Source organism: Serinus canaria, chromosome 2 (genome assembly GCF_022539315.1).
Source record: "Serinus canaria isolate serCan28SL12 chromosome 2, serCan2020, whole genome shotgun sequence".
In the NCBI taxonomy this organism is placed as follows: domain Eukaryota; kingdom Metazoa; phylum Chordata; class Aves; order Passeriformes; family Fringillidae; genus Serinus; species Serinus canaria.
Genome location: NC_066315.1, coordinates 82612619 through 82856411, shown reverse-complemented (window position 1 = coordinate 82856411; position 243793 = coordinate 82612619). Strand labels below are relative to the sequence as shown.

The window sequence follows — 243793 nt, the reverse complement described above, 5'->3', positions numbered from 1 at the left end:
GCAGCAGCAGTCTGTAGGAGTGCTAGTGGCAGCCTGAGGATGCCGGGAGGGCAGGGCGCTTTGCAGCACGGAGGAGCCCTGAAGAGCCCACCGTACTGCTGGCACACGCCGGGAGCCTGCTCCGTGCTGTCTGGAGCGCAGGAAGGGGAGCTGGGGCACTTGCCCGGAGCAGTTTTGCGGGGAAAAATGTGAGTACAGGACAGGACCGACGAGGTTAAAGAAAAAGTCCAACCACAAATACCTAGCGTGTGCAGATGCTCTGTTGGTTTTATTTTAAAGACAAAACAGCCCTTCCCAAGAAAAGCACGCGCCGGTGCTACCTGCGGGTGAGCTTTTGTTAGAGGGCAGGAGACCCGCCACAGCCCCACGATGTGCCGCCCCCAGCGCCGCTCGCCCCGGGACGGGGGAGGGCGGGCAGGGGCGCCGCCGCCACACCGCCCGCGACCGCGGGGGCTCCCGGTCGCCCCCTGCCCTCGGCGGGGCGCGGGCCGGGGCTGCGGCTGCGTGCGGCGGGGGCGGGAGCGGGGCGGGAGCGGGGCGGGGCCCGCCGGGAGTCAGCTGGGCGCGAGGGGAGAACGCGGCGGCGGCGGGCGCCGTTAGCACCGGAGCCGGCGGCGGCAGCAGCGCGGACAGGCAGGCAGAAGTTTTCTCCGCAGATCCCTCCCGCAGCCCGGGGACGCCTTGCGGAGGCGCGAACGTCCCTGTTTGCGTTGGGTGTGTTTTGCTCCTTTTTTTTTTTTCCTTTTTTTTTTTTTTTGACTTTATTACCTTTTTTTAAAAAACTGTATGTTTTTTAATTTTTTTTTCAGTTTTAATTTTTTCTTTTGTTATTGTTGGTTTTGAGGCGCGTGGTTCGGAGAGCTCGCTCTCCCCCGCCCGCGCCTCACTCCACCGCGCCGCCCGGAGGATCCCCCTCCCCGCCCGCGCTCCTGTCCCCGCCACCGCCGCGCACGACCCTTCCCCCGACCCCCTGCGCCCGCCCCGAACTTGGCGGGTGTGCGGCGCCCGGCGGGGACGGTGCGGCCGCCTGCCCGCCCAGCAGGTAAGGGGCCGGGGGGCGGCGCGGGGCGCGCAGGGGGGCGGTGGCTGCCGCCCCTGGGGAGCCGCAGCGGGGTGAGGCCGGGCCGGGGTGGGTGAGGGCTCGCCGGCTTCTCTGTAGCGGAGGCCGGTGGGAGGAGGAGGAGGAAAGCAAACTTCCTTTTCCTGGGGCCGCCGGCGAGCCCCCCCTCCCTCCCTCCCCACAGTGCCCGCGGGGAGCGCCCCTCGCCGGCGCGGAGCCCCCGGGGTCGGACGGGGTTCGGCCGGCGGCCGCGGGGCTCGGGAGATCGGCCCTTTTTCCCGTCTCGGGGCTTCCTTGCCGCGTTTTGTTTGCTCGCCTGCTGCGCGCCTCGCCCCGGCGGTGCCGGGAGCCGGGCTTTCCCGTCGCCCCGCGCTGGAGGAGAGCGAAGACCTGCCCCGCCAACTGCTGGTGGTGCTGCTGCCGCCGAAACTCCCCGGTATTCCCCCCGCTCCGTTTAGGGTTTGCGGGAGGGCTGGCGGATGGGCAGTTCGCAGAAATGCCACCCCGGGGTGATGCCACCTTCCTGCTCGTCCACGGCGGGGATGTGCGGCGGCAGCCGGGCGATGTGTGCCCGCCGGAGAGCGGCCCTGCCGAGCCCCCGGCCGTGCCCACAGCCCCTCGCTAGCCCGGGAGACCCTCCCCGGGGGCGGTGCGGAGCTTCTCCTGCCCCAGCTCCCCGCCGGGGAGAGGCGGGCACGCATGGCTCTCATTGTATAACCCTGGTACTGCAAGCCGGGGCTGAAACTGTGGCATCTTTATAAGAACAGTTTGCTGTTAATTGGTTTGGCAGATGAACTCCTGCACAATCCTCTTGCCCGCTTCTGTTGCTCGAGTGCCAGCGCCCCCTCCCACCCCTTTCCCCCTTTTCCCCGCTTTTCTTTGAAGCGTCGCATAACTCTGTATTGCCAGCAGGATGGAAAGTGCTGATTCAGCAGCCAGGAGCCCCACTCCATCTGAAGTGGTGGTCTGCCTGAAATGCTCCCATTTGTTGAAATGAGAACATGTGTTGCTGGTATGTCAAAGCAGCATTGATCAGGTTTTCTAAAACAGACCCAAAGAATGTGCTTTGCTTTTCTCTTCACCAAGGCAGAATGAATTTGGCGTTCGGGCAAAGGAGGAGGGGGCAGGATACAAGGGATGTGGGCATCTGCCCCCTTCAGTTAATGCTTCGAAGGGGCAGCTGAAATTGTTTTGCCTCTTAAAGGTTCTTATGTGTTTTAGCGGAGATGTTGTGGGATGTGTAGCAAGGATGCATTAACACTCTAGCTCCATCTATTCCTGAGTTCTGAGGCTAGTAGTTGTACTTACAGCTCTCGAAAGGGTACAGAGAAGGGCAACAAGGCTAATCCTAGGATTAAAAGGAGTGAGTTCTGAGGACAGGTTAAAAAAAATCACCACAAACATGGAGATTAGAAAACGTGCTTGGAAAAGGGGTAATATGCTTGAAACTTTAGATGTGAGCTCTGGCTGTGCTTCATGATGCTTTTGGGGCTGAAGCAGGGTGCAGGAGCAGGATGCTCTTCCCATGCTGTTAGTCTTCCTCCAGGCTTGACCTCTCGGAGCAGCGTAAGAAGGAGAGCTGTTCCAGAGCTGTATTCCTCTGGCTACCTTTGTACAGGTATATGTTAATATCAGAGCTGCTTGGGTTTTCTTTCTCTAACACCGCACTCTTTTTTAAGATTCAGTGCAGCGTAGGGTAAACAGCAGAGCCTGAAGAGTACTCTTTGGTAGCCTTCCTGCAAGCAGTAATCCAGCAGAGCAGCAGACCCTGACACTTGCCTCTGGTGCTCATTATACCATGTTCTGGTCTGATTTATTTTCTTCACTTGGACGTTATTTGTTCTTAAGTAGGTCTTGTTTGCCCTGGCTACATATTAAAGATCTTGTGGTACTTCCATGGTTTTCCTTGGTTTTGTTAATCAAACTATCCCTTCTCTTAGCGCTGTGTGAGTTGGCTTTTATCCTCACATACAGCCACACCTGGGTTTCAGAAGTGTGTTCCTGTGTTTTTTAATGCATAGTCCAAAAGCTCTGCCTAAATGCAAAATGGATTTCTGCATTTCAGTTCTGCTGGAGTGTGTAGTGTGCGCTCTGTGAATAAAACAAGTGTTTGCAGCCCTCTATCTTGCAAGTGCTTAAATGACTCTACAAGAATCGTTAGGAAGGTTTTTTAGAAATCTTTGGTCATGTTCTCATCTGTGCTTGGGATGTAAATGGGCAAAAAGTATCTGGACCTTTCTGGCAAAGGTATCCTTCCAAGGCAGGGAGTTCCCAGCTGGCAGAGGAGAGGCATAGCTGGGTCATGCACTGCTTCTGCCAGCAGCTCCAGAGTGTTGCGCTGGGAATTTGTTTTCTGACAGCCCCAAAAGAGCAGATGTCCCTCTAGACTATGAGCCACCATCAGCTTCCTGTGGTGCAGGTAGCAGTGGCAGCAGCCAAACTGAGGGTCTCCTGGGTGGTGTCACTCTGGGTGGGACCCTACTGTTTCTCCCTTTTGCTGTGCCTCTCTGCATGCGGTTGTGGAGGTGATGGTGCTAAATGAGGTCAAATTTCTAGGTATAACTTCTGCCTAGACCAGCTCAGTTCTGTCTTAAGAAGTGTGTGTATACATTTGTGTGTGAAATGCATTCAGGTGCTTCTTCAGACCACTGAAATGTGGGGTGGAGAAATAGGTGGAGGGGTGCCTTTTGATGTCCAGTGCATTTGTATGCATTTTTAGGATGCATTTAAGTATTGGCTCAATTAAAATTTTCACTGGTTGCAGAAAACACTGTGGTGAACCCCCTTACTATTTTCTGCTGGCCTTTTTATTCCAAATCTCTGAGTGGTCTTTATTATTGTGGTCAGGAGAAAAGCTTCTCTTCACTTTGTGCTAACATTTCTGTCCAAACTAAGACTAAGGAAGCCTGCTTTTCTTTGGATTTATCTCAGCTAGGAGAGTGTTGGTGCCAGTTCACAGTGCAGTGTTTCTTAAGTGTGCCCACCTGGCCCAGTGTTTTCATAAACAAGGAAGATAACTCTTGAGACCTCTGCCTCTGTCAGGCTTGCATGCAGCTTGCCAACTGGCTTGGCTACAGTGTGATTGCATAAGCCTCCTTCTGTAGGAAAGCAGGCTAAGAAGTTAGGATTGTTTTTCTTGGAAACTGGACCTGCTCCTGGCTATGTCCAAAATACACCAGTTGCAACTCTTTACCCAGGGAAATCTAGGAATGGAGATCCTTTACCAAAAAGTTGAAACCCCACAGTCATTTTTAGGAAAATTAAAAAGGATGAGGTTGCCAAGGAATCCCTTTATTAGCATTGAGCTTTATTTACAGGTTTGCTATCTTTACATTGCCTGCTGGTCAGGAGAGCATGTTGCAATCTAAACTTGGATGTGACAAAATAGTCTTGATTCCCATTGCTTTTTCTCCCAAACCAGCGGTTGTTTTGAAACATATTATTATGAAGTAAACAGATGCCACTTCACTGACTTCTCTTTCTTTATACATGTTGAACTGTGCACTTCTGAACTAGTCCCGTGCCAGGTCTTTGCTATTCTCATGCCATCTGTTGAATTGGATAGCAGTTCTCCCTTTTGCTCAATATGGCTCCTCTGTCGCATCGGGAATGTGGAGAGCACTATCCCAGAGAGCCAGATTCCACTATGAGAGCATCATTAAAGAAAACTGTTCATCAGTGCAAGGCATCCTGTCTACAGACAGTCTCTTAACATTTTCAGTGATGAAACAACTAGAATAGCCTGGCTTTATAAGATTTGGTTGGATATATTTGACATTCCCTTTACTTATATGCTTTATTCCCCTGGATACCATCTTTTCAGAAGGTTTGTGTGTAAAGAGACAGACATACTCTGTTTTTTGTACATTCATCTGAAAATGGTGGTTATGGTTTCCAGCAGCTTTTGGACTTCAAATGTCCATACGAGCACTGAATATCAGTGCCAGGGTATCCTGAAACTTTGTAATAAAGAGATGTTCATATTCACACTAATGTGCAACCACTGACTGAAAACTTCCCTCCCTCTTTGCCTTCCTAGGATCTTCCATAAGTCATAGATAGATCAGTTCATACAGAGGGCATGACTCTCAGGACTGAAGGCATTGCAAGTTCATCCTCTGCTTTAGAGTAGTGCCCTTGTGAACAGTTCCATCTTTCCTGGTCTCTGTAACAGAAAAGACCAGGGACTTGTGTTTAATGGTGAGGAGTCACTCACAAAAATATGAGATTATGAGCACTGGGTGAGTCACTTTCCCTTAGAAGGTGGCAGCAGCTTTATGGCTGCTGCTTGGGTTTTTACAGGCAAGCAACCTGTAGTGGTACTGACCAGAGACTCAGGTGTGGATTGAACAAAATATAGTCAGGATGAAGAACGATGGTTTCTTCAAAGCCCAGCACTAATGCTCATTTACAAGTCAAGAGAGCTTTTAATGAATCCTGCTAATTGCATCCTAATTAGTTAACCCATAGGGAATGCAGATTGCCACTCCTGAATGGTTGCAGTAAAAGCCGTCTCGAAGATCAGTTGTTTTAAAGTGGATGGTCTTTTTAGCAGAGTAGGACACCTTCTTCCATATCATGGATAATACAACATAAAACTACTGTAAATTAGTGGGAGGGACCTTCTTCCTGAATCCTTTCAGAAACAGTTGGTAAGTCATTATATCCGTGGGTATCAAATGATAACTTTGGAGTGAGTAAAATGGTAGAGGAAAATGTGTAGTTCTCTGACATATGAAGTAAAATTACAGCTTATATCAAGCTTGTAGATTGCCAGACTAGATTTGGAATAATCTAGGCACATGGCATGAAAGTCTACCTCATTAATACTGAGAGAGGTGAAATGTGTCTCTTCTGGAATTCTGCAGCTTTCAAGACTACTGTCTTTGGGATTATGCTGTTTCAGGTACGATGGGATAAAGGCATATTTGCTAGAATGGTTTGACCTCTTCTTGGAGAAAGGATCAGCAGTGAGAAATTCCCCCTTTACTGCATGATGATGGAAAAGACTCTGTTTATTCTTTCCTAAAGTGAGAACTGGGGAGAGGATGAGGGGGGTTGAAAGTCTTGATTATATTATGCTGTGTATTTCTGAAAAGAGCTTTGGGACAATGGTTGATAGTCACGGTCCTTTGCAGAGGTGATGAGTGCCCTGGGAGCACCACAGCCATCTCTGCATTCTCTTCTTGTGGGCAGATGCTGTAGAATATCTGAGAAAGAAAGAAACAGTGCCCTGTTTCTGTTGTATTCTTTTGTTGGACTCCAGGGGAAGACTACAAGAGCTTTTCCCATTATCTTACCCTCCTGCTGTTGAGCTGTCATCCTTAGGCCAACAGCAACAAGTTAGGCAGCTATGTTGATCTTAATGCCCAACAATTGTGTTAATGGTTGCAATATTAACCATTGGACAGTTTTGTTGCTCTAGCTGTAATATTCAATTTATTTCTTAGCAAGTCTGTTTCAGCATTTTGGAGGCCAAATCCAAGGACCATGGGGACGTTCCAAAAAAGACTGTTTTGCACAGACAGGGATGAATGGGGTAATTGTAAACACATGTTTGGTTAAACCACTGGCAAACCAACCTCTCATTCTTCCCAGCCTCCATCAATGCCAGCTTCTACTAGCTCATAACAGGACAAAAATAGGAAATGACTTTCCTGGCAGACAAGCCATAGAGGAAATACCATACCATCCTGTTGGAATAAACCTATAGCCCAGTGGGAAGGAGCTCTCCTGCTGAGCAGCAGTGGGGACTTCTGCATTTGTTCACACAGTAAACATTAGAGCGTGGTCCTTCCACTCCCTTCCCGCTCTTGCTGCAAAATTTGTGTCAGCAGAGAAATCTGAGAAACTGAGTGCATCCAAGCTGAGCCTGTGGTTGCTGAAGGCAGCTAAGTAAGGGTGGATAATACTCCACGAGACCAGTATCATTCTTCCATTATGCATCCCTGGTGAGAAAATCAATAAGCAGGGAGAATCTGTAAGTCTCTGGAGTCTTTTCATGGTGGAGATTAGCACTTGATGAACACTTAGAGATTTCTTTCAGTGCCCAGCATCTAAATTCTCCCTTTTGATGACTTGATCCAGTGGCTGAAGCTCTGTCCAAACTCATGTTGTTGGTTTGAAACATAGACTAAGTTTTCAGAAGTTACTTTTATACTTTACTTAACTTTATTTCCAGCTCATTTTCAGGTATTAATTTAAATTTTGAAACTGGGAGGAAATGTCATCCAGATCTCTCTCACTGCTGATGTTGCCGTTAGTGAACTCTCTGTGGTTCTGTGATTCTGATTTGACACTTAAAGATATTTTTGGTGAGGGAGTTGCAACTGAGCTTTGTGTCTGTTCATGGTTCATATATTTGTAGATGTCAAAACTAACTGGCAACAAGGATGTGAGTCCTTTACTAGAGAAAAAACTGCTAGAAAAAATTTCCCAGATACTGACTTTATTGGAGCATGGTAGGACTAGAAAGTTGTATATTAGAAAGGATTGGAGCAGAAGTTTTCAAGGCTGAAATAAAAATGGGGTGGTGATTTTTTTTTTTTCCCCTCCCTGCTTTCTTCTTTCCTTCTTTTCCGTCATGTTCATGTCTGCCAAACTACTAGGTACGGATTCACATAGGAGAACGTTCTCTCTCCTTAAATGGGAATTGAGAGAGGGGGTGAGAAGGACTGGGGGAAGGTAAAATCTGTAGGTTGGTCTTGCTTAGTGTACTGTTAAAGCTCTGAGCATCCTTGGAAAGGAATGAGGAGCTTTTATTATATCAAAGCACAAGTGTGGAATTAAACTTCAAGGAGTTGGAAAAGCTAAAAATTCAGAAGGCTTTGGCACAAGACAAAAATATCACAAGCTTTCTTAAAAGGCCTGCTTTCCCTTCTGGCTCAAATGTATTAAAGTCCATTTAGGAGAATGTTAAGGGAGAAATATGTATTGCAAGACCATCGATTATTTTTGAATTAATGTCTTGTGGGGGATCATTCTTCATTCTAATAGCTGCTCGTGCTGACATCACCCGAGATGTCAGGGGATTATGTCAGAATTCAGGCCTTGATATTGTGCAGAACAATGGCTCAAGTGCTGGCAGATGCTTCCTTGGTGGGTCAGGTTGCTTTTGTTTATCCTGTCCATCTCTGACTGTGATGTTCCAGTTGCTGTACATGGTCACAGCAAGAGATGTAGTAAACAATTTCCAAGAGAGGCTTATCTGTGCAGTATGATTGTGAGGACAAAGTACTTCTTGCCTCTGCATCTTATGCTAGAGGCAGATTTGCCATCATCTAGATGCACAATGCATGCATTTTTAACGCTTTATGAAAAAGCTCACCAATTGTAACATTGTTTTCTTTTGCTTTGTTCTGTTGTTTGTTGTATTGTGTTTGTTATTCCAGGAATTCTGAACTGAAGTCAAAAAGTTGAGTCCAAAAGAGGGTGGGTTTGGTGGTAGAGGTTTTTTTCCCCTCCCTGTTCTTTCAGCTGGTTTGTTGCTTTTTGTTTTGCCTTTTTCCCCTCCCTGGGTGTTGGGCACCTAGCTTTAGGTTTTAAATTATTATAATGAAGGCCCTTGTGGTTTAACCTGTCATGCAGCTAAACACCATCCAGTTGTTCACTCACTTTACCCCCACATCAGTGGGATGGGGAGGAGAACTGGAAAGAAGGCAAAACTCCTGGGTTGAGATAAAGACAGTGTATGGGACCTGAAAAGGAAGGTAAAATAGTAACGACCGAAGAAGGGTATACAAACAAGTGATGATTATTGTAATTGCTTACCACCTGCTGGTTGATGCCCACCCAGTCTCCAAGCAGTAGGCCACTGCCTCTCCCCAGTTTTTTTTTCAGCATGATGCCATGAAGTATGGGAATATTCCTTTGGCCAGTTGGTCAGCTGTCCTGGCTGTATCCCTTCCCATATTGTTCACCCCAAGCCTCCTCACTGGTGGGGTGAGAAAATGAAGAGCTCTTGACTTGGTGTGAACACTACTCAACAATGACTACAACATCAGTGTGTTATCCGTATTATTCTCATCCTAAATCTGAAACACAGCTCTGTACCAGCTTCTAGAAAGAAAATAATCCTACCCCAGCTGAAACCAGGACAGCCCTGTGAGGGGAAAGAAATTGAAATAGCCCTTTATGATGCTCTAGAAATGAGTAGACTGGAATGTCACAGTCCATGTGCGATTTTCGTGAACTGATTATTTTGATATACTTTACTGGTAGGCTATTATAACATTGCATGTAGTCATCGCATTTAGCAGTTGAAAAGTTTTTGAAGAGGCATTGTGATTATTTTCCAAAAGGCTTCAAGAGAATTGAGCAGCAAGACTATGAGATGAGCTGTAGGAGTGGAGAGCAAATGCTGTTCGAGTTGCTGACATCTCTAATGTGTACTCAGACTCATTTCACATTCGGCTTGCATTTTTTTGTTCTAGACATGATGCTAATAAAAGTCAGGAAAAATCTCTGTGGAGTTCCTTGCTAGCAAAGGTGGATTACACTCTTAACACATGGAAAGTCAGAGGAGCAAAGGCTGTTGCAGCTGATGCAGTTTAGGTGTGTGGTAACACTTGTAATGCCCGGTTGAGTTGTTGTATAATTTTCTTCCCCATTGTGCTTTGAAAAGCAGTTTTGATACAGCCTTCTGTAGGAGAATGGCATTGCAAGCTGTCTTGCTAGTCTAAACCTTAGGTAATTTTGGTAAATGTGTAATTGATCTTCATTTACTTGGAAATGATTCCACTTCTCTTCCCAGGAGCAGGAGAAGTTCTCAATGGTGTTTGGAAAATGGATGATTTGAAAAATTCAGTGAAAGAGTCCTGTGCTGTAACAGCCTGACTTTGTTTTGCTTGTATTCGTCTCTGAGAACTTCTTGGGTCCTTCATGTCCAACAGTCCAGCTCTTCCTTAGCAAGATTTATTCCCCAGGGGGTCTCATTTAAAATTCACATGAGCTAAGGTGACATATCTGTGGATGACGTGAAGTTGCCTTTCAGGTCAATTTGACAGTGCTTGGAAGAGTTTCAGGACGACAGCACATGTGCAGCTGTCAGAGAGGCAGGTCAGTTTTATCTCTTTTAGTATTTAAATAATAATTTTTTTTGTGTGTGTGAAAGCTCTACAATTTGAAGAGGTGAAAAAAACCTTTTGCTGGGAAGAGAGGCACATTTTCATTTCTCAGAGGACGTGGGCTATGCTAAGAGCTGACTGCTACCAAAAGCTGACAATGTTTTGTTGGAGTGTTTGGGTGTCTTCCCGTGGGCCAGCTTGGTGGTTCACTATGTATGTGCATGGCTGACTGTCTGACTGGATAGGAATGCTATCCTGTGTACTTGTTTTTTCTGGGATTGACTTTCTTCTGGGTTAAAGGATGGGATCAGTTCTTGAAAGCATGTGATGGGGCAGCCGAGGTGAGGTGATCTTCCAGGGAAAGGAAGAGAAATGAGAAAGAGGAGAGTAGATCCTGTCTCTTTTCAGTGGCAGTAAACTGCTGGGCCAGCTTGGCAACCCATCAACTTTTTTGGTTTTTTTTTTCTTTGTGAATTTCCATAAATCTTATGGAACTACACAAGCAAACAAGCTAAAGACTAAACCTGGCTTTGTAGAGGGTCTCCAGAGCCTGCCAGTATTTGCAAGGTTTACCTGTTGAAGGGAGTTTTCTACAATATGTGGGGTTAACCTTGTGTTTGATCTCTTTGCTGCCCTGGAATGTGGATCAAATAGATGTTGTGTTTATTCATGTCTTTTTAATTTTACTTCTTTTTCTAATCAAATGGACCTGTGGTGCTGGGTTGTTTTCTTAAACTGAATATGAAATGTGTCAGTGCTAGGTGGGGTTTTTATTGGGCAACTCAGCCGTAACAAAAATGTTACTCTTGCTCTTGTACATTTAAAGAAGATAAAAATAGCACCTTCACAGTTTCAGGAGATTATGTAAGGTATGTGTAGCTGTATCTTATAATATGATCGTCATGAAACACAGCAACTGAGGAAGTAACTGGTAATAAATCCATCATTATTCATATTATGAAAAATAGTAAGCATGCAAGCTGTTCAAACACCAGAGATTTGGTTGACTTGCTCTGAAATGTAGTGGTAAAACATATTTGTTTCAGACCAGTTACCAGCTGAAATGTTTTTTTTTTTTTTTTTCCCCTGGAATGTCTCATCTGTTCCCAGTCTTAGAATCCCAGAACTGCCTGTGAGCTGGTTCTGCTCTGATCAGGAAGGGTTTCTGTAGCCAAAGTCAAATGAAGGCATTTGAGGTGACTGCTCTGGTATCTGCTGGGAAATGGCCTTGATGGCTGTGGGGCAGATGTTGCCCTTGAACACCTGGGACTCTTGAGGGGCTGCCTTGGAGCTGCAGTTTCTCAGCCATGCTAAAGCTTGTCTGCTTTAGCCTGAAAAAATCCCAACCAAACAACAACTCCGCAGACGGAAAACTGAGTTCTTCTGTAATTTCAGTTATTATTCTTGTCTGTGGTATATTTGGAATGATTGTCGGGGCAAGGTGACGTGTCATGGATTTTCTTCATTTTACCTAACAGACTTTGGGAAGACTTGGAGTTCAGGTTCTTGGGTTCAGGATTGCACAGCAGTGACCAGGATTTCTCTTCATAAGCATTTTTGGATAATTTTTCCCATACCTTTGGCACAGAAATGATTGAGTTTTGACTAGCTCAGTCCTTCTGGCTGGATACCACTTCCATTGTGTGTGGACTTTTGGATGGATGGAAGAAGAGATCTTTTCTCAGCTTTTGTTGCAGGGACTTGCCTCCATCTAGAAACAGTTTCTGTCTTTTGCAAGGTCATTTGGAGAGTGACAAAATGTGTATTAAATGTTCTCCCCATACCCTGTGTTTTACTTTGAGCACTCTTCAGCTGTTGACTGAAGTTCAGGTTTTATAGCAGATACTACTTATGATGCTTCAGTTGCTTGGCATAGCTGTGTCAGGTTTTGGGGCTCTTGAGGTGAAGGAAGTAATGAATGAGCAGTAATTTCATGGGCACACTAATGTGGTTGTGTACAAATAGCAAGTTTCTTCCTCTTTTTGGGATAGCTGGCCAACTTGTATGCTTGCTTTCAGCCATGTCATATCTGTACTGACTTTGGCAGTGGTTCAGAGAAGGTTCATCCAGCCAGAGAAACATTCATGGGACAAGTACTTTTAAAAATTAATTGTTTTATTTATTTTTCTAAAGTGTGTGGGGACTGAAGCTTTCTTCCTGTGTGCAACTGTGGCTTGTCTAAAGTCAATGTTTGACTACAGACCAAGTGGTGTGGTCAGAGTGAATTTTTTGCCTAAACCTATGTTAGAACCATAAATTGTTGCATTGTGTGGATAATGATGCTTTCATCCAGTACTTGGTCTTATTTACCTCTTCTTGCCAGTATCCTCTAATTCTGCAGTTGTGACTGTGAAGCCAAGCGAGGAAGTGTGTGCTTTTTGTGAGGAGCTCGAGAACTCTTTAAATCCTGACTTAGTGTCTTGAAAACCTGGAGGTTTCCAAAGTGGAATGGATATGTACACTGGATATATTACTATATTATAGAGCCCTTTTATGGTGTCTGAGGGAGGTATATCAGCTCTGCAGTTCGATGCATGCTGATTCCAACACTTCTTTGGAATCCCTGGGACCTTAGGATGAAGTCTTTCAGCTATGTGGTGTATGCAGGGCTGGTTTGTGTTGCAGTTCTGGATGGGGCTGGGGGGCTGCTGGGCTTAGTGGTAGTGTGGGAGCTTTGTAGGGGTGGGGCTGAGAGGCTTGGGGGAGGGACCTTCAGGTTAAGTCTTCCTAGAGTCCTCTGGGATCCTTTTAAATGCAGCGCTGTAATGGGGTGACACAGGATGCCTGACACCTTAGCCATGTCAAGTGAGGTCTGGAGAAAATCAAGGGACTGAAAGGCTTTACTAAAAGTGATTTTCACCTGAGATGTGCTGTCTCTGAAATCCATTAGCAGTTTAAAATTAACCAAATATTCTAGGTAGCTTAAGTGAATTTTAATGAATTTCTGCCACTTTTATAAGAAGACTCTATTTACAAACTTTGTTGGTTTAAGTACAGCCTGGATTACAAGTGTTTTGTTTTGTCAATGGAGATGATTTCGTAGCATGGCAGTAATCTTCCTAAAGGTTTGCCTGGTCAGTGAAGAACTAATGGGATTTGTATAAAGCAAAGCAGAGCAATCTGAAGTAGCTGTATCCTAAAACTGACCTGACCTATAAAGCTTTGAATTTTCGTATCCTCTGCCACTGGGAAACACCACCAAGTCTGTTCTTTTGCATCATGTAAGAATTGAGCCATCCCATTATTAGGGAGGAAAAAATGAATACAGGCAAAAGATCTAAAATTTATCTAAGAGTATAAATGAAGGCCAACTAAAAATGGTTGGATTTTTATTTTTTACTGTGATACATACTGAAAAAGAAATATCAGAAGCTATATCAGTCTGTTTTTGGTCATTAGATTAGCAGTTTCTAAGTGACCTCTCTGCTCATATGTGTGTTTTGTAACATTGGGAGGGGAGAGAGGAAGCTGCTTTAAAGGGGCCATGCTGAGAAACTAGAAGAGAAGGCGATATTGATACAGCTCAACTTTTTCATCCCCTTGATCTTTTGGAGGTTTTTTTCCCTTCTCATAGTGCACCCATTTCTCAGCAGTGTAGGACGAGAAGGAATTAAATTGACTTCCATCATCATGTGTGGCTTTCTAGTGTGATGTAGAGAAAAGGCAAAGTAGGCTGTGCCCCCACCCTTCTCTGGTGAAGATGCTGTGATGGGTGGGGGAATGTCTTAACTCACAGCATGGCTAAATCATGGCTCTGAAAATCATTACTGATATGATAATCCCTTTGGAGTAATGCTAACACTTTCTTGGAGCTGCTGTGAGGCATCTGTATGAGAAAAGCCTGCAGTTTTTGGTGGATGTTTTGCCTGTGTGATGGTTTTATTACTCTGTGTCAGCTCCCACGTCCCAGCTCATGGAAGTTAAATTTTCTCAGAGATGATGGCTTCTCCAAAGGAGGAAGTGTTATGAAAAAAATGGGGAGAGAAGGAGTATTTATACCACAGTGCATAGTAAACATCCCACTTGTGATACAGGTAGCTAAGTTGTGTCTAAAGCTTCACCTGGGTTTGGTCCTGGTCTAAACCTCAAGTGTTACTTTGGAGTGAATGTTTATGTGCCGTGTCCTGTGGCCTGGTGGCCATTTGGACGGTCAGGGATTCCAGAGATAACCACCTGAGCAAAATGCTTCTGCTGAGTGCAAACAATGGCACAGTTGAACTCCATGAAATGGCAATGTGTGCTTACCTTTCTTGACTTCAAGTGTCTACACCTATGGGTTTTATATTTTAAAACCATTCTATTTTTCCTTCTTCTATTTTCCAGCCCTGTTACTATTTAGGAGTGACTAGTGCTTTGCCTTTGGGGACTGTAAGCCTCATGGTCCAAGATCCCAGTATCTGCTGTTGTAGATCTGCAAAGTGGAGAGCAGAGGGTCATTCCTGATAGAGAGGGATGGGCACTGCCACTAATCCTGTAAATCCACTGTGGGTCCCTCCCATGCACAGAAACCTGATCTTAACTCCTGCATCTTAACATCTACATCTCCTTCCTTTGCTGTGATATTTACATATAATTCCTACTTCTTTAAACAAGAGGGAGTTGGCTCTAGTCAGATTTGAGGAAAGCTGCATGAGCTAGCCTTATGAATATTTATCTTTGCATCAGCATCTTACTCAGGGATACTCGAGAAAAGATGACAAATGACTGTCTTTTTGACATACACAATATAAAGCAAATGCAATTTCAAAGCCTCCCTTAAGCTTCTGTGGCATGCTTAAATATCTTGCAGTCGCACAGTTAAAGGCAGAAATAATTCTTGTACCCTGGATTTGTGAGATTTGTGAAATGCGTATCTCCAGCTACTTCCATTGATGAATGTGGTGGTGGTCAAACTGGTGTGTGGGGAGGGGGGGGCTGAAGAGAGAAACTTGTCTGAATAAGATGATAGTGATTGCAGCTATGTCTAATCAGAGTTCATTTCCTGTAGATATTCCCAGAGGTTTTGCATAGTGAGAACAAATGCAAATGCAGTTTGGAATACACTGGTGCTCACAGTCCATGAGCTAAAAAAAATTGAAGAGATTGAGGTTTTGTTGCTTACCCCTGCCCCCACCCACCCCTGCCCAGCTTCCAGAGATGCTTGCTACTGAGTAAGTGTAGTGCCAAGCTTCAGAATGATAGGATTGCACCTTGCAGTACCTTCAGAATGATAGGATTGCACCAGTTAGTTGTGCTGGTTATCTTCCACCCTCTTCTGCAAGAAGAAATTTCTCTATTCCTTGTATCCTTCAAACACCTGACAGGCAGCGGAACCATGAGATTTTGATCTACAGCTTGTAGACTGAGGCTAAGCATTAAAAAATACACATGACACTGTAGTCAAAGTGATGTTTCTGCTATTTGTTCTCCAGAATGAGACTGAAGAACAAAATTCATAGGGCTGAGGGGATGGCCCATGTGTCTGTCTGTTGTCAGGTTCTGGTTTGTTTGTGGGGTTAGGATATAGCCAGATCCGTGTATCAACAGAGGGGCAAGTGTCGGTGTTACGCTTCTTGGAAAGGTATTTTGACACCTAAAGTTTTTAGTTGGTTGGGGGTTTTCTAGTTTTTTTTAGGACCAAGTCCTTTCAGCCCTGAAGAGTAGAGTAGATATGCAGCATGTTGGTATTCTTATTTGGGTACTGTGCTTTGAGAAAAGAGAGGAGACAATGCATCTGAGACAATGCTCATTTTTCTTGTAGCACAGTGCTAGATCTGGAGAGGAGACTTGATGCAGGTAAACTAGTCAATGAAAAGCTGGAGTGTAGCTGTGTTTCTGATGGCAGCTTGGTGGCAGTGGTTGGGGAAAACTGCTTATTGTTCAGTCTTGGGTATTGACTCACTGTTTTTTTTCCCCCTTGAGCAATTTTAACTTGGTGCTTCTCTTTTATCTTTTCCCTATGCCCTCACTCCACCCAGTACAGTAATGTTTTCCTAAATCTTTGCTTTTTAAACGTGTTTCTTCTGAAATTTGTGGGCATGGAGAAGATACTATTCCCTCTTTCTTTGCAGCAGGCTTTCATAGATTTGAAAGATTTCATCATGACCCTTACTTTTGCTTCTTTTGGCTGAGCTCCAGTTAATTTTGTTTTTTCTTTTTTCCTCCCAGATGTCATGTTTTTCTAATTCTGTGATGTTCCTATTGCTTTTGCTTGGATTCTTTCCAGTTGATCTTTTCTGAAATTTAGTGAAGATTGGGTACAGCTTCATGCTGGAAGCTTTATCAGCCACAAGTAGAGCAGAACTGGTGCTTCATGATTCTCACATATGTTCCTCTGTACGTTCCTCTATGGCATTTGCCTCTTTCTCAACAAAGAATTTTCCAGTTTCTAAAACTTGCTTTGAATTAAGTCTTCCAGCAAGCTGAAAACTTTAAGTTAGCAGCTTCCCCAAGTTTAATAAGTATCATTTTTTCTTTCATTATCTAGATCATTAGTGTTAGAATAGTGTGGGACCAGGGCAGATCTCTGCAGAGGTTATTCAGAATGTCAGGCTATTATGTGAGTGTTTCAATTTTTTCTGACGTTCCAAGCAAATCTAAGTCAGTGCAGTTGCTCAGTCACTTTCAAATCTGCCATAAGATGACTGTTTGCATTGATAACAGTAAGACAAAGCTTTCTTATCTTTTTGTGAGAATGCAATTTGAATCTTTTGATGTGGTTTTGCTAATGTCAGGATTCACATTCAGTGTCTATTGCTTCTGTGTTCCTAAAATACATTATTCTGACATAGTAGCATGTTGAGTTGGTTTCACTTAGCTTATACATGAACAACCAGTTTTTGTTGAGTTCAATCTTTTATTTTCTTCTTGGTGCTAGCAGATGGCTTTAATGGCAAATGTGTGAATTAAGCAACAAGTATCATTCCTAATGTTTTTCTTTCCACTCTTTTCCCCTCTCACTTCTGTAGGAAATTGCTGTTTGCCATTCTCCAGCCTCTGCTACCTTGTCAATCCACTATGGAGTTTCAAGAATAACTGCTTGTGATTTGAAGCTTTAAAAAAAAAAAAAAAGACAAGTTGATCCTTTTCTTTTAAATCTCCTTTCTCCGATCATCACTAGCAGTAGTTTGGGTTTATTTGTTTGGGTTTTTTTTTGTTTTGTTTTGGGTTTTTTTGTTGTTGTTGTTGTTTGTGGTTTTGAGGGTTTTTTGATTGTTTCGTTTTGTTACCTTGTAGCTTTTTTGAGAAAGTGATGAGTTGACAGACCTTTCCCTTAATCATTATTTTATTGCTGTGGAATTACAGAATCAGTTTTTGATGTGTCTTGTTTCACTTTCACTTACTTTGCTATTGCAATAATTGTCTGCAGGCTGTTGCTCTTTTAGAGGCGTGCAGCCTTTGCTTGACCTCTTTACCTAGCAAGACAGACAGACAAACTATTGCTTGCTTTTTGTCATGTGTGGGCAGCAGCAAAGCTTAAATATCTTGGGTCTGAGGATTAACTAAAAACTGAAGATGAGAGAGAACGAACAGTCAGTGGCAGAAGCCTCTCTTCAAACACAGAGCAAGTTCTTTCATCCAGAATCAATATACTGAAATGGTTAAAGGGCAAATGCTAAAAGGCATTCAGCTAAAAGGCTGAATTTTTTGCCTCAGCTCTTTTGTCAGACTTGAGATTGAGAGCAACATCTAGTTGGTGCCCCTGATCAGCTCAGCCATAATTCAGAAGCCAGGAAAGGTTTTCCATGTATTGCTTCTGCTACTGTCTGAGGTTAGAATAATTGAAAATAGAAAGTACTGAAATATACTGATGAACCCAAAATGCCTAGATAATGATAGGATAAACTAAAGGCTTAGTCTTGTGTCGCCACCAGATCTAGAATGTGTTGGATAAGGGGATGTTGACAGAGTGGAGAGAGTGAACAATGCTGATGCTGTTCACAAAATAAAACCCTTCTGAAAAGGAACGTACAGTTTCAAGAACAGATGGTCTAGTGGTAATAGAGACTAACAAATTTTTGTTGGCTGGCAGCCGTCTTTCAGGTTAGAATTTTGTCTTTAAAGCTCTTTCATAGAGTTGACTTCCTTGCTGCAAAGTACTTGGTGAAAGGACAGAGTAAATTCCTCCTGGGACCTTGTTCTTCCTGATTTAACAAAAACGAGATTACAGTGGAAGCACAAGGTGAGGGACAGTCACGGTGACAGGTAAGGCTTTGTTGGAGCAGCCTATGGATATTTTGGATTTTATTCTGCTCCCTGCACTCCAGAATTAGCATGCTGCAGGACGGTTGTCACCCCTGTGATGGAAGGTGGGAAGACTGACTTGGAAATATGCACAAGTCTTGCTTTGATCATCTCATTTCTTCTGCAGAAGAAGCATATTGTTTGTGAGACAGAGCTTACATAATCCTCCTTCTGTGGTGTGTGTAAACATATTTAACACAGGCCTTTTGTTTCTTGACTAGTTTAAATTTAATCCATAGTGTGTGTGCAGTGTGGAAGGGGACAGAGCAAGGGTGAGTTAGAGTGCATTTTAGATTTATCCTCTCCTTCAGTGTCCCAGAACTTGTGTGGATGCAAACCAAGCAAAATGGAGATAAAACAATCCCGTTCTTATCTTCTATCTGTGCCCTAAAGACAAAGTGACTGTCTCTAACTAATCAGTGGTATTGCAGCCCTCAGTCTTTCCTTGTCGGGTTGCTTCTCTTGTTGCACAGTAGCTGGGAGAGAGGCTGTAAATGCAGAATTAGCATATAAGCCTGTGCCATTTTTGGCTGGCTGTTAATGTTTAAAGTCTTTAAAGTCGCCCACCAAAGACAAGGCAGAAGAACAAACGTTGGCCTGGGTATGTGGCATGTGTGTTCTTGTTTAACATCGGAATTTCTGGTATGGCCAGGGATGCATGCCAGCTTTGGCAGTACAGGGCACAGTTCAGATACTTAAGTACTGTACTAAAAATAACAGGACTATTTTAGACTGGGACCCAATTAGGGAGAGAATGACTTGTTGCTCTGCAATAAGTAATCTGAAGTAGCAGGCAGGCTGCAATGAGCATGTAAACTCGGCTGTTTTGCTTGTGGAGCTGCCAGTTTTGACACTGCTTCCTCACTGGTTTTGTTAGATGCTTTTCCAGAGGTTAAATTAAAAAAAAAAAACAAAAAAAAAAAACCGAGAAAAACCCACCCCAAAATGCTCCACTTCTAAAGGCAGGCTTTATGTGCTTTAGTTCACATTTTGATATTGCAGTGTTTAATAGCATTACAGCTCCTAATCCTCCAGTGCTGGCTTGGGAAATTCCTAGAAGGCAGGGAGCAGGAGGTGAGGAGCAATGCTCTCTCTCCCTGACACACTGATTGAGCTTCACTCTGCCACACAGAAGGGGCAGCAAGGGTGAATTTGGGCAGTCAAGGAGCAGAGGGGCTGTTTGAAAACAATTGTTTTTTCCTTGGTTTGCCTCCTGGGCATGGAGGAGAAGGGGAGTATGGTTCCTGAAATTTGTTGCTGCTGCTGTTGTTGCTTTTCTGTGTCAAGAAGTACAGTGAAAATAACTTGCACATTTAACCTCCTGAAACAAAGCATTAGTTTACACTTCACTGGTTTCTCTCTGATGGTTTTATTTTTGGTGATGCTGCTGGCTGCCACCTTCTATTAGATCGCTTGGATTTCAGTGAAACAAATCAGAGGAATCTGCATTTCTCAGTGCACAGTGTGTGTGGTGTGATGGGGAAGGGACAAGCATGCTCCAGCATCCGAATCCTCTGGTCCTGGAGTGCTTTCAAGTGATTGGCTGCATCTGATCACAATTTTCTGCCACTGATCAGAGTGGGGTTGTGTATGAGGGAATGCTTTATGGAGCCTAATGCAAATGCTGTGTCGGATAGACTTGAGCTGATGCTTGAGATGAAAGCAAAATGCACCTAAAATTTCTATTTTTGTAGACATCTTTCTAGCATACTATTTTGAGAACATGAAAAAGCCAGAATCTTTCTGGTGTTATGACTCTCATGCTGTTTTGAAAGTAGCTCTACTTTTTTTTTTCAAAACAAAAAGCTGATGAGAGGTGTTCAAGGCTTTGTTCAGCTATGGTCTCTTAGCAGCTTTCAGTATGGTGTTAGCCTTAAGTTGTGATTTTTGGGAGGACTTAATCATGTTTCCTTAATTATGCAGGAATCGTGTTCTTTAAAACCTTAGATTTCAATTTGCTCTTGTCTGACCTGAAATGCAAAGGAGGTGTCCTCCTAGAAGCCAGTTATGTATTCATTGCTAAAATGTATTGCATCATGGATGTTGTAAACTTCCGGGGAAACAATGGGACGGGCGCTTTGGCCGAGTGGATCATGTTGTGTGCTGTGGAGAGCCAGCATTTTGGTGTGTGCTTGTCAGCTTGTGGGCTACTTGTGTTCTTCCTTCTGCATGCTGCAGCAGCCTGCAGGACTTGCTGGTAAAAGTAAATGTTACGTGGAGGATGCCTAGCAACTGTAGTTTTTAGGTCTGTGCCTAATTGTTAAAGGTGCAGATCTGTTAGATGGGTGCAGTGTTTTCTGGAGGATGCAGTGTGGCAGTGCTGAGGTGGTGCTTTGGCACCACAGGGATGTGGCTGTGCCTCCAGCTCTTCTTCACCACCGTCCCCATTAGGTTAATGTCTAGCACCCACAATTCTCAGCCAGGAATATTAATTTAAAAAAGAAAAATGTTAATTTGAATTGCAGTTGCTTAGGTAGAAAGCCTGCTGGGAGTTTTTCTCTGCTTCTAGATCCTTCTGCTTCCTGGTGAGCTGTGCAGTTATCTGGAGTGTGCACATCTATTACTATCATTGCCATTCCTTATGAGCTTTCCCCAGCGCTTGCCTAAACTATTATTATTATTTTAACACATTCCTACATCCAGTCACCCTATGGGAAAGATTTTCAGGTTTCCTATCGATTTCAGATAATCTGAATTTTCCTTTTGAGAGGGAGTGCTTATTCTCTGTGCACTTTTTCCATGTTCTCTATAACTGACTTGATGTCTGCCTTCTTTTCCTTCAGCTGTCTCTTTTTTGTGCCAAATGATCCAGGACTGTTCGTTTCTGCTTTAGGAATTCCTCTTCTCTGTACTCTTTCTAATTCTGTTTTACCCTTTCAATGTCATAACAGCCCACAGTTTTCAAGGAGTGGGTGTGCCCTGGGTTTAATGACTTGTCATGATTCTGCTTTGCTTGTGGCAGTTCGTTGATTCTTAATACTGCATTTCCTTGTGAGATATTTTCTGCTTTTTTTTCCCCTTCCCTCCCTCTTTCCTCTAAGATGATACTTCAAGCAAGACTTCAGACTCCTGACACTTAATTCAGTGGTACACGCAGGCAGGGTTATTCTTCTAGCACATTGGCTTGAGTTTGTGGAAATTAAATCAGAGTTGCCCTTTTGGCTACCCATTTGCCTGTGATCATGAGATCCTTCTGCTGTGCTTTGCATGAAGCTCCAGGTCTGACTGAACACATTATACTGCTGACAAACTTTGTGTCACCTCCCTGGTTGTAACATTTCAGAGTCCTGAAGGATATGTTGAAAAGAATGGCTGCTATGGTAATTCTGAAGACTCCTTGTATGGAAGAAAGTCTCTGTGTTTTCCTACCTTTAGCTGTTATCCTTAGGCTGGGTGCTAAGGGGGGAAGCACTCCTGCAAGCTACAGCAGCTCAGGTCCTTTTGAGAGTCCCTAGGGATAATGCCCACTTTTGTCTCATTCATGCAGTGTCATAAACTTTGGGTGGATTTGAGTCATAACTTCTGCAAAAGCTGTAGTGACATTTGCCCATGCCATCTTATTGATTATTCGTGTCTGTGTTATCCAGTTTTAGTAGGTCTTTCAGAAAAGAAGTTTCTTCCCGATTTTCAAGTTCCCTGAATTTACCTTGAACTCATTTCTAAAAGCATGTAGTTTAGCATCTTTTGTGCTATGTCCAGATCCCTTTAGGTGTGACAGGGTATATGCAGCAATTAACAGCTTGGTAGTTTGATGTTTTCCTTTTAGACACCTTGGCTGAATTATTTCCATTGTGCAGTTCAAAACAATCTTTTAATACTGCTCTTAAGATGTAATGTGTGAGCAGTTATTTAGTATACACTTTGCCTGGTTGGCTTATCTATTTTGACTTGTTTTAATGAACAAACGTAACATCTCTTAAGGAACTAAAACCAAACCAGTCCTTACTTTTTCTTTCTGTCAAGAATCCTTGGAGACGTTTGCGGTTGAGTTTTGATATGAAAGGTGGGGGAAAGACTTGATTTCCTGTATTTAGCAGCAGAGCTGGTAGCTGATGCCATTCTAGTCTGGTCTTTGAGTTAAGTCTTGTGCCCCAAGTTCACTCTGGGCATTTGCTTGAAGGCACCATAAACATGAAATTGATCTTCACTATCTTGACTTCTGGGGCTCCTGCCTTAGATTATAGGGCATGCCTGCATCAGTACATCCTGGGTTTAATTTCTGAATTTGGGTCCCTCCTCTGCACTGCCTGGTCTCAGATTACTGGGACAGCAAGTTAACATCTTTGAGTACGCTTGGCAGGACAAAGTCAGAGGAATGTACGTCTTGGTTAGAAAACGTAAATCATCAAGTTTTGCAGCAAAAAGATGGATAGAAAATTTCCGTACCTGAGTTAGAAGTCAGGCAGGCTTCCCACCAGCAAAAGAAAAGACTTGGGAAGCTCTCATGTATATTTTGCAATGTTTCTAGCACATTATTAAATGATGCTTTCTTGTCCAGTCTGAGAACTTGTTTATGAAACCTAATATGGCCCTGTGAAACTCAACACTTTGCTTCTTAATACTACAGCTTTAGTGATACTGGATGAGGTGGACAGGGTGCTTTGTGTATTGGCTGTTGCAGGCGTCGTGGAGGCTGAATACAGCACTTCCTTCGCTGGCACTTGGAGGCTTCACCCATTCCTGGGGAGGGGCAAGAAATGTCCCATCTCAAGGGTCAACCCTGTAGCAGATGCATCCTTAAAAAAATAAATAAAACAGCTGAGTCACTTGTTCATTCTTTTGCTTCCATGCTGCTGGCCAGTCCCAATACCCTTGTATTTCACGCAGGAGGGAGAAGGCAGACAATACTGTCTTTTATTATTCATACCCTGCAGCTCACTATCTCTTTCACAAAATACGGATGGCGTCTGTCTGTCTTCACTTCATGGGAAAGATTAACAACAATTAAGGTCAGCAATTAAGGTTGTGAAAACCTTTGAATAACTGCAACATCTGTTCTTATACTAGAATAAATAAAATAAAGCTGAAGCTCTAATTGCCAACAGAGTACTTGCTCGTATCTGTTTTGTAATTGTGGGCTTGTGAAATTTGTATTGTTAACTGGTCCCTTGCTGGCCACCATCACTGGTCAGCAGTCAGTGCAAGCTTCCACGCTTTTCCCCAGAGCTGCATGCTGAAAGTGAGGGTGTTGGATGAGAAGTGGGAACTGTGTGTAAAGTGAGGGAGTGTTGCAGTGGGAGTCATGTGGTTCCTGAGTTGGGTGTGGGATGTTGTCAGCCCCTTACCTTGGACATAGCAGTTCATCCTCTGAACTTCCCAGTCCATTTCAATGTCAAATAAAATCGTTTTTCCTAAACTGCTCTTGACTCTGACTGACTGTTTTTACTCTTACTTTGAGATAGAACAGGGTTGTTGATGGGAAAATTACTTTTTCTCAATTGACTGTCTTTTTTTCATAAGCTCAAATTTGATGGCAAGAGGGCGCCTGAGTGGTCTGAGATGGACATTTTTAGAAATAGTTATTTCCAGTGCTGCCTCAATGCCTGACTTGCATCAGAAAAAAAAAAAATACAAGTTAAAGAGAATGTCCTTAACTTCAGTTAAGACCATTCACTCAGGTAAGGCAATTTTGGTATAAAAGAATGTTCCTTGAATGGAACATTGACTGTCTGATGAATGAAGTAGAACATTCAATTTAGAAGGTACCTATAGTGATCATTCAGTCCAACTGTCTGACCACTTCAGGACTGACCAAAGGTCAAAGCATGTTGTTAAGGGCATTGTCCAAGTTCCTCTTAAATACTCTCAGGCTTGGGACATTGACCATTCCTCTAGGAAGCCAGTTCCAGTGTTTGGAAAAGGACAAACATTTCCTTCTTGGTAAAGGAAATGTTTGTGTGTATCTAGTCTGACTCTCCCCTGACTCAGCTGTGGACCATTCCCACACATCCTGTTGCTGGATATCAGGGAGATGGTTTCTGGTAATGAATGACACATTTGCTTCATTTTGTCTGACTATATGGGGTGATTTCTTAACTTGTCTGCAGTGCAAATGGTCAGCAGTGTTGTACTTTCCATCCAGAGAATGAAAACTTCAGTGCTGCTCGAGTGCCAGGAGCTGGAGCCTAGTCCTTCTTGGCACATGTGGCCTCCACAGAAGGAGTTGTTTGTATTCCGACTTGGCTCAAAAGCAGAGTCATTCTGCGCTTTCCAGTTGTCTTTTTTGGTGTTTTTTAAAGTGGATTTTATTAGGCATTTAAACTTTAAAAGGTTTAACCTGCCTAAGACGGATCTGTGTTAAGACATAGGGATCTATTATCAAAGTCTGGTAGGAAATCAGCCATGTCTTTCTATCCCTTAGGCCCTGGGGGCGACTCAGATGCTTGTTTCGTGGTGTGCTCAATATTTCTTCTCCCTCCCCATGCATTGGTAGTGATTTTCTATAATCCTGCATTTCTTAACTTGAGCTGCAAAGTCTTTTCCGACCAAGTGCTGCTACTTGCTGTCATGGGAAGAATTATATCTGTGTCATTCCTGCTGCTTGCTTGTCCCACTGAGACTGACTGGAGTGCTGGGTTAGGCAATGTGTTGTTGCATTTCTGCAGGAGCAAAGTATGAGGGTATGCCTGCAGCTCTGGCAAGACAGGGAATTCTGCAGCTGGAAACTTCTCTGGGAACAGTGGCTATCATCACCTGCCACAGAAAGGAGAGCACTTCTTGATGGAGCAGCCTTCTCAAATCTGACTCCTGAGAGGCATCCACCTTCAATAAACTTCTTCTTCTGTCTTGTGTTTTGGAGAGAAACATTTTGGGTCTGTATAATGAGGAGGTTGTCATTTAGTTAAATGGGATCGTCCTCATGAAAATTGTGCTGCTCATTTTAGGCTGGTGACTTATATAAGTTCCTGGACTAGAAAAGATGCATAGGCAAAGATGTTGGAGGAAAAAAATGTGATAGTTTCCAAGGCATAGTACAATTTATCTAAGACCAGTTATGCAATAAAGAGGAGAGAATATTGGGCATTGGGAGCAAATTCTGTGGTACTGCTGTCAATTTGAAGGAGATGGGGACTATTACAAGCTAGTGATTGCTGAGATCTGTAAGCATCAGAGCATTAGGTAAAGGGAATATTCTCCCTCTTCCAGTGACAGAAAGTAGCATGAAAGCCTGTGGGAGGTATTTGTGTAAAACAGGCAGTTGTGTGAAGCCATCTCTTCATGCAGAGCTGGTTTTTAATAAAATAGAACCGCTAATTAGCGAGGCTGAAATGAAAATTGAGACTTTTCTGATGAATCTGTCAAATTGATTGTATTAAGGATGCGTGAATGCTTTTATAGATCAAAATACAAAGTAGCAAAAAAAACTTGGAATTGTTATTTTATCAATTAACAGTGGCAATTAGAAATTCAAATTTGTGATATTCACAGAGGCTTTTGCAAGAGAGCTTATCTGCTCCTTTGATAAACATTTTGTTTTATTATACTGCAGTGTATTTTGGGAGAGGGGGAACTTTTTGGAAGAGCGAAGTGTGAACAAAATCTCTGCATCAAACAGTGAAAGAAACTCAGGGAAGGGAACTGAGATGTTTTTATTTTTCATGAGGTCGACTGAGTTCTGCCATGCCATCTTGCATTCTGTGCTGCTGTTAAAGGATCTCTTCACCTAGAGTTCATAGAGTTTACAGGCACATGTAAGTGCATGTGTGTAATGTGTGTATAAAATATGTATTATACATATAGACACACTGAGTGAAATTAGACCCTAAACAATGATGGGAGAAACTGAAGCTTTGTCAGGATTTACTTCTGCAGTACAGAGACCAAAAGTCTGGAGATAGTGCATGACTGGCCTTGTCCAGTGGTGCTGAGAATTTGAAGTTTCAGGGCTGTACACTGGGGAGGGATTCCTTTGGCTGTTTTTTGTCTCCAGATCATGGATGGCTACATCTGGACCAGTTTTTTTAATTCATGTTGTTGTCAATGGGAAGAACCAGGTGCTCCAGTGGTGTGCTTCATTGAATTGTGTGAGTTGTAAGTGGCTTCTTGAGCTCATCTCATGCAACCCCAGCTTTCTGTGACGTCCAGATAGCTGCTGTGACATGAGATGGACTGTACATAAGGAGAGCCAGTTTCTCCTCCCTGACTGATGTGGCAGTGCAGGCGTGTACCTTTCTCCTGTACGCATACCACCACCACCACCTAGGGTATGTGACTGCCTTCATATCCTGTAATAGGGTTGTGGTCAGCTCCATGTGCAGCCTGGATGTTGATTTGCTTCTGTGGGCAGTGTACTACAGGCCTTTGAAATGATGTTGTGTGTGGGGGATACTTACTCGCCGTCTTCTCCCTCCTTTCCACTGCTGCCGGTACCAGTTGGACAGCCTTGGAGGTGGGCGAACGCAGTTGGGACCTACGTGTGGGTGCCAGGCTTGGAGTACAGGTGTTTTGTGGGTTGAAGTACGTTGGTATACAGGGAAGGCACTTGGGCTGCATCTGGAGCCTACACCCTTGGAGAAAAAATGTTCCTCTCCGGCAGCTCTGGAGTCTGAAGGTTAACTAGGGATGTTCCTTGTTTAATGCATATCTGGTAAAACTTCAGTGTTGGGGATATTCAACATTTCATACCTCTGTTAAACAGCCTCATAAGGCCTGAAACAAGGCCTGATTTCCTTTATGCCACCCTTAAAGTACAGTAGGAAAGAAGCTGTTAATGTAGGTGGCTTGGCAAAATATTCTAGTCAAGTTATTTGGCCTGCTACTCAGCCTTCGATATGTAATCTTTCGGTACTGCCAAAATACCATTCTAATTAAGCTGACATAGTCTATGAAGCCTGGGTGGCATTACTTTAGTTTTCTTCCCTCTGCTTTCCAACGCTGCATTTTGAAAGGGTTGGTGGAAGCTGTGACACTTGCAACCTCACCACAGTCTTCATTAAGCTGGGATTTTGGTCACCTTATGACCTTCAGAATCAAAGGAAGAATATCTTCTTTCTTCCTCTCTGCAGGTACAAGTTAATAGCAGTAAATAAGTCTCACTAATGCACATGAAACATGTGATCAGCTGGCCAGATTTCAGCTTTTTGTTGAACATTAGCTCTTGTACAAAATATTAACCTATTCTGTAAGTTTATTTTCTGTTTTGTTTACACTTACTTGAAAAAGCTATGCCCTGTTTGTCCCAGGGTGGTATTATAATTGCAAGTAGGTCAGCATACTTGCTTTTGAGATGTCAGCTTGAAATTGTTTTTCAAGGGCTAAAAAACGTAAGAGGGTAAGAAAGACTTTTGCATTGCTGATATCCTTTATTTATTTATTTATTTATTTATAGAAATTCTTAGCCTGTATTCAAGAATAGAGCACCAGGAACATTTTAGATGTGTTCTGAAAGTCGTCACTGATTGCCTTGCTGCTAACCATAAGCTACCCGTGGATTTGAAGCTTGTGTGTTGCATAACACCAGCAAATGCATTTGAGATTACAAAATGGTCTCTTTGCTCTAAGAAGAGATTGCTGTGATTTGTTAGTGAGGCAGTGTTAAAGTACACATGGGGTATCTGTGACATCAGTATCTTAAAACTACAAGCAGTTTTTTTGCAGTTGAGCGATCTCTGGCACTGCTGGTGCTTCATTGCAAAGGAGTGAATGGGTGCAGTCTCCAAATTGGGTAGTTTTTTTTTATGTTCCAGTCAATCAAGGGTGTACATATTACTTTAATTTCTGTGTGTGGTCCCTTGCACTTCTTGCACTTCTTTATTATAGCCCTCTTGAACGGACAGGATTTTCTGTTCATCTCAAGAGCAGCACAGTATTTGTTGGAGTTGCTTGCACACTTTACAACTAGAAGCAGAGTTGGTTGTTGCTTGGGGGTTGATGCAGTCCAGAGCTCTCCTGGCTCTGTTGCATTATCACTTAGAAGCCCTTCTGTGGTAACTCTTACCCTCCTGTACGTGAGAGGTAAAAGGGTTTGCTTGTTTATTTTTGCTACTTGCTGCTGTTACTTGCTATGGTGTCCTCATCAGAATTGTTTCAAGAGCTGAATTCTTTGGAATAAGTAATGTTTGGGAGTAGTTGCCATAAAACTGCTTGGAGGTACAATTGATGCTGGGGAATGCATCTCTGCTCACAGAATGTGATTTTTTTTTTTTTTTTCAGAGGGTAAGCAGAAAGTCTTTTGAGCGCTCTAACCATATAAATGAGGTATACTGAGAGTAACCTTCTCACTTAAGTGTACCTTTTATGGTATCTCAAAGAGATACCATCTTAGTGAGTAGCTTTCAGTTTGAATTGAAATGTCTAAACTTGCCTTCTAGCCTCAACCATTTGTATGGCATGGGACTATGTAAATAAACCAGTGCTTGTTCATGAGCATAAATCACAGATAACTGTAAAAGCCTCTTCAATTGATTTTCTTCAAAAACACAAAGCTTGATGTCTATATAAGAGCTTCTGATAATCCTAGTTAATAACTCTTCCCAGAAAAACTTGTACCAAGAGAACAGCGAGTGATACACGTACAATTACTGTGTTAACTATCAGCATTAAAACCTATACATTGTCAAAGTAAAACCCCTAATGTCTGATGTCATTGGTCCACAATAATGAAGCTTTAAATCCAGGAAAAGTATTTTAACCCACATGACAACGCTGGGGAGCAGGAGAGACCCTAAGGAGGGATGTGAATGGTATTGATAGGTACCTGCCTGTCGCTTTCTGTGCGCAAGCGTGAGTGTTGGTTTTGAAGTCAGCCTATTGTCAGCCCTCAGCTAGCACGGTGTAACAAAAACCTGGCAAGTTCTTTGGGAAGCTTTGGTGCCCCCTGCATAAAGATCCAAGGAAAGAAAAATAGGCTGTGAATAATTATGGTGATTGATGAATGCATCATTTGGATGAAACAGGCTTAAAATGCTTGGAAAACTGATCAGTATGTCATGTGACAGGAGATTGCCTTTTGTTGTTTCTCTTTTTGTTTTTTTTTAATCTTTGTCTTTGGCATCAGCCAGGAGGGGAAAAAAGATTTCTGCATGCTTTGGAAGATTCTCCTCCAAAATGAAGGAGTGTTGTAGAGAAATATGAGAGGAGAAGTTGGGAGCAGGGCATCCTTGCTGTAGATTGCTACTCTAGGAGTTGAAAAGTCTCTCTATCAAACATTTGTATATATATTTCAACTATTATTATGCACTCCTCAGCTGTTACTTTTACAGCCTGCTAACTTCTGTCTGGAGGCTGTAAAAGTAACAGCTGAGGAGTGCATGCTACCATCTTGTCACCTTAGTAAAGGCAAGTTGAGTCTGGTCAGACTGTCCAATGGATGTTTATGGATAGGCATGTAGATTAAGATATGGTTTCAAACAGAATCTGTAATGATCTGACTTTCTTAAAAGAAAAAAAACAAACAGAAAGCAGCAGTGTGCAGAGGCTCATGAACTTAATTTGTTTATAAAAATGTCTTGTGTGTAGTTTAGTCTCTGGGCTGGGGGGGGTCTAGAGCCCTTGGCTTTCGAATCCTGCTGCAGAGCAGAAGGAAGGACCATTCACACCAGTTGCCTGTTGGAAGCATCAAGGCTCAGTAGTGTGTGAAATGCAAAAAGCAATGTTTTGGTGAGTATGCAACAAAAGCAGACTTTAGTTGAGTGGGTACCAGAAGGTGAAAGTTGAGTGCCTTTGAGAAAAACTTCGTATTTTATTCGGAGATCTGTCCGAATGTTTGACTTCTGTGAGTTGCCTGGAAAGCATTAATTCTCACGGATGTGCAGTAGGAAAGGGTTGCCAGCTCCTAATAGCAGTAAACAAAGAAAATGAAAGTTCACAGGTTGCCTCGGCCAATGTAATAGTTAGCTGCCACTGGAGAGGGGGTGATGCTGTTCCCTTCCCCTCTTGCTCATGGTCTCCTGCCGTTGACATTGTGCCAGCTGAACTGCCTGTCAGATCTAAGTTTATTGCGTTTGCTTCCTTAGCAGAACACTAACCCAGCAAAACAAATGCGTTAATTAACACAAGCTGAACTCATTAAGGACCATACATGACACAAAAGAGAGAGAAGGAGGGAGTGCTGTGAAGCTGCTGGGAGGAAGTGGAGGAAGAAAGCAGAGCAAGGGCTGATGAAGAGAGTGGGATGTCTGTCCTGTTTTTGGCAGTAACAAGCTATTAAATCATGTTGACTGTTGTATAACTTCACTCTAAGTCTTCAGGTTGGATAATAGAAGCTTAAAATAACACAAGGAAATAATTATTTAGACTGCTTCCCAAAATTATAAAATTTTGGATTCTGTTTTACGAGAATTGTGACTAGATTGGGGTGGGCAAGGAAGGCAAGACAATGACAACACAGAGAGAATGGAGACAGCATTTTTTTGGTTCTCTGGAGGCAGAGGACATTGTGAGAAACCCTATATGCAAAATTGGAGACTGCTAGTCATGGCATTGTCAGATGAAGTTCACCTTGGGCTGCCTCACTTGTGTACCTCTCATGTCCCAGTCATGCATACTTGCACCTTCACTACCTCTGCATATGGCTTGCTGGTGGGGTTGTCTGCTGAATACTGCATGGGTTTTTATTTCAGTTTCTGTCTAATTAACATTTCATTTAGACTTTGGGACAAGTCTCTGTTTAGTTGCCAAAGTTCCTGCTTCAAAGCTATGGATTTGAAGCTATTAGGAGACAGAAGAGGATTTTCAGTGATCAAGGAAAACAGTGAAACTGCAGAGTTTTGTCAATATTTCCGAAGTTCATTATAGGTTTGGGATTTGTTTTGTTTTTTGGTTTTGTTTGTTCTGTTGTTTTTTTTTATTTTTTTGTTATTTTTCATGATTTTTTTTTCCCTTGGTTGGTTTTTTTGGTGGTATTGTCCAATGTTGTTGGGTTAAATACTGTTTTTTTCCTCAGGACCTTATCTTTGCTGTTAGTGAAGATGTTCTATCCAGGAGGTGAACATGAATTCATGGGCTATGAGTCTTGAGCCCTTTCAAAATTTTAGGCAGATTCAGAAAACCAAAAAATGCTGAACTGCATGTATGTTACTTAATTTTATTTGGCAAGGCTCAAAGTGGGATGGCATCAGCTCTTCTGTGCTTCTTCTGAAGTATGTATCTGTTTTGGCTTTCAAAAGCCTGAATTGCCGTTGCCAAGATTCTTCACTTTCTGGCAAAAGTACAATGGCAAATGGCTTCCTTTACAAGGTGTAATATTTAGACTAACAGCTTTGCAATTAAGAATGGCAAAAGAGAATTATATTCCCTTTTTTTATAAGACCAGATTTTTTAGTATGGTTTCGTGGGAGTGTTTGGACGTAACTGAAGTGCTTTTGATTGATGATTTATATTTTGAACAGTGCTTTTCATTTTAGTGCGCAACACTCGCCTGAAATTTTAGCTAGAACAATGCTTTGTTTTTAAAGATGTTCAAAGTATTCCTCTAGTTAGGCAGTTGCTCCATATCATAGACTTTCAAATGCCTTTTGGGTACATATATGTAACAAAATGGGTGTGAAGATACCAGTTCCTGCAAGGAAAATGGGGAGAAACTGGGAAATCTGCAGGTGTTCTTAAATATTACCTGCTGCTAATCTCAGTAGGCCATCAGGGTGTTGACGATCATGTCATTATGTCTTTTTCGGCTGGAGAGTGATTCCATTCTGGAGTGTTTGGGGATGTGTTTTGGAGGAAAAAAAAAAACTTTTTTGAAGGGAAACTAGCCAGGTATTATTTTTCAGCATGGGCAGACTGGAGACTTTGGGTGTGAGGAGGAACATTCAGAGCTGGGGAGGGAAGGAAGTGTGTGTTTGAACTGAGTGAGTGAGAAACTTGACCACTTGAGAAAGTGGTCAGTAAAATGTTTGAGGGGATGAATTCAGTCCTGGTGACCAAGTGATCCCTTAGGGAGAGTGAGGAATATTCTCAGTGATGTAAACTGACACAGTCTCCACCTGAAGCTATCACTAAAAGAGGGGAAGATGCTTTAGAAATCATTATGTGTACTGATTGCTTGAAGCTGTGATGAAATCTGGTGGCAAACTTGTGTGCTGCCCAGGGTGTTTTAGTCTCCTTGGTCCAGCCAGCTCAGGAATCTGATGGCACTTTCTTTTCAGCCCACATAGTTATTCAGGCTTCATTTTTGTGAGAAATTGTCTGGATCTTGCATGCAAAAGCACATCTGGGTCTTGGAGTATCAGTGCAGCTGGGGACATTGCTAGCTGTCAGGTCTTTCCACAAGGGAAAATTCACTGGCATGCCTCATGCTGCTTGTATCCAACTTTATTTCCATTGTAACTATGGCAATAGGAGTAGACTGGTAAGAAAGTGTCAGAGTCTGGGTACTCATGCCTGTGTTGCAGAGTGTTGCTTGGTGTTTCTATAGAACTGCCTCACTTCATCTTGTAAACCTGTTTAGGTGATGCAGATAAACACCTGTGCATGTGAGGGTATGCGTATGTGTGTATATATATATATATATATATATTTATAGTTATATTTATATGTACACACATGTCTGCAATAAAAACCAGAAGACTTTCCTAGATGGTATGAAGTAGTGGAGAGCCTACAGCCAGGAGAACAGCCAGATGAAGTCTTGGAGATTGCTCCCTGTGTAGACTGAGAAGAGAGGATCTTTTTCTCCCTGGGTCTTCAAGATATTAAATCTAGTCCAGTAGACTCAACTCAGACAGTTCTGAAGGTAAGTTAGGGAGAATATTTCTAAGACCTTGTTCTAGTTTCTTAGGAAAATCCTGGTCTTCAAAACTTAATTCGGTATTGTGGGGAGAAATGAATAGTGATACTTAGTGTCTGAGAGAATAAAAGATACACATTAAACAGAGGGAAAGGTTTTAAACTTGTATGTAAAACCTGAGATCTTAGATAAAGGACTTCAAGTCAAAATTAAGGCTGTGCTGAAGTTTTTCCCCTTCCCTCTTTCACGACAGTTCAGCTACAGAAAGCAGAACATTATAGAAGAAAAATGATGAAATACCTAAAAGGGTATAACATTCAACAAATTTGTTAAGTTACCTTTTATAAAAGAGCATAAATCCAGTTTTCAATAGCTCTGGAGCTTGTCTTGCAACTCTGCCAGGTTAAAATCCTTTTCTTTTTTTTCCCTCCTCCTCCTGTTCCGAACTAATCTGCAAGCAATTGCATTTTAAAAATTATTTTTCTCTTGATTTTAAAGACTTTGACAGATGGCACATGTAGAACCTGGAAAACTTCCTGAATTGGCAGAGTGACCATACCCCTGCCATTTTCCTACCACAGTATCCGTAGGTGCGTAGGCTGTGTCTGCTTCCAGAGTGCTGGGCGAGATACCGTTTCCTCTGCTGGGAATGTGCAGATAACAAGTGATAAATCAGAAAAACATACCTGGTGATGGGCTTAATTTGCAGTTAATAGACAACTTAATCTGCTGGGTAGCTGAGTAATTTGATTGTGACTTAAACAACCCATTTAGAGCAGTGACAATCTCCAGGGTGCATACCTGCAGTGTTTTCCATGCAGGATTAATATCAATCTTTTAGATCGTGTGAGTTTGTTTAACACTTTTGGGAGGCTGAGACATCAAAGCTGTGCCTCACAACGGTCTGTTCTTTATTCTGGAAAATGTGATACCAAAAATTAGTCTCATGACCTTTTAAACGTGGTTTGTCATGACTGTCCTCCTTTCAGGTCCTCTGTCCAAGGCAGAGCTCTGAAGCCAATAAAAGTGCATGAAATCTCCTGGTTCTGAGTGTGCACAGGCTGTCTCGCTCAATCCTGCATGGCAGTTGTTCTCACCACTGAATGTCCTGAGTTTTGTAACAGTGATTGACTACATTTCTTGTTTCCTATTTAGAATCCTTTGAAATTTCCCTTCTTCATCTAAGGCATTTTAGGAAAAGGGCAGTAACTTGGCACTTGAATACCTCTTTGTGATTTGTGCTGTGTAAATTGTGTGGAAAGAACACGTATGTCTGTGTGCAGCTACAGTCTCTGATGAGAACTGACATGCTAAATACCATATTTAAAGACAACAGCATAGGAAAAATTGATCTGTTTCTCTTTTTACGGTCATGAACAGATGAATTGGTGCAGAGTTCTGTCCCTATGAAATTTATTACTTGTTGATGTGGTATAAAGGACCTTAAAGGTGAGCAAAGGCTTTTTATATTCCTGGGATAGGACTAGGTTGATAAACTGTTTCTAGACAGAGATCTCATCTCTTTTTAGATCAAAAGAGATGAGATCTTAAATCAGTGTTAATGTGTGACTGACCAGGAATGATACCATCTAGAGATTATTGCTTTCCTCTCTTTCTGCCTGTTAACAAATGAATACTCAAGAATGTATCAGCGAAGCAAATGGTTCTTGATAAATTATGCGGTCTTGACTCCAGCTATTGTTTGAGGTAATTTATGATCTTCCACTGGTGTAATGGAGCTGTGGCATAAACTGCAGCACACCCTGGAGTAGACAAATTGGTCTGGTATTGTTTCGGAACATATTTAATCTATCTTGCTGTAAGTGAATTGGAGCCTTTTGCTGAAATGTCAAAGGACCAGTATTTTGATATTTAGTCCCTAATAACCTACCATTAAATTTGCAGAAGTTGTGCCTTTTCCTGATGTCTAAATACTGAAGTGATAATAAACATAGAACTGTTGCTGTGTAGAGAGCTCAATTATTTTCCCTTGCCCCTTTATGTTACCTTTTTTTTTAGTCTTGGTGGGTTTAGAGGCTAATAATACAGATCTCTTTATTGATGCATTTTACCAACTTCGTAACAGCTATTTCAGTGGCTTGTTTAATTTCTCTGTAGATGTACTTATGAGAAAGAAAAAAAAAAAAATGGTACTCCCCTAAGTGAAAAGACTTTTAAGAGCTTTTGTTAAATCCGTGCATAATTCTCCCTGAACAGACTGGGTGATTAAAGTGAAATCTTCAGATCAATCTGTAAAACTGACTGCAAACTTCTAGGTGTGGAGAAGTAGTTAGAAGGCTATAGACCACTCTTTATATGTTTAAAGACTAGCAGTGTATTTACAGAGTTAGATGCTTGATGTGACCTCCCCCCCCCCCCCACCCCCCACTTTGAATCCTGTAAGATTTTGGGTTAAATTTTTTTTTTCCATAGTATTTGCTTACCTAGAATAAATAACTGGATTTGTGCATATTTGGTTAAATGGGTTTTCAGACTTGCTATTGCCAAAACCAGTTTCCTCCCGGGGTACTTGGCTGTATGAATTGATCACTGCAGAAACCCAGTAACTACTTCCTGGAAGGAAGTTCCCAGGAATTTGCCTGCCTTACTGATAGAGGAGAAGGCTACCATACCTCAGCCAAACTCATCCTGGACCTAGGCAAAATAAAGCTTCCTTGATGAGTGAATGGTTGGTGGACCATAGGCAGGAAGTCATCCAGGAACAGTTTGTCCAAGATGTTTTTTTACCCTTGTCCCTCACTTAACTGTCCCATAAATTTTGCAGCTTTGGTTTGGTGACAGGTCATGCTTTCCAGAGAGCAGTGGGTAGCCTGTTTAAAACTTGGGCTTTTGTTTTGAACGCATAATTGATAATTAACAGCGAACCAGACAGGAGCTTGCTTGTGGTAGAAGTGAAAGTTCTGACTGTGCTTTTCAGCCTGCTTTCCCTTCCCCAGTCATACCTTTTTCATCTGCTTGGAGGTGGCATCACTTGTCTTACACTGCAGGGGTGTGTCCACCCCTGCAGGTAGAAAGAAATGCTGGAGCAGCAAATAATGCTCTATTTATTTACTTACTTATTTAGATTTATTTTTGCGTCCTTTTTATGAGGCAGTTATAATAACTTTCTTTACATTGTCTCACCTTCTTATTTTAGTTCTTTAGCCATATGTACCTCTAAATGTTTGCAGATTTCTTTTCAAGCTCTATTTGATCACAAAGTGGTGCTTTAAAGGCTACACGACTCACCTTGCAAAGTTGCTGCTAATAATCACCCAGAAGAACAAGTGCAAGACCTGAATGAATTTGTATGTGACAGTCTGTTTGATATATTGTGTGAGAATAAAACCACGGGGGGGAAAAAAGCAGGCAGGAACGGGTAAAGGTTAGAAGCTGTGTAGCCAGGCTTTGAAGGCTGATGCTGCATAATGATGTAGGTGATCTTCTGGGTTTTTTTCAACTTAAATGATTCTGTGATAAGTGACTGTCATCTTAATTAACTCAGAGATTTCAGTTTTCTTTCCACAATTGAAAACATAGCCTCAGGTGGTGAGAGCCAGTTTTCAAATGGCGTTTTAAAGGGTTTTGCTGTGAAGGGAGGCCTTCATTTTTGTCTAAACAGTGGAAATAAAGCAGGAGCCACACAGCCTGAGAAGTTATGTTGTGTTTTTAAATGAAATATCAAATTGAATGTGTTTGCTAGGCTACAGGCAGCAAATGTGCACGTTTTCTTCTTCAAGTTGATGCAAATCCTCATCACCTCATCTTGATCTTCTCGGTCTCTCTCCTCCAACTGTTTTCAATAATAAGTTGATGAAATGTCTTCAGTATGGTTTCTGACAGTTTGTTTGTACTCTGCAGGTCCTGGGAAGCAGTAGATGTAATTTGAAGAAAATTTGAAGGAACAAATGGCTTTAGCTGGCTGCCCAGACTCCTTTTTACATCTTCCTTATCGGATAGTAAGTTGTGAAATTGCATGTTCGTGTCAGCTTGTAGCATCATATTGCTGTGTGCCGGTGACTGATTGTGCATTCAAACTTTTCATCAAACTGCTAATAGCTGTCTGGCAATTCTCTGGGTTTTGCTAACATTTTGGAAACAGAGCCTCTCTTAACCATCCTGTATTCAAGTTCTGCTGCTGAAAAGACTGGATCGTTAATATATAAGGATTTGATATTTGTCTTTAAAATAGCCATTTCCTAATTGGGAGAAGGCACTTGTTTCCAAAGAAAAGGTGGCAAGCTACAATCCCAGTGAAATGCCTTGCATCAAAGTGTATCAGTTTGCAGAATGCTATATTTGTAGGAACAAAGGCAGAGATTTTTACACTTGGTTAGATCCTATGTTTTTGAGTCATTGTGCTGTATCTAAGCAGCCAATATGGCATATTACAAAGAGTATATTTAAAAAACCCTCAGCTAAATTGAAAGGTACTTGACAAAATGCATGTAAAAGTTCTGTTTTTTCCCCTGGGCAGTTTTAGTTGGCATAATGCTTGCTTTGTGTTTTTTATGAAACTGTAAATTGCTAGTTTGGATGTGATCTTTTCTTTGCACTTTTTATCTTCTGTTTTCATAATATGATTACCGCCCTGAGGATTCAGTTATGATTTTGGACCCTGCAGATACACAAATAATTAAACAGTGTCATGTGACATTAAAACCTTTTCCTTTTGTCCCAAGAGAAACATTGCTAGTAGTGATTACTACAGTCATGCTACTCATTTGGAAGAAAAGCAAAAAATGAGATAAAAACAACAACATTTCCAAAAAATCTCTTTAAGATTAGGATTCATACATGTTGTGTAATATGTCAACTTAGAATTTTTTTCCCCAACAGGAAACCTCTAATTAGTTAAAAGTCTAATCTTAGTATATGCTGAGTTGTCAGCTGAATGTACCTGAATGCTTTTCCCAAGAGCAGGAAAAACATAACAGTTCTTTTATAGCTTCTTTTGCAGCTATAAAAATAGACTGGACTTTGAGAAATTGGATGTCCTGAAAATCTGTTACTCTACTTGGAGTTTAAAAGAATATGTGAATAGATGTGCCTGGACTTCATAATTTTGATGCACTGTGAAATTATGCTTCCAATTCATTTAAAGCATCATCTGAGTCATGATGTGAAGCTGAGGGAAAGGAGAGCTATGTAAGAGAAACTTGACATTCTAGGCAGTCATTTTTGAGCTGCAAATTCTTTAACTGAGTGTCAATCTCTCCTGTGAAAACAGTGTCTTTAGTGGCTCATAGGAAGTAAAAATGTGAATTTTTGTTTGTGCTCCCCTTTCTCTGACAAGCCCTGTAGATAATCTGCTTTAGTCTGGGTCAGTCAGCAGACTGAAAGTGTCAGAGCAAGGTGGGGTGACTTAAGATAGTGGGAAAGTGACTCAGTTATTTTTGGTCAAAGCTTACTGTGCATTAACTACCTTAAGTGCTCATAAACAGTTGGAAGACTAGCTCTGGAAGCCCATTCACAACTACTGTGCCTTCTGTCAGAACTGAAGTTTGCATTAAAAAAAATCCTGAACATCTGTTTTTCCACCCCTACTAAATCTGACTTAGGAGCTTTCATCAACTTGTCTTTCAAATTTGGCTGCAGTGAAAGCATTTTGTTGGTAAAGGGCTGAAAGAAGGTTAAATTAAATATGCTCTAGATTAGAGTGTAAAGAAGTGTTCTATTTTTTCAGCACATTTTCCAACTTAATATGAATGAGAAGCTATGAAGGACAGCTCCATAGATCCCGAGGTTGGGACCTTAATGCTGTAAATTCAGTATTAGAATTAATTGACACATTGGAGGTTGGGATTATATTTAAGGCAAGAAAAATGAGAACCTGGGTAAGTGAGTATGCCCTAGAGAATATCCTTTAGATTGTCTTGCTGCCAATCCTCCTTTTCTTATTTTTTAAAATATTTTTAGAGAGGTGGGCAAAGTATAGATCTCTGACTTTCTTACTGCGCTCTTTCTTTGCAAGGTTTGCTGGTTTCAGAACCTTTCAGGTCTTGTTTAAGAGCTTTTCTTTCTTCTTTTTCTTTTGACTTTCTCAGGAGTTAGCACATAAACCAGTCACACTGAGTCCATTCTCCTAGAATCAATCTCTAGCTCTGTGAAAAAAAAAAAAAAATCAATACTATCTTTCAGTGGCTTTCATGAGTCCTTTCCAAATTCTTGAACTCTTCAATAAAAATCCAGCAGTGAGAATTGGCAGTATTTGTCTTCTGTTCCTGGAAATTCAGAACATAGTCCCAGAATTTCTCAGAAAAAATGGGATGATTTACTGTGTTTCCGTTCTTTTGCAATCTGTAGTCACAACAGTATTTATGTGCAGTGACTTGAACTCTTGGGGAATATTTAGTTCTTTAACCCTTTGCTTTAATTGTACAAGTCTCAGTGACATAAATAACAAAAAAACCTAGGTTTTTTGTCAGTTTATGAAGATAAAATTTTGGGCATAAGGAATGTTCTGTTCGTCTTCCACCTTCTGCCTTCTGTTTGTTTCTCATGACCAAGGTGCAGGTATGACTTCAGTAATAATTAACATAGTTTGGCTTTACTGAGCTGAATTCTTATTTGAGGAAGAACTTGTAACTTGGTATGAAATGGACTACAAGCACTTGGTCACAAAATAGGGAGAAAATGGAAATTGCTTTCTCTTATGTCTACAGAGCTGTGGATTTTAGGATTGCTAATAATCCTCTTGATCAGATAAGAGTGCGAAATAGTGCACATCATACTTGAAAAGCTTTGTGCACTTCAAGAGTAGGAATTAAATACATAAGAGAATTAATCAGAGGCTAGCTACTGTAATGAAAGCCTCTTTAAGTGATGTCAGATTTGTGGATGGAGAGGTGATTTGCTGCCAATACTAGAACTACACTAGCCACATTGCTCTGCCTTTGTCTGGAGGAGCAGTTAGGCAGAGGTTCTCCATGTTTTAGTATGGCAGCTTTGATCCTTGTTTTCAATAAAACTATACAGTAAGTTAGAAGACACCTTTGGAGGTCATCTGATCAAAGTCCATGGCATATTGTTTTCCTGGAGTGCTTCATCTTAGAGAGTGTGGTTTTTTGGGAAACTTACTTTTTTTATTTTCAGGGGTGGCTTGCTTAGATTGGGCAGTTAGAGAAGAGAGGGTTTCTCTTTCAGTGAAAGGAGAGGAAGAAAATCTTTTTGATTTGAATAAATATCTAATTTAATTAGAGAATTACCTTGATGGATGCAATAATCCTCATCCTTGTGACATCCAGGTGCCTTCTAAATGACTCAATCATCTCTGCCACTTTGGTATTGAACAGTCTGTTATTTGGTGTTAGTACAGATATACATGCTGCAGTCCATGTTTGTGTGCATAAAATGTCTTTTATTGTAAAAAAAAAAACGTGCATGAAAAACATTTGTTTGCAGATTTTGTCTCCAAGTGGGCTTGGAGAGGGCTGCTGAAACCTATGTTTTAGTTTGCATTGTCTGCCTGACACTGTTTGAATATCTTCATTAGCTTGGCTGTTGACAATTGTTGATCGATTCTTTGGAGATGTCGCTTGCCAGTTGTTTTAAGAAAGGCACCAGGCCAAATGGTTCTGATCATTCCTTTCCTCAGCTGGGCAGGGGGAAGAAAACATAATAAAAGGTTTATGGGATGAGGTAAAGGCAGGGAGAAATTACTCACTGGGTACCATCACAGGCAAAATAGACTCGACTGGGGGAAATTAGTTTAATTTATTACCAATCAAATCAGAGTAATGAGAAATAAATTTTAAAAACACATTCCCCCCATCCTGTCCTTCTTCCCAGATTCTGCTTCACTCCCAATTTTCTCTCTCTTCTCCCCTCCAGTGATGCAGCAGGATGGGAAATGGAGTTTGCAGTCCTTTCATTACACGTTGTTTCTGACAATCCTTCCTTCTCAGAGGGAGGACTATTCACACTCTTCCCTTGCTCCAGTATGGGGCCCTTCCCAGGGAGACAGATCTCCATGAACTTCTCCAGTGTGGGTCCTTTCCACATAACCATAAGTCCCTTCCATGGGGTGCAATCCTTCTGGAGCAGGCTGCTGTGCCTTGGGGGGTCACAGGGCATAACCTGCTCTGGTGTGAGCTCTTCTCTCCATGGGTGCACAGGTCTTGCCAGCAGCCTGCTCCAGCATAGGCTTCCCACAGTGTCACAGCCTCAGTTGTGCATCTACATGCTCCAGCACAGAGCCCTGGATGAGCTGTGGGTGGATCTCTGGCCCCCTGTGGGACTCTGGGCTGCAGGGACACAGCTGCTTCACCATGGTCTGCACCATGGGCTGCAGGGAAATCTCAGCTCCAGTTCCTGGAGCACCTCCTCCCTCTCCTTCTTCACTGACCCGGCTTTCTGCCGGGCTGTTTCTCTCACATATTCTCACTCCTCTCTTTATCTGCAATTTGTTGTGGTTTAGGAATGGTACTCTTTGATTTAGCTTCCCCAGTGAGGCTCTCCAAATCACACTGTTCCTGGGTCATCTCCCTACTCTTACCCCTGGGGGTGGCCAGAGAGGAGAACTGGAGGCACAAAAGGCAAAGAGAACAGGTTAAGATGAGAGCAGTTTACTGGGAACAGCCTTGAGATAAGAAAAGGAACAGTAACAGCAACAGGGTAACAGTAACAGCAAACACTATTGACAACAAAAGTGTTTATTAGAGAATAAATTTCACATGCAGGATGCTCAGGGAACCTGACCAGTGCCAGGCTTGCTCATCAGGAAGGAACCCCTTCTCAGAATCCCCCTTTTCTGACCCTGGACAATGAGGTGAGGTGGTATAGAATGTCCTACCAATGCCAGAATGTCCTAGCAATGCCAGCTCCCAGCTACTGCAAACATTAACCCTGTCTTGGTCAGAACCAGGACACAATTAAGCAGATGTTTTATTTTCTTTTCTTCACAGAAGCCAACCTGGTCCCTCCCCCCACAACCAAAGGCTTCTCTTGCAAAGCCAATATATGATTTTCAAGATTCAAAACAAATGGTGGCTTAATTGACTCTTATTAGGCTTAAATGTACAAGGATTCTGCTTGCATAAAATTAATCCTGGAGTTTGGTTTTTTCACCCTAAGAGGACAATATGGAAGGACCAGAGTGCACAAGCAGGCTTTCAAAGTCCTTGGGCATAGCTGAGGGAAAAAACACCAGATGCATTATTACATTGCATCATTCCTCTACATATTGCATAAAGAAAAGCTGAAATGTTGCTACTGCCAATGCAGAAAGTCATCAGATTTGTGAAATATGGTGTCAGTCAACAGATCTTTTATTGACGATACTCTTGTTTTAACAGTTTACATGGATGTGGTGTAGAGGGTTGACGGACTGGAGCAGACAAAGTACAAAGCAGCGCGAACATTAGTGAATGTTTTTACAAGACATGTTGCCTCCAATATGAAGTTATGAAATCTGTCTCCCTGAGTGCAGACTGCAAATGTTTTTTCCAGATAGAGTTGATTCTGCTTGTTAGTTTTCATTGAAGACCAACTGAAGCTAGATTTCTAGCCTTTATTTTTCTTGGAAACAAATCTGTTTAAAAATTGTCCCAAAACCAGTTGTTTTCATTAACATTGAAATAGAAGTGTGGCGCTTACCACGCTTCACTTAAAGAGGAGTGGAAGTGTACTTGCCATCATTATGGTGTATCATCAGAATGAAACAAAATAACATCAAAGAAATGTGTATCTTGCACTAAACTTATATGCAATTGATTACGGTTTCCCTTCTGACGAGAAATAGTAATCTTTTTTTTTTTGGTTTATGATGTACCAGTTTACCTTTCTACATTTCCAGTCACTAGTATGTACCTTACTGTTTGCACTGCTGCTTTTGTATTCTAATTTACAGAATGGCAAAACATGAAGTCTTTTTTTGAAGGTGAATGCAAGCAAGAAATTTCAAGTGGCTCGGTCCACATTTTTCCAATTATATGAATTTTTTCAACCCATCGAGAAAAAAGGCTCAAAACAGTCTAGTGGTCAATCATACCATTTGCTACTTGCATTACTACTACCATTGGGCAGGAAACAACATAGATGTTGCAAATCAAGTGAGGAAATGAAGTAAAGAAGTTTAATTTTGCATCTTCCTATTAATGATTTCATGCTTAAACACTAGACTGACCCTGTCATTAAATGCAAGCAGTCTCTTGATTTAGCTCTGGTTTTCATTCATGTTTAAGCCTAGGATTTTCTACTTTTATACTTGAAAGAAAGTTGAGGGGGGATCTTAGGAATGGATACAAATACCTGAAATGTTGTAAAGAGAATGGAGCCAGGCTTCTTTCCCTGGTGACCAGAGCCAGTGGGCATGATCTGAAACACAGGAGGCTCCCCCTCGATATTGGGCAATGCTCTTTCACTGTGAGAGTGACTGAGCACTGGCAGGGGTGGTGGAATCTCTATCCTTGGAGATCATCCAAAGCCACCCAAACATGATCTCAGGCAACTGGCTGTAGGTGGCCCTGCCTGAGCAGGGGATTGGACCAGGTGACACCCAGAGGTCTCTTCCAACCCCAGTCATTCAGTGATAGCGTGAAAATCAAAAGCATTGGTTTCTCATTAGGTTCTGACTTCTATGCAACTTTCAAGAGGATACTTCAAGACTGAAAACATACCCACATTGATAAGAACAGGCTATTTTCTGCTGTTCTCTCACAAAACTTGATGAGAACATTCTGAAGCAATGGTAACAATCAGTTTAGTAGACTACAGCACCAAACAAAATCCTGCATATTTTTTCATGCATTGGGTCTTTTCCAAATAAGTAAATATTTAACACGCTGTTTACTGACTGGTTATTTTGGAGAAGTACCAGTATGAGTTTTTTCATGTGAATAACAGCTCTAATTTAACAGAAGAGACTTGAGGTACCAGTCCTAAGACAGCTTCACTCTTGAAATGCCTGCATAAATATAAAAAGATAGAAACATGAAATACAAAGGAATGGAAACATTTTTTTTAAAAAAAACTGCATTGGTAATAGCCAACTGGAATTACATTAAGTGATATTTTGGGGGGGATGTGCTTTTAATGAACCTTCCTCATACAGATGTTCTATGTTCTAAATATGAGTAAACAGTAACCAGTGGAGAAGATTATTTTGTTTTTTAAGTGGAAGATAATATTGCTGTGTACTTGGAGCTGTCACTTTTCTAGAAAGCACTGTGGCTCAGAGAGTTCTTAGTGTTGTTGTCCATGCCAGTTGGCTCAGATCTTTTCTATCCTTGGAAAAGACCAGTGATATAATGTTGCCTTATATTTAAGTATTTCCAAGAAATATATCTAGATACAGACCTTGCATAAAGTTATGCCCAGTACATTTTCTTGTCTTACATAGTCTGAAGAGAATCTGTTTGATCAAAGGAAGGACAATATTTCATAAGCACTTATTTATATATATTTTTTAATGTTAAAAAAGAAGGGAGGAAAAAACTCCTCCAAACTACCACCCCAAATCCTGTGGTATTGAATGAAGCTGTTTGTGTGATCAAATCTGAGAAGAGAATTTTCCTGTTTCTAGAAAGAAACTGTAGGTGCAGTTTCCAGACTTTATTGTTCATGTGATGCCTCATGGCAGAAACCTCCTTGTTTCTACACTTGCAGACTTTCTACTCCAAAATGAAGCTGCTAATTCAAAGAATGGAGAGCCTGAACTCACTGTGGCCTTGGTGTGGTGCAGGTGCCATTTACTCTGTAAAGCTAGGGATAAATATATCAGGTCAACCTAGTACTAGCTATGACTGCTCTTTTTGCATCCACTAAGAACTTTATGTTCCTTTCCTAATATAATGTAATCTGAAGTGGTCTTTTTAAAAAGTTATTTGTAGGTTCCCACAAAACCCTGCCACTTTTTGAGGTGTATCTTTCATTTCTAGTGTTGTAGGTATGTTCCCTTTGTGGAGAGGTGGGATGGAAAGTGCTGCACAGAGCAAGGACTTGTATGACTGCCTTTGCTTTTTCAGGATGGAATTTGACCAAATTGATCAGCTTTCAGGAATCCTTCATGAACAAGGGGCCAGATTATTGGTATTAATGGCCTTTTATTCTAGATAGTATTGATATTTTAATCCAAGGCATTAAGATACAGTGTTTTTATTTCTGGTTTTGAAAGAACAGTGAGCACTCAAAGGTAGAACACAAATGCCCAGCAAAGCTCTCAGGCTTTACTGCTATTTTAAGATAGCTTTGGCCTGCGTGCTGGTACAACCAGTGTGCATATTTGAAATTCTGGCCTCTACAATGAAAAGACAAGCCCTCGGAAACAGCCAGTGGTTTTGGAGCATGCTGGTCCTTTGCAAGCTGAATGTTATACAATGACCTAAGACTCTACTACACGCTGGCTGTAGCTCTTGATGTCTTACACATTGGCTCCATTTTTTGACATAATTTTGGCAAGTGGAGGAGCCTGGCAATCCTTCGTGCTAGAGGCCCTAGCTCTAATAAGGCGCTTTAGTTATTAGCACAAGTAAATAGTTGTCCATTTGTGCTTCATTAATGCATATTAGTCATACAGTAAATACTGTCATGCTGGCAAATTCCCCAGAATAGTGAATACTTCTGTACAGTTCAGGAGGGGGTTTCTGACAAAGTGATGTTGGCACCTTTCTTGAAGAAGTTCTTGAAGCTAGTCGTGTAGGAGAGTGGCAGGCCATTTTTTCAGCTCACATGAGATTTGTAGGATTGATACTTCAGTGGAGGCAAAGAGGTATTTTTGATGAATTTTATGCTGTTGCAGTAGGTTCCTCTGAAGTATTCAGGTGACTTTTCTACAGCCTTCAGCTATGTTGAGGTAGGATGCTTTGGGCTGTGGGGAGTACAAATGAAGTGCTTCCTCTTCTAATGAAAATAGATGTTCCAGAAATCCCATATGATTGTCCAGTATTGTAAAATTTTAACTATGTATTTGAAGAAACCTAGTATGTGCAGCTAGATGAAATCAGAAGACAGCACAATGACCCATGATCTGCGTGAGTGTTCTGGTTTCTTGAGAGAGAAGACCTTTAGTACAAATGGTGTAAAATTGCAAGTGAATATGACTTGTTCTTTGGAACAGACAGTGTAGATTTACGAGTTGTTTCTTTTTTTATCCTTTGAGTTCCTGGCAGTGACTTCCAGAAGGACTTGCTCCATACTCTTGCCAACTTGTCAAGGCTGACCAGCTTCTGGTTCTTCATATTGTCATCCTCACCTGTTTTGAAGAGGAATGTGCCTCTGCACTCACCAGGATCATCCTCAGATTAGTTAGTTACTCTTTTGAAGATAGCAGAGAGTAGTCTTGCTAGCGTAGTGTTGATTAGCGTCCTTAGCATCTCCTAATGCGTCCTATCTGCTCCTGGTTAGCTTGTCTGATCCTTAACTTTCCTTTGCTGTCAGTAATGGTTCAATCCTCCAGATGCTGGCACTGCGCTCAAAGAACTGTGAGACATGATGAGGAACTAGGAAAAACTGAGGCAAAAAAATCACTGGTCTTTTATGTCCCTGGCTGCTGGATCCTATGTAAAACTGAGAACTAACTAAACTAATAGCAGCCATCCTTTTGTTGTTACTTGCCTATATAACAATTCCTTGTTTTTCTTGGCATCCTTTGCTTGCTCCAGCTTTTCTGCATGTGCACAGTCTCCATGTTCTTTCTGTGTAACCTCTTCCTGCTTTAACGCTCTTTGCGTTTCAGCATTTTAGCTGGGGCTGGAGATGCCTGTCCATTCAGCTGGCTTTCTGCCATTCCCCTGTGACTTTCTGCGTGCCACAATGGAGGTTTCTGCATGCCACCTTTCTTGAGGTTTGAGTAGGCTGTCCTGCAAGATCAGATTGTTGCCCTGGGTACCTTGGTTCTTCAGAGAAGTGTGCCATGGGAACCTTGCACGCAGATCCTTGAACAGGCCAAAAATCTATTTTCCCACAGTCCAAGACTGTAAATCTGCTGGTAGTCTTGCTCTCTTTGCTTACTCATTACTGTCATCTCTGCATCATCTCCACTGCCATCAACCTCTTCCTCCCCAAATGTCTCTTCTTTGTCTAACAGTTGGCTTTGCCAGCTTGTTGGTCAAGCAGGAAAATGCTTCCCCAGTTGGCTCACTGATGACTTGTGAAGTTATCTTCAACCCACTCCATAAATCTTTGTTGAGTCCTGTGCTGGCTGCAGCTGGAGTGGCACTGTTTGCTCGTGAGCGGGTCAGAAATGTGATTTAGCCAATTTGTGTCAAGTTTCTCCCCATCCCATGCACCTGGCTGCAAAAATGGACTCATTTGGTTTGAGCAAGACAGGTATTCTGAACATTAATCTTCTTAAAGATGGTGAGTGCTTCTTTTGGGAAGAAGTATTGAAGTGGAAAATGAGGGACTTAGCAGTGTGACAGAACCAAAGGAGAACCTAGAGGTGCTAGCCAATTGTGCAGGTGTTTCCTGTCCCAGCACTGTCCTTGTGGCTTCCCAGCCAGGCTATTGGTACTGAGTCTCCTGTTGTGGTGCTCTCCTGGCTTCCCTGATGTTTACCCTCTCTCACAAGGCTTACATCCAAGTGGACTGTCTGCCATGCTGCTGTCTCCAAGGACCTAGTGGCAGCTGTAACTCCCCAGGACTGTCCTTGGTGTGGTGTAGGGAAGCTCCCCCTTGCTGAGTGTCTGCCCTCAGATCTGACTGATGCTGCTGTCCTTTGGTCATGACTGCCTCTGGCTCTGAGTTACTTGGTGGGAGGCACTGGGGGAGTCCTGGCCAGATGTTCCCCTTTCCTCTCCCCTGTGGGGCCATTGCAGAAGAGATGCCATCTGCACGCCTGGAGGGCACGGAGGCAGTGCAGGTCAGTGAGAAAGGGCTGACAAAAGCCTTCCAGTGCATGAACTGTTTTATTGATTGTAAAGGGTTTGTGCATATCCTGGCAAGGCTGACATCTCCCTTTCCTGCCTCTGGGTTTTCCACCTCTTCTATCTCTGGCAGAGACCTGACCTCCCAGGTTTTCCTTGAGTGGTTATAGTCAGGCTGATGGAGAGTAGTGGGTGGGGGGGCTTGGGAAAAGATGTTCTAGCTCTCCTGGAAGGAGATCATGGGCTCTTTCAGGGAGACGTCTTGGCACTGATGCTGTCAGGAGACAGTTACCTGTATTTGTGGGTAGTCCACTTCCATGGGCCATCTTTCCTCATCACTCTCTGTGGGTCTCTGGGTCTCCTGCCACCAGGTTGGGTGAAGCCCTTTTATTCTGCACAGTCTTTCTGTTTGTTTATACTCGGTTCCCCCTCTGCATATCCTGCTTCTTCCAGAGCCCTTTCTTGGGCTCATTTGTGGCCACACCACCATGATCTCCTGTCACCATGATCTCTTGGAAAGATTTCTGCAGAAGGTAACTCCAGGATCGTATGTAACATACATGTTACATACATCCATAAGTAATCCATTTATAAAAGCAACTTTACTCACCCACACATGCCCTTTCAAGTTAAATATTTTTTTCCTTTTCGAATTCAGGACAGACCTAAGGAGTTTTTCAACCCGAATATAAATGCCAATATTTAAGGTAGTCACCTTAAGTGTTTTGTAGCTGGAAGCATTTGTAGAACCTATCTCCTAAGGTAAAAATGCTTCAGAGGGCCTGTTTCTGTACTTTAGACCATATAGAAGTATATAAGCCAGTGGGTTGCAAATTTGATGGAAAAAATTCCTTCCTGTGTATTTGCTGGTGAGATTTCTGCATGACATACATTATTTTTTGCCGTGATGTGAGCAGAAGGGTTAACTGAAGTGTGCTAAAGATATTCTGAAAAAGGCATCTCTTGCAATCTTGTTTTTTCTGGAGTCCTTTATGTCCTTGGAATTATGACAAGCTGCTGGCTGTTGAACATGAACTGTCTGTATGGTTAAGTCACAAACCATAACTGCTATGCTGGATGAGAGCAAGTTGGAAAAATAGTTTTTTGACAGCGTATCTTTTGAGTATGACTTGCCCTGAAGATTAAAATAAACCCAAACCCACAAGATCAGAAACTTCTCATCCGTAGCATCTTCTGAAACAGGGATATTGACACAATAACATCTATTATGATGTAAGATTACATGTATGCTGTCAGTATTGTGGTGTGATAATGAGCTTCTAGGTAACCTGTCACAGTTAATTTTCCTGGTTTAGCTAAATAAGTAGTCTTCTGTTTATCTGTATGCACAAGATGGCCCATTCTTCTCACCCACAGCTTGATTCTGAAGCCTAGTTCAAAGTTTTTCCTCTTCTCCTCCTTATCCTGATTTCTTTCTTTTTTTCCTTTTTTTTTTTTTTTTTTTTAAATCTCTGATTTGACTATAATCTCAACAGGAATGTTTTCCACCATGTTTTATTTCATTGACCTACATTTTTGGGTTAGGAAGAATAGCTCAAAACTAGAGGAAGCAGTACAATAAATACTGGTTGTACTGTAAAAGGTACCACCCTGAATCACCATTCAGCTGAAGTGTGGTAGCTGCTCATGTGCAAGCTGCCAGCCCCTTGAACTGCAAGGTAAACAAGTTACTTCCCCTCCCTCGTCTTCAGCAGTGGTTTCACAGAAGAGAAAGAAAAGCCACTTCAATACCAGTTGAACAGCAGCTCACCTGATTGCATCTCATCTTTTCTTGGAGTGAACAGTAGAAATCCGTTTGCAGAGATGTTCTTGCGATTGATAGCAGTAGTGTTTCAGTGTTGCTGAATCCAGCATGATCAAACATTGCATATGTGGATTTATTACAACTGTGGGATTTCTTGAACTTTTCTTCTGGCTGACCAGGTTTGCAATCTCTGTTCAAATCTCCTTGTCTGGAGACCCTTTACCTGGGCAGGTCTTGTTTTGAGGTGGTTTGCTTGTTTTGTTTCATGTGCTGCCTTTGGCACAGCAGACCTTCCTCCAGTAGCATACTGGTAGTTATGAAACCCTTTTGATCTGTTGAGGCTTTAATGTAGCCTCAGAGACTTTGTGTAGAATTAAAGCAGCTGCTGCTAACCATGTAGGAGTGCCTCAGTGTATGTTCTGATGTACTGTGGATAACTTCCTTGGATGTGTCCAGTAGGTGTTAAAAGAAGTGGTGAGGAGCTGTATAAAAATAAGTGGTCACTTGACACACTTACACTGTGAACAACTTTAAAACAGAACAAAACAAAAAGAAAACCTTCTAAGTATGAAGAGATGATTGACGTGCTTGCTTTTAGTGTGCCAGCTTCTGCAAAAACTGAAGATTTATACTTTGTATTGTGTTTTCTGGGAGAGCGTGCAATTTTACATATAATTTGTTACTATTTAAATGCAAATTGCTGATCTTTTGTAAATTTCTTCCTTCAGAGAATGTTAAGTCAATAAAGATTTTCTGATAAAGCCATCTTCTTAATGCATGATAACTGGTAGAGCTACTTGCAATTAACTCCCTTTCCTCAAGGAAAAGAAAACATGGCAGCCATTACCTTGAGATGGATAGAAACAAGTATATATATTTTTATTGATACTGGAACAAGTGCAACAGTGATGCACATTTCATATGGTACCTAGATTTTTGAATGTTAGACAGATACAGGTAAACTAGGCAGAGCATTGAGAAAAGTTCTCAGGCTAAAAAGTACCTTTGAGGTGCTTGGATTTTACTATAGTCAAACCTAGATACTTGTTTTCCTAATGACAATGAAGGTGAGGAAAATCAGAATAATTTAGGTTGGAAAAGACCTTTAAGATCGAGTCCAACCTTTGACAGATAACCGTCCTGTAAACTAGACTGGTATTAAGCTCCATGTCCAGTCATGAACACCTCCAGGGATGGTGACTCCATCACCTTCTTGGGCAGTTTGTCCCACTGTTTAACAGCCCTTTTCATGAAGAAATTCCTCTCCATGTCCACCCTCAACCTTCTCTGGTGCAGCTTGAGACTGTGTCCTCCCATCCCGTCGCTGGTTGCGAGAAGATGCTGACCCCCACCTGGCTACAGCCTCCTTTCAGGCAGTTGTAGAGAGCAAAAAGGTCTCCCCAAACCTCCTTTTCTGCAGGCTAAGCAATCTCAGCCCCCTCAGCCACTTGTTGTAGGAGTCATTCTCTAGACCCTTCACCAGTGCTGTTGCCTTTCTCTGGGCTTGCTCCAGCATCTGAAGGTCTTTCTTGTAGTAAGGAGCCCAGAAGGGGACACAGAGACTCAAAGTGTGGCCGAGTACAGGGTGATGATCACTGCCCTGGCACTGCTGGCTTGTTTTTGATACAAGCCATGATGTCATCAGCCTTGGCCACCTGGGCACGTGCTGGCTCCTGCTCAGCTGCTGTTGACCAGCGCCCCCAGGTTCTTTTTCGCTGGGCAGCTTTCCAGCCACTGTTCCCCAGCCTGGAGTGTTGAATGGGGTTATTGTGACCCAAGACCAGGAGCTGGCACTTCAACTTGTTGAACCTCATATAATTGTCCCTTTGATCCAGATCCCTCTGCAGAGCCTTCCTGCCCAGCAGCAGATCAGCTCTCCCACCCAGCTTAGTGTTGCCCATGAACTTACTGAGGGTACACTTGATACCCTCATCCAGATCATCAGTAAAGATACTGAAGAGGACTGGGCCCTATATTGAGCCCTGTAAGTTTCTTTCATTTTGAGAAATTGGAGTAAGACAGTAATGCACCGGAGTAGTCAGGATGGCTCATGTTGTTAGTCTTATCTTAATTTTTGTTTTCTTTCCAGCTGTTATGAATTGACAATTTCTATGTTGGTATTTCTGTAATGCAGGCTGCAGCATCATTTGTGTCAGAAATTTTGTCCAACCATTGTGTGCTAACACTTGGAGGTGGCAACTTAACGAAGTCTGATAGAGTATCACTGTGAGGATTTTTTTTTTTCAGGAAAACTGTGATGTTTTGAACATCACAATGAAAGGTGTAGTTATATATGTGGCTTTCTTAGAGGTGCACAGGTTAAATGAGATTCATACATGATTAAGGAAAGAAATGCAGACATTCATGCAGGTTGTTCTGTTAGTAATGATGCGGGTTTTTGGTTTTTTTTTTCCTATTCTGAAGGCTTGCAGCATAACCCATTACTGCTAAATATGCAGTGCAAAACCACTATTTTAAGTACTCATATATTGCAGACTGTTTCTTAGACTCCAACATTTTTTTGCATAAACTACATTACTGATTTACTCAGACTGTAACCCTGATATTTGGTTAGGGGAGAACACAGCAGTCTGTTCCAATACAAGATTCATTAATCATGAATAATTACTGTGCCTTAGACTGGTAGACTGTGATTTCTGGGGGGGTTTAAGTAGGGTATAGAGCAGTCAACCAAAGTGTCTAAACATTTGCCCCATATCTGAAATTCTGAAATGTCTTTTTTGTTTGTTGTTTTTGCCTTGCTGTTTTAGAGGTGTGTAAAGAGTTAATTCTGTATTGAATTGAGAGCAAGTCACCGGAACTACAAATGCCCTTGTCTGAAGTGAGCAGTGAGTTCTGGGGCAGTTGGCAGCATGTAACAGGAAAATGGATCTTTATCTGAGCAGAAAGGCATGTGGTCCAGGTAATTTAGGATCATAGGTTTGATCAGATGGGACAGACACTTGTAAACCTGGTTAATTATGTATCTAGTGCCAAGGATCACTGTTGTGAAGGAGGGGAGGGGTACCAAGCACACCCTAAATTTCAGCAATTGAACAAATTGCCTAGAAAGTAGGGTGATGAAGTCCATGTTGCTAATAGTTGAAGCAAGGAAAGATAGCAAAAGTAGTCTTGTATGAATTTGTTCAACATCACACTTGAAATTGGTCAGATTATCAGTTTGAAGACCTGAAGAGCAATTACATTAGCAGGTGAGAGTTTGCTCACTGACATCCAGTAAATTTTAATGGTCTGTGTGGGCACAGTGGCTCCTTCCCCACAGTAGGTTTATAATTTTATCACTTCTGTCGAGGGCTGTGAAGAACCATGTTTACTTGTTGGCCCATTCAGATTCTCAGTTTGAACCTGAACCATGACAAAGACAGAAGAGGGGATAGCACTATTGCTAGGTAAGAGAGCAGACCCACATTCAGATTTTATAAATGCCTTTGTGTTTCATGCTACTTGCATTCCTTTGTTAAGTTTCATCTGTCTTGATGTCTAGGCTTCCTAGCTATAAGCTTGCATACTCTTAAATGTAATTTAGGTTGTCTTGCTGTGGTTGCCACTTCCCAAAGCATAGAGATTTGAATATAAATTCCTGAAGAGAATGCACTTCTATGGAAACAGTGGTTCCTTCAACACACATGGCATCTTCCCTCCTCTGCTCCCTCCCCTGGTTGAGACATGGGTTGCTGCAGTGCCAGATCCAGAGTCCACCAGCTCATCCTTTCGAGCACTGAGCCTTCCAAGGTTAATTCAGGGCATCATTAGCCTGTGCTAGGACAGACTGTCCAAGGCATTTTGCCGAACGTCTCCTGTCCACGTGGTAGAAGGAAGCTGTCAAAACCTGAGTCCCAAAGCCAGTGTTCTTGGAAGCAGCTGGCCAGCAGTGCTGCTATAAGCAAAGCAGTAGTAGATTTGATGCCAAGTAGAACAGATGAGCTACCTTGTGTTTCACAGGTCTGAGCATGGGGAGGCCAGTGTGTTGGAAAGGATCAAATATCCTGTACTTACTTTCTGTGTTACGGCTTCCCCCAAAATAATAGATGAGATTTTTTTTTTAAGGTTTTTTTTTAATACACACTTAAAGGAAATAATTTTGAAGATGTTTTCTCAGATTGGACAGGTGCATTAGCAAGTGTGTGATGCTGAAATTTTCCATTGCACCAGAGTACAAATATTCATTCCCATTATGGGGTTTTTTTGTCCTTCTGATGAAGAAGGAATATAGTCTGACAGTGCACTTTAGAAACTTGGACAAAATATGCAAAGTGACCCTGGTAAGGATTCTTGAATAGGCTCAAGGTTTTATGAGCAACAACACATTGTTGTGAGTTGCATTATTCCCTTAGATTGTGTGAGCACCATCCAGTATAGCAGTTAACACGTATGAACTGGTGCTTTTGGCTCAATTTAAGTACTGTAGTCTGTTACATGTCAGTTCTTTGATACAAGATCTAACTGAAAAGCCTCTAAAAAAAAAGAGGAATATGACATACTGCTTTAAGTTATACTTTCTCATGGTAAGAAAACTCATTTTTTAAATTTAATTCCTATTGATAAGTACAGTTCACTCGCACAAATACCAGATTTTTCAGGAACTTCAGTTTTTGAGTCAGTATTGACCAAAACCAAAGAGCTTTGAACATGCAGCAAAGGATGTAGCTTTGAACATGTGTCTTTGTCAGTGGCAGTCCCTTGCCAGTGAGAGTGATTTGCTTTGGAAATAAGGCTAATTTACAATTAAGTACAAGCTAGAGATACATTATCAGGTTCTGTGAGTGCCAGCAGAAGAAACAAAATTTCCTTGTAAGCATGCGACTTTCCTACTGTGAAGAATTTCCTAATATAAACTTCATTTATTCAGTGGTGTTTTGTTAGAAATGAAAAGAAGCCTAGTTTGTTAAAAAAAAAAAAAAAGTTAAAGGATACTTTATCAGTAAATTAATACTTCATTTTTCTAAGTACTTTATAGGTCAAGACACCTTTAAAGGAATGATTGCCTTCACTGAGAATTTTGTGCAATTGTTTCTTTTCTGTATTTCAAGACTTTATTTTAGCTGTAAACTATGTAAACTGTCTCTAACAGCCACAGTGGTTTTAGTCTCATTAAAAATAGAACAAAGCTTTTAGCATTTCTAAGCCTGTCAGTTGGATTCCCTCATTGCTAGCTGATTAAAAGACAGCAACTATGATGCATTGAATTTTCTTCTACCATAATAAATATCATTCTGGTCCAAGAAGTGCACACTGTGGAGTGTACTATCCATTTTCTCTGTGCAGAGTATGGGAAGACAGCTCAATTTTTGCAGAAGTGGTTGGTTCCTACTAAAAGAAGACTGCATCTAGTGAGAGAGTTCTTGCCAAATGTTGGGTTCAGGAGTGTTGAAAGCCCTGTTATTGCCAGTTTTGCAAAGAACAGCCTAGAGAAGCTGAATCTCTAGTGTTAGCCTGTATGCGTGCTGTAAAAGTGCAATGCTGGAGTTGTCAGCTAACACTCCTCCTCCTGCTCACTCCTGCCTTACTAGAGAAAAGTCTTTTAGGAGTAAACAGCTGCTACCAGATACTGTTGGGGGTTGCTAGACTACATAAATTAATGTCCAGTTCTTGCTAGACTACATTAATTAATTAATGAATTAGGTAATTTTCTGGATGCCAAAGAGACACTGGGTGTTTGGGCAGGGGGTGACAGAAAGAAGCTGGGTTGGTGTTGCTTTTTGGTTTGCCCTGATAGCAATTGCAGTGCAGGTAGTGATAAGTCACATGACTAGACTCCTAAAAATAAATCTGAAGCACCTTCAGAAAAATAAGTTTCTGGCTCAGCTATAGCAGTGGTTTCTATAACTGTGTTGGGCTGTAGCTTTTAGGAAGAAACACTTCAGTGGCTCAGGGCATGCACACTATGGGGTTTCAGTTTTGACAACAGGGTCCAAACCCCCAGGTTTTTTTAGACTTGAAAGTTTTCTGATCAGTCAGTTGCTAAAGCCCAGGGGGGGTCAGGAGATAAGTTCCTCCAAGGTCAGACTGACAAGCCTTTCTGCCTTCCCCTGTATCATGGGATGTAATATAATTCCTGTGATTCATTTAACAAATTCTCTGCCACTGCAGAGACATGGACCACGGACGCAGGTCTGTCTTTTCCTTTTTCAGGAAAATCAGCCTGATTTTCCTTCTCCCTTCGCTAATTCCTGCTCTGTTGTATATGTTATGTGGTGGGCTGGTAATTCTGCTGAGGGTTGTAGGAATGTGTGGATCACAACAGGTCTGTGTGCCCTGCCAGGTTATCGTGCGTTTTCAGTGATTTGTGGCACAGAGGATTGGAGGTGCTCTGGTGTGTCAGGAGGAATGTGCTGCTGCCTTTGCTGCTCCTTTAATCCCAAACTGCCTTGTTTGTTCTTGGTCTCCAGGGTTATTGCTCCCAGTCTTGACAGCCAGTACTGTAAAATCAGAAGTATTCCTGCAGTTAGTGGCTTTGCTACTTCAGGAGAGAAAGCCCAACTTTTGACAAAGCTAAGTGGCTTTATTTTAAGCCCTTGTTTGTACAAGCTCTCTTAGCAATGGGAATGCTAAAATTCTAGGTTCACAGTTACTCTGTTGACTTACTGAGCCTTTCACTTGGCTCTTACCTAGTCAAATGACTATAGTTAAGAGGCAGGAAACCAGGTTACAGGTCTTTAATTATGTAATATGTGGGTTGTCTGAGAATGCGCTTTAAAGTTTTTTGCCTACTGTGCAAAGCCTGTGTTTTCTTTATTTGTATGACATGTTAAACACTCTGGCAAAAAACAGTAAAACATACACACGCTGTTTGAGTAAACTTGAAATTGTTTGCAAAGCAGTGACTTTGGACAAACCCAAGAAACTTGCACTTCCCTCAGGATTCTGAATCAGAGCACATTTCCTCAATCTCTTGGGTGTCAGCTTGCTGAAAATATATTGTACCAAACAGCTGTCTGGTAGGGGACTGTGCTACTGTGTTTTTAAGAGAGGAACTTCACATGAATTACTAATCAACTTTTGGAGTTTGGATTAGAATTTGAACATTGGTCTGGATATGTCAGTTGGATTTATTCTTGTAATAGCCAGTGTGTTTTCCTTCACAGGGCTAAGAATAAAATTCAGTGTGCAGAAACTCTGGATGGCTGTGGATACCAGTAAGCTATGGAAAGTTTACTGAGATGAATAGCTGGCTACTCAGCACTTAGCATAATTGAGTCTATTATCCTCTTTGTACATTTGATGCTTGAAGTAAACCAAAGCTCCGAATTCATGGTATAAAGAATCAGCATAGCTTAAAAAGCGGTGCAGGAAGTTACTTTACATAAATGCAAACAGTCTTTTGTTTGGAAAGCAAGAATCTTATGAAGCATCCTCAGAAGAAATGCTGTCTAATCTGTTCATTGCCTAAGGAAACTCCGGGGACATGTTGGGAATGACAGTACTGAGTCAGATAAAGAAATGTTTGTCTGTGTCCTTCTTATAAGAGCAACAAGTTGTAGATACAAAGAGAGAGTGTAATTTCTCAAAGTATCCGCTTTCTGCGCCTGAAGCCTGGAGCTGTGTCCACTTTTTCACAGCCCTTGGTGTTCACTGCTTCACTGAATTTTTGTAGTTACTTTTTTGTCTGGGAACCACTTACACTTGAGCACTCTGCAATAGCTTCCTCAGTCCGTGCTAACATAAGGTACTTAATTTTGCTTTACTCAAGTTGCCTGAACGGAGTAAAGCTGTGGTGGTTCAAATAATGACTTTGCTAATTTTCTTTTTACGCTCAGCTAGTTTTAAGACCTGTACCTTGGTGTGACGAAGGAGCACCGCCAGGTTGGCAGGGAGCTCCTGTTTGGCAGGAGTGCCCTTTCTGCAAACTGAAGTATATCTGCCTTGATAGTCTCCCAAGTTGCAGTGAGACCCGTCAGCACGTCTGACTTTACTTTCTGTTGTGCTGGACGGTGTACAAACATCAGAAGTATGTCATGATCTTGATCTGTTGCTGTGGGACTGCTGGCATGAGTACGCGTGACTCTTGCTCAATTGAACCTTTTGTTCAGGGGCATGGCAGTGTGGGTTTGCAGGCAGCTACAATAAATCCAAACCCAGGGACTGTCGTCTTGGTGGTCTGGACATCCTCAGTCTGGCCATGCTCCCAGGAGCTTCCGAGAAGCTGTGCTGCCACTTGTAGCCTTTCTTCATCGTGTAAACTTGCAGAGACTACTGAAATTAGAAGAAGCTGAACCCTTCAGGGGATTTCCAGACTTCTCCAGAAAGTTGCTCTGTCTCCTCTTATTCTAGACCCCTTTTCTTCACAAGGAACAAGGGAGAAGGGAAGTATAAATGATACTTCATGATTTGTACATTCAAATCTGCCTTCTCCCTTCTCTAATCACTATTTACCTGTAAGATTACCGAGAATGACTGACTAGATAACCTTTGCTGAAAAAAACTAGAGAAGCAGCAGTAGAGTGGTAGCAGCACAGTGGTCTGTCTAATAATGCTGTCTCATACTGATAAATACTCTCCTGAGCTACACTGCAGGTGGGAACAGTGGCACTCAGAGCCAAAGAGGTGATTAAAGAGCACGTGTGCAGACAGCAGAGCTGCTGTAGTATATGTCTGGCTGATTCTCTGATTAAAAGATGAGATTTAATGTTTTCTTAGATAACTGAAATGCTTATCGTGCTAGCACAAACAGCAGCAAACATTGTATGTCATAGTTAAGGAGTGCAACTTGAAAGGTCTTGGTTATAGATTGAAAAATAAATCTAGATTGTCCTGGTTACTGATATGTAGAGATAACACTGTCTATGAGTGGACTTTGGCTCTTAAGGTGATGCAAGCACGTCACATTTTGTGTCATGCAACATAGGTTTGCAAAAGGACACTGTAATCTGACCTGTAATGATGGTGTGTTTGGCTTTATGAAACGCTAATGCTTTAAAGGACCCTGCTTCAGGTCCTTCTAGCACTCTTGCTAGTGACTTGATTAAATCATCATCCTTGGTTGCAGAGGCCGACTGACAGAGAAAACAGCACATGCAAAAAGTCAGCGAGGGCTAATGCTCAGCTAGCTTCTAAAAATACTACAATAGCTGGATGGTACAGTAAGTTAAGTAACATGCTTTAATTTCATATTGAGAGCATTTATTGGAAGAGCAGGGAGAGCTGGGGATTAAACCATGAAGCAAACAAATGACTTGCTTGGAGGCCGCTTTCAGCTGCAGCGGGGGCATGGTGACAGACCAAAGCAGGTGCCCACCTTGCTGGGGGCCACGGCCTCAGCTCTGAGCTGGGGCCCGACAGCAAGGCTGCTGGCACAGAGTAATTGTATAACTTTATTTCCTGCCCCCCTCCCCTTTCTTCTTTTACCCTTGTTCCAGCATGTGATCTCCAGTGCAGCTGGCCGGGTGCCAGTGTTTGTCTGTGCACAACGGACACAAACAGATTCTGGAGGGTCATGTGAAACTACCCCTGGCTCTTTAAACCTCACCGCCCTTACCTTTTCCCCTCCACTGCCCGCATTGCTCTAACAGGTGTGGCTTTGTTTATGCACGGCCTGTCGCTTTGCTTTAGCACCTGGGTTTTGCTGGCCCGCAGTGTCCGGAGGAAACCTTTGCCTCCCTGTTTTGCTCAAGCTGCCAGAGAAGTCTCTGGATCTTGCGGGCAGGCATTTGCACTGGGCGAAACAGGCAGGGGCATCATCTTTCTAAGGGCAGCACCAGCAGTCATTAGTCACTGTAACCTCTGCTTCTGAAAACTTTGATCTACCTTTCCATGGCTTTGGCTTAACTTTGTGAGTAAGGTCTGTGGTTCTCAGCATCTTCTGGTACAAGATGTAAGGTGATTCCAGAGAGGGCGTATCCTATTCCTGTAAATTTTTAGCAATTGCTAGTTTAAAAAAAAAAGAAAAGTATGGTTTAATTATAGAGTTACGGCCCTGGAGCCAGGTGAAACCTTGAAATAAGGTCTCTCTGTTAAGTGTTTGTGTGTTACTGCTGTGGGAAATCCAAATGTAAAATCTTGCATCTTGGCCCCATTTCACCTTTGTTACTACCTAGTATTTCGTGAATCTTGCCTTCCAGAAAGGACTTTGATATACTGGGGCAACTGAAAGCACATTTAGTTGTGTGTCAAATAGCTTATAGCTGGTTTTCTTGTTCCAACTTTTATTTCTTTTCGGATGCCCTGTTGCTCTTCCGAGCCAAGAGGCAATCTGTCACTGCATCCCTGCGTTAGACATTGTGATTTCTTCCTGGGAAGTGGAACTAATGCTGCCAAACTGCATCTTTGAGGTTTTAGCTACCCTGTAAAAATTGGTCATGTTGAATTTCATGGAGGGAAATGCACAGAGTAAAGATCTGGGCTGGGAAGGGATGTTCTCCTGAGTTATGCATGCCTGTGATGCTTACCTCTTGGTACTGAGAGCAGTCAGCTTCAGCTTTAAGTTTTGACTGAAACTTTCCTAGATAAGCATCTCCTCCCCACTGTTGTCCTTGGCACCTTGGAAAAATTACAACTGAACTTTCTGGGGAACAGATTCATAATTTTGTGTGTTGTTCCTGCAGTTGCCTTCTTATGCTGCAAGTCCCAAATTTCCTGCCTCAAATTTAAAATGGAGATGATGTGGGTCAGGTCAGTGATGGCTGTGTGGTGTCCCAAAGAAAATTAAATAAATCCAGTGAAAATGACTAGTGCTCCAGAAGTACTATTAATGTTACAGTGTGATACCCTGTGGTTGCAAGGGATTTGATGAAAACAGGAGCTTGTGAGTTGCTTGTTCCTACTAAGTGTTCAGTTAGCACCAGTGAAAGAGCTAACAAATACTGCTGTGTTTCAAGAAAGTAAGAACAAAGACAGTTGTGTTGACAGACGGTCTGATGTGGTTTGAGCTTTTTTTTTGATTCCTGAGAAGCAATAACAAAAACTCATGAAGTAAGAAAGATGTGGCGCATGAAACAACAGCTAGTATTGTGAAAATCAGGGTGAAGGATGTAAAGAGCTTAAAGGGGAGATAGTCAGTATGGAGGCAGACGTTTGAGTGGTCCCAGTTGTATCTGGCATCGATAGATGGACACCATTTGTATCTTATCATCCAGTGTTTACTCATAAAAACCTTCCTTGTCAGTTTCTGTCTTATAAATGCCTGTGGGCTTCTGAACAGATCCCTGATGGTGATGACACTTGAGAGTGCTTGAGTACTTGAATCAAAGTTCAAGCATTTGCTGAGACAGTCCCTCTGATGAAGAGATAATTTATTGCATATATTGTATAACTCTATACAGTTCTAGTCCCCAAACACTATGTCCATTATGATTTTGAGCATTAGCTTATACTTTGTCAGTGCTGGACTGAGAGCTCATGGTTGTGCGTGGTTGAATTGCCACTCACTGTGTGCTTGTTTCTGCTCTGCCTTAATTACAATGCCATTTGCCAGGAAGGTGGTTCCTGTGTTTTGACATAAAAGCAGGTCATGCCATTGTGTATTTAGCCCACACTTGGGGCGCAGTGGGATCATGTGTATAGTCATGTATATCAGAATGGCAGCTTATGCTTGGTGATATATCAATGCAGACAACTTTGCTCACTTTTCCATACCCACCCTTAACTGGTGTATACAAAGGTATGCCAGTTTTGTAAAACCATGCACCTGCTCTAAATCCCCTTCTCGTTCTTCTAAAATGTGACTTACCTTGCTTTTCCTATTTTCTTTTTTATATTTAAATTTTCCTACTTTCTCCTAGTTGTCTTCTTTGGCAATATCTGTGAGAAACTGTGGTGTTTTAGACTTAGCCAAATTCAGTTTGCGTTAAAACTCATGAAACTTGATCTTGTGAGAATTCCAGTATGAAAAAACAACAGGTTGGCATCCAGAGCCATGGATGTTTATCTAAACTGAACTTCTGATTTCTCTTGAGGCTTAGTAGTTCACTACTGAATCTGTTTCAGTCCAGTTAATTAGTTACAAAGCCCTAAGCCACAGACTTGGAATTAAAGAAAACAAAGCCCCAAGCCTCTGCATAATTTGATGCAAGAAGAAACTTTTGTTATACTAGGGAGTGCATTTACATCACTGTTTCTCTGTTTGAAACGCAGACTGGTGTACAGATGAGCCAACAGCACAGTCATTGATTCTGGATCCATGCCACACGTAGTATTAATGTGACAGCCTAGTGTCCCCCTGTGATCTGTTCCCCCACCTTCTCTGACATTGGTTTCTCCTTTCAGAGGCATGGCAGCGTTTTTTGTTTTGTATTGGTGGTTTGACTCCATGTAATGTAGCTTGCAGGGAGTACAGAATGCCTGGTTTTGATAAGATATTGTGCTCTTCTGTTTTTAGGACAATGTAGATCAGACTTCAGCTCATGGTCGGCGGGATCTGGTGGAGCCGGGTTTCCAAGAACCGTCTAACCGCATCTCCCTGAACCACCAAGGTAAGGAATAGTGCGTGGAAATCCAGGCTTCTTAGGCGAGTGCAGGCATGGTTTTGCCTCCATGGCTGTTTCTTCTCACTGGGTGAAAACGAAAATGTTCTGGATGGTTGGAGAAGGAAAGCTGAAGAAATCAGTGCTTGTCACAACTGTCCTTAGAGCTGAGTGAAGGTGACGAGGGACTTTGTATGCATCTCAAACCTTGTAGCCCAAGATAGGATTACTGTCCTGGGGGGTAGGGAAATCCTCCATTCTCACATTTTTTATGAGTGGAGAGGAGGAAAGTACTGACATTAAATTCAACATTTGTAATGTTAAGGTTGCATTAAAAAAAAATAAAAATTGACTGCCATAAGACAGGTTCTCACTCAATGTCTGCAGTAGGAGAAGAAAAAATAACCAACATGTTTACTTGCTTTCCAGGACAGAAATCAGCTACTTTGTGAAAAGATAGCCCTGAATGAGATGTTGGGATGTATGTGTAATAGTTTAGCTTCTGTAATTCAACAGGACCATTCATAAAAAGCTAAAACAAATCTTAAAACTATCTTTACTGATTTCTGTCTGTTCAGAGACCTAAAAGACAACAGTTTCTATTATTACAGAGACTGTTCAGCTCAACTTTATTGTTTTAGGTTTGAAATAATTGATAATAGTGTTCTTTTAAGCAGTGAACCTTCTTGCCCTCAGGCTTCCTGATGGTTTAATTTGAAACCAAGTCCTTGAAAGTCATCTTCAAATGTTGTTTCTTCAGTGCAACAACTAATAGTAATGCAGACAGAACAAGACTACTGAAACAAAAAAGATTACAAGCATATTACTTAAAATATTTGCCAAACATGACATGCTTAACTTTTCCATTAAAAATTCAGCTTTTTTTTTTATTTGTCAAGGGCAGCAAGACTCAAATTTCATGACTTGTAGATTATCAAGACAATTAAAGTTGCACAAACAAGTCCCAGAGTGTAATGAGGATTGTATTTTAACTTACTCCCCTTTGCATGCTCCAGGTATTCTGGTGTTTTCTAATGCTTTGTTTTCAATTGAAGATAGAAGGCAACAGGTTGCAATGTAACCCAGTCTAAAACTTACAGTAGTAGAGGCAGTGTGTAGTGGCATGTTTGCTTGCACAGAACACATTTTAGAAGTTCAATTTTTCATGAGTTTTAGAATTAAAAATGTTTATTATATTATTTTCACCTATGTCAAGATATCCAAGCTGTGGAACAGATCTATACATGTGACTTCTGAAGCTATTTGTAAATATCCGCCTTTAATCAAGGAGTTTTGGAGGGTGGTGGGGATCACATCCTGTGTGGTCCGGGTTCATGGGTTACAATGCATGTGTCTGCTGCTTTTGAAGTCTGAACATTTATAGAAGAAATAGGTAATGCTCTGTTTGGATGGCAGAACGCCAGCTTTGCAGCCTGACATTTTCCCACTTCCTTTTCAGATCCTTCTTTTCCTCTATCAATATTGTACTGCAAAAGGATTCATAGTGTCGCCTGACATGTGGCTCTTTCTCAGCCACTTTGAGACAAATGTTCAAATTAATTTAGGAAACAGCTGTCTTTAAAAAAAATGGTTTGCATATGGGGTACTGGCAGTTCAATGCCTGTTGGTCAAGCAAGACCCATTGATTGTTTTTCCCCAGTACTTTTTGAAGTAAAGATTGCTTATGTATCCACAATTTGTTTGGGAATTTTCCTTCTGTATCAGCTGACTGACAGCAATCAAATCCACTGTTTCTAATATCTTTCTACTTTTGTTGCTTCAGTAAGTACATAGTACAGTATCAATCTTGATGCTGTTATGTCAGTGGTCTGGATTAAGAACTGAAACCTAAATGCTCAACGGTGGCCTTTAATGCTGAGCTGGGCTGTAGGAGTTCTGCCTTTTTGCCATGTTGGAGGGAAGCAAGGTCCCTGCTGCTTTGGTACCCTCTGGGAAATGGAAGTGGCTCTAAATGTGATGTTACATCACGTCTTGAGTGTTTGCTCTGCCCAAGTAGGAGCATCTACGCTCTTTTCATAGCATATGAAATAAATATTCTTGTCCAAGAACTTGAATGTACAAGGATTTTTAGAGCTGGCATATATTCTAGAATTCCAGATTAATGAATAGAAAAATACAACATGAAGAGCTTCAGCCCAGGGAGTTGTGACATAGTCTGAACTAGCTCCCAATACAGTCATATTAATCACATAGTAAATAGGAAGATTAGATTTTTACGTTCTGTGGCTACTATTTGCTTTGGTTTTTGTTATTCTTATACTAAACTTTGTTATCCATTACATTCTCTTAAAGCCTGGCTGGCACTGACACTGGTTTAAAGCTTAAAAGAGTAAACCTGTATCCAGAAGCAACTTGCAGAACCACTGCAAATTAATGTTTGGTGGTATGCCTTGATTATGTTGATGATAAAGATATTTGGAACAGACTATGGCAATTTTTTGCTTCCAGTTATAGGCAACATTACTTTCTGACTTAACCACTGCCTATTAGGAGATCTAAAGCTTTCTGTGATTGGCATGAGCAGAAATTGGGAAGGGATTAGAGTTGGCTAAAATAATTCCTGTTTAGGTGTTCTCTGCCTTTTTCTCTTTAGTGTATTGTGCGTTAAACACTGCAGCTGAACTTTGAGCAGCCGTAGTAGTTACATTATTTTATTTGTGCACTTGCAATTCACACTTGACCACATTGCTCAGTGAGCACAGCAGATTTGCCAGTTTCTGTTGAACATTAACTTGTGGTCCTTTGCTTTTCACTGGAAGAGCTTTCGGTACAAGCACCTGCAGTTCTGAACCAAGACTGCTTTCCACAGCCTATAAAAATGGTGATTAGCTTCTTCCCAGGCATCTGAATCCCTTTAACACAAACTGGAAAAAGAGCATTCAAGTGGAGACTGAGATAGCCCTGCCAACTGTCCCCAGTGAATAAGCCCTTTCTTGTGAAGGGTATTTCAAGTACGTGTTTCCTGCTGAATCACTGTTTTTACACAAGCAGATGCTTTATAACTCTTCAGCTTCTTCTTTCAAAAGAATGTCTTGTAAAGCTTGGGGAGCAGAAGATAGTTCTGTAAAGTGAGGAGCCTTTAGAGTAGGAAGGCTTCATGTGAAACTAATGTGCAGAGGGAATAGTATTTTTTCCTAGAAATAGTTAATAACTGCTTTTGTGTAGGCATGCTAATAAACTTGCTTACTTTAACAAATAAGTATTTTATATCTAAGCCATTATTTAGTCTATCACTTTTCAATGATTCTGCAAATTGGGCAAGTTTTGTTAAGGTACTAAATGCAAAGAGTGTGAGCTATGTCTTTCCTATATTCCCCACAGGATACTTCATAAATCAAATGTAATAGAAAAGAACAATCTGTCTTGCTGAGCCATACTAGTATCTACTAATGTAAAGGAACAGATATGCTTCATAAACCTATTAAAAGTTAGAGAAAGATAAAACCAGCCAGCCAGGATTTGGCATTTAATAACCAGCAAGTCTAAGTATTTCTGGAACAGTCCTTCCAGAAGCTGTAGTAAAGGCCTCTAGGCTTGAAGAAGGAAAATGTGTCTAAACTATGTGGCTTTTTTGAAGAGAAAAAGGTAGGAGGTGAAGATACAAGCAAAACAATTATTTTCCATCTTCAAAAACAGCAAGAGGAAGTGAGAGCATGCTTAGGAGGCAATTGTCAGGTATTGTTATTTTCAAAACTTTTTCCTTCTCACTTTGCAAAAGATTCAGCAGTCACAAATGTTTAAAATTTTGCCATGACAAGTTTTCTGCCGTGTGTAGCCTACAATACTTGTACTCTGTGCAGTAGTGAGAGGCAGAGCTGGAGACCCACAGTAGTGGTTTTACTTCCAGTCCTTCCATTCACTCAGGGATGCCATTTAGAGGCCTTCCATAGAGGTGATAGGCTCCCGCATTTGTTCTCCTTTGTCCCTTCCTGAAGGGTGCTTCTGGTTCTCCTCTCTCCCTCAAGTACCCTGGCAGTACAGTCTCTGTTCCCCTTGGCTGCTCTGTGCTGCTGCTGTGTGATGACACCAAATTTAACCCTGAATGTGTCTCAGTAGCAAGACAAAGCTATTGTGTAGATTTCCCTGTGCTACTGTGGAAGAGCTTTGCTATATGAATTGTGATGGCAAAATGCACAATCTACAGAAAACTCTAAGCCCAACAGAATTTGTTGACTCTTGGACTTCAGGGGTTTTAACCTGCCCGCCATGCCACTGCTGTTTCTCTTCTTCCTCCATACTTCTGGTGTTTTCTTTGTTGATGCATATTTTGGAGCTCATTTTTTCCATTTGTTTTTCTAGCAGGCAGCAAATACTGCCAACTTAAGTCCCAGATGTGAAGCTTATGGGCAATGCTTTTTATTGGTACTTGACATGTACTTTTTGAGATTGCATAGCCACTTCCTATTCAGAATTTTAAAGCCAGGCATAAATAAGGTACATTCTGTCACCTTGCCTTTTAGTAGAATATTAGACTTGCAGTGCTGACACTTTCTGTGTGTATGTACTCATGGGATGATTGTCAGTTTCTGTACAAATGTGTTTTGCCATGGGTCTGTGATGAAAGATTGATCTTCCTTTTATTAGTGTATTCACACAAAGTCTTTCTTTCCCAAGGTGCTCTCAGCTATTGCTGGACTTGATGCTTTTTCTTGCTGCAGTTTGCAGACAGAGCTGAGCTGAACCTCATGATACCTCTGGCTACACAGCCAGGTGGCTCCAGCAGCAGAAGGGAAATGGTGATAAGGTTGTTTTAGCCAACAGCTGTCCTTTCTCAAAAGCCCTTGGTCTTTCTTGGTTGGTGATGGTAGGAAGTCTTGCTGGTAGTGAGACAATGAATATGCTTTAGTTGTGGATTGGCTGGGCACTAGATTTCCTGCCTGTATGTACAGACCATTTGGCTCCCAGTGAAACCGGAGGGATCCAGGGCATCTGCCAAAACTTGCATCATACTACAGTCGACTCTTGAGGTGGATGCTGTCCTGTACCTTCCTGGCTAGTCATTACTATATTAATTTTTAGAGAGACAGTAAATGTCACCATGGTGGAAACTTCCCTTCAAGCACACTGGAACAGTCCTGTGTCCAAAAACTATAAGGCTGCGTAAATACAGGCAGACCTTTGAATGAGCAGGGGTGTCGGTGAAGTATTACAATGCCTAAGAATTAGCCCAGAGAAATAATAATGTGTAGCACTCTTTTTCTCCACCACTGTTGTTATTACTTGCTTTTAATATATTTTCTTCTGTATTTGCCTCAGGATAGACATGGGAGGTTGAGGCGATGTTGTTATTCATTCTGTAGCTAAGGAGGAGTGTGTTTAGTAACAGTCGGTGCTGCTTCTGAAATGCTTCAGTTGTGGGATCTGACTGGGATGAGTTGGTTATCTGGTGTGTCAGAACTAGCCCAAGTTTTTTGCAGAATCCAGCTGGTACTGAATTGAAAGTGTAGAATGAAAAACAAACATTGTTTGTATTTCGGAGACAATACTGCCAGACATTCATGAATTCTTGTGCTTTGTATAAATGTTGTTGTCATTGTCCAGCCTTAGAAAAAAACCACCATTAGTGCCAAAATGATTTACACTGACTAATCTTACTCGGAGAGCGGAGGCTCTGCTTCCTGCCTAGCTCATTACAGTACCTTTGTCTTCTTTTGGAGAATGCCTCCATTTATATTTGGTGATGAATCTTGTTAGCACGGCTACTAGGAGGGCACCCATAATAGCTGTGTAGAAGTTTAACTTCCCTCATTAGATTAGTTTCCAAACCCTTGGGCTGACAGAACTCTGAAAAAAAAAATATGAAAAGAGAAGACAGTAGATTGGTGTTTAGTACAGATTGTTTCAGAGATCTGCAGCGAGCTGCAGGAGACACATGAACTGATCGAGTTTAGCTGCAAGACTGTACATAATGTAATGAAGATAGAGTGAAAAGAGTGAAATGAAAAGAAACAGACCAAAAGATATTTAAACTGTAGCATATTCAAAGAAAATTAATTGTAGGCAACTGATGGATTTTGCTTCATTTTTATTGTATTTTTTTGTTTTATTTTTTGTGTAATAACTTTTTAGTATCAGCTCGCAAATAATCCCTTTTGGACATATTTAAAATTAATTGTGTTCCTCTAAAGCCACATTAGATGAATAAAAAGAATATTGTAATATCTCATAGTTGACAAGCAAGGTATTTTCAGCCTGTTTACAATCTCAGGATTCAGTGTGTCAATCTGTTGAATTTCTCTGGCAAGACAGGATTCAGTGAATTCAATGCAGGGAAGGAGCCCACTGTCTTGTTTGTATAGGGTGTGCCTTGGGGCCTTTGTTCGTTGGATGTTTACAAGGTGAGATGTAGAAAAACTTTAGACTTTTAAGTAAGCCTAAACCAAGAAGTACTACAATATTAAAAATTATTTAAGCATTTTTAATTATTTTTTTTCTGTAGCCTATGGAAGAATGGTAAAGTTATTACCAGGTTTGCAACGACCTTCTTGCTATGATGGAGGAAGATGGTTGTTGGGGCAGAGTGTTGCATTGGAAGAGCAAGTGGAGCTGGACTGGGAAAGTGGGTTCCTTGCTCAAGATAGACCATGGGATGCACCATACTCAGCCTTCAGGGACTTGAAGCTGTGTGGATGTATGACATCTGAAATAGTAGTTTGGGATTTTTTTTTTTTATACTGCAGATAGGTGTTCCTCCAGCTTCTCTTTCAAGATTTGTATCTGTTGTTACCATGGCACAGAAGGGTGTAAATTCGAATAGTGTTAATTCAGGGTAATTAGAGGCTCCTCTCTTGTTATTGCTAAATTTTTGTCTAAGGCTTTGGGAGGAGAAGGTGTAAATTGGGCATCTGAGTGGTGAGCTTCTCTTGCTTCTTTACAGATTTGTCTCAGAAAGAGGGCATTTACTTCCCTCACCCCTTGTGTTACCTCCTTGAAAACAAGTTAGCTTAGTACTAGCATGAGTGTACAGCGGTGACTCTTTAAGAAACTCACCACAAATCAAATAGAGAGAGACACTGCAAAATCAATTGTAAAATCAAATATCCTTTTGAATTCTCTTTTGTCTTTAATATTAAGATATATGCATTTCCTGCTGCCACAGAAGAAGTGCAAATCAGCTGTTCTTTTTGCATCCTTTGGCTGGGTAGTGCAAGAGGCAGCATGGGACACCCTGTCTCTTTGTTGGTGGGTGTGCACTCGGGGCTCTCTGGTGGAAGCTTCCTCCCTGTGCTGCAGCTATTGTGCAAACACGGTTCAGGGGAGCAGCACGATTTGGGGGTGTCCTGGTTCAGGGCAAATTTGGGAGAGAACCTCCGAAGGGGGTTCCTCTGGAAAGCAGATTCAATCGGCCTCTCCCCCAACCAGTTCGGGAAAAATCCTTTGAGAAAAAGTGGGAAAAAACTGTTTGTTTCACAGGCAAAGCATTCACCAGCACAAAAACAAAACAACAACAAAAAAATTGAACAATACTGGACAATAAAACCCCTTGCTGCTCCAAAAGAGATGACAAACTGAGACAGTGCCCTCCCCGGGCTGCAGCTGAGCTCACTCAGTCTCTGATCAGCCCCTCCGGCGCTGGCAGTGCCGCGGCCCAGGCCCGGCCCGGTGGGCCTCAGCTGCGAGCTCCGGGTGCTCCTCTGGTGTTCAGTCCTCAGCAGGTTAAACAGGTCCAAAGGAAAGCAAGAAACCACAGACCAGGGCAAGTCTTTGTCTCAGCTAGATAAAACTAACTAAAAGCCAAAGAGAGCTCTGTCCTGCTGTCTGTCCATCCCCAGACAACAGTCCAGGAGCAGGAATGTGGAGGAGTGAGTGCAGTGTCTGAAAACAAGCTTCACACTTCTCTCCCCGCTTTGCTGTAGGAACCAGTCTTAAAGTGCAAAACTTTTATCCAGCATAAACAGATCAGACGATTGGGATACAAGGATCATAAGGCCACCCCTGGAGAGGGGGCTCTTGGTGCGGGGCTGGACTGCCAGGGGTGGGTGCCTAAACCCACTGCTCTGTTGGCAGTCTGCAGGAGGCCAGTGTTCACATCAGGGATTTGCTCATGCCTGGCAGCTCCCCCAGCCGTGTGCCAGCTCCGTGAGGTGATGCCACCGGCGGCACAGACACTTCCTGTGCCAGTGCCACCACTCCAGAGGTGTTGGGTCACCCGGCCCCTCGCTGAGCAGGCGCCTGTGTGCGGGCAGCCTGCTGCCACAGCCTGGCTGGTGACTCCTTGGGACGGAGAGCGCCTTGAACGGGCTGAGAGGGCTCCTGGAGGGGAGCACTGCAAACCCTTCATGGGGGTGATGTTGTTCCAGGCATTCCCTTTCTCGGGCTTGAGCTCACGGGTCTGATGCATCTGTTTGAAATGGTGTGCCTGGGGAAATTCAGATATCCGAGGGAAACCAGTCGTTTGGTATCTACCTCGTGATGAGGTGTTTCTCCCAGGTATCAGAGCTGAGCTCATTTCTTGTGTTTATCTCACGTCTTTCATGAGGGAATAAAAGTCTGTTATCCTATGGGTGGTGCACTCACTCCTCTGTAAGTGTATTTGCTTAGCAAATGGCACCATTCTATTGCTAAAGCAGTTAAATTTGATAGATTTCACTATTTTAAAATAATTTTATATAGTTATTTAAATATACCCACTACTGTCCAACAGGTATTGGGTACTTCTGGTCTCAGGTCTTCCTCTGACTACTGGGCAGCATTTTTCTTCCATTTGAGTTAGTGGTGCAAAATTTGGCTTAGTGATCTGAAATATCCTCTTTTAATTTAATGAATGAAAGTTAACTGTAAAATCATGGGATGACCTCTTATGTTCTCTAGCAAAACTATTGCCTTTATGTTTTCTTTTATGATCTAACTAAATTTCTACTGTCAACATGTTAGAGCAAAAGGATGGAAATTAGTAGTATCAACACAGGCTCTTTTGATAGCTTCTGGATGACATTTTTAACATGGCTGAGTTGAATTCTTGCCTGTGTTACTACACCCTCTTCCTTCATGTTCTTGGATTTTGCATATTCCCTGTTAGGGGGAATGTTTTAAGTGTATTTAGCTTTATGTAAGACGCTTTTGAACCTTTTAGTGAAGGTGTTGTAGCCAAATGTCAAAACATGGCTGTGGGCACTTACAATAGTCTCAGTACTAATGAGCTTTCCAGCTAAGAAAGTTGATTTATTACATAGTCTGGCTTTTAATCATGCTATAGCAATGACAGTTGTTCAGTAAAAACAGTGTCTCTGCAACATCAGAATATTAACTTTGAATTCTGACACCATAACCAAAATCAAACTCTAAGTTTAAAAGGCAGTTTGATATATGAAGGGGAAGAATATATTTAGAGATGGAAACAATCCATATTCACTGCAGCTATACCGTTGTGTATTTTGAAAATAATCTTTTAAGAAGTATCTCTAATTTTTGAGATAAAACTAACAATGTCACTATGCAAGGTCAGCTTTAATGGAAAAAGATCTGACTTTTAGTATCTGATTACATGGAAAGCTCTAGGGTTTTAATCTGGTTTCATGACTCTGTGTTCAAATCTGAAATAAATCTATTCTGCTTATTCAGACTTTTAAGAGTATCATCTGTCAGAAACTGATTGCCATTTATATGCAGCACATGGAATGTTTGAAATCACTGTGACTGTTGAGGGGAGGCTATTTTTTTTATAAATCCCTCTGCTTTGGTAAAAGCAGACAGATTTCTCAAGAGAACAGTGTTAACTGTGCCTCTGTGCTTTCTGAAGATGATGGGGGAAAATGGATCCCATTTTCTATGAAACTGATTTCCAAGAGTGTGGTAGCAGTGGTGTGGTCAGGTAGGGGCAGATGGAGTGTCAGAAACTGCTCCCTGAGTTGATATGGGTTAGACTTCATCTTTCCAAAATACAAAGATGTTGTTATAAACAGCCTTACTTCACCTGAACACATAACAATTTTGAAATCAGATTTTTTTTCTTTTTTCAAAATTTCAAAATGAAATCCATTTAACCAGATAAAGTCCTGATTTGCTCCTATCCCTGTTAAAAGCACACTGTACTGATTTTTCTTCTGTTTCTGACCACCCATGCACCTTTGATCTTTCTTGTGATGTAGGTGATTTTTAACAGCTGACACAGTGCAGCCCTCTTGTCTGCAAGCAATTCTGAGAGATGTGTCTCTGAGTTTTGGATTTTTGGTTTTCCTTGACCTTCAAAGTTATATTTTTGGTCTCTGTCAAAGTAGTGAGAGGGTGGAGAACAGGCAGTACAGCTCTTAGTTTCCTTCCATTGTTTGTCCTAATAAGTGTCCTAACCTTTGGTTTCTGTCTCTTCTTTCCCATGACTCAGGAGAAGAAAAGTATAAGTTAATTTGCTTTTTTATGAGCTTATCTTTAAAGCAGAGCTTTTATCATCTTAGCAATTAATACAGAAATTCACTTTGCTTCTCTTTTAAAAAAATAAAAATTGTTAAATAAAAAAACAACCCAGCAATGTCTAGCTCTGTAACATTTTTAGGGGTGAGAAATAGAACGAGGGTGAAGTAAGATTTGTTTGCAATAGTGAAATGGGGCGTATTTCTGATACTGCAGTTCTCCTGCAAGCTTTTGGTGCTCCTAAAAGCCTCTGGTGCCTTAGGATTCCTTCATTCAACTACTTTGTGCTCCTCCTTTTCACTTGTTAGTTGGTCTTAATTAGAGGAAGAATTATAAATGCTAAACAAAAGTTGTCCTTGTGCCTAAAAATTAAATGGATTTTAAAAGTTGGCTGACAGTATTATAATAAATTTAGGTTAAGCAGTCTGAACAAGTATAGAATTTGTGTAAGTTTTTAATATCTTGTTCTGCACATTAAAACTTTTTCCTGGAGCTTAAGTACTAGAAAAATGGGATTGTCACACAAAGACATAACACATTGTACAGCTGAGAGGAAAAAGCCCAGTTCAAGTTATAGCTTAAATATGATCTTCCTTAAAAATGTCATTTCTAATCTGTATATAAAATAAAGACTGGTTCTGCCAGATGACTGGGAAGTCGAGGACTGCAGATTTTAAGATTTTTCTAGCATAGGAACGTATCTCTTCTAGTTGAGACAAACAAATTACACTGGAATGCACTCATGGTCTATATCAGTAAGTATACCTTAACTCACGTCAAAAAGAGCATAAACTGTGGTGTATAAAAAAAAAAGATGTAACTAAAAATACTTGGCTAATAAATTTTTTTGGTTTTGGGTGAATGTGAAAGTAGGCTTCCTTAGTGGCAGAGTTATGTTTATTTAAGTATCAACATTATTTTCTCTGTTCAAAAAATTATTTAAGATTCATGAATGAAGTGAGACTTCAGATGTACCAAGAAGACTGTAAAATGGTACAGGCTTTGATTACAGGAGCTTTCTGGTTCTTTGTGTAAGCCCTGCATCTCTGCAGAGTGTCCTGCCTGTATTTACAGCGAGTCCTTGCTGAAAGAATGTGATTGACCATGGGCTGGCTAGCAGCTTTATAGGTAGCAGGGTCCTTGTTGGGAGCATGGTCATTTCTCACTCATTTTGGAAGTTGCATGGAGTAACAAACGTCCGCAGCCTGTGCTCTGGGGTTGCCTGGACTCTTAGGCACGGATGGGAACGAGGGCTTGCAAACTGTAGCAGGTGATGATGGCACAGCAGACCTGGCTCCCGTGTGGTGGTAGCTAACCAAGCTGCTCAGAATAACTGGACTGCAGAAATCATGGCAGGATGATGACAAGTGTGTGCTTCTTTACATGAGCATGCAGAAGCAGCCATGGGCTCTCCACCCCACAGCCCACAACCCCCTCTGTGTAGAAGTTGGGAAATACTCGTTGGGGTTGGCAACTGTGCCTCTGTGGAGCAGGGCAAAGAGTTAGAAGCACTTGTTCAGTGAATCACTTCTACATGGACTTAAATAACTGTAGATGTCTGCCTACATTTTCCCCAGCAGTAAAATGAGGATATTGCTATTGCAGAACTTCTGTCAAATATGTGGTTGAGATCTGCTTTGTTGTGTGCATGGTCTTTTTGAAGATGAAGTCACACCATGAGTGTTGTTCATGGTATTGAGAGCCAGTTCTGCAGAGATGAAATCAAGACTGAAATGAGAACATATGTGAGATTGTGTCCTGATGCATTGGGTAAACCATAGGGTATTACTTTGATATGATGGGTAGCCTTTCTATAAATTGACTTATTTGTGTGCAGCCTGTGACATGGAAGTGATGAGAGATGATGCAGCTTCTAAGTACCATTACCATAAATGTGCTTTGATTGATGGTGCATAATTCTTGACTCACAGGAGGGAGGAGGTCAGTGAATTAAGCTGAAGGGTACTTGAGGCTTTGTGCATGTGGGGATTGAAATTAAAGTTGGGAACAGTGATCAGACTTGCCACATGACATTGGAACATTTACTACAAAAAAAAAAAAAAAGCAGACATTAAATGTGGGATAAAAAGATAAGTTAAAAACACTTGAGGCATAAGTGAAAAGCCATGGAGTTTCTTTAAGATGATTTTAGTGTATAGCTGAAATGAAACTATTGAAAGAGATCTAATTTGTTTTCATTATTGTAGGAGACAAGATGTCTACTAATACAGTATTAATGCTTGTGGTAATATCTTTCTACCATTGTGTATCTTTGTAAACTTTTGTTTAAGAAAATGACTAAACAAAGCAAAACAAAAAATCCTCTCAACCCTTCCTCCCTATGGCAATAGTGCAGAGATGTTTGGGCCAGGATACATGTCTCCTGCTGTGTTATGCTGGTGAAATACAAAACAGAGAGATCTCTTTCTGAAGAGCAAGTTTAGAGATGAATCTGTCAGACTGTTGGCTCCAAGGCAAACTGAGTCGATCAGAGAAATTTGCTGAAGGCATGGCTGGGGTGAATGCCTCCTTTCTTACAGCGAGGGTGTTTGAGCAAGAAGGCTTGGAGATCTCTGTGCTGATGACTTTGCCCTGAAAAGAGATGTTCTCAGACCATTTGCAGTCCCCAGGGTCTGGTGTCTCCCAGGGGTTTGGTGGTACAGCTGCGCTGGCACTCTTCCTAATGTACTTGTAATAGCCAAAAACCACTTTCTCTGAAGGAAGTTTATTCTGGTTTGACAAGTGAAATGAAATGCAGCAATAAAAGCATTCTTAGACACTTATAGGGCTAGAAATACAGATATTTTAACAGGAGAAATAGTAGAAATGTAGAGTCATTTCTATTGAACTGGTTGTTCGCAACCTTTCTTTGTATATGAGGCAAATGTGCAGACCTATACAAAATGCATTTTATTGGAAGCATGTGGGAAGACAGAGTCTTCTAGTTCATCCTCAGTTTTGAGGGGCCAACAGACAGACTCACTAATGAGGGCAGAATTGGGAGATGTTGACAGAATGGACACTAGAGAGGTTAATAGAGTGGAAAAGAACATAAGTAGCTCTCAATGAAATGGTACCCTACTGTGGTGAAAGAGGAAGACAGTAAGAATCTGAAATCCATTTGAGTCAAGTATAGAAGAAGGTGCTGCTCTTCAGCAAGATAACTCTCAATATTAGTTCATTGACAGTTGAAAGGAAGCCCATATGTAGTATCTGCTTTGGAGAACTGTTGGAGATGAAGGAAACTTTGAAGTGGTTTCTAGTGCTTTACGTGGTGCAGAAGCTCTTGGTGCAGGTCTTTCCTGTTCTGACACTATATGTTGGTGTTTTATTCATTTTATGGTTAGAGTTAAGTGTGCTTAGGTGCATAAACACATCAGAAAAGAGAAATAACCTTCATTTATTTTTCACTACTAAACATTAAAAATACTTTTAGGTAACTACACATTCTGATGCTGCAGCTGCCTTGGCTTGTGCTTTAGCTTGTAAATTTGTCAAATAAGGAAATAAAGTCTGTGTTTGTTTTTCTAGTCAGATGGTCTTCAAGTCCATCTAAGAAAAGACTGAGGAACATCAGTGAAAATATGTTGTCATACCAAAGAAAATGGCTTTGAATTTTTAAAGGGGAGTAAAATAGCAAAAGATAATATTGTAGTCTTGCGTTATTTATGGTGACTGTAGCTTTGAAAAAAATCTTGTGATGTTAAGGCTGTCCCAAAATGAACTGGAATAGTACATTTCTCTAACTCTGATTTCTTACTTTGTCTATAAAGCAGATATAGCAAGCTTGAGACTTGTCTTAAGCTCATGTAATAAGAGGAGGGGATAAAAACCGTCAATAGTTGAATAAAATAAGCAAAATCTGTAGAAAAAAACAACTCTGTTGTAATTTGATGTCAGTTCTGCACTAAAATCTTTTACCACAGTGCACCATTGTAACAATAAGCTTCAGTCATCACTGTCTTTCAGCTTACCTGACTGTGATAAGCAGCACAGTATTTATTTCTGCCTCTATGTAAACATTATGCTGCAAGTGGTTCATGACAGCACTTCAGCAAGCTGTGTCATGTGAGGATACTTGAGAAATGCATCAAAGGAGCTGACATTCTTGCATTGAGGTTGAAAAAGGTTGCAGCACTTCTCTTAAAGCCAAGAAGCTTCAAGGGGAAGATCAATCTGAATTTGTTACGTTTTCTAAGTCTCTTTGTGCCTATTAAAAAGGACAAGATTCTGTCAAGCTAGTTGCATTTTCAGCTAAAAAAAAAAAAAAGCCAGAGTTAAATGGGGCAAACCAGCTAAACAAAAAAAAAACCCTTTCAAAATATAGCATGAGATGTAGCTAAATTTGGAGTTCTTAACAGCAAGCAGCTGCTTAAGTAATTAAAGTATATAAGGTGCTACTGACCAAAGCAATTAGTATGTAATTTCATTAATGGCGTTAGGATTGCAGTAACAATATTTAAGTCTTTCTGTCCAAATCAAGATTGCAGGCAATTTGTGCCATGTTCAAGATGAGGCTGGGAGCGGTGCGATGTTAGGGTGTGTTACAGCACCACTGTCTGAGTGGATCTGTAACTGCGCAGGAGCGTCTTGAGCTGGCTGTGCCTTGGTAACCCTCCTAATTAACATATCTTGCTCGAGAATTTACATGTGCATGCACTTCTGAATTTTTATAAGCTAGGATGGCAGTAAGTTTATATTTCAAACAAGGCTTCGTGGGGGCTGCTAATTTTTTTGTTTATCTTTGCAGTTAATTTGTAAGCTTGCTGGTGTTCAAGGGAAAGAGGGAGTTACTGTTTTTGTGTATGTTTTTGTGGTTTGTCCTTAAGTGGTTGAAAAATCTTGGAGAGCTCAGGCATAGTAGAGTGTTCCAAGTCCCTCTGAAATCTGAAGTACTGCAGATGATAGGTTTTTAAGTTGCAAGATCTGCAACTCAAAGACAATTGGGTGATGAGCCTAGTGACTACAGCTTCTAGGCTCCAGAATAACCATAAGTATTCTTCAAAAAGATGACAATGAGTTTTAGAGCCTAAGCAGAAAAAATACACATCAGGGTGAAAATCTGGAATACACTAAAGTCAAAATTCAGGTCACCTCTAAGGCTAGGGTGTCATCACTGATGAGTCACTCAGTCAGAGAAGTGAGGGTGGGAAGACTTGCCACTGGGACACCCCATGGGTATTATTCCTGTGGTGGCTAACCTGGAGGTGCTGACTTTGTTAAAAAGCCACTGAGAGAAGTCCTTCAGAGCCTCCAGGCTTTACAGCAACACTTCTGGCCTACCCTGAGCTCTGTCCTGTTGACGCATTGCCTCTTTCCAGGTCTAAGCCTTTCTAGACGTGGGCGTGCTTTTGGCGGAGCAAACCAGTCTTTTCTGCTTTTCTGGGCTGTATTTCAGATGTGAAACAGAGCGAGGTGAGCAGGTTGTCTCACCTCTTGAGAACACTGACCCTGTGTCCACAGGTTTTTGGGGCGTCTCTCCTAAGAGGGGTGGTGGAGTGAGTTAAAGCAGTGCAGCGCAGGAGGCCTGCGAGCTCGTTTGAGCGGTGACATCCTTGTCATGTGGGGTAAAAGAAGTGGGGACAGCCTCATAAGAAGTGATGGTCTGTTAACAGGGTACCCTTAAGGGAAAATATGCTGTGTTCTGTTTCCAGCCTTGTTCTGTGGACATGCAAGGAGGTGAGTCTAGGCAGGAGATTGGGCTCCATGAACACCGACTAGATGGAGAAGAGCAGCAGGCTGATTGCCCAAAATCACAGGCTATGCCCTGTGTACCTGACCTGGGAATGCGCACAGCAGGCACGTGGATCTCAGAAGGAAAATGGGCATCATGGAAAAGTTTGTTTTGACTCATGCGGAGCTGTGGTGAGTCTTCTGCATAGCCCGCCTGCACATTTCCCCTCTGGGTGAGCCTGATCTTGACTGATTTTCACCAGTGCAGCTTACCTGTGAGATATAAATCATGAAGGACCAGGCTTTGCCTAGCTGAAAAGAAAGGAAGTTCGATTTGGTGAGTTCAGAAGAAACATTAGCACATAGTTTTCTTAGGCCTAAATAAAGTCAGGCTGATGTTACCGATTTTCTATGAAGTTTTGAATGGTAAATGTAGGTTACTTGTTCTTTTGTATTGTTGCTGGTCTTGGGGTAGTTGTTGGTGACATAATCCTTGATTTGGGTTGGGGTTTTTTTTGAGTATTTTATGTTAAAAAAAACCAAAACAGGTTGACTAACGGGAGTTCTTGGAATCAATATAGTCATGGCAGAGGGAGGCATCAGAGCTTTTATAAATGACTGTTTTCCTCCTGAGCGGAGTGGGGTACAGACACCTTCAGCAGTGGCTCCACACCGCCATTTGGGATGAGACTGCAGCAATATGCTTTGCCATCTGGGGATCCGTGCGGCAGGACTGGAGCGTTCCCTTCTCATGCAGTGGAGGTTCACGCTTCGTTACAGCAGTAATTCCTCTCAAATTATCCACTCTTTGCTGACAAGGACAAGGGAGGAGATCTCCTTATTCTGCACCCCAAAGGACTATGTGATTTTTCAGAAGCAGCTGCTCGGCTTGCCCGAAAGAAGAGCCTAAAATAGACAGCTGATTAGGGGACAGCATATCTGTGTGCAGATGAAATTAAATGTGTGCCCCAAAACACTGCTACTTTACTAGGGCAAAGAAATGTAGGGAAAGCTTATATCTAGGTGCTGCCTATGCAATAAGAGGACATCTGGATGGCAGCTGCCTTCGTCTCTGAAGTGAAGCTAAGGTAGTTAGGCTTGCTCATCATTATTTGTTGAGTACTTGGTTTAAAAGTCAAGTCAGAGGCAATTTCTTCTGTTCTACAAGTAGAACAGTACTATATACTTTTTACAAGTAGATAGTTTCTACAAGTCCCCAACAACCTCTTAAAGGAGCCTTTTTAAATGCAGTGTTGCAATTCCAAACAACTCTTCCCCAGTTTAGTCTCTTGTAGATATTTTACCAAAATAACAATTGCAGTTAATACTGAACTATTAAAGCAACTGATTAAAAGCAACCAAAATTGCTCTGGTATTTAAGCATTTTACTTTTTCACATGACTTTGGTTCTGTTGACAAGAAGTACCTTAAATATTAAATATTCCAAGTTGTCTGCTTTGTAAGTCCATCGGTCATAGCTAGGTAACTATTTTATGCTGAAATGCAATATTAATTAACTTGGAAGAATAGCTGATTCATTAATTGCTGTGTTCAACTTTTGGAACTTATATTAGGTCCTCAAACATGCTTTCTAAGCCAGCAACAAACCTGTTTGAAACAAAATTCAAAACTCGCAGTTTAACCTTAGGAGTAAAGGTTAGCTCAGGTATCAGGGGATGAGGGACACACCTAATATAATAATAATAATAATAATAATAATAATAATAATAATAATAATAATAATAATAATAATAATAGTACTTCAGCACCAGCTCTGCAGACCCATCACTTCCTGAAGAAAAATGCTAATGGACTTTCTGTGCTATTCCAACCACTTTTTACTTGAAAGCTTTGTTGAAGTTGCTGTGGAGTGGATTTGAAATGAAACCCACTATGCAAGAAGGCTGCCAGGCAGGGACTTCCCCATGCAGTCGGGTGCTGCTCTCTTGGAACAGCCGCCGGCACTGGTGCTGGAGCATGCAGGGTGTTGCAGGCTTTGGCTGGAGCTCTGGCAGCGCTTTAGGAGGTTATGCATGATGTTCCCCGGAGCAGGGATAAAGCTTGGGCTTCCTTGGCAGGATGGGAGGGACTAATCCGTGCACTGGTATTTATATTGATTTGTAAGGATTGTTCAGCTGGGATTACTCAGCTGGGTATTATGGTGTTTAATCAGGGAGGGAGAACACAGGTTCCCGAAAGGAAAGCAATAGATGCTTTGACTGTTTTTAACTTTGCCTTTAATAGCTTCAGATTTGCAAGGCACGTGTAGCTCTTCTCATCTGTGTGAATTTTAAACTTCCTTTTGAACTGTGAATTGTGTAGTAGTGTTATTTGTCTATATTTTATTAGCACTGTCACTTTTTTTCTTCTTTTTCTCAGACAGGGACAATAAGAATATAATATCCAAGTAAAACTTTAGAGAAGTACTATGAGTAGAAATCTGTATATGGAAAATGGTAGAATAAATTGGGAAAAATAATAATTTTTTTCATGTAAACATAAGAAAAATAATTATTAGGTATTTTAAAGCTTTTTAATCTGTTTCTGATATAGGACTGGGTAATCTCAGTAAAAATGAAACTAAACCTGACCGTTTCTGTGTCAAATTGCAGCTCCCACTGATACAAGAGATCTTTTTAAAGCCATTCTCTCAGAAACATAACTGTCTAATATAGTATGCAGTCAAGCATTTACCCTGTGGTCATCTGACAGTATTTCAATTCCCCTCTTCATTGCCAGCCAGTGTTGGGCTTCTTCAGCTCTGACTTGTAAGTTCCTTAATGGCTCAGTAGGTTAACATGGGTTTGCCTGTTGTCTGAAAAGTTCCAGTGGATTTTCTGTTTGTTTTGTATGGGCTGCGCAGGCCAAAGGCCCTTCTGCTGCTCAGGTGTTCCACACACATTTTCTCTTGAAGGGTAAGTGACAGTCTTTCTATGATCATCATTTTGGGATATAATGGCAGGGCTTGCTTCTCAGTTTTGCTGTTGAGGTAATGCGTCAAGAGTGTGGCACCCAGTTAACCTCACCGGGAAAGTAAGACTTGAATGGAGAATCAGTAGGGTCAGTTGATCTGTCTGTGTCTCATGTTCACTCTTTCTTTTCTTTTTTTGTCCTGAGTTAAGGGTGGGCCACAACAAGGCTATAGGTTCATGACTACTCCTCACAAAGTTATGACTTAAGGTTTAGTTTTCCTTCTGTTCCTGACTCCTTTTGGGCCAGGAAAATCCATCTGGCCTGTGATATATTGCATCCTTCACCAATGTAACTGCTCTGTCCTTCAGGGTTTTTTTGAGGATTGGTCTACTCTGACCCCAGGTTTGGTAATTGTAAGAATATCCCATTCTGCCTTCTGTGGTGCTGCTTCTGTCTGGGTAACTGAGGCTGGTTTGGGTTTTCCTTGTCTTGATAAACCCAAATAAAAAAATGCTTTCTTTTTAAAGGTCATTATCGGTCTTTTTCTTAAATCAATGAATTAAAAGCAGGTGACATGAGAAAAAGGTACAGGAAAACCACTGAACCTCACATTCATGGAAAAAACCGCAGATTTTACCAATTACTTGAAAATCAATCTTTCCACTGGATTTTGTAATCTGCTCAAGAATTATGATTTCTCGGAGGTCTGCTTAATCTGGTATTCTGCTTAAGTGATGTGCTTACTCAATAGTTACTATACAGCAGTGGTTGTGCAGGCACTGGCCTGCAAAGAGGGTTTGGAAAGCTGACTGGCTGATTGCTGTCATCAGTGATAGCTGCACCAGGGTGTGCTCACCCAGAAGGAGGTGGGCAGTCCCAGTGTGCAGTGACACAGGATCAGCTGGTGTCATGTTTGGCTTTGGGTTCAAACTTTCACCTGATGCATTTTTAGGAAGGAAGGTATGCTTTCTTCTCTCTCTCTCTCTCTCTTTTTTGGTTTGTTTTTTTTGTTTTGGTTTTTTTTTTTTTTTTTCCCCAAAGCTAGAAATTTCCTTTGAGAAAATGGGTATCAGGAATTCGTGAGTCTGGAAAAGGGACTGTCAGTGACTTACATATTTTACTCCTATCTCTTATAGTTGGAACACATGCAATCAGAATTCTAGATGGTTTAGATTATTTCCTTGGATTTCAAGCCCCTCTCATACTGATGCCATTAGTGCTTCAACACTTGTGTGTGCAGTAGAGTCTAGCAAGAGTTCAGCAGTGGTGGTGGTGATATCCACCCACAGCAGTTGTCTATCAAGGCAACCAATATCCATCCACTCCACAAAAGGGCCAACCTGACTCTGCAGTCCTTGGGTTAGAAATGGGTGCATGTACAGTGAGAATTGCTTCTGAATATTATCTGTGAATAATTGCATCACCCTCAAAGGGCAAAACCAGTAAAATCTACATCAGAGACATGCTTTGCTGTAGTTTATCCCCATAATTAGCAAATAAACCCTCCTTGTCTGTCCTACCTTCCCCCAAATACCTAACTTTCATTATTTTCAGTTTTTATGATGCCAGGCTTTAGTTGTGAACTGGACAAAAACTTTTCATTTTTTAGCCTTCCATCTTTTTCTGTCAGAATTCCTAAAACTCATTTTACCCACTAATCCAAGTGTACAACTTCATTCCTTCCTGCTGCAGGGCACCTATAGCCAGTTGTTCCTGTTACTCATTGAAGCTTCAGTTTTTTATGAGTACCTTTCATATGTAACTTATTCCTATAGTTGTTACCTAGCAACATTAATTTTGTTCAATTTAATTTGTCTTCTATTTCAAAAAATCTATCAGGTGTGTTTTGAGAACATATCTGGAGTCCAGTGATGAACCTTTAGAAAAGAGGTGTGAAATAGTAGAGTTCTCTCCAGCACCTGTAATTAATGTATGTATACTTGGTGTTAGCCATCACAGACGTACTGGCAGAAAGGGGAATAGATGTGTGTGGTGTTTAAAAATCACCTGGAGAATACTGGAGCAGTTCCAAGTTCAGTGTTGATTTCTCTGTGTGGGTCTCTGGTTTCAGTGTGCTCAAAGAGCATAGATGCCTATCTCAATTTCATGCTTTTTTACCAACCAGCATCTCTGGTTTTTGCCCTTCTCTCCACGGCATGGTCCATTTAGCATTTTGCAAGCTGCACATGCACTGATTTGACATTTTGTAGGCCAGCAACCGTAGTTACAGTACAAAATAGAGCATTTCACTTAAGCTGAAAAATATTAGAATGCAATAAAGGAAAGGAGTGCAGAGGCCCATATGGAGACTTACAAGGCATATAAAATTTTGGGGTTCGGGCTTGTAATTTTTAATTCAGACTGTGGCTGCACTGGGGTTAGTGATGCCTCTAAGACACAAAGTTGTGTTTGTGTCTTCTGCTTTCACTTTAAATGATCAAAAAAACCCTGTATGCTTCTAATGTTCAATTGAAGCAGTCTTGGTATTTTTGTAATTCTGTCTGACAGCCTTCTCTGATCTGGAGAACAGTGTGAAAGCATAGGGTTTACAAATGTTTTTTATATTGTCTTTTTGTTTCTTGTGCTAAACTTCCCATCCATATGGAGCTTTCAAGAAATCAGGAGGGGAGAGACTGCATAGAACTGGAACCCGATATTGGAAACAGGATGTCATTCAGCTGTAGCATCACTGTAGAGGGCACTGTGGGGTTTTTAAGAAAATTGTAAGAGATCTGCTTATTATCATCCACCTTCTGTTGCCTGTGTCTCTCAGAGGTGTAGAAGCTGCCAAGTACTAAATACATGCATCCATAGGGGGCTGTGGATACCAATTGTATGAAAATTACAGATCAACTGGTGCCTGTGCTGTTAGTGGAAGCTGAAACCAGAGTATGGAGGGATATGAGACATTTGTGTAAACATAGCAAGTGCAGTAACATGCTCAGAGAGAGAAAGTAATAGAGGAGTCTGAGTGTTACCTAGAATGGAATTCTTTTTGCATCATTACAACCATGTGTTGTCAGTAATAGTACACTTCCAAAAAATTGTAGTGATGGACATTTCTGAAAAGTCTTTCTAAAATGGCATTTGTACACGGTACTGGAGGGACATGCTGCAGTGCTCTTGTGCAAGGGATGCCCTTAATATGAGGGGTAGTCTTAGAAAGGGGTTTGTATACACATCTCACTATGGTAATCCTTACCTGCATTTTTGATCCTAAAACACGAGATTTACACAGTGCCAGAACCCTTGCAAAACAATTGCATCGCAGTATGAATCAGAATAACTTACATGTGGTTTTAGAGGATTTGAAACAAGATCTTTAGATAGATACCACAAATACTTTATATGTCCTTTTTTCCCCTTTTCAAACTCTGGTACAGTTCTTCTGTTCATTTTACTATAAATGTATTTTCCCTGTATCACCTGTGATTTAAATAGTGTTTCCCTGCATCATCAATGCAGGATGGTAGGCTGTATGTAAATGTATGTTCCTTTTCTTTCACTGTTTCCATCTGTCTCCTTGAGGGTTAATTTATGTGTGCAGGAGGGGCTGCTCACAACTTGGATACAATGCTCTACTCAGCTATCTTCAGTGAAATCTTAAGTAAATCATAGCTTTTTTGTTTTGTCAAGATGGCTCTTGAATGTGCTGCTCTGAAACTCATTTTGGTGGTGTTTGGTTGTCAGATAGGAATAGGTGATCAAGCAGCAGCTGACTATCTGTATCAAACACTTGTTTATATATGTGCTGTTTCCTACAGTATCAGACTTAATTCCATGGTGATGGAAAAGTGCTATAGTCTTTTAATAAATCTTCTACTGAATTCCTAGTAGCTCTTGCATCAGTTATCTCTGGGAACTGATATAAGGGATAATGCTGGATGATTAAGTTCAAAAATGAGCAAACAAGAAGGAAATTATTTATTTTTTTAAATAAAATGTTTTTACAAGCCTCTTAAATCACAACTAATTTAGGTCCTGTGATGTTTTTCAAAGTGTTCCCTATGAACTGTGGACCATATGTGAAAGGTAGGAGTGTTTGCTGAACATTCATTTAGAGACATTTAATTCATCCTGGTTGGTAGTCCAAAGCTGAGATTCTTTCCATGTTTATCTCATTTTCAGTAAATAGAATTTCTGCGATGCAGTGAGCCCCTTGACAGCTGTGAAAATACCTGCTTTCTTCAGGAAGCTGGCACAGCTGAAGATGAGCAGGATCATTTCAGCTTTGTGTCGCTTCAGAATAAGTGGGATCCTGCTTAGTCTTGTTAGCTGAGCTTAACATGTCAAGGCCAACAACTACCAAAATAAGTAAATAAATGAGGATCTAGAGGATAGAGAAGGGCTAGAAGCAGAAAGGCAAGTGGGACATGGTTAAGTACAGATTATAGTTTGCTCAGGACTAATTTAGGGGTTATCATCACTCCTATATTATGCTCGAAAACATTAAAAATGTATTCAAGGTGCTTTTTGTTTAAAGCAGAGCATGACAGTTTACCTACCTAGCTAGCTTAACTAGCTTAGTAGAGTTTTTGTAACAAAGTTTTCCTCTTTCCTTGAATGGAACTTTTAAATCTTTTCTTGTAATTGAAATCATGATTTACTTTACCAAAAATATTACTTGCAACATCCAGTGGAGCTGGTTTCTGAACAAAGCCAAAGTTTAACAAATTGTGGGCAAAGAAACAAAAGGAAGTTCAGACTGCTGCCAGTGTGTGCACTTTGGTTCTAGTTTGGGAAAGAACATTGTTCACAGAAGAGTCTACAAAACTGCCAGTACCCTGTCCACCACCAGAAGTATGTCAGACCTAGGTTTTGCAAGTGTTCTCATTTAAAAATGACAGTCAGAAGCTGAGGCTGTTTGTATGTTTGTGCACGGAGTAGCCTCTGTGCTGTTCAGTTGAAATGGAAGAATAGACCTTGAATATCCACTCTCCTATTCCTTGATTTTATGGCAGAATTCAATACAGATTAAGGAAAATACCATTTTGTATCTCTGGAAGTGTGTGTATGCAAGATATTTGGGGAGCGAGAAGCTCCTCAGCTACCTGTAACTCTGCCTGCTAGACTCTTCCAGGTCAGTCACAAAATCTGTGTGCACCTACTTAGAGGAGGCACCTGGTCTGTGCTGGATCAAAGTCCAATAATTTGTAAATTTTGCTGTTAACTAGCAAGCCTTTTCAAAGTCAGTTTTGTCAATGTTTTTTTTTCTGCAAAGGGTTGGTTTTGATGGAGGCGGGATCTCACTGGTGGGTAGAGAGAGATACTTTGAAGGATTACACTGTATATGAAATACCCTTCTGAACAGTGTTCCTGCATATGGTTGAAACAGAAATCCCGAGGAGGGCTTATTTGATTTTTGTTAAGTTAAACTCTGTGGAGAGCCATCACAGTAACATACTGGATTACTTGGCAGGCTGAGACATCTGCTGGCACTTCCGAGGTGTAGGCTACAGCAGTGAGGTTTCCTGTTGCATCATGCAGAAATGTCTCTAAAACATAATGGTATTTAGTAGTAAATGCCATTGTATAGAGATGAAACTGTTTGAAATTCAAGATTGCAGGCTTTGTCTTTAGAAAGCTTAAGGATCTTAAGGATCTTTTGCTCCTGCAAGACTGAGGGCTGTTATTAACAGCGCTGCATCCACAGAGAAAAGGAGCTGACAGAGAAGTGAAACCAGATTCTGGACTTCAGTGCAGCATACTATTAGGAGAACTCTATATGCACCTTGTCAGTGCTTGTCCTGTTAGAAATTGAATTTAGGCATGTAATTGATATACTTAAATGCCTGCTAATGGTAATTCAATGCTTTAAACTATGTACTTGTTTTGCTTAGTGTTTTGCATGACGTACCTCATTTTAAGCATATTAGGCTACATAGGACACCTTTGCAACTATTTGCTTATTCAGGGATAGCTTGAGATGACTCTTAATCATTCCTCCCATGTTACAATCACCTGAAAACTTAATGATCTTGCACGCTAATAGCTTTGTCTAAATTGTTAATAAATTAGCACCCTCAGGGACCAAGCCATATGGACTTCCACTGAATATATGCCTCGACTTTCTTCCCTTTCTGCTTTTCACCATGCTAAACAATTGCTGTTAGTTGCTGCAGTTTACTCCCTGACTCTGTGGTCAGGGTCTGTCTTTTATGTCTCCTACATCCAGCCCCTAAACTTTTACTTGACAGCCATCTGACACCCTACAGCTCGGTACTTAGATGAATGATAAAATTTAAAAGCCTTGTAATTCAGCCTCTCCCTCTTTATACTCCTACTTCTGAGGTTCCCTTGTGATTGCTCAAGAAGTGTTTTTGATATGTCCTCTCCAAATAGGATAAGAATCTGGAGGATGGAATGAAATTTAAATTCCAGCTCTGTCTCAAGAGTGCTAAAAATAGCAGGAAAATTATTGTAGACTTTTTCCAAGCAAAGCAAAGCTTAGATTGTTGAAAATGCATCAACTAGCTGACATACAGAGAAGATGGTGTAACCTGGTGAAGGTGAGTCTTAGTTGTAGTGTAGTAGCTGTTAAATACAAAAACTGAGGGAAATTGCCATAAAGAATTGAAAGGAATAAACCTGTTTGTGACATGATATGGTGTTTTTTCTCCTTTCAGTTTTGGTTTGGTTCTTTTTTGACATGTGTTCAAACCTTGAAATCCTCTTGAGTGCATTCTAAGGGAAGGCTAGTAAAGAGCCTGCTGACTTGCAGTGAGAAACATGGTGTTTCAGGTCACTAAATAGAGCTCAGGTATAGGGGCATGACCAGAAACCTGTTTAATTCTGAGCAGGTCTTTTGTTCACCCAACACTGAGAATGGAGATCACCACCATCCCAATACAATTGCCATGTATATGCCGTGTTCAGATCTCATTATGGTTATCAGGGCATGTTGTTGGTGGACAGAAATTGTGATGCTGTTTTAGATTAAATCCTCAAGAAATGTGATATTTGTACAAAATCGTTCATGGTATCTAAAAGAAAATAGCGCAGCTAGTTGCAAGCTGCTCCCAGTGGTTCATTTACCTAGAAAACATGGCAAAAGAATAGAGATTAGAAAACACAGTGTGTTTAAGCTGCAAAGCAGTGTGTCTTTGCCAGCTCCATTGCTGGTCTCTGCTTTCCATCCCTATCATGAAGAGTTTTGTGAGACAGAAAGTTTGCAGGCAGCAATGGTATGTTTTGCCAGGCCAGTTGGCACAGCTGGAAAATAAGGACACATTTTTGGCTGCACAAAGCTCTGTTGGGTCAGGAGTAGCTGTTCAGGCAGTGGCTGTGCTGTAACCAGAAGCAGATATCGATGTGTGTGTTCGTCAGCCTGCTGAACTCCTGATAGGGAGTGATGTAACTTGTGGCTAGGGAGTAATTACAGTGCTCTGCAAGAGGAGTTCAGAGAGTGGTTAGTGCAAAGGGCTTGCAGAGTTCTCTTGTCTTGCAGAGTAATTATGATCGTTAAGGAGGAATGATTCAGCACAAGTTACTTATTTACGGTGAGGTAAGGTGGTGTATATAGAAAGGTTGGTGCCCTTTTTAGGGACTGATGTTCCTCCAGATAGCCACACCACATCCTTGGCTGATTTACTTTCTGCTCTTTAAGGTAGAAGTCTATCTATTGCACTGCAAGAGCAAGGGTACAGATAGATCTTTTTATATATAACTCACTGGACTGCCCTTCAAAATACCATATCACAAAAATATGGTAGGATTTTTAACAAGATGTAATAATCACTTGTATAATTATGTTTTCCAGGACTGCAGCACTGTCTTAATTTTTTTTCTTTCTAAATTATTCAGTCTTGCAAAGTATTTATTACAGTGTTGGACAATCTAAACTTGATACTTTGCCAAGGCAAACTGAGGTATTTGTGATATGCTTTGGAAATATATGGCAGTTTATCAGTAAGTGAAGTGGTGCTTCACATTAGCATTGTCATTATTAAAAATCCCACCAAATTCTGGTTCGATACACACACACACACATATAAAGAGAGAGAGCGAGTGTGTAAATACTGTAATATTTATTCTGTGTCCATAGCTTTTTTCCATGGAAGACAAAACAAATCTCCATTGCTGGCACTTACTTGTTGTGGTTTTCTCCTCTGAGAGAAATACATTATTTCTGCAATAATAATTTGCACTTTAAAAATGTAGTTAAATAATTATGTTACAACTTTACTGAAATTTAGTCGTTGTTCTTGCCACATTTCCTTTGCCTGGGGCTTCCAGATGTGTTACACTGCCTTTGTTTTGTCTTTCAGATGACGATGTGGACCTGGAAGCTTTGGTAAATGACATGAATTCCTCATTTGAAAGTTTATACTCTACATGCAGCATGCAGTCGGAAACCACTCCACTCCTCCAGAACGGCCAGCTGAACCGCAGCCAGCTGCCCTCCTCGGGGCCCAGCACCCTGCAGCCCATGTCCCCGAGGCAGAAGGTGCAGCGCTCCCAGCCAGTCCGCATCATGGCAGTCAGGTAGGAACAAGGCACTGGCCCTCCTTTTCCATAAGTTGCCGTGAACTGGCTTGAAAAGAACTACATTTTAAAATAGGAGATCCACTTTGGTAAGGAATTTAATGTTAGACTGGACTTTTGCATAGAAAAGTGTACTAAGTAGGTGAAGGACATAATATTTCCAAGTATTATCACCCTTCTTTTAGTCAAGGTTTGATGTTTCCGCAGTAGCTGATTTGTAGAAGTGGCTCATCGGTACCAGTTGGCAGAAGCTATATCCGTATTTGGATTTTTTTCTAAATTGTTAAAAGCAGTGCTCTTAAGTCTGGTGTCCACTGACAGCCTATAGGTTTTATTAAACATAAAAGATCATATAGACAGATGAGGGTATGCTTAGCTACTTTTGATATATAGCAAGTGCCTCTCTCTTCGTGGAGCTTTCCTGAATGGTTTAAGACCAACAAACAACCAAAAAAAAGAGAATATTTTAGTTATGTATCTGTTCTTCCCAGAGCATTTTCAACTCACTCACCTCAGTGTGCTGTGTAAGTCATTACCAAGAAAAAAGTGTTAAAGTTGTCCCGCTGTTGTAAAGCTGAGGACTGGAATTCAGGCTTCAAGTGGAAAACTCTTGATGGTGATGGGAGAGTATATTGGTGATGTACAGGTTCTTAAAGTCTTTTTAGGCAGCAGGAGGAAGGGAGCTCCTGTCAGCTTGAGTAGGTAAATGAATTTCTTTCCTGCTATTTAGCAGTTTGTTCTTTGAAGGAAGTGAAAAGTAATAATATAATAAAAGAAAAATTCCATGTGTAGCTTCTTACTCTTCTTATTCTTAACACCGATGCATTGCTTATAGGAATGGTATATGTAAGTCGGGCAGCTTTTCTATTTGAATGGATATGCACTGCAGCTAAGTCAGCTAATGATGCCATCAGTTCTACAGGTATTTCATAGTCACCTCGAATGGGGCTGTACTGGAAAATGTACTCTCTGGAGTACTATAGCTGAAGATATTTTGTAAATATCTCAGTCAAAACACTTGAATTATTTTTGGCGTTTAAAAACTTAGCAACTCTTATTTTGAGAGCACTCTGCCTTTTTGAAACCTGTATTTCCATGCACACCAGGACATCCTGTGTTTATCATCATCAAAGAAGGTAATGGTGAAGCTTTTATTCAGGGTTATCTGGATCCATCTTGTTTTCCACCAGAACAGAGTGATTTGACTGTGGTCTCCTAGGAGCACAGGTTTATGTGTGTATCAGTTAGGAAGTAAATGATCCACTGGCAGCAGTACAGCCACAGCACAGCACAGAGAATTCCCAGCTCCAGGAAACCACACCTGTCTAATTGTATTGGGTCTGTGGTTCCACTTCTTACAGTGGAGGTCAGTCAAAAACTTGCAGTACAGCACCCTGTTGCACAGATATGACATGTCTGCTGGTCTGAAGAAATCTTACACTGTCCTTTTACCCTGTGCTGTAGAGAACTGCACACATGGGGAGCACAAAAAAAAATTTATGAAGCACATCAAGTAGTTGTTGGCATAGTTCATAATTATGGTTGGAACCTGCTATTTATTGCAACCCCCTAGATCTGTAAGACTCATTCATGGAATACCAAGGCAACTAAATTTCAGGACAAAGTTACCTGTGGAGCAGATTTCACCGTAGTTGAATTTTGCCATCCTCCAGGCACAGGCAAAGACAATGAGAGTACCCAGAGTGGGAGATGCTGCCACGGACAAACTCTGCAGTTGTCTCCCAGGCAGCTCTGCTGAGAAGGCTTTGCTTGCTGAAGGCATGCAGAAAAATGACAGCAAACTGAGTTTTCAATTATTTGCCATTCAAATCCCGTAGTTATTTGATTTGGAAACTTTCGTGGTTGCCACTAGATGGTGCCTTCTGCTTAGGCATTGAAGGGCAGCCTGCTGCAGTCAGCTAGTGCATCTTCAGTGGTGATGCCTTGGCAGCAGGGAAACCAAAAAAAAAAAAATCTGTGTAGTCACGAATAGGTCTTACAGCTTTTCTGGTAGGTTTTAGTTTTGGTTTTTTTTTTCTTGGTGTGCCCACTGCAGTTGGACTGTAAACTGGAACTTGAAACTCTGTTACATGTAGACTCATGAGGCATACTTTGGTGGATGCGAACTTGTCTGAACAGTAACTGTAGGATGGGCATAAGGTGGGAGGGTACAATTCCAGCTAATTGCTTATTGCTAAAGCCATGTCTTTGCCTTTTCATTTCTCGGGGGAATGCCAAGTTGCTTGGAGATAGAATCTGGTATTATAATGAGGTGACAATATTGGTTTAAGTCTCAGCTTAGAGAACTCTACAGTAGGGTACATGTTTGTTTTCAAATCCACTTGGAATTTGGCTCTGAGTGACTGCCATTGTTTTCTCCTCTTTCACATTGGTTTGCAAGAGCTTTGCTGACTTTCTGGCACACAGCTTAAGCTTGTAATCTAGTACTTACAACAGCGAGTGCAGATAGATATTTCAGTTAACTTTATTTGCACAGTTACCTCAGTTACTCACCTAAGTAATCAAATTATGAGCAACAAAACAAGCATGGATGCCTGGCTGGTCATTTTTTACATGCAATTACCTACTTTGCACTAAAAGTTGCTGTAACAGTATAGTAGTTACCTAGAAAAAGAATGGGTTTGATTCCTTGTTTTTAGTGTCATTATCAAAAACCCCGGGGCAGAAGAGCCAAGTCTAGTGATGCCAGTTTGCTCCTTTTAATGCATAGTGCTTCTGTGTTTCCAGGCGTCTTCAAGAAGAAGAACAGCAATTCCGAACATCATCTTTGCCGGCCATCCCAAACCCCTTCCCGGAACTTTGTAGTCCTGCAAGCTCTCCAGTGCTGGCCCCTGGATCTTTACCTCAGAGTCAACCTGCTAGTAAGCATGTGAGTATGGGATGAAGCTTTGGGTCATCCATTTGTGTGCAAACCAGCAGTGGACTGCTTCATTTTGAAGGCAGAAAGAAAGCTTCCAGATAAGTAAAAACACTTGTGGACTTTGTCTGTGAGTAGGGCAGCACTGGCCGAGAGAGTATCTTCAAATAGGCTTCAGGCATTTTTTTAAAAGGTTTGTAAGAAAGATGTGTAAAAATGAAGTAAACCTCGTTCAGATAAATGCATGTTGTGAATGGAGCAGTAATGCTTGATATCCTTCAGATTTTGTTATTCAGCCTAAAGATTTACTAATTCTGAAGTCGAGTGAATTATCTTAGAGTTGGATGAGGATCTGTGCCTTTTATACTGTGTATTCTAGTAGTCAAAAAACCACTGAAAAGCTGAATTCTCTAAAGACATGGTGATGCTTCATTTTCTGTTTTTCATGAAGCTGCTCAAAAAGCAAAGGTGTTCTTAGAGCTTGTAACTAGGCACAGCTCATTGTAATGGGATTCAAGGGGAAGCCTGTCCCATGGAAAGCTGGTGGAGTAACCTTCTGGGTCCTTGGCAGTTAAGATAGCCCAGACTGAGTTCTCAAATTGTCCAGAGCAGTAACCTCAGCGACACAGAAGTTATTCTCTGTCATACTCCACTCTATTAGAAACAATCATCTTCTTTTGTATCATTCCTCAAGCACGCTAAAGCTGGGCTCAAAAACCTTTATTTTGTAAACTGTGCTGACCTGCATGGGAATTAGAAAATGGGTTACTATGACTATTGACTTTAACAATTCTGTTCTTGAGTCCCCAAAAACACGGAGAAGTTCGGTGTCCCCGCTCAATTAGTTTGTAATTAGCTCCTACATGCTCTCTGAGAGATAAAAGGCTTGGGTACAGCTACAAGCAGAGGACTCAAATGTGTGCCCTTGTGTGTTCTGTGTTGTGTTACAGCGCCATAAACAGCTGCCTCCTTTCCTGAGAGACACAGTGCACCTCCTCTGGTTTTACTGTATTTCTTACCCATACAAGACAGACAGGTAACCAAATCATGCCCTCAGAAAAAAATGAGCCATCCCATTGGGAATTTAACACAAGGCCCTGTCAGAGACCCAGGTACTGGCTAAGCTGTTGTGCCAAGACAGTGTTGATGTGACTCTGGGGAGATAAAACCAGGGGCAATTCTGCCTCCTGGCACTTGCCAGCACGACAGTGGCACAGCTGTCTTTCTGAAATAAACTTCAGTTTCTGATGAACCTGTGTTTACCTCTCCAAATATTCCTCTGGTTCAGGGTTTCTTTGGCTTTTAGCTCTATGTTTTACTAAAATTACCCAAGCCACCCTAAACTTGTCTCTGTAAAATCTTAAGGAATCCTAAATGATCTGTGAGTCAGTTTTTGATCGAATTTAGAAACTAGTGGTTTAACAGCAGATAAATATAAAAATAACCGGTCTTTTAATGTATGTGAGAAGATGGCTGTAAAGGCAGAATAGAAGATCTTTTCACAAGTTTTAACTTATAATTTTTTAAAAAAATATTCTACCTTACTTTAAAATCAAAATTTTTGAAAGCCTAAAATGAAATAATTTATGTTGTATAGATATACTTGCTGCTGGATTTTTAAATCAAAGACAATCTATTTGGTAAAACCTTCTATGGTACAAGCTGAGGAGGTAAAGCATGTTGGGCAATAATGGTTTCTTTTGTAGATGCAAATACAGTGTTCATTTCAACCCATCAGCTCATTGGAAGCAGTTGAGAAACACTGGCTCATGGTGAGGGAAGAATAGTGAAGTGTTCTTTTCCTCTCTATCAAAGTATTTTGCTCTCTTTAATGAAGGGTTAGAGAAACAAAACTGAAAAAAACCCTTCTATTCTTAAAGTATGAATGGTAAAAGAGAGTAGGTTTAGTTTCTTCATGAAGGAAGAAAACTACCTCAATTTCAAACATGGAATATCATTGGATAGCAAAATAATCTCTCTGTTCAGCCTCCTTGTAATTTGTTTAACTCAGTTTTAGTTCCCTTCATAGGGGTCTGCTAAACATCATGAGTAAAAAAAATAATTAGTAACTTAAGAAAAGTTATACATCTTTTCAACTTCAACACCTTAAAAAAACGTATACTTAGGGAATTTGAGTAAATTATTTTAGGCCATGCTCTGGTTGAGATAAATGTCAGTCAATACAATACAAACTACTGATTAATAAAATGAGCGATGAGCTTAGTTGAAGGAATGCAATAGCAAGTTTTAGCACCTGGCAGTTAAGGAAAAATAAGTTGTGCTTTAAGGAAAATATAAATACAGTGTTAAATGCTAACCAAGGTAAAACATCAAGATGCTTAATTCAGGTTCTCTGCTTGCAAATTATGAACACAGATTTAAATCAGAGATGGGAATGAGCCATTCTGCTTACATGGGGTATATGAGGTGCTAGTGAATTCCTTTGGTGCTTCTTGAGCATTTACAGGTAAATAAGCCAATAGCAGTTCCAGCCAGCAGTGCTGCAGCTCTGATCACACAGGGCATCACAGCACACACGTGGTCTGGAGGAAGTGTTGCCTTTGGTCAGCTTGTATTTGTGGCACTTGAGGGGCTCTCAGGTTAATGTAACCTTTGGGGATTTCAGAAAGAAATGAGTTTTTTGTTTGCTGACCATGTGAAACAGTAGAGAGATCACTGGGAAGCTGGAGGGTCTGATGACTTCATAAGAAAGGAAATGTTGGTATTGTTCCTCCTGGAACACCACTGTTATTTAATAGTTGTAAAATACAATTCTGCAATGATAAAATCTAATAGTGGTTATGCAAAAGGAATTTAAAGATCAAGTCTTTTTAAACATAGAAGAGTCTCATGTCATATTACCAAGTCTTAGTCATAAAGAAATGCCAGCTCTGTTCAAGTTTTACTAAAAGTTATACTTTTAGGATATTGTTCCCTCTAGGAAAAGGATGCATGTGTGAATGAAAGAGTGAGTAAAGAAGCTTTCAGGTCATAAAGCTTGAATTACATTTTTGGCTGAAAAAATGGATATTGTCTTTTCTCATATGCAAAATTTTATTCTGTAGCTGGAGCCTGACATACAAATTTCTTGTTGATTCTGAGACTCTTCCTTATTTTTTTCATGTAGTTGCCACTGCTTTTTTTAACAAGCACTTCACAGTGTTGCTTATTGCACTGCTCTGCATTTGTTTCCTACTCTTGGCTCAGCAAAGAAATATGAAAACAGTAAAGCAGTGAAAAATAACTGTAATAAACCTTTCTTACTTTTTTGTGCTAGGTTCTTTTTTCTGTCTTCTCATGGTGACAAAGCAATTTCTTTATTGTACTCAAAAAAAGTTCACTAATTTCATTTTTTAAAAAATATTTTTACGAACTCTGTTGTGTGATGCTACTAATTTCACCACAGTAGGAAGCAGTATGCCACCTCTAACTCTGCTGCCAGTCAGGCACTGAATACTGCTTTTAAAGCTGATGGCTGCAGCAGTGTACTGCAGCTGCCCCCAGAAGACAGCCAACAGTGGGAAATAACAGGTCTTCAGTAGCAGCACAAAACTAAAAACACCTGTAGGCAAATGGGATAGTCATTTAATGGGAGAAGCAATCTTTAATGGGAGGTAAAACCGGAGTGTTAGGCTTGTTGAAATAATTTCAGATTTGTTTCTTAGAGGGTGCTTTTTAATTCTAGATAATCTTCTTTGCTTTATAAAAAGAACTTAATCTTGTGGCTATTTTTTTTCTGAGCACACAAAGGTTGACAAACTGGCACATAATTTAGTAGTACAAGACTTAGAAGAGAAATAACTGTGAACTTCTAGGTTACATTTCAAAGGCTATCCTGCTTTGAACAACATCCACAGTGGCAACATGTGTGCTAATAGGGTCGTGTGACCAAACAAATCTGGTGATAGACATTCAGAAATTATTTGTATTAAAGAGATATATGCCTCTTTGGAGTTGAGCAGTATGTTCCTTTATTGCAGGTCTGCAGGTGAAAATGGCCCACTTTGAGCATAGTTTTACAGTGAAAAATGTTAGATGTCGGGTTGTTGATAGTGAACAGCACATGGGTCTGTAAAAAATGGCACAGCTGAAGTTTTAGTGATGTAGCCAACCAGCTAGAAAAGAGCACCTGGATGAGAAGTACCAACCAGTTGTGCTGTTGGGTCATTAGCTGCTTCTTTTGCTGGTGTGGTGAGTGAGACAGTGCAGATGTCTTGGAGAAACCATGGTCCTTCAAGTGGTAGCTGGCATGAACTCGTAAACCTCTGAGTTGAGAGCAGCTTTTTCTGTGAGCTTGGACAGGAGGCTGACAGTAGAGGAGCTCCCTGATCAGTGCATGCCCCAAGCACTCTCCTCTTCATCTGTGCCTGATTTTGTCCTCCAAGTATCACCCATCTGCCCATCACCACAGAGCCTAAAACTTCAGCAGACCTCTAAGAGCACTCCCACTTTCAATGCATAGGAAGGGTAAGAAAAGGCAGGAGCAGGAAGGACATGGTCTGGGTGACACCAGGGGCATTGCAAGACCACTTGATTTTTTTCTCTCCCTTTTCCCCCCATCTTTTTATGTAAGGCTCATCCACACCTACAAACACAAGATCACCCCATGTCTGAAGTGGGGGAAGTGGTTGCAGGCCAGGAGAAGGGACAGCTGAAAATTTTTAAACCATTGTTTACTTAACAGGATAAATATGTTTGTCTAAGAAAAATGGAAACCAGAAAATTACACCAAACCAAGACCAAACATTTGTCCAAAAGATTGCTAAAAACATCAGACAGCTACCTTACTGCCAATTGAAGTCCATCTTTGTGTTGCTGGTATAAATGAAGAGCTGGTTGGTAACTTAGGTTATAATTTCTGGTTGTGTACAAATATTTTGGAAAAAGCATGCAATAATTACATGTAGGTCACTGCAATGCCACAGGATATTAGGCTTAAGTATCTTGTGTGAGTCAATGAAGCTTTCAACTGTAAAAATAGGGCAAATTTCTCACATCCCCCCTCTATACAGCCCAGGCAAACTTCCAAAAAGCAGTTTGATGTACCCAAATTATTTACTCTTTTCTAGCAATTTAAATTCACAAATGGGTATGAATTAATGCCATTCTTTTTTCCAGATTTAGTTACTCTTCAAGGCAGCTTGTGTAAACTGACTTCTTAGTTTTTATTGTTCTAATTACATGTTATGATGCACATTTTTAAAATTTTTCTTCCCATAAAACTTTTATATTGGCTCTTTTGAAGATGTGGATGTTGATTTTCTAAAGACAAGCTGTATAAAAATATGAACTTCTGTATAATGCAGGCATTATGTACAAACTTGGATTTTGCCTGTCACAGCAAATTTTGTACTTGATCCTTCAGTGGAACAATCTTTTGCAACAAGACATTTTGAAAATAAGTACTGACATCTAAGTGAGTCAACTTTCTCTAAACAGGCCGAATCTATAGCTGGATATAATCTGGTCATTTCCTTAGGTCTAAGTCTAGGCATTCCCTTTGGCCCCACTTTAAAACATGGATTTTCAGAAGTATCTGCCATGACACATCATGTTGTTTTCTCTCAAATCTTTCTTTGAAGCAAGTCTTTTACACTAAGTAAATAAATCATACATAAAGTGCTCTGCAGCATGTTTAACTCAGATGCTTTTTTTAAATATAGTTGCAATTGTGTTTGGAAAAAAAAATAGGGAAAGAGGAGGCCTCTGCTGCAGGGCTGTGATCTAACTGCATGAAAGCAGCCTTTGGGTGCCCTTCTCTTGTTTGGAGAAATAGCACTTTCCCAAACTAAAAGAGTTAAATTTGATGGGCAGGGTAGGAAAGATGTTGCATTACTTGTAATCTTATCTCCTCTCTCATGGAAACATGTTGTCCTGAAATCAGGGTGGGGGTGAGTTCTCAGCATGATCAGTTTCATCATGCTGAAAGTCGCATTTACTCATTACTCAGGAAGAGAATGATGAATATCTGAGGTCTAACAAGCTTTCTGGACTAAGCTAAAGACCAGCAGCCCTTGGTGCTGTTGGTGCTGGTCACCATGTGAGTCTGCAGCCTTTCCAGCTGGAGCCCTGCATGTGGGCTGCTGAGACTGGGATCAGCACAGAGGCAAAGCTGCTGTTTCTCCTTCCTCATGACTCTTACAGCAAGAAGCTTTGTGTTAGAAAGAAATGAGTCTCTTTGTTCTTGCTTTTTGGAAAGTGCCAGAACAGTAGTTACAGTCCCAACATGAATTACTGGAAATATGAAGGGCATCTCATGCTCAAACCAAGACTAAGTTATTTGCTGGGATTTTTTTGTTTCCAATGACACAAACCTGGCCCATCTCCCAGGAGCATTTTGGCTCCCTACCCGGAAGTGATGCTCCGGCCACAGGGGTGTGCTGGGAGGAGGGCTGTGTGCTCAGGACCAGGGGGAATGCACTGTCCATCCCATGGATGGAACCAACCTGGCCCAAGCCTGCCTTGCTCCATGTGTGCTGATACCCCACTGGGTCTCCAGCCACACACTAATACTTGCAGTTGTTTTAAAAAGCTGTGATAATACTGAGCAGTCTGTAGTATTTGCATCAGTAACTGCATTAGTGTGTCCATACTGCATTTTTCTGTGTGCACCTTAGTTACGTGTGCACTTGCACATTTTGTTGCACATTCCTCTTGCTGTATTTTATTAATAGTAGAGTAAGAGTATAACTTTGCTGTTCTATGTTTTGATCAGGAATTGACAGAACTGAAGAGCTATCAGGCTGAGAAGGCAGTGAAAAATGGGAAAGCATGATATGAGAGGAATTCTGACTTCCTCTGTGCCTAGTGAGGCAGGCAGGAATGGGTTTTGGTGTAAACATAAGTGAAGCAGGGCATGAAAAAAACCCCAGAACTAGATTGAGTGACCGTAATTATAGCGGAAACGAATGGATGAGATGAATCAGAGATGTTGTAACTTTGTGCTGATAGCCTTTAAGGAGTCATTCAGCAAGGCAAGAACGGCCACACTGAGTCTGTGTGACATCTCTGCTGTCTGGACTCAAGGTGTGAGTCCAGGTCAACTTTAGGCATTTTGGATAGAAGCCTTTTTGGACCTCTGCTACCCAGAGGGCAGGTGAAAGAAAGCACCAGCTCATATTTTAGAGCCTCTGCTGTGTGTATCCTCTGTGACCTTGTGGCACCAGTTTGTTGCCAGCAGCTGGTAGGTGAGCTGACCATGAGGTCCTTCCCAAGGTGAGCTGTGGCAGCTCTTGCAGAGCAGTGCTGGCACCTGCAGCTGAGCTGCTGGTGATCCCTGGTGGATGCTGTGGATGTATGGAGTGCAGGACTGGGAAGACACCCAAGTTTTTGCTTGCTTCCTGGCATCTACTTCTAGGGATGGCAGGCAAAGCCAGTGTTTAGTTTGTTCCTTTCCAACTCATCAGCACAGTTGTTGCTTAAGTGTGAGGAGGGATGCTGTTCATTCAGAGCAGGTAAAAGGCTTCTTTGGACTTTTAATTTCCTGGACAGTGACCTGTGCCCACGATTACAGTGGAAATCTATTTGAAATGTCCATCTTCACTTAGGTGGTGTTTGTTTGTAGATGCGTGGGAAAGAAGGAACTTGGAGTTAGTTCATTGTTTTGGTAATAGGATGTTCTTGCATTGTGCCAGAGCTTGCAGATATAGTTTTGTTCCATTTCCTAAACAGGGGGAAATGTCAGTTTGAATTTAATAGCAAGTTAATTAAATCACTGTGGGATGAGTTTCAATTCTCTGTGCTTTTGATTTATAGCCTCCTATTGCTATCAAATTCTTACTATATTATTCTTCCTCCTAATAGGAGTGCAGAATTACTGTACTAAAAAGTGATTTTGTTTAATTAATGTAAGTATCTTCAATCTTTGCTTCAGCCTGGCTGTAATCTGAACATCATTTACAAAATTTACATAAAAGTGAGTTTAATCTGGGCTTGCTAAAGGACAAGCCATCATTGGTCCATAGAAGCTACATCTCATGCTTCTCCACTGGCATTAGGATTGCTTGTTCTCTCCAGCAGTAGACTCTGCTGCTGCCAGGCTGACTGGAGCTGGTTTCTCCTGCTGCATTTCAGGAAGCAACAAAATTGGAAATACCACTGTTGTGCTTCATGCCTGGACTGTTAGGGTTTTTCTGGTGTTGCTGACGGAGAAATGAGTAGCACTCCGAAACAAAATGGATTGACAATCAGCTGGAAGTTTGGATCCAAGATCCCATCCCAAGAGCATGGGAAATTTCTGGGGAATGTGAATGAAGTAGCTTTGTCACAGCAGACTTACTTCCAGTGAGATTTCATTAACAGCAAAGAAAACACTGTTCTGTAAGTTTTTATGGGAGAAGGGGATGAAAGTTGGAGAGACCTTTAAAAGCTGCTTCTGTGTCTTACCAAACTGGTGTCACTTTATAGCACCCAGGTCTTTTTAACTACCCCTTTCATCTGCCTAAATTTCTTGTCTGGCCAGAGTGAGGAGCTGCTCTTTTTTTTGGGGGTTATTTAAAGATGGGCTATGAGGACACTGCTTCACCCTGCACACACACAGAGTTTCCAGTGTGCATTGTCCACCCAGACATTCCATAGGAATGTTATCCCTGTATGCTGCAGAGGAAGCCACTCCTGAGTGCTGGGACTGATACCTGTGCCCAGCAGTCACCAGGGAAGGTTGGCTGCCTCACCATGTGCTGACCTTGCTCGTGTTCCTCCTCTCGTTTTTTACGTTCACCTTTCAAAATTTTCTTTCCTTACCATCCATGCCAGAATAGGTAATGAGAATAGGAAAAAGCTGTTCATAAGGAACAAACACTGCTTTAAAAAAAAAACTGTTGGAAAAAAAGGAGGTGCAAAACATTAATGAGAGTTTTCTAAGCTAAATAACAGTGTCTGTGTAGTAAAACACCTGGATCTGGATTTAATTGTACAGACAAGTTGCCCTCAGGCTTCTGTGAGTCATTTGTGAACATGTCCTTGCCTGCAAACTTTAGGAGAATCTAATTACTCTGAAGTAACTTGCTTGACACATTGTTGCTGGTTACACTTATTTCCCCTCTTGCTTACTAAAATCTACCAAAAGCAAGATGACCGCAGTGTTTCTGGAGTTTATAAAATAGCTTTCCAAATGTTTTCAGCAATTTTCATTCACCAAGTACTCAGTTCTGCTGAACAAGCTATAGATGAGATCTTTGATAAGAATCAGGTATCAGGTACAGAGTTTTAGCATTGAAAAATACCTGTTGTGCTTCAGTTTATGAATGCTTTTTACTAAGTTGTTACAAACTCCAGAGCAGTGTTATGTTTAAACGCTTGAAGTATATACACACACACACACATATATATATATATATGTATGATTGTGTATATGAGAAAATGAAAAGATTGCTTGCAGTACTGTCACCTTATAATGGGTTTATGGGACAGCTTGAAAAGAAATAGGCATTAAATATATGAAGATCACCCCCCTCTTCATAAGGCAAAGAAAAGAAAGCTGATGTTACAGGAATAGCAACATCTAGTCATGCAGGTAAAACCTTTTATTTGATATTCTCCGTCTGTTTTTCTATGTTATATGCTGGTTTGTTTTATGTATTTTTTTTCCATGGCTGACCTTTGAACCTTTTTATTTAACAAACTAGCTTGTTAAAGCTTTGTAAAGCTCATCCAAGTGAGGCCGAGCCTTGCCTGTTACAGCCTTGTCAAATGAGCATGGTCTAAAAGGCAGACTCAAATAATGTTTTGCTAAAAAATGCTCTTGCTGCACTTGAAGCTAATGTCATTCCATTTCTAGCATTTAAAAGGTCCTAAATATATTTGAGAACCTCTTTTGTTGTCTTCATGAGTAGTGGTGAGACTGGGTTTTACTCATGAATGTGGATCCAGTCAATGTTTTAGGTGAAAGTTTTGGTTTATGCTTTTTGATTTTCTTTGAGCTTACCTACCAGGATTTGCATCCTAGTCTGTTGGGGGTTTTGGTTGTTTTTTGGCATTGGGTTGGTTTGTTTTTTTTTTTTTTTTTGCCTGCACCGATGGAGAAGGTAATCTAAATCCTGAGTCTTTCATCTTCTGCAGAGAGAGGCTGTCAGTTCAAGGGAAGTGCTTGTCAGCTGGGGGGTCATGAGAGCACCACATTCAGTCCTAGGGATGAAGATTGCCAAATTCTACCCATTGGTACAATGTAACACATTTTTTAGTATTTTCTAGGATATTAATAATAAGTGGAAAATCAGGAGGCTGCCAGCTAAATTTGTGCAAATGTACCTTCAGTGTAATTTCCCTTTGCTCCCAGTGAACATTCAGTTCTGCATTGCACTGCATGCAAGTTACAAATGAGCATTTGCTTACAGCCTAATTAAGCATAGCTTAGAGCAGTACTTAATTGCAACACTTTGAGTAATACAGAGGAACTTCAAGCCAATCTGGCTAACAAGAAATTAACTTTGTGCTCTGCCCAAGGTTGCTCTAGCTGCTGTTTCTGTAAGGTTTCATTGTGTCTTGCCCTCTGTGTCCATGAAATAGCACTTGGGCAATCTTCAGGGGTCACAGAGAAACGTCTCAAGAGTTCGGTTAAAGCAAGAAATCCTGCAAGAAGTGAGACAGAGCATGATGGAGTCTTGCAGTGAGTAGAGAAATTGCCTGTGCAGCAGATGCTGGCTTTGAGTGTCTCCAGCAGTTCATCTATTGATGTCTGAATGGCACTGAGGTGAAAGACTGCTATGATGGCATATAATCATTTAAATGAAAGAGCTGAATGAACTTCATAGGAAGCTTTCTATATGTTACTTTTATCCCTTAAATAAATAAATAGCCTAGTAGCTCTGAAGATGGTAAAATAAATTTTACAGCACTGTAAACATGCTCACATCAGTTTCTCTGCTTTGCCTCTTTCCCAAGCTTTTTCCAACGTGCAGCTGTAAAAGCTGTGATGTTTAACTTGTCTATCAAAATGCTCAAGGATGATGTGCTTGTAAAGGGCTTGTTTTATCCCTGTGCCAGAGGCCTGGAAGTGCTAATAGCTCTGCATTTGAATACTAGCCATTAAGAAAGGGAAGACCCTAGTAAAATTCCAGCAAGAATATTATGAAAAAATGTGTACAGTGTCAGACATGATTCATAATGACTGCATTCTTTGAGTTTGCAGAAGTCTCTGCTTTCTGCATAATTGAGTTCATCTCTACTCCAGCAATGTCTTTTCTGAACATATTAGTTGCAACTTAGTGGCCATATCTAGGTATGAGGACTGATGAACTGTGGCAAAATTAGTTGATTATCTTAATTTCTTTATTTTAAAATACATTAATGTAGGGAAGGAGAAAGTAATTCTTTTTCCTCTTAAGTTATGTCACAGTATTTATATAAAATTTCAAACTAGTAAGATCTCACTGAGTTCAAGAAATACAGTGGAAATACTTGAAGAGAAGGTATTTAAAGTCTGACTGGATAGTTGCTCAGATTGCTTGGCTTAGACTTGCAGAACTCCATTAAGAACTCTAACCCTGATATATAAAGACTTCTTCCATGATTTTTTGTGTTGGTGCAAAACTTTTGCAAGGCCATTTTTTCTACAGTGACTTAAGGGATCTTTTGAATCGTTGCTGAAGAGTATTTCTTTATGCTGGGCAATTCTGCTTTTGCACTACAACCATAATGAAGTGTTTTTGAAGGACTTATTTGACTTTGCATAACATGATTGCAAATTAGGTTTGTATGTGTAGCTGAATTACCAGTATCTGGAAATAAATACCTATTTTGAGTGTGGATTGCATATTGAATTATAAAATGTGTGCATTAATGTAAGACAAACTTGGAGGTCTTTACCTACAACAGACAAGTAGTAGGAATGGCCATCATTCTCATATTATTTGCTTGCAGTGGCATTTCTTTTGCTGCTGGAAAGTAGCATGTAGACTAATGAACATATCCAGCATAGTTGTTTTGCCCACCTACAGAGAGCCCTTTTTTGAATCTCAGCTTGGAAGAAGTGTAGATAAAAAACGTTAACTTCAAAGGACAGTATTGGGATTTCTTGGTGAAGAAAATCCTTATGTTTTTGTGTCCAACTTCGTATCGTAAGTGGTCAAATAAGCAGTTGGCTCAAACTCAGTGCATAAGTCTCATAAAAGCTCTGTTAGAGATTTGGGTTTAATTCCCCTTAGGTTGTCAGCTCCCTGCTGTCAGATGCAGTCATGGTCGTCCCAGCCTTTTACTGTCCTTACAGTCTGTTCACAGACTTCTTCAGATGCTTGCTTATTGTCAAAAACAACAGCAAGTGCTGTTTTTGGAAGATGTTGCATTCCATATTTTGCTTGATGAGCCTTATGGTCTGACCAAAGGACCTTAGTGTGTGTTTTGTTCCTCCTCACCTCTTATTTGGGTTGCTTGTCTCCAGTTAATGGTGACACAGGGAAGTATCTTTCAAGTGCTTTCATGCTGTCTTAGGGTAGCAAAGCTATAAAAGATGATAGGTTGCACAAGTGCCTCTTCCTCTTTCTGTTGACCACAGTGGGAACCTGAATGACTAGTGAAGACAGGATGTGCTTTGACTGAGGTGGCTAGGACAGCTGAAATGGCTGCCACCTCTGTGTAGTTCAGGAGAAAAATGATCTGTGATCATGAAGATCCTTTCCTTACCCTAAGTTACTGAGCTGTTTTATTAGAACCAAATTGGGCCTTGTTTCTGAGTGGGAAATTTTTGTTGACCATGTGCCTGAATGGCCAATGTCCTCAGTTACTCCTGGAAGAAACAGCAGAGTTTGTTTATCTGGAGAAATGCTGGCAGCTCCAGGGCTGATTTTTTTCTATCATATGTTAAGGGCCTGTGAAAAGTGATGAGTTTCATATCACAGTCTTGTTGTGCAAATTCAAGTCAGTACTCTTCCACATCTGTTCAGCAGTTTCACTTCTGTGTGCCATGTTCAGACATTTGAGGTACCCTTTTCAATAGAGGAGTATAGATAAGATTTAGGGAGGGAATACTTTCATGGACAGATAGTTTTAGCCATTGGTACTTGATACACAACAGTGATGCCAATTTCTGAGAAAAAAGAAAATTTAATACCAAATGGGAATCTGGGCTGGGGAAGTATCTCTTCTTCAAGAGCCAGTAAGCCCATTGAGGGGAGAGCAATAGCAAGAGTTTCTAAGGGAGAGGGTTGAGGAACTGGACTGCCATTTCAGAAAGTAATTTACCTCTGATTTGCTTTCTGATTTTGTACTAGGGAAAGCTACCCTTAGCTCTTGTTTTGTGTAGAAAACCAAATGCAAGAAACTCGAGTTAGTTTGTGAAAAAGGAAGGAGGTTTAATTTCCCCAACTGATTGATTATTCTTGTTATGGACAATCAAAGTCATTAAGATCTCTTTTGGATGCTTTTGCTAACTAAAAATGCTGAATTTGTCATCTCAAGGTACTTTCCATATTGAACCCAGAATGAGGGTACCTGGTAATTTATCTAATCCAATCTGTACATCTGGAAAATTATGGTGTCTGCAGAGAAGATTGAGACGTTTGGTTTAACGAGGCACTGTCCGTGGAAGGGAAGTGTGTTACACCACACTCGAAGAGAATGAACCTTTTCACTTCTTTAAACAGGGGGTTCATGGCGTAGCTGAAGGAAATTAATGCACTAGCTATTTTGTTACACTTTAAAAAGTACAATTCATAGGGTTCTCAGGTTGGCAAAGCCTTGGTTGATGTGAGCCAAGCAAACTTGGGTTCACTGAACGAAGAACCTACAGAACTTTGGAAACAAATCCACAAACTCATTTCGTATTTTTTGTTAATACTTTGCAGGTAGCAAAAGTTTTCTGCTTTTGCTATATATAATCTTGTGCAGGAAGATGGGGGAGTTGTGGAAGAAGCAAGTGTTGTGACACTTTTCTCTTCTGTACAAAAGGCAAGATAGATGTTCCTACAGTAAGAAGCCTTATGCTCTGCCACCACCCAAAGCCACCAACCTTCTGAAGCTTGAAAAGGCAATAAGGTTTTTCTTATGTGTAGAATTGTCTCTGCATGAATGAACTGAAAGTGGTTAGTGTTGAGATTTGCTGAAGTCAGCAGATTTGGTTTGACACAGTTAGAAATTAAGTATTAATTAATAGTTAAAATTATTATTGCCATTTATTAATACAATATGTTTTTAAAGGACACTTCAAAATAAATTAGTTTTCCTATGTAGAAATATGTATTTAACCTATGAAATTCTACATAGCAATTGAATGGAGGAATTAGATATTGAAATTTGAAGTGTATAGAATGATATTTACGTGTATGTTACTCATTTACATAAATACAAGACTGCAGTAAGCATAGAGATAAGGGAAGCAGATCTTAGTGTTCAGATTCGTATCAAACCCAAGCTGTTGTTTGGGGAAGGAAGGGAAGGGGAAAAACACTGTTTATGTTGAAATATATTTGATTCAAGTTTTTTCTAGAAGAGACTATTAAATTTTATGTTGCCCAGGACCCTAAGATCCTGAGATGTTTGCATGTCCTCCCTTATATGTTGATCTAAATTGTACTTTTCCCTTTTGAGACTAGCTTTCTTAAACTTATGTCACTGGCTCTGTGAGCCAAGTGCACAGTGTTTTAAAAAATGTTTTATTTTGACAGGGAATGGAATTATGCACTCATGAAAAAAAAAAAACCAAAAAACTTCAGAATAAAAAAGATGTCCAAAGAGTGATCTACCTTCTTGCAGTCAGTCCGGGGCGGGGTGAAATGAGCTTGGGAAAAGGCATTTTCCTTTAATAAACCTGACACCAGTGCCTTTATATTCTCTTTCATTTTCTCTGTGGTTCAGTTCAGGAAGGTTTCAATGACCCAGATTTTTTTCTCAGCATAATCCTAAAGAAGATCCATGATATAAATACAGAGCCATCAAAATCCTTTGAGAAAAAAATTATCATTCGTGCCAGGACAGAGATAAAGTTACTGGTATCTTTGCATGGTGGATTTCTTTAACCCCTTGACAATAATTTAGAGAGGGGAGAAAGGGGCAGAAGGAAGCATACTTGTAGGTAATGGCATTTATGTGTTATCTATAGCACATAAAAATACAGAGTCAGCTCCCTTGTCATTGCCTTTTGGAGTCTTGGAAATGGTTGGTTTCTCTATTATCAGCTACAGTAGAAAGGCCACTGTTAAAAAATTTCCCACTTAATATCATGCAGATTTGGTTTCTAGAGGATGTCTCTTCTCTTAAAAGATTCACCCAATGTTTGCTCTTTTCCTCTTGTGATTTTTTTCATACCCTTTTGCTTGTACTAAACAAAGAAACTAGGCATGTGAGCTATTTGAATATAATTGTCTTTTTAATACAGGTAATTATTTTAAATGTTTAATGGGATCCTCATGAAAATTGTTGCATAAACTTTTCAATTAGAGAGAAGGCTTTTCAATTGCATTTGTGTAAGATATTTAATTGGGTGGACAGCCCAGAATGAATATGTTTAGAAATTTTCTCAGATTACCTGCTTGTAGGGGGATGCCTATAGGGAGGAGAAAGCTTTGCTTCCAATTAACTTCAAAGATAAGATAGCTTAATTGGAAGCTGACTGTGCCTTGACAGCTTCAGAGCAGCAGTGACTTCCATGTAAAATAATCTGAAGCAGATGCTGAATGAAGAAGTAGCATTTTCTTTCATGCAGCCTTTGGCATCAGATCTCTGGCATTATGTTATCTAGCTCTATATGAGGAAGCATTTTTTTGTCGTGACATTGATTTCAGTGCAGTACTTCATATTTATACCTACGCTGGTAAGTTCATCAGCCTTTGACAAACAGACCATAACACTAACTTAAAGGGAACTTCAAACCACTTTGGCTTGGCTAGGGAAAATAGTGACGAAGAATCCTACAAAAAGACCCATTTAGGGTTCCTGATCTATGATCAAACTAGATTTTCTTTATGCTTTTAGTTAATGTTGTGGTTATGTAACTTTTCTCTATCTGTATAAGAGCTTGGAGGCTAGAGAAATGGGCTGCAGGAAAGCTCATGAAGTTTAACAAGGGCAAGTGTAAAGTCCTGCACCTTTGGAGGAGCAACCCCAGGCACCAATACATGCTGGGAGTCACCCAGCTGGAAAACAGCTTGGCAGAAAAAGACCTGGGGGTCCTGGTGGACTCCAAGTTGAATATGAACCAGCAATATGCCCTTGCTGCCAAGAAGGCTGATGATATCCTGGGCTGCCGTAGGCAAAGCATCACCATTGGTTTAAGGGAGGTTTTATTCAGCACTAATGAGGCCACATGTACTGGAAGTACAGGGTCCAGCTCTGGGCTCCCCAGCACAAGAGAGACATGGGCATACTGGAGAACATCCAGCAAAGGCCTGGAGAGATGATATGGGGACCAGAGCATCTGTGCTGTGAGGAAAGGCAGAGAGCTGGGACTGTTCAACCTGGAAAAGAGAAAGCTCAGGAGCATCTTATGAATATGCATAATTACCTTGAAGGAGGGTGCAAGGAGGACAGACCCAGGCTCTTTCCAGTGGTCCCCAGGGTGAGGGCCAGAGGTAACGGGCACAAATGGAAACACAGGATGTTCCCTTTGAATGTGAGGCAAGGCTTTTAACTGTGCAGGTGACTGACTGCTCTCAGTCACAGCCCAGAGAGGTTCTGAATCTCCGTCCTTGGAGATACTACAAGGCACCTGGACTCTGTCCCGGAGAAAGGGCTCTAGGTGACCCTACTTGGGTTACAGGGTGGATCAGATAACCTCCAGAGATCCCTTCTGTCCCTCAACCCTATGTGAGCTTGTTTCTAAACTTTAATAATGAAAAAAAAATACCTCAACCCAAAAAATGGTTAAAGGTGTGTCGATCTTGAAACATATCATCTCTGTCTCATGTCTTTAATAATAAAGTTTGGATTTACAAGGGTCAAGCTCCCTGTTAATTAATTTATAACTATTGAGTTTCTAAGAGCAAGATTTTTGCTTGCCTGGCATGTGCTAGCATTGCCAACATAATCCACATGAATATCTTGTAAGAATTCTATTAAAATTTACTTTAGTGGAGGGATTTCTATGTTAAATGTTTGGATCTTATTTGATTATGAATAGTACTGAAATTGAACAATGGCAATCAAAGTACACCTAAATATGTGTTCTATGTCATAGATCAGTAAAAATAGAGGAGCCAGTCGTCTGATTTATAAGTGATGAGAACCTGGACCAGAGCACTTAGAAGATAATCTGTTCTCTTGGGAAATCCTCAGCCTTAGAGGCATGAAAAAATAACGTCACTCAAATGCTTATTCAACTAGTCACAAGGGATAGAATGAAAGATTACGAGTTGGCAAAAAAGATGATGGAAAACATTTAAGGACTGTGAAAAGAGGTTTATATGATTCAGTGCAGCTTTGCATTGAAATCTGTTTGATAGGCAGCAGTGGAATACTGATAATGATGTACCTGCAAAGGAGACAGATGCGTGTAGTATGATGGGAAGGACTGGGTGGGGAGGATGTATTGATGTCAGGGTAAGAAGAGCTGCTCTGGAGTAGGAGTTGGTACAAAGCAGCACTCACATCTCTGCACTGTGACCTGCAGCCAGAGATGCAGAGAGCTGACATGTTAATCTTCAGGAACAGGCTGAAGAGAGGAGCTGCAAGAGAGGAAGGATGGAGCAGTTTGTGATACTTCAAATCAGGCTGCTGAGACCTGGGGAGTACATAAGAGGGGAGAGGCTATTCCTGTTCATCTGCTCTGTGGCCACAGGTCCTTTAAAGCAGCTTGTGTGTGCCTGCTGAATGTCTTACTTATTGTCGCTTTAGCAAAGTAACCTTCTTTTAAAAAGTTGGCATAAATGCTGCAGACTTCAATCCATATAATACAATCCATAATGAGCTAACTACTTCACTTTTGAGCCACTGCTGCTCCAGGAATTAATGCCTGGAAACCTCAGTACATGTAGACGATAGGGGAGAGCTGGAGGACATTGTTGTGAGTAGGATTGTATAGAGGACCATTTAGTTGCCTTTGTTTCTCAGCTTTTGGTAAAAACTGGTTGATTCCTTTCAGTTCATAATAGGCTGAATACCAAGCTGTTTCTATAATGTCATGGATTGCTTGTTCGGCATCTTTTTAATTAGTGACATTTTATTTAGTCCAAATTAAATATGCCAGATGTAGCTGATTTAGTGGCTAACAATGATGAGTGAGGGGAGGGAGAGCTAACATATAGCCGTCTGTTCTCATGGAAGTTTTTTTTTTTCCCCTTTTAATTTTTTTTTTTTTATTTCTAGTTCCACAGGAGAAGTTGGAGTGGTAACCATGGCAGCAGGGAATTTGTCCCTGTAAGCTAAGCAAAGGGTTGGGTTGTGTGGGGGTTTTTTGTGTTTGTTTTTTTGTTTGTGGTGCCCCTACTCATAGGAAGGGGTGTGCAAAGTGGTCTCAAGCAAGCCCTGGAGAAGGAACTTGGAAATAGATAAGTTAGAGATGCTTGCTGTGGACTTAAACTCGAGAGTTGATCTTTCTGTAGTGTGCACGGGTGGATGGGTGCAGAAGTGAAGCAGAGCAGTGAGACATGAAAAATTTCTTGGTACCTAGGATCTCTACATGAGGTATTTTGGGATGGGGTAATTAGACACTGTATGCTAATAAATCTCTTGTATTATTGTTTTTGGATTTATGCCAATATTTTTCTCACTTTTTTCCTCTGAAAATGAATAACTATTAGCAGGTTGGAAGAGAGTGAGATTTGCATGGGGCTAGCTGCATTCAAGAGAGAGAATATCTAGCTTAATTGTGGTGCCATAACCCTAGATCTTACATCAGCCCTGGAAACTTTGCTGTATCACACTATTATTTTCCTCTGATACTTAAATTTACCAAAAATTAAGCAGCAGAGCAGTTTAATGGAACAGTTTTCTTCCTATTAAAGAAATCACTGAAATGAGAATTACACATGCCTTGGGGAGAGGATAACATAAGCTCTCTTCTTCCACTGACATAACATTTCCTGGGTAAAGATCTGCAGGGGGTTAATTCTGGCCACACAATCAATGCTTAAACAGTTGTGCAGAAATCCCCTCCCCACCCAATGAGAGCAGCTCTGTTAAAAGCATTTATTATGTGCATGTGACAAACTGACCCATAAAACATCCTGAACGTTGCAGGCAGCAACAATTAGCTGATACTCGCTGCTTGGAATCGCCGGCTTCCAGAGCCGGTAGCTCGGGAGACGGGAAGTGAAGCAATATTGCTGAATACTGTACAGCGCGGGGGCAGCTGACGGCACGGCCGGGCATTAGGGATGCTCTGCCACGCTGCTGGAGCTAAGCCTGTCACCCTCTCCTCACAAAGCACCCTGCTGCTGCTGCCAGAGCAGTGCAAACTCAGCCTGCTTGCAAAAACCGATTGTGCGTCGTGCCTGCTGCTGTCGGAGTGCGGGAAATTTGTATTTCCAAGAACGCTTGAGCTTTTGGGATTTTCAGTGCATGGAAGCCATTGTGCTGTAAATTTCATAGGGTGTTTATTCTTTAAATGGTCATCATTTCCTTGAGTGCCTGTAGGTTACAGCCAGTTTTCTTGAGGGGTCTTTCTTCATGTTTTGCTTTTTTTTTCCCCAGTAGCCTTTTATCTTTTTCGCTGTCCTAAGTTATTCTCATCTTCATATTTTCACACTTAGGTTGATTGTAGTCCTTGTATTTTGTCTCCATGTGACATATCATACTTGACTCTTCTCTTAGCAAGCTTTGCTTGTTGAATTCATAGAGGTTTTTCTTTAAAACTTTCTTTTATTTTGCTTTCCAGCTTCCCCCTCTCTCCTGGCATCTTTGGTGTAACTTCCTGTTCTGGGATGTCATTGCTTCATCAGGATGTGTGTTTCTTTGTGTGTCTGTGAGGAGTAAAGGAACTCTTGCAAAGATAGATAATTGATTTTTTTTCTTTTTTTTTTTTTTTTTTTTTTAATCTAGTTCACCACTGTATCTGTTTCTGAAAACCCTTTTCACACTGCTGAAGTCAATGCTAGCACGTCTAGGAGCTGGGGCTTCAGCTAAGAACTTGTTTTCATTAATTTTTAAAATTCATTTTAGCCCTCAGGTTTGCAGAGGAAACCTTAGGAACTGTGTTCTTGCAAGTACTGGGGAACAGATTCAGAAGTCCTTAAATCCTTGGCTTTTTTGCTCCTTGTGATTACTTTTTTGGGAGGATGGAGGAAGACACAGGAGTGGGAAGAGGGTCTATCTTTGTCTTACCCTGTATTGCATTCTAAGTTTAATTTCTGTTCATCCCTACATCTTAATGCTAGCTTAGATTTCTCTTCTACCAGACTAGGTACATTGGATTGCATTTGTTCAAGACAAGTTTCATAACTATTCATTCCTAAAATAACATGTTTGTTTTGTTGTGTCTGGACATTCCAAATACAGTTTATTTGGCATTGCCCCCTCTTGTTGGGCTGCTGTTTTTGTTCTATTTCTGTTACTACATCAACCACAATCAAAATCCCAAGGTCCCATTTTATCACATAAGAGACAGTCACCGCCCCAAAGGTTTTCCCACGCATTAAAAATGCATGCATTTTCAAATACCGATCCTCAGTCTCCAAAGACATCTTTGAAAGCAGTCTCTAGTCCCTTTCCTAGTAATATGTGGCTGGACCTGTAGCTGCAAATCGAGTGCTGGAGCCAGGCCTAGGTGTGTGTGCAGCCCTTAAAGGTGTTCCTGTTTTCTGCTCTGCAACCTCTCTGCTCCTTTCTCCTGATAAAAACATGCAGGGGAAGGGAGGGGGGTCTTGTGGCCTATCCACACAGAAGTTCTGCTTGGATAATCGAAAGTCAAAGTGAGAAGCCAACTGCATATTGCTGAGCCCTGTGCTGGAATGGGGTTTTGGCTCATAGGGTGGCCTGGGCCCTAGATGATAAGGGCCTCAGCTGCTGTTGTCACAGTGTTCTACTGGGAGAGAAGGAACCATCCAAGTCTTGGGGACCTGTACCACTTTCCTAAATCCAGTGGGAAGCTGTTCACTGGAGCCTTGTTGCACCCTCTGCCAAGCTTCAAATTAATGTGGTTCTTGTGGTTGGAAGCCTGTGCAGCAAGGAAGATGTGGTAATAATTCCTTTTCTACAGAGTAATTTATAATGGCAAAGCAATTTAAAATACTCAGTAACTAGCTTGGTTACTTAAGGATTTAATCAAGAAATTATTATGGTTTTTCTTTCTATTGCCCTTTCTAGGGTTGTTAGTGATTTAAATTGTGTTTGCAAGAAGTTTTGTACTAAACCTTGCTCTTGGAGCAAAATCAGACAATAAATAATGCATTCTGTAAGCACAGCTGAGGAGAATTGCAAGCTATCTAGGGATAAATTGCCCAATAAAATATATGAAAGATAAAGGTTAATGCCAGAAAAATAATTTAGTGCCTTTCATTACATAATCAAAGGAATGTAACAGTGTCTGTAACTGTCTTTTTTAATGTATGTAAAGGATCTTGAAACCAGAAAGGATTTTTGCATAAAAAGCAATTGCTGTTAGGAGGAGCTGTGTGAAGAGAAGGGAGCACAGACTTACAGTCAAAATTAACAGAAAATGCTGGAACAGTCTGGACCTCCAGATCCAGGACCGAGTGAGCTGGCTGTTGCCACACTTCCTTCCTGCTGGTGTGGACTGTTGAAGCCTATACAAACTGCTTCCCAAGCTTTCTCTCTTCCAGCATTCTGCAAATACCCTGAAGCTTCAGCAAAATTCATAAAAGGCCTATTGTTACTCTTAGAAGGATTGAAAAAGTCTTTCTCCTTTCTTTTACCTAAAAATGAGAGGCAAATGAGGAATTGAGTGGGAAGATGTGAAAATGTCAAACAGGTCAAATGATCTATCTGAACATCTGAACAGTAAACCAAAGTGGGAAAGAGTTGAAACAGCTTTTGGGAATACTGTCACAAAATTGATGTGTTGTCTGTATGTAGTTATGTATCACTTAAAACTGCATTCTGCTATTTATTTTTAAAATATGGAAATTACAGGGTAGCAGCTTACAGTTTCCAAACCTTCAGCCTCTAAGTATGTGCACACACGTTGAAATAAATCTTTTGTTCATGCAGGCAGTGGTTATGTCTTGAAAATGTGCTCTGCACAGTTGTATATAAATAGCTGAGATTTTTGAAGATGCTTCGATGCAGTTGCTATACAATGCTAAACCTATACAGAGGGCAATACTTCTAGATTTAAGAAAATATTTAAGTTTTGAGAAGATAGAAACAGATAATTCAGTGCCTGCAGAAAAAAATAATCATTTTCATATGCAGTTTTGAATTAGAGGAAGAAAAGCTCTGGCTTGTTATTACAATATTTCTATTTTAAACTTCAGTAGTACCCCAAATGTGCTCATTGTATACGTTCCTTTTAACGTGCTTTGTATACATGCAACATAACACACTTTGCTTATTTCTTTAAGCTCAAATGTCAACAATTGCAGTGTGTAATTATGCTAGTTTTGTCTGGGGTAGAGTCAATTTTCTTCATAGTAGCTGGTATAAGGCCATGTTTTTGATTTATGATGAAACCAGTGTTGATAATTCCAGAAATGTTTTAGTCACTGCTCAGCAGTGCTTACAGAGGCAAGGTCTTTTCTGGTCCTCACCCCATTCCTTCCTCCAGCAAAGAGGGGAGTGGAACACAAGAAGCTCAAGGGGGCACAGTGAGGACAGCTGACCCCAACTAACCCAGGGGAAATCCTGTACCATTTGATATCTTGCTTGGCCTATGAAGCTGGGGAAAGAAGAAGGATGGGGACAAGGCGGGGAACGTTTGAAGTGATGGTTTTTAATCTTCCCAAACCACTGTTACTCATGATGGGCTTTTCTGGTGATGGCTCAACACCTGCCTGCCCGTGGAAAATGGAGAATGAATTTCATGTTTTGCTTTGCTCCTGTGCATGGCTTTTGCTTTCCTGATTAAACTGTCTCGGCCCATCAGTTTTCTAACTTGATTCCCTCCAATTCTCTCCCCCACCCCACTGGGGGCAGTAAGTGAGCAGCCGTGTGGGGCTGAGCTGCTGTTTGGGGTTAAACCATGATGTAAATAGTGCAGGGAGATGTTTGCTTGATTAATCACCACAGTGGCCTTACTTCAGCCAACGTAGCTTACAGCATTGCTGTTAAGTCCAGAATCAGGAGCCTTTGTCATGTGCTGTGTGCTTTAGATGGTGAGTTGCTCCATCTCTCTCCCTTAATTTCACTAGGAATGTAACTCTCCAAAATTACTGGGCGCGTGTGTGACTGGGTGTCCATACATGATGGCTTCAGAGGAGCTAACCTTCTGAATACCCATGCTGACTTGAACCCAGCACTAATCCTGCCCTGCCCAACTCTGTGATTTCCAAAACCTCTCTTGCTGGTACAACCCTCATGGAGTTTATGACTTCAGTATTGGTTCTGATGAGAACTGAACATAAGATGATATTGTGATTCCCCTTCAGCTCAGGTTATTTTTCTGACCCTTGGAAATGGGTTTAAAATTCAGTAGCTCAGTGAAGGGGGACAGAATGAACATTTTGAAACACTGCCAACAAAAGCGGGGCTTTGTGGGATTTTGTTTTGAGGTTACTGTTCTGAATATGAAAGTCATAGACTAAGATCTTGATCGTACAGCAGTTGTTCTCATTTGTTGTTCATAGGCTTTTAAAATGTGTACCTAAATATAGTGTATGCCAGAGGAGAGAGTTAATGTTGCTATGAGAACCTTAACCTCAGCATTTCCAAGGGTTTTATGTGTATATGTGGGGGGGGGGAAGCAATGATCAAATACCTCACAGGATTTTTTCTTTTATAAGGAAGTACTATCTGATACCCTGTGTATAAGTGATCTTCTCCACGTTGTATTGCTGTTACCACTGCTGTTTGTCTGAAGGGCTGTTTTCCTGAATGAACAGTGCAACAGAGAAGGCAAAAAGAGCCATAGGGTTGACCTATATTTATTTATTTATATTTAATATATTTATTTCATTGCAGCAGTTGAATTTTCCATGTCATATAAAGGTGCCTTAATGCTGCTGGGCAAGTAACAAGGGACCGGCTGGTGCTCCAGCATTTAGATGTGGTCGACTGAGTTGCTTGCCTGTTGGGTGTGCAGAGAGCATGCTTAGAGGCCTTTCTTTATCAAAGGTTTGTAACTTTAGGAAGCAAAACCCTCCTTTATTTGTTGCTTTTTCAACCAGGCAAATAGCAGTTCAAGGGTAGCCTGCAGGCTGAGCTTGAGTCTTCAGCAGCTTTGTGTTGACCGATCCGTATTGAAAGCTTCCTCATTCCTCCAGTGACTCTGACTTTGCTCTTGTGAGCTGATAAGCTTTGATTATAAAAAGCTTTTAGAAAAAAAATCTCATCAAAACAGAGTTCCAGTGAAAATAGCAAGTACCTGCCTGGTAGTTCCTTCTGCAGTAAATAGCACTTCTGGTTGCACAAGGTACATACATAGATTTCAGTTCCATTTTCCTTCTATGTACCTCACTGATTGTATGATTATCATGTCTGAACAGTCTTGATGAATGAAATTGGGGGATGGAAGTCAAAACTTACTGGACCGATTTTCTGTTTATGCAGCTCTTAGTGATGACTTTTCAGTGTACTTTAATAGTTTTCTGTGAAGTCTTTGATCTACATCTCTTATAAAGGGAGACTCTAAAAGAACCAGTGTACTGAAACATTTCATATATTAGATTTCAGTCAGAGGGCCTTCTGATAACTGCTGCTTCCTTTCTTAGGTTTGGAGTCATAACCCAGGATAACATGGGTTGGTCTGCACTGATACAAATTTCGCTGTTTAATTTCAGATTGTAGAATGCAAATGTAAATCTCTTTGCAACTGAAGATTTTAGCATAACATTATTTAAAAGAGTGAATTTCTGTGATCATTGTGTATAGTAATGGGTTTTGTTTTGAAGAAAAAGGAAAGAAATAGCATAAGAAACGGAGAAGAAATGATGTGACCATCACATGACTGTTTGGGTTTTCTGGTTTTTGTCGGTGGTGGTGTTTTTTTTTTCCCTTTACATTCCTAAAATATTTTCATTACTTGATACACACAAAATACTGAGTGAGGTTGAGGAACTGAGGCTGGGAGATGAAGCAGCCATGAAGATACTCAAGATATGCGACCTATTATATGAAACCTCTGAAGTGATGAATATTAATGTTCTTTTAAATTTTTAATTTTTAAAGTCTTTTTTGTCTTTAGAAGAAAGAAAAGAAAAGCTTGGGGGAAGACTTCTTCCCAGAACAATGGTGCAGTCTGTTATCTGCTCCTTTGCGCTGTAAAGCACTGAATGTTCAGCCAATATAGCGCTCTGGTTGGCTTAGCATTCTTAACCTTAATTTTGAATAGAAGGTGCCTTGTGCTGCTGACGTAATTAAGGCCTTTTGTAAATCACTGTTGCAGGCAGTCTGCTGTTGCATTTCACCGCATTTCTCAGAGGGATGCAGTGCAAAAGTGTCAGACTAACTTTTTGAACCTCTCATCAGGCTAAGTGTTTTCATTATTGGAGTATTTTATTCGAGTGAATCTTGCTTAGTTTTCCTTTGTAGATAATAAGCCCCAAATCAGTTTTGGAAATTAAACAGTGTTTCTGCTGGATGAAGTTTGAATAGGGAGCCCTTAAAGTGGGAGGTGCTTCCTTAAGAAAAAAGAAAGAGAGAAAAGGGAAAAGTGAGAGAGTTGCATTTGACCAATTGACTTCAAATTCAGTTCCCTCTGTGATACAGAAATACTGTTATATGTGTCTTTTGTCACAGAAACTGTCAGAATGTTGGAGGTGAAGCTTTGTAGTCAAGCTGGTTTCATATTTGTGGTTATACTTCATAACTCTGCTGCGTTGTGTGGTGGCATAAAATCCCCTTACCTTCCATGTAAGCCTCTTGGGGCTGTTGCACTCTTGCCTCTGCAGAGGCACAGGGTTTCATCTCACTTCTGCCTCTCTCCCATCCCCTGGGGCAGGGTTCAGTTCAGGCTATTACATCCCCTTCTGATGCAGTGTTTTGTATCTGTGATGTCAGTGGAGATACATGGCCTTGCACTGTCCTGGATGGCAAACACAGCACTGTTAATAATCAGTGAAGTTAACTTGCTCAGCGCTGCATTCACGGTGCCCACCCATTGCACTCCAGTCCCTGGAGTGCCTTAAGGGCCCTGTTAACACCCAAAGGGCTGACTGGTCCCATGAAAAAACATATCCATGTTTGTAACCCAATTCCCACAGTGGCTGTGGTGTGGGGATAGTGGGTGCTGCCTCCAGGGCCTGGCTCTCTGGAGGAGGGAACGTGGCATTACAGTAGTAGTACACCAAACTGCAGTGTTGGGTATCCAGTAGTTTGGAATGCTGCGGTACTTAAGAGGGGCTGGCATCGGCATCAGCACGAGCTCAGACTCTGGGCAAGGAGGGGGAGAGTGGGACACGTACCCCTGACCCCTTTACTTCATATTGAGAAGTAAATGGATGAGCATGAATGAGCATAAAAGACAGCTGCAGCTTTCTTCCAGTGGCCACACGGCATTAAGGCTTTCCATGCTTGGGAGCAGAGAAAAGTGTGGTGGTTGTCTTACAGCTCTCTCTTGTCCACCTGCACGGGCTGGAGAGGCACCCTCAGCAAAACAGCTTTGCCTCTCTTCTGGGACTTGGCGCTGACAGTGATCAGGTGCTGTCTGTATCACTGCCTTGTTCCCAGCAGGAAAGGAAAAGGGGCGGGGTTTGTCCTCCAGGTGTTGCGAAAGTGGCGATTGCTGTGGCGTATTCCTGATTCGGGCTCCCCTGTGAATGCTGAGGCAGAGAGCAGAGGGCTGTGCTTCTCGTGACTAATGAATGAATGATGTCACCAGGTTGGTTCCCGAGGCAGGAAATCCATCCAAAATAGTTTAGTTTCAATACAGAAAGTGCAGTTACGTGCAGAGTAAGCTGAAAGTAGGAAGGAATTCTTTCACCACCAACTTTTCGGTCCAATCTATGGCTATACTATATAAGTAGAAGAAAAAAAAATTAAGCGGGTGTTAGCCCTTGGCATTCCCCACTGAAACAAACAAAATAGCTACTTTCTGTCTTGCTGCATACTGGCTTTTCGGTGTGCTTGTCCATCCTGGGAGGGAGCATGAGAGCTGCTCTCCCCACTCGCACACTGCAGTGCGATGCCTGCGGGGTGTCTCGGGCATCGATCCACTCGTGTCCCCCCGTCCCACGGGCGCGCTGCCGAGTGGCGGAGCGGGCCGGGACCGCTGCGGGTGTGATGTGGGGCTCTGCTGCGACACGGCGCTAGCGACACAACAGAGACTTGCCCGCAGGACAGAAAACGGAGGCACCCCCACGCCCAACAAATTCTTGCGTGTATGAGGATGCCTCTGGCTTGGCTAAGCGTTGGCAGCAGTGCAGCCGTAACATTGCACAGCACGCATGCCTTCCCCGGAGCAACCGGGATTCCCCCTCCTCTTCTTTTCAGAGCCCACTTCTGAAAGAGCTGGCTCATCCCTGCTGTCAGATGAAGCCGTTTCCTGAACGCGCGGGTTTGAGTCACTTAGGCTGGATGAAGCTTTAACTCCTCCCTCACTGGGCTCGAATTTGTGCGTAGCCGGGGCACCGGGGAGCGGGGGGTGGCGGCGGCGCCGGCCGTGCTCGTTCCCCCCCGGCGCGGTGGCAGCGCCGGGGCCCGGAGCGGAGCCGGGCCGGGCGGGGAGCGGCGGAGAAGTTGAAGTGCCCAAGTTGCAGGCGATGACATCAGCGCGGGCAGGCCGGGCTGCGGGCGGGACCGGCACCGGCGCCGGGGCAGCAGCACACGCGTGCCGGGCTCCCCACGCCCCGCCCCGCCGCCGCCCCAGGGGTCTCAAGCGCCCCGAGGTCGTCATAAAAAAACCACATTTCCTTTGTACTTCTTTTTTTTTTCTTTGGGGGGGGGAGGTGGGGGAGGCGGGAATAATTTGGAAGTCTGATAGTGTGTGGGAAATGATTACATCAGTCGGAGGGAGGGCTAGGATTGGTCTGCACAGTGTGGTTTGATTCACTACCGCAAAGATTGCGTGTAACCCTTTGAGTGGAGCTCCGGCAGAGTTGTTTCCCTCCCCAGAAACAGTCCCCATAGCAGGGGCTACGTGACAGGTAGGGTACGGCCGCCCCTGACGCCGCCGGCACCCCGGGCGCCCAGCCGCAGGCTGCAGAGGGTCGGCGGAGGCAGAGAACTAACTCTCAAGAGGCAATCCCCATTTAAAATGCCATCTTGTTCTTCCGACTGCTGCCTTTTACGTGCCGTTGAGGTAAGATTTTCCATATCGAATTACCCTCTAGGTTTTTGTTAGACTATCCTTTTCTCGCTAGGATGCGGAGCATTTTAAACACGGAGTTGATTTAAATCTGGGACCTGCACATTTGCCCGGAGAAATAATTTTGCGGAAAGTGTCTCTCGCTTGAGCAGAACAATGCAAAGAGGAAAGCATCTGTATAATTCAGGAGGTGGGGGAGAAGGTTCTTGACTTGTTCTTTCGTCCCCATTGATATTTAGGATGCGCAGCGTATGCACATTTGGTTTCAAACTACTTTCAAGCTAGGATCAAAAGAGAAGTCAGGGCAGGGAGAGAAATGTGTGGACTGTGCTAGGTAATTGATTTGCTGGCAAACTGCGAGTGGGACTTCCCCACACGAAACAATCAAAAGTTAGTGGGGAACAAGAGAGCCATTTTTAATCTTTGGGGTCTTGGCCTGCTCCTCTGTGAATGTTCAGAGGCCTCTGATGGGATCACAATGAAAATTGTGTATGTTTGACTGGATGTGATTTCTCTCGCCCACTGTTGCCAAAGTACTCTCTCGACATTGTTTCACATTTGCTTACCTTACACAGTTTTATACAGAACCTGCTCTTTCACTTTTCCTGTGTACGTGGTCATATTAACCCTGCTGAATCTTTGTTTAGTGCAGGGATGTGTTGGGGAGGGGGGAGGGGAAATAGGTCTAGGGGGCACTGAGAGAAAGTGTTATAAAGTGAATCATCCATTTCATTTGTCCTGGCTGCCAAGGTGCTTGGAACCCTCACACCAAGAGGATGATGCTTTTCTACAGTAGCTGTGTGGTTTGCCTATGTTCAGAGCTGTTGATCTGTAAGTGTACCCTTTATGTTGCAGGATGTAAAAGTCTTTAGTGAAGATGGAACAAGCAAAGTGGTCGAGATTCTAGCAGACATGACAGCCAGGGACCTCTGTCAGCTGCTCGTTTACAAAAGTCATTGTGTGGATGATAACAGCTGGACTCTAGTGGAGCATCACCCTCATCTAGGATTAGGTAGGGAATGGTCAAAGGGGTGGCATGGTTACCTGGGAACATAAAAGATGTGTAATTCATATAAATGTGCTTCCAGACGGAACGTTTTCTTTTCCACTGCTTTTATTTGTACAATTAGCTGAAATCACATACGTGCTTTCTGTGTATTACAATTTGATGTGTTAAGCGTTTAAGCCATTTAAAGTCCTTCCCTTATTTCCCATCCTCTGTTTTTTTTTATTATAAAAAAAAGAAGAATTGTCTAATCTTCACGCTAGCACTCTGTTGCTACCTTGCTGTGTCTGAAGCTATTGCAAATAAACAGCTTAGGCAAATTAAGCTTGATCCTTAGAGTACAGTCCTATGAAACAGCTCAGCTCATCACCAGCTGGGAGACCTGGGTGAACAGACTCAGCCTTACATACCTACAGTAATGCTTATGAAAGCTAGACATGCTGGCGTGGGGGAGGGGGTTGGCTAAACTTGATTTCAGGCAGGGAAAAAATGGTGGCACCACCCGCAAATCCATGGGCAATTTCTGGACCAGCGGTGGTATCTGCTCTCCATGCAGCAGCTCCTCCACCTGATTGAAATTAAGGTGTCATGGTTACAGTTTCAAGAGGAAGAACCGTGGGGAATTAAATAACGCCGTGAATTGGTTTAATTACAGTACCTGAAAGGATCTCATGTTATTCAGTCTTGCTTTTCCTGTTATTTTGTGGCACTGATTAGTTACAGGGTTCTGCTGTGCAGCTCGCCACAGCGTATTGCTCAGATAATGCTATCTATAATTCTCCATGGCATACAATAACGCTTTAAAAAGTGTAGCATTTGGAGTATTAGTCAATATACTTCATGGGGAATGTTTTTTCTAGAAAACAGAGGAAGGCAAATCATAAGCTGCAATCGCCAGCCCTGGAATTGTGAATGCTATCTGTAGCTAACAGAGGGGGTTTTATGTCTAAAAATATAATTCAGAACCCTTACGAATAAAGAAAGGAAATGATTTGCTGGAAATGTGATGCCCTAAACCAATACTGTTAAACACTAATAAATTCACTGCTCCGCAGACTAACACTTAAAAAAACCCCAAAGACGTAAGATATCCTGATTAGTTAATGGTTTTATTATCTCTCCTAATGTAGAAATATATGAAAAAATTAACACGAAACACTCACTGGTCTGTGTCTGTGATACACTTCCTATTCTGAGGACATAGGATGAGGTGAAGAATTAAGGTATAAATTACAGAATCTTTATCTCCGTAGCTTAATACGCCACATGCACTTCTAAAAACTTTTGCAAATATTCAGTTTTATCAATGCTCATTAAACTACCAGGCTCTTTTTCTATATTCTCTTTCCCATCATTGCTGATTACCAAGGTATTGTGTAAACAGAAGCCTTCTCCTTTGTAACCAACATCCTTCTCCTGCCAGATTCATTCAATGATGCCACAATTCAGTGTTTGTGACATCACAATAGCTTCCATGGTGACTAATTGTGCTGTCAAACTCTGGTGTGTGACATCTCTGAATGAATCGGGCAGGAGGCTGATTAGGAAATCAAAAGCTTCTGTTTACACACAAATAACTTGGTAATTAACAATGATGGGAAAAGAGCAAGATACTTATCGGGCTGCATTTATATACATGGGGACCTGCCTGCCTTGGACCTCTGTCTCACACTGAAGCACAAAGCGGGCCCCCAGAGAAGTGGGGTGTGCAGGTTGGGGCTTCAGCAGCCACCAAACTTGGTTCCACAGGGACGGTCCCAGGGCTGTCCCCTGGAGGCCATGCAGTAGATCTGTGTGAGAAGTAACACAGCCTTTGGGGATGTAAAGCCAACAGACAAAAAAATATTTAAAGAATTCAAAAAAGTGTAATTATACAGATTTCGTATATTTGAAAGGATGAGGACAGAAAAGGGAATAAATTAGTTGATTTAACAGGAGACAACATTATCCAGTTTATTGAATTTGGGGTCTTAAGTATATATCTTCAATAAACTTTAAATACCAACTTTCATGCTTCCACCAGTGTTGGTTGCAGTTTGAATTTTTTATTATTTGTCTGCTTATTCCTAGCTCTTCTGTAGCTTCCATGCTTTCCTGTATTTTAGAGACTGTCAGATCAAGGTAGTAATGTGACTGCAACCTGGATGAAGTTATCATCAGGCATCTGATGGTCCATATTTGTTCCTCTAGATATAAGATTGCTAGTATAAGTATGAAACAATGGTGAATAAATACATAGTGTGAAGAGAAATATGGTTAAAGAGCAGTCAGAATTGTGTGTTTCTAGAAGACATTATTTCTTATACAATACATCCTTGCTGACTTAATACTCTAGGTGGTAGTCTTGAAGCCCACCAAAAGAGAGGAGTTCCTTCATTTAGTTCTCTGTGTTTTCTCCTCCCTGCATTTTGCCTAATAGTACTTCCCAAAAGAGCTTGGTTTGCAGAACCCATTCATTGTTTTACTATTGAACAGACTGAGGACAAGATGAAATTTTTGAAGCCAGCTGCATATTTATCATTGCTTTGGTCTTCGAGGTCCCACTTCCCACCTCACTGTTCATTTCACACACATAGCCAAGTATATTCCAAAGAGAATGTGTGCTTACACATGACTTTAAACACCTATTTGACTGCACAAAATATCTGTGTTCTCACTGGAAGCAGTGATGTGACAAATTGCCCTCAGACTTTTTTGATTTTGACATTTGAAAGTGGTTCCTGCTGCATCGTACCGCTAATATCTAAAGCACATTGTAGTCAATGTTTAAGCAGTCTATGAAATTTGAATTGGTCCCATTATTTCATTTGCTACTATAAGTATACCTAACTATATTTATAAATACCACATTTATAAAATGTGGTATTCTCCCTATGTTCTATTCCATACTTAACTATCATCAATTTAGGATGGGGACAGAGATCTATATATCGGACATTAACAAAAAGAATAATGGCGAAAATGTTCACATGATTATATGTGCCTGGACACTGAAAGAATACTTCCCTACCTACACACTTCATTTTTCGATTTCCAGAATTGACTGTACACCTTACTAAATACAATTCAAGCAGGAGAGAATGTAGAGGACTCTGAAATATGTGAGGGTTAGAAGAAAGCATTGCTGCAGTTTTGTACCTAGATTTTTTTGTTAATGTGCATTGATTTCCCTTAATATGAGTGAATTGAAAGTGGAACAGTTAAGCACAGCGCTTGCTTAAATCCAAAATCAGGGCAGGCTCTTAGATACAGGGGTCCACCTGTCATTTGTACAGTGATTCTCTGATTGGGAATTTTGGGCTATGCCTGTGAGTTGTTCATGATGGAATCCAACTCCTTTTCCCACCTTGTATCACTGCTACAGTTCAGTAGAAGTTCTGATAAAAATGCAGATTAACTTGGGTGGGGTGGGGGAAAAGTCTGTTCCAGGAAGTGTGCAGAGGAGACTGAGTGGAGCCTATCAGATAAACTGAAAGGACACATTTCTGGTCACTTCAACAGCAATCCCACTTGAAGACAGACTGACCTATTGAACTGAACTTAGCAGGCTGACATCTGTGCTTCTAGTTTTTTATCAGGAAGCTCAAAGCAGGGCTGAGGCTGAGTTTCTTATGTGTTAAGTTCATCCCATACCAATCGAGTGCAAATTGCCAAGTACTTCCCAAGTGTATGTATTACTATGAAGTAATAGCAAACTGACCAGAACTAGCTTCTTTTTTTACATGCACATGCTATGAAGTGCTGCACCTTTTCTCCAAGATGGCTTTGACCATCAAAATGAAAATATAAACATTAAATCAGTAGGAGTATCACAACAGAATCTCAGAAGGGTTTTGATGTAGTAACAGAATATATCTAGGTCAGTTGTCTAAAGCATCTAACAAACAGGCACTACGTATATTTACACAAACTAAACCTTGAAATACAAAATCAATTGACAGATGTTCATCTATACTTCATTTCCTCAGAAGAGAAAAAAGAGTTTGTCCCTACCAGGCAATTTTTAATGTGTTAGGAAAGCAAAGACCACAACTTTGGGTGGTGGCAGAACTAGACTGTAACAGGACGTGTGATCTTTCGGCGTTCATACTGTGATAAAACTTCATACCAATGTAATTAAATGTTTTTTGGAGGAAGCATAATTTAAAAAATAGGCCCTTCACCCTCATAGGCCTATAGTCTTCATCACAATATGGAGGAATTTTGACTTCACCAGTTGCTTAAAAACCATGATAGTAGCACCAGATTAGCAATACCTGAAACTTTATCCGCAAAGCCCCTAGAAACATGTAGGTTTAGATGATGAATGCTGAGGTGGTGCCAAATGTCTTTTATTAACAGCCACCCTGTAGTAGTATTGTTGTGCACATTAGTCAAAGAACTACCCCTTCAAAGTGGTGTTACACCTGATGCACTAAGAAACAGCTCTTTGTTTGAGAGTAGCCCACTATAGAGGCTTTTCAATGTTAACCCCTTTGGAAACACAATCTAGAGCAAGGCTGGACTTCACAAATGCACAGTAAATGCTGAAGTCGTCAATGAGCTGGTGATGACTAACAGCCTAAGCGAAAGAGAAAAAGATCATGGCATCATTCAGTCATAGGTTAAATTTTCAATCAAAGAGCACCACATAATCTGCTGAGTTCAGCAATTCAAGTGATATTCCAGAGCTTGCTCTTTTTGAGATGCCAATGACTGCTTGCTTTCTATCCTGAAAACACCACAAGAGAACTTGGATGGCATTCTGGCATTTCTTACTGTAGGAATACAAGCATTGCAGGAACACAAAGTGGGTACGGGACTCTCCAAACTTCTTTGGTCAGCAAGTCACAGGCATTTTGTTTAAAGTTTTTCAAAAGTTATGTTTTGTTTGACCTAATTTTTAAATTTTGTGTTATATAAGGCATGAAAGCACTGACTAGTTAAAACTTTTGAAAAATACCTAAATATTTCCTGAGAAAGTTCTGAAGACTTGTCAAGATAATGAGTTCATTAAGTAGTGCACACTTAGCCAGTTGCCTTCTTTCGAGTTACTGCTTTCAGTGAATTGGGTTTGTTAAGCTATCTGTTCATGCTTTGATGTGCCATTCTTTTGACCAGAGAAGTGGTGGTTATGGGCAGTTACCTTGTAACCAAATCTAGAGCAGAAAATTGCCCTGTCATGTGTACAAAACATTTGTCTCTGTCAGTATTCCTGTAAAGTAGATCCTTTGACCTCTTTCATAATAAACCCCATTGTCTAGCATCTACAATAAAGGCCTGAAGTTCACCTTGAAATGGACTGGTTTTATAGAGTGTGATCAAATACAACACTGTATTTCTGTGATAGTTCAAGACCTAACAGTGGCCTTTCTGTAACTTTTTTCCCTTTAAACCTGTCCACCTTGCCAGTTCCACAGCACACAACCAGTGCCAAAAGAAGAGGTTTGTCTCTATTCTTGTACCTACTGCACACACACAAAAAATCTATTGTTTTCTCAAAAGTCTGTGCTTATGAAGTCCTGATATTGGAATTCCTTGAAGAACACTGTTGTATAATGGTAAACTTTGTAATACATTACAAAGTAAAGTATTGCCTCATGGCAATATGGTTTGAAAGTCAGAATGTGTTTTGCTAATTTCTTAAAAGTTAATGGAATTACACTGGGTTGTTTTAACTTCTGTTCTTAGTTGGTCTCATTCCTGCTGGTTGGCTGTGTGTTAACATCGTGTTCTTTTTCCACAGAGAGGTGCTTGGAAGATCATGAGCTCATAGTTCAAGTGGAATCCACCATGGGAAGTGAAAGTAAATTTTTGTTCAGGAAGAATTACGCAAAATACGAATTTTTCAAAAATCCCATGGTGAGTCTCATTACTTAGTTGTTTACACCACAGAGGGGTGGATTGCAGTAACATTGCTGGGCACTGTTATGTCTTAAACGTTTATTATAAAAAAAACCGGCAACCAACTAACAGAATTCTTTCCAAAGAAATTTTAACCAATGTTTAAATTGCTTGTACTTTCCTCCTAGCCTAAAAACTCCAGGTGATTTCAAAATGTTGTTTCAAAATGTCTGTAGTTACATTGGAGAGTGACCAAGACAGGGAAATGTTCATTAGTTCAAGAAAAACAATCAGAAGCACAATTTACTCATTATCATCAAAGTTACTTGATTCAAAGCAAATTCATCACATAACAAGCAGGTATCCAAACCTTTCAATTTCCTACTGTAATAATAAAACACCAAACCCATCTGGGTGACCCCTAAAGCACTTACTCAATGCAAGGAATTTCCAGTTTTTTGTTACATATATCGAACATTGTTTCACCTATGGCACCTGGTATGCTCTGCCGCCTTTACTGATCACAGTAGCTTGTCCTCTCTATATCCCTGATATACCCATGCTTGAATAGTACTGCGTTCCATACCTGTTCCTGGATTTTTAAGATTCTTTGATTGTTGTAATTTTAAGCTGGTTACTGTGTAACTGCTCATCTGAGGAAGACTTTTTCACATTCTATGCAAACAATTATGTTGGAGCAGACTGTTGTCATGAACCAATGTCAGCTGGTGCAACCAATTGAGATAGCTGAGGATGGGTAATCCAGAGGTGGTTAGGTAAGGACAGATTTTGGGTCAGTCAGGCATCTGTGGTGCAAGAAGGAAAAAAGATAACACGAGGTCGTGTTTAAACTCATTGCTGAAGTAACTGTGGGTGATAAATTCATTCCTTTCCTTGTAGATTCAAGTGCACAGTTGCTGCATCCTCACACGTGTGCTTGCATGTACATTTGTCATCTGCTGGTGCTTGTTTCAGAGTCTGTGCCTTCACTTACTCTGTGAAAGGTTTCTGTACATGCTAGTTCCTAGCATGTTCCTAGTTTTTCACTTCTGTTGATCTCACCATCTGATAACCCATGAACATCTGAGCGTTGTACAGAAGTTTTGGTATCATAGGAGCTAGAGCATTAGTTTCATGTGGTATATTTTAATTAATAACAGAGCATGGGACTAAAACCCAGAATGCTTGGCATTCAGTCCCAGGCTCCTGCAATCACAGAATAAATCATTCTTGTGGTGTAAGAATGCGAAGGCTCCCTATCCGTTGCATTAGCTGTTGCCATATGGCACTGTTTCTCCTCAAGAGAGGCTGGTAAATGTTAGCTTTCATAACTCATTGTGCAACTTACCTGGCAGAAGGGTGATCCCTCTTCAGCCCTTCTCTTTATGCCCTAAAGACTGAAATTTATATTGCCTGAAGAGTGACAAATGTTCTAAACTGGAAATGTTTTTGTTGTGATTCATCTTGTTATAATCAGTCATTGTTTTATTTCAGGCATTTCTGGATGTCTCCATGCTTCAAATAATGTTTAAAAACTTTAAGAATGATTTCCTGTCATTGCTGTGTATAGTAAATTCAGTGTACCAAATTATACAGGAATTTTAAAACATAGCAGATGAAAGGGAAACTGGAGGAATAAATCTGAAGTCAAGTCATTGGTGCAATAAGCAAGGAGTCACTGCATACTCAGCTTGCAGGACCATTCATCTTTATTTTCCCAAGAAAGTAGAGTCTGTTAGAGATCCCCAAAAGTCCTTGGTAGAAGGGGAAGTGAGAGGAAAATGCACTTAGGAAATGCTGCATATCAGATATTTTAAAAACCCACAATGTGTCTGCATGGGCATCTGGTGAGCAGAAGGAAGGGAAGAACTGCACTTGAAAAGCCCTAGTATTACTTTCTGTATCAGGGAATCTCCAAATTGATTTAATAGTGATAGTTCAAAAAAATTAATGACTGGAAGAAAATGTCACTAGTTCTCTGTAAGTGTTTCAATATAATGTGACTTCCAATTGTCTCCTTTTTGTGTCTAGAATTTCTTTCCCGAACAAATGGTTGCCTGGTGCCAGCAAACAAATGGCAGTATCCCACAGTCACAACTTTTGCAGGTACTGTAAATTATCTGTATGGACAAAGAAGGTGGAGGGGGAGGGGTTGAGAGGCAGGCAGGCAGGAGGAGAATTCAGAGGTGTGGGAAATAGTCAGAGAAAGACCAGTATAGTGAAGTAGCATATGGGGCTAATGTTGAAAATACCTGACAAAGATCTTAACCAGTGGCATTGAGGTGCAAATTGTAAACACAAAGTATTCATAGCTATGGTCATACATATTTGTTCCATTAATACTCAGCTTACTCTGTGGGTATCTGGTTTAGCCACCTGTTGTTACTCGCAAACAGTCTTGGCAGGAATATTTCTAGAAAAACAAATATACCTTTTATAAAAGGCAGAAGAGAAGTACTCTTCTGTACTCCACATCTTAGCACAGGAGAAAGTGTAAAAATGCAAGTGGATATTAGAAGATGAGTTTGAGATGATGAGAGGTTTTGCTTTTGCTTTTTATGTCCCAAGAATTAACAGTAAGGACCAACTTCCCCATGGTTCAGCCACTAGCTGCTCTTTTGTATAGAAAAATAATGCCCTAAGAAGTAAGTGCAAGTAGAAATTTGTACACAGTATTTGCCAAGTAATCCCATTTAAAGCTCCCCAGGTTAAATTGCAGGGGTGTGTTCTTTATGCATATGTATTAGTAGAGTTGTGCAGTCTGTGTGGTGGTGGCATGTGCGCTGCATTTATGCTGAAGTTCTGGTGTCACTCTACAGTTTCTTGTTTGCTCATAAAGGAACAGGGGTGATGGGCATAGTTGGTTGGCCTTCAAGGATAGTGCTGGAAGATGGGCTACCTCTATGACCAGTAATTGATTCACTTAAATCTCTCAATTTTACCACTCCAGTCTAAGCCCCATAGTCTACAAATCCTTTTCACTTCACTTGTTTTCTCAACCTCTGGACATTCAACTCCGGAGCAAAATTAAAACAATTTATTAAAAAAGTACTGTACTAAGAACATATGACCATGATACCTGGAGGACAGTATAATGAAAAACAGGCAAATTATAAAGCAGAAGCACAAAATTACGAAGAATATAAACATTCAAATAACTGATTTTAGCTTGATTTCTGTCATTTTGCATGTTTTTGAATAGGCACTGACTCTCTGTTTAAAGACAAGTTTCCATTGACTTTTGATCCAGTGCACTCATTTTGTCCCACAACCATAGCAAAGTCCATTAAAATCTGGTTCCACATTCACTGAAAAGAATTTAAAGCATTACTATACACTTACATCTGGGAAACAATCCAAAAAATCAAGTTAATTTCTGGAATTATAAATGAAAGTCATGTGCAATGAGGTTGTAATCAGGAACCAAAACTGGCATGGACTGGTATTGCCACAGACTGGTAAGAAGAGAGGTCTTCACACCTTGAACCCTTCTTCCTGTATTTTAAGTGGAGATTGGATTTGCTTGTTAATACAAGCAGCAGGACAAAAGAGCAAGATGTTCATGAAGGTGGAAAAGTTTTGAGGGTAACTCAAGTGGTAGCAAAAGGAAAACCTTACAGCCTTGTGAGGTATGAGTTTGCTTCTGGGAAGGCTCAGAAAGGTACAGTCCTGAAGAAGCAAAACTCTTGGAGGTTAACAAAACAAGAGGGTAGGGAAAAGAGGGCGAGCATATTCCCTCTAGTTCATTGTTTACCCATAAAAAAACTATTTGCATTAAAATTTTTTATTAAGTTCTTCATTCTTTTAAAAACCACACAACCATTTTTCAGAATTTCAATGGCAGTTGTAATTTATTCAAGGTAAACCTCCTGCAGTCTAGTAGTCATTAGGCATGTTGCCTCTGAGGCCACCTTAGACACTGAGCAATTTTGCTGGTTTTAATTACACACACGACAGGGAAGAATATTAAATATCATCTCATGATATCATGTACTTCATTAAGAGATAGTATTTTTAGTCATGACCATAGCATTAAAATCAGTGGGATCTGTTTTCCCTGGTCTCGACCTGGCTATGACATGCAAAAAAGCTTGCCATCTTAGTTTACTTTTGTTTTAACTGACTGGACAAAAAGAATCTGTTCTACTTTTGGTCTTTCCCTTTCACAGCTGACAAGTGGATTCAAAGTACAAACAGCAAGAAAATTGATTGTTCTTTCCCATTCTGTTAGATGAGCTGAGGGGGAGGACTCGAAAAAAAAATTAGGGTTTAATGGAAGTAAGAATTCTGACACAGGGTGCTGGTTTTGCTTTTGTTTCCTATGAGCATTGTCCCTACCAAAACACAACTTTGAAGAATTGCTGAGACATCTAGGCTAACCAGGTTAATGCATTTTTCTTCATACTTGTTGAATTTATTAATTTGGCATTTAATGTAATGATCAAGCCCTCTGTAATTTAAAAACCTGGCCTGTTGTAATAAGGGAGCAATCCATCAGTTCTCCTACCAAAATTAATTCTTCCTTCCTGTGATATATCACAAATCAAATTATTTTGTATGTGGTTCCTCTACTTATGTCAAGAAGTTAAATGCTTTTCAGTCCTGAGGTCTGGCACTTACTTGACTACTCTACATTTCATTTTCAGTTAAATACTCTGTTGTCTGTTATCCCTCTTCTCTTGGGACAACTTAAAATCCCTAAATAGGCTCTTCCCTTTGAAAACTTGAGGATAAAGATGGAGATTTTGGCCAATGTTTCCAAGCTAGACAATATGCCAAAATTGCTGTGACAAGGTATTATTTTAAGAATTAATAAGCTTACTTTCTCTCCCTTCAGGCCAGGTGCAAGACGAATGGAATACAGAGAAGCAGTAGCTTTTTTGAGATTTAAGTCTTGATGCAGAGAATAGGAAGGTGTCAGTTGCAGGAGGAGATGGCCAGGTAGATGGCATGGAGGAGCAGGAATATACATTTTAGTCACAAATCAGATTAAACGTGTAGTTCATTTTAAGCTTAGTGTGAAACTGTACCTCAAGTCAGCGAAGTGATTTGCCATTTCATTCTCTGTTCTACAAATACAGTGACAATTTTACAATTCATCCATAGGATACATTGTATCCTACGGATGAACATCTTTTAAGTCTTTTTCTGAATGAACATTTTCTTCTCCAACAGAACTTTTTAAACTCCAGTAGCTGCCCTGAAATTCAAGGTTTCTTGCATGTGAAAGAGCTGGGCAGGAAATCATGGAAGAAACTGTTTATGTGTTTGAGGAGATCAGGACTTTATTGTTCTACAAAAGGAACTTCAAAGGTAAGATTAAAAAAGAAGTTGCACAATACCAGCATGTGAAAGCATTTTCTGCTTTTACAGTGGGTATTTTTTTCTGTTTTTGAAAAATCTCCACACAGTGTTCCCATTTTTTTGTTCCACAGAGAAAGACAAGTAAGGCATGATCGAATGACAGTGGAGCCCTGGGCTATCAATGCATGAACACAGCCATAGAGTTTCATTATAAAATAAAAACAAACCAGCCAGGCAACATCATTGTGGCCACTAAAGTTGTGCTAACTTCAGATTTCTCTGGACCAGTGTAATAGGCCAGGCCATTTTTAATGTGATGGGTTCGCATAAGTATTTTGTGAGCTTCCTGTACCAAGCACTTTCTTCTGGTAGGCTGGTATTTAAGGGGTGTGTGCCATGGCCACTTGAGGCTGCCTGGGAGAGTAGCAGTGTTCATGCACTGCCCTCTGTTGGAGGCTGAGCCTGAGAGACTGCAGAGCTTGCACATCTTCCAAAACCCTTCACTTACCTGTGCTAAATCATGTTATTTCCCCAGGAGCCAAGACATTTGCAATTGTTGGCTGACCTAGAAGACAGCAATATCTTCTCGTTGATAGCAGGCAAGAAGTTGTACAATGCCCCTGCAGAGTATGGATTTTGTATAAAGGTAAATCTTCTCACTGAGTTCTTCCAAAGTTCCAGATGTTGGTAGCTCAAGAGTCAGCCCAACCCCCAGCTAAATGGGATTTGTATGCAAAGCTCTGCAAGCCTTTTCTGTCACAAGGACTTGATCTTTAACATCTTTCATTTGGCAGGCATGTCCTGTGAATCTTGTCATCATTTTTTGTGACACTTTTAACACTTTATCTGGTGCTCCTTTGGTTTGGGAAATTTTTGTGCAAGAGCAGCTCAGAGCTGAAGCATGGTGTGTTTGTGAGATGGCCTTGGTTCACCTCAGAGATGAAAGCTTTTTCCAAGTTCACTAATCAAACAGAAAAGTTTCTGTGGACAGTAAGCACCAAAACTATATAGCAGCAAAGGATCAAGCTCTGATGGGGTGCAATTTTATCATTATTGTGCGCCAGAAATTTGCCTTTATTTAAAGAGGAAGACGGTCTTGGAAACATGAATGTAAGAATAACTGTTTGCCTTTGAAGATTTTTAAAGCTGTTGTGCTGAAAGATTCATTTGGAAAGTATTTCAAAGGTTTGAAAAGTGTAACTTTCTGAGAAGAAAATAAGGCTGGGAGCTGATTTTATGACAGTAGTGAAGTAGTCTCCTTCCTAGCAGCCGTTCCAGAGCTAGACAGCAGGAGTTTGCATCAAAGATGGAAACCTCACCGGCTACAGGACATATCCTGAACTGATGGAAGCAAAATTTCAGTTACCCTCAGTTGTGGAAACTTCTGTCCTTCATTTCAAAATGGGGGTTTATAAAAGTTCTCACAGATTTGAAAACAAAACAAAACAAAACAAAAAAAAACCCAAAAAAAACCCAAAGCAAAACAACAACAACAAAGCCTAAAAAAACCCCAACAAACATAAAAATCCTCTAACTACCAAACCCAACAAAACTAAGTTCCTGGGTCTGGTTCTAGCAGGGCCTGAGTACCTCATTCCTAGAAACTGCTAGGACTGCAGGTTATTTCAAACCATAGAATCACAGAAAACCCTGAGTTGGAGGGGACTTACAAGATCAATGACCCCAGCTTCTAAAAGTCAGGAGGCACCAACATTTGATCTTGGTGGACCCAGCTGAAAAAGTTATTTCTTTCAGAGCATGCTCAGCCTCTCCTGAGCTTTAAATTCAGTGTGGTGGGAGCTTTTTCTGGCTAGTTCTTTAGACTAATACCTGCCCTTACCCTGCTTACAGCTTACAGTGTTGTTGGTTTTCTCATGAATGTATCTGACTTCCCTCTAATGCTTTAAAGCCAAACAGAGTGCGAAATGAAACCAAGGAACTGCGGTTGTTGTGTGCTGAAGACGAGCAAAGCAGGACATGCTGGATGACTGCCTTTCGACTCCTCAAGGTAGCTAATCTCTTCTACTATTGCAAAGCTACACCCAGAGTTAAGTGGCATTTGTTATTTTGGTAATGAGAAATTACCTATATGTTCTTAAATATTATCTGCTCCAAAACAATATGGATAAGAGCAACATGCCAAGCAGACCTGTCCCACCTAAGAATTTAGGCACAGGACTAAGATCTATTCCTTCACATATTAATCAAGTACAGTTTTAGTTTGGGATCCAAATTTGAGATATGAGAATGAATTAAAAAACTTGCTTACAAGGTGTTTTCAAGTTATCATAAAGCTAAAGAAACTGTTTTCATAATGGTAAGTGGTTCTCTTTACTAGAACAGCGTTTCTTTAGCAATATTTTTCCTTTTTTTTTTCCATTTTTCTATTAGAAGAAGTAACAAAAATAAGTAACCCTGTATCTGGGTGAAAGTTAATCATATCTGAGAACAATGAAACTTCTTGATAATATGATAGAAGGCTTCACTGCTTTTTGAAACAAAATCAGAATGGAGGGAACGGAGGCGAAAGCTGACTATTTGGTGTTCTCTGAAGGAGAGAACTTCCTGATCTTCATAGGAAAATGTGCATAAATTCTGGTTTGGTTTTAAGTCTTTTTCTGAATATGCTGCTTTAAAAACTACAGTGTTTTTCTTTCTACCTTACCACGTCCTATGTACTGAAAAAAATTACTTTGTTTTTAAGACACACCAAAAGATGATTAAAGGTGTACAGTCAGCAAAAAATAAGGCTTTGCCCCAAGGCTGTGTCCATTACACTCCTTTTTATTCACCATCTCATTTAACTTTCCACAGTCCTATATTGCCCTTTTTGGAAATTGTGGAAACTGTTTCACTTAGAACATTCAGTAAGCAATGTTGCTCTCCTTCAGCACCATGCCTCTAGGGAAGACACCGAGTAGGTGTTTACCTATCCTAGCTACAAGTGTTGCTAAAATTCATCATGTTCAACCAAGGGCATGACTGGAATTCAATCACCTTATTTTTTCAAGATGACAAAAGTACCAAGTGATAGTGAAATTTATTGAAAGAGCTAGTGAATTAGAAAGGTTCTTATTTTTCATCATTACGAAAACTGAGTTTGAATGTCTTCTGCAAAATTTCTTTAAAGTTCTCGAGGGTAAAAAGAAGGGAATTAATATGTATGTTCTGATCTTGACTGAAAGCTTGTTTTCTACAAGGAAAACATGGTCCTAGCTGAGAGTGGCAAAAATAACCTGTGTATATCACTCAAGATTTTATTTTTCAGATAAAACTTTTTGTGCATATTTACTCTTTGCCACCTGCCAATCACTATTACTCAATACAAATGTCTTTGGGACCTTGGTCCAGTGTAAAAGTGGTATTAAGAAATCACTGCACTGTTTTTTTACTAGGGCCTATATTTGAATAATAATGTCCTTGTGTTTCTGTTGGCAGTATGGAATGCTACTGTATCAGAATTACAGAATTCCCCAGCAGCGAAAAGCCATGCTTCCACACTTTTCCACTCCAGTAGTAAGTGATGAACTTTACCTCACTGATGTATGATGTTGGAAAAGACACATTTGCTCTTGCATTTTAAAAGTGGAAAATTTTACGCTAAGAAATGTAAATTCAGCATTGTGTAACAAATCAATGTAAAGTTCATGTTTTGCATGAGTGCAGCTTCCGTGGTTGGCTCTCCATTATCTTAGGCTTACATGATCCACATGATTGAAAAATCTTGGCTACGTCACGCTTTTTGAGATGTACGGCACAGAGAGACATCTGGCTGTCTCTGCAGAAGCCAGCTTAGGTCTGGCAAAACTAACATGTAGATTTCCTGAAATATGTTGGGCCAAGAGCTGACTGTTAACTCCCTAAAACGGAAGAGCCTATATTTGGATCCCAACTGGCCCTGAAAATGACTGGAATATAGTAATAGGGCAAGTGGGCAACTTGAGCAAACAGATTTTATTCTGAGCCTTTGAATTGTCTCACTCCCCTACAGTCAAAAAAACATCTATTTTTGTGTCTGTGAATCTTCTGAAAGGAAAAAAAAATATGTATTTTCTGTGCTGTTGAAGGAGGACTTTGGACAGTCTTCTGAAACCAAAACAGTTTGAAGTGAAACTCTCAAGCTGGTTTTTCCTTTCCCTGTTTTTGAAATAAGTGAAAATTCCTTTTCAGAGAAGTGTATCTGAAAACTCACTAGTAGCAATGGATTTTTCGGGGCAAATAGGAAGAGTTATTGAAAATCCTGCTGAAGCACAGAGTGCTGCCTTGGAAGAAGGACATGCTTGGAGGGTAGCTATCTTCTCTTCTTTTCTATATTTGCAATCAGTAAGTGTCTGTTGAGAGCCAAAACACAGAGTGTGCTATGATGTTAGTGCAGTGCTGGTCACAGTATAGCTTAGCTCCGACCTGAACAATCACACTGCAAGCATGCAGATCTGAAAGTCAATATCCATCTTTAGCAAAACTGTCACATTCACAACAACCTTCTACCACTGCTTCTCTGTCCCCCTAGTGTCCAGAGGAAAGTTGAGGGGGAAAGCAGACCCACCAGAACTTTACTGCCAGTTTGCAAAACCAGTCTCTGAGGAGGAATATGTCAAATTAAATGCTTCCCCACATGGAAGAGGCTGGGGCTCTGACTAATGGCTTGCTCCCAGTAAGTTTAATTGCAGAATATACAAGAGGCAGGACCTCTTGCAATGAAAACTGATGTAACTTGTTTATAGTGTCTTGTGGACAGACAGCTGCAGTACAAGTTTTCACACATGCTCGTCTTTTAGGGAAAAGGAGTCATTACTGAAGCATAAGCTGGTGCTTTATGTACGGGAGGGAAATACTGCTTGATTTACTGAGTGCCTGGTGTTTTGCCTGAGCAGAAACATATCAGTCTTTTCTTTTTTTCTGTCTTTTTTTTTCCTTTTTTTTTTTTTTTTTTTTTTTTAAGATACTAAGCTTTCATCATTAACATCTGGCTCATGTTTTAAGCCAACTGAAATGAGCTGCTGCTTGTAGATTAGCCCCCTTCAAAGTTGCATTTCTTTTTCTCATCCTTGCATTAAATCTGCCCAGCCCCCAGTTTCCTGTAAATTTAATCTATATTGCATGTGCACTAATTCTCTTCTCCCGAGACGTTACTGTGGATTTAATGGTAATTCATTTTCTCTATAGAAACGTAGCACAAGAATGAACATCTTGGGTAGCCAAAGTCCACTCCATCCTTCCACACTGAGTACAGGTAAATTTTGATGGTTTGTAACCATAGTATCAGAGGTCTCTGTGGGTAAAGAAAAGGTACATTTCATACAGACACAGAGTGCAGCCACTTAGTATGAATGCCTTGATGTCAAATACAGTCCTTAGCAGTAGATCGTGTGTCATTAACATGCCTACCCATAAAGACACAGTAGAAGGAACTTGTTTTCCTTTGATGGCCCACTCAAGCTTTTCTTTAGGACTAGTCTTTTGAAACTTTTATTTTGTGAAAATAGACACTCCGTAAATATTTCCATTTAAAAGAATCCAGCCATTAATTTGCTATTTTGGACGAGGAAAGTCAATGAGTGATCTTTTAATCTTTAAAGAGTAGAAATGAGAGTTTTCAAAAAAGAATTTGTTCCATAATAACTGAAAAATGTAAAATATGCAAGTACTCAACATTTCTTTGAGGCTGTAAATTTATTAAAACAACAGGAAATTTCATATTAATATCCTAGACTTCTTGGAGGAAACACAGCAATTTTCTCTTGCTATTCTGTTAACAGAATTTTAAAATAACATTTGAAGAACAAAACAATAAAGATAAAAATATTGGGGGCTAACTTGACTTTTGAAAGCACCATCTGAAGTGCATTTCTTTATCTGAGATTTAGAGGGACTTGTTTCTAACTCATTAGCTTATACATTGAGTACCAAGGAATGTTAGTCCCAGTACGTTCAAGAAGCTATAAGAAGGCAGTACTATAAGACACTTCCCCTGTTTACCTAATTGTATATCTCCAAATCAGAAAATACATGGAGATATGATGCCTCTCTACTTGGTATATTAAGTACATGCATTTTTTTATGTCGATTCTTTTTTATGTAGGTTGATGGAAGATATTTTATATTCTGTAAGAGAACTATACCCACTTTTAAAATGTTAAAATAATTAGTATGTGGAAAAAAATGGTTGCATGTGTAATTGTTTTTAACCATCTTCTCCCTCTTTTTCCTCTCACCTCCAGTTATTCATAGGACACAGCACTGGTTTCATGGCAGAATCTCTAGAGAAGAATCTCACAGGATTATTAAGCAACAAGGGCTTGTAGATGGGTAGGTATTCTTGTTGCTCAGTATTTATGATCTGACAGTAAGCTTTATAGATGAGAGCACAGCTTATGCTGTAATAGTTTACAGGTTTATGAGCATTTCTGAGTAACCTGATCGTTGAGTAGTCCCGTTATAACCTGCCTGGATTCCAAAAAGTCAGAGTGTGTGCTTGTAGGAGTGGATCCTACCCTTTAATTTGAAAAAAAGTAAAATCTTAAAATACACTTAATTGTCTTTCTTTTTTTCCAAGAGAGGTAGTCAAGTTTTAGATTATGTTAGAATTTGAAAATAGATAATTTTTGTAATATGCGTTGAGGAGATATTTTTCAGGCAAAGCTGTACCTAATCATTTGCCAACAAATTTATAATCAGCCATCCGTGTTCTTCTGCATGAATCAGAAGAGCTAATAGTGCTTGCTCACTGTTTCTGTTCTAGAGCAAAGAAATGAAAGTACCTGTTCCAGCACTCTCTTAAATGTCTGTGGTCATTATTTAAGTATCTTCTGAGCATCTCTGTTTTCCTTATTTATATGGAGTTATGGTTATTGAAGGGAAGTTGCTTGAACTGCATTCAGCATTGTTGATTTGTAGGATGGGAAAGGCATGGTTGCCTTTGATTCATTGTTTTCATTGCTCTCAGGGTTAAGGAGAAAACATCCATGTTGGCTTCACAGGAGACAGTGAAGTTCAAACCTTTTTTCAGCATTTTCTGATTCAGAAGCAACACTAATCTTTCTGAAGACTAAAATTCATTAGGGAAGTAGAAATTGGTAGTGCATATATATATTCATCAAGCACTGTTTGCTTATTTTGGGGGGGGGCTTGTCTAGTCTAAGGCTAGACAGGGGGTTGTACCTAAGCAGGTTCAACAGAAAAGAGAAGCTGAGAGCATTGCTGACTTTTTGTGTTTCTGGTTTTCTCACGTTATAATCTTGGGCTCATTTTGTTTTGTTGCCTCAGGAATCTGGTGGCCCATCCTTCTTGAGGTCTTCATAAATGTGTTCATGTGTTTGATGCTGTGTTAAATTTATGCCTCATCAGCTTACTCACTGTGGAATGTAAAAATTGGTTAGTTTGGCCATAGTAAGTTGCACCAGCAGTGACAAAAGAACCAGGTTATCTATGTGCTCTGAGATCTAAGGATCATGATTTTCAGGGTGGAAAACTCTTGCCTATGTTTTCCTGCTCTGTGTTCACCATGCATGATATGAAACATCATGAAATATAATTGATAGATACCTGCATGAACTGCGGCAACCACAGGGCAGGTATGGTCTTTCTCCTTCACAGAGATGCTAATTTATAAAGGCTTTTGTCCCTTTCCACACATTTGGTCTTCCTAGGATTACAATGGAATGTTCAAATACCATGCATGGTTTCTGAGAGTGGCAAGACATGCCTGTCCCTGACTACTGAACTCACTCTGGTTATGATGGTGCATTTTCTGGTACTGACATTTCTCTATCAGTTCTGAGGAGCTGGAGTAAAATATTTTGAGTTCTTAAGACTACAAGCAATTCTTTCACCTTGGAAAAGTGCGTTCCTTGCTTAGTGGTCAGCAATTAAGAGGCCTGCCCTAGTTCTGTGCTCAGCCATCTCTCAAATCCATTTGTGCTTTGTGCTATAAGCCTTCTGCCAAAGGTATATTCTTTTTTCCTGTGGCTTCAGAATCAGCTTCCTTAGTTCATAAATATCAAGGGGAGGAAACTCAGGGGTTTTTTTCTAGCTTTTTTTTTCCTCTTCCCAGTATGGATGTTAAATAAAGTCCATTTGGGGCAGGACTTCAGTTTTGTGGGTTGACTTAAAAGTTATAGCTACATGGTGTATGATGTTGGTAGCTGTATGCCTAATGTACATTTTTTTCCACATGCTAAAGGGGAAAATGCGTGACTGTTCTAAAGGAAAAATCAGTGTGTGCTTTCCACATCTTGATAATTTGGAAGCTACTTAATTGGTAAATAATTTTAAGAAAGTACTGAGCTGTTTCTGTGCAATTTCAGCCATTTAACCTACACATAATTTTGCTGATACTGGATTTCTGTGAACTGATGCAAGATAATGTAGTGGGAAACAGATTCCCATATATTACTTTCTCATATACAGAAATTCAGATTTTTTTCTAGATTTAAATAATAACATTTTCTTCATGAGATTACATATCATTAATAGAAATAGAGGGAACCTTAAAAAAAGCCTCATAGGTACATTCTTAAGGAAAGAACTACCATCATGTGTCTTGCACTCCTTCTTTTTTCATCTCTTAATGTTGCATAGCCATGGTATAATAATAGAAAGCAAACTGCCAGTTAGAGGAATCACCTCTGAATGCCACTAAAGAAGAGCTCAGCGGTCGCGCAGTATTACCTAGTGGATCTGATTGTTTAGGAACAAACAGATGGGGATATTGAATTTGTTCTTAAAAATGTTCTCTTCTAGATTATTTCTTCTCCGGGACAGCCAAAGCAATCCAAAGGCATTTGTACTTACGTTATGCCATCATCAAAAAATAAAGCATTTTCAAATCTTGCCGGTAAGTAAATTATTTTTGATACTAATAAAAACCCTGAAATTTTAAACCATTAAGCTTTTGCTTTTAACATCTGAGGAGATCTCTTATTAATTACTGATGTAACTTAAAAGGATATTTCCATTAGCAAATATATAAGTGGGTATTCTTTAGAATATTCTTTAATCAGTCAAATGTCTGATTAAAATTATTGGTTAACATTGCTGGAAAACTATTGTAAGTTACTACATTACAGAAGTCTGTGTAATGCACAGAACTTGTTCTCTGTGACTGTCAGAGACAACAGCAGCTGTTGTCTCCCTTCCCACTTAAGCAAACATAGAATAACTTTGGGAAACTTTAAAAAGTTTTATTCTGGAGGTTATCCAGTAATGTTTAGCCTCAAATAACATTACACAGAGATGTTGGAAAACAATTTGATTTTTATCTTGATCCAAAAAAGCGTGAAAAATTTAAGATTAGATAGACATTTTTATTGTTCCAAAACATCTTCTGTTGTTTAGCTGGCCAATTTTACAAAAAGCTAACAAATCCTTTTGGGGTATTTTTGTCTTATCTAATGAATGCCAGTGACGTCTGTACAACTTTCAATTACTCTGCCCACAAGTTTTCACTTTCATAAGCAAAATGTTACAAGTTGGGTTAAGATATGTTTTTTCTAGCCCTGTGCATGGTTTCATAAAGAACTGCAGGCACTGGGTTGTTTATGCAACCGAGTGCCAACCGAGTGCCCATCATTTATGTGTCACACATTGTGGTGGTACTAAGTTTTTCTACTTGTGTATCTCTTCATGTGCAGCCTAACTTGAAAAGGATGTTTTGTTTTCCTAGTGTGAAGATGATGGACAGATATTTTTTAGTCTGGATGATGGGAACACCAAATTCAGTGATCTCATCCAGCTTGTTGAATTCTATCAACTAAACAAAGGAGTCTTGCCCTGCAAACTCAAACACCACTGCATCCGAGTGGCCTTATGACCTCAAATCTGACTCTCGCTGAAGACTGGATTTGATAGAAGAGAAATTGTAAGAGAACGTTGACACTGGGGAATTGGCAGATTTGTAAGTTGGTTAAAAAAATAAATATTATGCACCTTGGGACTCTGAAAGGGATGGATTCGACAGGTGCCAACAGACCAAGATTGCTGGTTTGTCTAACACCTAAGAGTGATTGCTGCTGAGTGTCCCAGCATCCCAAAAATGGGGGGAGGGTCTGTAAAACAATGAGTAAATTTGAAACAAAACTGGAAACTATCTTGGCTGGGCCACTTAACAGGAACAAGTGTGAAGAGAAATCTTTGAAAAGAACTCTTGCCCTGGAATAATCTTGACAATTAAGACTAGTGTGTTTACTTTTTGTATTGATCACTTTTTTTGCACTCCTACTTTGTTTCGGATATTGTATGCAGCCTATATTAGGAGCTGATGTGGCTTTTAAAATTCATGCAGGAGTTGGGTATTAATCTGCACCCTAAAATGTATGGAATGCTTCAGCCTAAAAGGATCTAGAAGAAAATCAAGAAGTGTGTGTGTGCGTGCGCGTATGTCTCAGTACTTCTCTGGAGACCTGAGGTTCAATGATCTGCCGATGTCTTTGAAGAAGCAATGAGGATACAATTCTAAAAGAACATAACACCAATATATATACTCTTAAAACTGTTGACTTGTAGCATTATGGCTGTAGTATGTTGATGGCATATTAGTGGCATCCAGTCATGCAGAGACTGTATTAGATTCTATGCACAAATTTTTATTATTGGAGTGGTGGTTTGTTTTTTACAGCCTTTTGACTGTTTTCCTGAGGAAACTTACTGTTACTAAAAAGAGTAGGACTGAATGACTATACTTGTATTTGAAACCACCATTTTTTGTGAGAAGATTCTTCTGCAGGTAGTCTTAGTATGACAAAATAAAAAAAAATTAAAACCAGTGTTTTTAGCTTTATAGCTCCTTGAATTTTCAGACTGTTTCAAAGAGCTCTTTCAATAGAGTAAAGCTACAGTGACAACGCTCTCCTGGGGATAGGGCATGAGAAGAACTGAACCCTTCTGCTTCTTGTAGGGTCATGAAAGTTTACATGGTGAGAAGGAACATGCTGGGAATAGAAACAGATTTGATTGTGAAGTAACTGCTGGCAATATCATCCACTGAGGTAACTGGTGATCTCTGTGTCATGTGTGCTACTGCTCACCAGTACCTGTGGCTGACAAGCATGTATCTTGCTCTGGTGCTGGTTTGTCATCAGAACTATCTTATTGTTAATGCTTAAATAAATTCTTTAATGTTTACTCAATAACTATTTCTGATGATAAATCAGTAGTAAAGTCAGACAAGTCCCACCTTGATCCTGCAGTTGCAACTAACCATTCCTTCAGCAACTGTCTGAACTGAAATAACTTCCCAGTGCTTAGTGCCATTAGCCACAGTGAGAAGTATTGCACCCTGGGAACTTGCAGAGTGTAGTGCAGAATGGAGCATTTGTAAAATGGTAAATTATCTACACAGGCTAGTTAGTCCTTAATATTTGCCACTGGGTTTTAAATCCTAGCCATCTGAAAGGGTAAAGAAGGAAAACCAATCCTACACTTTTAGGTCTTCATGTAGTGTTAAGAATAGCTTAAGACAAACCATAACCTGCCTGAGTCGTCCATATCAGCTTAAACTATGTCAATGGTATAGAAACACTGTATTTTAGTTTACAGAACACATTTAGTATTTTTTTCCATTTAATGTCTAGATACTAAAAATGAAGAAACTTGATTTTGTTTTTAGTAGAAGCTGTTTTTGTTTTGTTTTGTTTTGCTTTTTTTAATTGTACATAGTGAAATGAGTGTTCCTGCTTTCTAGACAATGTATTTTAAAACCTTGAAATTAAGCTAACTTAAGTCTGACTTCACTTTGCATGCTTCTATTTGGCCCCTATTAGGAGAAAAAAGATACTTGTATTGACTACATTACCAGTTTAATAAGACCATTTATGCTGTAGTTTTAAGTTTTTCTGTTTACATAGCTTAGTGACAACCATGCATTTTTCCCAGTAGGCAGATAGTATTTGCAGTGTTTCATATTTATAAAAAAAAAAAACTTTGCATCTTATTTAAATTGAGAATAAAAGTTTGACTATGAACCATGATTTTTGTATGTAGATGGTTGACTTAGTATTTTGTACTCTTCCCAGCTAAAGTGAGCTGTTTTGAGAAAGTGACCACCTTCAAAGTGGCAACAATCTTACTTAAGCAGATCACTGCTTAGTCTTCTTTCTGCTGGAAAACAGTCAATGCCACCTTAGTTTTCCAACAGATTCAGCTGGCTGCCAGCTCAGAATACCAAGGACTGAAGGACATTTGACTCTTATTTTTGTATTTAAATGACATGAATGTAAAGGGGATGCTCAGGGTTGTTTTGGAGCCTGTTGAATTTTTATCTTTTTGCCTGTGATTTTATTTTCTAAATAAATACTTCATGTAGCAATCTTGAATATGTTGAGAAGGAAAATGCCAAACCATTTTGGTAATGAGGTTACTAGTTAAGTTATGTTACGATAGGTGTTAAAGTACAAAAAACTTTTTATTTGTTAATTAATCTTGAAGAAACACGTGCCTCAGTTTAGATGTTTTGTCTTATCTTTTCTGCACTAAATACCTGACAGTTTGACCAATCAATGCACCTTTCCAGTGGCAAGACTTGCTTATCGTAAATTATATTGTCACAATGCAAGATTTAGTGACTGTAAAATGGAATAAAGTTTAAAGTTTCAGGGAATGCAAAAGGTATTAACTTAAGAGACAAAACCTTTATTCAGTATGCTTTGCTTCATACTGTAAATAGCTTTTTGGCTTGTGAACCTAATTGTAATCTTTCAGGTATTTTTGTACAAATAAGGGACTGATATTCTGTTTCTTGTAATTAGAAATAAACGTTAATACAATGCTATTCATTTTATATTGGAATGAATGTCGTCCTTTGGATATATCAGTACACTGTGTATCTCTTGCCTTAATGCAGGTTATTTGAGTAGGTCATGTTAAACAGCTTTTAAGAAGTGTGAAGAGGAAAACACAATCCCCAAGATACCTTTATTCTGGCTGTTGTCTTTAAGATTCCTATTAGGACAGACTGCATTTTATTTAGCAAACAATTTTTTCACTCCTTTTGTTTGAGAAAAAATACTGGGGTTATTTTGCTATGATATTTACAGTATGCATTTGGGAAGGCTGCTAGAATCATATCAGAAGAACACACTATGACCAACTTTCAGGTCATAAAGTTGTAACTCATTGAAAATGTGCACTCTGCATAAAACACTCTATTGGCCTGATAAAAGTTGGATCAGAAAACTTCTCAATAGTACTTCCAGAAAGCAATTATTTACCCCTGTAGCCCTTGTATTTGAGTGGTCTATCAGAATTTGGGTGGAAAAACACCATCTGCACAAAACACATCTTTACTTAAAAATTCCAGGGGGGTGGAGGAGTGGGGTGGAGGGATTGGTGGTTCTTCTGGCAGGTAGAAAAACAGAAGGTTGGGAATATTTCACTTTTATTTTTTTGGACACAATCCTTTCCTGTTCCCTCCTTGTTAATCCATAGAAGCCATCAAATGCATTCTACTCTGGCTTCTGCATGCTGTGTCTCCATGTGATGTCTCCATATTGCACTACAGCATGAGTTAATTACTATGTTAGCATGATGAAATTCATTCATCAGCACATAGAGGCAGAGAACTTCCTTTTGATTTTGATATTCCTCAAGTTTTTTTCTATCTGGACATGCATGTTACAGTGCTTAGAGTTCACTATCCTGCATGCACTAACTTACTTTTTTCACTAAGTTTATGGGGACTGCAGATGCCTATTTCCTGCTTGGCTAGAGGAGGCCATACTAACATTGAAACTGACTCCCACTATGATCATTAAAAGTCACAGACAATAATTCTGCACAAACCTGCTTAAAAACCCAAACAAACAAACAATAAAAATCAAAACCAAAACCCCACGTTGCCTTATTGTATATATTGCATTTGGAACACACAAGAAGATGGCATTAAAAAAAGGCAACAAGGTAAGAAGATCTCAGTAAGCCTGCCCTGTGGCAAGGCAGTGCTGCCAGCATGTTTGTCCAAACTGCCCACCTCTGTGGCAGATGCAAAATGATACCTGTGAAATCTGGCCCTTGGCATTAGCAGTGGGTACTTGGGCTATCAGAACATCATCAGTACAAAATTAGTCTGGACCAGAAGTGGGAATGTGGTACAGATTTTAATTACTTGCCTGATAGGTTTGTGTTTCTTTTCATTAGTTGCAGAACAGCAGACATGATCAGACATCTGATCCCACATTAAGCATTCTAGCATGAAGTTCACCAGGCAAAATAGCTTATATGCATTTGGGCCTGTAAGACATTCCTATGAGACTCATTTTTTACAGCATGTGGCTGCAGGACTTTCATTCTGATACAAAGAACCCTTAAATTAGGATTCCTTTAACAGTAAATTGTTGCTTCAGTCTGGACCTGCAAAACCAGATGAGAAAAACATCACCAGATGAGCCACTTCCCTTCAAGATGAACTTTTTTTCTTTGTTATTGCTAATTTAGTAATGCTTTCATCTGTTTTGTCAATGTCCAGTCTGTAGGTTGCTTTGTGTCTCAGACATTGTTTTTCTGACATCTTGGAAACTTCAGTAACAATGTCAGCAGATGGAGAGAAAAGATACCTTCCTCTGAAATATCCATGCTGCCTTCATTTGGGTTGTTTCTGCATCCTAAATCTTAAGTTTTCCCTCCTTAACTTGAAGCACAATTTAATTAGAATTTGAAAATCCAACATAGCCACAAGTATGTCCAAGGCCTATATGATTCTCATTAGATATTGTGATTAGGCACATCTGAGACTTGAAAATGAATTTGTGTAACACACATTGCAAACCCTTAGCCCAAAGACAATTCTGCTTTAATTGCTCGTCATTTTGCACAGGTAGCAGCAGATGTTTTAGCAAGAAACACAGGTTCACACAGGACACTAAGCTGTGATTAACAGGATCTTACAACACTTGTTAGTTGTCCAGGTTTGTTATGCTTTTCTATAATCAGGTGTTTTCCATCCCTTGGCTGCAAGATCCTGGTGCCACAACTTAAGAATAGGAAGGTCCAATTACAAACAGCTGCTGGCCCTGAGTAAAAATACAGCCTGGCTTTTTGGGCCCTGAATCTCAGCTTGGCTGTGCTCAGAGGTACAACTCCTCAGAGCTCAGAAGAGAGACAGGAAGGGAAGTGGAAGAGAGAAAAGACTTACTCTTGGGCAGTACTGTCCCAGGGCTGGTTGGGGTGTGACTAGGAACACAGAGGAGACAGCGTTGAGATGCCCTGAGTGCTGCACACCACTCCCTAAGAGTCAGTTTCCCCTCTTCTTCCCCGAACTTGTGAAGACACTTCTACATAGAGACTCCCATCATATCTGCCCTTTGAAACACATTCTCCAGAGGGGTTCAGACTGGCATCTCCCATCACCAAGGAGAGAAACAGCAGTGGAATTGGTGTTCTCTGCAACTGGCCCATTCTCCAAAACAGCCTGTCCAACTGCCATTAGAAGAAAGGAAGGTGAGAGTTTGGTAGTATGGTTCTGCCAAGAACTATGGTGATTAAAGCAAATGGCTAAGCACAGTCCTGAAAGTGTACAGTATCACTGCTCCACAAAGAACCCTAGGCACATCCTGTTTTTAAATAATTTAATTATTTAGACCTTTTCATTATCCGATTTCTTTCATAATACTTCTCTTTGCTGCTAAATTTTGTGCATGATAAAAATGTGCTCGGTGTCACTCTTACCAACTCCTAGTTTTCAAAAGGTTGCTGTAGCAATCTCAGAATCAAAAACAAATACAGAAACAAGCCAAGCTGTGGGGATTAGAGCTTCCTGAAAAGTAATTCCACAACACATTTAGTTATGAAAGAATGTAAATTGGTAATTATAGAATTGGTGGATAGAAGACTTATTTGGGGTTTTTTTTTCACTAGATAGTAAGATTTGTGAAAACAGCTGGCTGAACAAGGGTGAAAGTCATTGAAGGCTCACAAAGTTTGCCCCAAAATACTTAAGATCAATTGCTGGAACAAACATTAGGCCTGCTCTAGAAAACAGAGTGCTTCAGAGAAGTGCATGTACCTGGAAAGGGATTGCATCCTCTCTCCCTAAAAGTATAAGAGAGCAGGAATTCCAATGACAGCAGAAAAGGAGACTTAGGATGCAGTACAAATGGAAGACCAAACACGAAGGTCAGAGGAACAATCAAATATATAATAAAACAGTTCAGTGAGATAGTATAATAGATAAACATAGGCAGCTGAGCAGAAACAAAACAATTATGATATTTTTTGATTCACAAGTCACCTGAAGTACACAGAGGACCAGTTCAGGAAAACCAGAAGTATTTCTTCATAAACTGCTCATATAATTTCTTGTATTGTCAACCACAAAATGTAACACGTGGCAAAAGTTCACATGGCTTCACAAAGGGCTTCTGTCACGTCACGACAGAGAAAACTCAGCTGATGGATAATAACTACAAAAACCTTTTTCTCTGAAAGTCCATTGGTCATATGTCACCAAGTACCAGGAGCAGTCTTCAGGGGAAGAATCATTACCTGACAGCACCTATGTAAGTACATCTTCCCTGCATGTCCACTACTAAGACAAGGGGCTAGAGGTACTTTTATCTGATCCAGTAATGTGCCCACATGAGGGCTGGCTCATACAGAAGGTAGCAACCAAAGGTAGCATTTAAGACCTGAAGAATGACCAAGAAAACCTGCTCTACAGTCACCTGGAGGCTCCCTTTGACTGAATTAAGGCTGCCCTTAATGGAACAGCCATGTAAGTATTGAATTTGCTTCCTAACACCCCATCCCAGGAAATGATGCCTGCAACAGCTTTCCTGTCCTCTTGTACCTTCCCCTGCTCCAGCCTGCCACTGGCAGGGTTTGCTGCAGGTGTGGGGGCTGCCACAGCAGAACTGAGTCCATCAGGGCTCTGAAGTTGTTCAAGAATAGTGTCTGGCTTCATTCAGCCTCAAAACTGGGTCGTAATTGACAGGGACTGAGCTTTTGAGGTGTCCTCTAAAATGAGCAATAAGCAGAGAATAGGTGCTACTCCTTTCAAGTCAGAAATGGATATACTCTAAGTTCCACATAAATGGGTATCCCTGGGCATTTTTGTTCAGCTGTGCACAGGGATGTGTTGTAAAGGGTTCTCCTGGGTAAAACACAGGTTTTCCTTACACCATTGACATCTGGGGAACAGAAAGGGGCGTGCACCTGCTCAAGTTATGTGATTTTTCTTACTGAAAGCTATGGTGGAGCCAGAGGGAGAGCGCTGTGCTGGGGTGGACAGGCCAGGAGTCGGGGACACATTGGGAGCTGCTGAGGCTTTCCCAAGCCACCTGCTGGTGTTCAGGGAGGGAGAGAATGGAAAGAGTAAATCAGAGAATTTTTAGGGTTGGAAGGGATTTCTGGAGATCATCCAGTCCAACGCCCCTGCTGTGGCAGTCACCTAGATCAGGTTACACACAAAGGTGTCCAGGTGGGTTTTGACTGTCTCCAGACACGGAGATTCCACGACCTCTCTGGGCAGCCTTTTCCACCCTCAATGTAAAGTTCTACTTTATGTTGAGGTGGAACTTGTGTTTTAGTTTATGGCCTCTTGCAGCAGTGGGGAGTAGGGCACAAAACTGGCATCCCCTACTCCCCTACAGATCAAGCCATAGTAGAAAGGACTCACCCTGATATTAAAAGGAACTGGGACAGGATATTGCTTCACACCGCAACATCGGCCATTGCTCCTTGTCCTGGCTCTGGGCACCCATGAAAGGTCTGGCACCACTGCCTTGACACCCGCCTTTGAGGCATTTCTGTGCATTGATGAGATCAAATGCTGGTACCAGCCCGGTTCCATCCCTCTCTGGAGGATCCTGCTGTCTCCCAGCAGCAAGCGTCAGAGGTGCCTGGGCTCTGTCCTGCCCCAGTGAGGGGCTCACCTGGGCTGGCCCCGGTCAAGTGCTGCCCTGAGAGGGGCTCGGAAGGGCTGCGGACCCCCTCTGACAAACAGGAGCTGGGGACAATGGAACCCCATTTTGCTGATTTCTAGTCTCCGATTCTGACAAGTCTAAATCCTGGAATAAGCGGCATCAGCGCGGGCAGCTGACATCCAGCCCGGGCTGTGCGCCCCCGGAGCTGGAGCTGGAGCTGGAGCAGGCCGCACTGGCGGGGCCGCAGGGCCGCGGGCACGGCGGGCTCCGTGCCCTGCCCCGGGCCGGCAGAGGGCGTGCAGCGTGGGCCTGCCCTACGCGAGCCTGCGGGGTTCTCCCCTGGCTGGGGTTTCTTTGTTTTATGGCGGCAGCCTTGCCCTCGTCTCCTGTGAAACCGCTGTAAAACACCACCCAGCCCGGCCAAGGGTGCCTCCGGCGGGGCGACTGCTGCAAATGGCAGCGCTGGCGCACGGCTGGCACCGGCGCCTACCCCGTCCCCGCCAAGAGCGGCGTGTGCTGGTTTGGGGACGTGAGGGTTTGACCCTCCCGGCAGTGCCCCTGAGGCACCGGCAGGCGGGAGCCGCCGGGCGGCCGCTGCCCCGGGAGCTCTGGCTCTGGGGTTCCCCCAACTGTCCCACTCGCTTGCTCGTGTGCCTCGCCGGCCATCTCCGTGGCGCCGACATCCTCGTCGGCAGAACCCCGGCAGAGGCACGGTATGCCCCCTCCAGCCCACGTCTCCTTGGATTTTTCACCCAAGGCTCTGTGAATAAGTGAGAAGTCTCACGTCCCTCCTATGGCAATGGCTGCGAATTGCGGCTGGATGAGCGCACAGGCTTTCTGGTTTCCCCGAGATGAGAAAGAGTGGCTGATTAAGCTGACACAGGGCCACGCCTGGTTAATGGGTAACCAAGGAGCGCCGCGTGAAGCTGCGATAGTTTCTGGAAAAGCCGTAGAAATTTATTGAGATTAAAATTCCTTAGCTAGTTCTGGTGACCTCTTCTTCACTGGGGGACTTTGAACTACCGGGAACTAACTGTAGGGAACTAAAACAATACTTGTTTCCAAGATACCTGGAAAAGGAGTGAGATCCCCGAAAAGGTAAGGATAAATTCGGTAATTTCTGAAAGTGAAGCTACCTCTGCACTTTCACCAAATAATCTGATCAAACAAACCCACATAATTTGTAAGGTATTAAACTAGTCAGTGTTTAGAAGTGCAGCATAATATGCTAAATGTAAATATTTTAATTGACATGTGCTCAAGCTAGTCTTGGTGAAAAGTCAGGAGTTCATGAAGTATTTTGAAATCAAAGCTTTGCAATTCACAACATTTTTAAGAGAACCTCTTAACTGCTGCTAAAAATTTTGTGCTCCTAGTCCTTGAGCTTGGTTTTGTTGTAAAACCTGTCACACGAGGTGTATTCTCTTGTAGAGATCCTGTTTATGGCTCAGGGACTGGAGTAATCTTTGGATGTTGACACTCCAACTTTATTTGGGGCTAGATGTGAAACAGCAAAAATTATTACAGCATTGCTGGGATTTAAAGAGTAAGAAGATGCTGAAATTGGGAAAGGAAAGGTGAAATAAAGTGACAATCACTATTTACAGAAATGTACTGCTTATGCCAATGGTAAATAAAAGGGAAAAAGAAGATACTGTAATGAAAAGTCAATGAAAACCAGATGTGCAGTATACCTGTGATACATGCTGAAAGGTTTCCTTGGGTGAGTGATGCCTCAAGGAAGAGCATCCTGGAATTTTGATGTTCAAAATGTGCATCCCCCACCAGCAACACAAACTGAGGAAACTGGAATTTCTTGCTAAAATTGCTAAAGGTTGTTTAAAGTTGTAATAGCGTTCCTTTGATTGGTCAATTGGCACACATCAGTGGAAAATTTCTGCATTGCTTTAGCATATGTTTCTTACTCTGTTCTTTCTATTATGCTGTGTCCAGTTCTGGGCCCCTCAGTTTAGGAGGGATGTTGAGGTGCTTGAATGTGTCCAGAGGGCAACAAGGCTGGTGAAGGGCCTGGAACACAAGCCCTTTGAAGAATGGCTGAGGGAGCTGGGGTTGTTTAGCCTGGAGGAAAGGAGCCTCAGGGGAGACCTTATCACTCCCTACAACTTCCTGAAAGGAGTTTGTAACCAGGTGGGGGTTGGTCTCTTCTCATAGGCAGCTGCTGACAGAACAAGAGGCCACAGTCTTAAGCTGTGCTTGGGGAAGGTTAGGTTAGACATCAGGAAAAAAATTATTGACTGAAAGAGTGATTGGGCACTGGAATCGTGCTCAGTGAGGTGGTGGAGTCACCATCCCTTGATGTGTTAAAAAAAAGACTGGATGTGGAGCTCAGTGCCATGGTTTAGTTGATGAGGAGGTGGTAGGTCATAGGTTGGACTTGATGATCTCAGAGGTCTTTTCCAACTTAGTTCAGTCTGTGATTCTGTGAAGACCTGTTTACCTCATTCTTTTGAGTCATGAAAAAGGTATATTTTTTCAATCACAAATAATATATTGTGTAATCAGAAAAATACATGGCCAACAGTATTTCATTATTTCTTAGTGAAAAAAAAAAGTTCAACCTATACAACAAACACAATTTACTTCCAGTTTTGGATTATATCCAAATCCAAATTTACCTCCAGTTTTGGATTATATCCAAATCCAAATTTACTTCCAGTTTTGGATTATATCCTAATCCAAATCCTGTTACTCACCTCAATTCTCTGTTGCCTTTGCATGTCCACAATCCTCCAGTGTTCTGTCTCTCCATTAAGCCAGTTCATGCTGATTATATTCTTTTCTCCTAGCAGTGTTATTTTTCCTATAGAAAATTGTGAAATGGAACAACTGTTTTGTTGTACATTTTTCATCTCTCTTGAATCTGTGCGGGTTACATGGCTATCTATTCAAAACCAAATGAATAAACGTGAGAAGAAATACTATGGCAAACAGTAATTTCTTGGAAAATACATTGGGATTTTAGTTTTAGGCTCTTTGTCAGAGAGCTGGCAAGAGCATTGTATGCTTAAAAGGGTGCTCTTACAGTTTGCTATTAAATAATACTGTATCATTCCCCCTTTCCCCCTCACTCTCCTCTTGTTTCGAAAGGAATATTTGATATTAAAATTCGGGGCAAGTTTGCTAAGCTTTGTGAAGGTGTAAATAGAAATTAGTTTTATCTTTCCTGGTTGTATGTTTTCAGAGGAATTGGGTGGTTTACATGGAGTCAAGTGTAGTTTAATGTTATTATTCTAATATTACATTAGACATATTACTTTATTCCTGAAATTGTTTTTTACAGCTTCAGAGGCAGACAGATTCTGTCCCTTAAAAATTAATGACTGATGCTAGGATTAATGGCAGCACATGATTTTTTTTTATTTTTTCTCCATCATTGAAGTGCTGTGCTGTGAGTCTCAGTGTAGGAACATGGGATGACTTGAAGGCAAAGATGTGACTCCAGTACTGTGTCACCCATCAAAACAGCCTCTGTAGAGGATGTATCTCTCCATCTGTTAGGTACAGTCTATCTTTGCAAGGCTGGATATGAAGCAGAGAGGTTAGGAAGGTTTTGTTTTGAACAAAAAGTGGAAAGGTTTCAGTCGCTGAAAAGAGTATAAGGAGGGAGGACATGGGACTCATCTGATCTTAACACTGGAGGCAATTGAAGCCATAGTAACAGCAACTGTGCCTTGCAGAAGAAGCTGGAATGTGTATAACCCTAAGTCAGGGTTATTATTAGCATTTCAGAATTTCGAGCCAGTCGTGCCAAACTTGGGTTTGTGACATTCCTTATGCTTCAGATTTTTTTTTTTTTTTTTTTTTTAATATACCAAGTACCATCTACTGTCTGATTGCTAGGGCAACGTCAAGCACTGGTGTCAGCAATACTGGCATATAATTTGGAGTTCACTTTACAAAAAGGAAGGGAATAATCGCTTCCTGCTCAGTAGACAGAATATAAGTAGCAGACTAAAATTGGTGTAAAAAGAGGTCCTAGAAAAAAAATGCATTAGATGTATTGTTTAGGAAGGCTGTAAATTCAGCATCAGAGTAATGCTGCTGCTGAGCCGCTTATAACACCTCCCTGTGTTTTGGCCTCACTTCCACTCAGTTATGCTATTGACAAACTGTTTCATTTAAATGAATAAACCTCACAGTTTTTAGGTTTTCTTTTTTCTGACACATGACAGCGCAGGTACAGTTAACGTGACATAACAAGAGGGAAGCATCATTACTGTGACTAGTCATGCAAAAAAGCGAGATGGGAAATTACAGATATAGTACATATGGTGCCTTCTGCTTTTAAAAACAGTCTGAGCTCAGAGAAGTAGAAAGGATCCAGCTAATCGTAGAACCAGCTCTATGAATTTCAAGGCAGATATACATTTCCAGACACATGGGACAAGCTGAAGACTGCTGAAATGTCAGCACGCTGGGAGAATGGCTGGCAGACACCTTTTCATCTTGGACAATACCGTAAAGGAAATGGCCTTTCAGTGTGGCAGATATTGTCCCTCTCTGTGCTGCTTCTTTAAAGGGAGGGAGAGAGAATGAATGCAATGGATTTCAGAGGAGGTGTCATTTCTTTAGCAGCATCCTGTGGGTGCATTATCTTGTAGAGACCTTTTTCTTTGTCTCTTAGTCTGGTTAGCACATGTCTTTGTGCAGTTTTAAAATGCTTGGACAGTTTTTCCTTAAGAAATGCATGTGCCTTCAAGCAGTTTTAAATTGCTCTTGATATGTTTGATATCCTTATACATTTGCAAACCCATCAGAATCTTGCTGAGTTCTTGACTGTAGTTCTTCCTGTGATAATTATCTTTTCTTCAGTTTTAACCACACATGATGTGAAAAAGTGTTTCCTTCAGTCTGTTTTTAATGCGCTGTCTTTAATTTCCCAGAATTGTCCCTCTTGGGCTTTTAGAATTTGAAAAACAGAAAGAGGTTCTTTGTCTTCTCCCTGTACTCTTTTGTTCTCTTATCCTTTCCTTGGTTTTTCTCATGTTGTTCTGTTTTTCAAAGCTAACCAGGCCCACTCATTTGAATCTTCCCCTGAGGACAGCAGAAGTGTCTTTGAAGAGAAATCTTCTCTTATGCTCCAGGAGGGCACTGAAGTCTTTTTGAAAGTGAAAATCTGAGAGAATACTGAGTGTTTGAGAAATGTTCCAACAATTGATCAAAAGTCACTAGAGTATTTTTCCTCTAATTCTCCAGCTTGTTCTTAGTGGATCCAAACTTCTTGCTATTCTTGATCATGCTACTTATTAAACAGAGGTTTTCATCCAACAGTGCCACCAACATTGGTTGGACTAAGCTTGACCCTTAAGATTTCTTAACCCTCTATGTATCCTTTGTTGCTTCAGATTATTTGTACTGAGCTTCCTGCAACTCTGTACTGACTATTCAAGATGTGACATTCCTTGCTCTTCTCCCCAGTTCCTATGGCTGCATCTTTAATAGGAAAAAAGGAGAGGGGTTTGGGGGATGGATAATGGGATGGTGGAATGATCCCCTTTCACTGCAAGTTTTTGTATCACAAATGTAAAGGCCCCCAGGTATTGTGGCTTTCATATATTTTAGGCAGCTGAAGTAGAGGACTCTGTGACCTCCAGCTGTGGTTAAGATGGGACACAGAAGGAATGGACCAGAAAGAATACTTGCTGTAGTGGTGGGTAGTGAGAGGTCTGAGATGGGAGATGATGGATAAGCTGTATTCTAATAAAAGACAAAGATGTAAGAGAATCTGTGGGAGAGAAAGAGGAATATAATGTGTACCTCTCTTATGAAGACAGGCTGAGGGAGCTGGGTCTGTTTAGTCTTGAGAGGGGACCTCATTAATGTCTATAAATATCTAAAAGGAAGGTGTCAAGAGGATGGATCCAGGTTCTTCTCAGTGGCACCCAGGAATAGGACAAGCGGTAATGAGCAGAAACTGACGCACAGGAAGTTCCACACGAATATGAAGAAGCACTTTCTTGTGCAGGTGACTGAGCACTGGAACAGGCTGCCCAGAGAAGTTGTGAAGTCTCCCTCACTGGAGATATTCACTAACCATCTGGACACAATGCTGTGCCATTTGCTCTGCCATGACCCTGCTTGAGCAGGGAGGTTGGACCAGATGACCACTGTGGTCCCTTCAACCTGACCCATTCTGTGATTCTGTAGTCTGTTGCCCAGGATTATTGACACATACTGAAGATGTTCCATAAGATGATCGTATTTTTTGCCCAGGTATAAAAGATCAGCTAATTTTATGGATTTTGCTTTTCAAGTGGAAACGCCCAGGGAACAAAAGAATTTATTTTAGAAAAGAAAGGAATTATGGCGAGAGAGTATATCTTTGAAGCATTTCTAATGAAAAGTAGAAACTAGGAAGGTGTTAGATGTTTTCATATTAAATAGTAAAAGTTTAATAATTAAAAGCAACTTAGTGATGATCTTAATCTATGAGAGAAATTCCTTCATATCAGTAAGTTTCCAAAATAATGTGTAAATAAAATTTAATATCACATTGTAGAATCAGAGGAAATACTTGATTGTGAGAACTTGAAAACCTCTGCATTATTATTTAACACTATTGTTACTAAGGACCAATGATAAACTGGCATATGAAGTCAAACTTCATAACAAATGTAGATACAGAACTATAATTGCTTAGAAATAGAAGTCCTGAGATCAAATACTTCATTCACCTTAATTAACCAATTCAGCTGATTCATTCAAACTAACCTATTAAGCAATAAAAAACATTTTTTACGGTTTATAAACAATAACAGCATTAGCCTTGAGGAATGTCCACACTTAAACAAAAAGCATTTTGCATCCCAGCTAAAGCACCACTATAGGCATCTCTGGGCAGTAATCTACCTGCAGCAGAGCCCTGGCCTGAGCTAGCAGGAAAAACCAGCAGCCTCTGACTGCATGCACACCTTATACATACTGCTGTGATTTTCCTTTTTTAATGTTTTTTTAGCATTTTAATCTTCTTTCTTATGGCATATTTTTTCCGTTTCTTCACTATTCTTTTCTTTCCAAGGAAATTTATATTTAATGTTGGCATCTTTCCCTAGAATAATCCTTTTTATCATCAGCTATATTTTATTAAATTATTTAACCGTATGTTCCTTGTTTTTGAGGCTAATTACAACAGCCTTTACTCAGGTGGCTGTAGAGGTACATTCTTGTATATTTTAAGCTTCTCTTACAAGATCTTTTCGGACCCTCAGAAGTCCTTCATTTGCTGGTTGCTAACATGACAGGTGCCTCCCATGCTCTCTCTCTCTCCTGTTTTCTGTTGCCTTGCACATGCCAGGATTTTTTTCTTGGCACTGCTTAGGGAGGCAAAGACTTGTCTCCTAGTTTGCCTGCCCTGCCAGCTCTTAAATGGGCCCATATTGTACCATTCTTCTTGGGTACCTGGGGACCAGGTACAAAGATGTTGATTCCTGAGCAGAACCACATCCTGAGGCTTGCCACACCTGCCAGGGTAGGGGCCTATTGTTCTGCTAGGCTGCTGAAAATGGCATTTCTTATAACGAAAAGTTTATATTCAAAAGGTAAAACCCAGAGCCTTGTAAATGTGTTTTGTGCTAATGAAAGAGAAGGCACAAAAAATAGACTGCATTATTGTGATTGTATGTAAGCATGAGGATTCTCTGTAGCTGCATCAGCAGCTCAGCTAGTTATAAGGCTGATCTCAAGAATATCTGCCCACGGCACACAACTGTTGTGTGAATTCATGCCCTGGGTTGTTCTTACACCTACCTCTGCCTCCTCCTTTTCAAGGTTATTGATACACATTTCTATTGTACATCCTGATGAGTATGTTCCTGCCTTTGGGTGATTTCCATTCTAGCTAGAGCCAAAAATCTGAGATGCAAATATATTTTTTGTCTAGTTTTCCTTTTTCTAACCAAAAAAAAAAAAAAAATTTTTTTTTACTATTGCAGTAATTTGTTACCATGTTGACTGCTGTTCTGTTCAGCCCAGTAATTACTTAATTGCATACTAGTCCTTGAATGACTTTAATATTGAGTGGTGAACTACTTATTTGCTACTGCTGTGGCTTTCTCACGTTTCATTTCAAGGTTAAAAAGAAAATGAGACAAAAAATGTCAGTCTTCTTTGCTACAGTTTTTGCTTTATTTTGAAGGTTCCTTTGGACAGTGTTTTTTTAATTTTTCAAGAGCAGATTTCTTATGCTTTTGAATATATATTTCTTTAAAAGATATTGCACCCTTTTGGAGCAACAATTTTTGACCTAATACATCTTTGTGAATAGTTGTTTTAAAAGCACATAAATTTGGTCAAAATTTCATAGCTGGCAGAAGGAGTTAAATATTAAAGGTGGTATAGATAAGCCAGTGTTACTAATATTACAAAATAAAAAATGTTATTACAGAGCAATAATACTGTATGTTAGTGCCTTCTTATTTATCCTGCTCTTTGTAGTGGCTGTTAAAAAAACACCTTTTGGTTACAATTTTATTTAGAAAATCATCCCTAATTTGAATGTTACATTGATTTTAAAACTTAAAATGATCTTGATGTTATGCAGGTTCTTTGGTGGACCTATAGACTTGTTTATGCTGTTTTACTGGGAAAGGCATATTGACATATCTTTAATTTATCTTGCTTGTTTTGAGGGTCAAGTTCTGTCACAAGAACAAGGCTATGGAGGCTATTTGCTGCAAATTGCATTCAAGTATTTATTTATAGTGTATGTATGTTCGATACACAAATTAGAAAAAAAAGTTGTGCGAAGAAAGATATTTGCTGTTCTGAAGTTTTGAATGTTATTACATCATGTTGTTACAACATAATTACAATACAAAGATTATCACATCTAGTACTGCTGACCTTGCTGCCAGGTTTTGATTTGTCATTTTTTGTGGTTTCTACTGCTCAGCACAACTTCATGTTAGAGTTGAATCCAATACTGGTTTATACTTGTTTTCAGGAGAGGATTTGGGGTTTTTTTGAAAAAATGTAGTTCATACAGACAACTCATAGTTACTTTAGCAACAGAAGCCTCTGATAGGTAGTGGAAATGTTTTGAAATTGCTAAGATGATGAATCAAAATTTATTGTATCCAAAGCAGGCTAAAACATTATTTTGCTCAAGAAAAGTACCTGTTAAAGGAAACTGGAAGGAAAACAGAGCAAACATAGATATAGAAGCACCATTCATTTATTTGAAAAAGAGCAGGAAGGTTATCTTTTCAACCAAATAGGAAATGTTATGAAGATGAAGGGCTTATTCAATAGCTGTTTAACAGGAAAAACATAAAGAGAAATATAAAATAGGTAATGCTAGATGATGGCGTGTAACTGAGCTGTGAGTACAGGAAGTTGTGTCCCCTGCTGTAATTTGGACATCATTCCGTTCTTCACTGCACGGTGCCTTTACCCTCCCATCTTGATCCCAGGCACATTATTCAGCCCATTTTTCACTAAGAAAAAAATCGATTTTTGATGCTTGATGAGGATGTGAAGAGCTTCACTATAAGAAAACCCACAGCTCCACCTATCTCTATTTCAAATTCAACAGGCAGAACTATAGCAAATGTTCTGAGTCTTAACACAGGTTCTGGATCCCTTATTCCCCAATTTTCTTCCACGTGCTAGTTGAGGAAGCTTCTGGTCACCTGGTCATCACAGTTTTACAGCTTGTCTTTCTGGATAGCAGCAGTAGCAGCCAGCAGAGCTGAAAGCTAAAGAGCTGAAGAGAATTGTATTGTCTTGGGCATCCAGAAATACTGCCAGGCTTTGTGTGACAGCTTACTGTTCTAGCATTGGTAGAAACCAGCTCTTCTTTGTAAGTATCCATTGAATATAGTATAACACTGTTTCTCATGGGATTTTATTTTTCAGTGAAAGAGAAGTAAGGAGATCATGTAATTAATCCTTTGTTTAACATAGCTTTGAAATACTTCTTTTAGCAGGTTGCATGATTGGAATGTGGTTGATACGCATTGTACTCACAGTTGAAGAATCTTGAGTTAGGCTTTTTTTAATATATGTATATAGTAAATTAAATTCCACAGTTATTCTTCTTGAAGACTTCAGTCACATAAAATGTAGACCTGGGTTGTATGAGTTTGTTATTGTGTAAGATAAAGTGAATAAATAATAATTCTGATGAAAGATTAATGTGATTTCGCATGCTTTTCTTATTAAGAAAGAAAATTAGCAACTAATATACAATTTTAACTGCTTTTAAATCATTCACAAGTCAGAGAATGTAGATACATAGTTGTTTTCTTACTTTTTGCTTCAATGGGCAACAACAATAAGTTGACACTGGTGTGTTGTTGAAAGAGAGAAACTGAAAATATCCCCTAGAATTCAGTAGAAGCTATGGGCAGGTAAGTTATCTTGCTTCATTATATTTTGCAGTGTATATAACATAAAATGTAGCAGTTATTCTCCTTCCCTAAGCATAATTTCACACTATTCTATGTTCTCTGAGCATAGAAAAACAGTGAAAAATAACATTGCTTAACCACTTCCTGCTGACAAAAGTTAGCCTGGTGGTAGAGGTGGAAGAGATGTCTCTTAAGACTACACAGAACAAGATCACTTAATGAGTGCTTTTTTTAGAGTTACCAGGAAGGAAGAAAACAGAAATCTCAAAATTTCCAAAACTTTCCTAGACTGTCTTTCAGAGTATTCTGTTGAATATCAGACTGCTGTAAAAACTGTTTGCCTCTAGACTGGCTCCATCTGACCTCAGCACAGAGAGGATCAAAATTTGTGCCTCTGACCAGAGACAAACACTGCCAGAGTTTTGACAGAGGGTGCTACCACTTTAAACCTGGCCTAGGTTTAGGCTGTTTGGATTCCAAATCCAGCTGGAGCCAAACGTGGTAGCACAGAAAAATAAGCTGGAAGAGAACAACCCTTTCTAACAAAATATTTTATGGAAAATTCCTCTCAGAACTTACCCAGCATTTCACAGCATATGGCAAAGACTTGCATCTGTACTTGAAAGCAGGAGCTTGAACTAAGGCCTCTGAGTACAAATGTAATGAATACATTGACTGTCCTTCTTATTTAACCGCCTGTCTCTGCCAGTAAATCCTGGCTAAAATAAGAGCCTGTCTCTCCTAATGATAATGTGGAAGCTGTGATTATCTGAGGTGTGGAAGTGAAAAAGATCATAAGGAGAACAGATGGCAAGCAGTTCTGAGTGGGGAGATGGCTGGCTGCACTGTGGTGAAGCTACCTGCAGCAGCTTAAACTGTTATCTTTCCTGGCTCACTGTTTTCCCTCCTAGCTGGAGATGATTGCATTTCTTGCGGAGTTGGCAGGATGGAGCATGTGAACACTTGGTGGCTCTGTCACCTAATGTCACGGGGACAGGCAGATCCTTTTAGGGATCCTTGGTAGAATGAGAATTTGCCACAGGGTTTTAGGTACAAATAGACCTTTATTACTACAATTAAACTCTTAATTTTCAGCATAGTTTATTGTTATCTACAATTTTTAGGATGTAGTGTAGTTTATTGCACAGTTTTTATGAATTATGGTTTCAGCTAAGCAAAATTTTTAGTAATGATTGTAGCTTTCTTACTATCTAGAGTCATTAATTACTACCCTTTTAGTCACTTGGACCCTCTGCAGATCATTTCAAATTCTTAGCAATTAGTGCATGAAACAATAATCATAATCTGGACTCAGATTTTACCCAGGAGAACATGATTTACTCCATATTCGGGGGAAGAAGACAGCAGTGGCTGTGTCCCAGACCAGTGGGTGATTTGCTGTCCATCATCATGCCTTGCAGCAGTTTGATTTTATAGACAGTATCTCATGTACTGTTACATTTTTGTATTCCAGATCAGGTGTCAACACATCCTGGTAGCATACTTGCGGGGCAAATAGTTTTTTTCACAATGCTGACAGGGAATCTGGCTGTCCTGTAATGGAGGTCATCACATCTTGGTGACAACTGCAGTGTTGAAAAGGGGTAAAGAGGAGGTGATACACAACCAGCATGCTTACATGTTATGACTGTTTGTCTAAGGAAATGGTGTTAGTTATGTGAACCATATTAGCAGGAGTCAGGAGCAGGATCACATGGCTCAATGTAAATGCCTCCTCCTGCACTCAAGCAGGTGGGCTGTGTACATATATCACTCCCAGCTCTGAGGTGAAGAGAACAACCCAGAGCAAAAGGGCGAAAGTATTACCTTACTCACTGCTTCAGCTGTGAATGTGTGTCCATGACCAGGAAGACCCTGTGCATGTGGAAGATCTGGTTCCCACTCAGTTTTTCCGGTGCTCTCATTTTAGAATATGTGTGTAGTGGGTTGGCCCTGGCTGGATGCCAGCACCCACAAAGCCTTTCTGTCTTTTCTCTCCACAGCTGGACAGGGGAAAGAAAATGTAACCAAGGGTTCCTGGGTTGAGATAAGGACTGGGAGAGAGCACTCATCAAATATCATCATGAGCAAAACAGGCTCAAATTTGGGATATGAATTGAATTCATTACTAACAAAAACAAGCAGGATAATGTGAAGTAAAAGAAGTCTTTAAAACACTTTGCTCCAGCCCTTCCCAAACTCTACCTCCTCCTTCCCCAGGGATGGGAGTGAGGAGGTAGAGTTTGGGAATGTGATGGGAGACAGGAAATGGGGCTTTAGGTCAGTTCATCACAGTTTTTTTCCACTGCTGCTCAGATAGAGGAGTCCTCCCCTGCTCCAGCATGGGGTCCTTCCCAGAGGAGACAGTCCTCCATGAACTTCTCCAATGTGCTCTACTAAACATAAAGTTTCCTGAAGCTTTGCATTGGTCTTTTCTGGAAAGATGCATGTGTTTGCACAGACTGAAGGGGAGCCAATGACACCTTTGTAGAAAAGCTGACAGGGAGGTACAGCAAGAAACACTGGTCTGATCCCTTGCCATAGTACTTGCTGTAATCTCAGACAACTGGGCACCAACATGCTCTTGATGAAGAGACCAGTGATGTTCTCATCCTTTCAGGAATTACTCAAGTCTTACAGTGGTGGCAAATGCTGTTCCAAGCTTATTGCAAGTGCATGGCCCTTGTGGCAAGGCGTTAATCACAGTCAGTGGTTAAAATAAATTAAAAATACCTTCTCAACCAAGCACTGTGTGTTCTTTGATATTTTTGTAAACAGTGATCTGAACAAATCGCTTGCTCAAGAACAAGCACTGCATTGTGTTCCCTCTGTGTCTCTAGCCGTCTTTGTTCCTCATGCCTCATCTGGGTCTGTCTTTTCATCCACACAGGGGTTATTCCATTCATAAACTAACTGCTCTAACTTGCTTTTCTAACATGAGGTCTTCACAGCACATTTAAGGCCTCATAGCAGTTCATCTGTCAGCCACAGCTTCTGTGAAGCTGACAATAGTCAATGCTTGAGAACATTCTTTCTGTGAGCAATACATGGCTGGACGAGTGCCCTGGCAGTGCCTACGCCCCTAGGTAAGCACATCTCAGCTCAGAGCAGAAGCTATTCCTATCTTGGTATTGGAAGAGTCTGCCTACTGTGATTGCAGCCTGCTCTCACTGTCTCTGTGACTCTTCACAGCCTGTCAGTTTTTCTGTTGACACTTTTTCAGTTCATCACAACCTCTCTTTTCTGTAGGCTTGCTTTCATAAGAGTAATATGCTCAGGCTGCCTCGAACCAGCAAATGGTACATTAACTCCTCTGAAACTGTGTGTGTGAGTCTGTGTCCATGTTCACTTCGTTAGCAGTTCCTTTTTTCCTTCTTTGGTTTACCTTCACATGTTCACACAACCAGCAGTAGATACTGAACAGGGAAAACAAGTCACACATAAAATATTTATGAAAAAAGAGGATAGTTACTTTCCCAGTTTGTCAGCTCTGTCTCAGACTCATCTCCTGGCTAATCTGTTGCAAAGTCTACTTATGTTCTGCAGGAGACTTAGGTTTTATCCTCATATGTTGAGAGTAATCCATTTATTTGTGCCAGAAGGCTTTATTAAATTCTTACTTTCTTCCAAAGGAACCACACCCTTTTTTTTAAATTAAAAAATTGTTAGTTGCACATTTTATCTAAAATACTCTCTTCTTTCTCATCTCATCTTTGTGCTTATGCAGATTTGGACCTTGTTTATGGAACAGAAAAGGATTTTTCAATCCATTCTCACTTGTTTGAGTTTCTTTTACCTTCTCGTAGATAATTTCCTGTAATTAGTATTTTTACAATAATGGAAGAATATACTGGGGGGAAAAAGAAAGACAAAGGTGGTGTTCTACTACTGTTCTCTTTTTGAAGGAGCAGCTGCAAGGAAAACTGGAAAAGATGCCCTGCAGTCTCCAAATAGTATCCTTAAGCTACAGACACAGAGTAAACCAAATACAACAAACCAGTGGGGTTTTTTATGCATAGGCAAAAATGTCTGTTCCTTTGACACCAAATGTGGAAAACAGGCACAAACATTGTGCTAGATCTCTAATTAATTGTTTCAAATTATTTTCTCAATGCCTAAGATATTGAGTGTATCTGAGTCAATTTAAAGCCCTTCATGTTATAGCTCAGAACAGGTTTTTTCAAATAATGTTAGGCTCGGTGAACTACAGCCCAAACACATCTTCATCAAATTTAGTACCTAGACCTATGCCACAAGGCTAGCATGAGAAGAGTGTCAGGCTATTCAGGTGAGGGAAAAACAGAGTTGGGAGTAGAGCCATCTAATCATAATTGGACTAAAAGCCTGAGGAAACTGGCTTTTCATTTCTATCCTGCACTGTACAGTCATGGAAGAGGTGAAAGCTGTTAGAAAGTGGGTACAAACTGCTTAATCCCCTCTGCTTTGATCTAATATCAGATCCTTTGTATAAGGACTGACAGTGGGACTGCAGTGACTGATAACACATTTTCTGCTTCATTTTCTGGTGCTGTGCTGGACCCTCCTGTTCAAACACAGCCTCTTTGCCACCTCGTTTGCAAACCAAAGTGTTCAGCAATGGTAATGAATCAGTGTTATTACTGCATGGGCACAGCATCGTTTATGTATCATCATCACAGTTGACTTCCATGTGCAAAAACATATTGAAGCTTGTCTCCTGTTAGCTGTGAATAATAGGTCTGTTAGGTGCTTACCAATAAGCCCCAGCCTTTAAACCTTTTAGGGGTCATCTGTTATTTCTCACATGCTGGTATCCTGAATTTTGGAACAGTTTGGCACTAAAGAGGAAATCTCTATTTGTTGTGTTTCAGTAGTAAACGAAGTTGTTCTCTATCCGTGAAAGAGAGAGCAGTCTGAAGGGTCTGGAACAAATTCATCAGGTCTCACATAGCCAGAACCTGTGGTGGAAAGCTTAGTGATCTTCCTTTTGCCCACCACAGAAAGATACTGTTAAACAAAGATTTGTTTATCGCCAACACTTGATGCTGAGAATTATAAAAACAGTATGAGCCAGAAGAATTTCTAAATTATAGAAGAGACATGGAACATAATTTTTAGAAGGGCATTTAATTCCCCTTTTCCAGCTTGCCTGTTGTACCTTCACACTTAATTTCCTTTTTCTTCCTGAGAAATAACAAAAAGAAATATTTTAAGGGAAAATGCAACCATTGCCTCTTCAGAGCAAGTTTTACAGGTACAGCAGAGAAATAAAAACACATCAGGTGACTTTGAGGCTCTATTTCAACACTGATTAAACCAGCATTTTAATACTCCAATCCTTATTTTAGTTTCCATTTTTAATTTCTTTTGAAAGTTATTTACCTTTTGCAAGCCAATTGGATGAAACATTGAAGTGAAATTTCAGTTATCTTTAAGTTTACGAGGGACAACTTCAATTTTTGCATGTCTCATACCATACCGTCAAAACAAATTTTGAATTTTCAACCTTTTCAGTCAAATTGAGGAAGAAAGAAATATATAGGAAAAGTCCCCAAAACACCTGTTTTCCTGTGGGGTCCCACTGTGCCCAGTTTGTGACTCTGTGAACTCAGGAGTTGATTTGAGGTGGAAAACATCTCAGAGGCTGTGGCAACTGACTCTGGGATTTATTGATGCTTTTCAAGATTGAAGAAGTAATCATTACAGCAGCCAACCCAGGCATTGCAAATGCAAGTCAGATCATAGAATAACATCTGGCAACAAGTGCAATGACACCCCAAAGCTCACCTGGGCAGTTTAGGTACTGTTTTTATTTTGAATGGGCTCTTCCAGAATTGTAGCAGAGTTTTCAATGGGCTTGTAACATTAGAAGAGCAAACACAGCCATGACAGTTTTAAAAAGCTGCGACTTTTTCCTCCTTCACAAAAAGGTTTGCTGTGATAATACTGCAATAGACTGGAGACTGGTGTGAGTGCAATGACCATCCCAAATCTGCCACACTGCCTGGCTGTAAGCTGTTGAGGACTATGAAATGCTGATAGTATTTTTTTTTTTTTTAATATATTAACTTGACTGAAATAGAAATGACAGGAAGTCACCTGGATTCATCTAGGAAAGAGAACTCCACATAAAACTTTTAGAATAGGAAAACAAATCTTAAACGGTTAGAATTGCTTTTAAGTGTACATATGATCAAAGAGAGAAACTGGGAAAAGTTGGATAAAGCTTATCTGGGGATGTTTATTCCACAGCTAGATACCTGAGCTTGCAGTCGCTTGAGTGGTACTTCAACCATATCTGTGTTTCTTTCCTGGCAATAATATTTCACAGAAGTGAAACAAAGCGTTTGCTGTTACTGCAGCAGCCTCGGCAGAAATGTCCCGGAGTGTGCAGCACAGACGGGGAGCATGTGATCAGACACTCACTGCTAATGAACTTGTGAGTGGAGCCCCTGGAAGAAAAACACAGAGCACTGCAGAGTTAACCTAGGCAAGGAGGCAAGGGCCGTTTCTCGGTCAGATCCCGCTGCTTTTCAGGGAGCTTTCTTTGCGAGCTGTATTTTGGAGGAGCTGTGGGAGGGAGAGATGCTGCTGCTGCACGTTCCGTGCAAAGCCCGTGGCTGTGATAGGCTGAAGGGGCATGGATACTCTGCCTATATATGCTGGCAACTGCATCCTCTCTGCTTTGTAGCTGTCACTGAGGAGAAAAGAAGGGCAGTGAGAAGGGCAGGAGAGAAGCAAAAACCTTACCAACTTGCTGTAAGTAGCATTCTTTGTCCTTAAGTCTTTATGGTGGGTATATTTGGATTAATGCAACAATTGGTTATGGAGAGTGGAATCTCAGTTTATAAACAGCCAGCTTGTGTTATTTTAGGGATGATGATAACAGTAATAGCATTTATTTTTAATCTAAGTTTGCACAATGTAGTGTGCACCTATTGTGTTGTGTTTGCTTTTTCTTCCATATGATGTATGTCACCTGTAACTGTTTATATGCCTTTATGTAGAATCCCATGTATACAAAAGTTTGTACCTTGTCTTTCCAAGTACAGCAATGTTTGCAATAACCAAGTAGAACTTGAGAAATTACCGCCAAATATTCTGAATAATAAAATTTCAAGATAAATTAAATGCATGACTTTTTTAGGGTGAAGTTTTCCTCAGAAATAACCCTTTCCCATCACTGTAGTAAGACCTCAGTTGGGAACATTACAAGGTTGAAGACACTGTGCCAGTGACAGTAAATGAATACAGCCAGCAGCTTCTGGAAAATGTAATTCTTTAAATAAAATATAGGGGCTATAACATATACTCCTAATTCTTGACTAGTGCAAAGGTAGAAGTACAGTGTAGATCCAGTTCCTTTTTACTTGTGCTGAAGTAAAATTCATCCTTTGGCTCTTTTTCTGGCAATATCCTATTGCCAGCAGGGGAAGTTCAGCTTAACAGTGGCAACAGCTGCAAAAACCTTCAGTTTGGTTCAGTAGCAGGAAGTTTTCGTGGCTTCAGTGGTGTCACTGAAACACCATGAGCCTTAAATTACATTTTGGTCTGCAACAGTCAGTTGGCAGAATAGAAAATGCACTTGACTCATATATTAGAAAGAGACACAGTTATAGCTGTATTTGCTCAAAAAAAGTAAAGTTTTAGGTGCTATTAATATGTCTATGCATTCTTCCTGTCTGCATTTATAAACAGGAACTATTAAAAGATTTTATTTTGTTAGGTGTTGTTTATTTTAGTTTGATCAACTGGAGACGAGGGAGACATAAAATTTGAATGCATCAAATATACCTTTCTCTTCATTTGTTCTTTTTTTCCTCTTTTCCCTATTTTTTCTGCTTTTTCATCTTTTTTCTCTTTTTCTTTCTCATAATGAATTTCCTGGTAGCATTTATATATATTTTACAATCATATTTAGTAAATATGAAAAAACTCACCCAGATTCTAAAATCGTAGACAATACCTTTTAACAGAAATAATGAATAAGCTGAATGTTACCAACAAAATACTATACCTATAAATATCTTCAGTAATTACTTGTGTGTAAACTACTCATTTGTATGGTTCAATTTCAGATAAAGTAGAAAAGTGCTGGCAAATGAACATACACAATCTAAAGACCAGCAACAATTTTCAGTAACTTCAGTAAAATAAAATGTGTCTGTATTCTAATTTCAAGTGCACTGAGGTAGGAGTAGTTCAAAAAAAGCAACAAAGGATATGTCAACTTTAGATTGTGTAGTGTATTTGTCCTCTGACAAATTACAGCAAAATCAAAGACCAAGGAGTTTATATATGAATAAATAAAAAAAGATACACTGATATAATTTAAGGTTTAACATGATTTTTCTTGGTTTTACCTGCAGTTTAGAACAGAATTCAATCTTCTCCAGTAAAGTAGGATTTAATCAGAAGTATGCAGTGGTGCCAGTAGCCATTGATTCTTGCTGGGAACAAAAATGCTCAGGCAGAATATATACTTGGTAAAATTGTGTTTTATCAATTAGAGTGAGACTGTCAATAAATTTGCATACAGACTGCTCACAGTGTGGCAGAAGTTGATAGTTAGGCAGGGCACCTCACTATCCACTGAGAAGCTGTGCTCTCCTCACTTGGGGTTCAGCTCACAGATACTGAATATACTGAAACTCATCTTGGGAGGTGTGGGATCTCTGAAAGTGTGGACACTTTCTCATTCTCTAGGAGCCTTCCAGAAGATATACCACTATTAAATACTTTAGGAAGAGGCTTAGTTTCTCTAAAACTCCCTTTAGCTTTGGAAACTTGGCTTGCATTATTTTGCAGTTTAAGTTCCTTCAAGTTAAGTGGATATTTTGACTGCATGCAGACTGTAACACTCATCCCTTCAGAAAGTACAGATTCTCTCAAACAGCATTTTCATTTTAAACCACAAGGACTGAGTCCTCTGAAGTATTTTGCTTCTTAGAAAATCTCTATATTTTAAAAATATACTGGCATAGAGGGAAGGTCTCTCCCTATGCATTGTGTTGTTGCATTGTACATGAGCTTTATATGCATGCAAGAAGTAGAGATATTCTGTACTGGTAGAGAAATGAAGTAATTTGCATTTTGATAGCACTTACTAGTGAGCATTAAAATTGTCTACTGAAGATGGCTTCCATAGCAAGTAGTACTTTCAAGCAGTGAAGTGAGATCTATAGCAAACAGTTCAGGAAGAGAATAAAAATAGGGATGAGAGGGTAAGTGGGTCTTGTCATTCACAGAGGAACAGATATAACATAGGAAGTGAAAAGGATGACCACTGTGTTCCTGCAATAAGTATGCCTATACAGTTCTGCCGTGAGATAGATATATTACTGTAGGTAGGGAATTTTACGAAGGAAGATGCATGAATAGAAAAAAGCAGATTATTCATTTCTAGGTATTGCCTTTGGAAGAAAGAAGGGTTAAATACTTTGCTTCAGATTAAAGCAGTTTGACATACTTCACTGCACTGTAAGAGTATTAGAGATTAAGTAAATATGAGTTCATATCAATTTATAACAACGCAACCACTGTAGCACATTTGGGATGAAAGGTTCAACCTTCAAATCTTAACATTTAAGCTTCTGGGTTCCGTTACTTCCACGCAAAACAGTGGGTTTCCCCTGTAATTTAATTCTTTACCTGAATTTTCCTATTGCAACAGTGATTAATGACAGAAGCAGTGCGGTCAAAACAATGCTGGGATGAGCCAATGAACCTCCCATTCTTGGGAAGCAGTAAAGTTACCCAATAACAAACAAGATCTTCATGATTAGACAAAATGTATATTTTGTCTAATTGAGTTCCATAGCAATAGACTAAAACCACGAATGTGTATCTGATATTTAGATGTAATATTTTATTTGCTTATGCTGATATCCAAAAAGAACTTTGTCCAAACTTCTAATAATAAAAATAAAAATTTCAGCATACTGTGTAGCAACAAGATGATGTAAATGTCCCCTATAAAACATACCATGTATGTTCTGGTAATTACATAAAGTAAATTCTTTTTTTTCCAATAAAGTAAATTCTTTTTTTTCCTGTGTGTTGTGTGTTGAGCTTACATACAATATAATTTAATTTTTGCCATTTGATTTGTATTTTAGGAAAAGACCTTGTGATCCACAGAAGTTTTTATGTTAATTTTATTTGATTACTACCAAGTAAGGCTAGGGAGTAGTGTAGTGATGCTGTTATGCAGTGATGCTCTTACCTGTCTTGATGCTGTACTTGGGGCTCGCTGGAACCACAGATGTGGAATGAGACAGTCATCTGATGTGATCCGTGTGTAAAGGTCTGTAGGAATAACTGTAGCACAGCGGTGAGCCACAGCAGTGCTGGGAACACCAGTCCTCATGTTCTGAGTCAGTTCAGTCTCAGGCATCTACCACTAATTTTTTGGTTGTTTGTTACATTCTTTTTTTCATAGCTTTCTTCTCTGAAACCAGAGGAAAAAATAACAGATCACCTCATTCAAGTTCTTTAGGGCATGCTATAGCAATGAACCCATGAATGAAGTAGCATAAAATAAATAATAATAGCATGACTTAAGAGTTAAGTTAGAGATGCGTTATAGAAGAAGTTCAACAGTACAGTATTTAGATTTCTTCTGGCAAAAAATTTCGAAACCAAAGAACAGACCCTTGGTGTGTAATTAGATTGATGCCACAGAAATGCATATTGATTGCTGCAGTTTGTGCTGATTTCTTTAGAGAGTTTTATTAAAATTTTAAACCATGAACAAACGTGTTAAATGAAAATGCACGTAAGATTCAGGGGGTATGGAAGAAATGGAAACATCCTGATTTTAAAGGAGTAGAAACAAAACTGCTTGCTTAAATACAGGTTTTCAAAAGGGAGTGGACACACAAAGCTGCCCACTGCACATTCTAAGGACTGTAATGACCGCTGGTAATGTATTTCCAGCAACTTAGTAGCAAGATATGAGAAAGGTCCTAATACCCCTTTATGAAAGGTGGAGACAGAGCCAAATAAACACTTACGTGATGATTAAAGAGAATATCAAAACTCTAGTGAAATAGCAACAGGAACAACCATATCTGGGGACCTAAAAGTCCCTGCTGTGCAGGTCCTTGCTCTCCCAAGTGTTTCGTGACCTACAGCAGCGCCCTGTCTTCTTAAATAGAAGCAGCATCGCTCCACACAAATCCCAGATCCTTTGTTTGTAGCAGCAGAGACGTGTCTAAGACAGTGCTTGTTTATGTCTTTCTCTTGTGATGTTACAGTACTAATTCAAATGTAATAAAGCCCAGGAGGTTCTCTTTTCTCAAAATTACGTCCTCAGTTAGAAATCATTATCACAAATACTTGGTATCTGAAAAATTGTCTCCTACTTATCTAATAGAATTATTTCCTTACAAAGTGAAGATCTACAGGTGTGTGAGCTAAGCACAATAGTTCTTGAGACCAGTAGTGAATATTCTTTTTTCTCTTGCCAGTCTTCTGACTGGATTCCAAGGAACAGTACCCTTCAATGTCAGCGTATAAAGACTCTGGGATGCTTTTTTGGTACTCAGTGAATAAAAAGTTTCAGCCATATACTCAGTGAGTACTCAAAATGTACAGCTAGACAGAGTAATAAAATTGTGTGGCCAGGGTGGTGGGAGCAGGCAGTGTTATATCATGAATTTATGTTTGCAGAGCATTTTGCAGGTGAACTCCAGCTCATCTCAGCTGAGCTGCATATCACCTTGGGTGTGCTCCCACAATCTGCCTATCTCAAAGAACTCCTGGAGCTGCAGCCCAATGTCTTAGAAATATGGGCAGCCCCAGACAGAGCTTCCTCATGTTGTCCTGCAAAACACAGTACAGATCAACTTGAAGTGAATTCTTTTTGAAACTTCAATAAGAAACAAAGTTTTGTAGGTGACAAAGCATGTGCATTTACAGTGAAAGAGTAAAGAAGCTAGATCTTGAGACAAGAGAGGAGTTGAAAAGCAAATAAAATGACAGGGCAGCACAGTAGATCACTGTGATAACTGTGATTATTATAGCTTGTTTTTACAGATTATAGTAGAGACACACAGCAGGCTATTTTCTTACACTTCTCCATAAGGCAGGAAGGAGCTTATGTGCCACTTAACAGTGCCACATCCTTGTGTCAACCAGCAGCTGTAGGAAATAAATCTGTAATTTTTGAATCTTCATCAATGTGCTTCTGCTGTTCTTCTGTGCTAACCTTATTGTCTATCTGTATTAATCTAATCTACTCATATCATGACCATATGAGTCTTCCTATAAATCCTGTGAATAACAGGTTTAAAACTAGTAAAGTTCTCTTTCAAAAATGATTATTTTTTTCTCTTTCTTTTCAAGTGTTTTTCTGAGAAAAAGACCTAAACTCCGATACTAATGGATGCTGCAGAATTCCGCAAGAGAGGGAAGGAGATGGTGGACTATGTGGCAGATTACCTGGAGAAGATAGAGAAACGGCAGGTATTCCCAGATGTGGAACCAGGATACCTACGGCCCCTCATTGCAGACTGTGCACCCCAGGATCCTGAGAGCTTTGAGGATGTCTTTAAAGACATTGAGAAGATCATTATGCCAGGGGTAAGAAAAATGGAAATGTAGTGCAATTTCAATACTGCATTTAGGTTTTCAAACACCTTAGAGAAAGTGAGGGTTTACCAACATAAGTACCCCTACTGATTAACTTTTACAAGGCAGGAGTCAGCTTCACATGTTGAATATGATCTAACTAATGTTTTTCATCCTTCCTAGAAATAATTACATCATTCCTTTGCTTCATGCATGGCTTACTTTTGAAAAGAATTCCCTTTCCTCCCTTGAAGTGGTTAAGGGAAAACTTCATAACTTTCAGTTTCATGTGATATTTTTACTACTTTCATAGCATAGTAAATATTTTACAAAATAGTATTTTATTAGTCTGCTGTGCCCAAAGTGTTTCTTTAGAAACAGCTTTAAAGCTGATCTTTAAATGTTAAAATTCTCTTAGGAGACTTCTTTTTATTAGAGAGTTGACTAGAAAGGATTCTTCCCGATACTTGTTCTGTTGACTTACTCTCCTAAATGTCAACTACTTCTCGTAGCTTCTAAGGCAGACGACTACTGCCTAAATATTAGTCCTTGAATAGATCAGTATTGGACAGACAATGCAGAACTGTTGGCAAAGCATCTGGCATTTGTTCAGGCCTGAAATTTTCTTGTTTTTCCACTCATAGTGCACCTTTTTTATTTTAAATATATCCTTGTCTCCTTAGACCTCTAAGTAGCTTGAAGAGAACTGAATTATTAGTAAAAGTTAATGAGGAATCTCTCCTTTGGATCTCCTCAATAAGCACTTTGGATTTCTTCTCTAGATGCAGCTAGGTGATATGATTGTGATGGGTCTGGACACCACAATCAAAATTAATTTAGTCAGTGTACTATGATGCCAATTCCTTTTCACTGACCAATGTAAATATTTGATATCCAGTATGATTTTATCTTGTTTTCCTTGGAACCAGCCTGCTGTACTTTAACAAAGCTCCACTGAAGTCAGTTGAAACCTTTGCACCCTTTGCAAAGATTTGAGGATGAAGTCTTAAATCCAAGGGAATTAAATTAATGCAGATTAGATAAGAGAATTATGTCCAACACGTGCAAATACTTTAATTGCTGCTCATAGATATAATTGCCTTTTCTTTTTCATTGAAGGAAAACAGTAATGTCTGTGAAGTAGAAGAGAAAACACTTTGAACACCTGAGAACTTTCAATAAAATAATAATGCATTAAAAAATAAGAGATGAATCACTCAAGAGTAGAAAGTGAGACATTGAATTCCAATTATGTCATCAACATGTCATGTTCTCTTTCAACTAAATTGACTTTTCTCGATATTTATGTGCCCTGCAAACAAATTTACTTTTACAAAGTGATATATTCTGAAGAAAATTTGTTCTATCCTAAATTTTTCCACTGGTGGGAAATGTTAGTGACACAAAGAGCACAATATAAATCCCAGTTCTTATAGTAATTCTGATTCTACCCATGTTGCTTATACTTAATTCCAAAGACTTACATGGGCACAGAACCACGAGGTCCTGTATAGTAGAGATTGGATGGTATCTTGGGATCATTTAGTCCATCCCCTCTGCTCAAAGCGGAGTCAGCTAGAGAAGGTTGCTCAGGACTATGTCCAGCTGGTCACTGAATATGTCCAAGGATGAGCTCTGCTTCCTGTTCCAAAGCTGGATCACCCTCACAGTAAAAAAGCTTTTCCTTATGTTTAAGTGGAATTTTCTCTATTTCAGTTTGTGCACATTTCTTACTGTCTTGTCACTGGGTACTTCTGAGAAGAATCAGGCTTCATCTTCTTTACACCTTCCTGTGAGGTGTTTATACACATGAACAACCTGAGTTTCCTGCAGGCTGAACAACCTCAGCTTTTTCAGATGCTTGTCACATGACAGACACAGCAATTAATCATCTCCATGGTCTTTTACTGGAATCACTCCAGTATGTCTTTGTTCCTTGTACTGGAAAACCCAGAACTGGATGTAGCATTCCAGGTGTGGCCTTTCCAGTACTGCATAAAAGGGAAAGATCAACTCTTGACCTTCTGGCAGCAGTTTTGTTACCATGGCTCAGTATGCTTGGGTCCCAGTGTTTGCTGCCAGGGTGCATTGCTGGCTTATGTTCAGCTTGGCCACCAGGATCCCCAGGTCCATTTCCTCTGAGCTGCTTGCCAGCCAGTCGATCCTTGCTCTGTATGGGGCAGGGGGTTATTTCTCACCAGGTACAGGCTTTTGCATTTCTTTAGTCAACTTCATGGGATTCCTGTTGGCCCATTTCTGCAGGTACTTAAGGTCCTTTTGAATTGCAGCATGACCACACAGTGTATCAAACATTCCTCCCAGTTTTATGTCATCTGCAACATTGCTGAGGGTGCACTCTATCCCATCATCAAGGTATTTAATGAAGTACTGGCCTTTCCCCTTCATTCTTCATGTGACCTAGCCTTGAACACTTCCAGGGATGGAGCACTCACAATCTGTCTGGGGAGTTGTTTCAGTGCCTCACCACCCTCAAAGTAAAGAATTTTTTTTTCAAACCTATAATCTAAACCTACTCTCATTTTAAAGTTATTCCCACATGTCCTATCACTAAATGCCCTTGCAAAACGTCTCTTTCCATCTTTCTTGTAGGCTCCCTTCAGGTACTGGAAGGCCACAGTTAGATCACCCCAAAGCCTTCTCTTTTCCAGGCTGAGCAATCCCAATTCTCAGCCTGTTCTCACAGGAGGAGTGCTCCATTCCTCTGATCATCTTGATATCCGTCCTCTGGACTCATTCCAATAGGTCAGTGTCCTCCCTTGTACTGGGGGTCCTAGAGCTGGACACAGCAGTCGAGGTGGGGTCTCACCAGAATGGAGGAGAGGGGCAGAACCCCCTCCTTTCCCCTGCTGCTCACCATGCTTTGAATGCAGCCCAGGGCACTGCCTTCACAACTTCTTTCCTGTTGGTAAATGTGCAGTCCCACAGCCTGTCCCACATTTTAGTCAGTCCCTCCACAGTTTCCAGTGTTAGCTAATTATCAATGCACTCCAGAGCCATCCTGACTGTGTCCTGCTGTGTCGTCTGTCCAGCAGATGTGAGAGCTATGATCTGTGAACATGAGGTTTCTTCCAGCTGTCTGAATGCTGCACTCATGTGCTTCTTCTGATCAGGTGGTCTGTAGCAGATGCACACTTCCAAATATTGCCCATTTTGATATCTTCACCAGTCCTGACTCTCAAGTTCTTGACTGGCTCATTGTCCATTCTTAGGCAGAGGCCAGTGCATTCCTGCTGTTCTCTTCCATAAAGGACCACTCCTCTGCCTCATCTTCCTGATCTGACCTTCCTGAAGAGTCTGTCCTCACCTGCTGCAGAACTTCAGTCATGGGACAATCCCACAGCATCTCTGTGATCCCAGTGAAATCACAGCCCTGTACCTGCACTCAGCCTTCTGTTTCTTTCTGTTTGTTCCCCACGTGTTGTGCCACAGCTTATAGGTGCTTCAGAGAGGCACCCATTTGTCTTGATTCCCCAAAAAAGATGTGAGAGCTCCTCTGTCCTACCACTGCCCTAAAGCTGCCCTCTCAGCACTTCCTAATTTGTGTAGATACACTGGGGATCAGTCTGCTTTAGCCTTAGCTTCATTCTGAGTTCTCTCATGTCCACGTTACCCTTCCCCCTTTGCTTGCCAGCTTGGTCCATCTTCCTCCCTTGATTGTGGGTTTTTTCTCCTTCCCTCATCATTCCTAGCTTATAGCTCTCCTTATCAGGTTATCCAGCCAGTCTGCAAAGATATTTTTGCCCTAATTGTTCAGGTTATATTTTCACGTAATCTTCTTCCCATTTTTCCTGACAAGAATAACATTTAAAGGTACTTCTGCTGTTTTTCATCTATAGCATTTACCACTGTTTGATTAGGGAATGTCTTATATCCATTTTATAAATGAAGAACTTCAGAAAGGGCTTTTTCAGAAAGAAAAAGTAATATGACATACCATAAACCTTTGTTTTGTCTGTAAGCTGTTAGTGGCCCATAAGTGATTCTTGTTTCATTCATGCTGACATCTTTGCTGTGTTAGTTGTGTTCAGATATTTGCTACTTATTGTATGACTAAAAATGTAAAAATGGTGTTCCTTCAGAAGGGCAGGGGTCAATTAATTGTGTGAAGTGATAATAATGCAGTATCTCTCCCTGCAGGAGAAAAGCATTCATGAGTAGCGAAACTGCCTTATGGGGACTTACTGTGAAATGTAAGGTAGACCTTCAAAGGGCAGTCCACCCAGTGATAATGACAATAATGGCACTAGGTTCCTGATTCTAACACAGAGACAGAGGGAATAACTGCAGAACTCTGATCTCCACAGCAGACAGACAGTAGGAAAGGATCTGCATGTAAAAATATCAGTCGCCTTTCACTCTCAGATTTGTTTTGCTGTCCTTCTTTTTTAGAGCCAAAAATGATCAAGTGTAGTTGTAACTGCAAATAGTGTTACTTAAGATGCTAATTTTCCTCACATTGGATCCATTAATCTATGAACTTTCAGCTGAAGTACCTATCCTTAGAGTGTGGTAAAGGAAGACAATTGCTTAGACTGAGCAAGCCAGAGAAAGACATCCTTAGAAGAAATCTTGGAAATAGAATGTCTCTGAGAAGCACTAGAGTGGTAATTAGAGTGAACCCAAGACATTTGTAATATAATTTTTTATCAACAGAGGGCAAAAAAACAGGCATCAATTATGTCAGGCTCTTTGCAATATCTGACTAAGTGTATCTGTTCTAACATGGTGAAAAGAAAGAATTTTACAGCTGCTTCAAGGGACTGGAAAGGGGAGGGAGGGGCAGGAGGAAGAAGCGCAGCTGTACTTGCCCCAGGGCTTTTAGCTTTTTCCCTTTGTGTGAGTGGTGCAACTGGAATCTGCTGTGTTTCATCAAGCAAATGGCTCCCAGCAAGCAGTCAGTTTAACTTGATTAACCTAAGATGAATGTCACAAGTCTTACAGATCACAGAGGATTAGAGCTGGGGAGATGAACAGTGGCAGCTCTGGCTCATTACGGACATCAGTGAAAGTCTGTGCATGTGGATCCTGTCGGGACCACTGCTTCTTGAATATTTTATTGTTTTACTGTGGAGAGCCATGTCCCATCCGGGTTTTTTTTTTCTGATTTGTGAAGGAAGATATTTGCCACAAGATTTCTAAAACCTTGTTACAGCAAAGAAAGATATCCTGACCAAATATGAGATACACCTGAAGAGGTTCACAGTGGCTTGTCTTTGGATAACTGATTTGACAGGTTTCAACCTAGTGACCATTAAAAAAGAAATCTTGAACATAGCAGGTACAGGGCTAGTTTAGACAATGGAAAATTGTAATGGATAGGAGATGTTTTCATGTGAAAGAGAGGCACATTTGAAATTGGTACACTGCAGCAGGGAAAGTCATACCTGATTCATTCTGTCAAGAGTTAAGGCAATTTCCCCCTGGCATGGACCACATCCCTTAAAGAAGAGCTGGCTGTTGGCATGAGGAAGGTTAGGAGATGAAAGAAACAGATTATTTGCAGCATGCAGAACAGTGTGGTACAGCAATCCCCGAGTTAGCTCTAGAACCAGAAACTTTATCACAGACTGGGAGAGAGAAGTGTAAAAGCTAAAATTCATCAGAGAATGAATGCGGAACAAAACAGCACAGAGACACTGAACTCAGGCAAGAGAGAATGTATAGTTGTACTACCCTCCAGCTGTAACAGAGGAGTTCCAATATTAAAAAGGAAACAAAATGGTGTAAGAAAAGGCTAGCCTTCAATAACTCAGCAGCCTCTAGACTTCCAGCCATGAAAAAAATCTTACATAGATCTGCTGAATTCCTGCTTACATCTGTGGAAGGACTTTTTTCAAAAGCTTGCCTTTTTGAATGTAAAAGCTGTTTTTGCCAAACATATCACATATCACATTATTTCTACTGAACACTGCTGTGTGGCTGTGCATTTCCGCTTTCAAATTTTATTATATTGGAGTTGTGGAACACTATCAAGTATCTCACAGATCCTTAAAATTGCTTGGATGTTACATAAGAGAATGCTAAACATTGCTTTGGCAAGACAGTTGACTACCATTTATGCAGTTACTATGTTGTTCTCTCATTTTAGTTCATACAAAGTGGAATTGTATGTAAGTCACAACCAGTTGAAGGGAGACGAGAGTTTAATTTTCTACAGAAGGTATTGCATACTGGAATGGGTTGTTTCATTTTGTGGTGAGGAGCTGTTTGGACAGATTCACTGCCTGAGAATTAACAAACAACATGAGAGTGTGAACAAGGGAGTTCTGTGGACTTCTGCTGCACTGAAGACACTCTTCCTATGTCTGTTGCATGACAGAGATGGAAAACCACAATACCAGAGAGTCCCTGATGGTAGAGACTCAGGAGCAGTGAGCCTGAGAAGCTCAGGCTGCCATGACCCACACAATTCTTGTCTTCTAGGAAGAAAAATTGAGAACTCTGATTTTGGAGCTGTTGGGGGTTTGGGGTGAGAACTTACTTATTTTTATTTTGAGTAAAAGAGAGATAAAAAATCGTGAAAAAAAAAACCAGGTAAGTTTTTCTAAAAAATGAGATCCTCTGTTAGAGCCAGCTAGTCAAGACCTGTTGGCTTGTCACAACCTCTAGCCTTTTTTGATTTTGTGACAATTTGTTTCTGCTTCCTGTATTAGTTAAAAATAACTATTTTCCACTTAATACAGGTGACTCACTGGCACAGTCCGTACTTTTTTGCCTACTTCCCTTCAGCCTCTTCCTTCCCAGCTCTACTTGCAGATATGCTGTGTGGTGGAATAGGATGTGTGGGCTTCTCTTGGGTGAGTTTACTCTGGTGTGTGGTAATGGTGCTTCACCTTGCCAGAATTTTAAGCATTTCAGTAACATTCTACAATGAAATTATTAATTATTAGCAGTGAAGACACAGTATTTTTGTAAGTAAATTTCCTTGATTAATTAAGGGTTTTCACATAGACAGCCTGAATGATTCTAGGAATAAAAGGCTATTTCCTCATACAGGTGTTGCTCTTGAAAAATCACCAACATTTAGAATTAGTGAGAGCAATGCAAACATACTGGTAATCCAGTAATAAGTATGATTGCTGTTTAGCAGCCATTGTTGTTATTTCTCTTTTCATCTGGATGAATGGAAAATCTTCTTAAAACCCCCACATTCATATGAGGTATACTCTTCTCAAAAGAGGCTGGTATTTGATGTTGAAAAAAAAATATGCAAGATGCAAATCCTAGCTTTGACATTTGATAGTCATGGTTCTATGTAAGGCCTATTTCGACATTTTTTAGTAAGTGTTAGAAACTATATGCACAAAATGGTCTTCAGGTCCCTAACTTGGCTGGTGACATTAGTCATCTAGTCTCTTCCTTTATAGCAAAGGAAAAAGAGAAAGAGAGAGAATTATTCTTGCTCAGGTAGATCTGATTTCTCTTCATGGTCTAGTGAGATTATTCCCTCTGCTCTGTTTTTCAACACAGGCTGCAAGTCCAGCTTGCACAGAACTGGAGACTGTCATGCTGGATTGGCTAGGAAAGATGGTTAATCTGCCTGAGGAATTTTTAGCTGGGAAGGATGGCCAAGGTGGAGGAGTCATCCAGGTAAGAGGGGAAATGAAAAAAAGAATACAGATTGAGTTCGTGAAATCATGATTTTGTAAAATCTTTATACTAGGACACTAATGAAGGAAATATATTTTTTTTTTATTTTGCTACCACATGGGTTCCTTTCAAATTTCAGAAGGATTGATGGTCTGTGAGAATGTCTATAGGTGGGCAGGATCATTCATGAAAGTAATGCTGATCTTTTTAGAGCAGCTGATTTCTGAAACACTTCTCAGTGAAGAATTGTTAGTAGCTAAATTTAAAATTTAGGCTTAAAATTCAAATTAGAATTGTGTAGGATGGAGACTTTAATTTGTTATTCTGTGAACTGAGCTCATACTTATCAACAATATACAGCAGTGTTTCACAGCTGAGGTTGGAAGTCTACCTTTTCTATCTGCAATTGTTTATTTCAGTCAGTTTCCACAGAACATTGGAGACAGTCTTTGATAAATAGAAATAGCAGAATGTAGTAAAAAGTATATAAATTTTTGCCAAAGAGGTTGAAATTTGTGTTTTTCTTATATAACAAAAGGAAATACCAGACTATTATAATAAAATGAAGAGCTGTTTAAAATGTGAACCTAAGCAGTTCTATCAACAGATAATACAATTTTGAGACTACACTACATATCCAAACTACAAAAAAGTCCCCAAATTTTGACATTGACTGCTGAATGAAACTTACAATGTCTGAGTGGATAACATGAACAATAATGAATATATCATCAATGGGCAATCTTGCATGCATAATAGAGCTATGTTGTTTGTCAGCCATGGCTCCACTAGCGCATGATCATTCTGCAAATGCAACTCTGGTCACAGATATTTTTCTATCTAAAATAGATTTCTTCTATGAGGAAGATTGAAATTTAAATAATTGCTCTGTGCTCCTATGATAATCTCTGGAGTCTGGTCATTGAAGGCCAGGGCACAAGCCATTTTATCCTAATACAGGCTTCTAATATACATCTGATTTAAATGCTAGAACTGGGGGCTTCTTTCTTTGATCTCAGCTGCACATGCCTACAGTGTATTCCAATGAATTCTTCCTAACATCTTCCCAAGCAAGAACGAATTTAATCCAAATGCTGTCATTGTCCTAGATGGAGCTGTACCTACCCCAGTGTATTTCCAGTATAGTTCTTTACTCATCTGCTTGCTCTGTTAGTATCTTTATCATTACGATTGCTAGGGAGGGCTTTATGTTCAAGAAATCAAGCTTCCCTCATGCATCGTAGCAACATCTATTTTGTACCAGTTAAAGCAAGCAATTATGCCTGATTGTTATCAGCAGGAAATATTGCCCCTCCAGGCTGACAGTGCTGCACTGTCCATAATTTTTCATCAGAAAGTGGTCATTTTCAGAATCGAAAGTGGGCTCTCTGTTCCAGCTTATGATGCAGTCATTTGGGCTGCAGATCTTCTTGTCTTGCTCTTGAAACAATAATGATCCAAGCAAAAGAGCATGAGGCAAAGATAACACTTGTGAAAGTGCCAGTCATTCTGTTCCTAAATGCCAAGTAATTATTGTGCTATTGGGTAAAACTGAGCCTGTGAAAATTGCCTCTTAATTACATTTGAAAGTCTATGTCAATATGAAGCACTTTGTTGTTCTGTGCAAGATGACACTTCAAAATGGCAAAAGATGAAAGAAAATTTCAGTTCAGAGCTCTGGTGGACATGAACATCAGCTCTTGCTGATATTTCCTCTGCCTCTTGAGCCTGCTTGCCATGGCAACCTTTGTTTGCCTGTGGTAAAAGCAAAGGTATCATCATCCTTCACTTAATGCAGAATGCAGCATTCAAGAGGAGAAAAAACAGCTTTCAAAAATAAGCGAGAAAGCAACTTTCTTCCTGAAGTTTGTAACCTGCTGTTCATTCTAGATAAATTGCTGGAAAGTGTACCTGCTTTGAATTTTAAAGAGTTTTCTTGCTCTGCAAAGAAAAAGTATTTTAGGGGTGAGACAAAATTATCTTTGGCCTGGCAAAGAACACTGCTGATTTATCTTACTTGTCAGTTAGCCAAGTAGTTCAAGAACCAAGGTTGGTTTTTTTCCTCAAAAATATTTAGCACAAGACTTTGGTGCCAAGTGTATAGAAGAGCATTGCAAACCAGGCTCTGTAAGCAGTGTAAAAAGCTTCAGTGTAAAAAGGTGACTCAGTATAAAAAAAGTGATTATGGAAACTGAGGCAAGGGGGAAAAGCCTGTGTCTATTGTGAGACGTCCAAAAGCATTTCCAGCTTGCTGGATTCAGGTACCTTTAGGCTATGTCCCAGCTGTATATCAGGAGGCAAAATTCAGCTGGGCAACAGGCCTTTTCTTTTCATCCTTGTTTCTATAAAAGAAAATTCATGCAAGAACTGTTGTATACATTGACTATGCACCAGCACAGATGAAGAGCCAGGATATCTTGGTACACTCCTTAGGAAGCAGAGGCTATTCCTCAGCCTAAGTCATTTGCCCACCCAGCCAGGTGATCACCAAAACAGTGGGGACCTAAATTTCCAGATCTCAAATTAATGGAGTAACTTTTTTAATTTCCTACAGCCATTTTCTTTTATGTATTAAGGTCCATTTTTGTAATATGTGCATCCCATTCATATCCTGGAAATGCACTCACAGTATAAAATTTACACTAATGGTGTAAATTTTATTTCAGCTATTTTGACTTTTTAGATAGAAAAAGTAGGAAGATTTCTCCATGTTCTGATATTGTGATGAGAGCTCTGTTTGGCTACAGACCATACACAGAATAACATTATTTAAGGAGATTGGCAAATTATGTTTTTTGTAATTAATAGACCAAATTTCCTTTGCCCCTTGCCTCTACATGGAAGTTCTACCTTACTTGACCAAAAGGAGTAATTATATCCTAATTCCATACTGTATCTGTCATAATTCCCTCAGTTACCATAACACTGTATGCAGCAGCAGGAGGTATAAAATATGCACAAAAAATGCAAACTAGTGCACAAAACTTTCCAGCTTGTGTTTATGCCTTGGGGTCTACATTCCTTGAATCTCACTACCAAAAAGACAGATAAAATACATTCATCATTGGCAATACATTCAATGGGTGCTCCGGGACTGTCCTTTTCCCTGATTACTCCATTGAATTTCAGCTGGATTGCATTCATTCACTGTTGAGATGTTGACATGAGTAGAAGGGAGCTTGGTCTCATATGAATAGCTCAGCCAACTTCAGTGCAGGAGAAAGTCTGAACTCACTGGGATCATTCTCACATATGAAATCTGTCAGATCAGGCTCCTCTTCAGTGAAATAAAATTGCTTTCCACATATTTAAATATTTGTTGTAATTAGTAAGTATACTCACATCTTCAACAGATGTAGGAGAGAATTTTGGTACAGGACAAGAAACACCACTCCAAAATTAGTTTGTTGACACTGGAGTTATTTCTGAGACATAGATACTAAAATAAGTGACTCTATTCAGAGCATTGTTATGATTCACATGGTGTTTAATCAACTTTGAAAGTACCTAAAAATTTCATCTTGCTTAGACACTCCCCAGTACATTGAAATTTATGACTATGTATTTACAAACTGCTACTAATAGTTTAAAAGAGTAGTTTAGGTGCATTTTCTAGATGAAAACTGTAAAAATAATTTCTGGGAAGTTGTATTTTGTGAAATTTACAAAATTGATACAAAAATATATTTTTGTTATCACAGAGTATCCAAGACACATTTTAAACTGATGTTTTGTGAGTCAGAGTGCAATTTAGAAATAGTGTGTCACTGTTCCTTTCATCTTTGTTGGTGATGAAGAAAACATACGTAACTAATACTTTGAAGTGCAATTAGCTGTATTGAATCATAGCAGTTTTGGTTTTTCAGTGTTTTTTTTTCCTCTTTTAGTCACAATAATTTACTTGCCCAAGGTAATTCTAATATGAAAGGAGGTGTATAATTAGGCATGTGTCTTGATAGAAGTGAGAGTTGGCATTCAGGTTGTGATGGAACTTCGATGAGCAGAAATCCAGAGTAACAGAAATCAGCAGTTACTCTGACATTGTTATGAATTAAGAGCAGACTGGTGCCTGGTTTGAGAGCCTTTTCACATACATTTAAGTCTTAGTGAGTCCAGCTTTGTAGCACTTGGTGTCAAGGCTGTTGCCAAAACTGAGCAAGCATAGATTTAAGAGAAAAGGCAGAAGCATTGGGAAGGAGAAGACCAAGATCAAATAGAAATTCCTCCCTTACAGTTTCTCATCTGCATTTTCTGTTAACTACTTCACAGATTAACACAGAATGAATGTCGCTTTTCTTCTTTTGCAATGTTTTCATTTTGCATCTTCCCTCAATTTATCCTGCAGGGAAGTGCAAGCGAGGCCACCCTGATTGCACTGCTTGCTGCAAGGACAAAGATTATCAGACAGGTGCAGTCAGAGAAGCCCGAGCTAACAGAAACAGAGATCATGGGCAGGCTGGTGGCTTATGCTTCTGATCTGGTGAGTACCTCTCATTAACTTGGAAACACAGTGTCTATACTTAATAATTTCAGCCATCTGAATTTAGCATACTAATTCAGCCAGCTGAATTTAGTATAAACTCTTTGGATTGGTGACTATTTGATTTTGGTTGTTTAAATCTTACTGTACATCATAAGCATGTTCCACGGGGGTCTGTGTATTGGGATCAGTGTCGTTTAACATCTTCATTAATGACATAGACAAAGGGATCTAGTGCACCCTCAGCAAATTTGGACATGACACCGAGCTGAGTGGAACAGTTGACACACCTGAGGATGGGATGCCATCCAGAGGGACCTGGACAAACTTGAAAATTGCTCTGTGGGAATCTCATGAGGTTTAACAAGACCAAGTTTGTGCAGCACCTGGATCAGGGCAATCCCCAGTACCAACACAGGCTGGGGAGGAACAGATGGAAAGCAGCCCTGTTAGAAGGACTGAGGAGTGCTGGTGGGTGAAAAGCTGGTAAAGTGTGTTTGCAGTCCAGAAAGCCAAACATGTCCTGGACTGCATCCAGCGTGGGCAGCAGAGCCAGGGAGGGGATTCTGCCCCTCTGCTCTGCTCTGGTGAGACCCCACCTGCAGAGCTGCATCCAGCCCTGGGGCTGGAGCACAGGGGGGACATGGACCTGTTGGAGCAAGTACAGAGGATGGACATCATGATGATCAGAGGAATGAAGCACCTCTTCTGTAGGAAAAGGCTGAGAGAATTAGGATTGTTCAGCCTGGAGAAGGGAAGGCTTTGGGGTGACTTTTAAAGCCTATAAGAAAGACATGGGAGGACTTTTTGCAAGAGCATGTACAGGACAAGGGGGAATGATTTTAAACTGTGAGTAGGGTGATTATATTAAAGAAATTCTTTACTGTGGGGGTGGTGAGGCACTAGAACAGGTTGTCCATAGAAGCTGTGGATGTCCTACCTCTGGAGGTGTTCAAGGCCAGGATGTATGGGGTTCTGTGCAACCTGGTCTAGTAGAAGATGTCCCTGCCTATGACAGTGGGATTTGCACTAGTTGATCAGTAAGGTTCCTTCCAACCCAGGCCATTCTATGATTCTGTGCTAAGTGACCTGGAGTGTCATCTCTGTTTTCATAATATAAAGGATAAATATCCAGATGTCAGTGTTAAATATCTTTATAAAGAACTTGTTTTAAGTAAATAAAGTTAATTAAATAAGATATTATTTTCAGTCATGTTTAGTAAGTCTAGGGTACCTTTTGTTACATCCAGTCTTCCATGTCCATCTGTGCACACAGTATTTTCCTCTGACAAGTACATGTGCAAGCAAACACACATACATCCTCCCCCTATATGCATGCATGGGTACAGATGCATGTATGCAGAAAAACCTAATGCAAGAATATAAATCAAATTGGTCACAGTACTTGAAGAAGCCAAAACATTTTGTTTTCTTTTAAAAAAGAAAATGTTTAAGATATCCATCTGCCAATCCAACTAAGAAATCTTGCAAGGAAGCAGAAAACATAATCCTTTATTTCTGACTGTGAGTGGTATTTAGCAGACTGAGTTACACTTAATTCTCAGCAGGCCATGTCTATGAGAGGCTTTTAATGTTAATGAAAACAAATTCTGCTCATGTAAGTTCTGCTGCTGTTATGTTTCTGACACAGTAAGCCTACTAAAGGGCCATGCAATGTTGTTTCTCTTAATATGTGTGACATTTTCTTACCTACATGTCAATGAGACAGGAAAAAAAAAAACAAACCTCTTAGTGCTTAGTGTTTATTTAAAGTAATATCTGATGTGCAGAGTAAAATGGCCAGGTTTCAGCCTTACTTGATTTACTACTAAGTGTATGTTAGCACTGTAAAAGTTTTAACACTACACTTGCTCTTTGCTGGTGGGAAGAGGGATTACACTTGCATGGTGAGAAGATTCCAGGCAAGAAAATATGAGAAAAGATAACTGCTTTCAAGAGGCACAAAGGATATTTATCCTTTCTTTTTGTTTGTTTGGGACCCTAAGGTCAGTATTATGCAGACCACCAGTCCCAGAGCTCTGACCGACCCAGTGATGCACAAAACCTTTTACTTGCTTTGACTTTTTTGTCCCATATAAGAGGCTGACCTGAAATGAGGACTGACAGGCCTTCCTGCCTACTGAAGGTCGGAGGATCTTGTGTTTACTGAAGGATTTGCCTTAAGATACTGCTGACCTTTCCAAGCAGATTGTTGCCGAGCTCACCGTTCCTTCTGCATTAAGAACAGACCTGTGTGACTCATAGGCAATAATCCACGAAAGAAAGTTCAAGCCATTCTGTGGAAAGGAAAATCATTTACTGATAGAGCCCAACAATACCAGAATGCATTTGGAAAAGAATCTTGCTACAATTTTTGAGTCTTGATGAAGCAATTCAGGGGTTCTGACTGTCTTGACAACCTCAGTGTATTATTTTAGTTTGCTTATTTGCAAACTCTAGTATAAGTAAGTTCTAAAAAACAGTTTTCATTGTACACTTGAATGAAGTATGGTATTGCTATGCCACACACCTCATTTTCCACTTAAACAGTTATATTTCAAGTCTAGGCTTCCAAATTTTCTCAAGTTGGTGCCTAAATTACTTACCAAGCACATTAAAAAGGGGCCCTACTGAGATACAAATTAATGGTACATCTGTCTTTAAAACATGTCATTCCAGAAATATGTTTAGCTGAAAGGCAAAAACTTCATCTAGTCTAGTTCAAAAAAATTCTGGATAGTTAGTTTTGTGATTATATGCTAAATTAAAATAGAATTAATAAGTCGTTTTAGGCACTGGCAAGAACCAACAAGGAGATTGTATATGAGAATGACCTGATTCATGATATGAATAGGTGAGGCATTTTCCTCTTTCAAATTAACTATGATTATTGAAATTATAGAAGGTAAAATAGCTTTTCTTTTTGTTTGTTTTAATCATGCTTTAAAGGACATTATTTGTGGTTAATGTACCTTTCATTGTCAATGGAGTTTTTATTCCTGTTATTATTCTATTATACTTCAAAATTGTACTACAAATTTATGAGAATTTCTTAGTGATAACTTTGGTTTTATTTACAGAGATGTGATTTATTTTCTAAAAGAATATTATTTCAGGAGAATTCTAATGAAGTGAGTTGTAAATAAAATAACATAGTGGGAATGATCCTTACTTGCCTTAAAAAGTGACTGAATGATTGAACCACAATGTAGTTAGTAGGTAATCAGAAAAAATTGGTCATGTAAGAAAATATATGTCTGTACCATACTGTGACATGTATAATTTCAGAGTTCAGAAAAGCTGTACACCATAAAAATATGCTAGAAAGCACCTGAATGATTATCAGACAAGATGATCGTCTGCACATCTTTTGATTGATCTAGAGCCAAATCCTGAAGCTCTACATCAGGCCTACCATGTAAATTAAAGCTCTCACTAAGGTTAATGGAACTCTTGTCTAATGTGATAATGGCAGTGGTCTCAAGGCTATGTCGGGGTTGCTATTAGTTTATTTTGTGTATGTGTGTATTTATGTATATGTGTGTATATATGTGTCCATCTACCTGTAGGAAAGGTGGAGAAGTATGTATCTATTACCTATGATCAACAGTCCTAGGATCTCAAGTATGGCTTTACTTGAAAGGACTTACTTTTTTAGTTTGTAAATTCAAATGACCTTCTTACATTCCAGTAAAAAGTATTGGTCTTAAAAGATGCCCATTTCCTTGTAGGCTCATTCATCTGTGGAAAGGGCTGCACTAATTGGTGCTGTGAAGATTAAAAATGTTCCTTCAGATGACACATTTAGTGTTTGTGGTTCAGCCCTGAAGAAAATTCTGGATGAAGACAAAGCTGCTGGTCTTATACCTTTCTTTGTGAGTACTGGGTTTTCACAAATCAGTGGATTTAATGCTTCTGATAAGATGCTTTTGACATAAATAGATGGCCTCATCCCTAGCAGAGGCACTGGTAGGCAGCTGGGCTAGAATACTAGGAGAGGTTCCATGAGTGTTCTTCACGTACCTTTTTGTGCAGGAGGAGAAAAGAATTTGAGCAGCTGATTGCACTTCTCAGCAAAATTATGTTTGGGGTCGATTCTGTAGTTGCATATAGTCCTGCAGTGTTCTTATGTCCTAATTCCTGAATTCTGAACTGTTTACCTTTATTTTTCGGGTTCCAACTTACTTACAAATAAAACAAGTTTAAAAGCAATAAATTAAATGATGCTATCTCAAGCTCAAGTGTCTTCAAGAAACAATAGTTTCCTCCTGGTAGTACTTTAGTAAAAAAATGAACCTCCATTATATACCCCAAATATCATTAAGATGAGACACAGTCAGGTACTTGTGAGTGTATAATTAATCTCTAGCAAGTGAGCTATAGAGAATGCAGCTGTGGAAACTTTAGGTGTCACCATTTCTTGTTATCTCTCCACTTTTTTTTTCCAGAGATTCCTGCTTCCACAGCAGGACAGCGAAGGCAAATATAGTTATGTCTCAATATCTTAAGCTCCTAATCCCCCAAGTTTTGACATAGAGTATTGTTAAATTAGATAAAATTTTAAAGTTTGGTTCTACCATAAGTACCTGATCAAAAAGAAAAATTGCTTATTCATCAGATCTGCTCCTCCTGCCAGTTCAGAATACTATGTTATTACTTCAAGTTAAAACAAGATTTTGCCATTTGTTTTTTTCCCATGAAGTAAGTAACTTCTGTTGTGGTTTTGAACATCACCAACAAAATTCTTTGCTTATTTCCAAGAATGATGCTCTACCAAGCTTGATAAGGACCACAGGCTGTATATATTTATTAAGGGGTATAACATGCTACAGGGAGTGTTTTTACTGGCCTCCACTGAAGAAAAAAATCCTCACAAAACTAATTTAGAAACTGAGAACCTCAGAAATATGTCACTTTTTTCACAGAAAAGTCATGTCTGACAATGGTTGTTTCTTTTCTTTCATGTTGTAACATTTTGAAAAGGGATAATGTGACTTAAATTTCTATGAACTGTTTTCAGAAGAATTAGAAGATTAAGGTTGCTTATACTCATGGATTAGTGCCAAATGGGACAAAGAAGCTTAAATTTCACCAGGCTCTTTTGAAAATAAAATCTTTTTACTCCTCTTGTTATCAACCTTTAGAGAATGTTTTATGTAATATGAGGATGACTAGAATGAGAAGTGATTTTCATATGTGCAGAACACTGCTAATTTCTAGGGTGCCTAGAACTAGTGAGTCCTTAGGATGACCAAGCACATCCTGTCAATTGCTTTATAATATAACAAGAGTCTGACTGAGAAAAAAAGCATTTATAGGGATTCCAAAATGGACTTTTTTCTGTGGGACGCACTTTTTGAGGTGAAAAACATGCTGCAAGGCATGTTTTATTTCTCTGTGTTGTGATCCCAGCTCAAAATACCTTACACAGTATCCTGTTTCTATATCTCACTGTTGATTTTAAATAATTACAAGTACAGCAGGATATCACATCTTCCTGCAGGAACTATAAATGTCTTTTTTCCTTAGCTTTTGTCCATTAGCAAAAAAATGCAACTTGCCCCTCATAAATATTCAGGTCTTACTAATTTTTCTATGCATGCAAGAGAAAAAAAATTCTAATTTGTGTATTCAGTGACACCTTTACAAAGGGTGATTTAACTGCTGTTTTTCTTCCTCTGTTTGTTTAGCTGTGCAGGCTTTCAAAGTCAGGAGAGGCTCTGCCTGAGTTAATACAGCCTATATCAAGTCTTCAATTTATTTGTATACATAAAATATGTCAGCTTTAGCTTAAACTAGAGCTCATTATCAGTATAGCTGGCCTCTTAACTCAAAAGGTGTGGTAATTTTCTGTCATGCTGAGCAGCAGGCCATGCACTATATTAGTGCTCCCTTTTTTGGCTTGCAGATTTCAAAAGCCTTTCCATTTCTTTTGTTCTTGAGTAATTTGGTGCTGATGTATTTTGTTCTGGCGACAAAGATATGCACATTGCCAAGGAAACACCTTATGCCACTTGATTCCTTGTCTCCCTGTGTTCACTGATCCTTCACTAAGGGGAGTGATTCAACATCAAAGCAACAAGTTTGATGGAAGAAATTCTGCCTGAAGAGACTTGTGACAGCAGAGACATCGTTCCTAATGAAGATGTCTTGTTTGCATCCAAGCTGCTACAGTCTCCCTTAGAAGCAAGAAAAGGTTTTGTAAAGGATTAAAAAGAAAGCACAAGTAAATTGCAATGCCTTATAGGCATATTTCTCCTCTTATTCTTAATGAATAAATGAAAAATCATTATACTGAACTTGATAGCAGTGTTTTCCCTGTAAAGGGGAGTGGAGAATCAGGGTCAGGTTTGCTTGATGTGAAACAGGTTCTGTCATTACAGCAATCTGTTAATAAAAGGTTTGCTTTTCACATACATAGGATTTGGCAGTCAGCCTTTTTTGGAGAGAGGCATTGTCCTTAAAAGGAATCTTTACATTCCTACCCACCATCAATGTCCTGTAGCACTAGTAATATCTATATAATTTTGTTCAGTAAAAGCTGTTGCCACCAGGATACCCTGATCTCTACTTTTGCTTCCTTCCTTTTATTTCTGAGTTCAGACTTGTGTTAATTCATCTCTTTCAAAAAACTTTTGCAGAAACTGAAACAGAGATATTTTCACATAGTAAAGCAAGCAGACTGTGCAAACAAAGCACTTAACCATGTCAGGTGTTGAGGCACTAAAGCTGCCACAATTTACCGAGGAGCCATTTCCCAGCATGGATGATGTGCAGCCCTTCATCTGGCCCTGAGTTAAGGGGTAGCTTTAAAACACATGCTGGAGTCATGTCCCTTTCATAAACTTTAAATACACACTGGTGGTTAAACTTATGTGTAAATGCCTCTCTCAGTTGGGCCCTGTGCTCTCAGCTTCAGACAGGCCTCTGTGTTTGCAGAATGTTGGCTGGGATGCTCAAAAGTGAAGACCACTAAGTTAAGCACTCCTAAATTCAAATAGAGTGCCCACTGCATTCAAGCCTAGCTCACCTAAATGTGTGTAGGTGGCCTGTGAGCTTTGTGCTGTCTTTCATAAGTCAGCATTGACAGATTGCAGCTGGCAGATACAAGGTACAATATACTTCAACGACCTCAACCAATATAGAGCAGCTACAACACAATTTCCTGCTGCCCAGCATGAAATCTCTCTGATTTTAGATGAAACGACTCTTCTGAATGTGATCCACAGGATATGAAGAAGCAGGCTTTTTGTATCCAGACTCACTCAGGAACAATAAATCAGAATCAGACTGACAGATGAGCCATCTTTTCAGTAGAACACTTAGATCCTGACCACAGATTTCCATTTGGAAGAAATATTCTTTAGACATGTACAGTAGTCAAGGGTGATGTTTCTTAACCCACAGTTTGTGAATGATTGCTGTTCTGTAAAATACTGAATGGTGGTTTAGAGAACTGTTGCAGTTTTCTTCGGGCCACAGACATTCTCATGAGTGAAAGCTGGCAAGAACTGAATAGGAGAAAATAAAAACAATTTGCAAACATTGAAAGTTCTGCCTCATTTTAGTTATTTGCAAATGAAAAGCTTTGTGGTGGAACCATGCAAAATGTGTCCACATCTTTTTCAATAGCTGTAGGAGGTCTTCCAGTTGAAAAGATTGAGAGTAATTGCTCTCAGGAATCGTAAAGATTCATGTATGTTTCCTGACATAGCTCTCCATTTCAGGAAAGTAATACATGAGATGACTGAGTTAAGCATTTTAGCTGCTTTGTATTCACAACCAAGGGCTGAGTCAAATTTGAAGTCCACAACCTGAAAAGGAAAAGGCCTGCAGGCTATACTGAGCCATCAGTCCCATTTCTGTGATGCAGTCTGTCCCCTGCCCTTTGCACAAATGTGATTTTTCTGGTGTTACACTGGCTACAAATTGAGTTAGATTCATTCTGTAGTACTAAGGCAGGGTAATGAGAGTCCTGACAAGGGCAGATGGTGTCACTCTAAGTGGTTTCTGAGAATTAAAGCAAGAAGCTTTGAGGCTTAGACACCTGCAGAGAGGAAAACAAAATTATTTTAGAAATTGAGGTATACTTTACAGAATAAGCCACTATTTAAAAACTAAGCATATGTTTGAACTCATATAATCTCTCAGTGAAAAAAACATACTTCTTATCCTGATTAGGAGAATACCTTAACTGCTGTACAAAACTAATAACAATAATGTGTAACTTTTTGTTATGAAATTTTCATCATTATTTTAATTGCTGGACTGGCCAAGGCAATTTCACTCTGATCTTGTCAGAAAATTCATACCATATTACGATAAAATATATGTGTAAAAGCAGAGTTAAGTCTATAGTGAACTCTATTTATTTCCCAATATATGCATATTCCTTATGCATATTAAAAAACTGGGATTTTCATCATGGTATCCTCCATTGTCATGAATATATTTTCACTCCATGCACATGTGCCTTCTTAGGAAAAAATGAAACCAAATTTTTTTCCTGCTATTTAAAAAAATACCCTGCAATCTTTTCAAAGCAGCCTCTATCAGGGGGTGATTAGTCTTCCAGAGAACTCTTAAATGTACCTCAAGGCACTTCAGTTTTTTGTTCTTCTGTGTCTCAGAAATAGGGCCCAGTATAGATAAAGATTAGATTATCTTGAAGGAAAAAAATGTTAGCTTATTATTTTACTAACTATATACATACAATGTGCTTCTCATTTTCAGAACTGTATTTGTTCTGAACTCTGGTTCTTAATAGCTTAATATAGAAAAAATACTGAATTGTCCCTTTTTAATTTTAATAATTTTTTTCAAGTTTTTCTGGGATAGAATGTTTGTTTCTTGAAAAGTTCACTGGATGGACGAGTATAATTTAGGTTTTCCTTTCTCTTCTTATTGGTGTCATCATGAATTTGCTAAGGGACACGGGCACACATACACACAGAAAAATGTGTCTAGTTTCAGATATATAGGGAAAAACTGTAGGAACAAAATATGTTGCTGACAGTGTACTTGGCAGAAAAGGTAACCAGAAATACTAAAATAAAAAAAGCAAAATTCTGGGTTTGGCATTTTTATAATCATGTCCTAGCTGTACTGTAGTTTATGTGTGACCTTGGAGAAATTATCTAACTATTTTGTAGTTCAATAGTCTGACTATAACACAGCATATGTTATTTATCTATTTAAACTGTAAAGTGTCTTTTATTATGTAAAAATCTAGTAAAAGACAAAAACCATACTCAGCCTTTATTAGTGCTTTCAGAAATAAGACAGGATGTTTAAAAAATAAGTGTAGCAATGAAAAATAATGTCAGTTTATATGCCCTTGGTAGTTGGGGTTTTTTGATTAAAATTCTACCTGCATGTTCCCAATAAATTACAATAGCTCATTTTCATTTAGTTATATTCTCTTTCTACTGTGAAACTTCAGTATTTATGTTGCCTCTGCTTTTGGCTCACTGGTCACACTGAAGGATACATTAAATGAGACATTAACAGAACGAAGGAAGAACTGTTCCAGTGTTTTTGGATTAATCTGGGAGAAGAAGTTTCTCTGTGAAAAAGTCTTGCAGGCCAAGTAGTGAACATATGCTGCTAGTGAACAGTTTCCAGGTTGCAGATCTCTTGAGCAGGAACTGGTTAAAAAACTCTGTTGCAGAGCTGCGGCTCTGATCAAGACAGCAACATTTGTCAATCTATTCTGTCAACAATAATTCCAGCACCTTTCAATTGCTCAAGTTCAGAACTTGCTTATGTACCATGAACTGCAAATCATTTTGATGGGATCTGCATATATTAAGGTGGGATTGAGCCACACAACAAGCATGTGGAACTTACAGAAAATACATAAAATACATTATGTACAGCACTAGCACAACACTGTGTCTATATTACAGTAGTTATCACTCAATTTTATATAAACATTATATTTTATGCATCTGCTTCAATGGACTGTTATGGGAGCTTTGAAAAAAACGCACCTGCAGTCTTAAAAGTTCCACTAAGGGACTACTTAAGTTCCACTAATGAGTTAAATAATTTTTTTTTGCTTTATAATGTCTATTATTTTTATTTATTGCTGCCTTTACAGACTGTTTTTCTCCTATGGTAATTTTCTATGCTGTAACACTTTTTTTTTTTGGCTCTGCAGTTTTGTGCAACCCTTGGAACCACCCCTTGCTGCTCCTTTGACAAACTGTTAGAACTGGGTCCTATTTGTAAGTCTTTGCTGCTTCTTTCTAAAATTTCAGATACCAGTTTAAACCATGCTGAGTCATTTCCAGGACATTATGCAGTGTCAGTGTCCAAATACAATAAAGCTACTTATATATATAGATGAGACTTTCAGTTACAGTTTTTTTTCTAATATTAGGTCATGCAGCAAATGTGCATTCTCAAGCTGTTACAAGGGTTAGAGGACATTGCCTTAAGGGTTTCTTTTCTAGTGGGGACATATTTTGGAATACTGTCAGTTAAGAATTACTGTAAGGGCCTTAGTTTGTAACATACTTCTTCAAGCCCTTCTGCCCTGCAAGGGCATCTAGAACAATGCTGAATATCAGGGAAAAGCTGAACTCTTAATTCTACTCTGCACCAAGTGTTTGGTTTCTGCCTGGTTCTAATAACTATAAAAGGTAGGGAAACATGCACCAAAAATCCCCATCTATTCTCAATCCTTGCTCTCCCCTTCCCAATTTCCTTCCTCTTCCAAGAAAATAGAACAAATGCCAGTGCATTTAATATAGTGATCAAGTCATGGACTCTTCATAAGTATTTCTTTCTGTGTTATGGTTTGTTGTGTCAAGCTTTGATCTGTAGCAGGGCTTGGTCAAATCCCATGTTTGCTGGCTGATGAAAATGCTACAAAAGCACACCATATCTCTTCAAATGAGAACAGGAAATCCATAGCTGTAAGCCTCTGGAAGCAACTTCATAGAAACAGAGCTTGATTTGATATCCTGGTAATTTGTTCAGGAGCTTGTGTGGTGGTCATTTGCTTTGTGAGGTTTGCTGCCTTTCAGCACAAGCCCCAGTGACTCAGTTTCTCCCAGTCCTTCTTTTTAAACAGGTTCCTAATAGTTTGCTTAGCAGCTACAGATTATTTTGCTGTTTGTGTTATTCCTAAAGACCTACTAAAATAGTGACACCAATAAGTTTAGGCGTAGCAATAATAATGTGTTTCACGTCAGTGATTCCCTGCTTGTGTAGCAGAGCCCAGCAGAGGGATGGCATACCAGTGAAGTCAGAAATCTCATGCTCACTTTTCCGCTTAATCTTATCCTTAGCATACATGAGCAGTAGTCCTGTGATATGAAGGCTGTGTCTCAAACCAAGTATATTTAAAAATAGACAATCAGTTAAACTTTCAACATGCTTTAAAATAAACCTCAGTTGTGGATGTTGTGAATAATATTTTATTGGCTTTCCCAGACATTCATGCAGAAAGAAAATTTAATTCACAAGAATGCAAATTTCAGCATGAATTTAGTGCCAAACTGCAGATTTCAGTGGAAGTACCCCTGTATCTGGAAATAACCATCAGAATTATTTGGTGGCCAGTGTAATGTGGGCTTCAGCCATAAACTGATAGACCATAATTGAGTGCATTAAAAACAGTGTTCTCTAGTGGAGTGTGAATACTTAATTACAGAGTGAGCTGCTCATATGCCAAAATATTTCTGCAGAAACCATTCAGTGGCTAATCAAAAGTAGCACTTTCTTAGTATTTCAATGCTTGCTTTTGCCTGTCTCCATCCTTGAAATGAGTAGTTTGCTGCACATAGTTCAAAAGCATGTCCATGCACATTTATCAATATGTACAAAATACTGTTTAGAAATGTGTTTGTGAATCATGAGTTAGAAATGGGAAGTGCAGCTAATATTCTATCTCCTCCTGCTAAAGTAGTTTTATTAGCATAGAAATGATAGCTAAATCTCTATATGAATTTTTTTGAAAGTGTATTTTATAATGGTTCTTAAATTAAAAGCACAAAATAATTATGTTGCTTAATTTTAGTAAGATAAACCTAGAGATGATGATCCTTATGGGTCCTTTCCAATACAGGATATTCTATGATTCTATGCTTCTGTAACTTTTTTCCAGTAGAAGTGGGAAGGGAAAACAATACATTAGATATACAATTTATATATTAATGAAAACCCAGATGGTGAAAACATTTAATCTCTTAATTTAATTTTAAACTGGGAAAATAATAACATCAAAGAGAAATCTCTCAGGCATTTGGTTTCATGAAAAATAATTGGGCTTTTTAATCAGCTGTTTAATTTATTTCCTTCAATTATTTTTTTAGGTAATAAGGAAAATATCTGGATGCATATTGATGCAGCCTATGCGGGAAGTGCTTTCATCTGCCCTGAATTCAGGCATCTTTTAAATGGAGTGGAGGTGAATGAGTGTTTTTTCTCTAGCAGCCTGCTGAAACCTTGCTCTTTTATAGAATTTGTGTGGTTTTTATGCAGCCAAGATGAATGGTTCTTCCAGAATCTCTGAGTAAGCTGCACCTCAGTTTGCACTACAAATCCCTATACATTCAATTACATTACTTAAATTTGTAAATTTTTAATGGTTTACACTGGGAGTATACAAGTATCCCTCTATAAGAAGTTTGTCATTCAGAATAACAAGTACTACTGAATCAACAAATAAAAAAGAGGAACTTTTCTCCCGATTTCGCTAAAGACATATTTGTAACATCCTACATTATACAAAAAATGAGGAAAAAAATAATTTTGACAAATTTATGAGCTCATTATGTCTGGTTTTCTTCTTACATCCTGAAATTCATATAGTATAGAGCCAGTAGCTGTATCTCTAGCAGACAGGGTTTAATAACCAAGAGACCTAAATGAAATATTCCCCTAACAGCACTGCTGTTCCTTTTCCGCCGCCTTGCTGAGCTACTTGGCATTCAGTTGCTTAGATAAGAGTACTTCAATTTCCTGCTGCTCCCCTCAGTCAGATAAGTCCTTGTCTTCCACGTCAGTGGAGAAAATATTACTGTTTGGTAAAGCCAGAAGTTTAAACACAGCACTGATAGGCAGTGAGTAATGAAGAAGAGGCGGGAAAACCCCCTCACAAATAAAGCATTTCTTTTTGTCTCTTTTTTATCAGCAAATGAAGCTTGTTGTAATTTCCTGTGGGGGAATATTTTTTAAATTATTGTTATTGGTTCCTGAAGGAAATGAAACAACATCCCTTGTCTGGGCCAGCATTTGTCATAAGAGTAAATATTTGACCACCATGAATAGGTTTCTTAGTTTACATAGTACAGGGTGATAGCAAGACAGATAGATAGATGGATGGATAGCGAGACAGGCAGATCATCTTCTCTTATTAGAGCATTTGTTAATTGTTTACAGGTGACAGGGAAGGTTATGAGAAGCAAATGAGAACAGAAAAGTGCAATATGGAATAGGCAGACCTTGGTGCTGCCAGGTCCCCATCCACAGCTTTTTAAATCTGGTGATTTCTGCCTTTCTTAAAACAGAAAACATGGATGAAACCTTTCCAAAATCCTTACCCACCTGGGTTACTTCTGATGCCCCACCTAAACATGTCAAGTAAACCAGGCCTGGCACATGGTGTATAAATATGTATTTATTGCAAGTGCTTACTTTTTGGTAGTTTTTCTTTTGATTTTGATGAAACAATAATTTCTAGTGAAAGAAAAGACCCTGTCAGAAGGAAAAAAAAGAAAAAGTATTTTCTAGTCAGTTGTAATTTTTTGAAGGAATATGATTTGCAGATTCTCAATTACATATATAGTTTCTTGCTATATATGAATTTTGTGTCTATTAATTTCATATTCTTGGAAGTAGAAAGCATAGGAATTTGTTATTGGAAAATGTGATATGAACCCCAGTGAATGTTTCTGAGTATGCAAATGTATTTATCTATTTATTTAAGATCACAATAAGATATACACTTTTCCATAACTTATGTAGTAAGAAAGTATTGTAAACAAATGCTCAAAATGTTTATAATACCACTAGCCTAACTCCATACCTAATCTGAATTCCACTCCCAAAATAAATGAAAATTTAATTCCAACAGTCACTAAATAAGATGACATCAATATGAACATTATAAAGACCTGATTCAGGAATTGATTTATAGTTATACAGACATATTGACAAAGTCATATCATTAGCACATGGATCCTTTTCTCTTTTGTAATTCTGTTTTTATTTATCCATTCTCAGTTTGCAGATTCATTTAACTTTAATCCTCACAAATGGCTCCTAGTGAATTTTGACTGCTCTGCAATGTGGTAAGTATTTCAGTAAAGGGAAACGTTACAAGAAACAAAAATGAGGTTCTATTAGTCTTCCTTTCTAGAAGTAGAAATTTCTTTATATTTTTCAACTGAAATGAAGAGAACTGCATAGCTTTAAATCTTAGAAATTATTTACAGAATTCAGACTTTCATTTAATCCAAGTTTCAAAACCACAAAGTTTTGAAAGAGACCTGAGCTCTGCATTATGTTCCAAAAAGAGAGAGAAGTCCCCAAAAGTCTGAAGATTTATACTTGCTCCATTTTGGGACTGTTTAAAACATAAATAAAAAACCTTATTTTAAGCAGTGCAATGAAGAGATGCCAAAAAGGGTTTGGGGTTTTTTTGTTTTTTTTTTTCTTCCTTTTCTTTTCTATAACATTTCTTTTGGTTTGATTCTTTTAAAAGCCATTCTAAAAATGTTCAAGATTTGGCTGATGAAAAGCGGCTGATTTCAAAAAGGCCTATTTATGTAATTTTGTAATAACTTTCAGTTTTCCCAGATGAAAGCCAAGACATTTTGATATTAAATGATGCTGAAATAGAAACCCATAGACATACTTTCAAACAAAGCAAAGTATCATGGTAGTAATAATAGCATGGGTTTGTTAAAAACATTCCACAGATTATCCTATTTTGTCCCAAACTAAATGATTACCAACATCACAATTAATGATACTTGCTAGCAAAACAGCTATTCAACAAATGCAGACTATTTATCAAAATAAATGAAAACATTAATTTCAATTGTAATAGAACAAAATTTGCAAAAGAGAAAAAAAGAAGACTCCAAAACATTATCCAGAAATAGGTCACCTTATTTAAAAGAGGAATAAATGTGAGACAGTGATCATTCATTTGCTTTTGGTTAACCTTTGTCTATTTTAATTTCTCTGGCAAAGTTGACTTTTCAGGTAATATAGTGTGGTTTTTACTTTAATATTTCAGCTGATGTAGGCATTTTAAATCTTCTTACACATTTTGGTTTTTTTCTTTTCCTTAGGGTAGATGGCTTACATTTTGACCCTGGTTCATCAGTAGTGGCAGCACCCCATAATGTGCTGTGTCTCTGTATGTTAGGAAGGGGGAAGATGATGAAACAAACTCCTCCACTAGTTCCTCCCATCTTTTTCGCATTACTCAAAGACATTGTTAAAAACATAGCCACGTGGAAATTAGACAATACACTATAATTTTCTTTAATGTTTGTAGAACAATGAGGAACCACAGTCTAGTCGCTAACAATTTAGTTCCTCATTAATTCTGCTTTCCCTGAAAATCCTGTGAAACTATGTTAAAGGCATTTTATCTGGCTTTCCAGTAAAACAGGTTATATGCAATCACACTGTGAGTTCCCATCTCAGGTGACTTTAGGTTATTCCTGGTAAAGCTTAGACTTTAGACTTAGGATAATATTTTTTCTGCATTTTGTTTCTTGTTGGGTTTTTTGATTCTTATTTTTAGATAAGCCATTGCATAAAATGCTTGTTTTCATAGGTAGGAAGATTCCAGTAGAAGGACTCTGAAGAGACCTTGCAAAGTCTCTCTACTCAAAGTAAAAGTTTCACAACTATAGCCACTTGGGCTTCAAGTCAGCTAAGCATTTGTGTATAGGGGTTATTCACTTAATACAGAATAAATATACACTTAAGCTCTTTGACTTGAAGCCAAGTCCATTGTCCACCTAATTCTAAGACCTATGTCCAAAATTCACCTGTCTTAACAACTGTAACACTCCCTGAGAAGGTGAAAAGTAATAATAAAAGAGGAAGGATGGTGAGAAAAAGTAACTGTGAAGGATACATTCTCTTAGGATCCATGGAAAGTATTAAGTACAATACTATATTAGTATGGAAAGAGTTCATTAAACATCAAACACCATTTCAGAACCAAGGTAATATCTGCCCATCCATTGATGGGCAGACTTCAAAATAACTCAGACTCCTCAGCACTTTCCCCAATAAACACTTGCATTTCTTTTCTCTGCTAGCTAATTAAAATAATCTACCCATTAGACTGTAATGTAATTATGTAATTACTCAGTGCAATATGTGACACTGATGTAGTTTCAGATTTGGAGACAATTTCATTATAAACCTTTTGTAAAATATTCTCAGACTTCCTGATGTACAGAAAAGAGCAGTCAATTTCCTATAAAAAGGAATTTAATAAAGCCATTCCAAGAAGGGTGTATTTTCTGTATTCAAATATCAGAGTCCTTTAGAGATTTTGTCTTGAACCTACAGTCAGTTTTGCCTGACTTGTTTAATTGATGCTCTGGAATATTATAAATAGGACTAAGTCTTCATTCAGAGAGAGTGAAAATAATAATCTTGCAAAGTCTTTATATTTTTGAATTTTACTACTCTTTTTGGGGTTTAAGTGTTAACTTGTGGTTGGGAAGGGTGTTTCAGTAATTGGAAGAAGGTGCTTACAGGATATACTTATCTGTGGATCATAGAACACAGAATAGTTTGGGTTGAAAGGGAACTTAAAGATCATCTACTTCCAACCCCACTGTCATGGGCAGGGACACCTTCCACTAGCCCAAGTTGCTCAAAGTCCCATCCAGCCTCGTCTTGAAGAGTTTTTGAAATGAAATTGTATTTCACTTCCCAACTCCAGCTGAACAAACTTGAACAATCTACTTGAACACAAACTGAAGTGGAATTTTCCTGTTTGTTCATATTATGGGGTCCTTTTTATCTGTCATTTAAAATGCACAAAATAGAGTGAGGCAGTTAAAAGCTGCAGATGTGCAATTTAAGTCACTTCTCACAGATTTGCATTACTTATTTCACCAGTTTTGTTGTACATTTTGTATTATGAATACTTAATATGTGAATCTGTGCTACTTAAGCTAGGTCTTGGTATAGACAAGCATAACATCCAGCCTTAAAAAATTCTAGTTTACCAGTATAATTTGTGAAATACTTATTCACAGAACCACAGATTCATTAGGGTTGGAAGGGACTTCTGGAGATCATCTAGCCCTATGATTTTCCTCTTGAGAGGTAGTCAAGGAACATCTTTCAGGCTGGTAGATGTGTGTCTCAGAGCCCCTTTAACAGAGAGCCACCCACTGCAGTCACTCAACTTTTCTTTTTACAGTAACCACCACATGGCTCCTGATGTAGGCTCTCCTTGTTGTCTTGCTCACAGACATCTTTAGACCTCTAAAGAATCATACCTGATTTTGCTCTGAATGTTGGAAGGTGGAGGTTGGAGCCCTGCTTTTTTTTTTATCACCAGGGTCCAAGCTCAGTGTTATCCCCTGGAAGTGTATGGTTCTGGAGCCATACATATCTACCTCTGTTTGAGTCCATCCACTACCACATAACCTGTTATCTGTGTCTTGTAATGCAGCCATTTGACAACAGTGCATCCACCTGTGCACACCTTGTGCAGGTACCAGCCTTTTCTCCAGGAGAAGTATCTGGCATATGGGTATCCATTGCAAACTACCAGCTGTACTGACATCTCCTTCCTTACCAATTCCATCTGAGTGGCAGCATCAGACTTCTCAGGGGCTGCCTCGCTCAACACACTGGGTTTGGCTCCAAGGTGGGGGCACTCCAAGTGCTCAGTGCTCAAGGTCTCTGAGCTCCAAGTGCTCAGAGGCTATGGTCTGGACCTCCTTAGGACTTGCCTGAGGTGTGGACCTGCTTGCAGAATGCAGCAGCACCTTTCCTGCATTCCCTGCCTACAGAAACTTCCATGTCATTTTCATGCGTTCTAAGCTGGATGTTATTACAGAGTAGTTACCCTTTCCATTGTTTAATACAGCATCTTACAGGAGAAGAAATGAAGTCCTCACAAAACATCTAAATCCATTGCTTTTAGCTTGGATTAGCTACATGGAAAATGAGCTACTGCAACACAAATATACCCAAGTAATCAAATACATCAAATAAACTACAGTAGAACAACTTAAAATTCTTTAAAAATCTTTATCCTAATTAAACCTGTTTTAAATTATTGTTTTCTTCCTTTTGTCCACAGGACATTTTTAGCAATAACTAGGTTATTAATTGTTTTTATTTTATCTGAAAATCTCTCTCTATTTTTCATGTGCATAAGTTTACTTATTTTCAGCTATGTGCCTCCCATACCTGAAGGCAAATACTTAGCTTGGTACTTGACCTTGGTACTTGTTGACCTTGGTACTTCCCTGACCATTAGAGAGATGAAGGCTTTTTATTTGTTTGAATAAGATGTTTTATGACCACAGTCTAGATGTGAATGAGAGTGGGAGTATGTACTGGCCTGTGCATCTACACACACACTAAAATATTGAAAATTAGATTTTTACTTAGAAATTTACAATTCTACATTAAACCATTAAAACATAGAAAAAAAGGTTTGGATTTTTGTCTTTTAGAGTATTCCTGGGTTGATATAATTTTTGCTTACTTTGTAATATATTTATAGGAACAATATAATGATGTAGCAGTCTTTCCCTTTTTGATTTATGGTTTCTTCTTCTGCCTCTATAAACCCCAATATTTGTGGAGGTGAGTCAGTCTTACTCAGTAAGAACCATGAACCAGGAAAATCTCGTTATTAATTGACAGCAAAACACCTTTTATTCTCTCTAAAAGGGACACTCTGGCTTTTGAACCTCAGTCCAGTCACACCACCCCTAGCTGGCAATAGTAAGTTACACTTCTCAGTGTAACATTGTGCTGTAGCATGTCGGTCAGGACTTGTGTAGGATCCAGCTAATGGGAGGGTGGTACAAGAGGGGAGCCTGAGTCAGAACTGGGAGCTTGTCCCTTCCAGTGGCTGCTCTTGCTGCTTCCACAGCAGCATAGAGAGACAGTGGCCAGCACCCCCAAAGCCTCAGCGCAGCTCTGAGAGATGTTTAGGAAGCAACAGCTCTTCCCACGCAGCTTTGTACTGCAGTAATTTCAAGACAACTTCTGTTGACTGCAAACATTAACATTGCTTCAGCTAGTCTCACATTCTGGTGTGAGTGTCTATCACCATAAAAAGATACTCTATGTCTGTTTCTTGTCTGTTTTTAAATATGCAGTCGTGCAGTCATGCTGCCCGTTCCTGCTGAGCCTTACACTTAACTGCTTGTAAGTACAGTACTGATATGGCTGTGAAAAAGCACTGAAAATGGCACAGGCTGTGCTCAGGAAATATGCCAGTTTAAACACATTCAATTTGACTTCACTTCTTGTGGAAATTAAAACCCTTTAAGTCTTTATTCTTAAATTTCTCAATTTGATTTCTTTCTTTTTTTTATACAGGGTGAAAAAAAGATCAGATTTAATAGGTGCCTTTAAATTAGAACCTCTTTACCTGCAGCATCACCATCAGGAGTCTGGTAATTTTATAATTAAATGAGATTGTTATTATTTTGTTTGCACTCTGATATTTGATGGGAAAAACCCAAGGGTTTAAGATGAAAAAAGCAATTCTTAAACTACCCAAGTTGTTTAGGAGGCCGTTTCCATTTTCTGAACACTCTGGGGAGCTAAGCTCATTAAAGTGCAAATACATGTCTAGTGAGATTTTAGTTAGTTAAAAAGCAGTACAAGAAAGTAATTTCATAAAGCATTATGCATTACTACTTTTGTATTGGGATTTCCCCAGTTGCAGACTTACCACTGATTGATTGCAGGAGTGTTGAGAAAATTCTTACTATCTTTTGGCTGTCAGATAAACGTATTATTGGGTGTTGTGTAACTAGTCCCTTAACCTGTCTTCCCCAACACATCTTTCTCCAGAATGATTTCAGGATCTGATTTGGTTTTAGAGTTTCTAAGGTCTGTGACATTTTTTCTTAGTTAGTCATGCAAGCTCTGATTCAAATTTTTCAGAAACACATGTGGAAAAAAACACTCCCAGAAACTACAAACAAGGGGTGAACTGTGTTTGCTGTCTGTGCTCTGCTTTTGAGTGATAGCTTTCTGGGACATTATGCTGTAGCCCTCATGCTCTTACACTGGCTGTAGGGAAGGGCGGTAAGAGCAGACTATCTGTGTTGTACCAAATGCTCATGAAAGCTCTTTGCAAAATGCTTACAATGAACTTAAAAATCTCAGGCTCTGTACAAAGCTCCTTAATGGATTAGTGCTGGTCCTTGCACATACCTAGCAACTGCAGAGTGGTATTTGCCTTCCTGAAGCCCATTTTTACGCATCTGGTTATTAACTGAATAATTGTGAAGAAGGCCACAGCAGTGCAGAGTCAACATGTGGTGGAAGTTCCCTCATAACTTTCTGAAGAGAGTGAATCATCTGTAGAAGGTCTTACCATATGCTCATCCTCACCGTTTTCCTGGAATTGCTGGTGCTGATCTGTGTTCAGAAGTGTATCCTGTTATGGCTATGAACTCATTGACATTTAAATTAATACCATCCAGAATTCCAGTATTCACTAAAAAGCCCTAGGAAAAATGGATTCATGTCCCTCAATCCTGAACTGGTATAAACCTTGCATTTTATTCCTTTCCTCCATTTCCAAGGAATGCAAACATAGAACAGTGCAATAAACAGGAACATGCAGTAATTCTGGAGGTGATGTTCACCCTCTAAAGGCTCAAATTATTAAGAAAAAAATATATACTTTTTTTGCCTTTTCTAATGGAAGATACAAGTTACAGCAAATACACTTAAGGCACTAGCTTTTACTTAACATACGCATTAAAAATATTTATCTTCAGGTGAAAAAATTCCAGCCTTAACTAAAATGAAAATATGTTCTTGGGACAACTGATAATGCTGATACAAGAACTTTTGGTCTTACCTGGGTTAAATAACACCTGAAGAAAACCAAACCTTTCTTAAAAATAGGTAGTTTCAGTAAAGCCACCTAGTCCACCTAAAAACTTTGTCACCCAGTTGGAGAAAGAGTTTTTTAGCCTTAATCTTGCCTTTAGAAGTGGGATAGCATGTTATGTGATCTCACATACTGATTTCAAGGAGATCAGCCAATTACTAGCAGTCTAGGAATACCAGGTTTTTTTTCTATGCTCCATTCCCACGGGATATCAATTTTCTAAAGAGTTGAACAACACTTTTCAAATGCAATTACCTCTGGTTAAACTTCCAACCCACACTTACTCCTTCAATAAACATGGTCAAATTTGCTACATGAAGATGCTGCGGTCCCCATTGACTCCTGTGTAATTTATGGGATGTCAGCAATCCTGAAAATACAACTTGCCAAATGGAGGGTCTTGAATTCTCAGTATTCTCAGGTCTGAGAATTCCTATCCTGGTTTACTAAGTAAATGAAGGGGTATTTCTGAATTTAGTTATCTCTCACTCAGGAATTTAAATGAGCAGAAATATATCTCAATCCGTGAGCAATTACTCTTATTAACCATATGGCAATTATACGTGTCCCCAAGGGGAGAGTCTTTATTTTGTCATTAATTATAATTTTATGTGATTTGCATCACCACACCAGAAGGATTATACTAGCTTGCCTGGCAACCCAGGATATAGGTCAAATCATCATGGCAGTGTTAGAAGAGTGCAGCTTTATACTCTATTGTGAACACCACATACGCTCCCACAATGCAATTCCTCCTGGTTAAATACAGATGTAAGACTAAGACTTGTAATCAAGGAATCAAGCACTAATCATTGATTACATTCTGCTTCACAGCTTGTGAAAGGCGTTGTTGTGGATCATTAGACATAGCCCCTTACAGGAGCGTAGGATTATTTATCTGTCACCAGTTGCTTTACTCTCTTTGCTACCAGTCTTGCAGCTATCAAGCAGAAATGGCTGCTACAATGCAGGAGAATGTGAATGTTATCAATTTTCCTTGTTACCAAGCAGAGACAACCACATTCATTCCCAGAAGACCAGAAACAGGTTGATGATTGTTGGTTGTTTTGTGGATTTGGGTTTTTTTACTACCCGGAAACCAACATAGTGACAGGTTAAAGAACCTAATGGCCTTCTGTTACAGGGAAAGAAAGACCATGTTTTTTCCTGTGTTTTGGCTGCAAATGAGAGAACATTGGCAAGAGAGCTTGTAACACAGAAAAAAGTTGTTTGTTTTTTTTCCCTAGAAAATATAAAGGCTGTAAATAATGTAAATGGCATATACTGGTCAAATTCAGAAGCTACAGTTCAGCCTTCCAGTTAACAATTCCAGGAACATTTAGTATTTTCCCAAGGAATCCAAGGACATACTCTCCTATGAAGCTTATACTCCAATGCAGAGAAATGAAGGAGAATAAGGAAGCTAAGGAGATGCTTCCTAGAGAAGTGCTTTAAATATTACATCAGTTTAATTTCTGTTTCTGGCTTACAGCAAGTAACTGACTGTGTTCAAGTTTACTTTACTGTGAAATCAGTTGAACTCCTTGATTCAAAGAAAAGGCAGGTGAATCCTGACACTGTGTGCTTATATATTAAGGACAGTCAATAATGCCCTCTCCTTGCCTTCCTGGACTGCTTTGTGGCTTTGTCCATCTGTGTAAGGGGTTTTCACTCCATCAAAAGAAAAACCATAAAAAATTGCAGAATACTGTTCTCCAAGCAGGAACAGGTCAAATTCTGAGTCAAATTTTCCAGTCACTTACTATCCTGAAGAATTAGCAACAAATATATGCATGAGTATAAAAGTATTTAGAAGTGGATTATTTTAAAGAGTGTTACCAGTTCACTAGGGTAAAGGCAATGACATTTCACAGCAGAGCATGAGTTATGAAGTGAGTCTGGGGATTCTGCAAACTGTTTGAACCAAAGTTAGTAATAGTTATTTTACCTACTGCTTGAATAGTTATTTTACCTACTGCTACCTACAGGAAGAAAACACATACATAATATTTGATCTGTCATCTCCATAGTATCTGCAGTATAACAGAAAGGAAAATAGTGTTTCTTCTCTAAACTCTTTGTTAGTAGCATATTTTGGCTAGCTAAGGAGCAAAGGTTATTGCAAGCACCTTAATTTAATATGCTGCCAAGTACCCAGCTAGATATTTAGTGGTCCTGTTGACACTGATGATGCAGAAGTTTGCAGCAGATGTAAAGGATAGCTAGGATACAGCTTTTTTTAATAACATTAGAATGATTGAAGTCTTTGGCTGTTGAGATGATGATGTAATTTGAACATTTCTTTAATTTCCAGGTCTTGTAACAGATTATCGGGTAAGTACATTATCAATGTAATTAATACTATTGCTTGTATGTACTGGTATTTTTAGGGCTTTATTTTCCATTACCACCATAAACTTCCAAACTTTATGTTTCTTTACAAGAGGGATGCAGCTCACTAATTTTTTTAACAAACAGAAATTTTGGGTTTTTTTGTTTTTTGAAAAAAAATATATTTAAAGGCAGAAATTGTCTTGCACGTGCAATATCTTTAGATTTAGGCAGTACAAAGAAATTTTCTCAAGCTGTGGGTTTGGTAGTTTTTTTTCTTTAACATAGTGAATAACACAAATTTAAAAAAAATTAAAAGCATCTCTATTTTAATCTTTTACCATGGAAACACTGTTGTTTTGAAATGGAAAACGTGCCTGTCTTTGTAGATGCTAGCCCCACAACTTTAAACAAGCCAATGTACATGAGTTTCTCAGATACTTGTTTTTCTAATCCTGAATTCTCCTCTCCTTTGAGGAGAATTCAGGATGCACAAAGAAAATTTGATTTGCCTCGTGACCCTTCCATTCTGACTCCAACCTCCTTTGCCAATTTTAATTTGAAAATTTTGAGTATTAAATGGCATTAATAAACCAGGAATAGATATTTCTTCTATTATTGGATCCACCTCCAACAACTGCCCATAGGATGTGGCAGTGTGGTTCACTTCAAAACCATGGCAGAGCATACTTTGTGCTGTGTCACTGCAGTGGTGGCCTCTGACACGGGCTCTTCTCTCTGGGTTGCAGCACTGGCAAATCCCCCTGGGCAGGAGGTTCCGCTCCCTGAAGCTCTGGTTCGTGCTGAGGATGTACGGGGTCAAGGGGCTGCAGGAGCACATCCGCAAGGTGACTGGGAATTGCCTTCTTGGGTACCCTGTGGTGGGATGGCAAGGGAAAATGAGCTGGCTGCCTGTCTGCTCTTCATGACTTCTGCACACATCAGAAAGCACATGAAACAGTTTGAAGCAGCTCAGTTCAACGAGGGTGCTGCTCGTTTGCCCCATGTAAGGTCACCATTTCATATCATAGCCGGGGCAAAGCTGCCATTCATTTTGTGCTCATCTTTAGGAAAGAAACATCTCAGAATTTGGACCTTCTACAGTATGGTACCACAGTTCCTCTCAAATTAGACCAGAGCACATAGACGGTTTTATTGTGGAAACACATGGATATTCATTACTTCTTTATTTTACTAATGTGCATGCATTGATAGGATGTTTAGATTATGATTAAGGAATACAGTGACTTATTTGGCATGTCTACCTCTGCTGTTGCTTTTTTACCTGGCTAAAATATATTTTTGTTAAAAAAAGAATATGTTCAATTTACATTCTGTTAATACTGTTATAAGTACTAAGTTTATTCTTGATGAAAAAAGGAGGGGTTTCTAATCACTAAAAAACACATGTGGGATCTGTCTAAATTATAGATATACTTCCTCTGTAGCAGGAAAGTCAAATTCAAGCATACCTTTCCATCTTTATGAAGTTCAGGGAGACCTCTAGTGAGGGGAGGTCCATGACTCGGCTCTAAATATTTACAAAAATATCCATTAGCTAAGGGCCTAGCCTAGCATACCGAATTCCCTGCAGACACACATTGCTTTCAGTTTTGGTACTAAACAGAAGAATTCCTAAGAAAAGCTTTGGAAGACTCGTATCAACTGCATGGCCTTTTGTCAGGCGGGTTTACACAGGTCAGTACTTACATTCAAAAAATTCCCTCTTTCCCTGTTTCCCCCATATCTCCCTGACTGTCCTGCCAAAAGCTGCTTATCTTCATAGAATCATATCTGAGGACTGAGCATTGATATTTTCTGTGACAATTCAGTTCAGGAAGGCTAAGCAAATGAATATTTTCTTAAAGATATTGACTCCAAAGTAAAACCCTTGTATGCTTCCTCATTTGTAAAGGTGATTCAGTCAGCTAAGATTTCCAAGGGCTTGTTGAAATGAGTGTGTTTGGTTTATATTTCTAAGGACTAAATTTCTCTTCAGTACAGATATAAAAATAACTTATGAAAAGACAAGAGGGATAATTAGGTGAAGAATTTTTCTCACTGTATACATCTTGAAATTGGAACCATTAAATTAATTTCTCTTCATACCTCCTTACCCACCAGCAATGAATGCTGGTTCAGTGGCTTCCAAAGCATCTAAAAAAACCTAATTTATATCTCCACCAAGCCTCTGTTGAACCTGAATTTCAAAAAATAATTGCATTTCATTTGTTCCATAGCAGAATTAAAGGTATCTCTTGTGAGTTTTCAGATATTTTGGTAAAATTATATCACTAGCTGGAAAATAAAAATTAAATATGTTTCTCTTATCTTGTACTTTTTCCTGTCTTCTCAAGAATTATCATGAGCTCCAGGTAGATTGTGATGACTTTTGTTTTGGTAGAGTAGTACTGAAGTATCTAAACCAGCCCATCATTGGTTTAAATTTTCAAACCTATAGACGAGTTTTAGAAATGGAAAATAATTTGGAATTTAGCTTCACTTGTTAGCTGAATTCTAACATTGCTCATCCCCATACCTGGCCTTGAGAAGCTGCTTTCTTTTAAACATGTTGTAGCATCTTGCAAATAACAGTTTTTACATTCCCCCTGCTGGCCAAGGCAGTTGCAGGCAGCTCCTCCTCCTGGGCTGGTACTGTCTCCTGTGTACTTGGGACTTTTAGCTGGGTTCTAAGGGAAGCCCTGTAGGTGCCAGAATTATTTCTGAAGCTGCATCTGATGATTTGGAGATGCATTTGACTGGGTGATAGAGTGGACATAAGGAGAATGAGAAGAGACCTAGGAACAGTGACAGAGGCAGGTATTGCAACCTTCCTGTGGAGAACAGAGGGCTGGAGCTGGGGAAGCAGGAAGAAGTGGTCTCTCTCTGTCTCTTGTGTTATTAAGGAGTTGCCCCAAGGAAAGGGTAACAGAGCTGAGCAGAAGAGTGGAGGTTTGAGGCTGCTCCTTGGGCTGGAATCTGGGAAAGGAGGTGCCTAGGTTTGCTCCTAAGAAAACTAAGAGGATCTGTGCAGAGTTTATAGGTTTCTAGAAGGCTTTTGTGCAGCCTGGTTACTTAGAAAAAGATTTGAGATTTTCAAGGTCGATGAGCCTCTGACAAGATATAGAGGGAAAAAACACTGTAGATACTTAAGAACCCACCCTATATGTTGTGAGGTAGCAAGTTTCTATGTGGAAGACCAAAGATGTCTGAAACTATCTCTTCAAAAACTTTTTTTTTTCTTGACATAACCTGTCACAAAAATTATTTCCCCCTCTTTTTTTATTAGTATATTTTAAGGAAAATATGTTTGTTGTGTTTGCAGCCTTAAGGTCTACATCAAAATGACCAGATAACCACTGCAACTTGGCACTTGCTTGAGGATGGCATTTAGGAAGTAAAATATTCCCAGGAGATGAGAATGTGTGACTTGGATTTAGATGCAGTAACTTTTTTTGTTTTCCAAACATTCCAGTTATGCACTCTTTTCACACACATGTCATATTAATCTATTGCAAAGTATAGGTTTTAAGGCACTGGTAAAGGGGAGAATAGTCATCTTTGAAGGATGTGGGGAGAGACAAATACAAATTTTGGAGTTAAGTCCTAAAGCCACAAAGGAGATGTAAAAAGAGGCCAAACTCAACAACAACAGTCTTCTGGACTGATGCCAACCATGCAGAGTCTGTATAAATGTGAAATCCAAATGGCCCATTTGCAAATGGCTCATTTGCAAACTGCTTGACCACCTCTTTATTATTCCTTTGTTGGTTTAAGTCCTCTCAAAGGAATCCTCCTTAGGACCAGAAGTAATCAGTGTACTGAGGATAATAAATGCCATTAAAAATTAACAGAGAGTAGAGTCCAAGAAACTGGAACTGTAAAGAACAGCAATACTAGAGATAGTATTTGAACTGGAGAGTGGCACAGACCAAGTGGCTGTTAAGAAGACTCTTGTGACAACATTTCCCTTCAGTGTCGTGGGATGCAGGCTAAGGCAGGCAAAGGAATGAAATTTGTAGGAGAAAAAGTATGAAGTGATCAAGACTAGAGCAGTATGCTTATCTGCATATACAGAGTAGTGTACTCCGATGCTTCAGAGAAGCTCCCTGCAATCAAAAGCTATTTTAGCTCTTGAAGGCCTTGCCCAGAAATGAACATTCAGCTTGAACACTTCAATGAAGAAGCATTTAAATTTAAATGTATATTTATATTCATAATTATAGTTATTTACTCACAGACACACATAGGAAAATACAGATTTTTTTAAATAGGGACCACATCTTAGTGCCTCACAAGTTTACTGCTCCTGTTACTGGTTATGTAAGACATTTCACTTAATCCAGAGTAACCAAATTAATTAGATCCCTTGTTTCCTTTCTTATTCTTCTGGAGAAGAGCAAAGGTTATGTACCTGAGATAATAAGTGACACATAACAAGCCTCTTTTTTTCTATCAGCTGCATTGCACTGCAAAGACTGGGGCTGTTATTCTGTTCCTATATACAAAGATACTTCAGGGCACTAACACAGTCCATGTGATTCCACTCTGAGAATGCACCTGTTGGAGGGATTGCTCAAATGGTAGTTTTAGAAACAGTGTATGAGTTGGTTTGCTTATGTCCACACTTTTGTTAAATCAAATAACAGCTCTAATAAAATAATTTTGAAAAGTTAAATAATATTTGAACGCCAAGTTCAAGTTAATGGTGCTAGGGACACAGCTTGACACAGATGTCAAAATCAAAAGCACTTGGAGGATTAAGATATCCATAGGTCAGGCTTGGTATGTACACATTCAGCAGAAAACAGCCTGTCAGTCTTTCATTTCTCCTTCTTTCCTATTCTCCGTTTCAGTGCCTGCAGTTTTATTTTCATGTGTACCTGCCTGTTTTGAAAAGTTGAAGCACTAAAGCCACCCACGTCCTCTCGTGAATTACTGCCATGTTCACATCCAGAGCATGGGTACAGCTATTGGAGTTAGGGAGGCACGTGTGACACCTAAATGCCCTGCAGTTCCACAGAACTTGAACTTCCAGGCTCAATAATATTTAACTTCCAGGCTTAATAATAACTAACTTTACTGCTGCAACAATCTCTGTGAGAGCAATTCAGGATAACAGCTTATGGTTCAAAGGTGCAGGGCCTTGGGTAACTGTATTTTGCAAAGCTATACACGTGAAACTGCAGTTAAATCCCCTCTTCCTCTTATTCCAGTTCAGTAAAACCTAAAACGCTTGGTGCCCCCCAGTGTCTTTACCAATTATTGCTATTTGTTAAGACTTGCTGTGAATATAAGTATTTGCATCCAGACATGAATGCAAAATAATTCCAGAATTTTGTTTTGTGACTTACCTAAAATTTTTCTATTTTTCCTTGCTTTTATTTAGTTCAAATTCCTGAAAAATAATTTAGTTCAAGAAGTGGACATAAGTATGTGCTATAAAATGCATAGTTTGGGTCTGGAGTTTTCTAGTACAAACTTTTCACACTAAGCCAGATCTTAAATGTTTGCTTTATTCAATTTTTACCCTGATAAATGTTGATGAAATTCAGCTGGGGATTACATTCAGCTAGACAGTTGTAAAATTCTTATCTCATTGAACATGATTTGTTTTATGGCTTTGTTTTCCAAGACATGGCACATGCAGTGCAGAATTTTGTGTAGCCATGTAAAAGACATGTTTGGTTAAAGCTATAGAACATGAAGATAGGAGGAGACAGTAAAAGACCATTACAACACCTGTGCCTACTTCACATATGTTTTTCATGCACTTTTATGGATACAAGTATCTGTATGTATGCAGATACTTCTGGTTGGATTTCACAGCTGTAAATTCATGCTCTGTCTATTAGCAGAACATTCAAATGCCTTAGAAGGGATTGAGGATTTTATTGGTCTCATTCCTGACTCAAAGAGTTTTCGGGCTAATTTTAGAGGAAGATGATAAATGGATGAAACAAACAGCAGAGCAGAAGTGGTAACAACAGGAAAACTGGCTGGTTACATAGGGTACCAGTAAGCCCAATATGAAGGTTTTGAAGAAATATTTTGATTCTATCTAAACTATGCTTTTCTATTTTAAGAAATAAAAAACCACCAGAGAGCTATGATTAAGATTGCAAAATGTGTTGGCTCTTTTTCTTCTTTTTTTTTTCCCTTTTCTGTAGTTTGTTTTGCCTTGTCCTTTTGGAAGAAATTCCTGTGAGATGATACATTCCACATTTAACCTTGACCCAAAGTAGTAAGCTTCATTTTTGTTTAATAGCCATCCTTGAACTTATAAAAAGTCAAAGTGCAAAAGCATGGGCTTAGTTGTTTATTGTTGTAAAATTATTTGCAATCCTAAATATATAAAAGCTGAAAAAAATCTTTAAACATGACTTTTAGATGTTTCAGATAATTTTTGGTATAGACCGGCTATTGCATGAAGACAAACTATAATTAAAATGGCTGGTTGCTGTTGGTTGGTTAGTTGTTTGGTTGTATTTTTTGGCTTTTTCTAGAATAGTGACCACTAAGCTAATGAAATAGCCAGTAGGAGGGGGACTGGATAGGGTACTGCAAGTATCTGATGAGGATATGCTTTGGTTTTTTGAAAATGCTTTTAAATTAATTTTCTCTTTGAAAGAAAGCAAAGAAAAACATGATATGAGTATGCAAGTATCACTGACTAATGATAAGACTTCCCAGCTAGTTTTTAGTATGTCTGTTGGTGTTTTTCCCTATTTATTAGAATTTTGGTTTCATCTGCTTCAAAATAATTGCTCTAGCTTGGTGCCCAGTGTCATCCTTTTTTGCCTCAGTAACTTCTCAACAGGTTTGCTGAGATTTGCTGTCCATTTTCTTAATTATATTGCCCAGGTCAGAATAGTGAGCAAGTTCTCCCTTTCTTCACAGATTTCTCATATTAAGTGAGCTATTCTAAAAAGTGTATCTTTCCAGCTCAGTTTTCAAAGAAATTGTGACAATTTTTTCCCTGTATATCTGTGCACTTCCCCCTTTCCCTCTAATGAGTTCTGAATTCTTTAGCCATTCCCAGCCAAAACTAACAGTGGTATAAAACCCAAAGGAGAATTATTAAAATAATTTACTCTTAATGTGGAATGGTATCAAATGGTGCTGAAGTATCTCAAGGAGCAGACCAGCACTGCCTGAGACAGACTGAGATCCTAATACAGCAATGGCTCCATATGGTCTCTGGAAGTCATAAATGGGATGGAACTTAACACAAACAGATGGCCATATGTGAATATTATCACACAGCAGCAGAAGGAACAGAGCAAAGGAATGGAAAATACTTCAGCACACCTTTTCTCTTGGTGAAGCAAATGTATTCAATGCAGATACTCTTTCTCTTCTCAGCACATTAGACTGTCGCATCAATTTGAACACTTGGTCCTTCAGGATGAAAGGTTTGAGATCTGTGCTGAGGTTGTTTTGGGACTGGTCTGCTTCCGGCTGAAGGTAAGGCAGCTAAGATCTCCCATTTCTTCTCTCATGGTTTATAGCAACTCCAGAACCTGCAGCTGAATAGTCTCTGTAGTTGATTATTTTTTAAGGAAAGTAAAGAGAGTTTGTTTAGAACAAAGCAGATGAAAGAAAAAAGCTTTAGACAATTTTCTTAAAATTGAATCAAAAGCTCAAGAGAAATTGAAGCATATTAAGGTATGGAAACATACAGTCAAGGCAAACAAATGTTTAAACTAGTCATATAAAATGACTTATATTTTATGTCTGAGGAGCTTTGATAAAGATGGTACTGTTTGATATTGTTTTAGTATATTTCCCTAGACTTCTGAATATGGTGAGTGTGTATTACTTGTTTCTTGTCAAGTTAATTTCTTATGTGTATATATTTAATATTCAATTTTATTTAAAAAATACTAAGATAAAAATCAGAGCACTAAATGCTTTTCTTTAAAGACTGTGGTTTTTTTCATCTATAAATTTTGATGGTAAAACTGGGAAAATTGAAGTAAGATGTGTTTAAGAACAGGTTACATAGGAGGCCAGCTTTCCTGGTCTGCTTTTTATTGCTGAACATGATCCTTTTGCCCTGTTTGGCCTTTTATTCCCCAAAATCTCTCAAAGTGCTGAGTTCACTGATGTGGAGACCTTGCCCAACAGAAATTAGAAAATTCATTCTGTACTTAGAAAAGAAAAGCTGCAGTAGTTGGGAGAGCTCATTTGTTTGAATCAGCCATTAAAAGGGGATCAGTGTCTCAGTTTAGGTAAAGAAGTCATTTCCTAGAGGAGCTTGCAGCTAAAGCCTCTGCAGAGGACTGGATTGTAACACTGAATCTGACCACCAAGCAACAATAACAACAGCACTAGTGTTTTCTCATTAACATGACACCTAAATGAGCTTTTAGCTTTTCTGAAGGCTTCCAAGCACATCTTTTCTCCTTCTGGGTAGTTTATTTTTAACACATTCTTTTCTCAGTCATTAAGTTATCCCTGTTACCTGAGTTTGATGCAAATGGGTAAGAAGCTAACAAGTAAATAATAAAGTAATTATGAGTTTCACCTGGAATAGGAAACTGGATTTGTTTGAATTTATAATGTTTAAAATAAAATTTTAAAAGACCCTATGTTTAAGTGATCAGACAGATTACAGAATGTCGTTTTTTTCAGTCAATGGAAGCATGAATATATTCTCTTTCCTAACAAGAACTTTTAAAAGATGTTGAGGGATAGATTCTGTGGCTTTTATTGGTCAATAACAAAATATTGGTTGCAGTCTGCTCTCTCACATGGAACAAGCAAACACTAGTTTTGCAGATCCAGACACAGCTGCTAGTCAGTGCACTGCATTTACTTTGAAGGAACAGTTCTGGTGAAATAGAGCATAGCAACACAGGAATTGTCACTTTTGATCAGAACAGCAGCTCATCTGCATCTGTTCTTCTGTCCCTCATGATTCAGAGGAAGAAATCACATCTAAAGGGAAAGACAATTTTACAATAGGGGGTAAATATTGGACCTTTAGCAAAGAAACCTTTGGACAAGTTCTAGAATAAAGGCCTGATTCCACTGAAAAGCAGTGTTAAAAGAGCAGTGCTTTTATTTCTTGCCTACCCGATACAGAAAAAGAAAAAAAGAAAACCCTAGCAAGATTTCAAATTAGGAGGTTTTTATAGCTATTTTAACAGCTTTGTTTGCTGTTTATATCACTCCTTCAAAAATCTTTCAGTCATTTTTATAATTCATAAAATCATATAATTCATCCATCTTAGAAGCAGAATATTTGTAACTTTCATGTAGTTACAGTAGGATTAAGGGTCAGGGGACTTGAACTGTGTAACAGTTCACAGTGCACAGCTGTAAAAGTATGGGGTTTTATTTTTTCTTACTTCCTTTGTTCTTGAGAAGCTCTTTTAAATTTTTTTGCTTAGCTGTAACTTTTAATTTTTTGCCTTTCACACTGTTGAGCAAATGGACTAATTACCTATGACTTTCATATTATAATTATTTCATCAAATATGTCATGCCAAAGGGTTAGTTTTAGGCCTCCTTGTCATGACTGCAGATGAATACAAGTCAAGCTAGTAATTTCTCCAAGGGGGTGAGAATGCTGTCTTATTAAAGCTCACAAACTCAATCAAAGCTGCCTTCTCAAAGCTCTGGGAGAGGATTAGTCACTACCAACTTCAATCTGACATGACACCCGAGTGTCACAGCAGCCCTAAGGTGGAGCTGTGAGAGCAGAACAGAAGAAAGATAAATGAATCTTTCTCCTTCCTCCCTTCACTCCTGCCAATTTAACATCATGTAACTGCTTGTATTGCCTGAAAGTCAGCGCTGTGCATTTGATATTAAAGGCAGGGATTGTCATTTTAATAATGCATTGCCTTTGATAAGAAAGCATGACATCACTGTCAGCAGTGACTGACCTGTAATATGTGGGGACTTAGAAAACACCAAAGTTGGTCCATTTTCTTTGTTAGGAGCATTTCAGTCACATAAATATCTCCTAGAAGAGTAAGGCTAAGCCATGAATTTTAGGACTTCACACCAAATTCATCATAACTTGTGCTAAGACAGACCAAAGTTTTGACTTGGGTTCAACTCTTAATTCTTAATATGATCTAAAAATGTGAGAATGATACATTTATCCTTGCTGCCAGTAGGAAACTGTCTGCCTTATGCTTTGGTTTTATATGGAAAAGGCTAAGCAGGAACATCACAATTAGATTTCAGAGAAAATGTTTTCTGGCCAGGATGTTTTCAAGAAGACCAATGCTTCCACAGTAACACACCTGCTGCTGAACAGAGGGATTTGTCCATTTGCAACTCTTTTTCCCCAGTCAGTGCTCAGTAAGGGGGCACTGCAGTAAAAATGCAGATGCTCCCAGAATCTCTTGCAATTGTGTGTTACCACCAGTGTAATAGATAGAGTAAGGTTGCACAGTACCTAAGATACTTCCTCTGATGGATTCTGTGGTGGGTAACTCCTGTAAAAATTGAGGCAAATACTTTTTTAGGGTTTCCACTGATCATATGAAACCTAATTACTCCAGGGATATATTACCTTAAAAATTTTTTAATTAAGGGTAAGATTTCATATTCAAAAGAATCTCTCACAGCATCCATGCTTAAGTGAGGAAAGTTAGTATAGCTCACTGTGAAACTTCTTTCCATGTTTGATTAGATCCAAGAAGAGTGTAAAAATACAGATACATTAATGAATGATTTTAACATAGCTCACAACCTTAGGTCACAAAAAGGCAGTCAGCTATCACAAATGCCCCAGTGTGAGCACTGCTTCTAAACTGAAGGTGATTCCCAAATTTGGGCTCTTTGTGGTCCAAAACTTCTCTCTTACATCATCATCTTTTTGTGATCCTTTAATGGCAAAGCACTGAGAGATGAGAAGGTGACTGCTTGTTACTGGTGCTACTTGAGCTTGGCTGCTTGGTGGGATTTACATTTTCCAAAATTGTCTCTGAAATTCATTGCCATATCCATTGAATTACAATGATTTCAGGGCTCAAATGAACTAAATGAGGCACTTCTAAAAAGCATAAATGATGCCAAGAAGATCCATCTGGTCCCATGCCACCTGCGAGAGAAGTTTGTGCTACGTTTTGCTGTTTGTTCCCGCACAGTGGAATCCACCCACATCAAGTTTGCCTGGCAGCACATCTCACAGCTGGCAACTGATCTTCTGAAAACATGGGAGCAAAACCACCACCAGCAGTAACAGCAGTGAAGTATAAGTGGAGATGAGGTAATTAACTGGCTTGCTCTATGTTGCCAAGTTTTATTTTAGGTGCAGGTGGGAAAGTCAAACTATGAAGGAAAAAAGTACAAAACCTGTTGTTATATAGCCCAGCTGCAGTAGCAAAATCCTTACCAGCAAGTTGAGTTGTAATCATAGCCATTCTTTCTCTGTACTGTGGTTTCATCTTGCCTGTTTCCAGGATGCACATAGCCAAGGAGAATTGAGCTGCAATTCCTTACTACTCTGTAGTCCAAGAGCATTTGTTCAACCAGGCAATGGAAATGGAAGGGTTACTGTTCCCTCCATTGTCCCCATTCACCTCTAGCACACCAACCCTTTCTTCACAGATGAAACTAAGAGGTCTTATAACCAATTAATTTAACATTACTATGACTGCAGGAAGAACCCAAGCTGGGGGAGTTTAGTTCAAGTTCTAAATATGCTAGTATCTGAATAGGTATGCACAAATGTTGCCAGGATTTGGGGCACTATCGTGTCATGATACACTTGCTGCAGAAATTTTGTAAATGAACAAAGGACAACGGACCTTCAAGACTTCCTTCCCTGCATATCCAGACTTAGGAGAATGAGCACTATTTACTAATCATCCTTCTGACAGGTTCTCTCCTTTCCCCTAAATGGCTTGCTTTTAAAACAGCAATTTTGTCAAATTCCAGCAAATAGGTTATACTGGCTATTGGTTTCCAGATTGATCATTCATAATCCCTGAAAAGTTCCTCCTAAAGAGTTTTGTCAAAAGCTATGTGCTACCTGGTATTCTGTATTTTTAATCAAGTTATTATCAGCAGTGATTACTTGAAAATAGTCTGTAAGATATGTTCTGTGAAACTGAGTTGTGATTTACTTTTATGGCTACCATTTTGATTACTTCATGGTGTAATAAATCTTTGACAAAATGTGCTAAGAAATGTGACATCAAAAATATCACTCTTAGTTTCCCATATTAGCTAGCAAACAAGTAAGCAAGTGACAGTAAAAAGAGGAAGTAAGAGAACAAACCCCCCAAATCAGCTGTGGTGTCCCCATCAGTGGTCTTCTTTCATTAACAGTGATGAATGGAAAATGAAAATACTGGAAAACCTCTGAGAAAGTCAAATAATATATATTTGACACAAACCATTGATACATCATCCTGTCAAAGGCAGGCACAGTAAAGAGCTAAAATGAAAGTTAGAAGTGAAAGTCAGAACAATATCAAGTCACAAAGTACTTTTGCCATTTTAAAAACATAAATTTCTGACAGTTATTTCTGTGTAAATAAGAACAATATAAGTAGCTGCTCCAAGAAAAAAAATATGTAGGATTGATTTCTACATTTGCATTTCAATCTTCCTTTAATGCTCGTATTAACTTCTACAGCCTCTAGAGCAATGTGCACAACTATTCAGCTTTCCTCCTCCATCCCTTTCAAGTGTACTTCCTGCAGTTGGGAAGTTGCAAGTAGACCAGTGAAAATGGATCAGGACAGTTAATTTGTCACATGGTCTGCTCCTATCTCTGTCTTTCCTAATCTCTCACTTCTGGGGTGCAATCTGGGAAGGACTGTTATTTCCATAAGGAACTGATTTCCCAGGTAACAGATGAAGAAAGGGATAACCAATGAATTTGGTAAAACCCAGTAATACTTGAGGAGGTGACTGACACAAGACACTACTGTCAGCTACCGTGTCAGAAATTTTGATAGCATCATTCTCTTCAGAACCAATATGAAATTTAGCTTTTCTGTGGCAGCACAATGCACTAGATTGATAGACTGAAGAGAGTGGAAAATGCTGGCACTTGTTCCCTTTCTCTGCTACTATTTTTTTTTTTAAACAACAGTTATTCGGATCTCATGACCTGGAAAACAATGTTCATCCCTAACACATATCTTCCACACTGATACAATTTTATAACTTTTACATTATGAAAACTCTAGAATCTTGGAGCCAAAGAATAACATGTTCTCTGTGAGACAGGCCAGTATTTTGTATGTGAAATATAACCAGGACTGTTCAGGAAAAAAAAGAAAAGAGAGATCAGATTTGGATCAAAGCTATCACAGAGTAAATCCAGGATAATTCCACTGAAATGAAATGGAGTTGCTCTGGGCTTAGGTGACTATAATTGGAATTAAAAATCTGACTAATAAGTATTGGAAAAGAAAGGCATAAGGTAAGGCACCCCTAAACTGAACATAAGAAGATTCTGCTGGAAATCTGCTCCATGGAAACCAGAGCAGAGATGAATGATGCCTGTGTGAGCCTCAAACTGCTGTAAAACTGGGATGCAGGCAGGATGCACACCCAAACCTAGGAGAGATGAAATGTCCCCAACAGCCCAGAATTAGACATAGATCCCTTTAGACATTTGTGGGAAAATACTGCCAAAACTGACATTCAATTAAGCATTTTTCAGTATCTGGATATCAGTTTTAGAAGTGACTGTTTTCCAGATACAGAAACTCCTTTTGGCAAAGAATTTAAGATAAAGACTAATTTAAAATATAGATGGAGTAAAAGTTAATTCTTGAGGCTTTTTTAAAGAAGTGACATTTGTAAATTTGTCTAATAAACAGCAGTGATGAGACCCATGGAATTACATTGCCCCCTGGCTAGCCCAGTACCAAAACCTGAAGTTTATGGTTCTGGTTTTTCTGAAATTCTAGAATGATGCAAATATGTAACCAGTGAAGGCCTTCATAGTATTCAGTCTCTCATATCTTCTTTTCTCCATGTGATAATTCCTTCTTAGACTATTAACATTAGGTCATCTGAAAAGGAAACATGGGCTGTGTAATAAACTCAAGAAGAAGCATTGAAAGGATCATTTTAAAAAAAGCACATAACTGCTGTTTCTGTTCTGTAGCTTTGCAACCTATCTGTAAGTGAAAAACACTGTATTTATGAATAATTAATGCTAACCTGGATTAATTGTGCCTTGTGTGCAAAAGCTAATATAGCCTGTGCTGATGAATACTGTTTGATATTAAAAATAATTACAGAATCCCAGAACTGTACTTTAGTAGAATATCCACATCTCAAGGAAGACTGCGGCTATTAAAGAAGGAGGGAAAAACCTGACTTTTACTTTCAGGAACCTCAATTTATTTTTTTTTAAACTAGCAGAGTACAGTACTTACATTCTTAATGACAGATTATATTTTATTACTGATGGTGAAATAATGAAAATGTATGTATTTATGAAAACATTGGTAATATATAATACTCTGAACTGCATTATAATTATTAGATTTTTAATTTTTTCTTGCATTTACATACAAGATTCTGCTCATGGCTGTTTTGTTGCTGTTGAAGCACTACTCAACACCTAATGTGATGAGTAGTAATCACACTGAAGTGGCCTTACAACAGCAGTCTAGACCTTGAGATATATAAACTTGAATTGCTCAAAGACAGAAGCAAACGAGAAATAAAACTGAGGATCCTGAAGACCAGGGGGGTTGGTGAGGGCAGGTTAAATAACCATCAATGGATAATACCTGTATAGCATATGTAGATTTTGTATGTTCTAAGTGGAAAAATAATCAGAAGTCCAGTGCTCTAATTATGATTTGTGAGCTGTTGACTCTTTAAAATCTGTACCCAAAACCTCCTGAACACACATATGGGTTTTAACTGTCAATAAAAATAAACCAAAACAAAACTACAGCTATTGTCCCTTTGTACTTAACTAAGCTTTTCTTGTCTCAGTCATGCCAGAAGCACTGTAAAAGGCCCAACTTCCCCACTCTTATCAAGTCAGTGCACGGATTTTCACCACCAAGGACTTTTTTTCAATTTACTTCAAATTACTTTGCAAATGGGAGTTGGCAAATTTTTCTGCAGGAAGTTTCCTCCTTAGCAACAGGAGTCTAAAAAATACTTGGCCATATCCAGGGCTAATGCCAACCCTTCTGCCAAGTTCTGCACAGTGCTGCCACTGGATCTGCCACTGGAGCCACCTGCCCAGCTTCAGCTTTGGTTTGTAGCTCCGGTCCCATCCGGTGGGACAGGGAAGGGGCCCATGACATCAGTCCTACCTGGCTGCAGTCCATGTCCCCAAGGCTGCTGTGCTCCCTGCCTCTGTGCAATCCCAGGGAAATCAGGCAAGCATGCCTTGGGAGAAATTTGATGGCAGCAGCGTCACACACTATTTAAATGTTAGCCCAGTTGGGTCTGAGATGATAGCTTGCATACCAGCACAGTTTAATGTGCTGTCTGCACTGATGGCATAACAAGCCTGATGTATAACAAAAACCTGACAGTAACTGCAGGAAAGGTTCCTCACGGGAAATAAAATGTGCACCCACACAGAAGCGTCTCTGTTAATACCAGAGGTGTAACTGCAGCTTACAGTGCTCATTTGCATCTAGACTGGTGTGCTGATTTGAACGTGGGTTGGTGTGAGCCACGTGGGGACTCCACCACCACATTCAGTACATGGGATACTTCCACGTGGACCACCATCTTTTGCCCTGTAAAACAGTGTGTCATTCATCTTGTCCTTGCCAGAGCTGTTCTCCCAAAAATGGCTGTGCAGCAGCTGTTGTTTTCAGGAGTGTTGGAAAGCGTCCCCTTCTGACACTGCCGTGGTGGCTGTGGTGGTCCTGCAGCCGGTGCCGCAGGGGTAGCGATGAAATAGGCCACAGAGCTCAAGTGCTCGTGTGCCTAAGGACCAGGTACCCATCACTGGCCGCGAAGTCACCACCAGGGTTAGGGCTTTGTGCTTGGGCCATCCTTCATGGAACCTCCCTCCTCTGGAGCCTGTCCTGCACGGAGGGCTGCAGCCAGGGACAGAGCCCGGGATGCCACTGTCCTGGCCGCCGGTGAGCCGAGCAAAGGGCATCCAGAGGGCCTTCCGACCGCCAGGAGAGGATCAGCGGGAAGCTGGGGAATGCTGATGGGATGCCCTGCTGTTTTGGGCAGCCAAAGTCGAATTTGACAGGAAGAGCCACAGCAATTCTGCTCCTTAAATCACCGAACTGAAGGGAAAGACCTCGTCTGCCCCACAGAAATTGCACATCTCCACGTTCCCATTTTCTTCTGCTACTGAAAACGGCCGGGACAGGCAATAAACGTGACAGAACCAGTTTCATTCGCCAGCCTCTGCCTTCTCGGCTGCTCTGACCTTCAGCTGAGGAACCAAGCCCTGACCAGGAAGGTTTATCCGAAGAGTGTGAGGAGGGCTGGCAAGGCGCGGGAGCCGAGACATCGGCACCGGGGGAGCGTCCGAAGCCGCCGGCAGGGGCTTCGGCGGGAGACGCGGGAGGGATGCGGGAAGGAACACGCGGAGGGATCCGGGAGGGATCCGCCAGGGATCACGCGCAGGGTCCCGCCGCCCCCTGAAGAGCAGGCGCGCGCCACCCGGCGCGCGGCTGTCAGCGCGAGACCGGCCCCCCCGCTCCCAAGGCACGGACCCCGCGCCCATTGGTCGACTCTCGTCTCAACCGCAGCCAATAGGGAGCGCCCGCCCTGCCGCGCGCCGTCCCTCCCAGCTCTGCGGTGACGTCACGCGGAAAACCCGCCCCTCTCCCACTCGGCCCGGTGTGCAACCTCTGATTGGCTGCGTCTTCCGGCGCGCTGTTGCCCGATTGGCGGGCGGGGCGGGGCCGGGCGCAGAGCGGGCGCGCGCGCTTGGCGGAGACGGCGGCGGCCGGTGCGTGCGGGGAGCGGGAGCGGCACGGCCGGGACTGAGGGGGCACGGGAAGGGAGAAGGAAAGGGAGGGACCGGCGGGACCCTCTCGGGACTGTGGCCTCCGCTTCCCGTGCCGTGAGGGGGCAGCGCCCACCGCTGGGCCGGCCAGGGCTCCTAAGCTGAGGGGCCGTGGCTGCCGGCTGCGTAGGGGCGGCGAGGGCTCAGCCATGCCCAGGCAGCTTCCCGGCTGGATTCCCGGCCTGAGGGCAGTGAAGGGGGAGTGTGCTCGCGTACCTGGCTGTGTTTCCATGGGCCCCGTGCTGGGCGTGCTCGTGTGTGGCGGCAGCGGCAGCAGCTCCCGCCCCTCCGCGCTGAGGCGAGCACACAGCCGAGTGCTGGATCCATCGGTGGCGGAGCTTGGATACACCCCCAGCTCCAGGAGGGCACACGCAGTACGCTGTCCTCGTCTGGGAACTGTTGTGGCTGAGCCTGTGTGCATGTGGCTCTCTGGGAGAGAAGTTGCGAGGCTGTGAGGACAATTAATATGGGTTAGACTAGGGGGAGAGAATGATGCCAGACAGTGTTAACTATGTATATAAATAACTAAAGGCTTAGTGTCGAGAGGGTGGATCCAGGCTCTTTTGGTGGTCCTGAGCAACAGGACAAGAGGCAATGGGCAGAAACTGAAGCATAGGAAGTTTTACCTGTCTATGGGAAAGAACTTCTTTACTGTGAGAGTGACCACACTGGAACAGGGTGCCCAGAGAGGCTGTGGAGCCTCTTTGGAAATAGTCAAGAACTGTCTGGACACAATTCTGTGCCATGTGTGCTGGGATGACCCTGCTTGAGTAGGGAGATTTGACCAGATGACCACTGTGGTCTCTTCCAACCTTCCCCTTTCTGCGATTCTGAGAATAATCAAACTGAAATTTCAACCTGGTTACCGCTGTTCACTTGTTATGGCCTTCCCTCAGTGCTATAAAGGTGACCACTGAATCCTTAACAAAGTGATGGTGAAGTTGAGATTTTGTGTTCTGAATTATGCAAGTATTTCATGGGGGCAAATACCTGCTATTAAACTTTTCCCGAATTTATGCTTTTATGTCACTTAAGATATTTTTGATTCAACAGTTACAAAAAAAAATATGTGCACAGTGAAAGCTGTTTAGAGAAAAGAAGTAAAAGGCTGCAGCCTTTCACTCCCTGTTCATCTGTCACTCAGCAGTGGATGGATGATGATGTGAGTTTGTATCAGATTTTCTAGGTACAAGTTACACTTCTCATGGTACAAAAGTTGGCAGTAACTTTTCAGAGAGAAAGTCTTAGTTTAGTGGTTTTGTTTTGTTTGTTTTAATTGGATTTACCTGTAGAGGTGCCAGATTTGCAGGTAAAATGTATTTTGACTTTTCTAAACAGCTCTACAAATTTGGGCTGTAGTAAAAAAAAAAAAAATCAAACCAAAATGATTTACATCCTCATCATATATCATGTGTGTAACATATAAGTATATGAGTAATAAACATATTGTGCCCTCTGTTGTCTAATGATGATGCCAGACTTCTTGCAGATAATTAGGGAGGACACCCCTACATAGCCTGGATGCCTTCAGATCTGTCTCCCCAGCCTTGCATGAGCATTACACCTGTACCTTCCTCTGCACTCCTGCACAGTCTGTAGCTGATCCAGAGGATTGCAGCTTGACTCACACTCTGTTGGAAAGGGTGCAGAATATATGGACACAATACTTTGCAGAGGAAGAAAATACATCATGAATATGAGCAAATAATTTCAAGTCAAACAAAATACTCCTCCTGAGCCAAATGTCATCTTCCCTATTTCTTAAAAAAACCCTACACTAAAGGAGTTTAAATTCCACTTTCTGAAACTGAGAAACAAGAAGATTGCTTTAAGTATGCAAGACCTTTTCTTCTCTGAAGTGTAAAATGGGGACATTTTAGTGCCTTCGAAATGGAAGAAATAGTTTTGAACTTTTTCTAGTAATCTGTTAATATTTTCTTAATATGATGTATTTGCTACATTCAGGATTATTCACTCCATTTTTATCTCCCCTCAGAGATACTGCACACAATTTTACTTACTGGATTAACTGTTTCATTTTTATTACCATCACTGTAATAAATGAAATCATTCTGACAGTGGAGTATCCTCTGTCCTCTGCTGCACTGTGCCATATTCTATCAAATAAGAATGAAAGCACTGGTGATTTCATTTAACAAGGCCAGTTTTTGCTTGGCCATCTGTTACCATTCTTTGCAGCCTACTTACCTCCCCAGGAGACCTCTGGTTAGAAGCAAACTCTCTCTTTTTTCTTTTTCCCCTACTTTTTTCTTTTCTTTGGACAAGGAAGAAGAGAGAACCTCAGTCTAAATGCCTTTGCACCACAAAGCTGGTTGCTTTTTGAGAAGATTAAAGTGTCCAGACTGGCTAAGTAGCTTGCAAGACCTCCTGCTCTGTTTCTCACAGTTAAAATAATGTAGGTTTTCCTGTGTAAGTATTTAGGCAAGGGGGGAAGCAGCCGGTGCAAATGGTGTGAAATGGCATTTTGTGACTGCAGGTATTTTCTGTCTGTTCCAGCGTCAGCCATGGAGGCCCCCTCCCCCAGCGCGGCGCACCTGAGTGAGTGGCAGGAAAGTTCCTTTGCTGTCACCTCTGGCACCTGCACGCCCGGGCAGAAGGCAGATGGGTACCGTGCCAAGATGCTGCGCATTCAGTATGCATGGGCAAACTCCGAGATCTCCCAGTTCTGTGCTGCCAGCCTGTTCAAGAAGTACGCAGAGAAATACTCTGCCATTATTGACTCTGGCAACGCGGAGACTGGCTTGAATAACTATGCGGAAAACATTTTGACTTTGGCAAAATGTCAGCAAAGTGACAGTGACAAGTGGCAATCTGCCTTGACAACAGATAATGTGTTTGAATTGAAGTGTGTGCGAGAGAGGATGCGGGCTGGCAAAATTTTCCCGAGCTCTCAGATGGCACCGACAGATGCCCATGTACGAGCTGATAAAGGGGTCAGCGCCCCCGCTGCTCCAGCTCTTCCTAAACTCCATGTCTTCCGCAGTACCGGGGAGACTGAGCTCACTGCTGCCTCAGCAAAATGTGCAAGTCAGGGACCAGAGCTTCTAGGGCATCCCTCGTCTTCCAAGTCCCTTCAAAGCAGTGTGCCTCCTGTGACCAGAACTGCAGACACACTTCCCGCCGCTTCAGCCTCCTTAGGCAAACAGGTTCTTCCAGGTTTCCAGGCAACTCCGCTCTTTGGAAGTAAAGAAGCCACTAACAGTAGTTCTCTGAAAATGCCAGGTAACTGTTATGATGGACAAAATTCGTCTCTTTTCAACCAGTCAGCTGTATCTGCCTGGTCTGCAAATTCTGGGAAAAGAAAAGCATTCTATGGTCTGGCTGATGAAGGCAGCACAGCTGTTCCTAGCCTTGCTCCATGTCAGGCCTCCATTTCTACAGAAACTAATGGTTTTTCAGGGCAGAGAAACAAAAATGAAGAGAGCAGTGTTCCTGGGTTTAAAACTGCAAAGGAACAGCTGTGGATGGATCAGCAAAAGAAATCTCAAAACCAGCGTGCACCAGTTTCATCATATGGAGGCGTAAAAAAGTCCCTGGGTGCAGGCAGGTCTCGGGGTCCGTTTGGCAAGTTTGTGCCTCCAGTTCTGAAACAAGATGGAAGTGAAAATGGAGGAGCACAGTGTAAGACTCATGCAGGGGAATCAACAGACCCGTTGCTGCCTGTGGATGAAAGGCTGAAAAACATAGAACCAAAAATGGTTGAACTCATCATGCACGAGATCATGGACCACGGGCCTCCGGTCAGCTGGGATGACATTGCTGGAGTGGAGTTTGCCAAAGCTACCATAAAAGAAATAGTGGTGTGGCCCATGCTGAGACCAGACATCTTCACTGGCTTGCGCGGTCCTCCCAAAGGAATTCTGCTCTTTGGCCCCCCTGGGACTGGCAAGACCCTCATAGGCAAGTGCATCGCATGCCAGTCTGGAGCAACTTTTTTTAGCATCAGTGCCTCCTCTCTGACTTCCAAGTGGGTGGGAGAGGGGGAGAAGATGGTCCGTGCGCTGTTCGCTGTGGCGCGCTGCCAGCAGCCAGCCGTGATTTTCATCGACGAGATCGATTCCCTGTTGTCCCAGCGCGGAGAGGGGGAGCACGAGTCGTCCAGGAGAATAAAAACTGAATTTCTGGTGCAGTTAGATGGGGCAACAACCTCCTCTGAAGATCGGATCCTGGTGGTTGGAGCAACAAATCGACCCCAGGAAATCGATGAAGCTGCCCGAAGGAGACTGGTGAAGAGACTGTACATCCCTCTCCCAGAAGGCTCCGCCAGGAAGCAGATTGTCACCCGGCTGATGGCAAAGGAGCACTGCTCTCTGAATGAAGAGGAAATCAAACTCATAGTCCAGAAGACCGATGGGTTTTCTGGAGCAGACATGACACAGCTCTGTCGGGAAGCTTCCCTAGGCCCCATCCGCAGTCTGCAGTCCATGGACATTGCAACCATCACGCCGGAGCAGGTACGGCCCATCTCTTTCCTGGACTTTGAGAGTGCCCTGAGGACGGTGCGGCCCAGCGTGTCCCCCAAGGACCTGGAGCTCTATGAAACCTGGAACCGGACGTTTGGCTGCGGCAGATGAGCTGCATCACAGCTGTTTCACAGGAGCAGTGTGGGATTTCAGCACTGCCACGTATTAAACCTGTGGCCATTTAGTGCATCTGCACTTTGTTTTGTTTCTGTTCTGGAATTAAACCTCCTCATGGAGGTTTAATTCCAGGACATCCAGGCAGATGTCCAGGCTCTGGCTGAGGCTTTTGCTGAAAAGACCATGAGGAACTGCTGCTCATGATTCGGGAAATTGCTGAACAGCAGTGGCATTGAGAGGCTGACAGCAGTTACAGATTGCTGGGAGAGATGGAAACAAATTTTCCTGATGTTTAAGGGGAAGGTTATCGAACCTCAAAAAAAATTGAAAGGAATACTTGGGAACTCTTGCAAGGTCCACCATGCTGTGTCAGTAAGGGATTCAAGTAACAGCAGAAATACTGATTTTGGGTAGGAGTATGGCAAAACTGGACAGGGAAGAATAATTAGCGGTGCTTTGTTTGAGAGGGGAGGGTGGAGGTGGATGTGGACTAATATGAAAATATGGAAGGGAGGACAAAAGAGGAAGGTCTCTTGAGTGTTGCTCTTGTCTGACAGCCTTTTGGCTCATCACTGCAGTCAATCCCAGCTTCTCATTAAAAACTTTTTTGGATGATTTTCTGCTTGACCTTACTTTCTGTGCTGCGTCAGCATGTGTGGGTGTGTTTTATTGGGAGGTGTGGACGCCTGCAGGTGAAGAGGCCATGGGTCACGGGGGCTTTAGGATCTGGGCCCAGCCATGGGGTAACCAGTGTGGGCAACCACGTGCTGTAGGGATCCAAAACTCACTTCCGAACTAAGGGCTGGACAAGCTGGCAAGGAGGAAGAGCAGGATTTGGAAAGAGCCCCCCAGTGGCAGGACCGGGGCCTGGCTATTGGATAAGTTAAATCCCGTGACAGGGTCTGAAGGCTCTGTGAGTGAGGTGTCCTGGTGAAACTGGAGAGTGTGGGGGTTGTGTCACACACTGATGACCTCGGGTGCTTGAGGCTGGAGCTGAGGGACAGGGTGGGGCTGTGTGTGTTTTTGGGAGTGCATTTGTGAGTGTGTGTGTGTGTGTGTGTGTGTGTGTGTGTGTGTGTGTGTGCTGGGAAAGACACTGCTCCCTCTCTGTCCTTGTCTCTGTGCTTTTGTACCCAATGGTTTAGACTGGGGGCTCAGCCTCACTTCTGGCTGGACCCCCAGGCAGAAACAGCAGCAGCTGCATCCATCAAATTCAGGTGGAAGATGCCTTACTCCAAAAGTGCTGGGCTCTAGCGGTCAGGAAGGAGAAATCCCATGTCCCAACACCTCCTGGGTTCCACTGCTCCTTAAAAAGTCCACATGCATCAATGGTAAAATTCTTGGCTAGCTTGTATTGGGCATTCTTACCTAAGACATGAAAGAATGCACAGCCTTTTATTCACATAACCTGTCCTTGCCCACTGGCTGAGCACAGCTGCCCCTGAAAGGAAAAATAAATGGAAATCTTTCCTTAGGATTCCTTTGTCAGTATGGCAGAGCTGGCTGCTCTGCTGTCAGTGCTTCATTTTCAGTTTCTCTAAAGAACTTTTTCTCCTATTGCGGAAAATGCAGAGCTTACAAGCTGCTCTTCCTCAGATTTCTCTAAAACTGGATGAATGCTGTTTAATTTTTTAAAGACATTTGGAAACTCCAGGGCCCAGGAGATTACAGTGAGCCTTGAATTCAGAATAATTTGGAAGGCTTAGAATTTCTTAGAGCTCATCCTGATTTAAACAAATGAGTCAGTTTTATTCATAGCTCATGTTTTTAGTGAAGTCTGATATATATCAGAAATTGTTTTGCAGAGATGTAAACATTCAGGTATGGGAATTTATCTTCATTTTTGAGATAGTGAAAATAGAATAATTAGATTATTCTGAAAGAATAAACGTGTGATGTGGTTCAAACCAATTGATTTTTTTCCCACTTGGGTAAAGATTATGAGATTAAGTCTGTTTTTACAAGTTCCATTTTGGAGAGCTATAAACACATCCTAGGTAAGACTTTTGCTTTCTCCAAACATTTCTTTAAATTCATTGTTCAGGTAAGTGAATGAAACACCAGAGAATTTTAATTGTTTAGTCAAAATAAGGGTTGCTCAAGAGTTAATAAATGCCTTATTTATGATTAAATAATTGCCTTATTTATGCTGGGAATTATTCTGGTGTGCTATGTGAGCATTCTGTGGTCATCTCTGCATCTGAATTTTCACACTTTAATGGAAGTGCTCTACAAGGAGGGATCTACATGGTGACAGAGAATAAAGCTCCTCCTGAGGTGACAACGACTGGGACAAAAGTTTGGTGCAGAGGCATTTGTCTCCTGTGAAGTGGAACTTGTCAATGAGGTAAAAGGTAGAACCAGACAAGGCTGTTGTTCTTCCTCCTACTTTTTAGACTATTCATTACAAGAATTACATGAACATGCCTTTTTTTGGTTTTTTCTTTTTTTTTTTTTTGAAACACATAGAAGTAGTGAAAGGGAATATTAGGTAAAGTTTTTTGTGTTTTAGTAATGATGCAGGTGATACAACCAGCTCTTCAGCCATGTAGCATCCTTTGGGTTTGCTGCAGAGCTCAGAGCCAGCAGGACTTGCAGTTTCAGCCCAAGATGAGTTTCATAACCCTCTGTAACAGTGCCACCACACAGCAATTCGACTGCCAGGAACATAATTTCACAAAATACAGAAAATTGCACAGAAATAGGGCATGATTGTAATTTAAGGGAAATGGTGCAGATAAATCCACTTTAATGGGTCTGTTTAGTGTATGCAGTATGTATGTATTTCATTATTTATTCTTTTTGGCTGGCTGATCTTTGGAAGAAGAAATGCACAACTCTCTGGTTTTGTGGTTCAGCAACATTGGGTGCACAGTCTCAGGGTTTTTTTTAAGGTAAATAATTGCAGTCCTGGAAAAGTCAGGTCTTATTAATAAACAAGGAAATTCAGACTCTCAGTGCATCTTGGATTTGAGTTATCTAAATGTCTCAGAGCTGTATGAAGTCCTGTTGGGGATTTTCATTTGCAGAAAACAGGTGCCAACACATGTAGGGGAAAAAGCTGATGAGGCAGAAATGATCATCACCTGCTAATGGCAAGTGGATGGAAACCAGCCTGGCCTCTTAAGGGCATCACTAAGATTGTCCTTTTGAAATAAGGCAATTTCCTTCTAACAGAAATTATGGAGCTTCTCACAAGCCAATGTGACATTGGAAAACAACCCACCAAACCAAGCAGCGTGGGCTGTTCCCTGGGCTGCAGTGCAGGCACCTGCTCCATGGGTCTGCTGGAAACAGCCAGGGAGGCACCTGCTCCATGGGTCTGCTGGAACCAGCCAGGGAGGCTGCCCCTGCAGCCCTCCCCTGCTGACACCTTCACACCTGCACCCAGAACAGAACAGTTCATGTAAAAGTGGGATAGCAAAGATACAGACACAGTATTCCCAAAGTCCACATTTCTTAGCCTTGCTTTTTAATATTTTGTTACTATTCTGTATCACACCTATAGAAAATCAGTCATGTTAGATGCTTAGATATAAGCAGCTGTAGTACTAATGGGTTTCTGGTACTTTTTTTTTTTGTCCCATTAGGTGAGAAGTTTCATATAACCTTGGGTCATAGCTGTGAAGCCAAAATAGCATTATCACAGAGTTATGGGCCTGGGAAGGGCTATAAGGAATCTGCAAATTCCCACTTTGTGTAAGGTGAATTAATTTTTGTGATTCCTGGTGCATGTTTTACCTGGTTTGTATGGGGTTCGGCTGTTCGTCTCTGCTCCCACACACGCTTAGGATGATTCTGGCAGGCTGGATCTCAAAAGATGAGTCTGGACTCCAGAGTTTTTCGGTCTTCAGAATTGTTTATTATATCTTATCTATAAAGTCCCTTCTCTGCCCGACTGGGGTCTGACCAGCACGGCAGCCAAAGGCACTCTGACCACCCCCAAGGCGGGTCACATCTTTTATATCAAAAACTACGTATGTCATATTTACCTTTTACCCCCAATACCTATCACTCTTGTCACCGGATACCTTCTTACCCCAGACCAATCCCCAAGTGCCAACACCACACCAGAAGATGGACGACAAGAAGAAAGAAGAGTCTTGTGACCTGCCTTGTTTCCTCCATCTTGTCTCCATAACCCCCCTGTACCAAAACCCCAAAATCTGTAATTCACCCTGTAACTACGTTTTCCCTTCACCATTCACACCCGAGTAATTCCCACAGGTCCCATCTCCTCATACATCGGTGGCACATCCCTAGATGGATCAAAATCAAGCCACCAAGTGCTTTTGGCAACATTCCAAGACCCCCGAGCCCCCCAAGGATTCTCTCGGTAGCTCTGGACATCAGGAGTGATGTGCTGAGCTCCCACAGGTTTGTTCTTTAAAAACATTCAGTACTTATAAAAACCTTGGTCTCTTTTTGGACTTCATTCCCATACCAGTGATATGATCACACTCAGGACTTGACACACGCAGTAGGTGCCAGGATGCAAACACAGAGTGGTAAATGTTTAGTATTAGCCATTAATAGAGTGGCTTTCTTGCCTGAATTCTTCTTTAGCAGGGTTGAAGATGAGTAAAATTCTTCCCTAATGTCTCATCTCTGTTATTGTGATGCAAGTAAGTGTTCTGTGCCTTATCCTGTCTGTATTTCTCACATTACAGACATAGGGAAAGGTTTAATGATCCCCTTTGTGGCAGTTACCTGAAAGAGTTGAGATCTCATCATTTGGCACTACAATAGTACCTGTAAATAAAAGTCACTCCACTCCTTTTAATAATTTCCTGTTGGTTAGACTTCTGATCACTTCTGTGTGCTCATCTCTCTTCAGTGCTGATACCCCAAATGCCAGTGCTCGTCAGTGATAAGGGATGAAACTGGAGCAGAGTGGGACTGACCATGGGTGCAGGGTGGTAGATGAACTTTGCACTGTATTGTTCATTTTCAGCAAAGCTGTTCTGAAGTTGCTGTGTTTTCCCCTCTTGCCCAGGTTGGTTTCAACAGCAAAGTTATGCAGAGGAGCTTCCCTCTTCCATCACTAATAGTCACCAATGAATCCATCATCACAGCTGCAGGAAAGACCCCAGTGAAATCTCTGGCATGCCTTGTTGTTTGACTCTTAATGCACTTTGATTATGGCTTTACAGCTAACTGGGCAGAGGTGTTGCAAAAATTTAATAATTTCCATCTTCAGAAAATATCACAAGAAAGACTCAGAGAAGGTGTGTCCTGTGTTCCTGTGTCCATATTCCCATATTCCCAAAGCACATAACCTGTTCTAAAGGAATATAAAGTTGTTTTCTTGTGGCAAAGATGGAGCAGTAAGCAAAAGGCAATATTGTTCTCTTCCAGAAGCTGAGGGTCAAGGAAAGTGAACGAAAGCTGCAAGGATGCTGCAAAGACAAAAGATCTGTTTTCTGGCTGGGGGAGAGATGATGCAGTGCTTCCTTGCTGTAGGTAACGGGGGGAAAAGGGGAACAGCTGCCCTTTCTTCCCCCAGGCATGACTGAAGTCGTTGGCTGGGCAGGGAAGGGGGGAACAGAAAAGGGGAACTTCCAGCTGTCCGAGCTCCAGCAGGGACAAGGCTGCTGTGCATGTGACTCGGGCGTGGCATCACAACCACCAGCTCGTGGGGGCAGCTGAGGTGATCTCTCAGCTTCCCAAAGAGCACCCTGAGCCCAAGGGAGCCCCTCTGTTTGAGCTGGGTTGGCTTGCAGTGGTCGGGGCAGGGTGGCATCTTGCGTTCCGTCGTGCCTCGGATCTTATCGATCCTCCTTTGGCCGCGGCAGCGAAACCAAACACAGCCAGGCTGCTTCAGGCTTTCCACCAAAGCCATGGGGGAAAAGCTCCCAGAAGCTCAGGCTTTCCCTAAACTGTGCTGATAGAAAATTCCAGTTTCAGATTAGCTTGCCTGGTTTTGGAGCTGGCAGGCTGCAATCTGAAATTCTCTCTGAGCTTTGTAAAATGGAAACACCTGAGCACCAGGAATTAAATGATGGCCAGCCTGCTAATGCATTGCTCTGAAAGATTGTCTGGAGAAATTGTGTGTTCACAGGAGGAAAAAAAAAGCTGGCTTTTTTCTTTCCAGATGCAGATCACAAAGTTCTGGAGAGTGGCTTGTGAAAATTCCAACCCAATTCTTACAGGTTTTGAGTTCTGTCCTATGGGTTAAAATGTAATAAGATTAAATTGCCTAGGCTTCTGGTTTTAAATTTAGAGTGGTTTTTCTGATTTTCGATTACTGGTGTCAGTAAAACTGTCTCTTTATAACTCTTTGCCTACAGCCAAAGGCCAGTGTGTCTCTGCCAGATGGGGCAGTTCCACCTAAACCTGTTGTGCAGGATCATTTTGATTAATAAATGTCTCCAGTCCCAAATATTCCTCAGTGGTGGTGAAGACCTACAAGTCAATTTTCTCCTTTCCCAAATGAGTAATTTTTTTTTGTGACACTTGCAACTAGTGACTGCTTCTCCCTGCTTGGTCTGATGTAACCAGTGAGATTTCTTACAAGAGTTGTTATGAAATGACTCGTGCTCACATACTTAATTCAATATTCGGAAGAAGGAAAATTTATTTGACCTGTGGATTTTTTTTTTTACCAAGTATAGAAAGAAAAAAGAAGAGGGGTAAATATTGACACAGAAGCTTGAATTCACTTGATATAGTGTATTTTTTGCACACCAATTATTTGCAGTCCAGAATGGATTTGGATCTGGTATAGTGAAGGATATAGTCATTCACACAGCTTTATAGAAACTCCTGATTTTCCCTAAGTGACAGAGAATTCTTTTCCAGAGAGGGCACGGACTCTGGAAGCTGGTGTCTGCAAGCTGTTCTGATGCCAGCTGCTCTTCAAACAGACTCAACAGAGTAAATGGAAAAGTACTGTGGGTGGGGAGATTGATCACATGTGAAGACACAAATTAATGTGTACTTTCAGGCTGTTTTGTCATTGATGATGTATTTTTCAATACCTGTCAATGGCTTAATGTCATATAAAAACATGCATCTAGTGGTGATGGGACAAAGCAGAAAAAGAAGACCGCTTTCAAGAGGGTCACAGAACCTCTGGGCTGGCACAGCTACAACTGGAGAGAAAGAAGAATCTTGTAGTGGTGTTTCTATGATCAGTTCATTATTTTCTGAACATACTTTGTGATTTTTTTCAGTGATTTTAATGCTAAATCTAAAAGGTTCCACCCTGCTTAATGCGGTGCCTTACTGTCATATGACAGTGAGTCTGAGAGCTGACTGAAAAAAATTAAATGTGATAATTAAAACATTGTGATATCAGAAGTCATTCCAAAACCAGAAGTTTTGCATCAGAGAAACAGAAGATCAAATTTTCAGAAACTTTTGCTGTCATCTGCTGAAAATACACACACTCTGTCTGTAAATGTCTCAGAAGGGACAAGGCTGAGCACGCTGGGGACTGCTCCACTGTGGTTTCATTCATGAAAACTATTTTTCATGTGCTTTTAAAAACAGTTGTGGTACTGCAACTCCCCAGATAGTCATGGTAGTACAATTCATGCCTCTAATCACCCCAGAGTAGGGGGAATTCATGTCAGGGAATGTTACCTATTGTCTGTAGAACAATCCCTTTAAAAATATGTGCATTTTTTAAGAGTCTTTATTGCCCCTAGAGCAGTGGAAAAGCAATGCTGTCTTATTTTTGTCACTAGGGAGGAATGAATGCAGTTATTGCCTGCGGGTGAATTCCAGTATCCTGGACACATGTGCCTGCAGGTGGCAATGGCACTGCTGCTCCTGTCTTCCACAGGCTGGGAAGGTCTCACACAGCGCAGACAGCAGCAGAAATTGTGCAGCAGGGTATGGGAGCCAGGGGAGCTCAAAAACGCCAGCGCTGCCTGCATCTAGGACAAGCCTGAAAGATGCTTTGCTCAGTCTGTGCTGTATCAATCTTTGAAGTTTATGGAGAAATAGTTATCCCCGGGACTCCTCTCCATTTCCAGTAATAGCAGTCTTTTCCAGGGAGAGGAGCACAGCTGTAGTGTTTGAGCTGCTCTTTTTTTGTAGCCTGCCGCCAGATGGAGTTCTTTTCCTAAAGAAGTCCATCCGATTTCTTAAGAAAAGCCCAACGGTACTAAATATTATTTCCTTTTTTTGTCACTTAAAATCATCCAGTGTCAATGACTTGTTACTGGACTTTTATTAATTATTGTATTTATTGTTTCTTTTTGTAGGATGGACTTCGATTTTTGAGATTTTTTTTTTTTGAGGGAGCAGCGAAAACCAGGCTGACACTTACAGAACTTCCTATTTCACAGAGCCGGGATTCTAAAAGATTAATTTTATTTCGCGTCTCAGGTCAATAGGGGGCTGGGAAAACAGGTGAGAATCCCGGTAGAGTGCATTTGTACTTAAACTGATGCTTGATCTTGGACATTTTAATAACAGAATAAATGAGCAGATACACACTGAAGGCTGAAGGTCCCGAAAGTACATTGGCATGTAGATACACAGCAGGAACTGAGTCTGATTAGCTCAAAAGTCTCAATTCACGTGAGTTTTGGTGGATAGCAAATGGCAGAGCTGTCCCAGAAGTGGAAGCCACCGTGCTGCCGCTCCAGGGTCCAGGAGCGGCGCCGCCCGCGCACAGACGGGCCGGGCCCGCTCCTGGTGCCGCGGACAGGATTCCCTGATTCCCTTGTGCTGGGCAAGGAGTTTTCTTTTGGGGTGATCCCTCTGCCAGTGTTCCCCTGAGCTGTCTGGGCAGCGTGCCCGCTGGAGCGGAGTTTTGCGGCTGGGGAAGCCCCTTGGCTGGTTGCTCCGGAGGAACAATTCTCCGGAGCCGCGGGAGGCCTCAGGCCCCAAGCGCCTTTCCCGGGAAAATCGCTGATGCCACCCGCGGCCGCCGCTCGGGGATGGTAAAGGCACGTGTATATCCAGATATAGGGGGCTAATAATGCTCTGTCTCCCTGAGTCCTACAGTTTCTCACTTCCCTGCTTTGTGGGTTAGATGCTCCGAAGCCAATTTACATCAATTCCTGGCACTGTTTTTAAAGGAAGCAAGGGGGAACAGCGTGAAGTCTCGCTTTCTGCCAACAACAGGAAGCGCACGCTCTTTGTCAGGCAGCTTGGTTCAGCCGTCCCTTTTGTTCGGCCAACAGAGTTCGGGACCACGGATTTGGTTTTCCACACAGCAGCGCTCGGCAAATCCTTGGAAAGGCAACGTCACAGAGTGGCAGCCGGGATGGTCGGGGGAAAGCCCAGCGCTGCTGCAATTCCCTTTTTCGAAGGGAGTGTTGCTTTAAAGAGCGCTCGCCTGAGGGAAGGGAAAGGAAATGGTGATAACATCTCTGCCTCGGTGTGTGCCGTGGCTCTGAACGAGCCGCTGCCGAGATCCTGCCCAGGGTGGTGGCTGCAGGAGTCTCCTGGTGGCTGCAGGAGCGGCTGTAGGAGTCTCCTGGTGGCCTCTGGGCTGGTGCCTGTAACACCCCTGTCCTGCGAGTGGGACAAGGGAAGAGGTGCGCTCTTGGATCCTGCGCTTAATTTTTGTGCCTAAAGCAGGGCAAGGTAGTCTGTGGGGTCCAGAAAGTTGTTGCGTAGTTTCCTGAGATGCTCACAGATCAGTCCAAAATCCCTGTTTATTTTCTCTCTCCTGACACAATAAGTAAAATTAAAACTGGTATGAGACTACCATAAAACCCCATAAATCCCCAACTCTCTGTGATATCCATCTTTGAGGCAGCTCTTTCCAGGCCCACTTTTTGCATGCTGACTGCATGTGACAATTGTACTATTATTTATATTATTTTTTTTCCTTATCACTGCTGCAAAACTTTTTCTAAAGCTCACTGCAGAAGCCAGTGTTTCTTACACTCACCTTTGTTCCTCCCCGTGTCTTCCTGGTGCAGACACAGGCTTAGGCTAAAGAAGCCAAGTGCAATTTCCGGAAGAAATTATTTTTTGTATTTTAACACCCCCACCACCACCACTCCCCACCCCGATTTTCTTTTTTTTTTTTTCTCTTGTGTAAATTTCTTTTCACCTCTCTGCTGCCACCAAACCTCCTAGCATTTGTCCTCCTGGGCATTTCCTTTCTAACTCATGCTAGGAGACTTGTCAGGGAGAGCTGTGGGGCTGAGTGGCTCCAGCCTCTCCCTCTTCCCCCTGCCCTGAAGGCTTCAGCTTGCTCAGCACTAATGCAGTCCTGGGCTGGAGAAGAACTACGGTCCTGGTACAATATTCATGGCATAAAATTATGGAAGTAGCAAGATACTTTGTAGCAAAAGCAGATGTGGAAATGATGGGGTTTGAGTTGAATATTTCCCTGATTGCAAAGGAAATTAGGCAAGCAGTTTACACAGGAGAAGCAGAACCAAAAGGAAAGGTCTTCTCTTTCCCCCTCGGCAAGTACTGTTTCTCCAGAGAAGCTGTGGTGATCCTGCAAAGTTAGACAAGGAGGGTGTAACAAGTTCTTCCCTATTTTCTGGAAATCCCACCCTCTTTCCACAGCTTATCTGAAGTTTCTATTTTGCACGTTCCTATTTGTGCGAAGTTTGGGTGAGCCTCATCTTTTCCGTTGCAAATGAGCCTCTAACTAAAGCCCTCATAGGCTGATTTATTTTTTGTTTTGTCATTTGGTTTTGGGGTTTTTTTCTTTTTTGGTTTTGGTTTTTGTTTTTTTTTTTAGGTTCTTCCCTGACATTGTTGGGAGGGCAAATGGAGTAATTTTGTGTTGTGCTTTTGAAGGTTTAGAAAAGCATCCCAGCTTGTTAAATCGGTTGGTCACATAAAAGAGATATTTGAGCAGAACATTACGTATCCGTAGAAAAGTGGGAAGAGGGCCCACAGGGCTGTACACCAGACAGGGAGCCCCTGTCCCAACATCGCTTTCCTTTTCTGTCTGTGCATCATTTGAAAGACATTTGCAAGGCAAAAGCTGTCTAACTTCAACAGCTAATCATGGAACAGATAATGTGTCTTGGTATGTTTGGTCAAAAAATTCAGTGAAAATAGGCAACTTAAGATGTTTTCATTAACAAAGAAGTAGAAGGGAAACTGGCAGCTCTTGGTTAAAAAGATATCAATTATTGAAAATTTTGAATTAGACAGACATGCATATTTGCACATATAGTACATGTGCACAAGCACACACATGCTTTGCTGTAACGTGAAGCCTGACTTCTTAGTCCTGTGGCCTTTTCTCAGTTCTTAGCTGTTAGTGTGAGGGTCTGCTGAGGGTTTCCTGAGTTTACTGTCCACCAAAGCCTAATCTGTGGCTGGAGAATAAATAAGCATTAGAAGACCTGGCTCCCAATCCTGATTTTGTCAAAAACCTGTTGCACAGACTTGCATAAGGAATTCAGGGAGCATTTTGTGCTTCAATTTCCCTTCAGGGAAGGGAAGGATGTAGTTGTTTCATACCAGTGCTGCTGTCTACAACCTTTCAGAAAAAGCATCCTGAATTTTGTAAACTATAAAATAAATTTAAAGACAACAGGAAGAAATTATATTTGATTCAAAGTAATTTCCAGTTGCTGTAATCTTACACACATGGATACGCACTCATCCCGAAGTCAACAGAGCTATGTTGGAAACAAAAATGGATATTCTCAAGGACTCTGTATCTCCAGAGAATGGGATAGTAAGAAAAATAAATAAATAAATAAATAAATAAATAAATAAATATATATATATAAAATTAATGACAGGATCAAAGGAATTATTGAAAAGGACTTGCACCACACAGTTCTCTGCTTTGTCAGAAGATAATAAAAAGGAAGTGTGGATGTAGAGTAGGAGCTCCTGGGTTGGCTGTCTGGATTTAGCAGGGGTGGGGGTAGGGAGCTGTCACTTAGATCTAAATAGAAGAATAGTTTTAGGTCCAAAGTTGATTTCAGGTTTAAGGATAATCAAGAGAAGAGGGCAACTCTCCCATGGTGTAGTAGGCACTCTGTAATAGGTATGCAGCCATTAAGAAAATTGGAATATTTTTTTTTCCCTGAAATGCACTGGGTTTGGCTTTTCTTAATTCTGTTGTAATAACCCTTATGGTAGAGAGTAATTTCTTCACTGCTGAACTTGATATCTTAATTTTTCCACCCAATCTTCTACCACCCTTCATTTCCCTTCTGGTCTGCCTATCACTTCTGGTACATTTGCTCCTGCTTTCAATGACCAATGGCTAAGCTATCAAGAAGTAGTTAATGAAACTCAGACAGATGCCTGTAGTCTCCTTCTCCTGGCCTGGGGTTTGGAAATGCCTAATTTTGAAAATGGGTGAAAATGCCTAATTTTAGATGATTTGTTCTATAAACACATGCATTTCACTGTTTTCCTAAAACCACTTGAGCTTTTCTTCCTCTGCTCTTTCTGCTGATCAGGATCCCACCTTTGTTTAAAGGTAGGTAAAACATGATGGAGTTGTGGCTCAGGGAGAAGCAGCTGCAGGGTCTGTTGGTGCTGGGTGCTCCTCAGGAGCCTGAGTATTCTCACTTACCCAGCTTTACCCTGGTTCCTGCAGAAGAAATTCTCCTGTCAGGTACTATCATAATATCATAAGATAATTACAATATGCCCTATAAGAGTGGTCGGTGTCTCAGCCTCCATTACAGAGAGATGGAGAGACAGATGTTTCCAAAGCAGAAGTAACCATTCTGCTTTGTACCAATACTTAATGAGTACAAAAACCCCCTACATACATGTGAGTGCTCAGCACAATTCCCATGTGCATTGCTAGACTATGCAAATAAGACACTATCTATATTATTAGCCAGGAACTAAGTGACTGGATGCAAAGCAAAAATTAAGAGTTTGTGAATGTTTCAGACCTGGACTTAGGGAGGTAAATCACTTAAGTGCTGTGCTAAAAAAAAAAGTGAAATTCATGTAACAGGGCTTTGGTTACTGCCTACAAATGTGTTTTTGGCAAGTATTTACACCCTCTTCTTTTTCTTTAACGCAATGGAGAGTAGGTCTATATTCTGTCCCATGGCTACACTGAGAAATCTCTGTAAGGTGATAAAGATGTATTTTTGTACACTGCAGCTATCAGTGAAATAAACCTGGAATGTTTGAATCCAGATTTAAACAACCTTTCATGTTAAGAGCTCTGTGGATCTCTCTTTTGATTTATATGACATTTTAAGACTGTAGTTTCTTTAATCCTTGTCAATGCAACAGGGACACTACAAAGTAAAATCTGTAGTCAAATTGACATTACTATCTTACTTGAAACAAAGTAAGAAGGAATAGAAAAAGAAAAACTCCTCTTTACTTGTAGTACACATCCCTTCTATGTTTCAAA

General features: G+C 40.5%; 3 protein-coding genes across 10 annotated transcripts; all 3 read left to right on the top strand.

Annotated features, from left to right (window-relative positions):
• Window positions 1-569: 569 nt before the first annotated feature.
• On the top strand, window positions 570-145447 carry GRB10 (growth factor receptor bound protein 10). 6 transcript variants are annotated; one of them, XM_050970359.1, is made up of 17 exons: window positions 570-714; window positions 36875-36972; window positions 61917-62010; window positions 89223-89439; window positions 92188-92329; window positions 121395-121551; window positions 127271-127386; window positions 129400-129474; window positions 132544-132681; window positions 133208-133318; window positions 134582-134680; window positions 136111-136188; window positions 136843-136959; window positions 137839-137905; window positions 138894-138981; window positions 141415-141508; window positions 142337-145447. In XM_050970359.1, exons 2-17 carry the CDS (start codon window positions 36922-36924, stop codon window positions 142481-142483), a joined length of 1791 nt encoding a protein of 596 aa, XP_050826316.1. In that variant the 5' UTR covers window positions 570-714; window positions 36875-36921; the 3' UTR covers window positions 142484-145447. The 6 variants fall into 6 exon arrangements, with proteins under 6 accessions (XP_050826316.1, XP_050826313.1, XP_050826318.1 ...); XM_050970356.1 differs by having other exon boundaries at window positions 136843-136995; XM_050970357.1 differs by lacking the exon at window positions 570-714 and adding an exon at window positions 984-1042 and having other exon boundaries at window positions 136843-136995.
• Window positions 145448-151436: 5989 nt separating this feature from the next.
• On the top strand, window positions 151437-223866 carry DDC (dopa decarboxylase). 2 transcript variants are annotated; one of them, XM_018907406.3, is made up of 14 exons: window positions 151437-151622; window positions 173222-173458; window positions 180151-180264; window positions 180938-181057; window positions 185403-185537; window positions 189269-189412; window positions 195700-195766; window positions 197861-197955; window positions 199773-199840; window positions 205104-205180; window positions 208952-208971; window positions 209718-209816; window positions 216334-216435; window positions 219959-223866. In XM_018907406.3, the coding sequence occupies exons 2-14, from the start codon at window positions 173258-173260 to the stop codon at window positions 220172-220174; spliced, it is 1458 nt and encodes a 485-aa protein (XP_018762951.1). In that variant the 5' UTR covers window positions 151437-151622; window positions 173222-173257; the 3' UTR covers window positions 220175-223866. The 2 variants fall into 2 exon arrangements, with proteins under 2 accessions (XP_018762951.1, XP_009097680.1); XM_009099432.4 differs by lacking the exon at window positions 151437-151622 and adding an exon at window positions 167515-167632.
• A 1946-nt stretch (window positions 223867-225812) lies between these two features.
• Window positions 225813-231126, top strand: FIGNL1 (fidgetin like 1). 2 transcript variants are annotated; one of them, XR_007776987.1, is made up of 3 exons: window positions 225813-225853; window positions 228428-230598; window positions 230632-231126. XR_007776987.1 is itself a non-coding variant. In XM_009099315.4 (2 exons), the coding sequence occupies exon 2, from the start codon at window positions 228436-228438 to the stop codon at window positions 230503-230505; it is 2070 nt and encodes a 689-aa protein (XP_009097563.1). In that variant the 5' UTR covers window positions 225813-225853; window positions 228428-228435; the 3' UTR covers window positions 230506-231126. The 2 variants fall into 2 exon arrangements, 1 of the variants encoding a protein (XP_009097563.1); XM_009099315.4 differs by having other exon boundaries at window positions 228428-231126.
• The last annotated feature ends 12667 nt before the right edge of the window (window positions 231127-243793 follow it).

Coding starts and splice junctions, on each gene's coding strand:
- GRB10 (XM_050970356.1), top strand. CDS start 36,922: ATGGCTTTAGCTGGCTGCCCAGACTCCTTTTTACATCTTCCTTATCGG. Junction 127,387..129,399: donor AATTTTTCAAAAATCCCATG/GTGAGTCTCATT, acceptor TTTTGTGTCTAG/AATTTCTTTCCCGAACAAAT. Junction 141,509..142,336: donor AGCATTTTCAAATCTTGCCG/GTAAGTAAATTA, acceptor TTGTTTTCCTAG/TGTGAAGATGATGGACAGAT.
- FIGNL1 (XM_009099315.4), top strand. CDS start 228,436: ATGGAGGCCCCCTCCCCCAGCGCGGCGCACCTGAGTGAGTGGCAGGAA.
- DDC (XM_018907406.3), top strand. CDS start 173,258: ATGGATGCTGCAGAATTCCGCAAGAGAGGGAAGGAGATGGTGGACTAT. Junction 180,265..180,937: donor GATGTGTGGGCTTCTCTTGG/GTGAGTTTACTC, acceptor TTTTCAACACAG/GCTGCAAGTCCAGCTTGCAC. Junction 209,817..216,333: donor TGCAGGAGCACATCCGCAAG/GTGACTGGGAAT, acceptor TTCTCTTCTCAG/CACATTAGACTGTCGCATCA.